This window comes from Bubalus bubalis, chromosome 10, assembly GCF_019923935.1.
Source record: "Bubalus bubalis isolate 160015118507 breed Murrah chromosome 10, NDDB_SH_1, whole genome shotgun sequence".
NCBI classification, from domain to species: domain Eukaryota; kingdom Metazoa; phylum Chordata; class Mammalia; order Artiodactyla; family Bovidae; genus Bubalus; species Bubalus bubalis.
In genome coordinates, this window is record NC_059166.1 from 41,419,673 (window position 1) to 41,643,605 (window position 223,933).

The 223,933-nt window shown below is 39.1% G+C and overlaps 3 protein-coding genes, 1 long non-coding RNA gene and 1 pseudogene across 8 annotated transcripts; 2 read left to right on the forward strand and 3 right to left on the reverse strand.

Moving 5' to 3' along the window:
• Nucleotides 1-33,761: 33,761 nt before the first annotated feature.
• Nucleotides 33,762-53,862, reverse strand: CGA (glycoprotein hormones, alpha polypeptide). 2 transcript variants are annotated; one of them, XM_045161950.1, is made up of 5 exons: nucleotides 53,727-53,808; nucleotides 49,637-49,743; nucleotides 36,034-36,140; nucleotides 34,738-34,922; nucleotides 33,762-34,109 (listed from the first exon to the last, which is right to left on the reverse strand). In XM_045161950.1, the coding sequence occupies exons 3-5, from the start codon at nucleotides 36,131-36,133 to the stop codon at nucleotides 34,032-34,034; spliced, it is 363 nt and encodes a 120-aa protein (XP_045017885.1). In that variant the 5' UTR covers nucleotides 36,134-36,140; nucleotides 49,637-49,743; nucleotides 53,727-53,808; the 3' UTR covers nucleotides 33,762-34,031. The 2 variants fall into 2 exon arrangements, with proteins under 2 accessions (XP_045017885.1, XP_045017884.1); XM_045161949.1 differs by lacking the exon at nucleotides 49,637-49,743 and having other exon boundaries at nucleotides 53,727-53,862.
• LOC123464638 (bone morphogenetic protein 15-like) lies at nucleotides 39,522-40,388 on the reverse strand (the record flags this gene model as incomplete). The annotated part of the gene is made up of 1 exon (XM_045161987.1): nucleotides 39,522-40,388. A coding segment is annotated over one exon (837 nt), but the record flags the coding sequence as incomplete, so codon positions are not given.
• A 47,592-nt stretch (nucleotides 53,863-101,454) lies between the features above and the next one.
• Nucleotides 101,455-102,502, reverse strand: LOC102390218 (annotated as a pseudogene).
• A 5,711-nt stretch (nucleotides 102,503-108,213) lies between these two features.
• On the forward strand, nucleotides 108,214-204,802 carry ZNF292 (zinc finger protein 292). 4 transcript variants are annotated; one of them, XM_044924265.2, is made up of 9 exons: nucleotides 108,214-109,192; nucleotides 109,391-109,587; nucleotides 162,493-162,647; nucleotides 162,840-162,918; nucleotides 165,171-165,306; nucleotides 182,881-183,083; nucleotides 188,764-188,900; nucleotides 190,688-190,829; nucleotides 195,246-204,802. In XM_044924265.2, exons 2-9 carry the CDS (start codon nucleotides 109,420-109,422, stop codon nucleotides 202,386-202,388), a joined length of 8,163 nt encoding a protein of 2,720 aa, XP_044780200.2. In that variant the 5' UTR covers nucleotides 108,214-109,192; nucleotides 109,391-109,419; the 3' UTR covers nucleotides 202,389-204,802. The 4 variants fall into 4 exon arrangements, with proteins under 4 accessions (XP_044780200.2, XP_006041805.3, XP_044780201.2 ...); XM_006041743.4 differs by lacking the exon at nucleotides 108,214-109,192 and having other exon boundaries at nucleotides 109,310-109,587; XM_044924266.2 differs by lacking the exons at nucleotides 108,214-109,192; nucleotides 109,391-109,587; nucleotides 165,171-165,306 and having other exon boundaries at nucleotides 162,593-162,647.
• Nucleotides 204,803-213,823: 9,021 nt separating this feature from the next.
• Nucleotides 213,824-221,597, forward strand: LOC102389013. Its single transcript, XR_003111936.3, has 3 exons — nucleotides 213,824-217,644; nucleotides 219,919-219,962; nucleotides 220,066-221,597. It is a non-coding gene; the product is annotated as an uncharacterized LOC102389013 (long non-coding RNA).
• The last annotated feature ends 2,336 nt before the right edge of the window (nucleotides 221,598-223,933 follow it).

The following is a 223,933-nucleotide window of genomic DNA, read 5'->3' on the forward strand; positions in this document are numbered from 1 at the left end:
AACAGAGTAGGCACTAGAAACTGTGTATAAACTGTCTGAATGAAATGTTGAGTACATAATGGAAGTTTCGTGTTGTGTGATAGGATAGAATTCTTCAACAGGACTCAGGGGAAAGACATGGGTTTAATAAGGGCACAATTTATGCTTATTTTTGCTCATCATTCAGACCCAGTTGTAGGCCCTCTGAGGGAAACCTACCATATAGCCCTTAGTCTAAACCAGCACAGACTGTGCTATATTCATAAAGCTGGTCTCAGTCATATGTGACAAATGAGTCCCCCCAGTCCCACACCCAGCATCACACCTACCCCCTCCGACTTCTGGGCTGGGCAACTACCAAGCTATAAAATAGAATTGTTACTTATATAAGCAAATTAAAATAAAGATAATTGGTAGAAGAGGGAAGGATGTGGGAGGAATAATTCCATAAATTTTGCCTTATTTTATTCATCATATTTGATTTCATTTCATTTCACCTTAAAATCTATAGAAGTGTGCTTAAAAGCACAAATGTGACTGTATCAGCATACTTTTTAAAATTTGTTGAATTTTACTTCTGTCTTTTAATTTTTTAATATTATCTTTTATTTTGGCTGCACTGAGTCGTCTTCACAGTGGCATCCAGTCTCAGTCTTGGTGGCCCTTGGGCTTCTTTAGTTGCGACATGTGGACTTAGCTGCCCTGTAGCATGTGGAATCTTAGTTTGCCAACAGGGATTGAACCCACATCCCCTGCATTGGAAGGCAGATTCTCAACCACTGGACCACCAGGGAAGTCCCTGTCTTGACAAACTTTTATTGTATGTTAATGCTTTTCTTCTTTGCTGGCTCCCCCTTCCTCACCTACCGCCCCCTCCACTTTTTGCCTTAGGGAGCCCATGTTAACAGTCTACCATAATTCTCTTCCTTCTCATACAAGCATATAAGAAAGCTATTAATCGTATAGACATGTGTGAATTTGTCATTATTTTATAAAAACTGGATTTTTATGCACTCTTTGACATCTTGCTTTGCACAGTCATAACTCCTTGATAACTAACCCCACTGAATCAACTAATAAGTAGGTTCTAATAGGTAAATTCTTTGTACAGGCTGCATAAAATTCCCCCATCTTATCTATACAGGATAGATTCCCTAGAGTGAAATTTCTGGAACAGAGTGTATTTGTATTCATAATTTTAATACTGTTGCCAGATGTTATATTACTAAAAGGCTATAACAATGCATATTTTCACCTGCAGTGAATGAGAGAAGCCTTTGCCCTGCATTCCCACCAGCAGTAGGTATTATTGGGCTTTCAATTTCCAACCATCTGAGTTATAAAATAACATCTTGATGTTACTTAAATTTGCATCTCTGAATCATTAGTGAGTTTTAGGATCTTCATATGGCTACAACCTATCTGACTTTTCTCTTCAATGAATTGTTTGTTCATGCTTTTTGATTATATCTCTATTGAGGTCTTTTGACAACTTGTCTCAATTTGCAGGAGGTCTTTGAATATTATAAATATTAAACATTTGTCTGTTCTCTGTATTGCAGATATTTCCCCATGGCTTTCATTTGCATTTTGACTTAGTTTATAGCATCTTTTGCCATATTTACATATTCAAATATCCTATCTTTTCTCTAACAGTCCCTGGATTTGCAGTCATGGGTAAGGTGTCTCCAGCCCCTAGGTTTTTCATATAAGCACCAGGATTTTGTTGTAAGATACTGATATTTTTATATTAAATTTTTAACTGATTTGAAATTTTTTCCTTTAAGATGCAGATAAAGGTGGGAGTACAAACTGATCTTTTACACAGCCAGTTGTACCAGCAACATTTATTCAATAATTCATCCTTTCTCACTGAGCTGAGGTACAGTAAGCCCCCTACATATGAACCATCAAGCTGCAGACTTTCAAATATTCGAACATGCGTTCGCATGTCCAATCATGTAGGTCAGCTCATGTGTCTGGCATGCACTGTCACATGCGTGCATCCTCTACAAGCAGTTGCGCTTTTGTGTACTTCACTGTACAGAGTACTGTAGTGCAGTACCTTTATTTCAAGCTCGGGATGTCCGGAGCAAGCATGAAGGCAGCAGTGAAATAGCTGTGTTGCTAAGTAGTGCCAGCTGCTGTACTGTACTTTTCAAGGTTCTATAGTTGTCAAGGAGGAGATAATGAAGAGAAGAAACCCGAGGATATTACCAAAGTGAAAAGATGAACATTGGAGGAGCCAGCAAAAGAAAATGGAGGAAAAATGGCTAGTGAGATAAGAAGAAAATGCAGGAGAATGTGGAATCCTATAAGCCAAATGAAGAACGTTTCTAGAATGATGAGATGATAAACTCTGCCAAGTACTAATGATGAGACAAGATGAAGATTTAGAATTGTCCAGTGAATTTAGCAATATGGAGGTCACTGGTGACCTCAGGAAGAGAACCTTTGGTCATATGTATGACATAAGAGAAGATTTAAAAATTTAAATAGCACAAACTTGTGAGTAGCCTCTAAAAAAAGAAGTGATAAATTCTTTAAAATTGGTGTTATATTTACATTTGGATTGTTAACTGTAACTTTATTTGTTTACATCTATTTTTTCATTGTCAATTAGCAAGAGATCATTCTGTGTCTTTATCTCGATTTTTTTCATGTTTCCAATTAACAAGAGCTAAAAGGCCTCTTGGTCTCATATTAAATACTTTGTGGTTCTCAACAGGTGTTTGTTGAATAAGTAGGTATGCATGTCACATTCTAACACTACCTAGCAAAGGTTCCCCTCACTGAGTCAACATACTAACAGAATGACGGGAGTCAAGATCACACACGGTCTCCTTAAATGAAACAAGTATTATCTTTTACAAAGATAAAATCAAGATCTCAATTGATGACTGTGCTAAATGGTAAAGTAAAATAACATTAATTCTAGTCCAGAGTCCTAACTCCAATCTAAATAGTATTCAAAAGTTTATAGTTAGGTATGAAGGGAGGAAAAATGTCACCTACAACAGATGGCTCTACCTTATGACATTTTCATCAAAGCACCAACTGTCCTTTAAAAGCTTGGTTTCCAAATTTGATTTATATATTTAAAAGATCAGTAACAGGAGAAATAATAGCCCAGGGAAATAATACAACCCAAATATAGCAGTTTTTGTTAGAAAGTATCTTTACATGAGAATTGCGTATTAGATGGAGATGACACATGAAAGAAAAAGAAGTAGAAGAAACTATTGTAAGAGAGAATATTCACAGTTCCAATTCAGTGGACTTGGTGAATAAAGACACAATTGTGAATTCTCTTGAAGCATCTCATTCCTCAAGCCATTGTAAAGGATTTACACTATTCCTTTTACAAAAAGTAGAATTAAATTAGATTTTCAAAACTACACCAATCTTGTCTCACATAGAGTTCCTTGATTACAGATTTAAACACATCTAAAACTCAGAGTAAACATTCCCACCTACTTACACAATGACCAGGCCGCAACCATGGCACAAGCTGCCACAGTTCTGAGAACTGGCCTCAAAAATGGGAAAAAACTGACCCTGGAACTGAAGACTAACTGTGCTTAAAACAACTGAGGTGATGCTGACCAGACCACCACGTGATCAATTTCAAGATGACTGTCAGCTGACTGTGCTGTTTCTGCGTGTAGCCCCCACCCTCTGCCTAGAAAAGCTCTTATCCACTGATGCCCAGTGTGGGAGGGTTGGCCTTTGGACAGGAGTCCCCCACCCTCCTCCCCAGGTTGCCAGCATTCAAAATAAAGCACACTTTCCTTTCCACCAACCTGGCCTCTTTATTGACTTTAGAGCAACAAGTAGCTGTTCATCGAGTAGTTAACTCTTTCCAACTGCTGGGGCTTTCAGTATTTATAAGACAGCTCACAGGATATGGCTCAGAATACTATCCACAGCACTTGAGGGGGAACTAAAGGTCCTTGACTCTGCTTAATGACTAAACTAATATTATTTTGTCCTGTTTGACTGTTTTCCTTTGCTTTTGTATTTTCTCACTTCTCTGATTAAACTTACTCTTCGGCTAAAGTTTTTCTACAAACAAAAGGCAGGTGGAGGACACGGGTGGTGAAGGATCATAGGGTCCTGCTCCATTTTACTATAAGAAAGTTCACATTATTTTTCAATTTTAGCAATGATCTTTTTTAAAAAGTATGTTTTGAGTCATCTGGATTACTTTCTCATTACCAAGACTGCCCTATAATTCAGTACTTGCATTTGTGTTTGCCTTCCCTGGTGGCTTAGATGGTAAAAGAATCTGCCTGCAATGGGGGAGACCTGGGTTCGATTCCTAGGTTGGGGAGATCCCCTGAAGAAGGGGATAGGAACCCACTCCAGTGTTCTTGCCTAAAGAATCCCATGGACAGAGGAGCCTGGTGGGCCACAGTCCATGGGGTCACAAAGAGTTGGGTACGACTAAAGTGATGAACACTTTACAATCCTATGGTGCCTAAGGACCACCTGTAATCATGGTTTTTATCTTACACATGTGGTGGGTAACAAGTGTGACCACCATTCTCTTGGCATATTCTAACATCAAAAGACTAATTTGGTTTTGCTTACTAGTTGTAAATGAAAACTTTCTTTTCCTTTACAATTTAAAGATATTTTTAATAAAATAAGACTTTCTTAATTTACTTATTAAACTGAAATTGTTTTAATGATATAAGAAATGTAGTAAAGCGTCATGATGTACATACATGCTCAGTCACTCTGTTGAGTCTGACTTTTTACAACCCCATGGTCTGTAACCTGCCAGGCTCCTCTGTCCTTGGGATTCTCCAGGCAAGAATACTGGAGTGGGTTGCTGTTTCCTCCTCCAGGAGACCTTCCTGACCCAGGGATCAAATCCATGTCTCCTGAGTCTTGGCGTTGCAGGTGAATTCTTTACCTCTGAGTTACTGGGGAAGCCCCATCAAAATGTATCCCTTTGGCAAATGGGAAGAAAATAGATAGAAATGTAATGTATAAATGATTCAATGTATAACAAGGTAGGTTTTATGGTACTCCAGTGGCGCTTGGAAAAGAAGTGGTTTGAATAGAGAACAGAGTTCCTAGAATTCAGGTATCACAAAGCAGATTGAACTGAACTAAAAACAAAACAAATAACAACAAAAAAGAAACAAATAACATTGTGGCATCAGAGTCAAATGCAGTTTGCCAAGAAACATGTTTCTTACATGTATACACTGTTAGAATAAATGCAGCAACCAAAACTCAGAGAAGTCTTTTGGTTGAAAAAAACTTTCTAAATCTCCAATATTGGGATATACTATAAATGTATAGGTCCATTTGAAATGAATACATGTTCTGAAAGGGCATCAATATCAATAATAGTAAGGACTCCAAAGATGTTCCGCTACATTGAAGGTCAAAGGAATCCAATCCACAAATGACATCTAAAATTTAAACATTTTTATATTAAATTCAATGTTATAAATCTTGTCTCCACAAAGTAATATGTCATACTAAATTGATAATTAGTCTTCATCTCAGTTTTGTAAATGTACATACTTCTCTATTATCATAATAGAGTTTAAATCAACACTGAAAGTGTGAAGAATTTGGCCTTTCAAGGAGGCCTGGGCTTTAATTCAGTTTGAGAAACCCTAAACAGATACTATCTAAAATGTTTTCCATACTTTTCTACATCTCTGACCTTTTAGCATCACCATGGACCCCATTGCCAGCCAGTATCTTGCACAAGCATGCTGACAGGGACCACAAAAAGAAAATGAGACTCAAAAAAATTAATCTGTCATCACAATTGAGATACTATCACAAAGCAATTGATGCTAAGACTCTCAGGTCATTTTCATATAGAAAAGAGAACATGGATATATATTGGTTGGCATCTAATTCATCTACTTCATTCAAAATGTATTATCCTAAAGAGAACTGTTTTATTAACAAAGCAATTTTCCCTAAAATGATACTGAGTGGCAAGTTAATATAGCTTATTCATAATTCCATACTGTTATCAAACACCCACCATTGAAAACAAATTATCCAGATATATGTTATCTAAAATTTTCAGGGAGCACAAGCAAGAGGCAGGCAGGATTCTGACCTTGCTGGGCATGATTGCTCATGCTGGATCTCTTCTTGCTATCACAGCTAGCAGTCCATCTAAATGAAATTCACATTTCCAGTGCTAATAAGTTTCGAGAGCTTCTAAGTCAAAGTTCTCTTTGACCAAGGAGAATTGAAATTTGTATTGCTTACTGCTCTTGTCTCAATATATGACTATCTTTGATGATTCCTACTAGTTTAAAAAAATTTTTTATTCCTATTAATGCCAATAAATGAATAAATGCATCCAGTTTTTTAGCAGTTAGGAAGCACTTGCAGTAATGCTTCTGTCCTATTAAAATTAAATGGAAACATTGCGTAGAGAAAGAGATATTTACTACCCACATGACGATCGGTTTCCCTGGTGGCTCAGAGGGTAAAGAATATGCCTGCAATGCAGGATACCCAGACTCGATGCCCGAGTGGGGAAGACCCCTTGGAGACGGGAATGGCAACCCACCCCAGTATTCTTGCCTGGAGAACTCCATGGACAGAGGAACCTGGTGGGCTACAGTCCATGGGGTCGCAAAGAGTAGGACATGACTGAGCGACTAACACACACACACACACGAAGTTGAATTTAGCGTGAATTAGATTGTTTGCAACATCTACCAATAAATTTTGCTGAACAAAAAACAAAAACAAATAAAAAAGCTTTGTGAACTTTTGAGGCTGGGTTTGCTGTCTGGCTGTGTGCTGAGGATGAGAAGCACTGAATACAGAAACAAATGAAAAGAAAAACAGACCTGGATTCAACAACTGTCTAGGCTTAGTTTCCTCTATAGCAAACTGTGGTTTTTCTGTTTCACCACATGGATTTTGAGAAAATTATAATGCATGATATACATGAAATATCTGCTACAAAGTACGTAATATGTTATCTTTATTTTTCAATACTATCATTACTACTGTGAGAATTATTATTAGCACAATACTTGGCACTGAGTCTTTCTTGAATAAATCTTAATTCTCATCCATTTGACTCAGGGTACAAGAATCACTCTTTTGTGTGTGTGTGTGTGTGTGTTGCTATTTTTTTATTGTAGTCTAGTTGCTTTACAAAATTGTATTAGTGTCTGCTGTACAGCGAAGTGAAACAGGTATATGTTTACATATATCCCCTCTTTTTGGATTTCCTTACATTTAGTTCACCACAGAGCATTGAGTAGATTTCTATATGCTATACAGTTGATTGTCACTAGTTACCTATTTTACACATAGTATCAATAGTGTATATATGTCAATCCCAATCTCCCAATTCATCCCACCCCCACTTCCCCCACCCCCAGTATCCAGACATTTGTTTGCTTACAGAGTGAAGTAAGTCAGATATGTGTATATATGTGGGATCTAGAAAAATGTTACAGATGATCTTAGTTGCAAAGCAGAAATAGAGACACAGACATAAAGAATCACTCTTTTGCTATTTAGGACATGGCAGTCAATAAGTTCAAAGGTGAGCTAAGGCATTTCTAACCCTTCCCACATCTCCTCTGCTTAACCTGGGCCCACTCAGTGCAAGTTAAACTCACACTGTATAGAAATATCAGTTCCCCCAAGGGTCCTTGAAGACTCTGTGTTCCCCCCTCCACTCACCCACCTCCTTGCATGAAGATTAATATAATTAAATTTGTATAACTCTTTAAAATTTAAAAAGTTCATTCACCTACAGTACTGCATTTAATTCCTAGAGTGTCTCTGTTCTTTTTATCTCTGTTTCACAAATGAGAAAATTAAGGCTCAAAGAAATTAATAACCCAATAATAATAACAGATAACATTTGTTTCAGGCACTGTGATGAGTATTTTCTAGCCATTACTCAGCAAATCCTCAAAGCAATTCTAGCGGTATGACAGGCACAATTCTGGAATGGCTGGCAAGCCCCTCTGCCCAGCCCTTCTCCCCCATCTCTTATATGTATTTTTTTCACATTCATTTATTTGGCTGCACCAGCTCTTAGTTGCAGCCTGCAAACTCTTAGTTGTGGCATGTGGGATCTAATCAGGGATCAAACTTGGGCGCCTTGCGTGAGGAGCGTGGAGTCTTAGCCATTGGACCAACAGGAAAGCCCCCCAGGTACATACTTCGTACAATCCTTGCTACTGTGAATCTGGTAGCTTTGTCCTGGAAGGAATTAAAAGCAGCCCTAGCCCTTTGTTCTGGTCCCCTGCCCATCACCTTAAAACCTAAAAACTGAAGGATTAACAGCTGCCACAGCACATCTAGAAGCTGCCCCACTGGGCTGGTGCCTGTGCCTTTTCTATCATTAAAACTTTTCTGATATTAACACTGATAAAAAAGACTCACCAAATGTCCATGATACCCACTGGTGTCCTTTGTGGGAAATGTATCCTTTGGGTTTATCTCAGTAAAACATAACTTGTTTTTGGTTCACAGGCCAGCAGGCTCATATTCACCAAGCCTCTCTGGGATTACACCATGCATATGCCTAGATGACCGAAAATGTCAGGACCCAGGAGGCTGAGTTTAAGGCCCTGGCTTTTGGCAGAGCACCTTTTGTTTTCAGACCACCAGGCTTCCGACATTCTCCCCATAATGTCAAGCTGATGTCTGCTATTCCTTGTAGAAGTAAGTGTCGTACAGCAGAGAAAATGACAGATTCAATCTGTGGTGACACTTTTCCAGGGTGGGCTAAACGTGGACAGCGGACGCGAAAACAGCTATTCAGGACCAAGTAATACATCACATACTCCAAACACCACTAAGAAGGAGGACATTAAAAAGTCACCTGGTAGCCAATACCCATATATTGAATTCTGCAGGCCAGAATGCTGGAGCGGGTAGCCTTTCCCTTCGCCAGGGCATCTTCCCAACCCAGGGATCAAACCCAGGTTTCCCGCATTGCAGGCGGATTCTTTACCACTGAGCCACAAGGGAAGCCCATGAATACTGGAGTGGGTAGCCTCTCCCGCAGATCTTCCTGACCCAGGAATTGAACCTGGGTCTCCTGCATTGCAGGAGGATTCTTTATCGGCTGAGCTACCAGGGAAGCCCTATCCATATGTAATTGAGTCTTATACCATAGATCATCTACTATAGCTTATGCGCTTTCTCAGAGAAGAGACGCCTGCTCTTTTCTATATTCACTTGCTCTTTTATGCAAAACTCTAGCAAGTGGAATACAATATATTATTTCTGTGGAAGATGGGAAGGGAGGAAGGAGGGACTTGAGCCAGAAAAGACCACCTGGCCATCTTCTTGTAGGGGAGTAGAGTGGCTTTGTGCGTCAATGAGCAAATATCAAGTTTCAGACTCAAATAAGGGAGAAAGACTGATGTAGATTCTAGAAGGGGTAAAGCCCTGGCAAAAGTCACTCCTGGTGCTGCCGCTTCAGGCTAAAAAATGTAGGCCCGCCCACCTAGAAATTAAAGAAAGTCATGAACAAAGAAACAACCCAACAGATGGATCATTAATGAAAGATCACTCAGCGTGGAGGATGTACTAAAGCATGATAGCCAGTGGGATGCTGGTAGACTGGTTCTCAAAAGCCAAATAGACGAAAAGGCCCCTAAAACCAGAAACAAAAACAAATAAACAACAACAAACCACCCTCCCCCTCATCAAACTAACCCAAAACAATAAGCCTTAATTTTAGCATTTGATGACTTCTAGTGTAAATGCTACTACCACTATGGCTGATTTCAAGCTATTAATAGTTTAACAATCAGCTTGCAAAGTTCTGAATGTTTAACAGACTCAGACTCTTCTCTGCTCAGTTTTTAAAAGCCAGCTCCTGCTCCCCACTGCAAGAAATGGTAATATGGTGGTCCATGCCTTATATTTAAAAATGAAAGTGAAAGTGAAATTCATTCAGTCATGTCCGACTCTTTGTGACCCCATGGATGATACAGTCCATGGAATTCTCCAGGCCAGAATACTGAAGCGGGTAGTCTTTCCCTTCTCCAAGGGATCTTCCCAACCCAGGGATTGAACCCAGGTCTCCCGCACTGCGGGTGGATTTTTTACCAGCTGAGCCACCAGGGAAGCCCAAGAATACTGGAGTGGGTAGCCTATCCCTTCTCCAGTGGATCTTCCTGATCCGTGAATCAAATTGGGGTCTCCTGCATTGCAGGCAGATTCTTTACCAACTGAGCTATCAGGGAACTAAAAGATATATTCAAAAACTTATACATTTTTCCATCAAAATAAAAGTATTTCTAAAAATAAAAATATTTCTCAGAGAAGCCAGTTCTCTGAAATCTGAACACTGGCTGTCTATACTGATTCAGTCCCCCAGGTTGTCAAAGAGGAAAGACATATGGGGCACAAGTAATATTCAAAGATTTCAAAACTGAGTGAATACAGCAATCCACAGATTTAAGAAACCAGCAAATCCCAAGAACTTAAAAAATAAACAAAAACTACACACAGATAGATGCACCGCATTGAAATTACAGAACTTAAAAGCAGCCTAAGCAGCTAGAATTTCAAAAACTGACTTATCAACAGCAACCATAGAAGCCAAGAATCAGTGAAATAATTTCTTCAAATATGTGGATCCAAACTGACAAGTAACCTAGAATATCCAACCCAAGAATGGAAGGATGGAAGGAACAAAGGAAGGAAGGATGGAAGGAACAAAGGAAGGAGGGAAAGAATGGAGGAAGGGAGGGGGGAGCACAGCAAAGGAAGAAAGAAAATTCTTCTAAGAATTAGGGCAAAATAAGACATTTCAGACAAACAAAAACTGAGAAACTGGCACCAATGGCTGCTCGTTAAAGAAAATTCTAAAGTTTGTACTTTACTGAGAAAGAAAACTACCTCAGATGAAAGGTCTAAGACCCAAAAAGGAAAAAATTTCCCCTTGGGAAGATTTTTCAAGACCATCCCAAACATAGCTGCTGTCTGTTTTCCGCTTGCACGCACATGACAATCATACACTCAAATCCAGTGGACATGGGGACCACCATGTTCGAATCTTTTTTTTAGTGATGGAACCAGCCCCTGAGAGTCAGTATGATTTGTGTCTTACTATCTTGACCTGTGGCTGGAGTGGGGCAAGAAAGTAGATTCAGATGTTTTCCTCGGCCTTTCCCATGATAACTCTGAAGCTACTCGCCAAGAACTTAATTGTGGGGGGGGGGGGCGGCAGGCAGGGGAGAAGGGGAAGGTTGATTAGAAAGAGCCCTGGACTGCAAGGCAATTCTAAGAAATTTCAGCCAGGCTGATGGTAAGGCCCTGAGCTAAGATTCTTCCTTAGAGCAGATATTTGTAGGACAGTTATGCTTCCTAAACTGCGCTCAGTCACCAGCTGGGGACTGGGTAGAGGAGGCACAGCCTGGTGTGGTTGACCCAGAGGTGTGATCACAGGGCTTGTCCATCACCAGCCACACTTGTCCAGGTGGGTTCTCTCGAAGGACTTCTGAGCACAGCACTTCATGCCCTCCACAGAGAAGAAACGGCATATGTGTTCTAAGACAGGGGTCCCCAGCCTGCAGAATCTCATGCCTGATGGTCCGAGGTGGAACTGATGTGATAACAATAGAGATAAAGTGCACAGTGAATGTAACGTGCTTGAGTCATCCCAAAACCGTCCTCCCCACTCCCATCCATAGAACAATTGTCTTCTAGGAAACCGGTCCCTGGCCAAAAAGGTTGGGGACCACTGTTCTAAGTACCAGAATATTTGTAGCACAGTGTTTATAATAATCCCAAACTGGAAACAACTCAGATGTCCATCAACAGGAGGGCTGATGAATACATGTGTCGCGAGTATGCAGTGGAACGCCATTCAGCCATGAGTGGACCACTGGGCACCCACAAGGAAGCATCTCATTAGTAACGTTGGACTGAATAAAGGAGGTCGGAGGGGAAAAGGGATACATTGTTTCCATTTATGTAAGTTCAAATATAAGTAAAATTAAATGATATATTCTAAATGACAGTCTCTTGAAATCAGTCACTCAGTGGCCTGGTCAGCAGCATCTGGATTGTTTCAAGCACAATTAGTCTTCAGTTTCAGGGTCGGTTTGTTCCCGTTCCTTTGAGGCCAGTTCTTGGAACCACAGCAGCTTTTGTCATGGCTACAGTCTGGGCATCACATAGTTAACTTTTTCCACCTGGTGAGGGTTTCAGTATCTACAGAACAGTTCACAGGATATGGCTCAGAATATTCTCTAGAGCCCTTGAGGAGGAACTAACTGTCCCTCACTTTGCTAAATGACCAAACTATCATTATTTTGTCCTGTTTGGCTGCTTTTCCTTTACTTCTGCATTTTCTCATTTCTCTTAAGTTTATTCCTTGACAACAGTTTTTCTACAGACAAAAGGCAGAAGGACATGATGTGGGGGTGACGGGAGATGGGAGTATCTGTCCTGGGAAGGCCCCATAGGGTCCTGCTCTGTTTCAGGAATAAGTACTACAAATCATCACAAATTATTTTTTTTAAACATGTGGCAGCAACAATATATTAAAATGGCATGAAATGACTGAAGGAACCAAAGCAAGAAGGAAAAAAAAAAAAGATCAGGCTATCAGTCATGGTGATTGCAATGACCTGGTCATATCCCCACTTTGGAAACACCATTTCTCTAGTTCATTTCAAAGAAAACTAATCAACCTTTTTTTAAGGTTTTGGCTACACATTGCCACTGGGTGGCACTCCCAGTCCACAGTAGCATCTTGGAACTGCAGGGAGCAAATTAAAAAGCAGGCAGCCGCTGACTGGTTTTCAGACATATGAACAAAACATTTAAAATATTTTCTCTCTTGTATTGACACATAAAGAAGCACAAACACCGAAGGAAGGAAGTAGCTATCTTTAGAAAAAACAAAAGCATCTCTGCCACTGTGAAAAACAAAACAAAACCAGCCAACTAGGAAAGAGGCTGCTGAAACAAGTTTCCAGAGATCAATAATGTTCAATCTCCTTTGACTGAGGGCATGACTGGCAGCTTACAATAATGACAGAATCAAAGTCCTTGCACAGAGGGTTTTGTTTTTTTTAATCAGCTTTTCTAGTTGCACAGAGGCCTCTTCTGCAGCTACATTTTGCATGTGTACACTGTGTGGACTTGTGCATCTTAGGCGTCTACATTAAACACGTTCCTACAAAGAAGGCCAAGGGTTGCCCTTGGGGCCCAGACATCTGTCTGGCTCCAGCAACTCTCCCCTTGGGAAAATCAAATATAAAATGCTGTTCAAACAACCAATTATTGCACTGCTTTAGATAAGGCGACTTGCACTTTCCCCCATTTGTCAAACCCCTGAAAGAAAGGGTTGCAAACCAGAAGAGGAAAGAGTAGTGAGCTTTTCATTATCTACAGAGCCTGTGCTGAAAGGTCATTTGATGAAACGAAGATGGGAATCAAGTGTGTCTTGACTGGCTCTAGCATTTTCTTTTTTTTTTTTTTTTTTAGCATTTTCTTTTGTAGCTATGCTAACATTTTTCCAATGTTCAGTTTCCTTTTATTGTACAGATTTATCTAATACATGCTTAACAAAATGTAGTTCAGTAATACTAAAATAGCTGATAGTCCCAGGCAATTAAAAAAAAAAGTTGACACTTAATAAGCGTGTACATGCCAGGTGCTGAACAATTTACCTCCTCACTCCCTTTAATACAAAAACCCTATGAGAAAGGAATTATCATCTCCACTTTGCAAGTATGGAAATGAAGCTCATCAAGGTTACGTAACTTGCACAAGGATGGATGGCTAGGAAACGCGGTGCCTGACTCAGACGAATCTCTGCACCAAAGTGCATGTTGTTCCTTTTCTACGAGAACATTTAACTGAGATTTCAGGGTGTCCTAGTTAAAGAACTCAGTCTCAGGGAAGATGTCCTGGTTAAGAGCTATCTTTCTGGCCCTGCCCCATTAGTCCCTGGGTTCCACAGAGCAGTACTGAAATCTGAGGATGAAAGAAGACCACGTCCCAGCTTCCCAAAGGGATATTCCACCCCTAAGCATGTCATAAGCTCAGCATGTCAGCATGCCCTCTGCAGCCAGTGGAAAGGCTCATCAGACAGTTGGGATTCCGCTGACCTCCGTTTCCATCCCATGGCAGTGACTGGAGAGTACTCCAAATCTTACAACTTGTAAGACGTGGGTATGTTACTTACCCTCATTTCTGTTCTTAAATCTTCAAAACACAAATAATAACAATACCTACCTCAAAGGTTTTTGTGAGAATTAAATGAGCTCACTTGGTATATAATGCGTTTCCCAGGGGACACTAGTGATAAAGAATCCACCTGCCAATGCAGGAGCTGTAAGAGATGTGGGTTTGATCCCTGGCTCAGAAAGATCCTCTGGAAGAGAAAATGGCACCCTTATTCAGTATTCTTGCCAGGAAAATCTCATGGACAGAGGAACCTGATGAGTTACAGTCCATAGGGTCACCAAGAGTAGAACACAACTGAGAGTCTGAGCACATGTATGTATATAATGTTTTTAACAGTGCCTGGCACAGGGTATGAGCTAATAGATGCTGATTGTGACCATTATCATTAATTCAGCAGCTCAAGATTTGCACCCCTTTTTAAACCACAACCTCTTTCGCTGCCACCACGCATACTACTGGTCTACCATGACAGCACACATACTACTGGTCTACCAGGAAAGCATTTTCACTTCCAGGTCCCTCCCTCTCCAAAGAACCTAGCAGTTGGCTGGCAGACTAGTGTCACTATAATGTCACTAGGTTTATGACACTCTCCATAATTAAAAAAGATTTTTTTAACCATAACTCTACATTTTCTAGAAACTAAAGATCTGTATTCTTAGTCCACAGCCCAATACTTTCAACAGTCTGCTCCCAACCCCTCTTTGCAAGCTTCTCTCCCCAGTTCTTCTCTCTTTATTCCAGCCTCATTACCACCCTATGCGTTTGTACATACTACTCCACACATATGCCAATATGCCCACTCCCATCTGTCAAAAGTTAACATGTGTTTAGCCATAGGTTAAATCTTACTCTTCCCTCAGCCTGAAGCAACTTTTTTTCTAGTAAGAATTTCCATAGCTTTCTCTTTTGCCCACTCATTTATTTCTCTACACTTATTCACATGTTTTGTTGCTATCCTCTTCTTTTTCTCAGATAGATTATAAGAAAATTGAAGGCAGTGATTGTTGAAATTGATTACACATCTCCTTCAATTTGTGAAGGGTCTATGTCCAGATAAACCCAGCATAAGTTGAAAATATCACAAGTCGAAAGTGTGTTTGATACACCTAACCTCACGAACATCATAGCTTAGCTTCGCCTACCTTAAATGTGCTCAGAACATTTACATAAGCCTACAGTTGGGCAAATCATCTAACACAAAGCCTATTTTACCACAGGGTGTTGAATATATCATGTAATCTATTGAAAACTGTACTGAAAGTGAAAAACAGGATGGCCGTAAGGGCGCAGGATGGTTGTGAGTGTATCGGTTGCTTACCCTGGTGATCGCCTGGCTGGCTGGGAGCTGGGGCACTCTGCCTCTGCCCAGCATCCCAACAGAGGATCACACCTCATTGCACCAGTCCAGAAAAAGACCAAAATTCAAAAGGTGAAGTATGTTTTCTACTGAATGTGTATTTTCTTTTAAGTGAACTAGAGAACCTGGAGCTTTCAGAGGAATATGGACCAGGTTATTGCAATTACCATGACTGTTATCCTCACATCTGTATATTAATTTCTATAGCTAAAGGTCCTAAACTAGGATATGAGAGGCTCTGAAGCATTCTTTCAGGAGAGCAAAGCTGGAGAGAACTCCTCTTTCAGCCTAATAGGAATCTTAATTTGTGGTCCTGAGAACCTGAAAATTTAAGTGGAAAGATCTAAGAAGGTGGGTGTGAGATGCTGAGTCTTTCTAGATTTCCTGAAGTAGTGAAGTACAGCTAGAAGTCCTAAAGAAAAACAGCAGCCTCACTGGCACCAAGTTCCGAGCAGATCAATTGTTCCTGAAGGCTCCAGTCAATGAAGGGGCTTCCCAGGTGGCGCTAATGGTAATGAACCCACCTGCCAGTGCAGGAGACATAAAGAGACATGGGTTCAATCCCTGGGTTGGGAAGATCCCCTGGAGGAGGGCATGGCAACCCACTCCAGTATTTTTGCCTGGAGAATCCCATGGTCAGAGGACCCTGGTAGGCTACAGTCCATGGGATCGCAAAGAGTCAGGCACAACTGAAGCAACTTAGCAGGCACTAGTCAATGAAACACTCAGCAAGCTCTTAGGGTATAAGAAAGTGTGCTATCACCAAGAAATATTGGGACTGACCAAGAAAGAATATACTTTATATGTGTGTGTGTATTTTTAAATGGTTTTAACAGTTTTGAATAAGGAGTTATTCTCTAATTACCAGAGTCCCCTAGTCAAAAAGTTTATAAAATAAAATGTGTGCTTGCTTAAATTTGCATGGCTTCGCAGAGGTTTGATTTTTATCTTCCAAGCACTGATCACTCTGAAGAAAACACAGCAAGGGAGCCCATGTCTTGGGGTGTTTTTTGACACCTCATAATACCTGCATTGGTCATCCTGGGTGGGTAATACTGCATAAGCTCAATAGAATAAAGGCTAACTTTTTCTTCATGCTATATATCCACTGCACAGATATATATGGGGAGCCCTGCTGCTCCTGGTCACTAAGGGACGCAAGCTCATAGAGGTCCCATCATCTGGAACACCACCCTGGAACAGTCCCTATGGAAGAGAATTCACCCCAGCCCAGAAGTGACAGGTCACTCTTTCACGCACAGCTCATTGACCAGAAGTAGTCACATGGCTCCATCTATCTTTAAGAGGATAAGTTTACCCCAGATGTCTTAGACACACTGTCCTGCATTTCTGCTCTAGTGGATATCAGTGTCCATGTCTTCTGGAAAAGGTATAGGAGACTCAATAATCTGCATAAATAAGTCACATATGAGGAGAATTGAGAGTCCAAATGGATGACCTCAGTGTGTTGAATTCCTGAATCAGAGATTAAATTCCTTCCGAGCCACATCAACATCTGTCTCTTTGAGTTAAAATAATCTGGTAGGCCTTCTTTGATATGTTGATTAATGGAATAGTGAAGTGAAGTGAAAGTCGCTCAGTTGTGTCCGACTCTTTGCGACCCCAGTGGAATTCTCCAGGCCAGAATACTGGAGTGGGTAGCCTTTCCCTTCTCCAGGGGATCTTTGCAACCCAGGGATCAAACCCAGGTCTCCCGCGCTGCAGGCAGATTCTTTACCAGCTGAGCCATAATGGAACAACTACAGAATGTAACTAAGTGGAACATTATCTCTTTACATTCTGAGTGGAGAATAGTCAGACAATAAACACTGGAGTTCGCTTGCTTGAAAGCAAAGGTAAAGACAACATTTTCCTTTGTGCTGTAACTTCATGAAATTGTTATTTGCCGTGGTAGTGATTTGTTTTATTACCTGTGTCCTAAGAGGAAGAACATGCATAAATAAGAACCCCATAACCAGCTTTCTTCACATCAAAAAATGTGAAGTGACATGACAAATGAATCTACTAAGAAATGCCTCTCATTTGAGTGAAGCCAAAACTCCAGAGACCAAAAGCAATAATCATTGCTACTTTCTCCTGCTGATGCTTAGCTCAAGATGTTTATTCAAGAGAGTTGAGGGGAAAGAAATACAAAATACAGGATTTTCAAGCAGTGCTTTGAAATTAAGACTAACATCCTTAGGGAAAGGAATTTCAAAAGCAAAAAAAAAAAAAAAATAGATGACACTAGTCCCCATTCTTACTTGAGTTCTTATTCTTGTTTGAGGACTTTTATCATCATCTAGAAAAGGATTCTCAATCAAGGGTGCACTTTAGAAATATCTGTGGAGTTTTAAAGTTGTGCCTACACTTGGACTCAAGCATCAGGGATTCTGATTCAATGAGTTTGAGGGCACAAGCATCTGCAATTTTTAAAGTCCTAGATAAGAAAATATATATGTGTGTGTGTGTGTGTGTGTGTGTAATATTTTTATTAAATATATATGAGTATATATATATATATATATGCTTTTTTTACTTAGGAAGCAGTTTTAATGGTATGACCTCTGTTGCCTAAAGGAAAGTGGCATTCTGCATTTTATTCTTCAATGGAATTTACAGTCACTAATACATCCTCCATTTATTCAAATAGGGAAACTGAGTCAGACCCCCATGCCTACCACAGACCACACCTCATCACCACCGAAAGAGTCATTATCAGAGCTGAAATCACACCTGGGATTTTCTTAACCCATAATCATTCCCAATTATTTACCACGATATAAGTGATAATTAAATTCTGCTTGTCAGAGTTCCTCTCTGAATTGTGTATGGCCCCTATCTAGCTATGAGCAGATTGTCAATCTGTGACAGCAAGATAATTAGCATTTGTCTTCTCTTCCTATCTAGGCAAAAGCAATTCCTGTGTGATGTAGCCCTTGTCTCCCTTCACTCATCCCAGCCACACCAGCCAACATTTTCTGCCTCAACACATCAAGTGGTCTCTAGACAGGACAGGCCTAAATGGGCAGGAACATGGACTAGTTGGCCACTAGCATGGAGCAGGCACCAGGGCAGGGATGCAGCTCTGGGCTTTGCAGCAGTCCAGTCTGTCTGGAAGAGCTCATGCTGCACTGAGGGTTGTCTGCTCAGTTTCAGGGAGTTCTACCATAAAGTAAGGAGTGTTTGGGGGAATCTGGTCCCCGGGAATTCAGAAGTCATTGAAATCTGGAGATCTACTCTAGCTACATGTTCAGAGTCTGGAAAGGCATTGAATTAGGCCCCCTCTCTGGCTTTGAGTCTCCTCAAAACTAAAGCCAAGGAACAACAAGCTGATTTTCATGAGTTTCATCTTCTGCTTTAATACACATGGACAACTATCTTCCATAAATGTTTCATGAGTTGAAAGTCAGGAGGAATTTGTCACAGGAGTCTTTGATTAAGAAACATTTAAGTAGCTTAACTGACTTTAACTACTGACTTTTTTTTTTTAATGAAAATATGGATATTTCTTTTGCTAACTCCCTTATATAGATTGGGCTTCCCTGTTGGCTCAGATGGTAAAGAAACTGCTTGCAATGCAGGAGACATGGGTTCAATCCCTGGGTCGGAAAGATCCCCCTGGAGAGGGCATGGCACTCCCACTCCAGTATTATTGCCTGGAGAATTCCATGAACAGAGCAGTCTGGTTAGCTACAGTCCATGGGGTTGCAAAGAGTCGGACACACTGAGCAATTAATACTTAAATGCCTTAGCGGCACAGACCAGCCGCTTTGTCATGTGGGCCTCATCTATATGTTTGGCTATGGCTCCCACATTTCAGAGCCCCCAGCACTAACGACTGTGCTGAGGACTGGACCACTGCCTCACACAGGAACGTCCTGCCTCAGAGAACACGGACCTCTTGCTTCTGACTGAAGTCTCCTTCATCTTCTTCTTCTGCCTTGTAAAGACATGCTTACGGGACAAAGCCAGGCTTAGACGTTGTGCATGCATACATGCGTGCTCGGTCACTTCAGTCGTGTCCAACTCTCTGCGACCCCATGGACTGTGGCCGGCCAGGCTCCTCTGTCCATGGGATTCTCTCAAGAATACTGGAGTGGGTTGCCATTTCCTCCTCCAGGGGATCTTCCCAACCCAGGGATTGACCCTGCTTCTCCTGCATTACAAGCAGATTCTTCACTGACTGAGCCATCAGGGAAGCCTGGCTTAGACAGTATCACCTGCCTAAAGTGGTTGCTGCTTCAAATTCCTGCCCTAAGTTGAACCGATTACCCAACCCCTTCACCTGTGCCAGTCCCCTCAGGGAGTACTCACAGGCAGCTGAGGTTGAGAATCACTGTCTCAGGACTAGTATCTATTACGTGTTTATTTGAAATTCAAAGTTCTATCTTTTTCAATTAGGTTGACTCCAACAAAGCTAAATGTAATGGATTTGTGGGGGGTTGTTTTCTCTTTCTGCCACACCACACCAGCTTTTAGGAACTTAGTCCCCCAACCAAGGATTGAACTTGCATCATTAGCAGTGAAAGCTCAGAGTTCTGACCACTGGACCATCAGGGAGTTCCCTAAATGTAATTTTTTTAAGTGACATATACAGTATGATCATGATAGCCTGGATATTTATCCTTCTCTATGTGCTGTGCTTAGTCTCTCAGTCATGTCCAACTCTTTGTGACCCCATGGACTGTAGCAAACCAGGCTCCTCTGTCCATGGGGATTCTCCAGGCAAGAATACTGGAGTGGGTTGCCAGGTCTCCCACATTACAGGTGGATACTTTACCATCTAAGCCACCAGGGAAGCCCTATCCTTCTCTCTCTCTCTATGTATATATACATATACAATAAATTATTATAAATAAATATATTTATATTTATACTGTATTTTAATATATTATATATTATAAATATATTTATATTATAAATAAATATTATATATAATAAGCATATAATATATATTATTTATATTAAAATATCTGAGAATTCCCTGGTTGTCCAGTGGTTAGGGCTTGACATTTTTACCGAGGTGGCCTGCGTTCAGTCCCTGGTTAGGGAACTAAGATCCCACAAACCACGCAGCATGGTCAAAACTATATGTGTATGTGTGTTAGTTGCTTAGTCGTTGTCTTACTCTTTGTGTTCCCACGGACTGTAGCCTGCCAGGTTTCTCTGTCCATGGAATTCTCCAGACAAGAATATTGATGTGGGTTGCCATGCCCTTCTCCAGGGGATCTTCCTAACCCAGGGATCTAACCTGGGATGTATATATGTATGCATATATACATGTACAAATATAGCTATATATCTAAAATATATCTGATTACAATTATTGTTTGTGAGTGATAGAATTATGATTAATTTTTGCATTTTTCCACATTGACAGAGTTTTTTAATGAGGATATTTTAATAGTCATTTTTAAAGCAGCCTCCTCTGGCACTTTTTTTTCTCCTGTGACTCTTTTGTCTAAAAATGCCCACATTTCTCCATGTCATTGTTCTCTACCACTGCATACCATTGGTTTTCTATACCCTTACCACAATTTGTACTCATATACCTATTTATTCATTTGTTGATTTTCTATCTTTGCCTGCTAACCACAAACTGCTCAAAGAAACTCTAAGTCACTTCAGTCGTGTCCGACTCTGTGCGACCCCATAATGGCAGCCCACTAGGCTCCCCCGTCCCTGGGATTCTCAAGGCAAGAACACTCGGGTGGGTTGCCATTTCCTTCTCCAGCTCAAAGAAAGGACTATGCTATTTCACTCACCAGTGAACACTCACAAGCCTAACAGGGCCTGGCACAGAGTGCTCAGAAATCCTTGTCACTTAATGAATGGCTGGACAAATGAATATGTGATATAACAGAAGGGAGTCCAACATGCCTTGAGGGGAAAAGAGAATGAATACTGTTAGAAATGATCCAAGGGACTTCTTGATGGGCCAGCAGTTAAGACTCTGTGCTACCAATGCAGGAGCCTGGGTCTGATCCCTGGTCAGGGAACTAGATCCCACGTGCCTCATCTAAGACCTGAAGCACCCAAAAAAAAAAAAAAGATCCAAGAAGGTATCACAAAGAAGGAGACACATGAACTGAGTGTGGAAAAATTACTAAGATTTTCTGGGCTGTGAAGAAGGAAAGCTTTCAAGGCAGTGAAAACACCCAGGGCAAGGGAACACACATTTGTGAAACAAAAGTTGGGTGTGGCCAGCAGGTTGGCACAGTTATATGAGGAAACGAGGAAATAAGGCAAAGGGATGGATTGGAGCCCATTGTAAAGAGTCTTTTTTATTTTAATTTTTGAGCATTTATTTTATATTGGAGTACAGCCGATTAACAATGTTGTGATAGTTTCAGGTGGACAGCAAAGGGACTCAGGCATACATATGCATGTATCCATTCTCCCCCAAGAGGCTTGTAGGTCTTCCCTGGCATTCAAGTGGTTAAGATTCCATGTTCCCAATGCAGGTGGCATGGGTTCAATCCCTAGTCAGGGAACTAAGATCCTACGTATAGTACAGTGCAGCTGATAAAATAATAAAATTAAAAAATTTTTAATGAAACTTATAAGTAGAGAGGATTTTAATTTACAAGGCCAACTTAATACAAGTAAACACAAGAAAAGGGGGACAAATGGCAAAACTCTTGGAAATACCTTCCTGAGGGAGTAGAGAGAAAACAAATTTAAACAGAGCAGTCCGAGAGAAGGAAAACCAAGAGAGGAAAGTGTAATGTAAGGCAGGGAAAAAGAGAGTTTTAAGGAAGAGGCCAAGAGTGTCAGATGCTTCGAAGAGACCAAAGCTTTTGAATCTGCCAAATAAACAGATAAGTAGTGACCACTGAGGGAGAAGGAAATGGCAACCCACTCCAGTATTCTTGCCTGGAGGATTCCAGGGACAGAGGAGCCTGGTGGGCTGCCATCTATGGGGTCGCACAGGGTCAGACACAACTGAAGTGATTTAGCATGCATGCAGTGACCATTGAGAGACTCAATACAGTAGAGTAAGGGATGAAGAAGTCAGATTATAATGAGGATTTTTGTTAATGTTTTATTTTGAAATAATTTTAGATTGCAGGAAAGTAGCAATAAGTAATAAATGACAACTTTGGAGAAGTGGAGAAAGCTGATGGATTCTTCCTTAACCAACACATCATGGTTTACATCCCCAGAAACCTGGTGTTATCAACATTATAAGCCCCCAGAATGACGTACTGAGAAGGACCAAAATTCAAAGCGTCAATTTGATCATGAGGAAGCACCAGATTGGCCCTCCAAATTGAGAGCCAATCTAGAGAATAGCTGGTCAGTTCTCTTTTTAAATGTCGCAGTCAGGTAAGAAAAGGAAAGATGAGAGCCTGTCACAGATGAGAGGAGATTCAGGAGATATAACACCTAAATGAAGAGTGGGATTCTTGGACTGGATCCCAGAAAAGAAAAAGAATATTAGTGGAGAAACTGGTCAAATCCAAATAAGAAACGTGACTCAATGAACCTACAGATAAGAAAAAACAAATAGAGTGACCATTCTCCCAACCACAGGAGAGAAAAGGGGCTCAGCAGAATGAACCTATGAAAGTGCTTCTAAATACTTTTATGTTCACTAATGTAAGACAGTAAAGACAGCAAACCAAATGAGGATAAAGTTAGAAGCATTCCACACATCTCAAATTAGTAATAACAGTTATTACATAACTAATTCTATTTTCCATCCTTAGTTTGCTAACATTTTTCAGGATCTCCCTTTCCTGAATGTTCAGTAAATGCTTTTGTGTGTGCTTTGCTTTGTGATGGATGGCAACCAAAGAGCCTTTTTCTTTTTTCTAATCTGGTCATCTGTTCCAGTTTCCCACCTTTTCATATGAGTGAGTGATAGTCACTCAGTCGGATCTGACTCTTTGCGAACCCATGGACTATGGCCTGCCAGGCTCTTCTGTCCTTGGGATTCTCCAGGCAAGAATACTGGCATGGGTGGCACACAAAAATTAGGAAAGGATAAATTGGGAGAGTAGGATAGACATGTGTACACTACCATATGTAAGGTAGAGAGCTAGTGGGAGACTTCTGTGCAGCACAGGGAGCTCAGCTCGGTTCTCTACGATGACCTAGAGGGGTGGGATTGGGGGGCAGGGAGGCTTTAGAGGGAGGGGATATATGTGCACACAGAGCTGATTATAGCAGAAACTAACACAACATTGTAAAGCAATGATACTCCAATAAAAAATAAAATCAAATAAAAATTAGGACAAAACAGAGTGAACTGGAGGATATTTGGGGATGTTCATATGGGGCTTGATGAAAAAGAAAAATAATTATGGTTCTGAGAAAAATACAAAAAATAATACAAAAATACTTTTTGATACAAAAAAGTATCAAATTTGTATAAAATTTCAAATAAAATACTTTCAGATATTTCACTGAGGAAAATGAGGTTATTTCTTGATAGCTTTTTGTCAAGCTTTACCTTCAAAATGGCTACATGAAATTCATCAAGACTTTTTAACGATTCTTTCTTCAAATTATTGATAGTCATGCATGTGTGCTAAGTCGCTTCAGTCGTGTCCAACTCTTTATGACCCTATGAACAGGAGCCCACCAGGCTCCTGTATCTATGAGATTTCCCAGGCGAAAATACTGGAATGGATTGCCATGCCCTCCTCCAGGGGATCTTCCCAACCCAGGGATTGAAAGCACATCGCTTATGTCTCCTGCATTGGCAGGTAGGTTCTTTACCACTAGTACCACCTAGGAGGCCCTTGATAGTCACTACCTGCAAAAAAACTTTGGGCATGAAGGTAACCAAAAAATTCTTAAAACCATTATTTTACAACCATTCAAAACATTATAATAGTTTAAAAAATATATAAGGAATCTAAGGGATTTTCCTTTTCTCTCATTGATAAATGACATATTGAAATCTGTATATTAATGTGAATGAATTTGAGCTTTACTTTAGCTTATCAAATAGTTTAAATAATGAAGCTATAATTTGTTGAGTGCTATACATTAGTGAATATAATGTTCATCTGTACAAAGTCAGTTTTCATTCCAGTTCCAAAGAAAGAGAATGCCAAAGACTGCCCAAACTACCGCACAATTGTACTCATTTCACATGCTAGCAAGGTAATGCTCAAAATCCTTCAAGCTAGACTTCAACACTGCATGAACCAAGAACTTCCAGATGTACAAGCTGGATTTAGAAAAGGCAGAGGAACCAGAGATCAAATTGCCAATATCAGTTGGATCATAGAAAAAGCAGGGGAATTCCAGGAAAGCATCTACTTCCGTTTCATTAACTATACCAAAGCCTTTGACTGTGTGGATCACAACAAACTGTGGAAAATTCTTCAAGAGATGGAAATACCACACCATCTTACTTGCCTCCTATACACAGGTCTGGAGAAGGCAATGGCAACCCACTCCAGTACTCTTGCCTGGAAAATCCCATGGACGGAGGGGCCTGGTGGGCTGCAGTCCGTGGGGTCGCTAGGAGTCAGACACGACTGAGCGACTTCACTTTCACTTTTCACTTTCCTGCATTGGAGAAGGAAATGGCAACCCACTCCAGTGTTCTTGCCTGGAGAATCCCAGGGACGGGGGAGCCTGGTGGGCTGCCGTCTAAGGGGTCGCACAAAGTCGGACACGACTGAAGCGACTTAGCAGCAGCAGCATACACAGGTCAAGAAACAACAGTTAGAATCGGACATGGAATAATGGACTGGTTCCAAATTGGGAAAGGAGTACATCAAGCCTGTGTATTGTCACCCTGCTTATTTAACTTATATGCAGAGTACATCACGCAAAATGCTGGGCTGGATGAAGTGCAAGCTGTAATGAATATTTCTGGGAGAAATATCAATAGCCTCAGATATGCAGATGACACCACCCTTACAGCAGAAAGCAAAGAGGAACTAAACAGCCTCTTGATGAATGTGAAAGAGGAGAGTAAAAAAGCTGGATTAAAACTCAGCATTCAAAAAACAAAGATCATGGCATCTGGTCCATCACTTCATGGCAAATAGATGGGGAAACAATGGAAACGCTGACAGACTTTATTTTCTTGGGCTCCAAAATCACGTGGATGGTGACTGCAGCCATGAAATAATTAAAATATGCTTGCTCCTTGGAAGGAAAGCTATGACATACCTAACAACATATTAAAAGGCAGAGACATCACTTTGCCAACAAAGGTCTGTATAGTCAAAGCTATGGTTTTTCCAGCCGTCATGTACAGATGCAAGAGCTGAACCATAAAGAAGGCTGAGTGCCAAAGAATTGATGCTTTTGAACTGCAGTGTTGGAGAAGAGTCCTAAGAGTCCCTTGGACTGCAAGGTCAAACAAGTCAATCCTTTGACTTGATCAAACAAGTCAACCCTAAAGGAAGTCAAGCCTGAATGTTCACTGGAAGGTCTAATATTGCAGCTGAAGCTCCAATGGTTTGGCCACCTGATGTGAAGAGCCAACTCATTAGAAAAGACCCTGATGCTGGGAAAGACTGAGGGCAGGAGAAGAGGGCAACAGAGGATGAGATGGTTGGATGGTATCACCGACTCAATGGACATGAGTTTGAGCAAACTCCAGGAGATGGTGAAGGACAAGGAAGCCTGGCATGCTGCAGTGCATGAGGTCACAAAGAGTCGGACATGAGTGAGTGACTGAACAACAACAACCACATCATCAATCCAAGTGTCTGCCAGCCATCCACATGCCCTTCCCACTTCCTGCATTTTGTCCAAGCTGGGGTGCATTTCTGTGTCAAGCTCAGATTTCCTTTCTTCCTCAGGAGCTGTCTTGGGCAAACTGCTACTTTTACTCTGCCTCCCTGTTGCCCTCCATTTCCTAGTCCAACCACTAATGCTGGCTTTTTCTAATTATCTCCAACATGAATGGCAATTGAGAAAAAGGTGTGTAGAAGGAAATTTGCACATCCTGAAATTCTACTTACTGTCAGTTTAGCTGAAAATCAATTACCATTCACAGGCAATTTACAACTGAATACGTGACTATATTTCAAACACACTTTCTGATCAAGAGCATCTGGAGAAAATTGATACATTTTTTGTGCTTTGCAGTTTACTATCCTTCATTTTTAAAACATTCCATTAATGAAAATGGCTTTAAAAAGACAAAATCTCTCCTTTGAAAACCCTCTTAGAAACTTTTGTTCACCTGTCAAGTTTTTGGCTGCTTCTTCAGAGTGTCCTACCTGACCCCCATTTTCCTCACTCTCTCCCCAAGACCTCAGCTTTCAAGTCTTTCAGAAGAGTAAGGCCTGGGAGTCAAGTTCAGTAGGAAAATACTTTTCTGAATATGTATTTTCTGGGGGGCAAAAAAGGAATTTATTTAAAACATCCAACAGTTCCTTTTTATGTCTCCTGTTTTGAAGTTGCATGCAATAATTAACTTTTCTCTTCAATTCAAGGAAACTCAGACCCAGCTTCAGTTCTTCATGAAAACAGCAGTGTTTAATATTTACAATTCCATGTGCTATGTAGTTTTGAAGAGGAGAATATGGAAATCCTACTTGGCTTTCAGAACAGAGAAATTTCTTCGTGTTTATCCTAATTAAGTTCAAAAAGAAAGTTCCTGGAGGAGATGTTGAGTGAGTCAAGAGGAGAAAGAAAGGTGAAGTTGAAGTTCACACTTCAAGATAGAACATCAATGGACAAGTTACAATTACAATTCAAATTTCAATTGTTTTTAGTATGATGGCTTCTTACCCTGGGCAAACCCCCAAGAGAGTTGTCATATTCAGTATCCATGGAGAAATGAGTCCTTTGTTGGTAAAGCAAAAATATCATCCTTTGAGAAAACAATGGAATTTAAAAGAAGCTACCCAAAGTTAGAGATGGGGAAACCCAGAATTCCATGCATCCCCAGTTCTTGTGCAGCTGAAGCTTTTTGTGCCTCATTTTATCTAATTGTCAGGTGGAGATGGTGCCTTGACTTTTGGTACATGAAGGGCTGAGTGAGACTCATTGAGGTATCATCTCAGGGCTTTCTGAGAAAGTAAAGGTGCCATACTAATGGCAGGTAGTTTGGTGTTGATTAACTTTTCACCAAATAAGCAGACCTCTCTAGACCTATTGGGGCTTCCCTGGTGGCTCAGACAGTAAAGAATCTGCCTGTAATGTGGGAGACCTGGGTTCGATCCCAGGGTTGGGAAGATCCCCTGGAGGAGGGCATAGTAACCCACTCCAGTATTCTTGCCTGGAGAATCCCCATGGACAGGGAATTCTGGTGGGCTACAGTCCAGGAGGTTGCAAAGAGTCAGACACGACTAAGTGACTAAGCACAGCACAGCACAGCTGGACCTCTCTTGAGGTTTGTGTTCCTAACCAACCTCTTCATGCCAGTTTCGAAGGATTCTTTAGTTTTACCTTCCTGCTGGACCAGATTATGTTCAGTTCTTCTAGTTTCCCCAGAGATGATAAGAGCAAAAGAAAACAATTTGGGGCAGTATTTTCTCAAGAAGTTTCTGAGCAGTATAAGGATAATGAAGACATCAACATTTGGAATTGTAGATGTCAACTGAGATTCTTGCCAATGTAAGACATTATCTCTATAAATTGTAACAAGTCATAACAGGATGATGAGATTGTGCGCAGAGCTGCCATGTAAGACTGCACAGTGTATGCACTGCACAGAGGTGCCCAGCAAGGGGATAAGGACTGCCTGACATCCACTCTTCTATGCCAATTAAGTATGAAGTCATTTACTCAAGATGCTCTGCTTGGGTACATAGCTGGAGTTACATACACCTCAAGGATCACAGCAACATTGTTTACAGTAAGCAAGACATAGAAGCAAACTAAATATATCCATTGACAGATGAATGGATGAAGAAGAAGATATGGTATATATATACAATGGAAATTACTCAGCCATAAAAAAACAATGAAATAATGCCATTTGCAGCAACATAGATGGACCTAGAGATTACCATGCTAAGTGAACTCAGACAAAGACAAATATCATATGATATCAGTTAAATGTGAAATCTTTAAAAATGATACAAATGAACTTATTTACAAAAAATAAATAGTCTCATAGACATAGAAAGCGTACAGTTACCAAAGGGGAAAGGGGTTAGGGGATACATTAGGAGTTTGGCATTAACATATACACACTACTCTATATAAAATAGATAACCAACAAGGACTTACTGTATACCACAGGGAACTAAAAACTCAATATTCTGTAATAACATATGAGGGGAAAGATTCTGAAGAAGAATATATATTTTATTTATATATGTACAACACTGAATCACTTTGCTATACACCTGAAAATAACACATGATAAATCAACTATATTTCAATTTCTAAAAATGCTCTGCCTGCCCAGAGAGGCATTCTTTTCATTCATGCAAAGACTTTATGTAGACTAGAGGTCTTGACTACAGATGATTGCTTAGATTCTGATCGTGGTTAGAGGACGAAGTAGGAGCAAGTAGAATTATGGCTTTTTCTCTCTTCTTTAATCCAGTTCAGCCACATCTGAGGCCACAGACTCCTCCAGCGGTGCTTCTCACCTCTCCTGCCTCCCTCTTACACGTTTTTTAAAAAGCTTTTGGCTGCACAGGGTCTTCGTTGCTGCATGCAGGCTTTCTCTAGTCATGGCGAGCAGGACCTACTGTACGCTTCAGTGCCCAGGCTACTCATTACAGGGGCTTCTCTTGTTGCAGCGCACAGGCTCCAGGAGCACGGGCTTCCATAGTTGCAGCTCATGGGATTAGTTGCTCCATGGCATGTGGAATTTTCCCAGACCAGGGATTGAACCCTGCATTGGCAAGCAGATTCTTTTCCACTGCACCACCAGGGAAGTCCCTCTTACATATTGTTCCTCGCTCAACTTTTTCCATGCTTCTTGTTCTTCCCTTCCATCTATCCTTTGCTGTCCCATCTTTATCTGCCCTTTTCCCTCACTCTCAGGAGACAGACAGGAGCCATCTCTGTTTTATAGGCCTCTTCCTTGAGCCCCAGTCCACAGTGACAGCCCTGTAATCTCAGCAGAGTTTCTGCTGCTGCTGCTAAGTCTCGTCAGTCGTGTCCGACTCTGCGTGACCCCATAGATGGCAGCCCACCAGGCTCCTCCGTCCCTGGTTCTACTCATTGTCAATTCTCCACACAACCACAAAGTAGTAGACGTCTTGCTTCTTTGTTTCATCCTTTGATTGTCCTGCCCAACACCCCTCCCCTTCTCCCCCAACCCCCCCTCCCCTGATAATTAGATCCAGGGCCCGCAGCGCAGACAGACCTGGTCCTGTTTCCGTCATCTTGTTATTGGCGTTAACTGTCAGCTGTGTTGCCTCAGTCAGATGTGTTGTCACTTAAGAGGGGGTGGTACCTGGGATCTCATGTTTTAACCATAAGAAAAGAAACTCAAAACAGGAGAATTTGGGGCAACTCTCTGGCTGAGGTGAATCTTGGAGAGGTTTGCTTGAAAGAAGCACCCCTCAAACATGTGATCATTCTTCCCTTCATACGACTTTTAAGCACTTTTCAGATGGGCTTGAAACAAGATTTCCAGTCTCCTTACCTGCCTCTCGGCCTCCTCGCTACTTCTCCATCTGAGATAATCAACTTTTCTCTAGAGGGCTCATACCACAGCTTTCTAATTGACTGTCCCCTGCTGGGAAAGATTGAAGGCAGGAGGAGAAGGGGACGACAGAGGACAAGATGGCTGGATGACATCACTGACTCAATGGATATGATTTTGAGCAAGCTCCAGGAGATGCTGAAGGACGAGGAAGCCTTGTGTGCTGCAGTCCATGAAGAGTTGGACTGCAAAGAGTGAGACACAACTGAGCAACTGAAAAACAACAAAGACATCACAGCCCACTTTCTTAGCCAGGCTGGGCCAGAATCTATCCTAGGTGGTCCAGCATCTTTCCTTCCTCACGCCCTCACACCCTCCGGAGCAATCCTACCCACCCCTGTGGTTTTGATACCCCTGACCACGGGCGACCCTCAAAGCTACTCCTCCTGGCTGGAGGTCTTTCCTAAGCTCTGTCTAGCGCTGTTCATGCTGCCTATTAGACATGCCTACCCAGTACCCTTTGGACACCTCAACTCCGCATGTCCCAATCTGAACTGTCATTTCCCCCCTCTGTGGCCACACAGACCTTTTTTATTTCCCAGTTTAGGGAACAGTCATCAGTGATCCAAGAAGTCAGGAGAGTTGGACTACAAAGAGTTGGACACAACTGAGCAACTGAAAAACAACAAAGACATCGCAGCCCACTTTCTTAGCCAGTCTGGGCCACAATCATCTCTTCATTTTCTCCTAATTTCTCCCAATTCTGTCCCCACCTCTTACCCTCACCCTCCCTGCCAGTAGGCCACCACCACCTCCTGCCGAGACAGTTTGATGAAGGACCAGACTCAAGATCCTGTGACCAGTCTCTCACCTTCTCAAATCACTGTTTACTTGCTGCCAGAATGAGTTTTCTAAAGTGCAAAGTGGGACCTATTATTATTCCTTTAACAGCACTTCTCCAACTCCTCCACTTAAGTAGGCCTAATGCAAGAAGAGTGAACCAGACCCCAGGAGGTTTGGGAAAGGTCAAAAGAGCACAGTCCAGAAGGCCCCACCCACAATGTGAAGTTTCTTTTCAAGTCCCACTTTTTAAACTCATTGCGTCAATTTTGCATTCTACTCTATAACATCTCTGTTTTTGTTTTGAAATTAAAATAACATGTCCCCAAATCTTCAAGCAAAATTGATCTTTAGAAAGGTGGATGTTTAATCCTATGGCTGCCAGAACTTTCAAGCCCCCTAGTTTGAGAAGCATGGGTCCGAGCTGGAACGTCCATTTCTTTGCATTTTATTTGCATGACTCGACTACAGGTGTCCATTTGTCTCTGCAGCTCCAGCCCTCCATCCAGCTCCGTGAAGTCCAGGCACTCTGAACTGCTTGTCATTCTGTGACCAGCACACTGGTTCGCATCTCAGGACGTTTACCTGTGTCCTGTTTACATATTCTGTTTCCTCAAACCAGACCAAACCCTTCCCCCATCTATCTGCTTATCCTCTAGATTTCAACTCAAGTATCACCTTTCCTGTGAAGCTCTCCATGATGAACTCCACTAGAGACTGAGTTAACTATCCCTCACTGAATGCCCCAAAATCCATACCTTTCCCATAGCATCATCTCACTTCATCTTTATTTTTAATTTATTTTTATTTGTAGAATAACTGCTTTACAGTATTGTGTTGGTTTCTGCCGTACATCAACATGAATCAGCCATAGGTATGTATATGCCCTCTCCTTCTTGAACCTTCCTCCCACCCCTCTAGGTTGTCACAGAGCACCTGATTTGCATATTGTGCATGCTTGCTGCAAGCTCAGTTGCTTCAGTTGAGTCCGACACTGCGACCCTATGTGACTCTATGGACCATAGCACACCAGTCTCCTCTGTCCATGGAATTCTCCAGGCAAGAATCCTGGAGTGAGTTGCCATGCCCTCCTCCAGGGGCTCTTCCTGACACAAAGATAGGACCCACATCTCTTAATGTCTCCTGTATTGGCAGGCAGGTTCTTTACCACTCGAGCCCCTGGGAAGCCCGATTTGTGTCTCACTTGATCTTAATTCTTTGCTATGTCTCTCCTCCCTGACTGTGGATTGTTTCAGGGCAGTCTGTATCTTATTGTAGTGCTCTCCAGGGTAGATTTGGCTGCCCTGAATGGCCATGGGGATGTCCAGTTCCTCTCTCATTACTCAGTCCATCCCCTCTGTCCAATAGGATGACCCCCAGGTGGACAGGAGCTCTCCAGTCAATGGTGGATCCCTAGCTTTCTTCTCCTGCTCTATCCTCCAAACAAGCTCTGAAGACCTGATACATGTAGATTCTCAGTGAATATCAGTTAAATGTTTGAATGAAGCCATGAGCAGCACCATGGTTTTCTTAAGCTGCATTCTGTTTTCTCAATCTTACCTTCCAGAGAATCCTGATATCTCTGAATTTCCAACATCTAACCACAGGCCAGCACTTACTGGACATCAAATAAATGTGTAATAAATAAGCAAATGAATAAGCTAATGTGTGTGCATTTCAGTGTTTCTTTAAAAGTACATGCACTCAGTTTAATTTTTCATCCTAACACCTGGTGTTTTTACCAACCTGTTAGAAATTGATTTTTCACTCGGAAATGGGATCTTGACAAACTGGTGATGAATGAATTTTTTTTTTAAATCTTATCTGTAACCAGTGTGATATTTAAAAAAAAAAATTCTGGCTCCTTTAGGAATTGAACTTTTGGGTGGCTTTGATCTTTACCATAGCTAATATAATTTAGTGGGTAAAAACCATGGTCTATCTCTGCTTATAAGTATAAATGCACAATAAATGTGGTTTTGAAGCAGGGCACTCCTCCTAAGCATTTGGACAGAGCTAAGTGCAAGTACTTGGTCCTCCTCCAAGTCCACAGTGAGCACTCAGTGAATTCTTTGTTCATAACTTGCTCATTCCCTTCTGGATGTAAATTTGAAATGTTAGAGGATGTTATCCTTACCTTAGCCACTATTTGATTATAACCTGGCTGCCAGGAACTACGGTCAGGCATAAGCCAGCAGAAAGCAACTTTAGATGATTTTGGCTTTACCAAACCTTAGAACAGTGATCTTCCTTTTTTTAAAAAATAATTTTCAGTAAAAAAGTTTGTGACCAAACATCCCCAATATCCACATATGTATTTATTTATAAATTTTGTACACCCAAGACTATATGTAAATAAATGAATGAGCAGGTTAAGTAATGTGTGCGCATTTCAGTGTTTCTTTCAAGGTACATGCACTCACTTTAATTTTTCACCCTGCCATCTGCTGTGTTTACCAACCCGTTAGAAATTGGTTTTTCACTTTGAAATGGAATCTTGACAAATTGGTGATGAATGAAGTTTTTTTAAAGCCTTATCTGTTATCAGTTCTATTTTTTAATGTATCTGTACTTCTATAAAACTCACCCAAATGGGCATCTAAAGACAATGTGCAAATGAATAGAAATAGAAGTTATGTTTTCTTCCTTCACCCCAGTGGACTGTCTCATGAGTAGCCCACTGTCTGAGGGGCTCACAGCTTGCTCTGCAAGGCTTGGTTAGAATAAGATTCTCCAGTATTAGGCCATTGACTACATGGGAAGCCACCTCACCCACTGGCTCACTCCCTTCCGTTAATCCTATCAAAAGTAACTGGCTTGAAACTTTTCAGAAAAAATTAGAATTCAGTGATAGAGTGATGATTTAAAAGACTTTATTTCCAGTGGAACCAGCTTTTTATGGTCATGCTAAATGCCATATTTCATTCCAAATGAAAAGATCAAGACTGCTGATTATATTGTAGGATAAGGAGAAAAGCAATAAAGCTGCAGTATATTCTCAAAGCAGGTTAAAAATGGTATGGCAAGGAAAAGGAGGGTTTTATCTCACAAAGCCATAGACACTGGACAAATTAATTTTCCTTTTGAGCAAATCAGCCATCATCAACAAAGCTCACTGCAAAATATTTAAGATTTGTGATAATAACAAGTACTGCAGTGGCACTCGGTGTGGTTCTCCACTCTGACATTTCCCATCACTGTGGCCTAAACGGAAGGGAAAAAAAGATAGATGATAGGTAGATGCAGATGGATACATAGGTAGGCTAGCAAAATTGAAAACTGTTCAGTAAAATACTCTCTAGCCAGCTGAACTGAATAAATGCTTGCTATATGGGACTTCTGTGCTGGTCCAGTGGCTAGGTCTCTAGCTCTCAGTGCAGGGGACCCAGGTTCCATCCCTGGTCAGAGAACTAGATCCCGCCTGCCACAACTAAAGATCCCACATACTGAGTGCTACAACTAAGACCCTGTGCAGCCAAACAAATAAATAAGCACTTTAAAAAACAGATGCTTGTTATATTTGCATAGTCTCCTTTTCAGCTGATATTTTCATTCCAAAAGCTTAGATTTGCACTGTAGAAGTATTTTATGTTTTCTCCCAACCTGCCCCTTATCACCTCTGTTCACTGTCTTCATTCTGGATAGATCCAGCCTCTGCCCACAAGGTTGCTGACTGTCTTGGTTAAAGCAGACAAGTTCAGCCCTTCGCTTTACAAATGTCCATTGAAGGACTGGTCACTAGCTACCTCTGGCATGAAGCCCATGGATGTGCTGTGAGGACATTTCTCTGGTTGAACTGTTAGAAAGTTTCTGGGGCCCTTTAGGTCCTCACCTTGGTAAATGCTTTGGCCACACAGCATGTGGCTTCCGAGGTGATGTTCTTGGGGACCAACATTGTCTTCTTAGACCTCGCTGGAGTGGGGTATGCCCTGGAGAAGCAGCATCCCATGCACTGATAGATTGGAGCATCTGGCTTGGAGAAGTATTTGTTTTCTTTTAGCTTGCATTCAGGACAGCCTATCACCAAAAAAACAAATTTAAAAAGAGAGAGAGAGAAAGAAAAAAAAAAGACAGAAAAAGGCAAAGAGTAAAATAATCCAAAAAGAATTTTTTTAAAAAAACTGTGAATGATTCCTTATTATTGGACAACAAATATTCTTTTTTTCTATTGGAAGTTAAAATAAATAAATACTTTTTGGTTGTATGTTCATCTTCATACACAATATCTGTTTGTCCTGACTACAGTTATTTTCATTGGAAAATAATTTTTGCAGCTAGGAAGTATGGGACAGCTCAGTAGTAGAAGATTCTTTAAGAATGACTTCTCACTTCCAGTGCTGGTAGTATGTCTATAGGTAGTGCAAGGCTTGACAGATGAAAACACCATGCTCACCCAAAAGAAGAATTTTGCCCAGAGGCAAAATATTTTGCACTTTAGAATCTACTATTTCTTTCCCCCATAGAAACTCCAAATACTGACAGAAGAAAACTTGTCAGAATTAAGAAAGCTTGGTGAGTAGGACAGCCTGCTACTAGATCTGGCATCTGCACTTGGGAACAGAGGTTAAAATATTACCACTTGTCTAGAGAAAAACCATCACCAATAGTAGCTCACAGTTTCATAGCAGATGGGGTGGTATCAGCTACTATATGAGATTTTTCAGAAAATAGAGCAAAAAAATTTACTGCATAAAGTGGTTTTGTTTTCTAACTTGTTAACTGATACGAAAATTCATCTACAAAGGCAATGTTAAAATAATTCAAAATCTTCTGGGAGAAATGTAAAAAAAAAAAAAAAAAAAAAAAAAAAACAACAACCCAACAAGCTAAACTGCATAAGGAGCATTTTTTGCTTGTAAAACTCAGATAAAGAGTAATCAGGAATCTATTTCAGATGGAAATGTACAAGCTGCTATTTAAATGGACATGTAAGATATCATTTTCACTGTACATTTTTTGGAACCTAATTTAATTTTATGTTCACAATCCAGAAGTGTCTCGATATATACCCAATGGCAAAGATTTATCACATTTGAAAAGGAGGTAGAAATGTAATTAATGGAGTTATTGATGTACATTTAGAAATGTGTGCTTTCTTGTTACTGCAAACCCAAGTTTGGTCACATACCCTGCATTGTAAACTCTCCATCAGGAAAGGAATGGAGAATTTGCAGAAAAAGAGACAAAATGGCCAGAATGACAGCTGCATATTTTCTGTAGTAATCCATGGCTCTTCTGCAAAACAGACATAGGAAAAAAAAGTTACTATAAAATTGGCTTAACAGGCATAACAACAACCAGTAGTTTTAACATTGCTGCAACTAAGTCATCAATGTCTTGACCCCTTGGCCTCCAGCTCCCAATACACTTTAAAGCCATGTATAAAAAAGCAATTTCTCTTTAGGAAAGAAGTAGAGAATTGACTCTTCTCATTTCTTATATCAACCAGTATAACCAGGCCTAATGATAACAATAAGAAATTCTGTTTCCAAAATCTTAACATCCTGTTAAGAATCTTTAATTACCTTATTTATAAAATATGAAACTTCAATAGATAATATCTAAGGATATCTATATGATGGATGGATGGATGGATAAATAGACAAGCTTAAATATGATTTATAAAATAAACAGTACTTGAGCCCATCCTTCCCAGTTCCATGTGGGAGAACAGAAGGAAATGACAATGCCTCTCTTGTTTTTTATTCACTGGGAGTAGCTGAGTTGTAAGGCTAGTTATGAATTGCAAAGTAAATGCTAATCTAACAATGTGGCAAGAATAGACAGCAGGTAGTATTAATCAAAGTTTTCCTAAATGCACTTCCTGACTTATTTATACCTGTAGTACAGCTTTACCTAAGCATTCTGAATGCATGAGATCATGTTAAGTAAGGTCAGCTGAATGATTGATCATATCCAGATATTGACTGCATTTAAAAATTGGGTTTTATCTCTACATGTTTCATAAAAATCTCATGTAAGATAAAAGGGGCAGATGTTTATCCCTGTTTATTTAAAGAGCTTATGTTCAAACCATGAAAGATAAGAGACAGAGAATCAATTACCTATGAAAAGACAATTCAGAACACTTAAAGAATTAACACCAATTTAACAGAATCACTTTTATAAAATGGAAGAGGGAACAGTTCCCAACTCAATTTATGAGTCCAGGATTACCCTGACACAAAAGCCAGATATACAGAACAAAGAAAGAAAACAAGAGATTGGTACATCTTATGAAATTTTTTTTTTAATATTTTTTATTTTATTTTATTTTTAAACCTGAAACACTGTATTAGTTTTGCCAAACATCAAAACGAATCCGCCACAGGTATACATGTGCTCCCCATCCTGAACCCTCCTCCCTCCTCCCTCCCCATTCCATCCCTCTGGGTCATCCCAGTGCACCAGCCCCAAGTATCCAGTATCGTGCATTGAACCTGGACTGGCAACTCGTTTCATGCATGATATTACACATGTTTCAATGCCATTCTCCCAAATCTTCCCACCCTCTCCCTCTCCCACAGAGTCCATAAGACTGTTCTATACATCAGTGTCTCTTTTGCTGTCTCATACACAGGGTTATTGTTACCATCTTTCTAAATTCCATATATATGCGTTAGTATACTGTATTGGTGTTTTTCTTTCTGGCTTACTTCACTCTGTATAATAGGCTCCAGTTTCATCCACCTCATTAGAACTGATTCAAATGTATTCTTTTTAATGGCTGAGTAGTACTCCATTGTGTATATGTACCACTGCTTTCTTATCCATTCATCTGCTGATGGACATCTAGGTTGCTTCCATGTCCTGGCTATTATAAACAGTGCTGCGATGAACATTGGGGTACACGTGTCTCTTTCCCTTCTGGTTTCCTCAGTGTGTATGCCCAGCAGTGGGATTGCTGGATCATAAGGCAGGTCTATTTTCAGTTTTTTAAGGAATCTCCACACTGTTCTCCATAGTGGCTGTACTAGTTTGCATTCCCACCAACAGTGTAAGAGGGTTCCGTTTTCTCCACACCCTCTCCAGCATTTATTGCTTGTAGACTTTTGGATTGCAGCCATTCTGACTGGTGTGAAATGGTACCTCATAGTGGTTTTGATTTGCATTTCTCTGATAATGAGTGATGTGGAGCATCTTTTCATGTGTTTGTTAGCCATCTGGATGTCTTCTTTGGAGAAATGTCTATTTAGTTCTTTGGCCCATTTTTTGATTGGGTCATTTATTTTTCTGGAGTTGAGCTGTAGGAGTCGCTTGTATATTCTCGAGATTAGTTGTTTGTCAGTTGCTTCATTTGCTATTATCTTCTCCCATTCTGAAGGCTGTCTTTTCACCTTGCTAATAGTTTCCTTTGATGTGCAGAAGCTTTTAAGGTTAATTAGGTCCCATTTGTTTATTTTTGCTTTTATTTCCAATATTCTGGGAGGTGGGTCATAGAGGATCCGGCTGTGATGTATGTCAGAGAGTGTTTTGCCTATGTTCTCCTCTAGGAGTTTTATAGTTTCTGGTCTTACATTGAGATCTTTAATCCATTTTGAGTTTATTTTTGTGTATGGTGTTAGAAAGTGTTCTAGTTTCATTCTTTTACAAGTGGTTGACCAGATTTCCCAGCACCACTTGTTAAAGAGATTGTCTTTAATCCATTGTATATTCTTGCCTCCTTTGTCAAAGATAAGGTGTCCATATATGCGTGGATTTATCTCTGGGCTTTCTATTTTGTTCCATTGATCTATATTTCTGTCTTTGTGCCCGTACCATACTGTCTTGATAACTGTGGCTTTGTAGTAGAGCCTGAAGTCAGGTAGGTTGATTCCTCCAGTTCCATTCTTCTTTCTCAAGATCGCTTTGGCTATTCGAGGTTTTTTGTATTTCCATACAAATTGTGAAATTATTTGTTCTAGCTCTGTGAAGAATACTGTTGGTAGCTTGATAGGGATTGCATTGAATCTATAAATTGCTTTGGGTAGTATACTCATTTTCACTATATTGATTCTTCCAATCCATGAACATGGTATATTTCTCCAACTATTAGTGTCCTCTTTGATTTCTTTCACCAGTGTTTTATAGTTTTCTATATATAGGTCTTTAGTTTCTTTAGGTAGATATATTCCTAAGTATTTAATTCTTTCCGTTGCAATGGTGAATGGAATTGTTTCCTTAATTTCTCTTTCTGTTTTCTCATTATTAGTGTATAGGAATGCAAGGGATTTCTGTGTGTTGATTTTATATCCTGCGACTTTACTATAGTCATTGATTAGTTCTAGTAATTTTCTGGTGGAGTCTTTAGGGTTTTCTATGTAGAGGATCATGTCATCTGCAAATAGTGAGAGTTTTACTTCTTCGTTTCCAATTTGGATTCCTTTTATTTCTTTTTCTGCTCTGATTGCTGTGGCCAAAACTTCCAAAACTATGTTGAATAGTAATGGTGAAAGTGGGCACCCTTGTCTTGTTCCTGACTTTAGAGGAAATGCTTTCAATTTTTCACCATTGAGGATAATGTTTGCTGTGGGTTTGTCATATATAGCTTTTATTATGTTGAGGTATGTTCCTTCTATTCCTGCTTTCTGGAGAGTTTTGATCATAAATGGATGTTGAATTTTGTGAAAGGCTTTCTCTGCATCTATTGTTGTTTTCTTTTTTTTTTCAATATAAAAAATAAAAGCAGGACTGGGCAATCATACCCTCATACTCCTTGTACAAGATACTCCCATTTGCCTCAATCAGAAGGATGCTAATGGGAACATACTTATAAGGGACACAGGAAGGCTGAGGGACACTCTGATCCACCAGCTCATTGACAAGGTTCTGGATGATGGCATGATTGGGAGAATTGAGACCATAGTGTAGTACCCGAGGACATACTCCCTTACAGTAGTTTGGGGTATAGAGATGGGGAGCGATGATCCAGTGATCCCAGCCCAGCTGCTGGAAGCTGACTTGAAAAGGGTGGAGGGAACACTGGTTACTTTCAGGCCCGTCATGCTCCCTGGAGGGGCCAGGAACTTCAGATGCAATACTGCCTGCTTGACGAGCCCTCCTCAAGAGAAGAGAAGGGTCTTTTTCTGTAAACTCTTTCAGGCCTTTAGGGAGAGGTTTGGTCTTCTGAACACTCTGAGTGTCATTGAAATACAGTAACAAGAAGACAGTGTCCAATGATGAAGTGCCATGCCACCAGAACTCACGAACCTCACTACCTCTTGGCTGCTGACACACGAAGCGGAGTCGTAGAACCCTGTGCCCCTTGTGATTCCAGAGCTTTTGCCCAACATGTTCCATGATATCCATCTCTGTCCAAGCTTTGGGCAACAGGGAAGGCTTTGTGGAGCCTCTTTCTGAAGAAGGAAAGTGATTGGTTGGGTTTTTCTGGACCCAGGGCTCCACAAAAAAAAAAGATATTTTTTTTATCTCATGATATTTAGATGGGAAAATCCTAAGAAAAATAATAGCAAACTGAATACAGTAATGTATAAGAAAAATTATTCAACACAACCAACTGGAAATAATTTGCAATAGTGAAGACCAGTTCAATATTTGAAAATCACTTAATTGTAATCCACCATATCAAAAGAATAAAGAAAAGAACCATATGATTATACCAATTGACACAGGAAAGCATTTGACAAAATCCAGTACTCTTTCACAACAAACACTCTCAGAAAACAAGAACCAAAACAGTTTTCTCAACTTGATAAAGACTTGATAAAGAGCATTTATAAAAACCTACAGGTAACCTACAGATAATATCATACTTAATGTGAAAAACCTAATGCTTTCCTCTTAAGCTCAGAAGCATGATGAGGATGTCCATTCTCGTTACTCTTATTCAATATAGTACTAGACATTCTAGCCAGCGCATAAACACAAATTTAAAAGGAAGAAGTAAAACTGTCCCTATTTATAGATGATATGATCATCTACATTTAAAAAAACAAAACAAGGAACCTACAAAAAAGGTCCTGGAATTAATTAGTGAGTTCAGCAACAAGATTGAATGACAAGAACAACATACAAAAATTAACTACATGTCTATATACCAAAAACAATAATGAGGAAACAAATTAAAACACAATACTATTTATACTCACTCCAAAGAAAATAAAATACTTAAGTATAAATCTAATGAAATATGAACAAGACTTGTATGCTGAAAATTACAAAGTATCGATGAAGTAAATCAAAGAAGACCTAAATAAATGGAAAGACAAATCATGTTCATGGATTGGAAGACTCAACATAGTAAAGATGTCAGTTCTCTTCAAACTGATCTCTATGTTTAATGAAATGTCTATCAAAATCCTGGCACAGCTTTTGTAGACACAGAGAAGTTTATGATTACTGAATGGCGAAGGATCTAGAATAGCTAAAACAATTTTAGAAACAAAGTGGGAGGAACCAGACTCCCTGGTTAAGTGTTAAGTCTTACTATATTATAATATAAATATAGTAATCAAAATAGCATGATATTAGCAGAAGGATAGATACTAGACCAATGGAACACAATAGAGAACCAAAATATAGACTCTACACAAATATGTCCAGTTGGCTTTTGACAAAGATGTCAGAGCAATTTGACTGATGGGTTCAACTTTTCCAATAATGGCTGCTATAACAATTGGACATCCACAGGCAAAACAAACACAAAAACAGAACATATAAACATATAAAACAAACACCTCAGTGTAAATCTCACATCTTATATGAAAATTAATTCCCTGGAGTAGGGGGAGGAAGGCTCAAGAGGGAAGGAATATATGTATACTTGTAGCTGATTCATGTTCTTGGACAGCAGAAACCAACACAAAATTGTAAAGCAATTATCCTCCAATTAAAAATATTTTTTTTCAAAAAGTTAAAAAAGGAAAGAGAAAACTAATTCAAAATGAGCCATCCATTTAACTGTAAAATGTGATATTATAAAATTATTAAGAAAAAATTGATGGGGGCAGGGTCTAGGTGAAGAGTTTTTATAGTCAAAAAAAATTAATAAAAAGAAAATTGATATATTGGACCTCATCTAAATTATGAGTTAATTCTTAAAGAGGATGAAACTACAAGATACAGACTTGGAGAAAACATTTGCAAGCTGCATATCTAACAAAGGACTAGCATTTGGAATATATAAAGAACTCTCAAAAGTCAGTAGAAAAAAAAATCCAATTGGAAAATGGGCATTGCCCTGGAAAAGATATATAGAACCCAGGGATTGAACCCAGGTCTCCCACATTGCTGGCAGATTCTTTACCAGCTGAGCCACCAGGGAAGCCCAAGAATACTGGAGTGGGTAGCCTATCCCTTCTCCAGTGGATCTTCCCAACTCAGGAATCGAACCAGAGTCTCCTGCATTGCAGGTGGATTCTTTACCAGCTGAGCTACTAGAGAAGCCCATATAGAAGGCAAATAAACACATTTAAAATATTCTACATCAACCACTAGGGACATGTGAATTAAAACCACCATGAGATATTACATACCTAACAGATAAAATTAAAATAACACCAAATGGATGCAGAGAAACAGGATAATTCAAACTTTGCTGGTGGAAATATAAAATGGTACAAGCTCTGAGGAAAATAGTTTGGAAGTTTCTTATAAAACCGAACATGTACTTACCATACCGTGTAGCCCAACAGTTACACTTGGGCATTTGTCTCAGAGAAATGAAAACTATGTTCAAGTAAAATTTGTACACAGAAGTTCAGAGCAGCTTTACTTATAAAAGCCCCAAACTGGAAATGATCCAGATGCCCTCCGGTGGATGGAGATGAATAGTTGGTTGTGCAAACAATGGTACCTCCATACCAGAGAACGTGGTGTAGCAGCAAAAAGGAACACATTATTGATAGACATACAACTTGGATGAATCTCAAGGGTATCATGCTGAGTGAAGGCTGCATACTGTATGATTCCATTTATATAACACTTATGAAATAATAAAATTATAGAGATGGAGAATAGATTAGCAGTTTTGAGAAGTTAGTATTGGAGAGGGAGTTGATGGGAGTAAATAAGTGTGGCAATCCACTCCAGTACTATTACCTGGAAAATCCCATGGACAGAGGAGCATGGTAGGCTACAGTCCATGGGGTCACAGAGTCGGACATGACTGAGCAACTGCACTTTCACTTTCATACACAGATAGCATCAGGGAGCCTGTGGCGATGGAAGAGTTCTCTATCTTGATTGTGATATGGATACACTAAAATATACTCATGGTGAAACTGAAGAGAAATACACACAATACTAATGAAATCCAGATAAACTCTGTGTGTTGTACCAATGTCAATTTCCTGGTTTTCCCTTTGTACTATAGTTATGGAGGGTATTATCACTGGGTTTGTTGTGTGTGTGTTCAGTGCTCAATTGTGTCTGACGCTTTGAGACCCCATGGACCTGCCAGGCTCCTCTGTCAGTGGGATTTGTCAGGCAAGTACACTGGAGTGGGTTGCCATTTCCTCCTCCAGAAGATCTCCCCAACCCAGGGATAAAACCTTCTCTCCTGTGTCTCCTGCATTGAAAGGCAGATTCTTTACCCACTGAGCCACCTGGGAAGTGCTCCTGGGGGAATTAGCTAAAGAGTACTCAGGACTTCCCCAAGTATTTTTTTGCAACTTCCTCTAAATCTATAATTTATCAAAACCAAAAGTTTCTTAAAAAAAAAAAAAAAGAAAAAAGACTTTTCAGAATGAGTTAAAATTTCATGTGATTCAAAACCTGTGGTTATTTTTCATGTGGACTGCCATAATAAGACCATGTTTTTGCCAGATGTTTATATAAACCCATACCTTTTATAAGAATAATTTGTCAGACAGCAGAACTAACAGTTTATAAAACAGAAAGCAGACTATGTACATATTGGTAAGGCTAAAACATATGTATGTCATTATTTCTACCTGATCTATATACTTATGCCTAGTATTTAGGGGTTTTATTTATCTTCATCCATGATTAACACTGAATAAATATTGTCCTAAGTCAGTGGCTCTCAACAAGTGATCTGAGAATCCTTAAGAGTTTTAGTGGGTCTGGGAGGTCAAAATTATTTTCACAATACCAAGATGTTGTTTGGGTTTTTCACACTTACTCCCTCACGAGTGTTCAGGGAAATATTCTAGAGGCTATATAATATACGGTATTGTAACAGACTGAATAAAGAAGCACGTGAGAATGTAACTGTATTCTATTAGCTCAGTGCTGTTTAAATGTTTGCTTAAAGGTAAAACAATTTCATTCTTCCCACTGGCTTTTTTGTTTTGGAAACTGTCATTTTTTAATAAATATATTTTATCTATGTTGACATGTTTTTTAAGTTGTTTTAAAATGAACAAATATTTTAAAACTCATAACATAATTTCTAAATCAAAGGCTATTAATAAATATAATTTCATTAAAAAATTATTTGAGCTCTTCAATAATTTTTAAGATCATAAACTGTTTCTAAGATTCAAAAGTTTGAGAACAACTTCTTAAGTGATATACAAAGTCACAGGGAAAATATCAGAATTGCAATGGGTTTCCTTTTTAAACTAGTATCATTTTCATGCTTTGATATTGCAGCTCATATATTATGAAAATTCAGCATTATGCAGTGAACAATTATATCAGAATTAATTCAGAGAGAAGCATTTATAACAAGATGGCAGAAAGTGAGAGCACAAAGCTGCTGCACATTTTAGGATTTGCTTTATGCTGAGGGGAAGATTTAAAAAGCAGAACCAAGTCACCATAGCTTTAGCTTTTAATAACAGAAATGGCTTTGTCTTTATTTTAAAAAGAGATGAGACTAACCAAGCAAAAAGGGATTAACTCTCAAATTCTAGGTGTTTCTGAAAACATTTTAACAAACATTTTCATCAGTCTAATCACCCTTAGGTCTTTCTGTTTGGGAAGAAAAACATTAAGATCCAGGACAGGAACAATAATTATGTTAAGCTGAGATTTATGCGATTTTGCAAAAAATGCTTGATCTAAATCAGATATACTAATCTCAGCCTCTCCGTATTCTGAGTGAGGACACTGCAGGCATCACAGACTTTAGACATCCAACACCGCAGTCCATCTCAACATCCACTCAACAGGCCCTCCCCTCCTGCCACCTGCCCCATCAAAGTAACATGAGGCCAAGGAAATGTGTGTTCAACTTGACCTGTAAGGCCTTTCTCCCGTTTCTCAGCCCACCCACCTCAGACTTAGTTTAAGGAGCTGCCAGCCACCAGCGTGACTACCTCAAAGGCAGAATAAATAACTCTCCACTGCGTTTACCTATAACTTTGCTTATAATTTTTAGCTAAAGTTCCACAATCTGTCCTGAATACTAGCCAGTTATGTACGTTTGTCTTTCCATCCATGTAAAGCTTCTTAAGGGTAAAAATGGTGACCCCTAACCCACCCCTTCCTAGCACGAGGCCTAGAGCAGATGCAGTTTGTGCGCATGCATGCTAAGTCGCTTCAGTCCTGTTCAATTTTTTTGTGAACCCATGGACTGTAGCCTGCCAGGCTCCTCTGTCCATGGGATTCTCCAGGCAAGAATACTGGAATGGGTTGCCATGCCTTCCTCCAGAGGATCTTCCCAACCCAGGGATCAAACTCGCATCTCTTATGTCTCCTACACTGGCAGGCAGGTTCTTTACCACTCACGCCAACTGGGAAGCCCCACTGGGACTTTAGGTCAGTAATAATATCAATCAAAACTTGCTTGTGGAGAGCTGTCATTCATACTGAGGAACAAGATAACTCTTGAATGACAACTTAAAATAAATGTTTAATTCAATAAAATATTTTCAGATAATAAATTCATTAGAAACAATGTATTCTCATTTGGCTATAAAATTTGTAGCTGGCTAATATATGAATGTGTAAGTGTTAAATATGCTGCAGGTAGGAGTCACTTTATGCAATGATATATTAAAAAACATTAAGATCCAGGGCAGGAACAATAATTAGGTTCAGCTGGGATTTATGCAATTTTGCAAAACATGCTTGATCTAAATTAAATATACTAATCTCTGAAGTGACTTACACGCCTGCATGCATTTTGGGGGCTATTTTTGAAAAGTTAACCTGCCATAGCTGTGAAAACTTAGGGACAATGAACAGAAAGGCTTCTCCTTGCAGCTCCTCCACTCTATTTTTATCAGAAAAAAAAGTGTCTATGAAGTAAGGTGCCAAGATTGAGAAATCTATCATCCTAGTCTATCTATCCTATTATTAAAAGGCTTCAAGGCAAATTAAATGTACATAGATACATACATATTACATATGTATATTTATATATGTATATTTATATATGTATATGCCTGTATGTGTATATTTATATATGTATATTTACATATGTAATATGTATGTGGATGTGTGTGGATATGTTTGTACATGCATGTATGTACATGAACACATATATATGTACATTACATATAGAAAAGATTGTTTCAAGATGACAAGTCTTTGGTTCAATGTGACATCCTGCCCTTTGTTTATCTGCGAAGATGGTGTCATTTCTCCCCCCACAGCCAGAGAGTGAGGTTTTCAATTTTTCTAAAGGTGGTAATAGATGGGGTGACTCATCCATACTCTTCATACCAGGAGGCGCAACTGATTCATAGCACACTTTTGAGATGACTGGTTAGGTGTAGAGGCATAATTCTTTGTTAACAAAACAGACTAAATCTAACTGATTTCTAGAGGGTTAACCTAAGGTTTCACCTCATTAGCCCCATCTAGCCCAGCTAACAACCAAGAAGAAGAAAAGTAGGCTGCCTTCAGTGAAGGATCACTAATGAAAGGGACCCTTGAAAGAAAAGCCTTTAATCCCCAGCACACTGCCTGGCATGTGATAGGTATTCAAGACATGTTTGTTAAACTGAAGAGAGGTCTGTAAGTTTCAACATCTTGCCTGGCAAGTGCATGCACGTGTAGTCATTTCAGTTGTGTCTGACCCTTTGTGACTCTATGGCTATAGCTCCTCTGTCTATGGGATTCTCCAGGCAAGAATATTGGAGTGGGTTGCCATGCCCTCCTCCAGGGGAATCTTCCTGATGCAAGGATCAAACCCGCTTCTTTTATGTCTCCTGCATTGACAGGTGGGTTCTTTAACACTAGCACCACCTGTGTCTGGAACAGCGAATAACAATAGTTCAGCCTTGATGAAAGATCTGAAGGTGGACAGTCGGAGGGGTAAGTGTTCAGCATCCTTCATCCTTTATCCCACCAACTTCCAGGGAGTGGATCCCTGAATATTCTCACCTCTACCTCTTATCAATTGACCACCACTGTCTCTTGCTGGATGGCTTGGTCAGTGCTCAGGAAACTCAGCTGGAGTAGCCTTGACTACTCATTTTCTTTCTTCATGTGCTCTAGTTTCAGTAAGTGGTTTTTCACCCTGTTCTTGTAACATATTTTGAATCCCAGGTCCAGCAGTGTGTGTATTCTACGATCCCACGCTCCAGCCCCAAATCCTCCAAGTAGACATTGAAATTGCTCCTAGGCCCCAAAGTGACCTTGAGACCCAGCAGTGCATTCACTGATGGTCAAAGGATGGCTGAGAGGTTGGGGGGATGGAATGAGGAGAAACTGGTTAATACTCCTCAGATCTGTCTCAAATCCCCTCAACCATTCTTTGATATAGATAATTAATATTTTCTCTAATATATGAAAATCTGAGTTTTGGATGATTTGACAGTTCAACATTGTGAAACACAAGATTTAAGGTCCAAGTTGAACCTTTGAAAGATTTAAAGACTGAGTAAGTACCTGCTATACACCAGGCACTGGGCCAAGTATGAGTGACACAAATATGAGTAAGTTCCCTGCTCTCTGACCCAGATACAAAGGTGAATAACTATGAATTAGAGTGGTGAATGCTGCAGTAAAAGCATTTGTAGATGTTGAAACATTTGATAGGCTGGGGGCAGGAAAACGGAGAGGTGAAAAGCTAATGAGAATAAAGAACACATGCTTCATGGGGACAAAAGCCATGAAAGTAGTAAATAGATATTTTACCATTTTGACATTTGTTCTGGAGCTTCATGTATTCAGCAGTCCTCATAATTTCCCCAGTCTAATTACAGAGGTTGCAAATACCGTGGTCACAAATTGCTCCAGCATCCAGAGGAAAGTCAGTGAAGTCATAGAGTTCTGCGACCGTATCTGGGATGGGATTTCTGTTGATCAATTACTTAACAGTGCTTTGTGACTTTGCAAAATTCTAAAAGGGACTCAACTTATTTTCCACATGAAATGAAGAGAAAGAGCGAAAAAAAAGGGGAGGTCTCAGAGACAAGAGACATATAAAGTACAACTTGTACGACTATATTTTGCAAACAAAATCAAACCAAAGCAAACAAAAAAAAACAGGGGTTTCCATAAAAACAAGGAGAACAAAAGATGGCCTTTAAATATTTTTTTAAAAAAGGAAAAGAACATGCAGTATTTAGAAGGGAATTGAAATGCTCATAGAATTATAAAAATTTCAATTCCTTTATGATCATTCTTGTAACAGTCATATTTTGAGAAGCTTCTTTTCTTTATTTTTTGTATTATACTCTCCTTATCTTTTATCCCCTCAGTCCTGAAGCCCCCTCCCATCTGCCACCTCATCCCACCCCTCTAGGTGGTCACAGAGCACTGAGTTGAGCTGTGTCACACAGTAAATTCCCACTTGCCATCTATGCTACATACAGTAATGTGTATACATATGGCCATTCTGACCGGTGTGAGGTGATACTTCATTGTAGATCTGATTTGCATTTCTCTAATAACGAGCAATGTTGAGCATCTTTTCATGTGTTTGTTGGCCATCTGTATGTGAGAAGCTTCTTTTCTTAACTGACTAAATTTAAGGGGCCTAAAATAAGATGTACACGTTCTACTTTAATTGTTATATTAAGGCACTTTAGACTGTTGTCATAATTATGTAATTAAAATCTTAGCTCTACCATTACCCTTCTGGCTTTTCTAGCACATAAGCATTTTTTAACTTTTCTACAAACTAAATCGCAAGAAACTTAGATAGGACAAATTCTATGCATCATAAAAATACTGTTTTAAATGAGAAATTCAAATATTTGTTGTTTAAAAATACTCATTTTTTTTTTCATTTTTTTTTTAAAAATTCAACATTATTGCAGTTAAAAATGCTATCAGGAACAAAATATTGAATAGTGTCAACTTATCACACAGAAAAGTAAAACATCCAGAAGCCAGAACAGTTTTACACCGAGCACTATTGTAGCAATATAAGAATCTTCCTTGTAACTTTTAAAATTTGTGAAAACATTTTTAATGTTTATTTGAGCTATTTTCATGCATTTGGCATACCAACTATGATTTCCATTTAAAAGCACTAAGTTATACAAACATTGCCCTAAAGTCTCTCAACTGTGATATGGACCTGAGATTGTAGATTTCAGCACCTTACTTTATAAGCATTATTTTTCTATGATAAAAACAGAACAGAACTGCAAAAAGCAGTTCCCTTATCATTTATTGCCCCTAAGTTTCCTCTGCTATGGCAAGTGTACTTCCCAAGATATGGACACAAAAATATTTCTCGGTCTACATTCACTCTGCAGTATGACCTTGCTACTTCCACATCAAAAAGTGGTGTGTCTGTCTTTGTATCCCACTGCTCTAGGTGGGCTCTGTGACTACTGACACCGAGAGAATCAGGCAGCTGTGAGAGAGCCCCTTACACCAGTACAACACTGGGCCAGCCCTGGGAGTAGCCCTGCACTGACCTGGCAGTTCCTGCTTCCTGGGTCTTAGAAGCCAGCTGCCGTGTAAGAAGTGCTACTGCTCTGAGACCACCACACTGTGAGAAGGCTATGAGCCACGTGGACCAGCCCTGGAGAATGAGATGCCACATGGAGAGAAAGAAAGAGGCCAAAAAATGATGAGTAAAGAAGCCTTCTGGATGACCAGCCCAGTCAACCCTTTAGATGACTCCAGCCCCAGTCACTGTCAGATCACAAATGCATGAGAAACGAAAGTTAAGAACTGCCCAAGGACTTCCCTGATGGTCTGGTGGTTAAGACTTCACCTTCCAGTTCAGGGGCTGCAGGGTGGATCCCTGGTCGGGGAGCTAAGATCCTAACTGCCTCGCAGCCAAAAAACCAAAACATAAAACAGAAACGATATTGTAACAAATTCAACAGACACTTAAATAAAAACTGCCCAACTGAGCCCAATCCTGCAGAACCCTGAGAGATAATAATAACTTTCTGTTTTACCCACTAAGTTTTTAAGTACTGTGATGCACAGTAATACATAACCAGAACAACTGCTCTCTCTTATAACAAAAACCTCTCCTCCAAGGTCTGAGATATGGGACCCCAGTCTTGTCTCTCCTTTTTCTTCTGGTACTTTTCCTCTGTGAGGTGTAATTTATACAACACACATTCAGTTAATCTATTAGGGAGAAAAGTGTGAAAAACTTGGATTTAGAATTGTACACAATATCTGTCATACTGAATTCAGTAATAACTTCCACTTTACAAAGAAAGCCTACCATCAATTGAGTATTTGTGTGTGCTAGGTATTCTTTTGAGCACCTTGAACACACAAATATATTTAATACTCATGGTGACACTGTGAGGTATTCCTCTCATTTTGGCAGATAAAGAAATTCCATAAGTGAAGTAACCCAGGCAAGTTTATAAAATTCATCACTCACAGAGCTAAGATTTTAGAAGGTCTCTTTACAACTCTTTACAAGCTCTGAATCCCATATTCCTAAACTGCCTTCAAATCTTTATATTTCACAATGAACTTCTTAAATGGTTTTCTCAGGTGATATGCTACAATTGTTAAGTTGCTTCATTCGTGTCCAACTTTTGGCAACCCTACAGACTGTAGCCCGCCAGGCCCTTCTATCCATGGGGATTCTCCAGGCAGCAATACTGGAGTGGGTTGCCATTTCCTCCTCCAGGGGATCTTCCCTATCCAGGGATCGAACCCGTGTCTCTTATGTCTCCTGCATAGGCATGCGGATTATTTAGCACTAGCACAACCATACACATAAATAAAATACTGACGTCTTTTCATTGAGAGCAACATTATGTTGTGCCAGCTTAAAGATCATTTGCTTGTGTAGTTTTTTATTTTGCGTATGTTTCTGACTTCACCTTCTTCAGAACAACCTTAAGAAAGGGATTTCATTCAGATAAAGAGATAATTTATATCTGATCAAGTTATGAGGACTAGTGTCTGATTAATGAGAGTGGGAAAAGTGGACAATCATTAGCTTTAAAAAAAAATTTTTTTTGATGTAGATCATTTTTAAAATCTTTGTTGAACTCGTTACAATAGTGCTCCTGTTTTATGTTTTTTGGTTTTTTGGCCTCGAGGCGTGTGGGATCTTAGCTTCCCGACCAGGGACCAAACTCACCCCCTGCATCGGAAGGTCAAGTCTTAATCACTGGATCACCAGGGAAGTCCCAAGCACGAGGTTTTATATCCATTCTCTCTACAGTTCTATAGGGAAAGCATTATGGCACCTATTTCAGAAAAGTAAAAGGATTTGCCAAAATCATCTGGAAAGTGAACTGATCCTAAGATAGTGCCCTTCATCTGCCTAGAAGCACACAGTTAATCCAAACTCTTTAGAGCATTGATTTGAGCATGGATCATGCTGTTGTCTTTTCAAATTCAATTCATAACACTGCCCTTGATTCAGCTCCCACTCTAGCCTCAGTGCACTCTCAATCACTCTCCCTCTCTCTTTCTCAGACCCCAGTGAACAAAGAATGCTAGAGCATTTTTATAATGTTATCTCTGAGTCTGATGAATCAAGAAATTACTGGATTCTTTTCTACAACATTACAATGAGTATAGTCAACGCTATGGTCTTTCTGGTAGTCACATACAGATGAGAGAGCTGGACCATATAGAACGTGAATGCCAAAGAATTGATGCTTTCAAACTGCGGTGCTGGAGAAGACTCTTGAGGGTACCCTGGACAGCAAGGAGATCAAACCAGTCAGTCCTAAAGGAAATCAACCCTGAATATTCATTGGAAAGACTGATGCTGAAGCTGAAGTTCCAATACTTTGGCCACCTGATGCAAAGAGCTGACTCATCAGAAAAGGACCCTGATGCTAAGAAAGACTGAGGGCAAGAGGAGAATGGGGCAACAGAGAATGAGATGGTTTGATGGTACCACTGCCTCAGTGAACATGAGTTTGAGCCTACTTCAGGAGATCGTGAAGGACAGGGAAGCCTGTTGTGCTGCAGTCCATGAGGTTGCCAAGAGTCAGACACAATTTATCAACTGAGCAACCACAACAATGGGTAATGCTAAAATGTTACATACCAAAACCAGAATTTGCAAGGATCATAAGTTGATAGTAAGCTACTCTGGGATTCACAATCTATAAAAATGGAAGTTTGGTGCTATAGGTCATGCTGTTCTCAATGGAAATATGAATTGATTCCTGTACATTTTCTCTTTGTAAAAGCAGAATATCTTGCTCTATTTTTTAACAAAATGCACATTACCTTCTAATTTTACTATTTTGTCTCCTGGCTCTTACTTTGAGTTTTAATGTAAATTTGAGAAATATACAATAAAACTGAGAATTTGTTCTGGAACATAATAAATTGCTTTTCTAACACTGTTCACATGCTACTATTTTCAGCAAGAAATGGTGAGAAATATGACTCAAAATTTCAACAACTCTATTACTGCAGAAAAAGAAAGAAAAGGGGAAAAAGAAACTTAAACCAAAGTCAAAGTTAAAATGAAGACACATAAACTTTTCATAAATGGTGATTGCTCTTATCACTTAAAAATAACTCAAGACTATAGCTAAGTATTAGAATCAAAATATTGGACAACCAAAATTTTGAGTAATTGAATTGGTGTTAAGTCAAGTAATTATTTAAAAGACATTTTCAGAAACTTAAAAATATTCCTCCATTCTAATATAAAATATCTTCTTTTTGGATGGAGAGAGGGTAGTAGAACTTAGGAAAAGAAAGTTCCCATGAAAGTGACACGGAGCTTCTGTATTCCTGAGAGACCCATGTAGTGTCAGCTCATAATTCTTCCATTTGCCCAAATCCTGTTTCTCAAAAAAAATAAGTGTAGGGGGGAGCACTTTTATTTTCTAGTCTTAATTTCCTAGCCAGCTGCCATTCTAAGTAGCACTGATGCAAATATAACTTTTAGCAAACATTTCTGGAAACTCTCAGCAGAACAAACAAATTCAAATTAGCCAAGTGATGTTGAATTGCAAGGTCCATCAGTAACAGTGGGAAATACTACTGCACTTATTTTCCTGGCATTCTATGAAAGAAGAAAAAGGAAACAATGTTGTTCAAGAGATTTCAGTGTTACAATTCAAGTCTACCCAAGAACATCTATTTGAAAAGATACGCAAAGCCATGGTCATTCAGCTGAACAGGTGAGCTGCTTTACCACTGACCAGCTTGAATATAGTTATGTGTCATTTAAAAACTGACGACGAAACAGTATCAACAACTTACATAAGGTCTACTCTCCCTCTACCTGACCCCTGGAAGCCACTGAAACAGATGCCTTTCAAATGACATCCAATATTTCTTGAGAAAAATTTTTAGTTACTGACAGGCACTCAGACATCACAGCAGGAGACAGTTGGTTTCTGGCTTCAGTTAGATAACATCTTAGCCTGTGATCACAGACCACAATTTTGCAGACTTCCTCCCAATTCAATCATGAGTGCTGAAAGGAGAATGCATAAATGCCTGTCTCTCTTCTTACTAGGGTTTATGCACAACCAGCTCCCTTGTATCCTCAAATATTTTACCCCTCAATTAAAATCCCCCAAATTATTTCATTCATATTACCGTCCTCTGGATTTTTGCAGAATGTAGTCAGGGCAGTTGACTGTGGATCTGAAGAAGAATTTTAGCTTTGTCTTGTGATTTCTCAGCAACTGCTTTTAATAAAGTCCTCACCTGTCTTATATACCAGCAGAGTCATAAAAGCTGCATGTTCCCACCTACATCTAAGTCCAGGGATCAACAGTAAATTCCACCCAATGATTGAATGGTACTTCACATAATTACCATGACATCAATTTTATCTTATCTTGTTTCAGCCCTTAGATTATTTTTTGTTTTGAGCCATTTTCAGATGGTGTTGACTGCAAGGTCAGCCTATGAAACAAGAGTACTCTGTTATTTTCTATGTAATTTTTTCAAGACTTATACACAACATCCTGAAAGTTGACACTTTCCTATAAACAAGATCTTTACAAGTATTACATTTAATTAGCTAAGTACCTGATGTTTACTTAAAAGAGCAGAGCTGTAAAATTCAGATTCTAGATACAGAGCATTTCTAGCCTTACAACATTATCCCAGTAGAAAACAGAAAAAGAAAACATACACTTATTTAGACTCTTCTAAAATTAAATGTGCATCAGGTTTTAATAAGGATGCATGGAGAAGGTATAAGGTAATGCTGAGAAGGACTGATTGGTTCTCAATATTTGTGCCTTTTCCCCCTTACTTTACTTTTGAAAAGCTCAGTTTCTTCCAAACAGAAAAATACTTACATTTCACAGCTTGCCAACTGTGGAACATTTTGCTCCAAGATTCCCAGTACATTGTATTCCCAAAATTCACCAAGAGCCTCAGGCTCCTTTTAGGGCTGCTTCTATCCTGCCTTTAGGGTTGTGATCCTAAAAAACCTTCCTGCCTCCGTCTACTCTGCTTAGTGCCACTTCTGTAAGAACTTAGACACAAACTACCAAATACTTCCCCAGGGGGAAGATCCCTGTAAACACAAAAAGCAATTCTCATTTAACATGAAGAAATGGACCAAAGAAAACAAAGTTGTTCTGTGACTTATTATCTCCAATAAGTTGATTTGTTTGTTGTAGCCATGCATTCCGGGAAACAAACTCACTCAGAAGGACGATGCAGATAGTAGAGTGAAGTTTATTACTCCTGTGGGCCCAAGGCAGAGTCTCCTCTAAGCCAAGGACCCCGACCAGTTTCTGTGAAAACCTTATATACCCTAAATGTACGTGCCCAAACCCACCTCCCCAAATTCCCTGAAACTAGTCTGAACAATGGAAAAGAAAGATACAAAGTTAACCCGTGATTCATATGCCTTAAGCCTAGGTAGTTAACAGTGGACAATTATCAGTAGGCCTGTGGTCATACCCCAATAAGCATAATAGAATTTATGATTCTATTCAGTTACACAGATAATTAGGGTATTCTTTTAGGCGATGGAGAGTCTAGGTACAAGCGTGGGGCTCTTCCATGCATCTGGTTTTCCAGTTGGTTTGTCTTTTCCATAGATACTGGGCATGTAGCTCAAAGTTCACAGTCCCGCCCAAGATGGAGTTCTGCTTTCAAGATGGAGCCTGTTCTGCCTGTTTCCTCCTTCACTTTCAGTTCTTCCACCTTTTTCAGATTTCCATATTCTCCTTCCATAGTTTCTTCCAGTATCTACTGTATCCATTCACCTTTAAAAGATATATATTTTTTGGCTGGGCTGGGTCACAGTTGTGGGATGTGCAGGAGCTTTAGCAGAACAAGGGATCTAGTGCCCTGACCAGGGATTAGACCTGGTCTCCTGCACTGGAAGTGCAGAGTCTTAGCCACTGGACCACCAGGTAAATCCCCTGTTCTCCTTTTCCTGGTAATGACTGGTATCACCATTCTTCGTGAATTTCTGCCATTTAAACCCCAAAGGGTTGGCAGTGTATTTTCAAAGTAGAAGGCTTATTTTGGAAGTCTAGAACCTTTATAGCTTTAGGAGAAGAAAGCCTTTCATGTCTTATGGAAAACTTCCTTTTCCCTCCCTCCCTTACAATCATTCAGTCATTTCACTCTCCGTTATCTTAGTCTCTCCCCTCCATTTGCACCTTCTTTCAAAACTTCTTTCTTTTGTATCTGGAAAATTAAGTAGAATTTATGTTTCTTGTGTGATCTTATTAAAGTATTTTCATTTGGTTTATGATTGGTTATGGATTCCATTTTTATTTCACATGTTTCTATGTAAGAATTAAGAATATTAGGGGATTCATATGAACATTTTATAGTGTTTTTAGAGTTTACAGTTTTTTAACATGATGTGGCAAAATAAACTATACAAAAGAGTTGTCAAAAATAATCCCTTCTGGGAGGTGGGCTGTAGGTACAAGCGGGAAAGGACATATATATACCTATGGCTGATTCATGTTGATGTATGGCAGAAGCCAACACAATATTTTAAAGTAATTATCCTCCAGTTAAAAATAAATAAGTTAAAAAAAAATAAAACAATTCCTTCTACATGTGACCACTCCCTGACCCCAGATCCCAGTTTCTCTACTCTGTAACAATGTTTCCAATTCCTTATATATGTTTCTACACATAGCCTATGTATACATGAGTAAATACATTAACTTCCCATCCCCATCCAAATTCTCTTAAAACAATGAACAGAATATAAAATTGAAGGAAACTCTGCCTTTGTCCTCAGAGTTTAGAGAAACATCTTTCTGTTAATATAGTATAAATTATACTTTTCTATACTTTTTAAAGTATAGAACACATATTACTTATAATTGGGGAAATTAAATTTTAAATAACTGGGAAAATACAATTTTTATTTATAATTGGGTGAAGTACTATTAACAAAAACATTTTAAAGTCAAACAATTTTATGTAGTTGCTTCCACATATTATTGACAGGACTATCCCATACTTGGCAGCTTTATTTCCTCCCTTCTTTGGATAACTTGTTGGAGAAGGCAATGGCAACCCACTCCAGTACTCTTGCCTGGAAAATCCCATGGACAGAGGGGCCTGGTAAGCTGCAGTCCACAGGATCGCTAGAAGTCGGACACGACTGAGTGACTTCACTTTCACTTGGGTAACTTGTAGGGCTGGTGGGTGAGATGGCCAGACCTCTCATTCATCTACTGTTGTCTTTCAGTTGCTAAGGGACTTCTTTGGTGGCTCAGGCAGTAAAAAATCCACCTGCAATGCAGGAGACCTGGGTTCGATCCCTGGCTTAGGAAGATCCCCTGGAAAAGGAAATAGAAATGCACTGCAATATTCTTGCCTGGAGAATTCCGTGGACAGAAGCCTGGTGGGCTACAGTCCATGAAGTCGCAAAAAGTGGGACACAGTCCCTAACACCAGACATCATTTCCGTTGCTAAAATCCGCAGTGCCCATTACAAAGAGGTAGACTGGCTAAAGACACTAGGACTGTTAACTTGAAAACTGGATTTGCCTCTTGGTGGATGTCAAGCCACTAGACGCAACCAAACCGAAGATCAGGAGAAGGAAGTATTTATTATTACTTGCAGCAAGTAAGGAGAACACACAGATCTTTCCCAAAGCAGTATCTCCCCAAAAGGCAAAATTGGGGAAGTTTTAAGTTAAGGGTATGTGCTTATTCATGCAGGAGCTTGAACTCAGCATAGAATTGGGGCAGAGGTCGACAGAGTCCTAGCTTTAGTTGATTGAAGTCAGGAGGGTCAACAGGTATGCAGGTCAGGAAGCAACAGCTAGAAATGGACATGGAACAACGGACTGGTTCCAAATCGGGAAAGGAGTACCTCAAGGCTGTATATTGTCACCCTGCTTATTTAATGTTTATGCAGAGTACCTCATGAGAAATGCCGGGCTGGATAAAGCACAAGCTAGAATCAAGACTGCAGGGAGAAATATCAATAACCTCAGATACGCAGATGACACCAGCCTTATGGCAGAAAGCAAAGAAGAACTAAAGAAAAGAATCTCTTGATGAAAGTGAAAGAGGAGAGTGAAAAAGTTGGCTTAAAACTCAGCATTCAGAAAACTAAGATCATGGCCTCTGGTCCCATCACTTCATGGCAAATAGATGGGGAAACAATGGAAATAGAGACTTTATTTTGGGGGGGGGCTCCAAAATCACTGTAGATGGTGACCACAGCCATGAAATTAAAAGACTCTTGCTCTTTGGAAGAAAAGTTATGACCAACCTAGACAGCATATTAAAAAACTGAGACATTACATTACCAGCAAAGGTCTGTCTAGTCAAAGCTACGGTTTTTCCAGTAGTCATGTATGGATGTGAGAGGTGGACTATAAAGAAGGCTGAGCACTGAAGAATTGATGCTTTTGAACTGTGGTGTTGGAGAAGACTCTTGAGAGTCCCTTGGACAACAAGGAGATCCAACCAGTTCATCCCAAAGGAAATCAGTCCTGAATATTCGTTGGAAGGATGGATGTTGAAGCTGAAGCTCCAATACTTTGGCCACTTAATGTGAAGAGCTGTCTCATTTGAAAAGACCCTGATGCTGGGAAAGATTGAAGTTGGGAAGAAAAGGGGATGACAGAGAATGAGATGGTTGGATGGTATCACCGACTCAATGGACGTGAGTTTGAGTGAACTCCAGGAGTTGGTGATGGACAGGGAGGCCTGGCGTGCTGCAGTCCATGGGGTCTCAAAGAGTCAGACACGACTGAGCGATTGAACTGAACTGAGGAGAGTCAATGTAATCATTCCATCCTCCACGTGGGTGGGGGCCTTGGTTCCTGCAGAACTCAAAGATACTGTATGTATTATTATGTATTATGTATACATCCCTTGCGAAAGAACTCTGCTTTATCACTGCACTGTTGCTTGCCTTTTCTCTGTTCCTGCATTCCTTTGTTCCCTTAAGATCATTAATTACTTAATGACCTATATGAGAAAAGAATTTGAAAAAGAATAGAAAAAAACATTTTTTAATAAAAGTATTTTAAAAAGTGAGACTTCTCTGGTGGTCCCATGGCTAAGAATCTGCTTTCCAATCCAGGGGACATGGGTTCTATTGCTGGTCTGGGAAGATTCTACACTTTGAAGGGCAACTAAGCCTCAGCTCCACAACTAGAAAAAGCCCATATGCCACAACAAAGACCCAGTGTAGCCACCAAAAAAATTTTTTTAAGGTTATAAATTACTGAGTCCTGTTTAAGGGCAAGCTTGTGGCCAGCTTTAGATCACAAAATGGCTTAGGTGAAAAATCACTTCTCTTATATCTAGAAAGCCATTCCTGGTTCTCTTTCTCTAGGGACCCCCTAACTTAACTGGTTCCAGATGACAAGGAAAATATCCATCCTTGCTAGGCAAAGTCCTAAAAGCATGTCATAGTACAGAGCAGGCGTCAGGAACATCTTTTCATAGCAGTATGACACAGTGACTGCAAGGAGATTAAACCAGTCAATCCTAAAGGAAATCAATCCTGAATATTCATTGGAAGGACTGATGCTGAAGCTCCAATACCTGGGCCACCTGATGTGAAGAGCGGACTTATTAGAAAAGACCCTGATGCTGGGAAAAATTGAAGGCAGGAGGAGAAGGGGATGACAGAGGATGAGATGGTTGGATGACATCACTAACTCAATGGACATAAGTTTGAGCGAGCTCCCAGAGATGGTGAAGGACGGGGAAGTCTGGTGTGCTGCAGTCCATGGGGTCACAGAGTTGGATGCAATTGAGCAACAGAACAACCACAACTACGTGACTCAGTGAAGTACGTACAGGCTATGCTAAAATGCATGGATTTTTCCTAACGACATTTTGTCATGTACTCTATTTTTTTTTTTTCAGAATTAACTACCTTTGTAAATGTTTCATATACTCAGTTGATTTGTTTTATAAAACATAATTTAATCTTTCTAATAGCAAAGTATGAATATCACAAACATATTGCCTCAATCAGAACAACTGAGATATGTAAAATTCTTGCTTTTTCAAGTAGCTTTTGCTTCAGTGATTCCAAAGATGCATTACATGATTTTAAATTTTCAAGCCACACAAGAGTATTTATGAGGAAAAATAAGCCTTCCTCTTAACACACTCCCATTCCCAAAAGTATTCACTTTGAACAATTTCTTAATGTTTCCAGAAATTTTCTGAGTACATAAGCACTTTTATGGGGGGGTTGCTGTATACAAATAGAAAAATAATAAACATATTGTTGAATGTCTTACCTTCTCTTTTTACATCTAGCAATGTATTTTGGTGTTTTTTTTTTCCATATCCAACCACACAAATCTAAACATACTTTTTAAAATATTACCCAGTAGGAAATTCCTTGTGGTCTAGCTATTAAGACTCTGTGCTTTCACTGCTGAGCGCCTGGTTTCAATCCCTGATTGGGGAAATAAGATCTGCAAGTGGCTTGGTCAGAAAAAAAAAATAGTACAAAGAATTATGAATCATGAATTACTTAACCAGCCCTCTAATAAGCATTATTTGGATTATTTCCAAGTTTTTTACTATTACAAACAGTACTATATTTATTATCCTTGTTCTGGTTACATGTACATTTATAGTTCTAGGATACACTGAGAAGTGTAATTGCTGGATCAAAGAATTTGAGTGTTTTAAACTTATTTAGAGATTGCTCAAGTGCTCTTCTCCACCACCACCCCAAAGTTGATGTCATGAAATATGTTAATTTCTGTGAAATAGATGAAAAAGAGTATCTAATTTTTATTTATATAATTTTGAGCAAGGCTAAACATCATTGCATAAATTATAGAGAATTTATGGATTATTTTTCTGTAACTACCTATTCAAAAATATTCCCCAAGTTGTTAATTTTATCTTTAATTTTGTATATCTATTTTATGTATAGTAGTTTGTATCTGCTAATCCCAAACTCCTAATTTATAACCTCTCTACCCATCCCCCACCACCCCGCCACTTATGTGGTAACCATGTTTGTTTCCTTTGTGAGTCTATTTCTACACAACATGATAAATCCACTATGCTTCAGTTTTTTAAAATACTGATTACCATAATAAATTTACTTACTCAAAAAAAAGAAAAAAAAAAGAGAGAAATTAAACATAAATCATATCTTTAACAGTCTGGTTGCTATGAATTAAAAGTATTGGGATTTTTCCCTCAATGTTCTCTTTGACTTGTCATGAGGCTATGAAGACAGAACTCCTAACCTTAACTTGACTCTTTAATGTTGTGTAGCTGTTTCTTGTAGTCTATACCCTGTTCCATCTCAATCAGATTGATCAGGCTGTTTGCTTAAAATACAGATTCTTGTATTTTATCTTGTATCCATCTGGGACCTCCTGGATCAAATTCTCAGTCAGCTGAGCCAAAAGATTTGCATTTTATGTACCAAAGCTTGCAAACCACGATTGTGCAGCACCGTTTAGCAAGCCAGCCATGTAGTTAAGGTGTAATACCATGTGGTTTCATCTTCAGCTGTCCCTGTAGCACAACTAAATTGAAAATGGTAGAGTCATTTGTTCAGCTCTGCAAGCCTCCACTTCCCACCAACAGCTGGAACCCCAAGCACCAGGCACCTGCGATAAAGATAGCCCGAAGCACCAAACAACTATCCCCGTGGTCACAGACTCAAAAGCTGGCAGCAGACAGTTTCTCAGTTAAGATAAGGTTTTTAATCAGCAGCAGCAGGTAATTGACTGACAGTCTGAAAGAACAACCTGAGACGTGATGTCTAACACACGCAGCAGCAACAAACTCTCCCCAGAAGTGATGGACGAGAAGCAGGCCAACTTGACACATGCTAACCACCCGAGAATATTCTCTGCTATTTCAGTCAAAACAGCATGGCCTAATCAATAATGCAAACATCCTGTTTCCCGGGCTAACAGACTCTGTCACTGGAATCCTCAGAGAGATAAAGAAACTGCTGCTACAATTATGCATAATCTTCCTCTAGCCTGAAATGTCAATAGAGGAGGCAAATAATGCTGCAGAGAGAGGAAAATCTCACAGGTGAAAAGTAATTTGCTTAACATTTTTCCTTTTTTTTTTTTTGGCTTTGCACATACCTCCTCCCACTTTCGTTTAAGAAAGCTTTTGGTAGTGGACTATCAATGAAAGGCTTCATGAAAGAATTGGGTTTTGTGCAAAAATCAAAGAAGAAGCAATTGAATTGATAGAGTGGTTTAGTTATATTTATAGTGCATGAGGAGACAGAAAAATGAAGCCCAAAGGAACTTCCTACCCTCATTCTGTTGAAGTCTTAGGAGACATTAGATGTGTTGTGGGTTTGCTTAAAGCCTCCCCATCCTGAAGGGCTTGGCTATTTTGCTGGGAGAGGTAAGGGTGCTACATTCAGAAAATTGTGTCTTTTCCCTCTGTGTCTGTATCAGTTGCCATGTGCAGATTCAGAGACAGTGAAGAACTTGGTGGGAGGCAATCATAGTCACTTTCATTCAGTAAAAGACATGTCCTTGGAATAACGCCTTTGGTGGGTCACAGATGCCCCATGATTCCCTCAATAAGGAGGGCCAGCAGTGCGGCTGTCCTGGTGTGAAATCTAGGCTACAATTCAACAGAAAGTATATTCAAAGGGAAAGAGGGAAAGGGAAAGTTGCTCAGTCATGTCCAACTCTTTGTGACCCCATGGACTATACAGTCCATGAAATTCTCCAGGCCAGAATACTGGAGTGGGTGGCCTTTCTCTTCTCCAGCGGATCTTCCCAACTCAGGGGTCGAACCCAGGTCTCCCAAATTGCAGGTGGATTATTCACGAGCTGAGCCACAAGGAAACCTTGTCACAAACATTATCCTGACACTCTTTCACCACATACCCAACCACCCCAACCCCCAAGCTCTAGTTGAACAGGAGGGTGGAAGGATTCTGCCTAAGTTCATAGTCTAAGTGCTGCCTAAGGGAATTCCCTGGTGATCCAGTGGCTAAGACTCCTTGCTCCCAAAGTAGGGAAATGGGGTTTGATCCCTGGTCAGGGAACTAGATACCACATGCCATGACTAAGTGTTCAAATGCTTAGTCCAGCAGGCCACCACTAAAGATCCCAAGTCCCACAACAGAGATTCCACATGCCACAATGCTAGACTGAAGATCCCGAGTGAAACAACTAAGACCTGATGCAGCCAAATAAATAAATATTTTCTAAATAAATAAATGTAGAAGGTCATGCGCTCATCTTCTCTTTCAAGAACTCCAAAATTGCAACTTACTGCTAAACAACCATTGACAGGAAAATGTTGGATCACACCAATGAAAGATATCCCATGTCCAAGGGCAAAGAAGAAGCCCCAACAAGACAGTAGGAGGGGCAAAATTGCATTTAGAATCAGTGGCTCAAAGAAAACCTTGTGCACGCCAGGACCCAGGGACCCCACAGGGACTGAGCCAGACGTGCCTTTGAGTGTTTGAGTGTCTCCTGCAGAGACATGAGTCAGTAGTAGCCTGCCAGAGAGCAGGGGCTCTGGCTGCAGCAGACCTGGGTCACACAGCATTACCCACCATAGAGTCACCCAGCAGATGACCCACAAACTGCATAGCAATTATACCAAAGACATTCTCACACTGTTAAGAAAGTTGTAGGACCCATAACAGATTTCCCAACCTGGGGATCCAGCAAAGGGGCTGAGAACCCCAAGGGAATTTGACATTGGAGGCCAGTGGGATTTGATTACAGAACTTCCACAGGACTGGGGAAACAAACTCTTGGAGGGCACAAACAAAACCATCTGTGCACCAGGAGCCAGGAGAAAGGAGCAGTGTCCCCAAAATAGACTGAGTCAGTTTTGCCTGTGAGTATCCAGGAGTTTCTGGTGGAGGCATGGGTCGACAGTTTGGCCTCAGGCCAAATAACAGGGAGGGAACACAGCCCCACCCATCAACAGAAAATTGGATTAAAGATTTACTGAGTATGGCCCTGCCCATCAGAACAAGACCCAGTTTCCCCCACAGTCAGTCTCTTCCAAAAGGAAGCTTCCATAAGCTTCTTATCCTTATTCATCACAGGGAAGACAGAATGAAAACCACAGTCACAGAAAATTAACCAATCTGGTCACATGGACCACAGCCTTGTCTAACTCAATGAAAGTATGAGCTATGCCATGTAGGGCCACCCAAGACAGATGGGTCATGGTGAAGAGTTCTGACAAAATGTGGTCCACTGGAGAAGGGAATGACAAACCACTTCAGTACTCTTTCCTTGAGAACCCCATGAACAGTATGAAAAGGCAAAAAGATAGGACACTGAAAGATGAACTCTCCAGGTCAGTAGATGCCTAATATGCTACTGGAGAAGAGTGGAGAAATAACTCCAGAAAGATGAAGAGATGGAGCCAAAGCAAAAACAATGCCCAGTTGTTGATGTGACTGGTGATGGAAGTAAAGTCAGATGCTGTAAAGAACAATATTGCATAGGAATATGGAATGTTAGGTTCATGAATCAAGGTAAATTGGAAGTGGTCAAACAGGAGATGGCAAGAGTGAACATTGACATTTTAGGAATCAGTGAACTAAATTGGACTGGAATGGGCAAATTTAATTCAGATGACCATTATATCTACTATTGTGGGCAAGAATCAAAAATGATTGAATGATCTCTGTTCATTTCCAAGACAAACCATTCAATATCACAGTAATCCAAGTCTATGCTCCAACCACTAATGCCAAAGAAGCTGAAGTTAAACAGTACTATGATGATTTATAAGACCTTCTAGAACTAACACCAAAAAAAGATGTCCCTTTCTTCATAGGGGACTGGAATGCAAAAGTAGGAAGTCCAGAGATACCTGGAATAACAGGCAGGTTTGGCCTTGGAATACAAAAAGAAGCAGGGCAAAGGCTAACAGAGTTTTGCCAAGAGAATGCATGGGTCATAGCAAACACTCTTTTACAACAACACGAGATGACTCTACACATGGACATCACCAGGTGGTCAATACTGAAATCAGATTGATTATATTCTTTGCAGCCAAAGATGGAGAAGCTCTATACAGTTAACAAAAACAAGACCAGGAGCTGACTGTGGCTCAGATCATGAACTCCTTACTGCAAAATTCAGACTTAAATTGAAGAAAGTAGGGAAAACCACTAGGTCATTCAGGTATGACCTAAATCAAATCCCTTATGATTATACAGTGGAAGTGACAAATAGATTCAAGGGATTAGATCTGATAGAGTGCCTGAAGAACTATGAACAGAGGTTCATGACACTGTACAGGAGGCAATGATCAAAACCATCCCCAAGAAAAAGACATGCAAAAAGGCAAAATGGTTGTCTGAGGAGGCCTTACTAATACATGAGGAAAGAAGAGAAGCTAAAGGCAAAGGAGTAAAGGAAAGATATACTCATTCGAATGCAGAATTCCAAAGAATAGCAGGGAGAGATAAGAAAGCCTTCTCAGTGATCAATATAAAGAAATAGAGGAAAATAATAGATTGAGAAAGACTAGAGATCTCTTCAAGAAAATTAGAGATACCAAGGGAACATTTCATGCAAAGATGGGCACAATAAAGGACAGAAATGGTATGGACCTAACAGAAGCAGAAGATAATAAGAAAAGATGGCAAGAATACACAGAAGTACTATACAAAAAAGATCTTCACAACCCAGATAACCACGATGGTGTGATCACTCACCTAGAGCCAGACGTCCTGGAATGCAAAGTCAAGTGGGCCTTAGGAAGCATCACTTCAAACAAAGCTAGTGGAGGTGACGGAATTTCAGCTGAGCTATTTCAAATCCTGAAAGATGATGCTGTGAAAGTGCTGCACTCAATATGACAACATTTGGAAAATGCAGCAGTGGCCACAGAACGGGAAAAGGTCAGTTTTCATTTCATTCCATAAGAAAGGCAATGCCAAAGAATGTTCAATCCTTGGTCAGGGAGCTAAGATCCCTCATGCTGTATGGAGTTACCAAAATTAAAAAAAAAAGTTCAGAGAATTGAGAGAATACAATCATTACTGAGTATGTCACTCCCTCTCCCTACCCATCAAATACTGTATTTTTAACAATTTCTTTTGCTTTGAAAATTATTTCTATCCTTTGTGATGGAGACATGCTGGATCAGGTCCTAGAAAGGTTGAAAGCTCTGACCTCAAACATAAAGCATTCGAGCCTTACCCTCTCTCATAGTGTCATGTGAAATCTCTCTTCCAGACCTGACCTCTCCCCTGAGCTTCACAACAGGGTCTTGTTTTAGTACACTAACGAGACGTTGCTATGTAACCAATTACCCCAAAGTCTGGAGCTTAAAACAACAAATATTTGTTACCTCACATATTTCGGAGGGTCAGAAATCTGGGACTGTCTTAGTTGGGTGAATCTGAATCAAGGTCTCTCTTGAGACTGCAGCCCAGCTGTCACATGTGGTTGCAGTCATCTCAAAGCTCTACTAGGGCAGAGAACCGATTTCCTAACTCATGTAAGTGGTTGCGGGCAAGCCTCAATTCCTCATTACCTGTTGTTCAGACAGGATATTTATAACACAGTCTTCTCCATAGGGTGGTTAACAGCATAACAATATGGTGGGCAGTGGGAGGAAGCAGGGGAGAGAGAGGAGGCACCCCAAACATCCACTGGAACCCTCATTCATTGTTAGTGGGAATACCAATGGTATTGTCATTTTAGAAAAGTTTGTCAGTTTCTTGTAACATTAAATATATATTTATGTTGTGATCCAACAATCTCTCTCCTAGGTATTTATCCAAGAGAAATTATGTCTGTGCAAAGACCTGCAGGCGAAAGTTTATCAAAGCTTGAAGCATAATAGCCAAAACTAAAAATAATTCAGTTGTTCTTCAACTGTGAATGTATATGCAAAGTATGGCACCTCCATACATAGGAATTCTATTCAACAATAAAAAGAAAGAAACTATTGGTACCTGTAAAGCAGGAGTGAATCTCAAAATCATTAGGCTAAGCAAGGAAATCTGGCACAAAAGGTGTGATTCTGGAATGGAAAAGGCAAAACTATAGGGACAGAGATCAGAGTTTTGGAAATAGAGTGAGGAGTTTGACTCCAGAGAAACACAGAGGAAATTTTCTGTTTGAGTGCAGTGGTGGTTATATGACCGTATACTTTTTTTTTTAATTTTGGCTGGGCTGAGTCTTCATGGCAGTGAGTGGGCTCTTCACTGGGATGCACAGGCTTCTCTAATTGTGGCACATGGGCTTCATTGCCCTGTCACATGTGGGATCTTAGTTTCCTGACCAGGGATCAAACCTGCATCCCCTGCATTGGAAGCACAGAGTCTTAATCTCTGAACCACCAGGAGAGTCCTTCTATGACATTATGCTTTTCTTGATACTCATAGCATAATCTGGAAATGATGGATTTTACTGTATGTCAATTATACATCACTAAGTCTGATTTTATTCATTGGAAGGACTGATGCCAAAGCTGAAGCTCCAATACTTTGGCCACTTAAAGAAAAGACCCTGATGCTGGGAAAGATTGAAGGCAAAAGGAAATGGGGGCAGCAGATGGTGATATGGTTAGATAGCATCACCAATTCAATGGACTTGAATTTGAGCAAACTCCGGAAGGTAGCAAAGGACAGAAGCCTGTCATGCTGTAGTCCATTGGGTCACAAAGAGTCTGACCTTCAGACTTAGTGACTGAACAAGCCTGACTTAAGGAAAATATAAAAGTAAAGGTGGGGAGGGCAAGAGAAAAGGCATGAAAGTATGACAGCATGGTGTATGCAAGAAAGAGACTCCAACAGTTCAATCTTACAAGGACATAACTGTCAAAGCAAGGAATGCAAGAACAGAGTCCTGAGCCTTTCACTCATGCGAGCAGCTTTCACCTCAAGCTCAATATATTCAACATGAAAGCCCCCATCCCTCTGTCCTAGAAAAGTACCATCTTGCCTGTTGAGGATGTAATTTTCCCAGTCAGTGAAACCCTAAAGCTGGAGTCATTGTCCACGTCTCCCTCTATCTGCCCTGCCAAATCCGTGCTGCTCTCTTGCAATCATGGCTTTTGTGCTTTTGGTGGTGGCAGCAGTGGTACGCTGATGACCACGAGGGTTTTGCGTTTCTCTCACGCACCATTTCCTTTTCTTACCCCACTGCTCTCATATAGTTCAGGCTTTTGTTTCGTCTCACCAGGATTAGAACATGGCAGCCCTCTAACCAGTGTTTGTGCATCCAGTCACTCACCCTTCTTGCCAGATGAGTCTTCTGAAAATGCCAACCTTATCCTACCATGTCCTAATTGAAAATTGATTCAATGTCTTTGTTGACAAAAAGACTCTCTGCTTGATCCGAATCTACTTTTCGAGTTTATTCCTCAGTCCACCCAGGTCAACAGCCTGCTTCAGAGCCAGCCAACCTGAGTTGTGCAGTTCCACCTGTGTGTATTTTCTTCAAGAGAGATCTTACAGTTTTGAGTTGCCCTCTCCTTTCCTCTCCATATATTTATATATTTTTTAAATATATTTATTTATGAATGTATTCATCTATTTGGGTGAACCAGATTTTTCAGTTGTGGCATGTGGGATCTAGTTCCTGACCACAGATTGAACCCGGGCCCCCAGCATTGAGAGTGCAAAGTCTTAGCCACTGGACCACCAGGGAAGTCCCTCCTCTCCATATATTTCAATCCTTTTCTTCCACCATGACTCAGCACAAGTCCTCTATCTCCCCACTTTCATCTCTTGCTCCTCAAGTCGCACTTGCTTCCTTCTCTGAACTCGGCAATACTGATTGTTCAGTACCCAGGAAGTGGTTGTATTGATAATGGTATTTCTACAGCCATTGAAAGATTGCAAACTACTTTCCTTTTCATCATCGAGTTTGAGGACTTCTCAACAAACCTAGGAGATTATTCTTATTTCAAAGTTTAAAAATCTGAGGCTCTGTAATGCATGGTGATTTGCCTAAGGCCACATAGCTAAGAAGATTTTCAGTACATTTTTGAAATGAAGACAGAACTAGGAAATTGACTTAGCAATCAAGAGGAAGAGGCAGGACTGTTTTTAATGGAGAAGAAACTATTTAAAGTCAGAAAAGGACTAGGTCAAGTCAGAATTCGACCATGATTGCATTCATACAGACCACACTATCTGTTTGGCTTTTGTCAGATCGGTAAGATACAGTAAAGGGTAGTACTTAATCTAAACAGTTCAACAGATGAACTTTTAATAAACTTGAAACTGGAAAACAGTACCCTAAGCAAGCACTTATTTCTGCTTCTGTGACTGTTGGAGCTGGCTGTGTGGGAGAGTTAACTACTATGATAAATGTGGAATTAAAATTAAAAAGCTCTGATGTATATTTTTAGAGGACAGAAACAATTAAAATTAAATGTAACTCAAAATTCAGTTAGTAGAGTTGGCATTTAAATTGGCTGTTTAATTAGCAAAATTCTATATGATTAAAGTAGTCACTTGAAAATGTCTTTCAAAGTAAAGCATTTTAGTATGCTCCAGTTCTTAGATGATCGACATCACTTGATCTTTGTGTTCTCCTCTGGAATTGACTTGTTCTGCAGGTTGAGTTAAGGAACTCTTGGACTGATGTTTTAGAAAGGAGTTTATCAGAATGAAAGAAGAAAGAGAATCTTATCTGACAATAAAATATCCTGGTCCTTTACATACTGATTGAGGACTTCTTTCAGTGTAGAAAGGAGGAGAGAGAGGAATCATTTTCTTCATATTAAAGGCTTGGACCTTTATCTCACAGTCCATTGAGTTATTGGATGCGTGACTATCTTTGAGGGTGCTGATGAATCAGAAAATTCTTGCGGTTGTGCTTCTGACTTAGAACATTTTTTAAACAAAAGACACATTGTTTAAAACCCCATGTGAACAACCATATGATCTTTGAGAAAGGATATCTAGTTTATTCCATTTTTTATTTCATCTAGAGTTACACCAAAACCATGACCAGCAGATAAGAAACCAATTTTTAAAACTCCCCAGGGTACACATGAAAACATGCTCAACATCACTAATTATAAGAGAAATGTAAATAAAAACTACAATAAGGTATCACTTCATACCAATCAGAAGGCCATCACCAAAATAATCTACAAACAAAAAATGCCGGAGAGGATGTGGAGAAATGGAAACCCTCTTACACTGTTATTGAGAATGTAAATTGGTACAGCTACTGTGGAGAACAGTATGGAGGTTTCTTAAGAAACTAAACATAGAACTACCCTATGATCCAACAATCCTACTCCTGGGCATTTACCCAGAGAAAATCATAATTCAAAAAGACACATGCACCCTAATATTCATTGCAACAGTATTGACAGTGGCCAGGACATGGAAGCAACCTAAATGTCCATCAGCAGAGGAATGTATTGATAAAGAGGTGGTATATATGTACAATGGAATATTACTCAGCCATAAAAAGAAATGAAATTGTGCCATTTGCAGAGACCTGTGCTGTGCTTAGTCGCTCAGTTGTGTCCGACACTTTGTGACCCCATAGACTGTAGCCTGCCAGGCTCCTCTGTCCATGGGGCTTCTCCAGGCAAGTATACTGGAGTGAGTTGCCATGCCCTCCTCCACGGCATCTTCCCAACCCAGGGATCGAACCAGGGTCTCCTGCACTGCAGGTGGATTCTTTACTGTCTGAGCCACCAGGGAAGCCCAAGAATACTGGAGTGGGTAGCCTATCCCTTCTCCAGGGGATCTTTCTAACCCAGGAATTAAACCGGGGTCTCCTGCTTTGCATGTGGATTCTTTACTAGCTGAGCTACCAGAAATGTGGATGGACCTAAAGACTATCGTACAGAGTGAAGTAAATCAGAAAAACAAATATCATATATGAATGCATATATGTGGAATCTAGAAAAATAGTATAGATTATCTGATTTACAAAGCAGAAATAGAGACACAGACGTAGAGAACAAATGTGTGGATATCAAGGGGGAAGTAGCGGTGGGGGTGGTGGTGATGAATTGGGAGACTGGGATTGACATATATACACTATTGATGCTATATATATAAAATAGATAATTAATGAAAACATACTGTACAGCACAGGGAATTCTACTCAATGTTCTGTGGTGACCTAAACAGAAAGAAAATCCAAAAAAGGGGGGTTATGTGTAAATATATAGCTGATTCGCTTCACTGTACAGCAGAAACTAACATGACATCATAAAGCAACTATGCTCCAATAAATTAATACAAAAACAAACTAAAATCCCCAGGGCAGAGACTAGCTGGATATTCACCAAATATTTTTTCTCTTCCTCTGCACCCAGATAAACACTTCCCAACCCCTGAGCACTTAAGAAGAAGACCATATAATCAGTTCTTGTGAATGAGATGTGAAAAGGGATGTGCCTCTGTCCATCAAGGCAGTTAAGAGGGCTTCCCCCCGTGCTACCTGGATAATGCTAGGGTGCCTCTGAGGTGACATGTTGAAGATAGCAGAGTCACAGCACAGAAGGAGCCTGATTCTCAGTCAACTGTATATAGAAGACCCTCCCATACCTTCCACCTTCCACCACTAACTGCATTGATCTTCACAGTGAGAAGGAAATAAATTGTCATTATGATAAGGCATCAGAGTTTCGGAGATTGTTTATCAAACTACTGGCTGTTGGCTTACTTACTATCTCTTTGCTCCCCTCAAAAGAAATTTCTACCACTATGAGCTACCATGCAATGTCTAAACAATTATTTTGTCTTCACATTTTTTTTGTTCTAGCTGCCTGCTCAAAGCCAGTGGATCCTAACTTGAAAGCCAAGGAAGTTTTTGAATTTGATAAAAATTTAAAACCCTTATCCGTCAGAAAATAAACAAATGCACTCATGTTCCCAATTTTTTTTAATTGGAAGATAATTGCTTTACAATGTTGTGTTAGTTTCTACTACGCAATGAGGTGACTCAGCTATAAGCATACATATATCCCCTCACTCTTGAACCTGCCTTCCACCAACCCTGTCCCATCCCCTCTAAGTCATCACAGAGCACTGAGCTGAGCTCCCTGTGTTATACAGCAGCCTCCCACTAGCTATCTATTTTACACATGAAACTGCAAGTGTTAGTCACTCAGTAGTATCTGACTCTTTGAGACCCCACGGACTGTAGCCTGCCAGGTTCCTCTGTCCATGGGGATTCTTCAGGAAAGAATAGCCTTAGCAATTTCCAGGGGATCTTCCCAAACCAGGGATCTACCATAGTGGTAGGTCTTCTGCTTTGCAGGCAGATTCTTTACCATCTGAGTGTAGTGTATATATGTCAAGACTACTCTCCCTATCCATTCCACCTTCTTCCCCTTCTGTCCACATGTACTTCCTCTTTGTCTGTGTCTCTATTTGTGCTCTGCAAATAGACTCATCTGTACTATCTTTATAGATTCCATACATATGCATTAATATACAGTATTTGTTTTTCTCTTTCTGACTTATCTCACTCTGTATGACAAACTCTAGATTCATCTACATCACTTCATTCCTTTTTGTATCATGCCCAAAATTTTGCTTAAAACTTCAAAATATTTTCAGAATCCCAGACCCCAGGCTAAGATCCTCGCTATTAGCAATTAGTGTATTAGGAATATAGAGGAACCTGAGTTAAGTCTTAAGTGTATATTATTTTCAATCTTTCCAGTTTTACTTGTCATCCCCTTCATTGTACAACTGCCCAGTCATATTCACGTCTTTGATCTTTGGATTTTAAAAATGCAAAATAAAACCTAGTTCTCCAACATTGATTTTTCTCTCCCAGAGTAAAGACATCAGTGTAACAGTCCCAATGTCAAATATCAATTCTGCAAACAGGCCTTTTGATTTCTGTATTGATTATGAGCAGTCTCTGCATCAGAACCATCAACGATGTGATGGTCAATATTCTATGCCAGGCACTGTGCAATTGCTTTTGGAAACAGCACCTTAACTTCCTAGCGTGAGCCTTGAGACCTTTTCAGTTTTGCCCTGTCAATCTCCTTAATCTCATTTCTCATCAGTATGGCACATAAAATATTTGTTCTTATAGTATCACATGGCTCATTGGTACATGGAAGCTACCATGCTCTATGACTTCTATGACTCTATGACATGGAATATCCTCTCCCTAACTATCCAAAATCTCCTGTTATATTTGAAGGTTCAGCCCATGCATCACCTTTCTGGGAATAGACGCTGGCCTGCACACTCCTGAATGAAGTGTCCTCAAGCCTGCTTCCACAGGGTGGCCCAGGCCCCGGCCACAGTATTCATCACGGAGAAGATTTGCTGCCATGCCTCCCATGGGACTGTTAGCTCCTTGAGGGTGAAGACTGTCTTTTGTTGCATGCTCTTTTTCATGATTTTGTTATTGAAGTATAGTTATTTAAAATGCTATAGTACATTGAAGTATAGCTAATTTAAAATGTTGTGCTAGTTTCAAGTGTATAGCAGTGTGACTCAGTTATAGGCACCTAGCAAAAGGACACCTGCACCTCAGCCCTCTGTTTTCACATTAGTTTTTCTTTCAGGGGACTCCATTATTTTCTTTTTTAAATTGGAGTATAGTTGCTTTATAATGTTACATTAGTTTCTGCTGCTGCTGCTGCTGCTGCTGCTAAGTCGCTTCAGTCGTGTCTGACTCTGTGCCACCCCATAGATGGCAGCCCACCAGGCTCCCCCGTCCCTGGGGTTCTCCAGGTAATAACACTGGAGTGGGTTGCCATTTCCTTCTCCAATGCATGAAAGTGAAAAGTGAAAGTGAAGTCATTCAATCATGTCCGACCCTCACCAACCCCATGGACTGCAGCCTTCCAGGCTCCTCCGTCCATGGGATTTTCCAGGCAAGAATACTGGAGTGGGGTGCCATTGCCTTCTCTGACATTAGTTTCTGCTGTACAGCAAATCAATCAGCTATATGTATACGTATAACCCCTCTTTTTGAATTTCCTTCCTATTTAGGACACCACAGAGCTTTGAGTAGGACTTTCCTGGAGCTCAAATGGTAAAGAATCTGCCTGCAATGCAGGAGACCAGGGTTCAATCCATGGGTCAGGAAGATCCTCTGGAGAAGAGAATCGCAATTCACTCCTGTATTCTTGCCTGGAGAATCCCAGGGTCAGAGGAGCCTGGTGGGCTACAGTCCATGGGGTCGCAAAGAGTTGGACATGACTGAGCAACTAACACACAGAGAGCTTTGAGTAGAGCTCCCTGTGCTATACAGTTGGTTCTCATTAGTTATCTATTTTACACATAGTATCAATAGTGATGGGGCTTACCAGATGGTGTTAATGGTAAAGAACCCACCTGCCAATGCAGGAAACTGAAAAGAGACATCAGTTTGATCCCTGGGTCTGGAAGAGCCACTGGAGGACGGCATGGCAACCCACTCCAGTATTCTTGCCTGGAGAATCCCTTGGACAGAGGAGCCTGGTGGGCTACAGTCCATAGGGTTGCAAAGAGTCAAAGACAACTAAAGCAACTTAGCATGCATGCACAGATAAATAGTGTATATATGTCAATGCCAGTCTCCCAGCCCACCCCTCTTCTCTCTCCCTGCGCCCCCCGCCCTTGGTATTCATACATTTTGTTGTCTGTGTCTGGGACTCCATTCTTTTTCCTTTATGCCAGTCTCTTCTGTACCTCACAGAATATGATTGCTGATGGATCCTAAACCTCATATGTCAGAGCTTCCATTACCATAAGTGATTTTTCTCAAGTTTCAAGGCAAAAAAAGTCCAGAAGGATGCTGGCCTGACTTTGATCATATTCTTACCTGGATCAACTGTGACATGTTACATAATGACCCTCTCAAGAGATGCCCACATCCTGATCCCCAGAACCTGCCTTACAGGGATCTTGCAGTTGAGACTAAGTTAAGGATCTGGAAAGAAAGATTGTCTTGGATTATCTGTGTGAGGCCAATATAATCACAAGGGTCCTTATAATAAGGAAGCAAGAGAATCAGAAAGAAACAAAGAGAGAGAGATGTAAAGGCAGAAGCAGAGGTCATAGAGGAGAGAAGATGCTATACTGCTGGCTTTGAAGATGGAGGAAGGGGCCACAGGTTAAGAAATGTAGACAGCCGCTGGAGGCCAGAAAAGGAGAGGAAATGCATTTTCCCCCTGAACTTCCAGAAGGCATGCAGGCTTGCTGGCACCAATTTTATCCCAGTGGAACAATTCTGGATTTCTGATCTCTAGAACTGTATAATAATAAATGTGGTTGATTTTAAGCCAATATGTTTGTGATACTACCTTATAGCAGCCATAGGAAATTAATATACCAATCAAATATGGCCAGGGAATGGGCTGAGCTTGAGTCCAACTTGAGTCAGATCCTGCCTCACATTGATTTCCTATGAGCAATATCACCCATTAATAGTATCTGCGTTCTAGGCTACATTATAGAGCTGACAGATGTGAAATTGTTTAAGCTATTAAACTCCCTTGAGGACTCTCAACAGCTAAGATTTCTTTAGGATAACATGACCAATTGGTAAACTAAAGGTAAAGATTCTAATATATTGACTTTCCAAGCAATTTATATATATATATATATATATGTATATATTCTAAAACAACTAAATTGTATAACATATATTAAGATATAACAGTATAAGATTTAATTCTCTAAATTCTCTATTCAGTCATGATCATTAAATGACTCCCATGTACCAGACACTATCCACCCAGGTGCTGGTGATTATAAACAAATATTTATGTGTGAACAAAATGTAAGTGATTTCTGGGACTTCTGTGATGATCTGCTGATTAAGGCTCCGCACTTCCACTGCAGGGGGGCTCGAGTTCAATCCCTGGTTAGGGAACTAAGATCCAGCGTGCCTCATGGCATGATCAAAAAGTAAAAGAAGAAGAAGAATAAATAAATTATTTATATATATATATATACACACACATAATTGAGCTCTGCTTTCACAGTGTGTATTTTGAATAGGAGAGATAAATACTAAATAAAGTCAAATAAATATGTAATTAAAATGTAATTATAAATTATAATAATGTTCTGGCAGCAAAAAGGAGACAAATTATGAAGCAAAATTTAGAGAGAATATAATTTAAATGGGAAACAAGTCAGAAAAATTTAGAGTTTTTATCTCTTCAGATTTCAAGGTAAAAAAAAATCCATCAGAAGTAAAAGTGATTTAGCCACACTGACATCTTTCATCCTTAGGTATATATAATATATTTCCTGAATAGAGGCTCAATCTGAATTTTGAACATATACCTTCTTCTTTACATTCTTCTTTTATTTATTCCAAATAACCCATTAAGGATTGGTGGCAACTTCCTGTGGAAACTTATCTTGGGCTTTCCAGTGAGCCAGTCTTTAAGACAGAAATATATTCATCTAAAAGGAAAAATTCTCTCTAAATGTATTTAAACACAGAATCTGTGTGTGCTGAAAGGTAGCAAGTAAGATAAATTTGGAAAAAGCTTTGGCTATATTTCTACCCTGGATATTGTTACAAAAGATATCCTGTTTATTTCCTCCCTGCTTTCTCTCAAAATGAATATTTGGGCTAAATTATTATTTTTACTTTTTAAAAATTCCTTTTCATAGTTTACCAAGAAGCCATTTACCCTTGGGATTGGATGGTAAAAATTAAGGCTGTGGCGAGGGTAAAGAGACCAGGAATCTTCCTGATTTTGTGGGTAGATTCTTGCTATCCAGTGATTTCTAAAAATCAGCACTGCTTCTTCAAAGGCGAGACTGTCCTCCTCACCTGCTATCAATGGACTGCTGATCACAGTTACGCGGCTGCATTTCAGCAAATTGGGCTCTGACCCAAAAGGAGTTTGATCAAGATCACAGGAGTCAAAAAGCCACAGTTAATAAGACATCTGAAAGAATTTGGAAGATGCTATTGGTTCCTTATTCCCTACAAATTGTTTAATCTCCTTAATCTTCTTTAAAAGGACAAAAAGAAATTATACACACACGCACACACAGACACACAAAATCTTGGATTACAGCACAAGCAGAGTTTAAACAACAAATCAGATCTTATAATGAGGGCAGTTTCTGGGGCCAAGTTACTCAAGGTATGAATTTGTGAATTAATCTGTAGACTCTCAGATCTTGGTTGATGAAACCACCATCGTTATAATCACAGTCATGAGCGATTTTTTAGGGCCGGAATCCAGACTAAATAGTTAATATACATCAGATTACCATAATTACTTCTCACAGTGACTCTGAAAGATAAAAACATTTATCCTCATTTTACGAATAAGTGAAATGACACTTAGAAAACTAGAAACAGTAGAGCCAGCAGTCAAACCCAGACCACACTTTCCACATCACACGATGCTCTCTGCCTGCCTATCAGTATTGTTTTAATTGCTTATTGACTTTAAAAGCTCAACCTAAAATAAACAATAGTACGTGATTTTCTAATTTTGGAATTGTTAAGCCCTGAAGCACTGCTTTGGGCTTCCCAGGTGGCTCAGTGGTAAAGAATCCACCTGCCAGTGCAGGAGATGTAGGTTCCGATCCCTGGGTTGGTAAGATCCTCGGGAGAAGGAAGTGGCAACCCACTCCAGGATTGCCTGGGAAATCCCATGGACAGAGGAGCTTGGCAGGCTACAGTCCGTGGGGTTGCAAAAGAGTCAGACATGACTTAGCAGCTAAACAACAATAAGTACTGTTCTGAATGCATCCAAACAGTTTGCCTTCATTAACTCTACATATATATAAGTCTGTCAGTTTAGATCCCAACAATAGTTATATATCATATTTCAAAGAACAGTTGTTTTTTTTCTTTGAACTTTTTCTTTTGTATTGGGGTATAGCCGATTAACAATGTTGTGACAGTTCCAGGTGAACGGTGGAAGGACTCAACCGTACATGTATATGTACCATTCCCAAAGAAAAGTTCTTTAACCTACTGATGTACTACATCTTTCATCTAATGTGTATATCAGTTCTGTGTTTTTTAAACTAATGCTGGATTTCTCAAACTGATGTTCATTGTGAAGAAAAGGCATTCTTCAGAGAAAATAATTTACCTATTAACATTATTAAACACTCATCTTGTGGAGAAATCTATTACAAAAATGCAAGTGTTGAGATATACTGGGTTATACTGTGGCAATAAATTAATCTTGAATTCTTGGTTGCTTGCTTAACACAATAAAGATGTATTTTTTGCTCATCCTACATGTCCATCACAGGTCAGCAAGTATCTCTGCTCGATTCAAGGACCCAGGCTGACCAAGACCCTATCAAATTGCAGGCACTCCATATGGAACACATAGCTTCCTCAATTAGAAAAGAAGAGAGGCTGAAAATTATACATAAGCTGCTTATTCCTTCACTCTGAAGATCTCTTTGGCTCCCATTTCATTGGCCAAAACTAGTCACACAGGTTCACAAACCATAAAGAGGCTGAGAAACGGAGGAGGAACCAAATGAAACATTTGACAAATGCAACATTTGGTGAGCATTCCTATTTCTCCCACAATAACATAATGATTTTTTGTCTTTTATTCATCTTTCTTGTCTTTTTTTTTTTGAAGGATAATTGCTTTATCTCTTGTCTTTTGAGAACAGCATAAATTATTGGTCAAGCTGCACACACTCAAGTAGAAATCCTTTTAAAATCATATTGTTTTGCCTTTTGTGCTCATTTATAATCTGTATCTATTTGAACTAGCTTAAGAAGAGTATGAAAAAAAAAGAGTGGTTTCTTGATATTCCCACTAACAATTTTCATTGAGACAAAATAGGCCTCTGCAATGCCCCTCCCTGCTTTCTACTTTTTCCCTTGTGATTTGATAGCACTTTTTGGTAGCTCAAATGGTAAAGAACCCACCTGCAATGCAGGAGACTTGGGTTCAATCCCTGGGTCAGGAAGATCTGCTGGAGAAGGGTATGGTACCCACTGCAGTCTTCTTGCCTGGAGCATTCCATGGACAGAGGAGCCTGGTGTACTACAAAGAGTTAGATACAACCAAGTGACTAACACTCTCACTTTTTCCATGGTTTGGATACATGGTTCCACTACAAGCAGAGATAAACATTCTCTTATACACAGATTACATGCCTATTCAAATAGTCCAATATTGGCTTCAAGATAGAATCAAACTTTCTATTACATGACTTCCCTCAAAAAAACTAGAAACCAAGTATTCTCAAATCAAAGTCTTTATTTTTGTTCAATATCATCCAACCTTAAATGAGTTCATAATTTAAAACACTATAAATCCATTTATCAATATCTTACAACCAGTTTAACTTAATATTTCCATCAGAATATCATATTTCTTAAAGGTATACAATTTTCTGAGTCCTTTACTGAAATAGTTTTATGGCCAAGGTCAATGATTAATTATAGCTCCTCTAAAGTCTTTCCGGAATGAACTGATTGTGTATGTGGTCAGGGTAAAGAACTTTGACCTCTGAGAGCTCATTTGTCTGTGTTTTCGCCCTCAGCAAATATTGCTTCTTGAGAAGAATCTTGCCATGCCTAAAGATGCTGCCATAGCCATCTCTGTGCCAAAGTGAGATGACTACTTTATGAGACCCCTGCATTGTAATCCCAGCCGGTTTGGTGTGAAAAGCTAAGGCTTGTGGCTCTGCACACTGAATACTCATTTGATAACTTTGAGTGAAGCCCCTCTGGGAGATTCGCAGAAATGAGAGAACTCTAATGACAGTAACAAATACTTTGCCGGTTAGGAGGTTTCTAATTCTGTGCTTTCAACAAAATTGAAGGAGCACCTAATCAAGCTGTCAGTTGCCCTATTTTTAGCACAAAACTTGAAAGAAGTTTTTAAAATTGGGTAATATTGCCACAATAAAGCTTCTTCCATTCCCATTACTTACAGGAATAAAGATTTCTCACAGGTTACATCATTAAATTTTTTTTGAAAATTGAATAGAATTGATGCTGCAAATTCCATCTTCTTCTTATGATATGTAATAGCTATCCATGAAAGTGAAACTGATGGTTGCTCAGTTGTCTCCAACTCTTTGAGACCCATGGACTGTAGCCTGCTGGGCTCCTCTGCCATGGAATTCTCCAAGCAGGAATACTGATGTGGGTTGCCATTCCCTTCTCCAGGAGTCTTCCTGACCCAGGGATCAAATCTAGGTCTCCTGCATTGCAGGCAGATTCTTTACCCTCTGAGCTACCTGGGAATTATCCATAGATGCATGTAAAATGTGAGTAGTAAGAGTCACATCATAGTACTGCTGTGAACAGTAAATAAACTAACACAAAAATGCCGTAGACCATGAGTCACAAAAAATCAACACTAATACACATTAACTATTATTATTTTTATCATTATGACCCTTGTACTTGGCATAGAAGTAACAATCATATGAATTACAGCTGTTTCCCCATGCATTTCTAAAATGTTTAGAAATGCCTTAGTCTCTTCATCCATAAAATGTGGGTAATAAGAGTATCCTCTTCATGAAGTTGCTTGACAATTAATTAACCCAGTTCACGTAACACAGACAATGCCAGGCACCCAAAGACTATTCTATCTGTATTAGCTATTAATATTATTCTCCCTACACTTGGCATGCATGCTAAGTCACTTGAGTTGTGTCCCACTCTTTGTGACTGCATGGACTATAGACCACCAGGCTCCTCTGTCTATGGGATTCTCCAGGCAATAATACTGAAGTGGGTTGCCATGCCCTCCTCCAGGGGATCTTCTCAAGCCAGGGATTGAACCTGTGTCTCCTACAGCTTCTGCATGGCAGGTTGATTCTTTACCGCTGAGCCACTGGGGAAAATCAATAATGCAGACATCTTAGCACAAGCCTATCGGTTCCTGCCTGGTCCCATACTGCTTTTTCAGCTTTTTTTCTGTTAGGATCCAGCATGAAGTTATTCTGGGAACTCTTACCTACTTTTCCTCACATTCCCTGCATTTCTTATTTTCTGTTTCTCCGTTTTGCTCAGTTTATTATTTTCCTGAAACGCTCCTGCTTTGTATGTCTGGGCTTACCGTGGTGCTGGCGTTTATGTTTCTGTTGCTTTGTTATAGGTGCATGCTAAAATAATTGCAGGCTGGGTTCCTGCAACCTCATTAAGACAAGGAAGTTTGATAAAAATGCTGGAAAATTTGAACAGGTCCTACTGACTAGAGTCACAAGACAAGATTGTGCCAATAGCTCTGTGCATGCCTGGTCACTATGAGAAAACCCTTCCCAGGCAACTTCCCTGGGAGATGTCCTAGGAACCCATCTACATCTTATGTTTTGTCTACCCCAGATTCTATGACCTCAGCTATCATGGAAAAAGTGTAATTTGGCACAACTCCATAGTTCTTGACCAAAACTAAGTCTTAGGTTTTTTAAAAAGTAATATAATTTTATAATCCCACAGCCCTACCTCTGAAATCTAAAAATCTCTTAAAACTGAAATCTTATTCATTACCCTGTTGGCAATAAAACCCGACCCAACTCAGACTCATTTGACAGTAAATCCTGGCCCAAACTGAGGAGATCATTTACAATCTTTATTTTACTTTGTGTGAATATTTATGTATTCTTGAGAAATATCAGAGTGCTAGATTACTTGATTATGAGTTGCTTTCCTAAACTTTATATATATGTATATATATATATAAATAATTATAATATGTATATAAAGAATATATGTTATATGTAATTATTATATTCTTTTTATATCTATCTATCTGGCCTCTGGTGGAGTTTGGGAAAATAGCTTATAATAGAGTAATAAAGCACTTCAGTATTTCTCAGCAAAACATGTATATGTGTATATATACATAAATACAATTTTTCTAAAATTAATACTTCAAAAAAATCTCTGAATTCTGAAACAGATTTGTGTCCAAGGGTTGCAGATGTGGGTTTGTGAACTTGAACAGATGTAAAAACACCTGTCATATACAGTCTTCCTTCCAGCATGCATTTGACCAGGGTTGAAGCTGGGTGCAGAAACATTGTAAATGAGTAATAATGGGCACTATACCATTAATTTCCATGTACCATTTCCTGTTTACTAGCAACTTCTTAGAATCTCCTTCACTTACAGTCTCAAGGAAATTCTGGTAAGCTTGTTTAACTTTTCTGGAGATAATACACATCCTAAGTTGTGTATTATCACATGAAAATTTATGCTTTCCATGTGTCTGCTTTTTCACCCAGATGTTTAAGCTGTACTCCTTTCATTACCCAAGACTTTTACTGGTGCCCCCAGAATTTGACTGAAGCAGGTTTCTGAGTCACCCCTTTAGGGGCATCTCAGTGTCCTTTATTTTAGCAGACATAACAGGCTGATTCCAATATTTTTTTTTTCACCCTTGTTCCTCTAGTTCAAAATTTCTAGAACCCTGTTCTCATAATTTGCCATCAATGCTATTGTCGTTTTCTTCTTTCCTATTTCCAGTTCTCTCCTTCCCTAAATTACTCCAAAAATAATTTTTTTTTTCAAAACTCACCTATTTTGGAAGTAAACTTTTCATGATTACTAAAATGCATACAAAAATAAAATTAAGTATATTACAATTTCATGTAAAAAGAACTTGTGTTTAGGGAAGGACTGCTGGCTTTACAATCTCTGAATATAATTCTAGCCATTACTTTTCATGCGGACAACCCAGGACTCTCTATATACTCACCATGTGCACGTTTGCACATGCGTCCTCCGTCACGTCCAGCTCTTTGGGGCCCTATGGACTATAATGTAGCCCGCTAGCCTCCTCTGTCCATGGGGTGTCCCAGGCAAGAGTGATAGAGTGGGTTGCCATTTTCTTCTCCAGGGGATCTTCCCCACCCAAGGATCGAACCCACGCCTCTTGCATGTCCTGCATTGCAGGCAGATACTTCATCACTAGAGCCACCTGGGAAGCCCCCCATACATGGACCATAGTCACAATAATTTAAGGGATAATGTGACTTTTCCCAAAAGATGGGAGGGATAATTTGTGTTTCCAGCTAATAAATAGTTTAATAACTCAAGCAGTTTCTCTCCTGCACATACCCTCACACCCAGTTTAAACTGCTGACTGGGAATTCCCTGGTCTTCCAATGGTTAGGGCTGGGTGCTTTCACTGGTGGGGCCCAGGTTCTATCCCTGGTTGGGGAACTAAGATCTTGCAAGTCACACCACATGGTCAGGGTGAGGGGTGGGGAGAACAAAAAACCTGGAATTAATTTAATGGTTCAGTCTGATCATCCAGAAGTTTCTCTCCATCATACTTTTAAAGAAATCAGTGCTGCAGATTCTGGTCTTTGCTGTGGTAGATGGTTCCAATCATAAGCATCAGATTCTGCTTGTTGAAGTTTATACTTGTTCACCTAGACACACACCAAGTAAAAAATCTCTCGTTCTGTGCATGTGACAGTAATTAGGGATACAAGATGATTTTTCCACAAGACTTGCAGAGCAAGTTGGTGATCTGTACAAAGTATAAAAGCATTGCCCAGCAGAAGAAGATGTGAGAGCCTTAACCCCTGAGGTAACATTAAGGGCTTCTCTGCCATTTGTGAATAGTTCTGTTCTCTCAGCAATACTCTCTCAAGTAAGTAACAGTTGGGGTCTCTTTGTCACTGGCATTTTATGATCAGACCCAGCTGCAGCCCTGACATCATGATGCATAAGAGGTAAGAAGCTGCAGTTTATGTTCATCATAATACATTCCTGTAGACTAAAAGTCAATATCCCACTTGACATTCAGAAAATGTCCTCATGAGCCTGCCATGAACAAATACCATAGACTGTGGGGCTTACACAGCACAAATTTATTTTCTCAGTTCTGAGGCTGGAAGTCTGAGATCAGGATGCTATCATGGTTGGATCCTGGTGAGGATTCCATTCCTGGCTTGCAGATGGTCACCTTCTTGCTATATCCCAACACAGTGAAGAGAAAGAGAGAGCAAACTCTGGCATCTCTTCCTAAAGGTCACTCACCCCTTCTTGAGGGTCCCATCCTGATGACCTCATCTAAACTATAAAGAAGACTGAGTACTGAAGAATTAATGCTTTTGAACAGTGATGCTGGAGAAGACTTTTGAAAGTTCCTTGGATTGCAAGGAGATCAAACCAGTCAATCCAAACAGAAACAGAAGATATTAAGAAAAGGTTGCAAGAATGCACAGAAGAACTATACAAAAAAGATCTTCATGACCCAGATAACCACAATGGTATGATCACTCACCTAGAGCCAGACATCCTGGAATGCGAAGTCAAGTGGGGCTTAGGAAACATCACTATGAACAAAGCTAGTGGAGCTAGTGGAGGAATTCCAGCTGAGCTATTTCAAATCCTAAAAGGTGATGCTGTGAAAGTGCTGCACTCAATATGCCAGCAAATTTGGAAAACTTAGCAGTGGCCACAGGACTGGAAAAGGTCAGTTTTCATTCCAATCCCAAAGAAAAGCAATGCCAAAGAATGTTCAGATTACCTCACAATTGCACTCATCTCACATGCTAATAAAGTAATGCTCAAAATTCTCCAAGCCAGGCTTCAATAGTACATGAACTGTGAACTTCCAGATGTTCAAGCTAGATTTAGAAAAGGCAGAGGACCCAGAGATCAAATTGCCAACATCTGCTGGATCATTGAAAAAGCAAGAGAGTTCCAGAAAAGTATCTACTTTTGCTTTATTGACTATGCCAAAGCTTTTGACTGTGTGGATCACAACAAACTGAGGAAAATTCTTCAAGAGATGGGAATACCAGACCACCTTACCTGCCTCCTGAGAAATCTGTATGCAGTTCGAGGAGCAACAGTTAGAACTGGACATGGAACAACACACTCGTTCCAAATCAGGAAAGGAGTACGTCAAGGCTGTATATTCTCACCCTGCTTATTTATCTTATATGCAAAGTATGTCATGCAAAATGCCATGCTGGATGAAGCACAAGCTGGAATCAAGATTGCAGGGAGAAATATCAATAACCTCAGATATGCAGATGACTCCACCCTTATGCAGATAACTCCACCCTTATGGCAGAAAGCGAAGAAGAACTAAAGAAAAGAGCCTCTTGATGAAAGTGAAAGAGGAGAGTGAAAAAGTTGGCTTAAAACTCAATATTCAGAAAACTAAGATCATGGCATCTAGTTTCATCACTTCATGCCAAATAGATGGGGAAACAATGGAAACAGTGGGAGACTTTATTTTGGGGGGCTCCAAAATCACTGCAGATGGTGACTGCAGCCATGAAATTAAAAGACACTTGCTCCTTGGAAGAAAAGTTATGACCAACCTACACAGCATATTAAAAAGCCGAGACATTACGTTACAACAAAGGTCTGTCTAGTCAAAGCTATGGTTTTTCCAGTAGTCATGTATGAATGTGAGAGTTGGACTATAAAGAAAGCTGAGCACTGAAGAATTGATGCTTGTGAACTGTGGAGTTGGAGAAGACTTTGAGAGTCCCTTGGATTGCAAGGAGATCCAACCAGTCTATCCTAAAGGAAATCAGTCCTAAATATTCATTGGAAGGACTGATGCTGAAGCTGAAACTCCAATACTTTGGCTACCTGATGTAAAGAACTGACTCATGGGAAAAGACCCTGAGGCTGGGAAAGATTGAAGGTGGGACGAGAAAGGGACGACGGAGGATGAAATGGTTGGATGGGATCACCGATGAGATGGACATGAGTTTGAGTAAACTCTAGGAGTTGGTGATGGACAGGGAAGCCTGGCATGCCACAGTCCGTGGGGTCGCAAAGAGTCAGACATGACTGAATGACTGAACTAACTAATCCTAAAGGAAGTTAACCCTGAATATTCACTGGAAGGACTGATATTGAAACTGATGCTCCAGTACTTTGACCACCTGATGAGAAGAGACCCTGATGCTGAAAAAGATTGAAGGCAAGAGGAGAAGGGAATGACAGAGGATAAGATGGTTGGATGGCATCACCAACTCAACATGAGATTGAGCAAACTTTGGGAGATAGCAAAGGACTGGGAAGCCTGGCATGCTGCAGTCCATGAGCTCACAGAATCAGACTTGACTGAGAGACTGAACAACAACAAAATCTAATTACCTCCCAAGGATTCTATCTCTGAATACCATGACAATAGAAGTTAGGGCTTAAATGCATTAATTTCTGGTGGTGGGGGAGGGGACATAATTCAGTCCATGACAGTTTCATAATGTTTTTTCTGAGCAAATAATGGAATAGTTATGCAGAGGTTAAGCTCCATGGGAAAAGCATGTGAAAGGACTGATGTGGCAATAGAGGTTTAAGTGCAAGATCTTCATCATGAACTTCATGCACGCACACACAAACACACAGACACACATGATTTCACAAGTGGCATCTGGGAAATTTCCCCAAACAGTAGTGCATGGTCTTAACATAAGCAGCAATTTGCTCTCCTATTTGTTTCTAGAGGGGAAATTTATGGGCTTCCATGGTAGGTCAGACGGTAAAGAATCCACCTGCAATGCAGGAAACCCTGGTTCAATTCCTGGGTCGGGATGTTCCCCTGGAGAAAGGATACACTACCCACTCCAGTATTCTTGGGCTTCTCTGGTGGCTCAGATGGTAAATAATCCATCTGCAATGCAGGAGACCTGGGTTCGATTCTTGTGTTGGGAAGATCCCCTGAAGGAGGACATGGCAACCCACTCCAGTATTCTTGCCTGGAGAATCCCCATGGACAGAGAAGCCTGGTGGGCTACAGATCATGGGATCACAAAGAGTCAGACACAACTGAGTGACTAAGAACAGCACAGGGAAATTTATATTTCAGGCTAATTTTTGGTGGGTTTTTTTTTTTTTTTTTTTGGACAATTCCACCTGAAGACTAGCCAGAGAAAGAAAAGTAAAGAGCAATCATTCTCCCCTGGACATTTTGCCTGCTGAAGGGAAGTTTCTTCATATATCTACATCCACAACTGAGCCTTCATAAAGAGCACTGCTTTGCCCATTATGGGATTGAACCAGTTAAGGGGAAAAGGAATTGTTGTCATTTATTATCAGCTCTTAATTCTTTTTCAGTTTCTGCATGTATCCAGGCTATAGTGATTCTTTACTTTAGAGGGGATTCCAGAAATAAAAGATTATCCTTTTGAAGACCTGTTCCTTCCTTGCTTGGTTTTTGTGTTTTGTGTTTGTTTAATTTTTACTAATAACCAATATGTCTCTAGAGAAGGAAATGGCAACCCACTCCAGTATTCTTGCCGGGAAATCCCATGGACAGAAGAGCCTGGCAGGCTACAGTCCATGGGGTCACAAAAGAGTTGCACACGACTTAGCGATAAAAGCAACAGCAATATGTCTTTGCCTTCCACCCAAGTCCTCTCTCCCCCATGAATCATATTTCATTCCATTCTAAATTTTTCCTTTTTCTGGTTCTTAAAGCATGCATTGTATGGGCTGCATAATCACTTCCCCAATAGTTCGTTAAGGTGATCACATATAACATTCAGTAAATATTTGATATTCTATATAAATACTTCTAGTCTATTAATTGGACTTCCCTGGTGGCTCAGGTGGTGGAGCTTCCCAGGTGGTGCTAGTGATAAAGAACCTGCCTGCCAATGCAGGAGACATGAGAAACACAGGGTTTGATCCCTGGGTCAGGAAGATCCCCTGGAGGACGGCACAGCAACCCATACCACTATTCTTGGACAGAGGAACCTGGTGGGCTACAGTCCACAGGGTCACAAAGAGTTGGACACAATTGAGGCAACTTATCACACACACATGGTGGCTCAGTGGTAAAGAATCCACCTGCTAATGCAGGAGATGTGGTTCGAACCCTGGTGCAGGAAGATCCCCTAGAGAAGGAAATGGCAACCCATTCAGGTACTCTTGCCTGGAAAATCTCTTAGAGGAGCCTGGCAAAGGCTACAGTCCATGGAGTCACAAATGGTAGCACGTGACTTAGTGACTGAGCACAAGCACACAAGAGTCTATTAATTACCTGTTTCCTTAAAAAGAGAGAGCTAACAGGAAAGACAGCAAGCTATGTGCCATTGAGCTTCTTCTGGAAACCTCTTCATGGTTTATGCCATCAGGCAATGGTTTTCATTCACAGCTCTCAGGCAGGAATGAAGGGAGGTCAGGGCAGAGTGGAACTCATTTATCAAGTATTCTTTCCAATCTCTCTGCCTTATACTTGGTCCTGGAGATTCAAATTTAAAAGCAAGGAAACAATTGATCAAAAACAAGAGGTTGCTGCCTTAAGAATTCCTCCATTCTGGTTAGGATTCTGTGCTTTCGCAGCTGAGGACCTGAGTTCAATCCCTGATCAGAGAAATATGATCTTATGTGGCACAAAAGAGAAAAAGAAAAAAGGAAGTTGCTACCTCGTTTTTCTGGTTCCATTGTCCTTGGGACATCTGGGGGCACTGGCAGCCTAACATCCATCCCATAGTACAACTGGGAAAGGGTTAAGGAAACAGAAGAACACAGAGGGGACACATAACTATTTAGTGTTCTAAAACCTCTTTTGGGTGCAGATTATGGTGATTTGATTCAGTACCAAAGGCGGTTGAATAACTATTGAAGGACTTATTAAAAAGAATACATTTGAGAAACAGGATTTAGTGATCAATTTAAATAATTATTCTTTAATGAATCATAAAATTATGTTCGTCCTCGATTCCTACAGGTTTCTCCAATTCTTGGCTCACACAACTTACCCTATCAATGACATTTTTTTTCCTACAGAAATCCATTAACAATTTATATCTGTAAAGTGCAATTTTGATCATTTGATTGCTGTGAAAGCAGTGGTTTGCTTTCAGCAAAGGTGACATTTTGCCCCTGATCAAGTAAGAGAATAACTGTGTGTGGAGCTGCTATCCTGGTGCTAAACAATGGAGTCTGTGCATCCGGAACAAAGAATGTATTTGCAAGTTGTTGATTTCAGGAGAGATTTAGAGGAGAAAGTTAATACTCTCTTGCTAAATTCTATATCACCATAATACTTTGAATTAATTGCAAATTAATGCAAAGGTTTGTATGAGTGACAATTATATACAAAGAGCTACAGGAAAATAAATTTAGCTGCTGAAGATATATGTGTTATAAAGCTTTTTATTAAGAAATGGTTAATATTACATTCTTCTCCCAATATTTTCTACATTCTTAGTTCTGCTACTCAACTATGTTACAAGAGGAATTTATTACTTTCATTGTATTCCCATTAATCTTTTAAAAATAAATACTGTATTGCTTTTCATTTTATTTCTCTGCTATTGTTTTTCCACTAGGCAATGATTTTTACCAGGAGGCTGAAATCAATAAACATTTAACAAGTACTATACATAGGTTTATCATCAATCAAAAACCCCAAGGACCTAACACAGCACTTACTAAAATTGAGTTGGATTTCATCCTTGCTATTGTATTTTGTGAAACCTCTTTTACAGGTTCTGGATTATTTTACTGAGAAAATGATGCAATTCTCAATGATAATTGACAAAAGATTTAAGGAAATGTAATTCAGAAAAAAATAATTTATTGCACATAGCTGGAACATGAAAATTTGGAACCCTTTTCTTCCACTCTCATTCTGCTTTGGTAATATAGTAGAGATGGATATTTTGAGACTACTTTGGCTTTATGTAATTTTTACATAGAAAACCTTTACTTAAAAGGAGATAGGAGATAAGAGTGCTTTCCAGGAAGGCAAAACCAGTCTCATATTTTTGAGGAAAAGCTGCTTAAAATAACATGAAGTTAAAAATAAAAAAAAAATAAAAAAAAAATAACATGAAGTTGTCTTTGGTTATTTGATTATACTGTCTACCCCTAAGCCAAGAAACTAAACTGGGACAAGCCAAAAACTTAAAGATCAAATTATTAAAATGATGGCAGAACTTTAGAATTAGAGTGTGGCACTAATCATTATTAGGAGTAGAAGGGAAAATACATAGTTAATACTAAGGAAAGCTGAAAATACGGGTACAGATTCTAGCTAGCAATGAGAGGTCCTGGTATGGAAAACCAGACAACTCCAGATGTAACAATGCAGAGATGATAGAAATGAGCTGTCAGGCCAGGACCTCAAACTTTTCATGCGTTGGTCTCCTTGTATAATCCTCTGTCACTGGGTTACTTCTTCCTTTATTGCAGCCCATCACAGTCCAACCTGCAGTATTTCTTTGGGTTCTGGAACCCACTTGCTGGTTTTTCCCACCTACCAGGAAGAATTTATGGCTGAATATTTACCAAAGAATAATTCTCACTTATATTAACACAGCACAGCATCAACAGTGCTAGGAGCACACTCTTCCACTTCAAGAAACTCACAGCCATTATTTTTACACATTATCCTCACCAAATGGAACTCAATATTGTTTGAAATGGCTATGTTGTCTGTACATGCATGTATAAGGTTATAAAGGAAATTTCTGGGGAATGTTTTGATAGTTAAGAAAAGGAAAAGAAAGGAAAGGTGGGAAGGTGTACACACTTTGTGGAGAATACAGTTTAGTAATTAGAAATAAGTCTCTGTAAGAAATTGGGAATTTTGTAAGACTAACCATAAAATCTCTGGGCTTACAAACCCTTCTGTAATCAATCTATCCTCCCAAAAAAAGTCCTCAGAGGGCTGTCACTCCCTTTTCTCCCACCATTTGATTTATAAATTAAAGTCAGGGGTATTTTGTTGAAAATGTCCAATAAACCAAAAGAGGATAAGGCCCATTTAAAACCAGGTGTAAAATTGGAGAAGGAAACGGCAACCCACTCCAGTGTTCTTGCCTGAAGAATCTCAGGGACGGGTGAGCCTGGTGCGCTGCCGTCTATGGGGTCGCACAGGGTCAGACACGACTGAAGTGACTTAGCAGCAGGTTTAAAATAGATAGTTAGCAGGAACCTGCTACAAAACACAAGAATCTCAGCTTGGTGCTCGGTGATGACCTAGATGGGTGGGATGAAGGGGATGTGGCAGGGAGGTCCAGGAGGGAAGGGGAACATGTATACATAGCTGGCTCACTTCACTGTACTGCAGAAACTAACACAGCATTGTAAAGCAACTATTGCGATAAAAAAAAAAAAGAATTTCAGTTTATGAAAATGCAGGAACTCATTAGAAAAGACTCTCATGCTGGGAAAGATTGAAGGCAGAGGAGAAAGGGATGACAGAGGATGGATGGCATCACCAACTCAATGGACTTGAGTTTGAGCAAGCTCCAGGAGATGGTGAAGGACAGGGGAGCCTGGCATGCTGCTGTCCCCAGGGTTGCAAAGAGTTGGACACGACTGAGTGATTGAACAACTGGTCAGTTCAGAGACTTCTCGGCTTCTCAAAGGCTAATATTACTTTTGCAGAATATTACAACTTGAATGCATGGTAATCTATAAAATAGGAGAAGAAAAATCAGGGCAACAACCATCACTCCAAGCTTTAGTTAATATTCCTTTAGACTAGGGTGATTTTTCAGAGCCTTAAATGCTTGCAACTGAAAACAGCTTTATGAATAAGAATAAGGTAAATTCTTAGCAGATCAATACCTTGTTTTCAAGGAGCCGGATTCTCATTCTATGTAACTATGGAAATCAGATTACACAGAAAGACAATCTTCCCCAGAGAGCTGGTTACAGGTGAACCTTCCCGTACTGTTAGTGAAATTAAAATTCCAAATCCAGCTATGTTGATTGAATTCAACACACTCTACTGGGCATAGGCCTCCTTTTAGTAAGCTTTATTTTAGTAAATGGAAACAAAGTACAAATACTCTGATTGAAAGGCTTATTTGACTTCTGAGTGTAATGCTGCTGAACGATGTGAAAACATCCTCTACATCAAGAATCTGGTATTAACATCTTTTACAACCAGCAGTAACACTTAGCAATTGGTTTTGATAAATTGTTTTCTAAGCCAAATCACTGTTATATTTTCTAACATCTCCAAGGCTCCTCTCTCCATGGGGTTCTCCAGGCAAGAATACAGGAGTGGGTTGCCATTTCCTTCTCCAGGGGATCTTCCAGACCCAAGTGTCGAACAGGGATCTCCTGCAACTCCTGCCTTGGTAGGTGAATTATTTCACCACTGAGCCACATGGGAAGCCCATTTTGTCTTAGCTATCTCTGTTTTACAAATTTCAAGTTGCTGATTCTATACTAAAATTAATCAGTTTAAAGACTATCTTCCATCTTTTTAGGACATGAGCACTTGTTACATTTGCACTTGTGACTATTGTACTAAATGACCACAGACTAAGTAGCTTAGAACAACACAGATTTGTTATCTCACAGTTTGGGAAGTCAGAAGTCCTAAAGGAGTCTCACTGCTTAAGTCAAGGTTTTGGCAGGGCTACATTCCTTCTAGAGGCTCTAAAAGAAAATCCATTTTCTTGCCTTTTCCAGTTTCTAAAAGCTGTTGCTCCCTTTCATCTTCAAAGCCAGCAGTGGCTAATCAAGTCTTTCTCACAGTGAATAATTCTGACCTCCATATGTTATGACCAACCTAGACAGCATATTAAAAAGCAGAGACATTACTTTACCAACAAAGGTCCATCTAGTCAGGGCTATGGTTTTTTCCAGTGGTCATGTATGGATATGAGAGTTGGACTGTGAAGAAAGCTGAGCGCCGAAGAATTGATGCTTTTGAACTGTGGTGTTGGAGAAGACTCTTGAGAGTCCCTTGGATTGCAAGGAGATCCAACCAGTCCATCCTAAAGGAAATCAGTCCTGAATATTCATTGGAAGAACTGATGCTGAAGCTGAAACTCCAATACTTTTGCCACCTGATTTGAAGAACTGACTCATGTGAAAAAACCCTGATGCTGGGAATGATTGAAGGGGGAAGGAGAAGGGGACAACAGAGGATGAGATGGTTGGATGGTATTACCAGCTCGATGGGCATGAGTTTGAGTAGGCTCTGGGAGTTGGTGATGGACAGGGATGCCTGAGGTGCTGCAGTCCATGGGGTCACAAAGAGTCAGACATGACTGAGCAACTGAACTGAACTGAATTATCCATATTCATTTGTATAATTTTTTCAGATTCCACATTTATGTGATATCACATGATATTTGTTTCTGACACTTCACTTAGCATGTTAATCTCTAGGTCCATCCATGTTGCTACAAATTCTTTTTTATGGCTGAGTAGTGTTCCCTATACATGTATATGTGTATATGTATAGATATGGCTACATACATATGATATGTGTGTATGAGAAGTGAAAGTTGCTCAGTCATGTCCAACTCTATGCAACCCCATGGACTATAAAGCCCATGGAATATCTAGGCCAGAATACTGGAGTGGGTAGCCATTCCCTTCTCCACGGGATCTTCCCAACCCAGGGATCGAACCCAGGTCTCCCACATTGCAGGCAGATTCTTTACCAGCTGAGCCACAAGGGAAGCTCAATATATATGTATGGAGTTTCCATACATATATGAAAACTATGTTCTCCACAGTGGCTACACCAATTTACAGTCCCACCAACAGTGTAGGAGAGCCCCTTTTCTCCACACCCTCTCCAGCATTTATTGTTTACTATTATTATCTTCAAGTTTTTGGAATAGTTTGAGAAGTATAGTATAAGTTCTTCTTTATATATTTGGTAGAATTCCACAGTGAAGCCATCTACCCTTGGAGTTTTGTGTGTGATGATTTTTTAAAATTATAGATTCTGTTTCACTTCTAGCAATTGGTCTGTTCAATTTGTCTGTTTCTTCTTCTTTTTTAAAAAATTTGAGTAGAGTTGATTTACAATGGCATGTTAGTTTCAGCTATAAGCAGCATCATTCAGTTATACGTATAAATGTATAAAAGGGTAACCGACCACCATCACCAACACGTATAAATGTATTAATTCTTTTTCAGATTCTTTTCCCATTTAGGTTATTACAGAATATTGAGTAGAATTTCCTGTGCTATACAGCAGGTCTTTGTTGATTATCTGTATTAAATATAGTAGTATGTGTATGTTAATTCCAAGTGCCTAATTTATCCTTCTCCCCTACTTCTCCTTTGGTAACTATAAGCTTGTTTTCAAAATCTGTGAGTCTATTTCTGTTTTTTAATGAGTTCATTTGTATCATTTAAAAAAAAAATTAGATTCCACATGTAAGTGATATTGTCTGTTTCTTCTTGACTCAGTCTTAGCAAGCTGCATCTTTCGAGAAATTTGCCCATTTCTTATAGGCTGTCCAATTTATTGGCATATAACTGTTCCTCTTATGATTTTTTATATTTTGTAGTATTGGTTTTTATTTCTCCTCTTTCATTTCTTATTTTGTTTATTCAATTAAATGAGACTCAATTTTAAGCAACTATTATGCTGTGTAGTATTAGTAAGAAATTCCATGAATATACCATGCTTGAAATTGTTTATTAACTTAGATGTTAAAATATCCCCTTAAGGAGAAAACTTATTCTCTTACATCAGTAAAGGAATATTAAGAGTGAGCTAAAGTTTCTTTCTCATTTGATATTTCTGATAGAATGGCTTTCTGGTATATTATTTCTGTTTTGTATTAGTGACAGGTCGCAAATGGCTTGATTTCTAGTAAGAATTACTTATTTTATATAAAATATTCAGTGAACCAAGGAGGCAACTTCTTTTAACTTTGCTTCAGGAAGCCCAAGTCTTGCTGTTACTTTCATTCCACTATAGGATTTCCTTCTTTAGTGCTCTGCCCTATTTCAAGTATAGAAAGAAACAGAACGCTTACAAGCACTCAACTGTCTACAGCTTTGGTGCATCATTTAGAAAGTAAGAACCATTTTTCACTGAGTGCTGACTGGCACAACACAGCAGGGGAGTAAAGCCGAAAAGAGAAACCAGGAGAAACTTATGTGTTCTCTATGCTTGGGTTTCCTGTCAAACGAGTAAAAGCAGGAATTAAAAAATGAATCGAATGTGCTTCAAATAAACCTTTGAAAGATTAAAGATTAAAGTCAAAACATCAGGTTTTAACTTCCAAGTGATCAATATGTATCGCTCCTCACAGAGGAATTAGAAACTACTGTGTACATATTTATTTGAGGTTGTAGGTCTATAACTATCAAAACTAGTTTATGACAAACAAGATGTTGGAGTATTTTGTATTTTTCATTTACTCAAGCCATATATATATATAAAAATATATATATATGACTCAAAATGTTACTTTTAAAAGGGTAACCGATCACCATTACTATCCCGTATAAAGTTTTTGCACTAAGAATTTTCCGTTACTCCAAATACTTTCCCTTTAAAACACAGTACCCCTAAAGTCCCTAGTTGTGTTAAAGATGACTGCATGTATGCGCCTTGCAGTGTGTCATGCAGGATGTCCAGAATATCTGTAGTGATGATCTTTGTGAATTGAAGCCTAAGCCCTCCATTTCCACCTCTGAACTCATAAAGCCATTTTTTGCTACAGTTCTTTTGGAAAATAACTTCCTTTGACACATTTGCCACTGTTAAGTTTCTATTTGGGGTGGGGGGGCATATCGTCTCAGATCTTTAAAATTTGAACTTGTTTCTTAGTTGCTCTTGATGTTGAGTGATTACTATTTTTTTTGTTTTGTTTTGCTTGCAGTGACATAACATGCTTCTATTATATTGGATCTTTGATCTCTTTAGAAACCCCCTTCAGGCCACTAAATATGTTTCTAAGTTTTGGCCATCAGCCTTCTCATTGTATCCTCTACTTTGGCCATCTCATCCATTTTCATGGCTTTAATTTATATTTTAATTTTTAGAAACCTGACTCCCAAATCAATATCTCCAAACTGAACTTTTCCCTTCACACCTCCACCTGCCTGATAGACAGCATCACCTAGATGTTGTGCTGGCATCTCCATCCCAAAAGGAACCCATCAAGATCCCCTCCCACACTTGCTCTCACCCAGGTTAAGCTTTCTTGCTTTCTTATTTCTGTTCAGGGTATTACTGCCCTTCCAAGTTTTGGCTTCCAAACCTTGAGTTCAGCTTTGACCTTTTGCTTCCCCTCTCCTGTCTGTCCCACAGCTGTTCAAACTTGCCTACGAAATCTTTCCATCACTTCTCTTCTCCCTTCCCAATGTTGTATCCCAGCAGCTCTCATAAATCTCTCCCAGGAAGAAGTTTCTTAATTAGCCTCTTTGCCTTCTGTCTCTTCTATTTTGTCCTAAGGATTTCCAGCTAGAGCTGCTCTTGTAAAGAACAACTCCAATTTTAAGGCAAGGCAAGGTGGCTCAGTGGTAAAGAATCTGACACAATGCAGGAGACATGTGGAAGACGTGGGTTTGATCCCTGGGTCAGGAAGATCTTCTGGAGGTCAGTGGCAACCTGCTCCAGTATTCTTGCCCGGGAAATTCCCATGGACAGAGAAGTTTGGCAGGCTACAGTCCAAGGGTTTGCAAAAGGATCAGACAAGACTTTGTGACTAAACAACAACATCAGATTTGAGCCCCCAAATCTGGAGTAAGCTAAGGGTGGAGGATTAGTTAAGCCACTTTATCTTCAATTCACTAGTTCTTATTTATAAAGTGGATAATAATAACTTCTATAAGCTATCATTATAGTTGCAATTACATGAAAATATGCACATAAGATGATTTTCCCTGGCAGTTTTGGTCTTCCCAGGTGGTGCAGTGATAAAGAATCCACCTAACAATGCAAAAGATGCAAGAGACAGAGCTTTGATCCCTGAATTGCAAAGATCCCCTGGAGAAGAAAATGGCAACTCACTCCAGGAATTCTTGCCTGGCATTTTATTATTAATAGCACTCAGTAGATGGTAAGTTAATTATCATGTCACTTTGCTGCTCAAAATTGTCAATAGACTGGCAGTCCAGTGGTTAGGACTCCATGTTGTCACTGCCAGTGGAGGTCTGATCCCTGGTCAGAGAAGTAAGATTCCTCAAGCCGTGAGGTGTGGTCAAACAAAAAATTATCAGTGGTTCTGTAATAGTCACACCTCTAATCTACCTTTCTAGTGCTGAATCCCACTTACTGGACCTTCACAAACTATTTTCAGTCGTACGTGCTGAACTGTTCTCTACACATTTCATTTACCTAATACGTTTCTTAGTTTCTGGTTTGTCTCATGGTTGTTTATTTAATTTCCCCTATCTGAGTCAACATTCTGTTAATTACAACTGACTTATATACTTTTCACAGTGAAGTTAAGTAAAAAGGGATATTATTAACTCAACCATGGGAGTCAATCAGGGACTACAAGGATGTCAAGCCTCATGGAAAGCACCTCCTTGGTCGCTGGCTTTTGGGGACCCCACGGGCTCCACTTCTTTCTACACATCAGCTTCATTTCCTGCCCAGCAAGTTGGCTTTCTCTGCCTCTTCTTCTACCTGCAGCAACTCACCTCACAGGTGTATGCCTCACTATTTCCATCCACTCAATTTCACACACAGATCAAGTGACTCTGCATTCCAACTGCAAATTTCTGGGTCAAAGAGTCATTACAATACAATCAGGTACAACATGAAGGCAGATTGCCTCAAACAATCCGAGTGGCCAGGGCCCACCCTGTGTATGCCAGGCAGTTCTCAGAGCACATCCATTCAGGGTAAGATGTTCCAAAGACAGTTAATGTCTCAGAAAATAAGATCATTAGGGTATGAGTCCCTTGGACTACAAGGAGATCCAACCAGTCCATTCTGAAGGAGATTGGTCCTGGGTGTTCTTTGGAAGGAATGATGCTAAAGCTGAAACTGCAGTACTTTGGCCACCTCATGCGAAGAGTTGACTCATTGGAAAAGACTCTGATGCTGGGAGGGATTGAGGGCAGGAGGAGAAGGGGATAACAGAGGATGAGATGGCTGGATGGCATCACCGACTCGATGGACATGAGTTTGAGTGAACTCTGGGAGTTGGTGATTGACAGGGAGGCCTGGCGTGCTGCGATTCATGGGGTCACAGAGTCAGACACGACTGAGCGACTGAACTGAATTGAACTGAGGGTATGAGTAGTGTCTTCTTATCTTTACATTTTCTCATCATTCTTACAAATTGTGACATCCATAGACCCTTTCAATAAATGTTTGTAGAAAGATCTGAAATTTTCTATTGTGAGTTTGCTAAAAGCAATACCAATATTAAAAGTGAAGTTAAATTTATAATTTACTTAGTCTGCAGAGAAAGATATAGACTTGAATGGGAGCTCCAAGACCTCATAATGCAATGGAAATTTTTGCCAAAAAGTGAAGGCCACATGAAAAGAGGCTCAGTGTCACCAATTATTAGAGAAGGCAAAACAAAACCACAATGAAGTACCACATCACACTTGTCAGAATAGTCATCATCAAAAAGTCAACAAATAACATACTGGAGAAGGTGTTGGGAAAAGAGAACCCTCCTACACTTTGGTGGGGTTGTAAATTGGTACAGCCACTATGGAAAACAATGGAACTTCCTTCAAAAAATATTAAGTAGAACTATCATATGACCCAACAATTTCGTTCCTGAGTATACATCTTGACAAGGGAGAAAATTCTAATTTGAAAAGATACATGTATCCCTATGTTCATAGCAGCACTATTTACCATAGCCAAGACACAGAGCAACCCAAATGCTCATTAATAGATGACTGACTTAAGATGTGGTATGAATACACACACACATACACAGGCACACACACACAATGGAATGTTACTCAGCCATAAAAAAGAATGAAATATTGCCATTTGCAGCAACATGGATGGACCTAGAAAATATTATATTTAGTGAAGTAAGTCAGAGAAAGACAAATACTATATGATATCTCTTATATGTGGAATCTAAAAAAGAATACAAATGAATGTATATACAAACCAGAAACAGACTCACAGACTTATGGTTACCAAAGGTGGGGAGAACAGCTGACAGGCACAAAATTAACATATACAAACTACCATAAGTAGAGCAAATAAGTAACAAGGGTTTATTGTATAACACAGGGAAGTATACCAAAAATCTTGTTACAACCTATAATGGAATATAATTTGAAAAAATACTGAATGCCTGTGTTGTACAACTGAAACTAACACAATAATGTCAATCGACTATACTTCAACTTAAAAAAAGATGCTCAATTCGACTCAAAATTTAAGAAATGCTCATCAAAATATGGTACTATTTTTAAATGATGAGATTGTTTTAAAGGCTTGACAAAACATAGTTCTGCTAAGGAGTCCTTGAAAATGGGTTCTTTTCAACACCTTTCTAAAGTGTTGATGGGACTGTAGCTGGTCCAACATTTAGGAAGCACAATTTAGCAACATCTGACTAAATTAAGATCACAAATTATTTTGATTTAACAATTCTTTACTAGGGAAATTATCCCATTCATATTTACCTATTCAAATAATCAAATATATGCACAAGGAAGGTCACTGCAGCATTTTTATATTTAAAAAAAAAAGAAAAAATAACCTAATTGCCCATCAGAGAAATGGTTAATTGAATTACCTTCATTTATACCATGGACTATCATATGCCCATTAAACAGAATCCTGATATGGAAAACTTGTAAATAAATTACTGAGAGAAAAAAGCAAAATGGAAAACCATCCAACTAAGTGGCATGAATAGATTTGTTAAGAAAATAAGAGTAGTAATAAGCATACACTGCTTATATATACAGAAGAAATTTTTTTTTTTTTTTTGGTCACTGCATGGCTTGCAGAATCTTAGTTCCCCAACCAGGGATTGAACCTCAGTTCCTGGCAGTGAGAGTATGGATTTCTAACCACTGTATCACCAGGGAAAATAATATTTTAAGACTAAGTAAACCATTGCTGAGCCAAGTAACAGGGTGGGACTTGATCTTGGAGGTAAGAAATGGAGGAAGATGTTTATTTTTTATATCTTTATTTTCTGTTTGAAAATTTTATGCAAATACAAATTATATTTATAATTTTAAAACTAATGGCACCTAATTAGCAATCATAAGAAGTCTCAGAACCATGGATATTTGGAATTTGCAAATCAAATTTAAGTCTTTCTTCCCTGTCCACTTGCCCTTATATGTATAAAAAGATGCATTTTAATAAGACTGATAAATACAGGGAAATTTTTGAACTCTCTTCTCCTACCCCTCACACCACTTCTCATAGGGCTGTTAAAAAGTAATCATGTTCTTCTCCTAAACAAGAAGCTTTTCTGGGGATGCATGAGGAAGAGGTTCAAAAATTCATATTTATTAAAAACACACCCACAAGCTTCACATTGAACTAGGAGCTTAAGAGTTAAATGATTCACAAAACAAAGGCTTTGAACAATAGGATGATTAGAGCAAATTTAGAGGAGTTGGCTATAACTTTTTTGAAAATATGATTTGTGCCCACTGGTGGGTGGGGCAAGAAAGAGGTTATTTAGGCTTTTTTTCTTTCTTTTTTACAAAATAGGTACAATGACCATGAGTCAGAGGGAAGGAGGGGAAGGTAGAACTTCGGTAACTCTACGTCTGGAACCATATTATTTGAAGGATCCCAAAGTGATGGTTAGAAATGCAAATTTCTAGAGCCCAACTTCAGTCTACTTAATCAGACTTTCTAGAGGTGTGGCCTGAGAATTTGCATTTAAGTCAAAATTTTCAAGTGAATTTATGCGCACTAAAGTTTTAAAGTTTCTCCTGTAAGATAATTCAGATACTGAAGAATAACGCGTATCTGGAGTCAGACGTAATCTTCTTACATTAATTTTTCTCTTTAGAATTCTAGGAAGGTGGTAAGGTCCCATATCAAGCACTGCACTAGATGACAGTGAGTAAACTCATGGTGAAGAAATTGAGAAAAGATTCGATTATGTTAAAAAACAATCGGACTGGAAATTTAGAATCTCTTGCTCCTGCTGCTGCTAAGTCGCTTCAGTTGTGTCTGACTCTGTGCGACCCCATAGAGGGCAGCCCACCAGAGCAGATGATTAAAAAAAACAATATTGTGACAAAATGTAAGAGCAAAGACAAAATTAAATCAGATCTAAAGCAGTTTGTTAACAAGAAAGCTAGAGCCTGCGTTTTTGCAGTTCATCTGATATAGTGTAACAACTGAACATCCATCTTGCCATCTTTTGATTCTACTTGCCATAACTTTTGATTATAGATAATTTGGTTGATAAAACACGAATTCCCCAAAATATTTGAAAGGCAGCTGCAAATAGGTTCTTGGAGGTGTGCTGTGCTAAGTCGCTCAGTTGTGCCTGACTCTGTGACCCCATTGACTGTAGCCTCCCAGGCTCCTCTGTCCATGGAGATTCTCCAGGCAAGTATACTGGAATGGGTTGCCATACACTCTTCGAGGGGATCTTCCCAACCCAGGTATCGAACCCAGGTCTTCCGCATTGCAGGCAGATTCTTTACCATCTGGAGAAGAGCATGGCAACCCATTCCAATATTCTTAATTTAGTTCAGTTCAGTCGCTCAGTCATGTCTGACTCTTTGCAACTCCATGGGCTGCAGCATGCCAGGCCTCCCTGTCCTTCACCAACACCCGGAGCTTGCTCAAACTCATATCCATCTAGTCAGTGATGCCATCCAACCATCTCATCCTCTGTCATCCCCTTCTCCTTCCTGCTTCAATCATTCTCAGCATCAGGGTCTTTTCCAATGAGTCAGTCCTTTGCATCAGGTGGCCAAAGTATTGGGGTTTCAGCTTCAGCATCAGTTCTTCCAATGAATATTCAGGACTGATTTCCTTTAGGATGGACTGGTTGGATCTCCTTGTAGTCTAAGGGACTCTCAAAAGTCTTCTCCAACACCACAGTTCAAAAGCATCAATTCTTCAGTGCTCAGCTTTACTTAGGGTCCAACTCTCTTATCATGTATGGATAAGACTAGTCATCTAGTCTAGTTGACTAGACGGACATTTGTTGGTAAAGTAATGTCTCTGCTTTTTAATACGCTGTCTAGGTTGGTCATAACTTTTCTTCCAAGGAGCAAGTGTCTTTTAATTTCATGGCTTCAGCCACCATTTGCAGTGATTTTGGAGCCCCCCAAAATAAAGTTTCTCACTGTTTCCCCATCTATTTGGCATGAAGTGATGGAACTGGATGCCATGATCTTAGTTTTCTGAATACTGAGTTTTAAGCTAACTTTTTCACTCTCCTCTTTCATTTTCATCAAGAGGCTCTTTAGCTCTTCTTCACTTTCTTTTTTTGTTTGTTTCAGTTTTTTGTGTTTTTTTTTTTGACAGGAAATAGCATTTATTGGTGAGTATGATTAAGGAGGGGACAGCGCTGATGCTCATGAGTGCAGGGCCCGCCATTTGTCCAGGGGACCATGATTAGAGATGTATTTGACCCCACAGCTGTCCAGGATGAGTTGCTTTTCTGCCACAAGGTTTTCAAATTCATCTATGTTGAACTTGGTAAATCCCCACTTCTTGGAGATGTGGATGTTCTGGCGGCCAGGGAACTTGAACTTTGCCCGGTGGAGGGCTTCAATCACATGCTCCTTGTTCTGCAGCTTGATGTGGATGGACATTATGACCTGGCCAATGTGGGCCCTGGCCACTGTGCCCTGGGGCTTTCCAAAGGCACCATACATACCTGTCTGGAGTCTATCAGCTCCAGTGCAAGATAACGTCTTGTTGATGCAGATGACATGAAAGAAGTCGAGCCACACTCAGATGTGAAAACCATCTTTGCCACAGCTTTTCACCATGTACTTGTTGGCACAAATATGGGCAGCCTCCAGGCTTCAGAGGAGAGCTGCTCATACTCATATGACACCATGTGGCCACAGAGTGAGAACTCATCCACTTTGGCTTTCTTATGCCCCAAGTCGAAGATGTGGATCTTAGCATCAGGGACACCTCGGCAGAAGCGGGACTTTGGGTACAGCTTGTTCTTCCAATACCTGTAACACCGGGTGGGGCGACAGCCCATGGCGACACCAGGATCTTCAGTGGCGTGCTGAAGGGAAAGAGCTCTTCTTCACTTTCTGCCATAAGGGTGGTGTCATCTCCGTATCTGAGGTTATTGGTATTTCTCCTGGCAATCTTGATTCCAGCTAATGCCTCATCCAGCACAGAATTTCTCATAAAGTATCTGCATATAAGTTAAATAAGCATGGGGACAATATACAGCCTTGACGTATATATTGACGTATATACTCCTTTACCTATTTAGAACCAGTGTGTTGTTCCATGTCCACTTCTGTTTCTTCTTGGCCTGCATAAACATTTCTCAGGAGGCAGGTTAGGTGGTCTGGTATTTCCATCTCTTTAAGAATTTTCCACAGTTTGTCGTGATCTACACAGTCAAAGGCTTTGGCATAGTCAATAAAGCAAAAGTAGATACTTTTCTTGGAGAAGGCAATGGCAACCCACTCCAGTACTCTTGCCTGGAGAATCCCATGGACAGAGAAGCCTGGTAGGCTGCAGTCCATGGGGTCGCTAAGAGTTGGACACAACTGAGCAATTTCACTTTCACTTTTCACTTTCATGCATTGGAGAAGGAAATGGCAATCCACTCCAGTGTTCTTGCCTGGAGAATCCCAGGGACGGGGGAGCCTGGTGGGCTGCCGTCTCTGGGGTCGCACAGAGTCAGACACGACTGAAGGGACTTAGCAGCAGCAGCAGCAGATAGTTTTCTGGAACTCTCTTGCTTTTTCAATGATCCAACAGATGTTGGCAATTTGATCTCTGGCTCCTCTGCCTTTTCTAAAGCCAGCTTGAACATCTGGAAGTTCATGGTTCCTGTACTGTTGAAGCCTTGTTTGGAGAATTTTGAGCATTACTTTATTAGCGTGTGAGATGAGTGCAATTGTGCGGTAGTTTGAACATTCTTTGGCATTGCCTTTCTTTGGGATTGGAATAAAAACTGACCTTTTCCAGTCCTGTGGCCACTGCTGAGTTTTCCAGTATCCCAGTTTGCTGGCATATTGAGTGCAGCACTTTCACAGCATCATCTTTTAGGATTTGAAATAGCTCAACTGGAATGCCATCACCTCCACTAGCTTTATTCATAGTGATGCTTCCTAAGGCCCACTTGACTTTGCATTCCAGGATGTCTGGCTCTAGGTGAGTGATCACACCATCACAATGTGATTATCTGGTCATGAAGATCTTTTTTGTATAGTTTTTCTGTGTATTCTTGCCACTTTTTCTTAATATCTTCTGCTTCTGTTAGGTCCATACCATTTCTGTCCTTTATTGTGCCCATCTTTGCATGAAATGTTCCCTTGGTATATCTAATTTTCTTGAAGAGATCTCTAGTCTTTCCCATTCTATTATTTTCCTCTATTTCTTTGCACTGATCATTGAGGAAGGCTTTTTTAAATCTCTCCTTGCTATTCTTTGGAACTCTGTATTAAAATGGGTATATCTTTCCTTTTCTTCTTTGCCTTTCACTTCTCTTCTCTCAGCTATTTGTAAGGCCTCCTCAGACAACCATTTTGCCTTTTTGCCTTTCTTTTTCTTGGTAATGGTTGTGATCACTGCCTCTGGTACAATGCCATGAACCCCCATCCAAAGTTCTTCAGGGACTCTGTCTATCAGATCTAATCCCTTGAATCTATTTGTCACTTCCACTGTATAATGATAAGGGATTTTGTTTAGGACATATCTAAATGCCTGAAGTGAAGGGAAGTCACTCAGTCATGTCCGACTCGACCCCATAGACTGTAGCCTACCAAGCTCCTCAGTCCATGGAATTTTCCAGGCAAGAGTACCGGAGTGGGTTGCCATTTCCTTCTCCAGGGGATCTTCCCAAACCAGGGATCGAACCCGGGTCTCCCACACTGTAGGCAGACACTTTACCGTCTGAGCCACCATTCTTGCCTACAGAATGGACATAGGAGCCTGCTGGGCTACAGTCCATAGGGTTGCAAAGAGCTGGACACGACTGAAGCAACTTAGCATGCACACAGTGTTGAGAGAGGATCATTACTCACTCTGTAAAATCTAGGATATTTTTGATAATATGAGGATAAGTATAAATCCATTACCTATGACCGCCCAAAATGAATTGAATTTAGTTCAATGGGCATTTATTGACTGCTCATTTTTACCTTGAAATGTGTCAAGGAATATTAGAGAAGGGAGCCTGGATATAAGACACAATCTCTACCCTCAAAGGGCTTACAGGCTCATGAGCATAGACTGTAATAAAAAGCAAGATAAGGGATTTCAAATCAAAATGCAGTAAATAATAGATTGAAGCTATAGGAGTTTTGAAGGGTGGTTATTTCTGTATGGAAAGTGGGGGGTGGTGCATGTGAGCTAAGGGAAAGCAGAACAAATCAGTCAACTCTACTTTGGTGACAGATATATCCAGACTTTTACTCCACTACCAAGATAAAGGAAGACTTATCAGAGGAGCCCTGATTACAGAGGGTGTGGTTTAGAGAGTGAAGATGTGGAGAGAGGAATCATGAGTAAATGAACATTTTTGTAAAGGTGTGATAGAGGGTAAGCACCTAGTGGGACTGATATGGTCCAGTGTATGAACAGAATATTAAACACTCAAATTGACATTATTATTGTTGTTATATTGAAGAATATACCTGTACGAATCACAGAAATCAGCAAAACTCCTAAGAAGTTGATGTCCTAAAATAGTAAAAGAAACCTGTGCATTTCCAAGTTCATCACACTTTGACAGACCTGTTTTTAAAAATCCAGATACCACAAAAGTGATATTCTTTCATGGATTTTCAATGAGGTAAAGGAAATGCAATGATTAATACTTAGAAATAAGAAATATGCACTTTTTATATTGCCTTTCTAAAGGCAATTTCTATATTTCTTCTTTGGACAGACGCTGTGAATCAACACAAGCATTCCCTGAGACAGCATAGACCACATTTATGATTTCAAGATTTTATTTTGCTTTATCTTGCCATTTTTTTCACCTAAGTTAATATGTTTGAATAATTGAGGCTTTTTTTCTTTAGAATGCTATTACTCTTTCTCACCTGCACTGGGCTTTTCCTCGTGGAAAGAAAGACAAATCCAAATAGGCAATACAAATATCCCTCTTCATTAACTACTTTTTCATTTAAATATATCCCCTGGAGAGGGAATGGCTACCCACTGCAGTATTCTTGCCTGGAGAATCCCATGGACAGAGGAGCCTGGTGGGCTATGGTTCATGGACTGAGCAACTAACACTTTTACTTTTTCACTTTCATTTAAATATATATGCTATCTTCTTTCTGGGAAGAATTCAAGGACTCGAAGTAATCCCTTTAAATGCGGGCCCAGCGTTCCCGGTGCCTTTGGCATCGTTTCAGTGTGCGGCACAGCACCTGCCTGTTGTTTTCAACTTTGGACTCCACTCTCTGGTCGTCTCATGAAAAATGTTTTCCTCGGCAAAGTGTGGTGTGTTTTTAACCGATTCCAATAGACCGTCAACCCATGCTCCTTCTTTGTGTCTGCACACAATGAGTGATTCCCAGACTCCGGGCGGCGTGGGGTGGGGAGCGGGGGATACTTTCTACCGGACCGGACCGATCCCCAGACAGACTCCGGCCCTCACCTCAGAGATTCAGAAGGCGGCCTGTCGGGCCTGGCAGCCCAGCCCCTCGGAGAAGAGCAGGTAGAGCCCACCGGAGACCCAGCAGCCGTGCCCGCGTCTGGGCCTCCGCACGACAGACTCGAGCATCCCCGCCGCTCCCTTGAGAGGCTCCAGCATCCCTCGGCCTTGAGGTCCCGGGCGGCCGCGACTCCTGAGCCAGGATCCACAGTGGTTCCGCGGCCTTGATCCGCAGGGCCGGGTGGAAGAGCCGCGCCGCCAGATGTCAGGGCTGCGGCTGCTAAGCGCCGGCCTCCGGGCAGCGAGCTCCCTGCCGCGCCCCGGGAGCCCAGCCCCGCCCGAGTGGGGACCCGAGGACAAGGCTAGCCGAGCGGATCGGAAGCAACCTCAGCCCGGCTCCAGCCCCATGCACCTTCCCGGTCGCCCCAGAAAGCCGGGGAAGGGTGAAAGGGCGGCGGGAGGGCGGCGTGCCCTCCTCCCTCTGCTGCCCGCGGGCTCTCCCAGCTTGCCGGGATTGCTCTGCGCCCTGGGGGCCTCAGCCCTGAGCCATCCGCCGCGCCAGCCGCAGCCCGGGCGCGGCCTTCTGGCTCTGTTAGCAGGCACAGCCCCACGCCCTTCCGGCTCCCAGGCTCTGCTATTTCAAGAATTTTAGGGGGAAAAATGTGCACTGGCGAGGTGGGGGCCCACGCAGCCGGGGAAACTCGTGAAGCAGGCTGGCAGGCACGGCCTGGATGCAGTGACCTCTGCCCTCTAAGGGTGTCCCCAGCTTTGCTGATCGCAGGGGTGGAGTGGGGGTTTTTTTTCTGTCTCCCAAATTTACTCTGAAATCGAGTCTCTGGTGAGTGAAGGTCCACATGATTATATCACGTCCATAGCAGTCGCGCTGTGTCCTATATGGGTACGGGGTACTCGCCACGCAGACTGAGGTCCCCAGAGACGCTGAGTCTCTCGGCCCCAGGGCTTATGCTTGTTTTCTGGATGGAACAGGCCTCCGAATTCCTCCAGGAACGTCTCAGTAAGTAGGGGTGGGTGTGCGTGTGTGTGCAATGATTCCTATGACCTCACAGGTGTGTTATTAATATAAGACCAAATAGACTTAAGTGCAATAATACATCGTGTACTTGTAGATACCTTTTTAAATAGATGAAGAAATTTCTGCGATCTTGAAGATCAACTTGTCAAAGCATAGTATTTCCAGTCCTCGTTTAATTAAAAAACCTGCATTCTGTAGAGATTCGATGGACGTGTCTAGCTAGCACCTTTGGAGTTCCAAATTGAATCTCCATTCATTTTCACAATGGAACACTTGTCAGAGGAACTGCCATTGCAGGGCACTCTTCCTCAAAACTGTAAGCCGCCTTCAGGCAGGAATAGTTTTCATTCATCTTTGATTTTCCCCTGCGCAAAAGTACTCAATAAATGATTGTTAAATGATTACACCACACCCTCCAATCCTTACATTTTCTATAAATTCTAAAGGAGGAATGTAGGAAGGGGGCGGTGGGGAGGAAAGATACCAAATAAAAGTGAACGATTTATTAGTCCAAGCTGGGGCACATTTGCAAGACAGTGATAATGCTTAGAATCAATTTGTTAATCAAATCTTTTTGGTTTTAGGACTATCATGGGCAGGAAGTGGAAATGATCCACATTCTCCCGCTTTTTTTTTAATGCCAATAAGTGGATACATTTCTTTGGGATATATTTTGCTTTCTTCTCTTTTTTTTTCTTTCTTTCTATATATTAGGTGTGGTGTAAGCCATTATACTTCAAAGTATGCCTTGCTGGCCTTTGAAACCTTAGATGCTTTGGATTTACCGGTAGCTAATCTCATATTTCTCACTTTTTATCTTTTCACTGGCACCCTACCATAACATACATTGGAGAAATCTGGTTTATATACCTAAAATACTTCACTTGGGCACATGACCTACAAATACTAAAATCCATTAGCTGCCTTTATTGTTGCTTTTTAGCTCTCAATGATACTTTTGTATCTTTGTTCCGTACCCTTTGAGTGTACTCCACAGCCTTTTCTATTCCTAAATATCTGAAGAACCTGTGTTGTTAATAGGTAATATCAGCACACACATTCTTATTATTTAGCTGATAATAATTTTCATAAAGGATTCATTTTGTGCCCACTCATATAATGGCAGTTAAACATTGCCATCACTGATGCATTACAAAACGTTCATTCTGGACAACATACTGTCTAGAAAGTTTTCTACTAATACTAGAAATCTCTAGATACCTCATCACTATCATTGTTTCTGAATTTCTGTAGACCAGTTGTAAGGAAGATAAGCCTTTTGTCTAATTTTAGACTACTAAAAAATATTTGTTTTAGTCTGAACTTTAGGCTTAAGCACTTGAATTTTTGTACTACTTTTACTGTTTTGTACAAGTGCCAAGTATCCATTCTTCTCAGGTTGTAAATAAAATATGGTTCAGAATACCATCTCTATTTGCAGCGCCAGGAAAAACTGCTGTTAAACTTATAACTCGATAACCTTATTCTTTTAGCAATTTTACCTCCGTTGTGATTTTTAATGAAGTCCTTATTGCTTTTTTTTTTTTTTTCCTTGACCTACTTTCAAGAGCTTTCATATACAACGTGTTTTCAGTGGTGGTGATTTCTGTAGTGTGTAGGAGAGTCTTAAATCGCGGTGGAACAGATTAGTTGGCTATCATTTATTCCATAAATGTCTTCGTGGTTTCAAATCACCTGGTTCCAACGTCCACAATTTCACAGTCTGAAATCTTTTAAGCTCTGCTTTTCATGGGTTTGCTCCGTTCTCCAAACTGAGGACTGACTGGACCTCATTCTGCTGTGATCCAATTGTTATTTTTCTTTGTTGCCTCCACCCCCTAGAGATTGTATTTTCAAGGGAGATGCGTTCTTGGGGCTGCAGAGAGTGGGACGAGATCTGGTACCTCAGGCAATAGGAGGAGATCCCTCCTCCGCATCCCGGTGAGAAGCTGGGGACAATTTTGACAGTTCAGTCTCGCTTTGGCTCTCGGGCTTGTGGTCCATGGGTCGGTTTTACCTGCTCCCACTTCGCCTGCCTCTGGCCTGCCTTCGGGCCAATAGCAAATGCAGCCCTTACCCCACCCCACCCAGAGCGCTCCCTCACCCGTTCTCTTGGGGAACTGGGGCATGTGTCCGTAGAAGATTTCGGGGACTGGGGAAAGCCACGCCGGATCCGGACGCTCGAAAGGGCAGCCCCTCCCTAAGCTTTTCCCCGCGTCGCGGCACCCACGTGACCGAGAACAGGCCTCCACCGGCCCGCCCCTTTCGTCCGCTGCTGCCCACTTCCCGCTCGCGGTAAGTAAACCGCGGTTTTCCGCACAGCCCAACCCCGCCCTCCTCCTTTCCCCTTCCCTTCACCTCCCTCCGGCTCCCTCGCACCACTCTACCCGCCCCCATCCTCCCCACTGGGCCCTTTGTACGTGCTCGGCGGCGTGCGAGCGCGCCCGGCACGTGACCCCGCCGAACGTGGCATTGTGTTATCACGTGACCCAGGTGCGTACGCGACGGAGCGGGGTGTGAAGATGGCGGACGAAGAGGCCGAGCAGGAGAGGTTGAGTCGCGGCGGAGGCGGCTGCGCCGCGGAGCTGCAGCGCCTGGGCGAGCGGCTCCAGGAGCTGGAGCGGCAGCTGCGGGAGAGCCGGGTGCCGGCCGTGGAGGCGGCCACGGAGTACTGTCAGCAGCTGTGCCAGGTGAGGGCGCCTGGGGTCCCCTCCCCCTTTCCCCCTGCTAGAGGGGGAAGAGGGCGAGCGAGCGCCTGGCGGCCGAGCGGTGGTCGGCGCTGCCTTGGCATCGTCGGCGCCGCCGCCCGGGCGGGAGCGGCGAGTACCAGGAAGACGCCTTTGTGTAGCTGCCGTTGTGGCTGCTGTTGTCGGCTGGGGGAAGGGAGTTGTGGTCAGGATGGAAAATCCCCCCTCCTCTTTCCTTCCCCGAACTCGGGACTGCGCGGTCCCCGAGACCGAGAGATGCAGACGCCGAGGTCTGGAGCCCTCCTCTCTGTGGGAGAGGGTAAGCGGGGAATGCAGGCTAGGTTCGCTTCCTCCTCTTATTGTGCACTGGGGATTACCGCGCCCCGCGCCTCTGCGCCCCTGCTTCCCACTCCGACGGGCCTGCGCCCCCACTGGTTTGATTCCTTTGCCTCCGCTAGCTTGCTTTCATCCGTCCCGCCCCCCGGTCCCGTTCTCGCTGTCTCCCGGCCTTTGTTGTTCGAGTTTCCCTTTAGGACTGAAGGGGCCTTTGTTGATGTTCCGAGGAGCAGTCCCCGCCGACCCCTTCTAGCCGGCGAGACGTTCGGGGGTAGGGGGGCGGAGATTGTCCCCTCCTGCCTTTACTTGCTAGGAGCCCCGCTTCCATGGTAAAGGTTGCTCTCCTCGGCGGAGGAAAGCTGTGTGTGTATCCTAGGGTCGAATGTCTCTATGGGGTGGCTTCTCCAGAGTCCGGTTCTCTTTTGCTTTCACCCTTGGAGGAGTGTGTTTTCCTCTCTGCCCTTCCTCCCCCGTCTACCACCCCCTATCACTTAGAGCCGTCCCTGTTTGGCCTCCCGGTGGAACGGAGACGATTATGTGGACCCGTGCTCAGGTCAGCTTCAGGCCTTACCCTCCTTTTTTTTGCAACAAGGACACTGCTTTTCAGTAACTGCGTTCTAACCAGGATTTGGAATGTTAATAGCACTGTTTGATAGAAATCGGGGAGTTTGTGTCTACATTTGGACTTGATTACATACCCTCCAGTTAAGTTTGAAATTTCAAGGTGCTGCTGCTGGCTATGGTGAAAATTTTGGTTAGATTATTTTCTTGAGGAAGCAAAAGAATTTATACGCGTCGCATTTCGAGTTAGCTTGTGAACACATTATAGAGAAGTTGTTTCCGAAAGATACTGAACTTAAGGTGGAACAATGGTGGGCCGTTTTAGCATATCAGAGTCGATCACATTTTCACTTAATTTTTAGCCTCCACGTTCTGAAATCTTTACAAGATCAGGGATACTTGATACCATACTCAAAATTCTCCATTGTTGTTTGCACCTTATTGTCACAGATTATTTGATAGTGGTTCATTTTCTTGAAACAAGCAAACCAAAAACAACTCTGTGAGACCGCAAGATGACTTTCTGGGAATAAATGCAATGTGAAAGCCACCCTCTTAAAGTAATATAGGTCTGGTGAATACCTATGGCATAATTAGAGATTATGTCATTCCTTTGAATCCTAGGTTTAAAGAATTGTTGAAATTTACTAATTTCACTATCCTGACTGTAACCATTCATTCCTAATTGGCCTTGTAGATATTAAAGTTTACTTAGATTTTTTGTTTTAAAAAGCCACAAAACTTTAGTAAGATATGCATAAAAGGAGCTCTTTCATTTGTAAGTGAAGTTAGCTTTTTAGTCCGTGAAAAGTGTATCTTAGCTGAAAGACATTTTTCAGGTAGCAGTTTCCATTGATGGATTTAAGGCTGATTACTGTAAATACTCTTGACCAGCTGTAATTATAAGCAGAATTAATAATTCTGGGAAAGTGAAGTCTCATGCAAGTCGGTCTTCATCTGGAGGGTGTGCAACATAGAGAGTTGTCACTTTAAAATGATTTTTCATGTATGAAGCAGTCTTCCTTTTTTGTCAACATGAAAGAAATTTCCTGTAGCAGTTTTAAGTGTTCAGTCTTACAACATGTACTTTGTTTATACTGACGAGTGTTACTTGAAATAGTAATAAAACAAATGCTGGGTTTGTGAATTTCAAAAATAATGAAGTATTGCAGGCACTAAAATCCTGCAATAATGTAACTGCATTTAAAAGTGGTCTCCATTATTTGAATATGAGGGTGTATCCGCTGTAGAACATTTTCTTTATGTGTGTGTGTGTGTGTGTATGTATTTGGTTACCTATTTGGTCTTGCCAGATGGGAGGTAACTGGAAACAATTGTTTCTTTAAAATTGTATCATAGCCATTGTTACTTAACATTTCAGATAGGAATTGAGCAGAGCAATGGTTAACAAACAATTACAGAATTTATTAGAGAGGTCTAATGTGCTAGAAATACTAGGAGCTATAAATTGCATCTACCTTTATTATTTAGCTTTTTCTCTCAGGTTTCCTTGTAAAACTGGGATATTCACATGCTTCAGGAATGCAAAGATGAATAAATATTTGTCAGAGTTAGTGTGCTTCAGAGTTAACATTCTGTGAGTGTTGATGCTTAGTGCTTGTGTAATCCTCATTGTTGCATTTATTTTAAAATATGACTTAGTTTATATCCTGAATTTTTTACCTCAACAAAAGGTGAATTCTGGAGAATGAAGTGAAACCAACAGAAGTAAAATTGCTTACTCTTTTCTGTTACAGATTTTTCTTTCTTTTTGAATGAGGTATAGGAGAGTAACAGATTTCTTGAGTTCTGAGAACTCTTTCATTTCTAAAATAGAAATGAAAAATGTTTAAGTTCTTCTTAATGTTAACAGTATTGTTTTGCTCTTTATATTGGGTTGCTTCCTGGAAGCATGCCTCACTTCTACATGAGCATTTGCTTTAAGCTTAAAAGGAAAAGGAGGGGAAGATGGTAGAGGATGGGTACATGGGAGTGTCTGTAAAGAAAAAATCTTAGATTTCTTTATATCTTTATAAGCTAGTTGTAATCTGGATAATGCTTACTTTTTAAAAAACCAAATTAGAATAAAAATATCTGTTGTCATTATTATATTTAAAAACTGATTGTAGTTGGGACTTGGGACTCTTTATTGTATTAGACTAGACCAGCATTCACTCACGCATTCAGCATTATTTTTGAATACCTGCACCGTGGACCAGGTAACCATGAGTGTGGTCCTTGGTCACAAGGATTCTACAGTCTCTGGAGAAAGACAAATAATTGCAGCAAAATGTGATTTATATCTTTTATACGGAACACTGTTTATTTGGAAGTTTCAGCAAAGGCATTCCAGTAGAAGAATTGTTCTGAAAGGATTTTAAAATGACTGTTCATTTAAAAAGTTATACCATTGTAATAGTTGAAGAATGAGTTGCTGGAGCATGGTGTCTGTTGACAGCATTATATACTGGACTGGATGACTGCTTGATGAATGAGTAATGACTGTTTTTTGGTTATTATCAAAACTGATGACCATTTTTTAAAATTTTTTTTAAAATTTTATTTATTTGGCTGCACCAGGTTCAGTTGTGATATGAGATCTTCAGTCTTCATTGTTACATGTGGGATACTTAGTTGTGGCATGCAGGATCTAGTTCTTGAGTTGGGAGTGTGGAATCTTAGCCAGCGGACCACCAGGGAAGTCCCTAATAATTATTTTTAAAGGTGGAATTCCTGTCATGGAAATTCAGTTGCATATCATACACACACACACACACACACACATCTCATACCTTTGTTCATATCATAATGCATATCAGCAGTGCTTCTCAACTAGGCATAGTGCTTTTCCCACTGCATTTCTCTCTTCAAGGACATTTGGAAATATGTGGGTCAGTTGTTTGGTTATTCCAGTGACTGGGGTTGTGATAACTGGCATTTAGTGCTCATGGCCATGGATGCTACATTTTCTGAAGTCACCAAGACAGTTGGACACCATTGAAATGTACCGCTCTGCCTAAAGACCCACAGTTCCCTTTTGAGAAACAGTGGCAAGAAAGAAAAGGAATATATTCATGTTTTTGGTTGTTATGTTCTTTTTACATTAATATATAGGTATATTGGGCTTCCCTGCTGCCTCAGACAATAAAGAAACCACTTGCAATGCTGGAGACCTGGGTTTGATCCCTGGGTTGGGAAGATCTCCTGAAGGAGGTCATGGCAACCCACTCCAGTATTCTTGCCTGGAGAATCCCCCATGGACAGAGGAGCCTGGCAGGCTACAGTCCATGGGGTTGCAGAGTCAGATATGACTGAGCAACTAGGCACATAGGTATATTAAGAAATGTAGTTAATCTGGAACAGATCCAGGCCAGTGCTTTTTGACCGTTGTGTAAGTGCACACTGAGCTTCAGTGCACATTGAATGTGAGCATTTCTACTTTCTTAGCACAGATTACAAGCAATTACTTAAACGGTAAAGCATCTGCCTACAATGCGGAAGACCTGGGTTCGCTCCCTGGGTCGGGAATATCCTCTGGAGAAGGAAATGGCAACCCACTCAAGTACCCTTGCCTGGAAAATCCCATGGATGGAGGAATGTGGTAGACTACAGTCCATGGGGTCGCAAAGAGTCGAACACGACTGAGTGACTTTCACTTCATTTCACTTAAACAGTTACTCAAACAATTCACTTTTACTAGGGTTAAAAAGGTGACAAATTCAGCATACTTAGTTGACCTGATTAAAGCAGAGATTTGACCTTTTGATATCACTGAAATTCTGTGCTTATAAGATGATACAGGAGACTAGTAAGATGTAAACGAATAAGATAAGATGTAAAAATCACTTTAGGTACATCCTTGGCGGTCCAGTGGTTAGATTTCTGCTTCCACTGCAGGGGGCGTGAGAGTCAATCCCTGGTCTCATAGGTGAGCTAGGATCTCACATGCCAAGTGGCAAAGCATTGTTCCCTCCCCAACCCCCCAAAAAAGAAAAGATTTAAATGTCACTTCAAGATGACAGTTGAAGAGAGTCAAAAGGCTGTGTTATCACTAACATACTTGCTTTATTTTTTATTCTCTTTTTAAATTGAAAATGTGGTATGTTAAAATAATTTTTTAAAAGACGAACACTGAAAACTTGATCTCCTTCCCACCCTAGGCGTCCAGTCACCTTCCACAAAGACAGTCCCTTAATAGTATTTTATGGATCTTTCTAGAAATGCCATTTACTCTTTTAAGAAAAAATTTAAAAATGAAGGCATAGTGTACAGTGCATCTTTGTTTCACCAAAAAAAAAAAAAAAAAAGGTATCTGAGAGCATTTTGTAGCTGCACGTGTAAACCTGTGGCTTTCTGTTTTAAATTGTATATTGATTCCTGTCTGTGTCTTAATCAGTTAATTGTTGGTGATTATTTAAAAGAATAATTTAATTTCACGAGCAGTAGTTTCAGTAGAATTCAAAATAGGTAGTAAGCACCTCAGCCTGGGGTATCAGAAGGCTTTATTGAAGAGATAGGATTTGACTTAGACCCTAATGCCTTTATTAAAACTATGTTTAGTGCCTTATTGGTGTAAGAAACAAAAATGAAATTAAAACTGTTGAGAGCTACTCAGTTAAAATTGTGCAGTTACAGTATATCTTTGTATATGTTTCTTTCATCTATGTGATACAAGTTGATTCTTTTGTCTGCATGTTTTGCTTCCTTTTAATTGTAGTGGCAAGAATTTTGAAAATTCTTAAAGTTCTCCTTGAGAAACCAGACTTGATTGATAGAGACTATCTTAATTTGTAGGTCACTTCAAATCAGAAGAAAAGATGGCTTGCTTGTTAATTAGTGATAATTACTTTAGGTATTGAGGGAGTAATAAGTCATTTAAACTTCAAAAGTTGAGGTAATGCTCAGGGGAAATAATTTAAGTGTTCATAATTAGAATGATTGCATGCTAGAGACATTAAATTCCGCTTTCCAGAATATACTTTTACCAGTTTTAGCAAAGGAAAGCCTTACCAAATTTTGTTGTCTCCTTCTTAACACTTCTTGGTCCTAACTTAAAATAGGGGAAGGGAAGATGTATTCTGCAATTGCCATTCATAATATTTTATATTACTAACCTGCAAAACCAAGGATTTTTAAAAATACATGGTCTTAACTATGAAACTGCTGCTGCACTTACTTTCCTTGAGATTCTTTCAAAGTTGAGAAATGACATGATTTTTCTCAACTGCCACACAAATTCAGTTCATAAAATTAACCAACCAATATGTGAGTAGCCTGGCTTCTAAAATGGAAAGTTTACTTATTATTAATGTGTTTGTCAGATACCCTGTGTAACTTTTAACTATGTATTTTCCAGGAGAGTCTCTTGATTCATTGTTTCTCTTTTAGCATTTAGAGTTGCACAGTGCACCTCATTAGAAAAAATGTTACCTTTCCCGCCTTACCTATATTTAGCCAAGATTTGTTAAAATTCAATCAATTACATATATATTTTGAAATTTATTTTAAACAAATATTTAAATTCCTCTTATGTGGGAGCACTAAGAGAGCTATGGAGACTTGTAGCATAGAGTTTACAAGATCTGGCACATATATTCATAGTTAAGTAATACTATTAGATAGTAAAGTACCTGGTGATACAGTAAATAGAGTGTGAATTAAGGAAAACTAGATGGAAATGGCAACCCCACTCCAGTGTTCTTTCCTGGAGAATCCCAGCAACGGGGGAGCCTGGTGGGCTGCCGTCTCTGGGGTCGCACAGAGTCGGACACGACTGGAGCGAATTAGCAGCAGCAGCAGAGCATTTTGAAATTACTTAAATTAACTAAAAATTGAACAGGAAAGGAAAGCACTGTTTATGTTGGGTCTTAAATATGGGTAACTAATGTTAGAAGGATGAGAATAAACCTCAGAGAACTGGAACAACTTTGGCATCTTGGAGAAAACGTCAGGGGCTGAGATGAAAAATAGGATAGAAAAGGTAGATTAGAACCAGCTTAAGGGTGTAAGATCCAAACCAAGGAGTTTTAACTGATCTTTGTAAGTGTAGATGATATATAGTTACCATTTCCTGAAGACTTGCGCTTCCAAGTTTGAGGTCCTGGCATATTTAGAAGTTCAGAATCTTACAGCCTTTGTTTTTTTTTGAAATCTCCTGTATCAGTTAATGCCAGGTAACTACTCAACTACAGTGGTGCTAAAAGAGTAGCCCGTTTTTATTACTGTTATCAAGTTTATGGGTCTGATGGATAGTTCTGCAGTCAGCTGGTTGGTTGTCTGAACTGAATGATCCCAGATGATCCCATTCATGTCTCGCAGTTGGTAGTTTGGTTGAGGAGCCCCAGTTAAGTTGGCTAGTCTCTGCTCCACTCTTACCCTCTACCTACCCTCTAGTGAGGTAGCCTCAATTTCTTCACTTTGCAGCAGGAATGCCAGTTCCCTTGAACAACTGCTTTCCAAGCTTCTGATTGTGTCATGACCCACTGGCTCAACAAGTAGTCAAAATCAGCCTCTTTGGGTATAGGGAGATGTGATTTTTCAGGGACCAATTTTATAACAATCTGTGACATATCCCGATGGTGTAATCCTTCACCTAGAGCCAGACATACTAGAATGTGAAGTCAAGTGGGCCTTAGGAAGCATCACTACAAACAAAGCTAGTGAGGTGATGGAATTCCAGTTGAGCTATTTCACATCCTAAAAGATGATGCTGTGAAAGTGCTGCAGTCAATATGCCGGCAAATTTGGAAAACTCAGCAGTGGCCATAGGACTGGAAAAGGTCAGTTTTCTTTCTAATCCCAAAGAAAGGCAGTGCCAAAGAATGTTCAAACTACCACACAATTGCACTCATCTCGCATGCTAGCAAAGTGATGCTCAAAATTCTCCAAGCCAGAGTTAAACGATACATGAACCGTGAACTTCCAGATGTTCAAGCTGGTTTTAGAAGAGGCAGAAGAACCAGAGATCAAATTGCCAACATCTGTTGGATCATCGAAAAAGCAAGAGAGTTCCAGAAAAAAACATCTATTTCTGCTTTATTGACTATGCCAAAGCCTTTGACTGTGTGGATCACAACAAACTGTGGAAAACTCTTCAAGAGATGGGAATACCAGATCACCTGACCTGCCTCCTGAGAAATCCTTACGCGGGTCAAGAAGCAACAGAACTGGACTTGGAACAACAGACTGGTTTCAAATCGGGAAAGGAGTACATCAAGGCTGTATATTGTCACCCTGCTTATTTAATGTATATGCAGAGTACATCATGAGAATGTATGGACTGGATGAAGCACAAGCTGGAATCAAGATTGTCAGGGTCAATAACCTCAGATATGCAGATGACATCACCCTTATGGCAGAAAGCGAAGAAGAACTAAAGAAAAGAGCCTCCTGATGAAAGTGAAAGAGAGAGTGAGAAAGTTGGCTTAAAACTCAACATTCAGAAAACTAAGATCATGGCATCTGGTCCATCACTTAATGGCAAATAGATGGGGAAACAGTGGAAACAGTGACAGATTTTATTTTGGGAGGCTCCAAAATCACTGCAGATAGGGACTGCAGCCATAAAATTAAGACGCTTGCTTCTTGGAAGAAAAGTTATGACCAACCTAGACAGCTTATTAAAAACAGAGACATTACTTTGCCAACAAAGGTCCATCTAGTCAAAGCTATGGTTTTCCCAGTAGTCCTGTATGGATGTGAGAGTTGGATCCTAAATAAAGCTGAGTGCCGAAGAATTGATGCTTTTGAACTGTGGAGTTGGGAAGACTCTTGAGAGTCCCTTGGACAGCAAGGAAATCAGCCAGTCCATCTGACAGGAAATCAGTCTTGAATATTCATTGGAAGGACTGATGCTGAAGCTGAAACTCCAGTACTTTGGCCACCTGATGTGAAGAACTGACTCATTGGAAAAGACCCTGATGCTGGGAAAGATTGAAGGCAGGAGGAGAAGGGGATGACAGAGGATGAGATGGTTGGATGGCATCACTGACTCAATGGACATGAATTTTAGTAAACTCTGGGAGTTGAAGATGGACAGGGAGGCCTGGCATGCTGCAGTCCATGGGGTCGCAAAGAGTTGGACATGACTGAGCAACTGAATTGAACAGAATGACATATCCCACTTGGGTTTATTCTCCACTGCAATTCCGGGCACTTTTATGGATCAGATTTTTATTCTGTATAGCCCCACCTCTGCTTTCTTCTCACATATATTCTGTGATATTCAAAGATGTTCAAAGATTATTAGATTTTCAAAGCATATCTAATTGCCCCTTTTCTCTCTGGTTGGCAAAAAGCATTTCATTCCTGCTTTCTAATCTCAGTCTCCAAATAGAAAGGCACCCCACCCCATCATTGTACCTTTGGAAAATGTATGGAACAATCTCTCATTTCCCATGGTTCTTTACCTTAATGTTAAACCTAGTCTGTATTTGGTGTTTTGTGTTGTCTCTCTGCCTTACACAATTTAATAATAGCAATATAGTTATTGTCCTAATGTTTGAACTTAATTTTTCTTAACTAATAAACTTCTTTTAACCTGTCATTCAGTTTGTGAAATTCTCCCAACATCCTGCTTTTAACCTTCTACCTCAGTGACAGTCCAGTACTCATGACAGTTTTTTTCAGGTTTGTGTGTGCAGAAACTCAAGAGTCTGCAGATTTTAGAGTTACTCAGCTCAGTAAGATGTGACTTTTTTTTATGGCATCACTTAGTTGTCCACTGAAACAAGATTATCAGGCAGAAATACTTACCTTTACTATGTGTGATACATTCTGTATTCATTTATTATTTTTTGAAAGCTGCTGTTGATTTTGTGATCCACTAATACATCATAACCAACAAATTGGAAAACACTACTTTCGGGGAATTACTGGGCACAATTCACTAATAAGCACAAAGGTAGCCCTTTGTTGTAAGGTGGCCTTCTAGTCTAGTTGATTCAGAACATGCATACATTTTTATTTTAGAGGAGCATCAAAATTAAAATATAATTTAAAATTTCTTATAATGAATGCTAAAAACCCAACATATGTCCAGGGAATCGGTTTGAAAAATGTTGGTACATAGGCTCAAATCCACATTGAAGCTTGAGCCCAGTGATCTCCATTCTTTGTTACTACTTTTTTTCACACTTTCACTATTCACCAGGAATTTTCTGTCTCCATCTAAATTGTTCATTCCTCATTTTGCTGCTTTTGTGACTTTGTTCAAAGGAGCAGTGTTATGCAGTGAAAAGTCAGATGTCTTTGAGTTCAAATAGGAGGTCTACAGCAATCCACACAAGGTTTTACTCATACTTTGTCTGGGGTGAGGATGAAGCTTGGCATTAGAGACTAGATCGAACAGATTGAAGAGGAAAAGAATTAATGTTCAATGCAGGCACTATTAGATGCTTTACTAACAGTGAATTGTTTAATCTGAAGACCTATGAGGTCATAGGATTAAGAACTGTTTAGTCTGTTTAAATGTTTGTTTACCCAAATTGCCTGTTAAGATCTCATCTTTGCTATATAATGCTTGTTCATTATGACATTGATTTATCAGGAAATGTTCAGTGTTGTCAGGCATTTGTTTAGGAAGACTGAGCTATGTGGATAAATGGTCAAAATGAAGCAGTTCTTTAAAACACGATTTTCAAATATATGGATAATGTATTCGTGTGGAAGATTTGGCATCCTTAGTGATGCCTGACATATAGGCAGTGTTACAGTGTGTGTTCAGTTACCTAGTCATGTCCAGCTCTTTGCAACCCCATGGACTGCAGCACACCAGGCCTCCCTGTCCCCTCACCATCTCCAGAAGTTTGGTAGGCAATGTTATTTATGTTCTAAGTTTATCACTCCTAGATACAAGCTTTATTTACTTTTTTTTTTTTTTACTATTATTTATTTGTCTGGATTGGGTCTTAGTTGTAGCATGTGGGATCTTAGGGTATTTGGGCTCAGTAGCCGTCATGCGGCCTTTGTTGCTCTGCGGCATGTAGGATCCTAGATCGAATCTGAGTCTTTCCCTTTATTCTACTGCTGCTCTACACTCTCCCAAAAGAGAATGAATGACCTTGTCTTAGAGGCATTAACAAAGCCATCAATGAAGTAGTATATTGTATTTAATTTTTCTACACTAAATAAACTCATTTTTTGGTACTTCAGATTTAAAATATATTTACTTCTCTGGAAGCAGGGCACTGATGTAAATATGTCTAAATAGAGAAACTGTATTTTATCAGAGAAACAGTAAATGTTAAATAATAGTGAAACTTACACATGGAACAGTCCCACAAGTATACTCAGTGTTTATGTTTAATTCTTTCTGAAAATTTATTGAGAGGACCTAGACCATCTTGTATATTCCCTCAAATTTCATATTTTTTTAAAACCGCCGGACTAAAATGGGATATTGCAGATAGCATAATAGACAGTGTGAATAAAATTTATATCCTCAAACAAATTGATCATGAAGTTCATCATCAGCATGAAGATATTTTATAGGGAGAATATCTGAGTGCTTGTAGGAAGAGTATATGAATGCTTGTCATAAACTACTGCTTCTTAGTAATTCAGGATTAACCCTAGTAGTATGTAAAATTGAATATGTTGGCAAGAAATGAGTCAGACTTAGTATATTTAGTATTGTGACCTATTTAGTATTTCTGAAAAGGCAACCTGATTTTGTACATGCTACCTAAAGAGAAATTACTGACACCCAAAAAGACGTTTGAGGATTTACCTATCTTGAGTGAAAACATTTTTAGTGTTTGGTACCCCCCTCCCCCCAGAATCATCTTTTGTTTTACTTGATGGGAAAACCTACCCTGTAGATTCTTTCACATATACTTTGCTTGACAGCCCATTAGATACTGTGAATTAAAGTATTGGAATTCTAAGGGTGTTGATTTTAATTTTCATAAAAATTGTTTATTGTGACCCTTGACATGCTACCTATGACTTTCCTGTTTCTTTATCTTTGAAATTGAGATGCTACAGACTTTTGTTGGTTGTTATAAGAATTGATCAAAGGCATGATTATGTAAAGTGATTGTTGTCATATAAAGTAACATTTTAATTTACACTTAGAGACTACTTTGGAAACACCTTTGATGTTTTATATATGATAATGATCTAGCATAATTTTTTTGCATTAATACTATCATTTCCAGGTCATCTACTATCACTCTGACAATAGCATTAGATTACTGATTTACCAACTTGGTTGAAACCTACATTTTAGAGAACACAGGATTAGATTTTATAATAACTTATGAAAGATCATTTTGTCTTTGGAGAAGGGGTACATATTACTCAATGTGTGTGAATATGCCAGGAGAAGATAATTGACTTTGCAATTAAAATCTTTCCTTTGTCCAAAATTGTAAGACTGGGATTTGAGAGGCTGGGATGAGAGAATCTAGTGTTACCTAGTAACCAAAAGTATAGATTTTGAGCTATGATTTGAATTCCAGCTGTCTTCTCTGGGACTTCAAGCTTGGTTTTGGGCCTCTGTCCTCATCTCTAGACTAGAAGTAAGAATAATATCTGCCTTAAAGCTGCTATGATTAAGATATAATATATGTTGGGTGCTTTGCATATCATGATGCTGGAAGTACAAAGAAACGTTAGCTATTATTTATAATACATTTACAAGTACGAGATCTGAAACTTTCCCTCATAAAAGAATATTTTTCTGTCACCAAGTCAGGTCTGACTCTTTTCGACCCCATAAGAGAATATTAATCTTAGTAAAATACTATTTAGCTTCTTCTCTAGTGGTTTTCAAACTTAAGAAATGAGGGAACTCTCTTTTCCTTCTCCTCCCCCCCCTAAAATCTGACTTGAAATCTTGATGAGTAAAACAGAAAAGTTACAGCTGCGAAACAGTTTGGTAAGTATAAGAATAAAAAATTAATAACACTGTTGCCAGAGATTGTAAAGGGAGTTCAAGCATTGTTCTCTTCAGATGTTATTTTCTTCTTAGATGGTTCTTTTTTCTTTCCCTTTATTCTACTGCTGCTCTACACTCTCCCAAAAGAGAATGAATGACCTTGTCTTAGAGGCATTAACAAAGCCATCAATGAAGTAGTATATTGTATTTAATTTTTCTACACTAAATAAACTCATTTTTTGGTACTTCAGATTTAAAATATATTTACTTCTCTGGAAGCAGGGCACTGATGTAAATATGTCTAAATAGAGAAACTGTATTTTATCAGAGAAACAGTAAATGTTAAATAATAGTGAAACTTACACATGGAACAGTCCCACAAGTATACTCAGTGTTTATGTTTAATTCTTTCTGAAAATTTATTGAGAGGACCTAGACCATCTTGTATATTCCCTCAAATTTCATATTTTTCTCTAAATTATTTATTTTCTTCCTTGGATTTGAGAAGAAGTGACTGTTACCTGGCAAGAGGATCTTTTTATCTGTGACCTTCTTAGATAACCTTTCTGCTAACCCTAATCCTTGCTGCAGACTGGATGGTCTTTTCACCTGTGCATCTTCTCAGAGAACCTTTCCACTTTCCTATTCCTTTACATTTTTCTTTCCATCACTTCTCTCCTTTAACTTATAGAGATGTGTGTGTGTCTTTCTTGTCTTGTTGCTTTGTTGATTATGTCTTCAGATTGTCTTCATTTTTTCTAACCCCTTCTCTCCACATATGAGATGTCTCCTATCCTAAAATTTATTTTCTTTTTAATTTTTAACTGGAGGGTAATTGCTTTATAATGTTGCATTGGTTTCTGTCATACAACAGTGCATATTAGCCGAAAGTATCCATGAAATTAAAAGACGCTTACTCCTTGGAAGGAAAGTTATGACCAACCTAGATAACATTAAAAAGCTGAGACATTACTTTGACAACAAAGGTCCATCTAGTCAAGGCTAAGGTTTTTCCAGTGGTTATGTACAGATGTGAGAGTTGGACTGTGAAGAAAGCTGAGTGCCAAAGAATTGATGCTTTTGAACTGTGGTGTTGGAGAAGACTCTTGAGAGTCCCTTGGACTGCAAGGAGATCCAACCAGTCCATTCTGAAGGAGATCAGCCCTGGGATTTCTTTGGAAGGAATGATGCTAAAGCTGAAACTCCAGTACTTTGGCCACCTCCTGTGAAGATTGACTCATTGGGAAAGACCCTGATGCTGGGAGGGATTGTGGGCAGGAGGAGAAGGGGACGGCAGAGGATGAGATGACTGGATGGCATCACCGACTTGATGGACATGAGTTTGAGTAAACTCTGGGAGTTGGTGATGGAAAGGGAGGCCTGGCGTGCTGCAGTTCATGGGGTCTCAAAGAGTCGGACATGACTGAGCGACTGAACTGATATATATATATATATAACCCCTCCCTCTTGAGCCTCCCCCTGCACCCACCACCATCCCATCCCTCTAGGTCATCACAGAGTGCCGGGCGGGGCTCCCTGTGTTATATAGGAGATTCCCACTAGCTATCTGTTTTGCACATTGTAATGTATTTGTGTCAGTGCCATTTGATTCGTCTCACTTTCTCATTCCCCAGCTGTGTCCACAAGTCCATTCTCTTTGTTTGTGTCTCTCTTCCTGCCCTGCAAATAGGTTCATCAGTACCATTTTTAAATGTATTTCTTTAACTCTTGTTTTCTAGTCTTTCTTGCCAGGCTTTGGAAAAGTACCCCACATGTAGTCTTTTGAAAATTCTCTTTTTAAGGTCCTTTGCTTGGCATATTTGCAATACTTTATTAATTTTAGACCCAGGTAGCAATCCAGCAACTTAGACTATTTCATATGCCTGCAGGTTGTGTTTAATAAAATTTAATTGTCAACATTTTAAAAATCATAAGCTTTCATGTTGACATGAGAGTGATTTCTCCTGAAAAATTAGAAAATTGGGTATTATTGAACTCATTCATGGATACAAGCTGAAGTAATGCTTGCTCAGCCTCTGTTAGCATTTTAAAATGTTTGACCCCATTTTAAGTTGCTCTCCCTTCAATTTATTTACACTGCTCTTCAGAGTCTCCTACCTTTGTGACTGCTCCTTAGTCGTCTTCACTGACTTTTCCTTTCACCTGCTGGAAATGCATGGTCATTATTAGCTAGTATTAATATATTAGTATTTAAGGGGACTAGATCCAACATTTCTGAAAATTTTTGTGGCATTTCTTCAGTGTTCTTTTCTTCCTTTCACTCTTCATTGGTGACCCTCAACCATTTATCCCACCTCATCATCATGCTTGAGACAGGACACTAATCAGGAGGTGGCTTATGTGCCCTGGTTGATAATCCGTGCTTACATACTCATCTTCAGCAGGTATCCACTCTGACAGCCCCCTGTCGTTCTGGATGCGATTTCCAGGGGGTCCCTTCTCTTAGGTCTTGCCACTCTTCTTAACTCTTGCTTTCTGTTCCAACCCCTTGTGGAACCCTTCCTCATGGGAGTTCAGTAGGTACTTTTTTTGTTGTTATTTTCATTTTTATTTATTTACTTATTTATTTTTGGCAGTGCTCAGTCTTTGCTACCGCACAGGCTTTTGTCTAGTTGCAAAGATTGGGGGCTACTCTCTAGTTGCGGTGCTTGGGCTTCTCATTGTGGTGGCTTCTCTTGTTGCGGAGCCCTGTCTCTAGGGTGCCTGAGCTTCAGTAGTTGTGGCTCCCACCCCTTGGAGCACAGGCTCAGTAATTGTGGCACACGGGCTTAGTTGCTCCTTGGCATGTGGGATCTTTCCTGATCAGGGATTGAACCCATGTCTCCTGTATTGGCAGGTGGATTCTTTACCACTGAGCCATCAGGGAGGCCCCAAGTTGGTATTTCTAATTAAACAAGTCTGAAATTGAACCCATTCACGCTCCTCTCCACTCCCCCACCCCCTACCAAAAGAAAGACTGATGGTATTGGTGTAACTACTCCCCTCCCCCTCAAACTTAGTGAAACCTTGAGTCATTTTTAGCTCCACCTTTCACTTCCGCAGCCCAGTCACTGAGTTCTGTTAATTTTATACACACACCGTTTCTTGTATCTTTCTCTGGTTATATCTGATGTACTCTTAGTAACCATTTAGTTTCTTATAACCAAAAAAACCCAACAGAGGTTTTTTTTCATGAAGGTACTTTTCTGTCCCTTCACTTTGCTAATCTGTTTTTTACATTGTCATTAAGATTATGTTATCCTTTCAAAGCATGGGTATCATATTTTTAAAGACTTTTAGAAGGGTAACACAGTGTGGAAGAGTTCAGACACCATGAATTGAAATCCCAGCTCCACTGTTTACTGGCTACGAGCTCAGTTTCGTAACCTGTTAAATGAGGATAGTTGTATTGTGAGGCATCAGCACAGCACCCATCACATTAACAAGCACCACATAAAATGCTCTTCCATGAAAAATAAAATTCAAACTCATTAGCCTTGCATTCAAGGACTGTCATGACCTGGCACCTAGCATGCCAGCCTGACTGATTGGCAGCCATATCTTATTTCTTTTTTAGGTAAAGCCTTAAGAGTTTATAGTCTGTTCTTTTACTACAGTTTACATAACTTCCCTCACGTCTGTGCTTTGGCTTTAGCTTTCCCCTTTAGTGTTTTCCTTCTTTTTTCAGCTCCATTTCTCCATATTTTTTCTCTTCAATCTGATCAGATTGTTAGTTATTATTACATTTTTCATGGGGCTTTCCTGTACTTCTAAATGGATTTAATGATATATTCCCTATCCTTTTTTAATGAATTGTGTGTGCTTTTCTGACTTTTTATCACAGTTTTTCCATGTTAACATTGTGGTTGTCGCTTCATCCTCTCCCCAAATTGGAGCTCCTTAAAAGCAGGGGCCATGCCTTATTTTACTGAAGCAGAAGTGGTTAAATCTGTTGAATGAGTGTCTCCTCTTTTTTTTCTTGAATAGGTTGGTTTAAATTGTGGGTTGAATTTTGTGCTCCATTACTTACTGAAATTAGGTTTCTTCTGAACACTCTTGTTTCATCTCAATTCCGACATCAGTTTTCTATGTTCAAGGCAAGGGTTCAATTTGATCAAATGTTTTTATAAAGCAAACTTGAGTGTATGATGAGTAGTAGCTGTCATAGTATCTTGCATTTATTAAGTGCTGGAAGGAAAGTTATAACCAACCTAGACAGCATATTAAAAAGCAGACATTACTTTGCCGACAAAGGTCCATCTAGTCAAGGCTATGGTTTTTCCAGTGGTCATGTATGGATGTGAGAGTTGGACTATAAAGAAAGCTGAGTGCAGAAGAATTGATGGTTTGAACGGTGGTGTTGGAGAAGACTCTTGAGAGTCCCTTGGACAGCAAGGAGATCCAACCAGTCCATCCTAAAGGAAATCAGTCCTTGGTGTTCATTGGAAGGACTGATGTTGAGGCTGAAACTCCAGTACTTTGGCCACCTGATGTGAAGAGCTGACTCATTTGAAAAGACCCCGATGTTGGGAAAGATTGAGGGCAGGAGAAGAATGGGACAACAGAGGATGAGATGGTTGGATGATATCACCTACTCAATGGACATGGGTTTGGGTGGACTCCAGGAGTTGGTGATTGACAGGGACGCCTGGCGTGCTGCAGTCCATGGAGTCGCAAAGAGTCGGACACGACTGAGCGACTGAACTGAACTGATTGTGTGCAAGGCACTGGTGTATGTGTGTGTATGTGTGTGAGAGAGAGAGAGAGATGGCGTGAAGGACTGAGAGAAAGGAGCTCATTGTAATCCTCAGTCATCCTCTTAGGTGGGTGGCTACTATCCCTATTTATATATGAGACTGCTGAGGCACAGATAAGTAAAGTAGCTTGCCCAAGTCAGTAAATTCATTTAATTGAAAAGAAAAGCAAAACCCAAACTAAGTTTAACATTTTTTTTTCTTTTTGGGTATTAAAATTTGTTTTACATACAAAGAGAACTTACAATAATAACCTTAAATTATTTGAAACTAAACTTCAGGAAAGCAGAGCAATGAATATAGGCAGTTACTGTGATCAAATTTGAGTAATAGTCTTATTTAAGAATGTCTTGGCTTCTTTGTTTAGCAGTAGTGGGAATTTCATTAGTTTTGAATTTCTTTGAGTAACGTTGCAAATTGGGGAAGAAGTATGTCAAGGCTGTATATCGTCACTCTGCTTATTTAACTTATATGCAGAATACATCATGCAAAATGCCAGGCTGGATGAAGCACAAGCTGGAATCAAGATTGCTGGGAGAAATATCAGTAACCGCAGATATACAGATGACACCACCTTAATGGCAGAAAGTGAAGAGGAACTAAAGAGCCTCTTGTCGAAGGTGAAAGAAGAGAGTGAAAAAGCTGGCTTAAAACTCAGCATTCAAAAAATGAAGATCATGGCATCCAGTCCCATCACTTCGTGGAAAATAGATCGGGAAACAGTGGAAACAATGAGAGACTTTATTTTCTTGGGCCCCAAAATCACTGCAGATGGTGACTGCAGCCATGAAGTTAAAAGATGCTTGCTCCTTGAAAGAAAAGCTGTGACCAACCTAGACAGCATATTAAAAAGCAGAGACATTATGTTGCCAACAAAGGTCCTTTTAGTCAAAGCTGTGGTTTTTACAGTAGTCCTGTATGGATGTGAGAGTTGGACCATAAAGAAGGCTGAGTGCCGAAGAATTGGTGCTTTTGAACTGTGGTATTGGAGGAGACTTGAGAATCCTTTGGACTGCAAGGAGATCAAACCAGTCAGTCCTAAAGGAAATCAATCCTGAATGTTCACTGGAAGGACTGATGCTAAAGCTGAGGCTCCAATACTTTGGGCACCTGACGTGAAGAGCTGACTCATTTGAAAAGACCCTCATGCTGGGAAAGATTGAATTCAGGAAGAGAAGGGGATAACAGAGCACGAGATGGTTGAATGGCATCACCGACTCAGTGACACAAGTTTGAACAACCTCTGGTAGATGGTGAAGGACACAGAAGCCTGGCATGCTGCAGTCCTTGAGGTCTCTCAACAACAATTTCTAGGTCTTTTAAGGGTATAATCAATACATATTTATAAATTAAAATCAGGACAACTTGTTGAAGAAATCTGTTTCTAATGTCCTAATATAACTAAGATCAATTCTTTATTGGATTAAAAAAAAAAAGCATTTGTGTTGTTTGGCCTCTTTGTATGGTGCAAAGAAGTACTTGAAGTCCATGGGGGAAAGTAGGTCATCAGTGGTCTTTAAGGCTGCTTTTAGTTGGGTATCCTGTCAACATTTGAATATGAAACCTCAGTAGAGGGATGTCGCATTATAAACTTCACACATGTGCATGCATATTATTTCAGCTTATATTGCTATTTGAATGTTTATTAAGTAATAAAATTTGTATTTTAGATAGATTTCATAGAAAAAGTTTTTTCCCTCTTCTGTACTGTATTTTATACCCTGTTTGGAAACCGCTGGTTTATAGCGCTACAAATAGCTGATGTTTCTGAGATAACGTTAAGTAACTGCTGGGTTTATTTTCCCCATTTTCATAGTGTACTGGAGAAGTGACAGTAGTGACCCAATCAGATTTTGTTTTTCATCCTGCCTTTTAGTCACATTTAATATAATGTGTATTCCCAGTTTATTGTTTCTGTCATGCTTTACCCTTTATGAAGATCCCTGAGCACTGAGTGCCAGTTACATCAGATTCCCTCTCAGCTCTGAATCAACTTGCTCTGATATTGGAGCGTGGTCCTTTAAGCATTTCTCCATTGATTGGTATTAAGTTTGTCAGTAGAGGATCTGAAGGGACTTTACACAGAGGGGCTTCTTGCTGCTACTGCATGACCATGAGTGGCACAGATACAGGGACATCCAGTGGTTCTCTGCCCCAGGTGAGTGCCCAGAGTGGACAGAGTCTTGTTGAGCTCACAGTCCCAGCCCCAAATTTGTGACCACCTCTCAATGTCCTGACATGGACACTGCAGTCCCCAGCTCCAGCACCCCACCTTTCTCTGTGTGGCTGCTTGCTCCATAGGTTGTTTCCCGTGGCCCTCCGTGCAGATGCTGATGGCAAGCAGGCTCTCAGCTCCCTTTGTGGGCTCACCTCCCAGCGACTTAAGCCCAGAGAACCCAACCTGACAGACTTCTTTACTATCCAGTAGGCTGCAACCGTATCTTCTCCAACAAAGTTTAAGCCCTAGCTTTGGGGAAGGGCCCACTACCTGGTGTGTTTTTTTGCTTCTGGTACTGTCTCGGCTCTTGAGTATTTTTTTAGAGTGCTGTTTACTTGTCTGTGTTTCTCCCTGTTATGATCATTCTTCATGTGAAACTTTCCCTGTTCGAATCTCCAGTTTTTTGGTTTGACCCTGATGTAGTAGGCTAACATGAGATAAATTACATACTAAACATAAAAACTGTATGCAGATTAGTATCAGAACTTTCAGCCTCATACACTTTGGATATTTGGCTCATCAGCTAGTTCATGGAAACTGGCTTTGGTATTAAAAGAATACACACACACACACACACACACACACACACACACCATGGTTGTAAATTCAGTTTATTGCTCCCCAGAGTTGTTTAGATGAGGGAATGGAGCAATTGTGTGTGTTTTCATAGTTTAATATCTCTTATACTTGAAACAATCAGGAAGTGTCAAATGAGAACTTTCCAGTCTTATAAAGTTATTAGCATATTTATTGCTCAAAAAATTTCCACCTGGTCAGTTTTTGGAATAAATTAGCAACTGACAGGCAGAAGTTATCTTTAAAAAAATTCCCCAAGTAGTAGTTTGGGTTAAGAAAAAAGAACACCCACACTCCCAGAGGATGTAGGGCTGGTGAGGCAAGGAGACAGAAATGTTATCTTGAGTAACTTATTAGTAGTAGTAACTTCTTAAATGGTTTATTTGTAGACCTCTAAATTTGATTCTGTTTAACATTTTCGTGTTTGAGGTTTCTTGTGGATGTTTAAAATCAGCTTTGCTAATTTTAAGATTCATCTCATATCTTTAGTAACACGTACCACATACCTGCAGTTATTGCTATACAGTAGACTAAAATACTCTATTAATACTACATTCATTCCCAGGAATTTTTCTCAATTTACTGGTTACTGGATTTCTGACTTCCACTGTGATTTGTGTGAACCCTAGTTCCAGCTTTTTCTTTGAAGCTTAAAATGGATGAAGATAATGTTTCCAGAAGTTAAAGAATAGAATAATAAAAATAATCAGATTATTGATTCTGTAGCCAATAATTTTGAGGTATCCAATAGCCTTTACACTGGCATGAAAGTAATGAATCTACAGTGTATTAAATAAATCATGTATTTTTAATTAATAAAAGGACACCAAAATCTGATTTGTGTTTAACTTCACTATTTGTAACAACTTTGGTAGAAAGATTATTGAAGATAAAACTGATAGTCCTAACTTTGTAGATGATTATTTTCCCAGTGGAACATTTATCCAGTTAGTATTTTAAGTAAAATTTTAAAAATAAATAACATTTCCTGTGAAGGAGCAAATTAAAAAAAAAACAAAACCTAGCTTATAATTACTGTGTGCACCATGAGTGCTTTTGAAAAGGAAAAATGTATTTTTTAATAAAGTTACAAGTAGAAATTTTTCTCCCTGCAGTGGAAAGAATGGTACCTTATATGTCTTTAAGTCTTTGACATATAAGGTTGATTCAATAAGGATGTGATGTACTTGAGAAGGACTATAATTACAAAGAGATGAACCTAATCATCTTAAAGAAAAATAGAATTCTTTGCAATAGTAAAAGTAATTGGGAGGAAAATAATTTGTAGTGTGTGTATGTGTATATTAGTCACTCAGTTGTGTCCAACTCTTTGTGACCCCCTGAGAAGGAGCCCACCAGGCTTCTCTATCCATGGATTTTTCCAGGCGAGAATACTGGAGTGGGTTGCCATTTCCTTCTCCAGGGGATCTTCCAACCCAGGGATCGAACCCGGGTCTCCTGCATTGCAGGCGATTGTTTACTGTCTGAGCCACCAGGAAGCCCAATTTATAGTATGTATTACTATCAAATACCTTTTTTTCTTGCTGGTTGTCTTCTGCAAGAAAATATAACATGAAATAGATGTGGCATATGTTGTATCTTACTAAAATAAAATTCAAGTATATTATACAGTGTTGTAACTTAAAAGTTACATTTTTTAAAAGCCTCCTTTGGTTGACACAGTATGGCAGTTAACACAGTAATTTTAATTTTCTTGGTGTACTCTCTGTATTCTTTTAGAACTTTAAGCATACTTTTCTGTGTTATTAATGGAGGTGAAAGTGAAGTCGCTCAGTCGTGTCCGACTCTTAGTGACCCCATGGACTGCAGCCTACCAGGCTCCTCCGTCCATGGGATTTTCCAGGTAAGAGTACTGGAGTGGGGTGCCATTGCCTGTCTTTTTATTCACACAGTAAGCCTTAAATATTATTTTGTATTCTAGGAACATGATGCCATGGAGGAAAGAAGGGTTTCCTACTATTTTTTTTTGAATATTAGGCAAGCTTACTCTGCAGTTTAGAAATAATAGTTGTGGGTGGTTTCTTTTTTTTTTTTTTTTTGAGGAGGTGGGGAGGTTCCTTAAAACTTAATTTCATTCCTTCTCCTTTCCCCTGAGCTTTTCCCCAAGTAGTCACTGTTTTCATATTTCTGAGTCCCACTTTGCATCCTCACTCACACCCCCTATTGCAGGTGTTGAAGAATTCAGCTACCTGTTAAGGAAGATCTAGACTAATTTATGATGTCTTAATTAGATAAAATATTGAATAGATAATAAAAAAAATATGGATAATTTGGGGAAGGGTAAGTTAGAAGAGTCTTCAAAGAGAAAAACCACTCTATTGCTGTTACCTGAGTGCAACCTTGTATTTTTTTTTTTTTAAGTTGTTTCTGTACTCCTAAAGGCATACAGTTTCTCTGAAAACTTGAACTGAAAACATTTCCCTAACTCCTCTTGTTACATTACAGCAAGTGTTGATGGAATAGATGAATAGGAAGATGGGAGCCATAGGTGTAGTATGGATTTGTATGTTCAGGATCCCAGTTATGTCATCATCACTCTCATCTTGCAGTTATGTGGGCAAATAAATTAACTTTTTTTCCCCTTTTTTACTTAAGTGATTTTGTGTTGAATTTCTAATCCTAATAAAAATATAATCCAAATTTTAAGGGGAAATTAAGTACAAAAATGTAACAAGTTGTCGGTCCTCTCTGACATAAAACATACAGATAATTATGGGTTCAGATAAATTATATGTGTCAGTGAACTTTAAAGAAGAAATCATCTTGTCCAATAACTCACTTGACTACACCTCTGGATTCCAAGGCCTTGGCACCTAATACTGGAAAATATACGTGTCCTCAGCCGAATCTTTAGTTGATGGCCTGTTGAATGAACCTATTTTGTGGACAAATGTTTGATATTTACTGATGACCTAATGTAGTTTGGTGCTTCTGTGTTAAAACTGTTTTTACTGCTTAACTGTTTGTGCTGGCAGTGAGAACACTGAATGCCCGTAAATACCAGGAATGTGAAATAAATAAATTACTTTGATAGGGAAAGAGCAGCGAAGAACCAGAAAGCTCCTCCATGATTCCTGAGGTGCTCCCTTCTTGCTTATTACTGCCGTGGGGAGTTCTGGATCCATTATTGCTAGATCTTCCGGTTTTTCCAAGAACTAGAAATCATATGTGTATTGTCCTAATTTTGAAATATTGGCACTTAACTCAGAATGTCTGGGAGGATCCCCAAAACACATTGTGTCAGCCAAACAAAACATGTCTGGGAAATTTAAATTTATTCCTGGATATTTTGAGTAGTCTACAGTTTGCCAGAAACAGTACATGGAAAAACTCCTCCCACAGAGTGAGATTTGGTTATGATTCCATCACTGTTAATGAGTTTCCCTTCTTCATTTGCATCTCTGAAAATAGTACTCTCCTGAAGGCATCTGGAAAGAGGTGTGTACAAATGGCTAATATGGTGGGAGGACAGAAACAAGTCAGTCAGCTTTGGCACCTTCTTTAGAATAGAGAGCTCCCTGAGGTAACGAGTCCTATTGGCAGATACCTAAGAAGTCTCTTACCATCCTCCAAGTCTTGTATTTCTGCTGTAGGACTCTATGCATTGTTTAATTTATCCTGAGGCCTGACAGATTTTTAACCAGTATTCTAAGTTTCAGGAACTGTTTAAATGTTATATATATATCCAAGGGTGACTGTATATCAATGGAAAGACAGAGGAGAGCACATCAGATAATATTAGCTTGCAACCCTGTTAATTTGGTTTGGGTGATTATTTTAAAGAGTTAAAAATATACTTCTGTTAAAATTAGGTTTTAGAATGTTAGTATTCTTATTTAATTTTTTTGCATTATCTAAGAAGAATTCTTAAGTTTAGAATTAATTAGCTGTATTAGTTTTTGTAACAAATAGCCAAATACTAAGTTTAAAAATTAATGAAAGATTTTAACAAGTAAATAACCTTTTAAAAATAAATTTCTTTTTTATTTATTTGTTTGGCTGCATTGTGCTCATCCTCAGTAGTTGCAGTGTGGGTTTAGTTGCTCCAAGGCGTGTGGGATCTTAGTTCCCCAACCAGGGACTGAACCTGCATCCCTGCACTGCAACGCAGATTCTTAACCACGGGACCACCAGGAAGTCCCTAAAAATAAATTTCTTGTTAGGATAGTTTTAGATTTACAAAAACATTCTGAAGACAGACAGGACAGTGAATTCCCATTTACCCGATGACCAGTTTCCCACATTAGTCACATCTTGCATTTGTGTAGTAAATTTGTCATAGTTAATGAACCTATATTGATACATAATCACTAACTGAAGTCATACTTTATTTGCATTTTCTTAGTTTTTTATCTTAATGTTTTTCTTGTTTCAGAATCCCATGTAGAACACTTTATACTTAGTTGTCATATCTCCTTAGGTTTCTTTGTGCTGTAATGAACTTCTCAGACTTTTTGTATTTGATGACCTTAAGTTTTGAGCAGTTCAGTTCAGTTCATTTGAGTCACTCAGTTGTGTCAGACTCTTTGTGACCCCATGGACTGCAGCACACCAGACCTCCCTGTCCATCACCAACTCCCAGTGATTACCCAGACTCATGTCCATTGAGTCGCTGATGCCATCCAACCATCACATCCTCCATTGTCCCCTTCTTCCGCCTTCAATCTTTCCCAGCATCAGGCTCTTTTCCAGTGATTCAGTTCTTCGCATCAGGTGGCCAAAGTATTGGAGTTTCAGCTTCAACATCAGTCCTTCCAGTGAACACTCAGGACTGATCTCCTTTGGGATGGACTGGTTGGATCTGCTTGCAGTCCAAGAGACTCTCAAGAGTCTTCTCCAGCACCACAGTTCAGAAGCATCAATTCTTTGGCGCTCAGCTTTCTTTATAGTCCAACTCACATCCATACATGACTACTGGAAAAACCATAGCTTTGACTAGACAGACCTTTGTGGGCAAAGTAATGTCTCTCCTTTTTAATATGCTGTCTACTTTGGTCATAATTTTCCTTCCAAGGAGTAAGTGTCTTTTAATTTCATGGATGCAGTCACCATCTGCAGTGATTTTGGAGCACAAAAAAATAAAGTCAGCCACTGTTTCCCCGTCTATTTGCCATGAAGTGATGGGACCAGATGTCATGATCTTCGTTTTCTGAATGTTGAGTTTTAAGCCAACTTTTTCCCTCTCCTCTTTCACTTTCATCAGAAGGCTCTTTAGTTCTTCTTTACTTTCTGCCATAAGGGTGGTGTCATTTGCATATCTGAGGTTCTTGATATTTCTCCCAGCAATCTTGATTCCAGCTTGTTCTTCATCCAGCCTGGCATTTCTCATGATGTACTCTGCATATAAGTTAAATAAGCAGGATGACAATATACAGCCTTGACCTACTCCTTTCCCAGTTTGGAACCTGCCTGCTGTTGCATGTCCAGTTCTAACTGTTGATTCCTGACCTGCATATAGGTTTCTCAAGAGGCAAGGTTAGGTGGTCTGGTATTCCCATCTCTTTCATAAATTTTCCACAGTTTGTTGTGATCCACACAGTCAGAGGCTTTGGCATAGTCAATAAAGCAGAAATAGATGTTTTTCTGGAACTCTCTTGCTTTTTCAGTGATCCAGCAGATGTTGGCAATTTGACCTCTGGTTCCTCTGCCTTTTCTAAAACCAGCTGGAACATCTGGAAGTTCATGGTTCACGTACTGTTGAAGCCTGGCTTGGAGAATTTTGAGCATTACTTTACTAGCGTGTGAGATGAGTGCAGTTGTGCGGTAGTTTGAGCATTCTTTGGCATTGCCTTTCTTTGGAGCTGGAATGAAAACTGACCTTTTCCAGTCCTGTGGCCACTGCTGAGTTTTCCAAATTTGTTGGCATATTGAGTGCAGCACTTTCACAGCATCATCTTTTAGGAATTGAAATAGCTCAACTGGAATTCCGTCACCTCCACTAGTTTTGTAGTGATGCTTCCTAAGGCCCACTTGACTTCACATTCCAGGATGTCTGGCTCTAGGTGAGTGTGAGTGATCACACCATCGTGATTATCTGGGTCGTGAAGATCTTTTTTGTACAGTTCTTCTGTGTATTCTTGCCACCTCTTCTTAATACCTCCTTCTGTTTTGAGAAGTACTGGTGAGATATTGTGAAAATCCCTCAATTGGGATTTGTCTAATGATTTTTTTCTTGATTAGACTGAAGTTATAGTTTTTTGGCAGGAAGACCAAGCATGTAAAGTGCTGTTGTCATATCAGTCATGTTACAGGTACATATTAACGATACGATCTAACACTGTTGATGTTGACCTTGATTACCTGGCTCAGTAGTGTTTGTAGGTTTCTCCAATGTAATGTCACTCTTTTTTTCACCCTTCCCATGATGTACTCTTTGGAAGGAAATCACTACACTTAAGATGTGGGAAGGTAGGTCCTACCTCCTTGATTATGGTGTTTGGATAGATTATTTGTAATTTTTTTTTTTTTTAAGAAATTAATAACCTTTTATAGTCATTTAAAAATATTTATTTTGGTTAGTCTGGATCTTTGTTGCTGTGTGCAGGCTTTCTCTAGTTGCAGCAAGCAGGGCCTGCTCTTGGTTGTGATGCTTGGGCTTCTCACTGCAGTGGCTTCTCTTATTGCAGAGCATGGGCTCTAAGTTCATGGGTTTCGGTAGTTGTGGCTCGAGGATTCTAGAGGGAGGGCTTAGTAGTTGTGGCACATGGGGTAGTTGCTCCGCAGCATGTGGGATCTTCCTTGACCAGGGATTGAATCTGTGTTCTCTGCATTGGCAGGCAGATTCTTACCCACTGTACCACCAGGGAAGTCCTTGTAATTTTTTTGTAATGGGAAGTTTGTCTCTTTTGCCACATTTATTTACATCAATATGGATTCATGGCTATGTTTTATACTTTGGGTTATAATTTAATACTATTGTACTTTGTTGCTCAAATTGTTCCAGTTTGGGGCATTGGCAGCTCTTTCATTTGACTCACGTGTCCTTTTGGATTACTTCCTCTCCCTACCAGTTCTGTGTGTGTGTGTGTGTGTGTGTGTGTGTGTGTGTGTTAGCACAATAAGTCTATCTAGGGGAAAAAATTGTTTTTAATAGAGGTTAAGTTTTAAACACAGATAATCTTTCTATTTTTACTCTCTTGCTAACCCTAAATCTCCATAGTAACTAGCAAAATTCCACTATTATGGTTATGCCCTATTCTCGGCTTTCTTTATTCTGGTACTTTCACAGGCATTGGTGAACATTATCTTGGAAGTAAATATTGTCAAGATAGAAAATCCTAGAAGATTTTGAAGTTCTTGAAGCAGTGAAAAATGCCTATGCTTGCTACAGGAAAATTTAGCAGAAAAAGGAGTTCTTAGGCCCATGGATATATTTTTTAAGAATACTGCAGATAATTCCTTCAAAGGAATATTTAAATATCTAAAAAATATCTTTGAAACATACACTTATTTTACTTTTGATCAACTTTAATAGTTTTTGGTGATATAAAACTCATTTCCAGGGATTGGACCCTAATATATAATCTGTCTGTAGAGTTTGATTTATTAGGAGCCAGTGAAGTCATTGTTTGGAGTGAGGTTACTCACTGATAGTAATTATTCATAGAAATGTAATAGTCATTAACATCCTCTCAAAGTCAGTTCTAACATGGTTATCTATGTAGTTGAAACATTCTTTAAGTCAGATAAGATGCTTCTCTGTTACTAGTTTTTCTTAGCTCTCCAGTACATAATATTAATAGTCTCTTTCCATTTTTTAACTATTCCCTTTAAGTTAAAAATGACATTTGTGTTATTTAAAAATCCATCAATACAAAAGTGTCATCCTCCCTATCCTGTTCTACTCTTCACTCCAGAGATAACTAGTTACAAAATTGTATCTTTGTAGACATTTTCCATGCATTCACTTAAATGTAATTCTTTATATGTTTGTATTTAAGTAGCAAGATAATAAATATTGTTCTGTGCTGTACATTTTTTTTTTCATCTAATATACTGATCATTTCATGTTAGTAAATTCAAAACTACTTCATTCTTTTCAAATAAAACATTTTATAATGAGCACATACCATAATTTAGGGCTTCCCTGGTGATTCAGGCGGTAAAGCGTCTGGCGGCAATACAGGAAGACCCAGGTTTGATCCCTGGGTCGGGAAGATCCCCTGGAGAAGGAAACGGCAACCCACTCCAGTGTTCTTGCCTGGAGAATCCCATGGACAGAGGAGCCTGCTGGGCTACAGTCCGTGGGGTCACAAAGAGTCGGACACGACTGAGTGACTTTACTATACCTATACCATAATTTATTAAACAATCTATTACTGACATTTAAGTTTTATAATCTTTGTCATTTTGCAAAGTGAAATGGTAGTTACTTGCTGCTCTTAGTCTTATATTCCTGACAGCTGGGGTGGTATGAAATTTCTTTTTCATAGACTATGCGATGGAGGAGCCTTTCAGAAGGTTTTATTTTCCATCTCTGATTCAAGGTTATAAAGCTACAGCTGAAATGGTTTTCAGATAGTTTCTGTTTTAGGAGTATTTTGTTAAATCTTTATATCAGGTGCCTCTGAATTGATAGTTAATATTTTTTTGGAAAAAATATTTCAAACCATTAATGTTTTAAGCAATGTTAAATATATTGATCAGTATTTTCCATTAGTTTCATATTGATTCTATGAATATGATGCATTAAAATCAGGAAATTCAGACAGCTAAAGATCTATGTATTATATGATGCTGATCTGTTTAAAATTTAAATTCTAAAATAATTGAGTCATATTACATAATACACATTGTCTTTGTGCTTCATGTTCAGTCATTTAAAAAATGTTAAAATAAGGACTAATTTGTAGTTGGGAAATGGATGATGCTTAATATAGGTGATTAAATGATACAGAATACTTGAATGTGTTAGAAGGGCTTGAGAAAGTTATTAATTCTCTCTGAATTCAGCAATCCTTATTTTAAACCATTGAAGCCAGATGTGATTCAGAATTCAAAATTTTATGACTTTTCAAAAAGTTATATGGTACATGTACTGTGTTTTACACAGTACCAAAGACGGGCTTTGGGTTGCCCATAGGCACATAGCAGGATATATGAATATTCTCAGTAAGTGGGATAAAAGCTGTGAAGTATTTCATTTCTTTTTATTTTTTTTCATTGGATAATATTCAACTCTATGGATATAATACAGTCTATTTGCCCATCTACTCCATCTAATGGACATTTGACTTGTTGCCAGTTAGTGTTGCTGTGAACATTCATATACATTTCTTTTTATCAACATGTTTATATTTGTTGGGGTGCTTTGCTAGTAGAATTGCTGGTTTAGATAGTGAATTTATTTTTACAGTTTTGTGAAACTGCCAGATTATTTGTCACAAGTGGTTGTATGTACCATTTTACATTCTTCCCAGCACGGCATGAGGGTTCTAGTATCTCTAGATTCTCACCAAAACTAGGTATTGTCTGTCTTTAATTACAGCTATTCTAGTGGATTTGTGGCTTCCCTGGAGGCTCAGACGGTAAAACATCTGTCTACAATGCAGAAGACCCTGGTTCAATCCCTGGGTCAGGAAGATCTCCTGGAGAAGGAAATGGCAACCCACTCCAGTGTTCTTGCCTGGAGAATCCCAGGGACGGTGGAGCCTGGTGGACTGCCGTCTATGGGGTTGCACAGAGTCGGACACGACTGAAACAACTTAGCAGCAGCAGCAGCAGCAGTGACTAATGATATTAAACATCATTTCATGTGCTTCTTAAGTCATTTGTTAATCTTTGGTGGACTGTCCATGTAAAACTTTTGCCCATTTATTTTAGGAGGGGGTGGTCATTTTTCTTTTTTTATAGAGTTGTAATAGTTCTTTATGTATTCTGGATACAAGGCTTGTATCAGGTACATTATTTGCAAAAATTTTCTCCCAGCCTAAGCCTTGTCTTTTCATTTTCTTTCTTTTTTTTTTTTTAAATAAATGCTTTCAGTTTTTCCCAGGTCTCTTGAGGTGCAACTAATAAATAAAATTGTATTTATTTAGGGTGTGTGTGATGATGATTTGATATACATGCACATTATGAGATTATTACAATCAAATTAGCCTATCCATCACCTCACATAGTTATCATATTTATGTATGTGTATGTATGTGTGTGTGTGGTAAGAACACTGGGATTTACTGTCATAGCAAATTTGAAATTAATTCTGGTCACTGTACTGTACATTAGATTCCTAAAGCCTATTTACCTTATAACTGAATGTTTGTACCCTTGGACCAGCATTCTACATTCCTCCCACACCCCAATCTCTGGCAGTCACCATTCTACTCTTTGCTTCTATGATTTTGACTTAATTTTTTTTTTTTAATTCTGTGTATGAGTGAGATCATATAGTGTCTGGTTTTCTGTCTGGCTTATTTCACTTAGCATAACGTCCTCTAGGTTCATCCAAGATGTAGCAAATAACAGGATTTTTTTTCTTTTTTTGTGACTGAATTTGTATATATAACATTTTCCTTGTTTGTCAGTAGACTCAGCTGTTTCCATATTTTGGCGATTGTGAAAAATGCCACATGAACATGGGGTTCCAAATATCTTTTCAAAATACTAATTTAGTTTCTTTGGGTATATATTCAAGAAGTAGAATTGCTGGATCATACAGTAGTTCCATTTTTAATTTTTTGAGGATCCTCCATACTGTTTTCCATAATGGTTGTACACTTTACACTCCCACCAATGTTCACAAGGGTTCCCTTTCCTCCACATCTTCTCCAGGACTAATTTGGTCTTTTTGATGACAGATACCCTAAGAGATCTGAGTTGATACCTTGTCATGGTTTTGATTTGCATTTCCCTAATGATTAGCAAAAGTAGATAAGGAGGACCACATCAAACTAAAAGGCTTCTGTACAGCAAAGGAGGTTTTTTCCTACGTTTTATTCTAGAAGATCTACAGTCTCCAATCTTCCTTACTTTTACCTCTGCAGTCTATTTTGAGTTAAGTTTTATGAGTGGTTTAAGATAGAGGTTTAGTTTTGAAGAATTGATCACTTTTTAAGGTGGGCTTTCTGCTGTAATATTTCATGTTCTAAAGTAGGTGTATTAGTTCATTTGAGATGCTATAACCTAATTAACATAAATTTGAATGGCTTAAAAGCAATAGAAGTTCATTTCTCACAGGTCTGGGGATTGGGGAGTCCAATATCAAGGCATGAACAGAATCTGGTCTGGTGACAGCCCACTTTCTAGTTCATAGACAACACCTTTTCACTTTGTCCCACATAATAGAAGAGGCAAGGGAGCTTTCTAGGACCTCTTCTGTAACAGCACTGCTGCTGCTGCTGCTGCTAAGTCGCTTCAGTCGTGTCCAACTCTGTGCGGCCCCATAGACAGCAGCCCACCAGGCTCCCCCATCCCTGGGATTCTCCAGGCAAGAACACTGCAGTGGGGTGCCATTTCCCTCTCGAACGCATGAAAGTGAAAAGTGAAAATGAAGTCGCTCAGTCGTGTCCGACTCTTGGTGACCCCATGGACTGCAGCCTACCAGGCTCCTCCGTCCATGGGATTTTCCAGACAAGAGTACTGGAGTGGGGTGCCATTGCCTTCTCCATAACAGCACTAACCAGATGTATTTTGTGTTCTTAGAATATAATTCTAAAAATGAGAAATTCTGTGGAGACGAAACTGCAGTCACAGTTGTCATTTTGAGGGTATATTTCCTGTATGTAGAAAGAGTTATATAGTGTTGTAAGAGTTAATTGGATGGAATCTAAAAACACTTCCTTTCTAGGTTATGTGCTAGACATTGTTACTTTTTAATCTCTGTTACATCAAGTTTCTTAGGAAATTAAAGAGTCAATAATGGGCATTTTGGTTCAGCTGGTGAAGAGTCCACCTGCAGTGCGGGAGACCTGGGTTCAATCCCTGGGTTGGGAAGATCCCCTGGAGAAGGGAAAGGCTACCCACTCCAGTATTCTGGCCTGGAGAATTCCAAGGACTATATAGTCCATGGGGTTGCAAAGAGTTGAACATATCTGGGCCACTTTCACTTTCATGGGCATTGTGAACAGGTTAGTGTCAAACATGTATATATTAGTCTAAAATTGAGACCTTCTACACCAAGGAACTCATTTGACTGCTTTTGTAAACCTTGCTTATGTTATTTGTTCATTTGCTAAGTCTTGTGTCCAACTCTGCAACCCCGTGAACTGTAGCAAGGCAGGCTTCTCTGTCCTCTGCCATCTCTGAGTTTGCTCCAATTCATGTCCGTTGAGTTGGTGATGCTATCTAATCATCTCATCGTCTGCCACCCCCTTCTTTTGCCTTCTTCAGTCATTCCCAGCATCAGGGTCTTTTCCAGTGAGTCAGCTCTTCACATCAGGTGGCTGAAGTATTGGAGCTTCAGCTTTGGCATCAGTCCTTTCAATGAATATTCAGGATTGATTTCCTTTAGGATTGACTGATTTGATCTCTTGTAGTCCAAGGGACTCTCAAGAGTCTTCTCCAGCCCCATGATTCAAAAGCATCAATTCTTACCAACCTTCATTATGGTCCATCTCTCACATCCATGCATGACTGCTGGAAAAACCATAGCTTTCACTGTATGGATCTTTATTTGCAAAGTGATGTCTCTGCTTTTTGATCTGCTGTCTAGGTTTGTCATAGCTTTCCTCCCAAGGAGCCACGTGTCTTTTAATTTCATGGCTGCTCTCACTGTCCACAGTGATTTTGGAGCCCAAGAAAATAAAGTCTGTCATTGCTTCCACTTTTTCCTCTTCTGTTTGCCATGAAGTGATGGGACCAGATGCTTGTGGTCTTTGGTTTTTGGATGTTGAGTTTCAATTCAGCTTTTACATGCTCCTCTTTGACCTTCAACAAGAGGCTCTTTTGTTCCTCTTTGCTTTTTGTCATTAGAGTGGTATCATCTGTGTGTCTCTGGTTGTTCAGTCCCTCAGTCGTGTGCAACTCTGTGACCCCATGGACTGAAGCATGCCAGGCTTCCCTGTCATTCACCATTTCCCAGAGCTTGCTCAAACTCATATTGGTTGAGTCAGTGATGCCATCCAACCATCTTGTCCTATGTCATCCCCTTCTCCTTCTGCCTTCAGTCTTTCCCAGCATCAGGATCTTTTCCAGTGAGTTGGCTCTTCCCATCAGGTGGCCAAAGTATTTGGAGTTTCAGCTTCAGCATCAGTCCTTGCAGTGCAAGTCCTTGGAGTCCTTTAGGATGGACTGGTTTGATCTCCTTGCAGTCCAAGGGACTCTCAAGAGTCTTCCCCAACACCACAATTCAAAAGCATCAATTTTTCGGTGCTCAGCTTTCTTTATGATCCAACTCTCACATCCATACATGACTATTGGAGAAACCATAGCTTTGACTGGACAGATCTCTGTTGGCAAAGTGATGTCTCTGCATTTTGATAATGCTGTCTAGGTTGGTCATAGCTTTTCTTCCAAGGAGCATCTTTTAAATTTTGTGGCTGCAGTCACCATCTGCAGTGATTTTGGAGCCCAAAAATCTAAACCTGCGTATCTGAGGTTGTATTTCTCCCGGCAGTCTTGATTCCAGCATGTGATTCATCCAACCTGGCATTTTGTATGATGTACTCTGTATGTAAGTTAAATAAGCAGGGTGACAATATACAGGCTTGTCATACTCCTTTCCCACTTTTGAAGCAGTGATTTGTTCCATGTCTGGTTCTAACTGTTGATTCTTGACCTGCGTGCTGGTTTCTCAGGAGACAGGTAAGGTGGTCTGGTATTCCCCATCTCTTTGATTTTCCACAGTTTGTGTGATCCACACAGTCAATTTAGTGTAGTCAGTGAAGCAGGAGTAGATTTTTTTCTAGAATTCTTTTGCTTTTTCTGTGTTCTAGCAAATGTTGGCAATTTGATCCCTGCCTCTTCAAAACCCAGCTTGTACATCTGGAAGTTATCTGTTCACATATTTCTAAAGCCTTGCTTGAAGGATTTTGAGCATTATCTTGCCAGCATGTGAAGTGAGTGCATTTGTATGGTAGTTTGAACATTCTCTGACGTTGCCTTTCTTTAGGATTGGGAAGATATATTGGGTTAGCTAAAAAGTTCATTTGAGTTTTCCATAAGATGGTATGGTAAAACCAAACTTTTTGGCCAAGCCAATACTATTAGAACTAGAGGAATTAATGGGCCATACCATGGCAAGGAAGGGAATAGAAAACTTTGGGGTTGTGATGTTCATGCCACCAAAATGCTGCAAGGAATTAGGCCTTGGATTCTTAGAAATTCTGGAAAGTGAGTGTTATAGCATCCATATTAGAAATTATTTAGGATTTAAAGCTGTCAGACGCTCAGGTTCTGAATGGTCACTTCACATCCTAGAATGAGCGTATGGGCGTGTGAATTATGTCAAGTTCATAATTGATTTTCTTTGAAAATGCAGAAGTGCTACTGAAATAGCTACAAGAGTGGGCCATTGGTCAAGGACAGTAGACTGTGGTATTGGGAAACAAGTGTCTGCACCAGAATAATATGGAAGTAAGATTATGAAATAATTTTGAATTACATCACAAGTAAGAGTGACTTAACCTCAGATATGCAGATGACATCACCCTTATGGCAGAAAGTGAAGAGGAACTAAAAAGCCTCTTGATGAAAGTGAAAGAGGAGAGTGAAAAAATTGGCTTAAAGCTCAACATTCAGAAAACGAAGATCATGGCATCTGGTCCCATCACTTCATGGGAAATAGATGGGGAAACAGTGGAAACAGTGTCAGACTTTATTTTTGGGGGCTCCAAAATCACTGCAGATGGTGACTGCAGCCATGAAATTAAAAGACGCTTACTCCTTGGAATTTTGAAAAGTTATGACCAACCTAGATAGCATATTGAAAAGCAGAGACATTACTTTATCAACAAAGGTCCGTGTAGTCAAGGCTAGTTTTTCCAGTGGTCATGTATGGATGAGAGAGTTGGACTGTGAAGAAAGCTGAGCACCGAAGAATTGATGCTTTTGAACTGTGGTGTTGGAGAAGATTCTTGCGAGTCCCTTGGACTGCAAAGAGATCCAACCAGTCCCTTCTAAAGGAGGTCAGCCCTGGGTGTTCTTTGGAAGGAATGATGCTAAAGCTGGAACTCCAATACTTTGGCCACCTCATGCGAAGAGTTGACTCATTGGAAAAGACTCTGATGCCGGGAGGGACTGGGGGCAGGAGGAGAAGGGGATGACAGAGGATGAGATGGTTGGATGGCATCACTGACTCGATGGATGTGAGTGAACTCCGGGAGTTGGTGATGGACAGGGAGTCCTGGCGTGCTGCAATTCATGGGGTTGCAAAGAGTCGGACATGACTGATCGACTGAACTGAACTGAAGAATGACTCATTCAGTTCTCACTGTTTAGGAGAAAGATGATACAAAAATAGCACCAGCATTAAGGGACAAACTCCAGCCTGAGATGCTGAGGAAGACTCGGGAGTTGCCAAGGATGCAGATAAGTGTCAGTCGATTTTTTGAAGTTAGACTTCTGACTAGTTTGGTAGTTGGAAATAACTTCCTTTACCAGTTCTATTCAGAGGAACTTTTTATTATGGATATGTTAATATGTATTCCCGGGAATATGGGTTTCAAATACTTCTTGCCAGTTGTAGCGTTTCATTTTATGTGGGGTTTTGGGGACCAAATACTAAGTTCTAGTGGAACTATAGCTGTCAGCATCTTCCTTTTTGGTTGTGTGTTTTGTGTCTTGTGTAAGAAATCCTTCATTGTCCTTTGAAATACTCTCAAGATCTTGAGATCTTCTCCTCCTGTATTCTTAAAGTATTGCTTTTCACATTTAGATTATTTTATATTTAATCCATTTGGAATATAATTCTGTTATATACTGGGAATTGTAATTTTTTTTCTCCTGAGGAGCTGGTTTTTTCAGCATTATCTATGGAATGGTCTGTATATTTCTCACTGATAAAACTAATGGCACATCTGTTATATACCCAAATTTCCATATATACTTAACTCTGTTAAAGCCCTCTAGTTCTCCTTTGTCATCTGTACCTGTACAGATATCATGCACTCTCAATTTCCATCTCTTTAGGATGTCTTTCTATCTGATTAGGGGATATAATCCCACCTGGCTCTTTCAAAATTGGTTTGGCATTTTGTGTGAATTTTAGAGTCAACTTGTCAGGTTATATGAAAAATCCTTATGGGGAATTTCTTCAGCCTTCCTTTCACTTTTTATATTAAATTTAGGACATGCTGCTGCTGCTAAGTCACTTCAGTCGTGTCCGACTCTGTGCGACCCCATAAATGGCAGCCCACCGGGCTCCCCCGTCCCTGGGATTCTCCAGGCAAGAACACTGGAGTGGGTTGCCATTTCCTTCTCCAATGCATGAAAGTGAAAAGTTAAAGTGAAGTCGTTCAGTCGGGTCCGACCCTCAGCGACCCCATGGACTGCAGCCTACCAGGCTCCTCCGTCCATGGGATTTTCCAAGCAAGAGTACTGGAGTAGGGTGCCATTGCCTTCTCTGAATTTGGGACATACTGCCATTTAAAAATTTTGTCTTCTGATATCCATGAATGCAGTATCTCCATTTATGCAGGCCTTCTTTTATGTCTTTAGATGAAGTTTCATAATTTTTCCTGGAAAGATCTTATATATATATATATATAGGTAGATTTATTCTTAAGTACCTCATGGATTTAGTTACTGTGAATGGTGTCTTTTTAACTGATATTTCTACTAGCTTGCTTGTGAATAGAGTTGATATATTTTTTTATCAGTTTTATATCCTCCAACTAATCTGAATGCTCTTGGACTTCTTATGTATGCATTTTCTGCAGTAATGACATTTTTATTTTTCCTTTTCAGTCTTTATTGTATTCGTTTCTTTTTCTCATTGCTCTGATGAGGCCTACAGCGTTGAGTAGAAGCAGTGATAGCAGGCATTTGTTTTGTTTCTGACTTTAAAGAGAAATGCTGTTAACATTTCACTGTTAAGTATGAGGTTTGCCCTGGCTTTTACTAAATACATTTTATCGAGTTAAAGAGCTCTCCTTTTATTCTTCGTTTCAGAAAGGTTTTGTATTATTCTTTACCTTGAATGGGTTGTATTTTTATCCTGTCCTTTTTTGGTAGTTATTGAGATAATCATATAGCTTCCCTTTAAATCTGTTATAAATTAGTTTAAAATTAGAGAAATCTGTTTATTGGTAAGATAAATCTTCCTGAGTCCAAAATACATTTAAAGCATACATTGCAGTCCTTCCCATTTCCTTTTTTGAACAATTCAGTCCTTGATTCCTTACGGAGAGGAGAGCAAAGTAGGTGTCTGTGGTGGTAGCAGGGTGTTGCATTGGCCCAGGGTGAGTGTCACAGCCCAGGTAGGGTGAGGAGCAGCTCTGTGGGGCAGGAGTCACAGCCCAATTAGGGTGAGGAGGACTCCACAGGGAGTTTGCAGGGGTGGCTGCATGTGGGCGTTTAGAGCTCAAGTAAGATGAGTATAGGTGGGGAAGGGCAGAGCAGTCTGGTTTCGGGCTTCACAAGGGGGGCATTTCCACATAGGGGCAGCCTGGCAGGGGATATCAGTGTCTAAGCAGAGAGAGAAGGAAGAACTACCTGGATACACAGCCAGTTGCAGCATGGTGAGCCCAAGCATTGATGAGGGCTGCGGCTGCTGCTGCTGCTAAGTCGCTTCAGTCGTGTCTGACTCTGTGTGACCCCATAGACAGCAGCCCACCAGGCTCCCCCGTCCCTGCGATTCTCCAGGCAAGAACACTGGAGTGGGTTGCCATTTCCTTCTCCAATGCATGAAAGTGAAAAGGGAAAGTGAGGTCACTCAGTCGCGTCCAACTCTTAGCGACCCCATGGACTGCAGCCTACCAGGCTCCTCCAATCCATGGGATTTTCCAGGCAAGAGTACTGAATTGGGTTGCCATTGCCTTCTGTGATTGATGAGGGCAGGCCCTAACTTAATCAAGTGACCAACATAAACATCATCCATAATGGGACAAATTGAAATCATGTGTTGCTTGATAGGATCCAGTGGGCAGAAATCATCATGCTTCTGTGATATTTCTGCCAAAATTCATGGGTAAAATTATGAGAAAACACCGAATCCAATTTGACAGCTTTTCTACAAGAAGAACTGGCATCTAATCTTTGATAGTGTAAGAGTCCTAAATGAGTCTTTAAGGTTCCACTTAGGACTTAGAGATTGAAGGGACCATGCCAACTAAATGCAGAACATGGTTCTGAACTATATCCTTTTCCGTCCAAGATGACATTGGAATAATTGGCAGACTTGAGTGGTGTCTGAGAGTTAAATGGTAGTAGTGTACTATTTATTCCTGATTCTCATGGTCTTACTCTGATCATGTAGGAAATACACATTAAATACTTGAAAGCCATGGAGCACCAGGTTGGCAACTTACTCCCAAATAGTTCTGGAAAAAAACTTTCTTTATACTGTGTTTTCAACTTTCTATAACTTTGTGATTGTTTCAGTTTGTTTTTTGTTTTTTAATTTTGAGAGTTTATTGCAGGATTTGGTTGGGTAATATTTGGGATTTTAAAATCTGTTTACTAAGTGAGATTGGTCTGTGATTTTCCTTTCTCATATTATGTTTATTCGGTTTTTAAGTTTGTAGCCTTTTGGGGAACTTTTATTCCCTCCCTTTATCCCTTCCTTTCTTCCAAAGGTTTCTTTAGTAGACAATCTGTTTCCTAAAGGATCACTTCCTGGATTTTCCTATAGAAAACCAACTTGATTCTTTTTTTAAAAATGGATTCAGTTTCTTTAGAGAGTAAAGAAACTTTATTATTGAGATAGTTTTAGTAACTTTTTCTAAAACACTTCCCATTTCATTCATATCTTTAAGCTGTTTCATTAAAAAACAAATAGTTAAAAAAAGATTTTTAAAGCTGTTTCAAATAAGGAATAACAGTGTATTAAGATTAAAAAAAAAAAACTTGTATTCTGTAGTTTTGGTCCCTTTCTCATTCCTAAGTCTATTTGTACCTTCTCTTTTTTCTTGATTACTTTTGCCTGAGGATTTTTTTTTTTTTTTTTTTAAAGTCTTTTCAGATGACCAATGTTTGGTTTTGTTGATCCTCTTTGTTGCATTTTTATTTTCTATTTCTTATACGTCTGCTCATATTTTTTATTACTTTAAAATTTTTATGCTTTCTTTGAATTTATTCTCTTTGTCTAATTAACTACTTAGTTGTTTTGACAAAATTCTGTGTAATAACCACAAAACCCTAGTGACATCTGATAATATATATTGCTCATTTATCTGAAGTCAGGACAGGGTTGGCAAGGCAATCTGCTGGCCTTGGCTGAAGTCATACACAGGTTTAAGGTTGACTGGATGTCAACTGATAGAGGGTGGTCTCAACAGATAGAGGGTGGTTGCTCCCTAGAGCAACAGGGATGACATGTTCTCATCTTCCTGGAACAGCAGGCTAATTTGGACACACCTCCTTTTGATGGTAGAAGCATACAAAGGAGCAAGATTCTTAAACTCATAGATAACGTACTATCACTTCTGCCACACTCTGTTAAAACAAGTCACGTGGGGTAGGAAAATATTCTCTGCCATTCTGAGAGAAGTATTCCAAAGTCATGTGAAAAAGTGTGGATACAAAGAGTGAGGAATTTAGTCTGCCACTTGCCATCCCCAGTGTTTTGCTTTTCCAAGCTTTTTATTATAGAAGAAGTACAAGGATAGTACACTGAATGCCCAGTGTTAGCATTTTGCTATATGTATTTTGTCTCATGCTTTAATTCTCTTTTTTTCCCTTGAATTCTTTAGAGTTAGGCATCGTGACATTGCTCCCTTGTGTTTCTCTCTTAAGTCCAAAAAATGCAGTCATCACACTCAGGAAATTTAATACTGACACAATAATAATAATATTGTCTGATTACAATATATCTTCAGATTTCTCTGTCTCAATATTCTCTGACTTTTCATTTGGTCTTTTTCTAATGCAGCCAGTTTAGCTTTATCACAACGTAAGTATTACTGCCAATCACTTTGCTGTGCAGAATTGCACAACAAAAATCACAAGGCTTATAGGGGAAATGGGGTTAAAGGTACAACACTCAAAACTTCATCAGTGTCACCCATGGAGGCTTGTAAGAACTGCAGTACAATTTTATATCTAGTGGTTAAGACATACATAACTAAGATAAACGTGGTGCTTTACCTTGAAAAAGACCTATACTTTGTAGGAGTGGTTTCAGAAGGGTTGCAGTTTGTCGGTGAGGTGGTGGGAAGAGAATTCTCTGAAATTGGACAGAAAGTTGAAACCATGTGTGGATAGTTATGGCTCATCACACACCTGGTGAACTGACATAGCTGGTACATATTTGAGTTGTGTGCATTTTCTGTTTTCCTACACAGCTTAGTTCAGCCGGGTGTAGTTTTCTAGTTTCACCTAATGTTTCTCACTAAAAAAGTTACACATATGCAAATAGAAGATTAATGTTTTGCTCATACTGTGTTGGAACAAATTTGCATGTTTTTTTAAGCTATAGCATAACTTAAAGTACAAACATATGCATCTATAAATTTCCCTCTTAAGATTGCTTTAGCTGCATCCTGCAGATTTTTATATATTTTGGCTATAATTTAAATCTGAGTAGTCTCTGATTTCTATTATGATTTCTTCAACCCATGATTTAGAAATACACATGAGGGAGGGATAGATTTGGAATTCGGGGTTAACATGTACACACTCCTATATTTAAAATAGATAACCAACAAGGACCTAGCACGAGGAACTCTTCTCAATATTCTGTAATAACCTAAATGGGAAAAGAACTTGGAAAAAGAGTAGATAACATGTATAACTGAATCACATCACTGTACACCTGAAACCTAACACAGCTTTGTTACTCAACTGTACTCCAATATAAAATAAAAATTCTTTTAAAAAAAGAAATGCTCTTAAAAACTTTCAAATTTGTAGTTTTCTTTGTAGGTGTATCTTGTTAATATTTTCTAACATTGCTTTGTGTTCAAAGAATGTGAAATGTATAATATTCTTAGTTATTTTTGTGACTGTGGCGTAGTGTGGAGTCAGTTTTTGTAAATGCTTTGCATTTTTAAAGATGTGCATTCTCTAATTGCTGAGTAAAGGTTAATATATTTAAATTACCTTATTTTCTTAGCTGAATATTCTATGTTTATCTCACTAATGCAATCCAGACTCTCCCTCAGTTGTATAAATCTCCTCTCAGCTTATTCAGGCACGTTAGGTAGTCTGTTAAGTTCATCTTGAGGAAATTGGTCCCAGAGTCATCTAATATGTGATAGTTGTTTTTCAGGCCCATTGTCTTCTTGGGATGTTTCTTCTTTACCTCTCTCCTGTTTCCCTTGTTCCTAGATATCATTTTCATTCCTTCCTTGGTTTATCTCCCCTCATTTTGATGAAATTCTCTCTTCATAGCATTGTGACAAAAAATATGCCTACAAGTTGAACTTTTTGAGAACTTGCATGTCTGAAAATGACTTTTCCGTCTTAATACCTGTGGTAGTTGGGCAGAAATGATTCCCCTTCAGTTTTTAATGGAGTACCTCATTTTCCTTTGGCTCCAGTGTTGCTATTAAGAATTCTGTTCTGCCCCCAGTCTTGTCTGAAGCTTGTTTTGATCTTTTCTGTCCTTGAGTGTCAGAATTCTATGAAGTAGTGCTTTGATACAGGTCTAATTTAAGTGATTGTGCTGCACACTCAGTGGGTCTTTCAATTCTTAGAATTTGTGTCCTTAGATTCTAGGAAATTAACTCGAATTAGTTCTTTGATTTCTTCCCCTCCGTTTTTCTGTTCTAATTTCTGGAATTCCTGTTGTTGATTTTGAGATCTCTAGTGCTCTTCTCCAGATCTTCTTATCTTTTCTTTACTATGCCTTTTAATTTGGGGGTAAATTTCCTGAATTTACCTTCCAACTCTTTGATTGAGGTTTTCATTTCTGCTATTATATTTTTAATTTAAATCTTTTTTCTATAAATATTCCTTTATGATATGGTATTTTTATTCATAGGTCTAATACATTCTCTGACCCCTAAATAGTAATGATAGTTTCTTGAAATTTTGTCTTCTTGTATACTCCAAGTTTCCTTTTAAACTAATATGTTTTAACCTCTTGAGTGGTCCTTGGTTACCTTTCTTTAAAGGGGTGTGTGTGTGCATGAGTGCTCAGTCATGTTCAACTCTGCAACACCATGGACTGTAGCCCACTAGGCTCCTCTGTCCATGGGATTTTCTAGACTGGAATACTGGAGTGGGTTGCCATATCCTTCGCCAGGAATCTTTCTGACCAGAGAAAACTGCATTGGCAGGTGGATTCTTTCCACTGAGTCACCTGGGAAGCCCCATTTAAAGGTATACTACCAATAAACCGACTGAGAACTCCAAGTGGGATTTGTTGTGACCTTCACCATAAGGGGATTCAGCTGTTGTCTTTTCATGGTGGAAGACTTTGTTTCAGAATCTTTGGGTCTTTTCTCTTGAATTTCCTGAGAATGACTCAGCTAAGGAGATTTTGGCAATTTTGAGGAGAAAGGAACTCAAGAAGGGAGGTTGTCTCTATAGTCTGTATTTGGAAAACTCAGCAGTGGCCACAGGACTGGAAAAGGTCAATTTTCATTCCGATCCCAAAGAATAGCAATGCCAAAGAATGCTTAAACTACCACACAGTTGTACTCATCTCACACGCTAGTAAAGTAATGCTCAAAATTTTCCAAGCCAGGCTTCAACAGTATGTGAACCATGAACTTCCACATCTTCAAGCTGGATTTAGAAAAAGCAAAGGAACCAGAGATCAAATTGCCAACATCCATTAAATTATTGAAAAAGCAAAAGAGTTGCAGAAAAACATCTATTTCTGCTTTATTGACTATGCCAAAGCCTTTGACTGTGTGGATCACCATAAACTGTGGAAAATTCTGAAAGAAATGGGGATACCAGACCACCTGATCTGCCTCTTGAGAAACCTGTATGCAGGTCGGGAAGCAACAGTTAGAACTGGACATGGAACAACAGACTGGTTCCAAATAGGAAAAGGAGTGCCTCAAGGCTGTATATTGTCACCCTGCTTATTTAACTTCTATGCAGAGTATACATCATGAGAAATGCTGGGCTGGAAGAAGCACAAGCTGGAATCAAGATTGCCGGGACAAATGTCAATAACCTCAGATATGCAAATGACACCACCCTTATGGCAGAAAGTGAAGAAGAACTAAAGAGCCTCTTGATGAAAGTGAAAAAGGAGAGTGAAAAAGTTGGCTTAAAACTCAACATTCAGAAAACTAAGATCATGGCATCTGGTCCCATCACTTCATGGCACATAGATGGGGAAACAGTGGCAACAGTGACAGACTTTATTTTTTGAGGCTCTAAAATCACTGCAGATGGTGACTGCAGCCATGAAATTAAAGGATGCTTGCTCTTTGGAAGAAAAGTTATGCCCAACCTAGACAGTATATTAAAAAGCAGAGACATCACTTTGCCAACAAAGGTCCATCTAGTCAAAGCTATGGTTTTTCCAGTAGTCATGTATGGATGTGAGAGTTGGACTATAGAGAAAGCTGAGTGCTGAAGAATCGATGCTTTTGAACTGTGGTGTTGGAGAAGACTCTTGAGAGTCCCTTGGACTGCAAGGAGATCCAACCAGTCCATCCTAAAGGAAATCAGTCATGAATATTCATTGGAAGGACTGATGCTGAAACTGAAACTCCAGATACTTTGGCCACCTGATGCTGAAGAACTAACTCATTTGAAAAGACCCTGATTCTTGTAAAGATTGAAGGTGGGATAGAAGGGGATGCCAGAGGATGAGATGGTTGGATGGCATCACCAATTCGATGGACATGAGTTTGAGCAAGCTCAGGGAGTTGGTGATGGACAGGGAGGCCTGGCGTGCTGCAGTCCATGGGGTTGCAAAGAGTCAGACACGACTGAAGCTATTGAACTGAACTGAATGCTCCCCTCATCTCATGCAGATATCTTTTTTCCCCTCTACTTCTCTCCAGAATAAACTACTGGGGATTGTGGTGGTGCCCAGCTTGGGTCACCTAACTATAGAGAGGGATGCAGAAATCAGAGGGGCCACCTGCCTACACAGTCCTGTCATTCTCGGTCTCACCTTTGCCTCATTGCCAGAGGCACCAAATGCTCTGGTTCTGGAGCCCTTTGGTGATTGCGAAGAATTAGGTCTTTACCTAAACCCTACTTAGGAGTCATTTTTCTCAGAGTGCTAATCTTACATATGCTTTCCAGTGTTTAAAGTTTTGTTTATCTTTCCCTTACTTCTGTTTTCTTAGTCCTTGTAAGTTTATGTCACTTAAAAAAAAATCACTCTTGGTTTAGTGAGGTTTGAAGGGAGCAAAGTACAAATTGTATGTGTCTAGATCCACCGTTTTCACACAAAACCTTAAAGTAACATTTAGCAAGTTTGAAATTCTGAAAGAGTATCACCCACACTCATGCTCAGTGGGTACAAAAAATTGAAAACCCTGTTATTTCTTCCACTTCTGTCCAGTGGAGTTTTCTGGAGGTTACATGATATGTGATATTGCAGCAGATTAAATGCAGAGATAGATACGGGAATCCTCCTCTTTTCTGTTAAGTCAAACATTGAAGAGATTTGAAAAATGTAAAAAGGCCACTCTTCTAATTTTTTGAAAAAGATTTTTCATTAAAAATACCGTGTTGATAGTAATATAGGATGAGTTTCTTGTTATTTAAAATCCATTTATAAGTATATAATTAAACATCTCAGTTTTCATTTCTAATTCTCATGTGGTGAAAATCAGTAGTTACAGCCTTCATAAACACTTTGGATTTCTCAGTAATTTTTAAGAAAGTAAAGGGTTATGAGGTCAAAATTTTGAAAACATGTGCTCTGGAGAATCATAGATGTAAACTGAAATTGGACCATGTTTTTAACAATATAGACATATCCAACACTCCAGTCTTATCTTTACATAGCACAATAGTGTAATTTAATCCTCATGCTTATTAGATTGAACACTCCTGTGGATTTGTTCTTCTTTTGTTTTTTTCTCCTAATAATCATGAGAGGAACTAAATGAAGCTTCTGGAAGTTACAATCTATACTGTTGTTATCCCTATAGATATTCTGGTCTCTGCTGATTTAGATAATAATAAATCAGCTTGGCCAGAATATTGAATGTGCATTTTTGTTCCCTAGGGAACAAAATTGGTTCTCAGGGAGTAAAAAGAATTTTAGATATCATAGTAGTATGTGGTCCATAAACAGATATATGGTACATTTGTGGTCTTACAGTTTCATTGGGGGTGAGGGCGAGTTAGGGAAAAAAGTTAAGTCTCCATAGGAGCAGATGAGAATGAAAAAGAGGTTGAGAAACACTGTTTTAGAGATCCTGCTGGAATATGACCCTTTAACCTTTCTTTTGCTTGTATTTCTTTCTCAGATCCCAGGCTTGCTGCCTAATACACAGAATTGGGGTGATGGCAATAGTTAACTTGTGGGAATCCACTAGGTCCCTTCAAGAGGGAGACGCTAGGTGAGGATTCCAGCAACCAGAGAACTAGTGCCTCAGCTTCAACCAGTTGTTGCAGGGCTGGACTATGAACCCAAGGATTCCAAATTTTCCAAATTAAAAAAAATTAGAAATCCAAATTCTCTGTAAACTTATGATTTCTAAATGTTAGAAGCTAAAATAATGTGTAAACAATATGCCCATCAGTCAAAACCTCTGTGAATCACCAGTTTAGGGACTCCCCCCGATCCCCACTAGTATAGTCTCTTTTGGCATGATGGAATGTGTCTCCCTAAGTATGACTCCTTTATTTATTGCATTCTAAACTCAGAGCCATTTTGCTGCTGCTTGGGTAACTTCAGTGATAGATCCTCCTGTCCCAGGAGGCCAACCTGCTCAATTTTTAGTTAACTCTGTTGCATGGTCAGTCTGATAGGAAGCAGAGATTTATCTTAAAACTTTTAACCTAGTGGTCTTGGATTATCCTGTGAGACCACAAAGAATAAGACTAAAACTCTGGTTTTGTGCGACAAGTCTTCAGATTTGTTACTTTGGCTCTGAATCAGCGCTTTATTTTTCTAGAAATGTGGAGCACAGTATTTGAGAATTTGGGCTCTGAAGTCAGACTACTAAGGTTTGAATCTCCTCTCTGTGTCTAGTTCTGTGATCTTAGGACTTATTTATTTTATACCTTTGTCCATTTTAATACCAGCATATGACTGTAATTTATCTAATTGGTAATAGGTATTACATGTCTGGTATATAGTAAATATTCAGTAAATGTTGTTTATTTCCCACATTAAGCATCTGACCCTTAGTTCCATCAGTCATTCTTCAAGCTGTGCTGTGCTTAGTTGCTCAGTTGTGTCTGACTCTTTGCAACCCTATGGATTGTAGCCACCCAGGCTCCTCTGTCTATGGGGATTCTCTAGGGAAGAATACTGGAGTAGATCGCCATGCCCACCTCCAGGGGATCTTCCCAACCCAGGGATTAAACCCAGGTATCCCACATTTCAGGTGGACTCTGAGCTACCAAGGAAGCCATTCTTCATAGACCACAGGTTTAAATTTGCTTACTAAACTTATAGTTTACTCATTAATGGAAGCAGTCTATGCCTTGTAGGAAAACTTACAGATTTCTTTTCCTATCTCTTCTATACTATTTCCTCCCATATGCCTCTCCAAACCAGTTCATGATAACTTTTATCTTTGTTCATTTCTGTATGTATATATAAATATAAAAGCACCACACACAGGCACACAGACTTACTCATTCTTGAACACAAGATCATTGGAGGGACAACCAAAGTGTGAGGTTTAGGCCGTCCCCACTTGTAATAGAACCCTGATTTTGCTCACACATTTTGATTTTAAAATAGGAACCTTGGAGAGTGCCATTTGATTGGTTTAAAAGTCAACCATGGAGTTCCTTTATACTGTGTGATTTTTTTTTTAACTTTATTTTGTATTGGAGTATAGCAGATTAACCATGTTGTAATAGTTTCAGGTGGACAGCAAAGGGACTCAGTCATACATACACATGTATCCATTTTCTCTTAATGGCTCTGTGATTTTTGGCATAGGCATGTGATGAAATTCTGGTCATTGAGACCTGAGGAAAAATTTACTGATAGAATTGAGCTTGTGGTTTCTGGAAAAGGTTTCTTTGTTCCTTAAAAAGATTGACATGAAGTGGTGGTCTCATCTTCTGGCTATTGCTGAGACCTGGGGATTGGGTGGGAGTACCACCTGAGGATGGCAGAGTGAAGGCAGAGATGGGTCCTTGGAGACATTGTTGAGCTGCTGAACTAGCCAGTCCCGCAACCTGTCCTTCCTCTAAATTTCTTATTATGTGTGAAACTTTTCTTACTGATTCTGCTGCCTTGAGTTGGATTTTCTTACTTTCACCTGAAATATGGCTGGCAAATTGGATAAATAGTCCATAACCTCATAAAGTTAGGAGGAATAATTGAAATAATAAAGTAATCTTCAGATTTACAGTTCTGTGACATTGCCACAAACAGTATGTGAGTGGACAGAATGTTTCATAGAGAGTGAGGCTACCTGGCTTTGCTAATTACTGATTCAGTTAATATTCGAATTGCAGGTCACTCAACTTCATAAAACAAAATTAAGTGATATTTAAGATCTATTCTGATTATGCGTAAAGAATATTATTCTGGAATTCCTGCCTGAAATGGAAGGTTTTGTATAGATTAAGGCAGTAGATATAAATAACTTTTTTAGTTGAAGAAAGCGTTATTTATTAGCCAGTCATGTTGGGAATGCTTCCAGTTCCACAGTGGTTCTACTAATTTTAGTGTCTTGGGAAACAAAGGAAGCTCTACTATCAGTACACTAACCAGCTTGAATATCATCTCATAGCTTTGTAAAAATAGGTATTTGTTTTTTAAACCAACTTTGAAACTTATTCCCCTGTAAGTCATCAGTATGAGCATGTCGTTAGTTTTCTTTTTCATACCATCTCATCATCTGCTGTGATCCTTTTCTTCTACCCTTTCCCCAGTTATTAATACACTTAGTCCCAGACCACTAAGCAGCCACCTAAGAGCTCTGCTTTTCACGAGACTCTTTCTCTCCCTCTTTCTTCATCTATAAATGAAGTGAAAATATATAATTTTTAAGGTGCTTTATGGTTCTAACATTCTGTGATTTGTCAGTTATTTTTCTCATCAGTTCAGACCCTGTTATACCTAAAATAACTCATCTTTGGTTATAACTAAAGTTAAGAAATGTTTCACCTCAGGACAGTAGAACTCACTTATGTAAAGGAAAAAAGGTAATGCATTAAATACCCTGTGCAGAGCCAGATATATCAAGAAATGTAGAGCCTGGGCAAAATGTACATATATATACACACATGTAGATATATATAGTTTTTTAAGGTTTTTTTTGGAAGGGGATTGATTGGGAGACAAGAAAAGGAAGAAACTTATAACTTCAAAACTTTTGGGAACTCAGTACATTATTTTCTTTTCCAGGAAAAGTTACAACTATTACAAGATTGATTCATTACTGCAAGAGAACTAATAGGGGAAACCTAAGTGTTTGATCAAACCCATATTAACATTTGCCAGGCATGAAATTCCTTGACATCTACACTTCTTTTTCCAGAAAAAGGAAAATAATGTTTAATGATCTTCAGTAGAGAGACAGGTGCTAGGTGAAGTAAGAATTATACGCATCAGTTCAGTTCAGCTGCTCAGTCGTGTCCGACTCTTTGCAACCCCATGGACTGCAGCATTCCCAGCCTCCCTGTCCATCACCAACTCCCAGAGTTTACTCAAACTCATGTCCATTGAGTCAGTGATGCCATCCAGTTCTCTCATCCTTTGTCATCCCCCTTCTTCTCCCGCCTTCAATCTTTTCCAGCGTCAGGGTCTTTTCCAATGAGTCAGTTCTTCACATCAGGTGGCCAAAGTATTGGAGTTTCAGCCTCAGCCTTTGATTTCCTTTAGGATGGACTGGTTGGATCTCCTTGCAGTCCAAGGGACTCTCAAGAGTCTTCGCCAACACCACAGTTCAAAAGCATCGATTCTTCAGCACTCAGCTTTCTCTATAGTCCAACTCTCACATCCATACATGACTACCAGAAAAACCATAGCTTTGACTAGATCGACCTTTGTTGGCAAAGTGATGTCTCTGCTTTTTAATATACTGTCTAGGTTGGGCATAACTTTTCTTCCAAGGAGCAAGCATCCTTTAATTTCATGGCTGCAGTTACCATCTGCAGAGATTTTAGAGCCTCAAAAAATAAAGTCTGTCACTGTTTCCATTGTTTCCCCATCTATTTGCCATGAAGTTATGGAACCAGATGCCATGATCTTAGTTTTCTGAATGTTGAGTTTTAAGCCAACTTTTTCACTCTCCTTTTTCACTTTCATCAAGAGGCTCTTTAGTTCTTCTTCACTTTCTGCCATAAGGGTGGTGTCATTTGCATATCTGAGATTATTGATAATTCTCCCGGTGATCTTGATTCCAGCTTGTGCTTCCAGCCCAGCGTTTCTCATGATGTACTCTGCATAGAAGTTAAATAAACAGGGTGACAACGTACAGCCTTGACGTACTCCTTTTCCCGTTTGGAACCAGTCTGTTGTTCCACGTCCAGTTCTAACTGTTGCTTCCTGATCTGCATACAGGTTTCTCAAGAGGCAGGTCAGATGGTCTGATTATTCCCATTTCTTTAAGAATTTTCCACAGACTCTATTTGTTTACTTCCACTGTATAATCGTAAGGGATTTGATTTAGGTCATCATATCTGAATGGTCTTAGTGGTTTTCCCTATTTTCTTCAATTTAAGTATGAATTTTGCAATAAAGAGTTCATGATCTGAGCCACTGTTTTTACTGACTGTAGAGAGCTTTTCCATTTTTGGCTGCAAAGAATATTATCAGTCTGATTTCAGTATTGACCACCTGGTGATGTCCACGTGTAGCGTCGTCTCTTGTGTTGTTGGAAGAGAGTGTTTGCTGTGACCCGTGCGTACTCCTGGCACAACTCTGTTAGCCTTTACCCTGCTTCGTTTTGTACTCCCAAAGCCAAATTTGCCTGTTACTCCAGGTATCTTTTGACTTCCTACTTCTGCATTCCAGTCCCCTGTAATGAAAAGGACATATTTTGGGGGTGTTAGTTCCAGAAGGTCTTATAGGTCTTCATAGAACTGTTCAACTTCAGCATTACTGGTCAGGGCATAGACTTGAATTACTGCAATATTGAACATTCTGCATTTCAGACTCTTCTGTTGACTGTGATCGCTACTCTATTTCTTCTAAGGGATTCTTGCCCACAGTAGTAGATATAATGGTCATCTGAGTTCATCTGGAATTCATGCATTCCAGTCCATTTTAGTTCGCCGATTCCTAAAATGTTGATGTTCACTCTTGCCATCTCCTGTTTGACCACTTCCAGTTTGCCTTGATTCATGGACCTACCATTCCAGGTTCCTATGCAATATTGCTCTTTACAGCATCGGACTGTACTTCCATCACCAGTCACATCCACAACTGGGTGTTGTTTTTGCTTTGGCTCTGTCTCTTCATTCTTTCTAGAGTTATTTTCCACTGATCTCCAGTAGCATATTGGGCACCTACCGACCTGGGAAGTTCATCTTTTCAGCGTCCTGTCCTTTTGCCTTTTCATACTGTTCATGATTGGTGTTAATTTCAAAAAACTTGAATGTGTGAGTGAAGTCATCCTGCATCATATCATCATATCATAAAATAACCAAAGTGAAGTGTTAAACACTCAGTGTGTCTGACTCTTTGTGACCCTGGAGACTGTAGCCTAGCAGGCTCCTCTGTCCATGGAATTGCCCAGGCAATAATACTGGAGTGGGTAGCCATTCTCTTCTCCAGGGGATCTTTCTGACCCAGGGATCGAACCCGAGTCTCTTATGTCTCCTGCATAACCAAGGAAAACACTAAAACCAACCATGACAACATTTGCACATTTAACGTTTTTTAGACACAGAACATCTGCTGAGTTTTATTCCTAGAAGTAGAAGGATAATCACAAGACCATTCCAGAATGCAGATTTTTTCCATTCAATTGGTAGGTTTTGTTTTGATTTTTCCAAGTCCTATTGAGAGAGATTTGTACTGACAACTCTATAAACACGTGGTATTTTTTCTAGTACCACTTCTCAGACTCTTTTAACACCAAATAGATGTCCTACAATTCAATTCAATTAGGTCATACTCCACAGGTAAAGGGCTCAATCCCACAAGACTGCTCTTGTTTCACATGCCAGTTCCAAGGACTAGGCCTTCAGGTAATTTGTACTTCTGTCCAACTTGGAGAGGGTCTGGGTTTAGGAATATATATACTCAGAAAAAGTAACTTGTTACTATGTTGTTCTTCAGTTCACCAGATTACCTTTTCTATTCTTCCTCCTCTTTGATGGCTTACTACTTCTAGTAGTTATAGGGTTGTAGAGAGGACAAGGTAATAAGTGTTTTCTTTTGAGTGTTTGATAGTAAAATATAATTCTGTCCTTCCTACTTTCCTCCTTGCACAGTTTTAAAAAGCTTCCTCTGTATGCCAGAGGATACAAGCAGGACCTCATGGAGTATTCCTTCAAGATGCCCTCTTTTCTAGGAAATAGCACCTAAATTTGCCATGTGTTGATGAGTCTTAAACCTTGAAGTGTGAGAAGGCCACTAATTGTGGCCATCTTCTATATTATAAAAACATTTAATTAGAGTTCTACTTCATTTAGCATAATTGTAGAACCTTTTAGATAGTTTTTAGTAAGTTAACTATTTTAATAGTTGTAGAACAGGTGTGTGTCTAATTACTGCTGCCAGTTTCTTCCATTTCTTACTTCTGTAGGATAAACAGCATTTTGATTTTCCTTGTAATAATTTTGATGAGGTGAAATATTTGAACTCTACTTCATTAAGGAATAGTGTTCTTTATTTTAAAAAATAAGCGCTTTATTATAAAAATTTCTTGAACTTATAATCATTAAGTCTTTAATAATGATTTTATGTATGTTGAACATCTTTAGATTCATTTTTTTAATGGTAAAACTTGTCATAAAACAGTAATTTTTTATAACTGAAAATACTTCATGTCTTTTCTGGCCATAATGTGATTCATTTATTGTTAGATGTTGAGTTTTATGTTCCTTGAATGAAAAATAGAAAACATAAATATTTGAAATTCTTCACTGCATGCCTGCTCAAATATAACTTGCCCACACATCTTCTTTTTAAAATAACTTTTAAATCTCTGAAATTTGGGGGTGAAAGATGGCATTTTGACTCAGAAAGATAGAAGAGAATGCTTACACTATTTAAAACCAGACTTCATGAAATGATGCTATTTTTGGATGAATTAACACTATTATTTTCTCCTACAAAGAGCTGCTGGATTATGGCTTTATTACTTTTAGTATTTTAATCAGTATAAACTGCTTTTTGTTTTTATAAAATAAAGTTGTTTTTCAAAATTTCCTGGGGAGGAAAGAAAAACAGTTGATTTGTCAATCTGTATTTTGATTTACATTGAATACTTTTTATTATTCCTTCCAAACAGACACTCCTTGAATATGCAGAGAAATGGAAAACTTCAGAAGATCCTTTACCTTTATTGGAGGTATACACAGTGGCTATCCAAAGTTACGTTAAAGCCCGACCTTATCTTACCTCTGAATGTGAAAATGTAGCTTTGGTTCTGGAACGCTTGGCATTGTGAGTAAACTTTTGAGTAAATAAAAAACTTAGATTAAGCTTTTTGTTTTAACTCTGCATCTCAGGTCTTATGATAGTTTAATTTTAAATAGATTCATTATGGAGGCTCTACTGATAATATTAGAATTATTTATCTTATTTTACTTTAAATTTTAATAATTATTTGTATCCTTACAACTTCTTGTTTTTTAGAAGCTGTGTTGAACTTTTGCTGTGTCTGCCTGTTGAATTATCTGATAAGCAGTGGGAGCAATTTCAGACACTGGTGCAGGTGAGACTATTTACCTACTAGATTTAACATAGGTATATCTTATGGCGATTTTCTTTATTCTGAATAAATTATTTAGTTAAAATTTAAAAGATTTAAGTGATGACAAACATTAATTGCTGTTCTTATTAACAGTGATGACTTGCACATAGTCAGTACTCAAGATGTTTATTAAATGAATATATACATTTAAGTAGATTGAGTATTGCACAGTTCTTTAAGATCACATTAGAACTTTGCCACAGCAGTAAAAGAACACAAAAGAAAATGCCCTCATTTGTGTTTAGAAACAGTTTAATTGCTGAAAATTGTGGTGTGCTTTATAAGAATTTAACATATCTCATTTAATCCTTATGAAAACTTTGTGGGGGTAGGTATATTTTTCCCATTTTAAAGGTGAGGAAACTGAGGCTCAATTCTACAGTATTTATTGGCCCATACTTATACAGCTAATATCAGAGTAGTAATTTGAACCAAGATTCTTTATTCCATAGCCCATACTTTTTCTCCTGTATCTGAAAACACATGCTTTATCTCTTTTACTTAGTGCTGTTATTCTACTTATAAAAGTACTACATAGTTTAGCACTTAGTTGTTTTGGAGTATTTCAAGAATATTAAATTTTGTTTAAGCACTAGATTGTGCTGGATATATTATAGCTTCGAGTAAATTTTGATTAATTGGTTAGTTTAAAAGAATGTTCCTGCCAGCTAATCTCAGAAAGTATAGTTGTCTCTCTATTCCTCTAGCCAGAGTTCTTAAAATACCTTTTGGCCTTATGTTTTTCCATAGAAGAAATATAAAAGTAGATTAGTCTCAGATTTTAGAAGCATGTGAAATAAACTATAGTTAGGCAGAAAAGTCAACTTTTCTGTTTTAATATTAAATATTAAAATCTATGTCAAGTGCAAAATTCTTGAAGATAGGATTCCTGTCTTTATACCATAGGATTTCACATAGTATTTTACACATAGAGATACTTAATAACTGTTGAAAGTGTCTTGTCCTGTTTGTCACATTGCAACTAACTTTTTGATCATGCAGTTTCTACTTCAGCATATCAATAACTTGTGTCTCAGGTTTTTTCCCCCAGCAAGTGGTTATTTTTAGGTAAATGATTGTTTCAGAACTATTTTCATAGTTTGGTACTCACATACACTCTACCACAGAATTAATTAAGTAGATAGTTTATATGCAAATATAATACTGAATTCCTCATACTAATTTTATTGTTTGTCAGCATAAGGTAAACTTTGAAACTTTTCCTTTTTGAAACAGTAGTGCTACTTGATACTTTTCCATGTGGATTAATAAGAAGGAAATAACTAAATCCCAGTATGGTAGCTCTCAGCAGTTGCTCAAAAAAAAAAATCTTAAGGCACTTGAACTTGTTTCAGTGAGATTTTTTATGGTTTTGAAGAATAGATTTTTAATACAAATACAGCATGAGCTTTAAGAGTTTCCATGACACTTTGCTTTCATTTCAGAGCTTCTTTGGGCTTATTTTATACTGGGTTAACTACATTTATTTTATTTTGCCTGTGTTTTAACTAAACATTTCTCTACCCCCCTAGAGGATAAGCCCCAGAAACGCAGGGACTAGTTGCTCTCTTCCCTGGTACTTTGCCCACAGAAATTCTCAGTAAACAGTTTCTGAATTGAATTAAAATTGTTGGTCTTTTGTGGCCTGAAAAATATGCCAGTTGCACGAACACATTAAAACAAGTAAGCAAGGTTCAGTGTCAGCTTTAATAGGATATTGTTAAGACTATGCAGTCTTACAAATGTATGAAAAGTCATACATTTAGTTGTTTCCCTAAGTCCCTTTTATTGAAATAACGTGTATATAAGTTGTCATTTAGGCTTGATGTAATTTGTCATCTGTTAATGGTAGAAGTTTTTTGGAAATTTTTTTTTACTAACAGAGGATATAAAATGTATAAGGTCTTTCATGGTATGGATATTCTGATAGCTTCCTCGAGAAATAACTTTGCTGTTGGTTTAGATCTTGGGGGAAAAATAATATGAACTTATTTCTAGAAATATATTTTATTTATTTAAGATTTATAATTAGTATAATTCTTATTCTTGAGATTCATCTTAAAAATCAGAAGGATGCAGCACTTTGTAATGTGACATGAAAATTTTAAGATTAAAGTCTTATTTTTCAAAAGTTTAGTATTATATTTAAAGGCTGATAAGCTTGCTTTTGAAAATCTGTTGTAATTCTTTGGATGTTTATTTAATATTTATAGGTAGCTCATGAAAAGCTGATGGAGAATGGCAGCTGTGAATTGCATTTTTTAGCTACTCTAGCTCAAGAGACTGGGGTGTGGAAAAACCCGGTACTGTGCACTATTCTTTCCCAGGAACCATTGGATAAGGATAAAGGTAAATTTTCTAGAGAGAAGAGAGAAAGAAAAAAGAATCATTAGACTAGAGAAAATAAGTACTTAAAATTGTTTTGATATAATCCCAGAATATTCCAAGAAGGACCATTTTGTTTAAGTTTTATATGAGGTGCTTGAGGCCCTTCACTTTTTTTTTTAATTGGGGGAAGATGTATTTATAGGATTATGTAATCTTAGGGTAACAGAGAAACTCTTTTTTTTTCCTCAACATTATTTTATCAGAGGAATTCCCTCTGTAACATCTGACAGGTGGCAATCTAGCTTATACTTGATAACTTATTTGACAGATGGAGAAGCAAAAGTAGGGTAGTGAAATGATTTTTCTCAAAATAGATAAGAAATTAATGCTAGTAACTCTAAAGTCTTGTGCCTCTAAGATTAGTACTCTTTCTTAAACAGTTTTTTTCTCACACTTATTTTATCCTGCTTTGTTATTATTATATGGGCTTAGGCAATAAAGATCCCGGTTAAACTGACAGGTATCCTACTAGATAGATGGCTAAACCACTAATATGTATAACACTTAATGTTCAGAGTTGAAAAACTGTATGTGCTGGGAAGAAGAGCACATATTATTATCTTTGGTATTGAGATTATTTAGGAAAGTGCTCAGATTTCCCAAGGTATTTAACTAGAGAAATAAATAAGCTTCTTCCATTGTCGCTTTTCGTGTTGGTTGATGGCAAAGCTTAGGCATTTTGCTATGTGATAGCAATTTCTGATTTAGAAAGGAGTAAACTCATTATTTGTTAACTCTTCTGGTACTTTGATATTTACCAAAAGACTTCTCAGCTAATCTCCAAACTTCTCATCAAGCTGATTGTTCCTACCTGACTCCTCTCTTAATATTTCCCCAGCTTTCTGGATAGTTTTAGCAGTGTTATCTGTTTCTTGGCTTTCACTGCAAGTTTATTTGTATTACTGCCCTTTGTGTGTTTCCACAGATTAGTTACAATAGAGGTCTCTTAGACCTTAGAGAAATAGATCCTCATTATTTAAAATAATAAGAACAACATTTAAAGGTTGAGAGTCTTAGGGACTTTTTGCCTTTGGTGTATTATTTTTTATCCCCAGTATATTACCACCACTATGTTTTTATTTCTATAATTAAATTCTACTTTTTACTCTTCTCAGCTTTAGAAATATTGGATAGAATATATTAATAATAATACCAAATTATATTGTATAGTTATTGCAGTTTGAAATGTGCTTTTAATCTTCACAGTGATCCTGTGGAAAAATGGGATCTTTTTTTGTCCCTGTTTCACAGGTGAGAAAATACAGGCTCAGAAAGATTAGTTGTCTTTTCTGTATCACATTGCCAATGATGTGAAGTAGAGCTGGGAATCGAAGTGAGGAGCCCAGCTCTGTCCTTTTTATATTATGCCATGTTGCACCCAGCCTAATAAAATAAAATCACACCTAGCTTAAATAAAGATTTAACTCCTTTTTTCTGTTGTCAGCTTCTGAAGAGCATCTTTGCAAAACTCTCACATTATGCTAATGCAGAAAAATAGAACCTTTACCTTAGCAGAGATTTAAAATTTACCTTAAAAGAATATGTGCTCAGTTATGTGCTCAGTGTCCTTTTCTTGTTTCAATGTGCCTAACATTGTTTCTGTAACAAATGTCTTTGCCCATCTCTGTGCCACTTTATTTCATGATCCTCACCTGGCATAGCTACTGGAATAATTTGGGCTATAAAGCAAAAGGAGTTTCTACAGTAACAGATAGACCGTAGGTAGCCAGATTTTAATATGACTTGTAAAGTAACCAGAGAGATGTTATATGACTGAGAGACTGTGCAGCTATAATCTTTATTTGGCCCTGTTATTTAGCCTACTTCTTTGACGGGAGTTACTCTGTGGGTAATCACATAGACTTGAACTATATGTTGAAGCAATTAACATTTTACACATATACACTAATTTATTTACATTTTCAAATTGGGCAATTGTACAGCATGTGGAACTTTCAGCTTTTTATATGATATATCCAAACCCTTGGTTTAACCTATACTGGCCTATGGCAAGTTTGATAAGAGCTAGAGCTCTGCCAGCAATAGGTACACTGGAATAGGCTATGTTCATTAGTTTGTTTATAGCAAAGCGTTTGAGGTTTTGATGTAGTATTTGAACAGTGGATAATGAGAATGGTAACTATGTGATTCACTCCATTTATAGCTGCTCTTAGATAATCTTTATTGTGTAAATTGTGGAAAACTATGTACTTAAGAGTTGCTGTCTTGGATCTAGTGCTACCCATAAGGCCATGCATACCTAACAAAGTACAAATCCCTCTAAAGGGACTAAAAGCTATCCTGGTGTGTCCTGACTTTAAGTCTACAATCATGATTTCTGACTTCAGTGCATTTTGTTTCTTGTTCATGTGTAATTCTCAAAACTTAACATGAACCCCAAATACGATCTGGCCAGCGTTTTTATACATAGTATTTTGGCATACAAAGTATTCCTTTTTTTCTTTTTTTAAATTTCACTGTGTTAAATCCATTTTGCTTCTGCAGCTTGTCCATATTATGTTAAATCTTGGTTTTGTTAGTTCAAGGGTTTTGTCTTTCCAATTTTAAGCAGATATTATTAGCATACAGTATGTTGGCATCCAGGTTCTTGATAATGACCATTAAAAAGGTAATACTCAAACACCTAGCCCCTGGGATACTTATAGACATTTTCTTGTTTCCTTTTAGTCTTTTAGCCAGTGCCCTTTTGATTATGGTTGTTTCATCACATATGCCTGTTTGCTTGAGTCTGGTCCATGGCTTTCCTTTTTGTCTATAGTGACACTATGATGAAAGACCACAAGAGGTATTTGGCTAGAGTTTTATTAAGTAAGATTATTTACTATTGAGGTTAGTCTGACATTAATGTTTTAAAAAATATTTTTGTTTATTTATTTGACTGCGTCTGATCTTAGTTGTAGTGCACAGAATGTTCATTGCATCATGTGAGATCTTTTACTGCTGCTCATGGGCTCTAGTTGTGGCACAAGGGCTCCAGAGCATGTGGGCTCAGTAGTTGTGGTACAGGGGCTTAGTTGCTCCATGGCATGTGGTATCTTAGTTCCCCAAAAGAAGACTGAACCCATGTCTTCTGCATTGCAAGGTGGATTCTCAAACACTGGGCCACCAGGGAAGTCCCTGACCTAATCATATTTTAAATGAACTATTTTAGAATAGTTTTCTAAATACTCCACACCAGTTTTCCCAACTGTTAGTATTGTACATTAGTATGATCTGTTTGTCACAATTAATAAACCAATATCAATACCTTGCTATTAACTAAGTCTATACCTTATTCAGATTTCCCTGGTTTTTACCTGTTTTCCTTCTGTTCTAGGATCCCATCCAGGATATCACATTACATTTAGTCATCATGTCTGCATAGGTTCCTCTTGGCTATGATAGTATTTTCAGACTTTGCTTGTTTTTGATGATCTTGGCAGTTTTGAAGAGTATTGTAGGATTTCCCTCAGTTGGGATCTGTCTGATGTTGCTCACGTGATTAGTACTTGGCTTATGGGTTTAGGGGAGGAAGATCACTGAGGTACAGTGTCATGGTCATCATACGAAAGGTACCTGTAACCAACATGACTTCCTCACTGTTGGTATTAACCTTGGTCACCTGGCTGAGTGTGTTTTTCAGGTTTTTCCACTGTGAAATTACTCTTTTTCCACCTTTCCATGCTGTACTCTTTGGAAAGAAGTTACCATATGCAGTCCACACTTACGAGTTGGAGAGTTAAGCTCTACCTCCTTGAGGAGGCAGTATCTACACAGATTGTTTGGAGTTCTCCACAAGCAATTTGTCTTTTCTTTTTTAAAGATTACTCATGTTTTGGCTGTGGTAGGTCTTCGTTATATGTGCTGCCGAAGCAAGCACTGTGGCGGGTCTTCATTACTGCCCTCGGGCTTTCTCTTAGTTACGGTGAGTGGGGGCTACTGTTTGTGTATGAGCTTCTCATTCCTTTGGCTTCTCTTGTTGCAGACTCTGGTTCTAGGCTTGCCGGCTTCAGTAGTTGGAGTGCCTGGGCTCAGTAGTTGTGGCACTTGGACTTAATTGTGGGATCTTCCCAGACCAGGGATCGAACTGGAATTGCTTGCATTGCAAGGCAAATTCTTAACCACTGTACCACCAAGGAAACCCAAAATCTGTCTTTTCTTCCTTATCTATTTGTTTAATTAGTATGGACTCACTGATATTTACTTTATGCTTTAGTGATAATCCAACACTATTTTGTTGATCAAATTGTTCAGCTTTGGCCACTGAAAACTCTTCAAGTTAACTTCTCTGTCCCTTTGAAATAGCCCCATGGTTGTGGGTTATGTTTTTGTTTGAGTACTTCCTTGTTTTTTGTTTCTACAAGATGCTCTATGTTTCTTTTGTGTATTTCTTGCCCCAATCCTATAATCAGCTGTTTCTCCAAGGAACCTTAGTTCCTTTCAGTGGAGAATAGTGTTAGGAACCAAGCCCTGGTAACTGGTTGTGCTCATTGCTACTGAGGTGTCATTGCCTCCAGGAACTCTCAGCAGACAGAGTAAAAAAATATATGTAGGTATAATTAATCTGTGTGTGCACACATATTTATAAATGTTTGTATATGTAACCAGTTGTATCTATATTAAACTAAATGTGAGAGTTTATACAGATGTCTCCAACTCGGATCTATAGCACCTGGATCATTCTGACCGTCTCTTCTTATCTATAACCTCTCATTTCAAAAGAATGTCATATAATTGGGATTATACTGTATGTAGCATTTTCAGACTTCTTTTACCGTAGACCATCCATATATTACTTAATCATCCATATATTACTACTTACTTACTCCTAGTGTATGTATAGTGATTTCAGAATTGATAACCTGTACCCCTGTGGAAAACAACTTTTATCAGTGTACACAGTTCCTTTTTCCATATTCGTACTGACTCCTCTTATCCCAAGTAGGTGAGCAGCCCATTCTCCCATCTCTTTCAGTGAAGTTCTTTCATTACATTTATAAGAGAGAATCTTTTGCCGTATTCTACAGTCTATCCTGGGCTTCGCAACCTCCTAATTCATATTTTCAAAGTTGCCTACCTTTGGAGTCCTTCTTCATGCCGTAAAGTAGTTTGGGTTTTGACCAATGCATATTATCATGTATCCTCCATTATAGTATCATACAGGATAGTTTCGTTGCCCTAAAAAGGATTAACTGTGCTTCACCTGTGCAACCCTCTCCTGAACAATGACAATTACTTATCCACGTTTATAGACTTTTCAGTCTACCTTCGTTCATTTAACAATATGCATGTAACATTTATCTATGTATTAGAGTGACTTAATAGCTCATTCAAAAAAAAGTTGCTGAATTATATTCCATTGTAAGAATCTACCACAGTTTGTTTATCCATTCACCTCTTAAAAGACATCTTGTTTTCTACCAGTTTTTGGCATTAATGAGTATAACTGCTATAAATATTTGCATACAAGTTTTTCTGGATAAATTTTCAGATCAGTTGGGTAAATACCTAGGAGAAAGATTGCTTATATGGTAAGAGTATATTTTGCTTTGTGAGAAGCTGCCAAACTATACCATTCTGCATGCTGTTCTAGATTCTCACTGGTAGTTACTTTTATCTATTTTGGGAATTTTAGCCATTCTAATATGTGTGTCATGATATCCCATTGCTTTAATTTGTGTTTCTGCATAGACAGATGATACTGAACATCTTTTTACATGAATATTTGCCATCTGTATATCTTCTTGGGAAAAGGATCTGTTTATATCTTTTGCTTTTTAGTTGAGGTTTTTTTTTTTTTTTTAGTTTTTTACTGGTGTATAGTTGATTTACAATGTTGTGTTAGTTTCTGCTGTACAGGGAAGTAAATCATTCATACATATACATATAGCCACCGTTTTTAGCTTCTGTTCCCATGTAGGTCATTACAGGGTATTGAGTAGAATTCCATGTGCTATACAGTAGGTTCTTTTTAACTTATCTATTTTATGTATAGTAGAGTGTATATGTCTATCCCAATCTCCCACTTTATCTCCCCGTCTTTCCCCCTTGGTAACTGTAAGTTTGTCTTCTACATCTGTGACTATTCCAGTTTTGTGAATAGGTTTATTTGTACTCTATTTTTTTAGATTCCACATATAAGCGATATCATGATATTTGTCTTTCTCTGACTTATTCAGTATGACAATCTCTAGGTCATTCACTGTTCCCTTTTGTTGTTATAGTTTGATACAGGTCCTTTAGCAGATAGGAGCTTGGCAAACATTTTCATTTACTCTGTGACTTGTTTGTCTTTACAGTGCCTTGCAGAGGGCAGAAGTTCTAAATTGTAATTAAGTCCAACTTATTTTTTTTTCTTTCATGGATTGTGCTTTTGTTGTTTTATCTAAAAAGAATCACCAAACCCAAGATCATACAGATTTTTCTCCTCTTATCTCCTGGACCCTGGAGAAGGAAATGGCAACCCACTCCAGTGTTCCTGCCTGGAAAACCCCATGGGCAGAGGAGCCTGGTAAGCTACAGTCCATAGGGTTGCAAAGAGTCAGACACGACTGAACGACTTCACTTTACTTTATCTCCTGGATGTATCATATTAATAGTTTTGCGTTATATATTTTGGTCTGTGATACATTTTGAGATAATTTTTGTAGAAGTGTAACCTAATTTATGTTTGGTGAATCTTTCTTGGTTCTTAACAGTCACTTTTTTTCCCTGAACACTCACAAGTCACATTTCTAATGTATTAATTTTAAGAATCTTCAGTTCAGTCGCTCAGTCATGTCCGACTTTTTGCGACCCCATGAATCGCAGCACACCAGGCCTCCCTGTCCATCACCAACTCCCAGGGTTCACTCAAACTCACGTCCATTGAGTCGGTGATGCCATCCAGCCATCTCATCCACTGTCGTCCCCTTTTCCTCCTGCCCTCAATCCCTCCCAGCATCAGAGTCTTTTCCAGTGAGTCAACTCTTCGCATGAGGTGGCCAAAGTACTGGAGTTTCCGCTTTAGCATCATTCCTTCAAAAGAAATCCCAGGGTTGATCTCCTTCAGAATGGGCTGATTGGATCTCCTTGTAGTCCAAGGGACTCTCAAGAGTCTTCTCCAACACCACAGTTCAAAAGCATCAATTTTTCGGCGCTCAGCTTTCTTCATAGTCTCTCACATCCATACATGACCACAGGAAAAACCATAGCCTTGACTAGACGAACCTTTGTTGGCAAAGTAATGTCTCTGCTTTTGAATATGCTATCTAGGTTGGTCATAACTTTTCTTCCAAGGAGTAAGCGTCTTTTAATTTCATGGCTGTAGTCACCATCTGCAGTGATTTTGGAGCCCCAAAAAATAAAGTCTGACATTGTTTCCACTGTTTCCCCATCTATTTCCCATGAAGTGGTGGGACCAGATGCCATGATCTTCGTTTTCTGAATGTTGAGCTTTAAGCCAACTTTTTCACTCTCCACTTTCACTTTTATCAAGAGGCTTTTGAGTTCCTCTTCACTTTCTGCCATAAGGGTGGTGTCATCTGCATATCTGAGGTTATTGATATTTCTCTCGGCAATCTTGATTGCAGCTTGTGCTTCTTCCAGCCCAGCGTTTCTCATGATGTACTCTGTATATAAGTTAAATAAGCAGGGTGACAATATACAGCCTTGACGTAAGACTCTTAGGAATATATTTATTCCTCTAGTGTACAGTTTGCAAAATGTACCTCAGGTCCCATTTTGAAAATTATATTTTCCCACCTGTTTCCATTTGCTCCATTGTTCTATCTTTTTCAATCTAAAGGTTGTTATCAGACCCACCATTCTCTCTATCATCATAAATAATGAATAATCAAACCCAAGGAGCAGAGACCCTTCTCAAGAAGTTACCCACCTCCACCAATTTGATTATATTCATCTTATTTGGCATGCTTGTTGTTTAGTTGCTATGTTGTTTCTGACACTTTTTCGACCCCATGGACTATACCCTTCCAGCTGCCTCTGTCCATGGGATTTCCCTGGCAAGAATACTAGAGTGAGTTGCCATTTACTTTTCTAGGAGATTGCATCGCAAGCAGATTCTTTACCACTGAACCACCAGGGCAGTCCAGTTGATAAGCTAGGGGTCATCTTTTTAATAACAGTTTGCATGGTGTATGCATCCTTGGTCCTGAACCTGCTGTTTTTTCTTTTTTTGTATGTGTCATTATTGTAAAATCTAAACTTTGAAAGAGCTCCCTACTAACAGTTACACTGAATTCCTTCAGCCCTTTCCTTTCTATTTTGGAATAATTTGCAGTTGCATAAATTGTGTTTTTATTCAGCTTGCCAGTTCTTTCTTGAATCCTAAGCCCTGGGTTTCATTTTTTGTTTTTTGAACTCCTTGGTTTTCAAAGGAAATTTCTAAAGCTTAAGATTTTCCATAGTACTTATAAGTCCTTCAGAGCTTTGTGAGAAAATAAGTCTTTATTTCAGTAATAAACTTTGCATTTTAAAATAAACAGGAAAAACATGCTGCTTGGTTTACCAGATATTAGCATATCTACGATGTAATAATATTTTAAAGGAAGAGATGGGAGGAGAGAACAGATGAAATGAGGCCAGATCTGATTACATGCAGCTGAATTTGTTTTCAGATAGAAATCTCTAGTTCTTTTACTTGTTGAAACTTTTCCTGTATATTTTATGGGCCTGTGTGTATCTTCACCTGTATTCTATGTATAGAATACCAAAATGGGTGATTCTGAAATGTACACTTAAATATGTTGACAGTTTTTTTGAGTGTTAAAACATTTCTTATACAAAATCACTAAAAAGAACATCTTGTAGATTATACATTAAGTAAGCTTAAGAAATACAGTTCTCCTAACATTTCTATTTGGTTATCTTTTTTTTTTTTTAGTTAAAAAAATTTTTTTGCTTTCTCTCTCTTTTGCTCTTACTGACCTTGTCTTGTTATAAAAAATAAATAAATGGAATATTTTGAATTTTATTTTTAAAAATCACTGCTAAATTAGATTGCCTTCTGTTTAAGTTTTACTTAGATCATTGAGGATCAGTGACTCTGGATAGAATTAAGCTGATGGAATTTAACGGCAGTAAAACTGTAGAAGTGTTCACTTTCCCATTTCAGACGGATGTTTAATTTTGCATTTTGTTAACCTTAATTATATTCTACTGTTACATAACTAGATATATGGTGACCACCAAGATTTTATTTTTACTAGTAATGATTTAAAACATAAACTTACTGGCTTTTCTAAACATCCTAGAAAAAGTCATTGTTTCTGTTCTAATGAGTCTGATTTCATTATCATGTTACATGGATAAAGATGTGAGAATTTAATTAAATGTAATAGTAATAATTAAATCTTATTCCACAAGAAAATTTTATGGTTACATACTTACTTTTGTTGTTGTTGTTCAGTTGATAAGTTGTGTCTGACTGTTTGCAGCCCCATGGACTATAGCATGCCAGGCTCCTCTGTCTTCCACTATTTCCCAGAGACTTACTAGATTCATCTATAACATGGAATTTTTAAAATTTATATAAATTCTGTTTTTCATCAATCATGTCAAAAATCAGTTACGATCATAAAGTTTCAGGCTTAATGACAAAGCAGGCGGTTTAAGCAATTCTGAAATCTTCGGTGAAAATGCTGTGTCTTGAAATTTAGCTTATTCTCCCAGGAAAGGGTGAGAGGTTGGGTGAAGGAAGTGTTAAGCTTTTATTAAATTTCTGAATTTGAATTTTTTGAACTAATGCTGAATTGATTTTTTTACTGCATTTTTTTCTTGTGGTAAAAACAAAATAAAATGCAGAATATAATCATTTTTAAGTGTATAGTTGGAGAAGGCAATGGCACCCCACTCCAGTACTCTTGCCTGGAAAATCTCATGGATGGAGGAGCCTGGTGGGCTGCAGTCCATGGGGTCGCTAAGAGTCGGACACGACTGAGCGACTTCACTTCAGTAAGTGTTTGGTAGTGTTTTGTATGTTCATACTGTTTTGAAACATATCTGCAGAACTTTTTTAATCTTACAAAAAGATTTTATCACTTGCAAGAGTGATTTTAAACAATAGCTCCCTCCTTTTCCCATACTCCACTCCCAGTCCCTGGTTAGTCAACATTCTGCTTTTTGTTTCTATGACTTTGACTACTTTACATACCTCTTATATAAGTGTAATCATATTACATATTTACCTTTTTTTGACTGGCTTATTTCATTTAACATAATGTCCTCCAAATACAACTGTTGTTAGCATGTGACAGAATTTCCTTCTGTTTTAAAGGTGAATAATACTACGTTATATGTATATGGCACATTTATTTATCAATTCACCTGTTGATGGATATCTGGATTACTTCTACTTCCTGGCCCTTGTGAGGAGTGCTGCTGTGAACACAGGAGTGCAGATGTCTCCTTGAGACCCTCCTTGACTCCTTTGTGGCATCCAGAAGTGGGATAGCTGCACCACATGGTAGTTCTGTTTCTGATTTTTTGAGGAACTTCTAGACTGTTTTCCTTAGAGGTTGTATCATTTTATAGTGCTATCAATAGGACACAAAGGTTACAGTTCCTCTACATCTTCAACCAACATTTATTTTCTCTTTTTGTTTTGTTGTTGTGTTTTTGAAAATAGCCATTCTGAGACAGGTGTGAAGTGATATCTCATTGTAGTTTTGATTTGTGTATCATTTTTGGAGAAGTGTCTCTTCAAGTCCTTTGCCTATTTTCATTTGGATTATTTGATTGTTGTTGTTGTTGAGTTATAGGAGTTCTTTATATATTCTGAACATTAACCTCTTATCACATATGTAATTTGCAAATATTCTCTCCCATTGTGTAAGTGCCTTTTTATTCTGTTGATTCTGTCCTTTGATGTAGGAAGTTAACTTTGATGTAGTCTTATTTTTTTGTTGTTGTTCTTGGCTAACCCTTGGTATCATATCTAATAAATCATTGCCAAGTCCAGTTCTTGAAGCTTTTCCCCATTGTTTTCTTCTAGAAATTTTATAGTTTTGGGTGTTATATTTAGGTCTTTAATTCATTTCAGATTTTTTTTTATATGGTATAAGGGTTTAATTTTAATCTTTTGCATGTGGATATCCAGTTTACCCAGCATCATTTGTTGAAGAGACTATCATTTCCTCTTGAGTGGTCTTGCCACCTGGTTGAAGATTATTTGATCATTTAGTGATGGTTTCTTTCTGAGCTTTTTCTATTCTGTTGCATTGCCTATATTCCTTTTATGCCACTTTTGATTGTTTTGTAGTCCATTTGAAGTGAGGAAGTGTGAGACCTCCACCTTTGTTCTTTTTCAAATTTGTTTTGGCTGTTTGGGATTCCTTGAGATTGCATATTAGTTTTAGGGTCAATTTTTCTCTCTCTTCAAAATAGCCATTCCAGTTTTGTTGGGATTACATTGAATCCATAGCTTGCTTTAGGTTATTGGACATCTTAACCACATTAAGTCTTCAAATCCATGAATATGAGGTTCCCTTGCATTTCCCTGGGTCTTCTTTAATTTCTTTCAGTAATGTTTAATTTCTTTCAGAGTTTCCCTGGTGGCTCAGACAGTAAAGAATCTGCCTGCAGTGTGAAAGACCTGGGTTCAGTTCCTGGGTCGGTAAGATCCCTGGAGAAGGTAATGGCTACCCACTCCAGTATTCTTACCTGGAGAATTCCATGGACATAGGAGTCTGGTGAGCTGTAGTCCATAGGGTCGCAAAGAGTCGAACATGACTGAGCAACGTGAATTCAAATTCATTCAGATTAGCTGTTTGCTTCCCAGGTGGCACTGCTGCTGCTAAGTCGCTTCAGTCGTGTCTGACTCTGTGCGACCCCAGAGATGGCAGCCCACCAGGCTCCCCGTCCCTGGGATTCTCCAGGCAAGAACACTGGAGTGGGCTACCATTTCCTTCTCCAGGTGGCACTAGTGGTAAAGAACCCCCCTGCCAGTGCAGGAGATGAAAGAGACTCGGGTTCAATCCTTGGGTTGGGAAGATTCCCTGGAGGAGGGCATGGCAACCCATTGCAGTATTCTTGCCTGGAGAAGGCCATGGACAGAGAAGCCTGACAGGCTACACTCCATGGAGTTGCAAAGAGTTGGAAACGCCCAAAGCGACTTGGCACACACCCAGTGTTTATAGGTTTCACTGTACAAGTATTGCACTCTCTTGGTCAGGTCTGCTAAGTACTTTATTCTTTTTGTTGCTATTATAAATGGAATTGTTTTCTGAATTACCTATTCAGTTTGTTCATCGTTAGCGTATAGAAATGCGTCTTGTTTTTGTGTTCTGATTTTGATATCCTGCAACTTCACTAAATTTATTTAGTGCGTGTGTGTATGTAATCTTGAGGATTTTCTACCTATAAGATGATGCCATCTGCATTCAGATGATGATATTTCTTCCTTTTTATTTTGGATGCTTTTTACTTCTTGCCCAAATGCTAAATCGATTTTAAGAGAAAATAAATTTTTTTAATGGAATAGGTGATGCAGATTCATGAAGGTTATGATGGGAATTTTGGAATTTATCATTTGAACACAAAGGGAAACCACTTGGAGATTTTAACTGGGAAAGGAGAGTTGAGTATGGTCTTCAGAGGGGCAGGGAAAAAAAGCATCCTGAGTCCTAGTGGAGATGTGTTAGAAAGACTAGCCAGAATGCAACAGAGTGGTCTGGGAGATGAACAGTTTGAGCTGAGAGAAGAGGGTGAATGGTAGGTGTGTAGGTGGAGAAAAATGAATGGGAGTATGGATGTGAGAGTTGGACTGTGAAGAAAGCTGAGTGCCGAAGAATTGGTGCTTTTGAACTGTGGTGTTGGAGAAGACTCTTGAGAGTCCCTTGGACTGCAAGGAGATCCAACCAGTCCATTCTAAAAGGAGATCAGTGGAAGGAATGATGCTAAAGCTGAAACTCCAGTACTTTGGCCACCTCATGCTAAGAGTTGAGTCATTGGAAAAGATTCTGATGCTGGGAGGGATTGGGGGCAGGAGGAAAAGGGGACGACAGAGGATGAAATGGCTGGGATGACTCTATGGACTCGAGTTTGAGTGAACTCCAGGAGATGGTGATGGACAGGGAGGCCTGGCGTGCTGTGATTCATGGGGTCACAAAAAGTCGAACATGACTGAGCGACTGAACTGAACTGAAGTATTTGGGAGTTGGAAGTGACAGGATCGTATGGTGGATTGTAGGTTAGGATAAGGAGGAACAAGGCAGAAGAGGAAAGTTTTCATACCACCTTTTAGTTAGTTCTCTTTAGTTTTATAACACATATTGTGGCATACATATTTTTGTATGCAGAGTTTGAGATGATTGTGAAATTTTCAAGCTAGCTGGAGATGCTGCAAGGGGAATTATGTGCAAATCTGAATGTGGAGATAGACACTCAGTGAATAGATTTGACTCCACTTTGGGGGGAATCCAGGACCTAGTCCTAAATTTTGGTGTATGGTACATGATCAGTTAATATTTATATAAAGATTTATCACAGATATTCAACTTACATATTGTAATAGTTTAAAAATCTTTCATGTTTTTCTTTTTACTATTATGTAAGTGGCATTTTATGGAAAGAAAGCCATTATTACTTTAATTGAACTGACAGTATCACTCATTTACATTGCCATTGTAGGTCATCCAGATCTCTTGATAGGGTTGAATGTAGTAAAACCTGCTTTTTCCTCCCAAGTATGTAAATACACAGAAAATAAATAAAAAGGCTACCCAAGTAAAATTCAGTGTATTTTATGGTTTTCTGGGATGGGGGTGGGGAAAGCAGGGTCAGATCAGATCAGATCAGTCGCTCAGTCATGTCCGACTCCTTGCGACCCCATGAATCGCAGCACGCCGGGCCTCCCTGTCCATCACCAACTCCCGGAGTTCACTCAGACTCAAGTCCATCGAGTCAGTGATGCCATGCAGCCATCTCATCCTCTGTCGTCCCCTTCTCCTGCCCCCAATCCCTCCCAGCATCAGAGTCTTTTCCAATGAGTCAACTCTTCGCATGAGGTGGCCAAAGTACTGGAGTTTCAGCTTTAGCATCATTCCTTCCAAAGAAATCCCAGGGCTGATCTTCAGAATGGACTGGTTGGATCTCCTTGCAGTCCAAGGGACTCTCAAGAGTCTTTTCCAACACCACAGTTCAAAAGCATCAATTCTTCGGCGCTCAGCCTTCTTCACAGTCCAACTCTCACATCCATACATGACCTTGACTAGACGAACCTTTGTTGGCAAAGTAACGTCTCTGCTTTTGAATATGCTATCTAGGTTGGTCATAACTTTCCTTCCAAGGAGTAAGCATCTTTTAATTTCATGGCTGCAGTCATCATCTGTAGTGATTTTGGAGCCCAGAAAAATAAAGTCTGACACTGTTTCCACTGTTTCCCCATCTGCAGGGTAGGGAGTGAAATTTGATGTGACTAGCTACTTAAGAATAAAGATAAAGCTTTTTTCAAGAGTCTGATAATCTTCGATGTGCTGTTATAACTTTGTAAGGAAAACAGGTCCTGGAATGGAGAGAAATAGAGAAACATCTAGAAGAATGAGGGAAGGAAAGCAGGTAAAAGGAAAATGGAGAAGGAGAAGGGGAAACGTGGGGAGTGAGTTTCCCTCCCCTAAGGGGGAAGTTCTGAATAGAGGTTAAATGTAATCTACTTTTGATCCATTGGAACCGTGAGCTTCAGAATACATTATTACTTTCCTCTGAAAACAAATGCTGCTTCACAGCTCTTTTACTTAAAGTGCTATTCTAACAAGTAGTAGGCACACTAGCTAAAGAATTTACTTTTTCTCATTGCATCACTATGTTAAGGTGGAAGTTTGCAAGACTGGTCTGCTTCTGGTCCCGGTTCTATTGTTAACTGGTTTTATGACCCTAGGAAGTCATTTGCCTTCTGTGAGCCTCAGTTTACTCATCTGCCAAATGATGGAGCTGGATAAAATGATCTGTAAAGCTCCTTGTGCTCTAATATTCTGTATTTCTTGGAAATCTGTTTTGCGCTAAGTGTGGCAATGGTTTCCCATTGTTTAAAAACACACAAGTATGTTTTTGAAATATATAGTAACATATTCTACTCTACTTGAGTTAGTACAGAAACTATTTTGTATAATTTGTCATTCTAACTACATGCTGCTCTTTGAGATTTTAGGGAGTGTTTGAAATTCTATTAAGATTATCATTAGTTTCATTTAAAAGTTGCCACCTTTAAATAATTTCTTTGCTATGATCTTCAGAGTTCGCTGAGTATGAGTTTTTGTGGGAGTATGTGAAATAATTACCAGGCTTTTTACCACTAGTGTTTCCTGGAACCTCAGGCTGTTTCTTAAAGTCCATAACTTATAGCCAGAATAACCTTTTAAAAAAAACTCTTATTTCCTTATGTTTTCATTGAAAATCTTTATAGATTTTGCTTTGGCTATTGAGCTAAACTATGAAAAGATATTTGCAGTGTAATTGTCCTAACAGAATCGTGTGATATTGAAAAGAAAAGTAATGCCCTATGTATGTCAGACATACCGTCAGAGGTACCAGAGAGTTATACAGATAGTGTTATTTATCTGTGTTTAGTCTTCATACTTTTGTTTTTTTTGGTGTAGTTTAATGTGTAAAGAATAGAGAGTAGCAGGAATAAGGTCTAGACTTCAAGAAAAGGATGAAATTTGGGATCCTGTATTATTAAATTGCTTATATGCTCATGGTTTTAATACTGAGGAGCTTTGATCATACTATTTTATAGAAGAATATTTTCACAGTGGAGTACAGTTAGAGCTAAAGTTACTAAATGGTAGCAAAGGATATTTACTATCCTTTGCTACCATTTAGTAGCAGAGGAAGTAGAGAGGAAGAACATCTTTTATTTTCCATGTTCTAACCCACGTTACTTCCTAGACATGTTTTCCAGTCCTTTGACAAGTTGAGAAATCTTGTATTTTATTTATAGGGCATATAAAATTTTATCCCTTGAAAGCCTTCCAAAGGTTGTCGGCTAGCCATCACCAAGTAAATTTTTAAGCACCATTTTCATCCTGGTAAAGAAAACTTAGGGAAAAGTTTAAATTTGTGTTTGTTAAATTTTAAAATCTCCTTCACAAATTAGAAAAAAAGTTAAATTCTTTCTTGTAGTTGATCAGACAAGCACTCAGAAATTCAAAGTTTGAACAGAATGAATATTTATTATACATTAGTGGGTCTTACGGAGAAGGCAGTGGCACCCCACTCCAGTACTCTTGCCTGGAAAATCCCATGGACGGAGGAGCCTGGTAGGCTACAGTCCATGGGGTCGCTAAGAGTCGGACATGACTAAGCGACTTCACTTTCACTTTTCACTTTCATGCATTGGAGAAGGAAATGGCAACCCACTCCAGTATTCTTGCCTGGAGAATCCCATGGACAGAGGAGCCTGGTGGGCTGCTGTCTATGGGGTCGCACAGAGTCGGACATGACTGACGCGACTTAGCAGCAGCAGCCAGCAGCAGCAGCAGTGGGTCTTAAGCAAGTGTTGAGGTTTATTGGTTGATACTTTTAAAACTTAGAGAACTTTCAGCAGACTACCCTCCAACCCCTTATTTATTTTTCCATAGATAATTTAAATTTGTCCTAAGACACCTATTAAGGCAAGATAGGGCTTCCCTGATGGCTCAGCGGTATAGAATCCACATGCAGTGCAGGAGCCGCAGAAGATGCAGGTTCCACCCCTGGGTCAGGAAGATCCCCTGGAGGAGGAAATGGCAACCTACTCAGGTGTTTTTGCCTGAAAAAATCTCATGGATAGAGTAGCCTGGCAGGTTACAATCCATGGGGTCACACAGAGTCAGACATGACTGAGCATGCATGCTCAGACTTCACCTTTTAAAATGAAAAATACATCAACAGAATTGAACACAATATTAGTTGAATTTCATCCTCTAGAATATCCAAACTTCCTTTTGTGGTTACCATATAAGAATCCTCCTGCCATCACAGGAAATGCCAAGAGAGACAGGTTCAATCCCTGGGTCGGTAAGATGCCCTGGAGTAGGAAATGGCAACCCACTTCAGTATTGGCTGGAATAGTTTATGGTCAGGGGAAACTGGTGGGCTTTAGTCCATGAGATTGCAAAAAGTGAGGCACAACTGAGGGACTGCGCATATACACATGAGTGTGTAATGCCCTTGCCCTGCAAATTTCTAGAAATGCTAACCCCTGATATTCAGGAATAAAAGCTGTGGGAGAAAGAATTTAGTATAATTTTAATAACACTGACTCAGAATTCAATGCAAAATTATTTTTATCATCAGGAATTCAACTCACCTCATTGTAAATAACTATAAATGGTACTTTAAGGGGCTAAAGTATTAATGCAACTCTAAAAAATTAACTACATGATCATCTTCTGCTTATAAGATCAAGTATTTTGTGACAGTCTGAGAATAATAGAAAATTGCAACAACAAAAAAGTTTAGTTTCTCTGCTTTAAACAAATATTCCTTGTAAGTATTTGTATTGCAAATGAACTATTTACCAAATGTTAATAATCTATTATGTCTTGTTTTTTAAAGTGAATGAATTTTTAGCTTTTGAGGGTCCCATCTTGTTGGATATGAGAATTAAACATCTAATCAAAACAAATCAGTTAAGTCAAGCAACTGCTCTAGCAAAGCTGTGTTCTGACCATCCAGAGATTGGTACAAAAGGTAGTTTTAAGCAAACTTACCTTGTCTGTCTTTGTACATCATCACCAAATGAAAAGTTAATCGAAGAGGTGAGTATGTTTTCTTTTGTTAGTAATTATTTTTTAAAGTAAAACTAATAATTTTTAATTACATTAGAATGTCTTTGACTTCCTTTTCTCTTAAATAGTGAAGAGCCATTGTTATCAGTGTTAAGTTTTTGATGTGCTCTTAGATAGTGATTGTAAGCAGCTTTCAGGATTATATGTAAACATTTCACCTGGCTTCTACTTTAAATAAATTGGCTCTTTTTTATCGGAAAGATGGTGGTAGCTTAATTTAGCTAGCATTTTTTATTAGTGTTCAGGCTTTAATTTCAACTAAGTAACTTAAAAAAATGTATGTCTTCCCCCTAAGTATACTCTTCTCTCTCTCCCTCTGTATACATGTCTATCTCTATATCTATCTATATATATTTTTATTTGCATAGTTTAATTTAAATTTGCATGTTTAGTTTTTGTTTGTAAGACAAGTGATTGTGTTTTTTTCACTTCTAGTTGGCATAAAGCATAGTATTCCTGTATTTGTGTATTTTATACTACAGATTTCTAAAAGTAGAATCGTAATCCAAATGGAATTTTGCATCTTAGAGGACTCATAATTCCAAAATGAAGTTGAAGATAGGGTAGGAGAATTGAAAGTTGTTGATCAAAAAAGCAGAATTATGTATATAAAGAGAATAGATAAAACTATAATACATTGGACAGTGATGTGTATATATGTCTTATTATCTCTAATATAAGTATCCTTTGATTCCAGAGCAGTAGCAAATGGAGAACAAAGGGATTGTGGGACAGATTTTAGGATATGCAAAGGGAGAAGCTGAAATAAAAGAGAGGACAATTAACAGAGGGTGCATGATCCCCTGAATAGATGGAGATTGTAATCAGAATCCAGAAGAAAGATAACCTCTAACAGAAAGCTAAATGGCCACATGAGGTTAAAGGTTGGAATTATAATGGTGATTGTGTGATTTTTCTTGAGAATAGAAAAGAGGAAGATGATAGCCTTGGACCAAGATGAGAAGCCTGTTGTGTATGTTTTGGATAATGAGGATCCTAGGAAGAGTGATGGCATGCAGTTTCTAGACCGGATGAAGTAGAGCCAAGGGCTCTGGCTTAGGAGATCATTAGTTTGGATATTAGCTATTTTTGTCTTTAGTGTTTCTCTTTTATCTCAGGTAATGGCTTTTTCATTGCTGTTTAATAGGAGCTAAATAGAGGATTGAAATTTTCTTATTAGTCAAGAATAACTTTGTAGACAATTTATTGGCAGATGTATAAAGTTTCTTGAGATACAGCCTTTGAAATGTGTGTGACATTTTTTAGTCCTTAAATAGTTATTATGATATTGCATCCTGTGTATTTTTCAGCTTCATTTAAGTTTTTATTATCAGTTCAGTCCCAGCTCTTAATTAAGTCTGTCCATCTGCTCATCCTTCCTTCAGGAGATTTTTATTAAGTAAATGAAAGGTGTCATCTAAACACCGAGGGGGTTGTAAGTGAGTAAAGCATGGGTCCTTAGAAACATACCTTCTAGCAGGAAACTGTCTAAAGATAGGGTGGTTACAGTAACTTCTAAAGTCCTGTTTGAAGTTGAAGACTGAATTTGTTATCTCCAGGAAAGTCTCTGTTTCTAGCTATCCTGAGTAGTCAAAAAAATCTTGCAGCACTGAACCTAAATTCCCTCTTGGTTTAATTATCCAGAGTTAAGTAACAACAGCCCACCCTGCTGTGGGAGATCCTCAGGAAAAGTCTCTCTGAGGACCCTGGGTATCTCTGATGTCATATGAAGTTGTTTTTTCCTTCTCATTTTAAGCAGGTGGAATTAAGATACTTCGTGTTCTTTAAGCAGAGTACACAGAATCAGTTTCCCCACCCAGAAGCAAAACTAGATTACATACTGTAGAACAGAACAGGATATGTGTAAGTCTAACAACATTTCTTGTTAGAAATCCCTTTTCACTTAAGAGATTGTTTGATTATTCATTTATTTTTCTATTAGAAACATGTTGAAACTGACTCTTCATTGTTCCAAGTGAAGTAAATTATGTCATCACTTCTGCCCCAGGGAAAGTAATCACTTTGGAGCAATTGTCCAAACATTGCCCCCTTCGAAAGAGGAATGCTCTCTCCCTCACATGACCCACTTGAAACATTTCCTTTACCTATATGGTTCTTGTAAACATTTGCGGTTTTTACCCATTCCTTAGAGTAGGTGGGAATAGATATTGGAAAGAGTCAACCATGACCTGGACCTATAGTCTGTGTCCAGATGAGCCAGTAAGCAAGGAATTGACTATTTCTCAGGACCCTTCCACTGTGATAGAAATAACAGCTAGCCCTGGTGGATGGCCGAGGAATGAGGCTGAGAGAGACCAGTGTTTATCTGGCTTCTCTTGAAGGACTGGGCTTTGGCCTGGGTTCTTGGTGTCAATATAAAAATGAAGTTAGAAGTGTTTATGTTATATTCAGTATTTCTATTGGTTTTGTTGTCAAAATAAACATAAAAGTAAAATCTTCTACTTTGTCTCTCTCTGTTATTTCCTATTTGACCCAAGTAATCATTAAATGTGAAATTTTTTTATTTCTAATATTTTTACATAGAAACATACTTTAAACATGCACACATCCTGGCTGCTAGGCACTTTTCCTGCTCTTAGTATGGACATCTTTCCATGTCATTTCTTTATAAATCAACCTCATTCCTTCTTCTGGCTGCATAATTCCATAGTATAGGTTTGTAATTAATATTTTAGTCAAACTAGAGAACATTTAAATTGTTGCCTGGTACTTATTGATAGATCCTTTCATTCTTCTTGGGAGTGCACTGGTGGGGTAAATTTCTATAAGTAGAATTGCTGAATCAGAGAACCTACACATCTTAAATAGGGCCATGCTACCATCCCCCCCCCCCAAAAAAAGATTATATGAGTTATGCTCCCATAAACAGTATATGAAATTTTTTATTCCTTAACACTATAGAGTATTTATCTTTTAAATCTAGCTTAAGATTTTGCTATTCTGAGAGTTTAAAAAAACAAACAGTAGCTAATTATTTTAGTGTAATAGGTTTACCATTTAAGTCCTTTTCTGGATGGAGGAAAGCAGTTTTATTTTGATAAGCAAAAAGCTTCTCCTGAAATGTGTTCAAGCCCATACATTTTAAAAGTGCACTTGGTGAATGTATGTGAAATATGAAGTGTTCTGTATATTTTGAGTATCTGGCAGAAAGCCATATTAAAACATAAAAGTCATTATTTGCAGTTTTGAAATAATTTTTACACTTTACAGAGGGATTTAGAAAAGTATATCTTTAACAAACAGATCATGCTAATTGACTTTTAAGTGTTTTATTCATATTTTTAAATTTTCTAGTGTTAAATTTTTGGTCATTTTTTCAAAGCAATACAGAGTAGATATTTGTAACACATAAATAGTCCCTATATTGGTAATATATTGATAGTCCTTACTTTATGCTGCCTTGGATTATGAAAAATAGTTCTTGCTCATTGATGACTAAAGTTGACCTATGTTTCACTTGCACAGTTTTAATTCAGCCATTGATTAGGTTTCATTTTCTCTGTAGTGTCCTATCTTTTTTTTCAAGTGGAGTATCTATATTAGGGAAATAAAGGCTATCGAATAGTGCATAGTAAAAATTGCTTCCATAGCATACCAATAAAAAGTGTGTAATTAAATATAGCAGATGTTTCAGTTAGTATGTTATGTATTTGTGGATTTATAGTTATTTGTTGTTGTTTGTTTATAGTACTTTTGTTGTTTTTATATTTTACATGGATACATGTTTTATTATTAAGTGTAAGCTAATACAGATAATATCCTTGGAAAAACTAATTTATTACATTTTGCATTATCTAACCATTCAGTAAGAACACCTTAGGTTTTTAAAACACATGAAAATTTGATTCAAAATAAATTAGACTTTCATGATGTACGAATTTTTTAAAATTGAACTTGTAAAATCAGCATTGATCAATGAAGACCCTCAATGTGCTTATGCAATATGCTTGTGTAGAAGTCTAGAAAAAGCACAGACTCTGAAGCTAGATCTGGGTTGAAATCTTGACTGCTGATTAAGCACGCAGCTTTGAGCAAGTAACTTAATTCTCTAAGCCTTGTCTCTAAAAAGAAAGAGTATTAGTTAAAAAAAAAAAAAAAAATAGTAGTAGTATTTACCAGGCAAGCCATTGTGTTGGTTTAGCAATGCTGTTCCTGAAGAAACTGACACAAATAAATGAATAGTAGAGTAGCTGCTATTTGTTATTATTACTGACATCTTAATGTATAAAATGTTACTAATACCTATCTAGTAGAAAAATTATGATTAATAATTATATACATGTATAAGATGTCTAACAATACATTTAACTTATTGTAGGTATTTGAAAATACTAATTGTATAAATATATATTGTTCAGCCCTTTTTGTGTTTGTTTACATAGGGTTCCTTATAGATAAAGATCTATACAAAAGAGGCAGACACAGGAATAATGGAAAAAGTACTGTGCCAAGGAATTCCAGGATTTGGGTTTTAGTCATAACTCTTATACTAACTTCATATTTACTTTAAGAAGTGATTGTTGTTAAACACATAGATTCAGAGTTGGGTCTTAGTGTTTTCTAGCTTGATTTACTGTGTAAAATGGAACTTCTGAATCTGTCCCCTTGCAGTCTTTATCCTTGTTGTCAAAGATCAAACCTCAGGATTACCCCATTTCCATTCACACACTTGTTTAATTCTAAACACCTTACATTTTACACACAGACACACACAAACACACACACTTTTCCTGTACTCAAAAATTAATGAGGAGACACAGAGATTAACAGAGAGATGTATAGTTAGCTCTGTGGTACATGGGTGCTAATGGTTTGTATTGATCTTCAATTCTTTTTGCCACTTGACAGTTGTACCATGTTAATTCTGTGGAACACCAGTGATTTGGGATTGTATGCTCTTTGTCACATCTTTATCTTAAAGCAAATACTTTTAGAGATCATACGTAAATTCTGATTGTTTTATGTAGTAAATCATTGTAGTAGAGATAATAAATTTTAATTTTTAAAAAATAAGCAATAGATGTAAGTGCATAATTAAATGAAGCAAGTTGCCTTCATCTAGGTTATACTTATGCATGCATGACTTGACAAGCTTTGAGATGGAATGAATATATATGAAAAGAAAAATAATGGAGATTTATAGAAAACTGAGGTGAGCTTCATTTAAAAGTGGTATAGCTACATAAAATGTTTCATGTTTTATTTTATTCCCTCTGATGAATAGACACTTTGTTTTTTAGTCTATATCCAGTAAATGTTTGTCTTTTTGTTCATTCTAATGCTTTTTAAATTACTGGATAAAGGGGAAAAAATACAAGTAGCAGCTTTTCTTTTTCAGTATTATAGACCTGATTTAATGGGTAGAGGTTGCTTATAATTAGCATTAGTTATTTACATATAAATGAATAGTTGTAAAGGTCTTGAAAATCATTGGTTCTCTGACTTGAATAAAGATTATTTTTTTAAACAGTAGCCCAGTCATGACAAATTATGAATTGCCAATTTATGAGTTAATGAGGTTTTGCCAAAGAAAATGATCTGTACATATTAATAAAAATTGTAAAGTATATTACTATATATTCTAACATAAAACCATTTTATGGCATATTTCTGTATCCTTTCTCTGTAGATTTCAGAAGTTGATTGCAAAGATGCCCTAGAAATGATCTGTAACTTAGAATCTGAGGGTGATGAAAAAAGTGCTCTTGTCTTATGTACTGCATTTTTATCACGTCAGCTTCAACAGGGAGATATGTACTGTGCTTGGTGAGTTGATTTTCTTTTGAAAAGAGAAGGTTGTTAAATAAGATTACAGATAGGTTGTGCAGATACCTTAAGAACATATTTTTAAAAGTCTTTTTAGTGTTACCAAGACAAAAAAGCTTATTTTCAGATACTATACGCTGTGTAAACTGATTATCGAGTAGTTCATATTATAACTTTAAAAATTTTTTATATTAAGAGACCACACAATTCCTTAGTATACCAGTAATGATCATATAATGATGAGTTATAATTAGGAAAACTTTAAATTTTGGAAGATGAAAGAAGGGCTTATTTTATTTAATGCTACAATAAAAATGTTTTCAGCTATGTAAGGCACCTTTAATTTAATGTATGTATTGTTCTTTTGCATATTGCATACTTTTTGCTATTAATGCATAACTAGGTGCTAGTCATTAATGTGTAGAAATACAGTTAATTTACCCACTTACGAGGTGTCATTCTATTAATACTTCACTAAATTCTTCAATACACATTTCTTCATATGGTACATTCCCTAGTGTGCAAACCTGTTAAATATATCATCTTTTGGGAGGATACAGATAGCAGGGATAATTACTTCAGTTAAATCAAAAAACTTAAGATCAGCTGTCTTAAGTTGGTGTTAGCTCAAACTGGCGATTTATCTGGTCAGTCGACTGTATTATTAGTCTTCAGTGTTGTGCTTGTATTGTGGAAACACAAAAGAAAATTTAGTGTACAACATTCTGAAATTTAAGAATATTTACCTGAATTGTGAGGGTGAGCTCATGGTAGGAAGTGGCAGTACAGGGAATTGAGTTGAGATAGAAAAATCAACTAGAAAGCCTGTAAGTAGTTCAGCTGGGAAGTTAGGAAAGTTTCCTGTGGATATGGGGTGAGGTGAGAGAAATGTTTGAAGAGACTGATAGATAGGGTCAGTAATAATGATGTGTTAAATTAGAAGGGCAGTGAACCAAAAAGAATGTTAATTATCCTTTTCATGTATTAACTTTCAGGTTTCAGGAGAGATCAAAGTGGGGAATTCTTAGAAAAAACTAAAGAGGTAAAAGTGGTCAAAACTAGAGAGACAGATTTTGAAGTCCTCAGTATGCAGGTTAAAATCCAGTAGATGAGCGGGTTATTCAAGTGGATGGTGAAAAGGGCAAAGTTTCTAGGACTGGAAACTGAGGAGCTAATTGGAAAGGCCTGTATGGAGAATACTTGAAGTAGCAAAGATTTGTGTGGAAGTTAACTGTGGAGGACAGAGAGAAATAGGATGATAGGTAAAAAGGTGGAAAATTTCTCAGTTCAGTAGGGTTATTTTCTAACTGTGGTAGCACAGAGCAGTTATTTTCTTCTGGGTTCTATGTCATCATTGATTCTTAACATTATCTAATAATAAATTATTAGAAGATAAAAATTAAATGCTTTTTAAAAATCATTTTGCCATTGATGCATTTTATATATACACATGTATTTTGCATTTCTTATTACTTTTAAAGTTCAGATGTGGTGTGTGTATCTTGGTTAAATGTCAGGTATGTATCTTATTTAAATGTCAGGTGCTTTCCTAGTAAAAGGTAGTGAGTGCTTCTTTGAGATTGAAAAATCTTAATAAAATGATAAATCATATCTTGATTTTATTTAATAAGTCTCTAGAAAATTGAGAGTCTTTTTCTTTTAAACCTCATTCCACATATAGCTTTAGAATCTGAAACTAGTTTTAATTTCAAATGTAATTACTAGACTAAGTTCATGATTTTACAGTGCACCTCCAACTTACTTTTTTACTTTTTTTTTCTTTTTAGGGAACTCACTCTCTTTTGGAGTAAATTACAGCAGAGAGTAGAACCATCTATTCAAGTGTACCTAGAAAGGTGTCGTCAACTTTCTTTGTTAACCAAGACAGTATATCACATTTTCTTCCTGATTAAAGTTATTAATTCAGAGGTAAGAATGATCAAGGTATCTTAATTTCAGATATGTAAATTACACATTTAATATGTGGACTTCCAGTGACTTTTATTTCATTTAATGCTTTGAACATTGATTTTCTTATTAGTCCTTAATTTTACTTGTTACAGAGAAACTTAAAAATGCAAATAAGAGCCAGGGGCTTGCTCTTAGCCCAAAGACAAGCAATGTATACATAATACTCATATTTTATCATTCCACGGTTTTTCTTCTAGGTGTTACACTGTTTTGATAATTTGGTTCTGTGTAAATTTAGAAAGTGTAAAAAGAAATACAGCTTCCTTTGCTTGCCATCTGGCAGACTACAGTATCTAAAATTCCTTCTTCTACAAAAGACCAAGAAATACTTGATGAAATAAACCATTGTTCTTAGTGCTTAGCAGCTTAATTACAAGAATAGTAGAGAATTCCCTAGGCTCAAAAAGAAGAAGAATCTAAAAACTGGAGTAGAAACTTTGAGCTGAGGCTAGGGTTCTCTTAACCTGCTGGGGAGTGGGGTGTGTTAGAACTTGGAGCGGCTAAGGGGTTTGAACTTTTATATCCACACAGGGATAAGAGATAGAATCTTGGGCCCTTTTAAGTTGGAGATTTAGAACTGAGTTCCATGTCCCCCACCTCCTCTCCACTAACTTGTAAAATACTATAATTTCATGGCAAAGTGAACTAGGAAAATATTACTTGAACACAGATGATGGTCAGGAACCTTGTACGTGTCCATCTGGACTATGGGTCAGAGAAGGAAAATATTTTCCCTAATAAATTGTAACCATAGGTCTGCCCTCACACAGATTTAGGGTCCACATTTACCCTACACTATAACCAGGAATCCCCACATCAAGTGAGTGTCAGGGAAGAAGGCCTTTTCCTCTTCATTTCCTTCTTAGTTATGTTGGTTGTTCTAAGAATTAAACAGACATGGGGCAGATTAACAGGAGAACACCAAGCAAAAGTTTAATAACAGATACACATAGGAGAGGCCCAGGAAAACTAAGAAGCTCGCCAAAATGGCCAAAATCCTCACCTTAAATACCACTTTTAGTTAAAGACAAAGAGAGGATGTTGGGAGTAGCGGTTTGGGCCTTCAGAGCAAAAGGAGGCAGTTCACATGGAAATGGAAAAGCAAGTGCTTGTTGGGTCCTGCAGAGACAAGGGGACACAGTGGACTCTGATCTCCAGGCCCTGTAGAGTCTCCTCTACCATGCCCAACCCATGTTCTTTGCAGATACATCTGGGATAGCTCTGTTACAGGAACAGGCCCTTTTTCTAAATTCTTTTAGTTGATAAAGAGGAGTTTTGGGGGGTAACAAGAAAAACCTTCTTAGTCTTCTGTTTCTTAAACAATCAGCCTAAAATAATCCTCCTGTCAAAGAGACACATTTTGGGGTGGTAGAGTTTGCTCCCCTACGTAAATAATATTTGAAAAGGTAAGCGTGAAGTCCTGGGCTGGTAAATGCCTAGTATCCCTGGCAGAAGCAAATTGAAGAACTACTTTGGAGGAACATACCTTCAATACATGATTCTTTGATAAAGTTCTTCTCAAGATAGGTTCACCATCAAGATTTACAATGAAAATGTCATCCATGGGCAGTTTTTGAGGAGAGAACTAACAGTAGGATTAAACTTTTTAAAGGATAAAAAGTATATAAATTACATATATTTAAAGACATAATTTAATCATCAATATCTATTAAGCATACAAAACAATCCAACATGAATGAATTTCAGTAGACAGAATGATGGAGTCATTTGCTTAATTCTTTAAATACAGTCTGATAAATCTATAAAATACATATATTTAAAGAAATAAAATAAGGAATGAAAGTATGAAAAAGAGAGAGAGGTCCTATAAAATGACCAGGCAGATTTTTAAAAAGAGTCAAAAGAACTTTTAGAAATACAAAAACATAATCATAGACATGAAAACAATAGATGGATTAAACAGTACATTAGACAAAATTCTAAAGGGAAGTGATAACAGATTGCATATGTGTTTCCATTCATTTACTAGCAAAAATCAGAATCCAGCTTTTACAAAACTAATTTCTTTTGTAATAGTAATCCTTGTAGGAATGCATTTGGTTTCCACTTTAAAAGTACACAAAACACAGTTTCCAAAGGTGCTACCACTGTGTGGGATGGGATGCCAAACAGGTCTTAGGGATCCTTGAAAGCTAGGATGTAGCATGACATGAAGTATTTGTATGTATAATTTTATTTTTGAAAGTAGGGTCCGGCAGACATTCTTACTGTCTTTGATCTTTTAAGATCTATATTTGGTCAGTAAATCTTACATGTATCTTTTGCTTTTTTTTCTCTCCTGAAATAACTTCTCTTCATTTTCAGGATTAAAGAACAGGGATGAACAGTAAAGGAAAGAACAGTAAAGAACAGGAATGTTTATGTGGTGTACCCCTTTCCCCTTTGTACCTCAAAACTCTAGGAGTTGTTGAGAATTATTGCCCAGCTACTCACATAATGACTTAAAATAATTATTTCCTTCTTAAACTGTAATTGAGATCTGTAAAGAAAATGGAGCGAATAACTTAGTTCATCATTTTATTTATTATTTCCTAGACCCCTGCAGACAAAGAGTTGAAAAAATAAAGCCCTACCCTTAAGGACCTCATTTTTGCCAAGACACATTACCAGTTGCTTTGTAATGTGTCTTTCTCTAATAGTGGAATATCAAGACTCCTGAGAGGGAAAGAGCACATGGCTTAGCAGAGTCTCTGGTATAGAGTAGGTGCTGAGTGAAGAAAGAAGAGGGCCCTCTAACCCATTTACCTATTAGACTCTCAAGTAGTGTTGGTCAAAGTTCCTAGTAACCAAAAAAGCATGAAAAGTAGTTTAAAGAAAAAAACTGTTTTCTCCTCTGTTCGCTACTCACTAAGTGCTTCTGAGCACCACGTGTGTGATTTTTTTCCTACACTAAGTACTCCTCTGATTCTCCAGACACCAGTTCAGTGTTCTATAATTTAACTCAGTTCTGACACTGTTCACCTACCTCAATCTCTACTCAACTCTAAAGATAGTTGTCATATAACCAGTTTATGAATTGAATATTACCTGTAAACTTAATCATCAGTCACACATACACAGAATGATAAAAAACTCACAAGAACAAAAATTTTGATACTGTTTTGTTGGCCTTATTTGTTAAGGTTTCAAATTGATTTACATCATTAAGATGGCCAGTTCAGTTTCTCAGCCTGTTTCGCTCACTCTCCTTTTGGCCCACAAATCTAAGCTTCCCTTTCAGTAAAATATTTTGTTTTCTTAACCTGTGAAAATACAAATCCTTTCAGCTCTTTTGAACTTCTTTTGACTTCCTTGCCCTTTGGTCTAAAGCACACATATTTCATTACCCTGGATGTGGCCACATCTTGTGACTGGCTTATTTTTCAATTGTTTGTTCTCTTTTAGCCTTTTAAAACCCATTTTTATCTCTTCATATATTTTTCAAATGACTCTTACCTGTGTTACTGCTATATTATCATAATAGTTCAAGATGCTAATTCAAAAGGATAAAAGGTTTGTTGTGTCTTCTGCTATTCCTTATTCTTAGGATGTTCCAGTCATGAGGTAGGTTATTTGGCATTCAATTTTGGGCTTCCCTCGTGGCTCAGCTGGTAAAGAATCCTCTTGCAATGCAGGAGACCTGGGTTCAGTTCCTGGGTTGGGAAGCTCCCCTGGAGAAGGGAAAGGCTACCCACTGCATCCAGTATCCTGGCCTGGAGAATTCCATGGACTATATAGTCCATGGGGTCGCAAAGGACATGACTGAGCAACTTTCACTTCACTTCACTTTATGATCAAATTAGGATTCCCAGTATTAAAAAAAGAACTTTATTCTCAAATGTGAGAATCTCTTTTCATTGCTAATGAGTTAGGAATATGGGGACATTCTCAGTTTTATAACTGAACTAAGAGGGTTGTTGTTTTCAGAAGGATTGTAAATACAAACTTAGGAAATGAAATTTGCGATAAAGTTAATGATGTTTCTTGATCACTTACTATGTGCCAGACGTGATACTTTAGATCCATGATATCTATTAACGTTCACAGCAGTTTGATTAAGTTTAAGTGCTGTTTTGATCTCTTATTTTATATTGTGATATAAAAGATCAGAGAAGTTAAATAACTTCCAAATTTGCTGGGCCATTACATGATTTTATACTCATGTCTTAGCTACCAATGTTTATGTTTTTTGCTATTCTCTACAGCTCATTTCACACACACACACCACAGCCACGATGCTTGGGAGGGGTTATCTTCATAGATGGTCTATTGCAAAATCTGAGAAAACAAACCTCAGTTTTAAAATTACTAAATTCACAAATCTGCATTGATGAGTGTAAATTAAGGTAACATTTCTTGCTTGCTTGTTCACAGACTGAAGGAGCTGGACTTGCCACTTGTATAGAGCTGTGTGTAAAAGCTCTTCGCCTGGAATCTACAGAAAACACTGAAGTGAAAATATCTATCTGCAAGACCATTTCATGCTTGTTGCCTGATGATCTGGAAGTTAAACGTGCTTGTCAACTGAGTGAATTTCTTATTGAGCCTACAGTAGATGCATATTATGCTGTGGAAATGTTGTATAACCAGCCAGACCAGAAATATGATGAAGAGAATCTTCCAATACCAAATTCTCTACGCTGTGAGCTCTTACTTGTATTGAAAACTCAGTGGCCCTTTGATCCAGAATTCTGGGATTGGAAAACTTTAAAACGACAGTGTCTGGCATTAATGGGAGAAGAAGCATCCATTGTGTCTTCAATAGATGAATTAAATGACAGTGAGGTTTATGAGAAAGTAGCAGACTACCAGGAAGATAGTAAAGACACTTCTGTGAATGGTGGAATTGGTGCTAATTCTGGCCTTAGAGACATTTGTGATGAAAAGCAGAAAAAGAGAGAGATAAAACAGTTAAGAGAGAGGGGATTTATATCAGCTCGGTTCAGGAATTGGCAAGCCTACATGCAGTATTGTGTGCTATGTGACAAAGAGTTCCTTGGTCATCGAATAGTACGACATGCTCAAAAGCATTACAAAGATGGGATTTACAGTTGCCCCATATGTGCAAAGAACTTTAATTCTAAAGAAACTTTTGTCCCTCACGTCACGTTGCATGTTAAACAATCAAGTAAAGAGAGACTGGCAGCTATGAAACCATTAAGAAGGTTGGGAAGGCCTCCTAAGATCACAGCTACCAACGAGAATCAGAAGACAAATGCTGTGGCCAAGCAGGAGCAGCGGCCGATCAAGAAGAACAGTCTCTATTCCACAGATTTCATAGTGTTTAATGACAATGACGGCTCAGATGATGAAACTGACGACAAAGACAAATCTTACGAGCCAGAGATGATCCCAGTCCAGAAACCAGTACCTGTTAATGAGTTCAATTGTCCTGTCACTTTTTGTAAAAAGGGCTTTAAGTACTTTAAAAATTTAATTGCTCACGTAAAGGGACATAAGGATAATGAAGATGCCAAGCGCTTTCTTGAAATGCAAAGCAAAAAAGTTATTTGCCAGTACTGTAGGCGGCATTTTGTAAGTGTTACTCATCTCAATGATCACTTACAAATGCACTGTGGCAGTAAACCATACATCTGTATACAAATGAAGTGTAAGGCTGGTTTTAACAGCTATGCGGAGCTCTTAACCCACCGAAAGGAACATCAAGTCTTTAGAGCAAAGTGCATGTTTCCTAAATGTGGTCGAATTTTTTCAGAAGCTTATTTACTGTATGACCATGAAGCACAGCATTATAATACCTACACGTGTAAGTTCACAGGTTGTGGTAAAGTTTACCGTTCTCAGAGTGAGCTTGAAAAGCATCTGGAAGATCACAATAAGCCTGAAGAAGTGCTGCCTCCTGAAGACCAACTTAATTCAGCCAGAGATTCTGTTCAGCCTTCCAGAGTAAATCAGAGTACAGAAGGGAATGCTGAGAAGGAAAGATCCATGCTTCCTTCAGAAAATAGTGTTGAAAACACCATCCCAGCTGATAGAAGTGGTGCTTGGGATAAAAGCAAGGCAGAATCACCTGTGACCAAGCAAGACCAGATTTCTGCTTCGGAGCTTGGGCAGGCTGATGGACCACTGCCAAATGGTTTGGGAAACGCTGCTCCTACTCCTCTGCTTCAGGCCAGTGAAGTAGCCGTGTCCATTAAGGTGTCCCTCAATCAGGGGATCGAGGAGAACTTTGGAAAGCAAGAAAACTCGACTGTGGAAAGCACTGGTGAATCACTGGTCACAAACTTAAATATACCAGTTGAAAATGCTTATAATGATTTGTGTCACACGGATTTCCAAGAGAGAAAGGAACAGGATTGTTTTAATGAAACCCAGATTACTCAGAATTCTTTAGTGGCCTCAGAAGCCCTCAAGATAGACGGCATGACCACACAAAACTTAGAAAGACAAGTGAGCAACCTGATGACCTTTTCTGTGCAAAACCAGGCAGGGTTTCAGAACAGTTTGCCAACTCCCAAGTTTGAATGTGGAGGTAATGTTAAAACGTCATCCAGTCTTTATAATTTACCTCTGAAGACGCTGGAAAGTATCACATTTGTTCCACCACAGCCCAACCTCAGTAATTCTTTAGGAACTCCATCAGTGCCTCCAAAAGCGCCAGTTCAGAAATTCAGTTGCCAGGTTGAGGGATGTACTCGAACCTACAACTCTTCACAGAGTATTGGGAAACACATGAAGACAGCACACCCCGACCAGTATGCAGCATTCAAAATGCAGCGCAAAAGCAAAAGGGGCCAGAAAGCTAACAATTTAAATACACCAAATAATGGAAAGTTTGTTTATTTTTTGCCATCGCAGGTGAGCAGCTCTAATAATGCGTTTTTTACACCACAGACCAAAGCCAGTGGGACTCCTGCCTGTTCTCCTCAGTTGCAGCATGTCTCATCATCCATTTTCCCAGCTCATCTAGCGAGTGTGTCAGCTCCACTGTTGCCCTCAGTGGAAAGTGTCATAAATCCAAGTATACCTTCTCAGGATAAAAACGAACAAGGTGGTGGTCTGTTATGTTCCCAGATGGAGACTTTATCTAGCACCACCTTGCCAGCACAAATGGAAGACCTAACCAAAACGGTTTTGCCTTTGAATATCGACAGCGGCTCAGATCCTTTCCTTCCGTTACCTGCAGAAAGCAGCTCAGTGTCTCTCTTCCCTTCACCAGCAGACAGTGGGACTAACTCTGTTTTCTCCCAACTGGAAAATAATACAAGTCATTTTTCTTCACAGATCGAAGGAAATGCCAATTCCTCCTTTCTAAAGGGAGGGAATGGCGAGAATGCAGTTTTTCCTTCACAAGTCAGTGTTGCAAATGACTTCAGTGGCACTGGTGCCCAACAGCCTGGACCAGAAAAAGTGAAAAAAGACCGCGGGCGGGGCCCAAATGGGAAGGAAAGAAAACCTAAGCACAACAAAAGGGCTAAATGGCCGGCAATCATCAGAGATGGGAAATTTATCTGTAGCAGGTGTTACAGGGCTTTCACTAACCCCAGATCTCTGGGTGGACACTTGTCTAAGCGATCTTACTGTAAACCACTGGATGGAGCAGAAATTGCTCAAGAACTTCTACAGAATAATGGGCAGCCTTCTCTTCTTGCCAGCATGATTCTCTCCACAAATGCCGTGAACTTGCAGCAGCCACAACAGTCTACATTCAGTGCAGAAGCATGTTTTAAAGATCCAGCATTCCTGCAACTTCTTGCTGCCGAAAACCGCTCCTCAACATTTTTACCAAATACATTTCCTCGGACTGCTGTGACTAGCTTTAATACAAGTGTTAGTCAAGAGGGGAGCGAAATCATTAAACAGGCTTTGGAAACTGCTGGCATTCCCAGTACATTTGAGGGTGCCGATGTGCTCTCTCACGTCCCCACAGGTTGTGTCTCTGACACAGCACAAGTAAACACAACAGTGATGCCAAATCCACCTGTGCCAACCCTGCTGCAGACAGTGTGCCACCCAAGCCCCGTGTTGACAGACCAGAATGGGACACCAAACCCCAAAACTTCCTCCATTGAGGAATGCAGCAGTTTGCCTGTTTTTCCAACAAACGACTTACTACTAAAGACTGTTGAAAATGGTTTGTGTTCTAGTTCATTCCCTAATTCTAGCGGGCCATCACAAAATTTTACCAGTAGCAGTTCTCGTGTTTCAGTTATAAGTGGTCCTCAGAACACAAGGTCTAGTCATTTAAATAAGAAGGGAAACAGTGCTTCTAAGAGAAGAAAGAAAGTTACTCCTCCACTAATTGCCCCTAATACTCCCCAAAACTTGGTAACGAGTGACTTAACAGCAATGGGACTTATAGCAAAGAGTATTGAAATACCAACTACTAACCTTCATTCCACTGTAATTCCCAATTGTGAACCTCAGGGTTTGGTGGAAAATCTAACACAAAAATTAAATAATGTTGACAATCAGTTGTTTATGACTGATGTGAAAGAAAACTTCAAAACCAGTCTTGAGTCCCATACAGTGTTAGCTCCTTTAACATTAAAAACTGAAAATGGTGATTCCCAAATGATGGCTTTGAATTCATGCACACCTTCAATAAATTCTGACTTGCAGATCTCTGAAGACAATGTCATACAAAACTTTGAAAAGACTCTTGAAATTATTAAAAGTGCTATGAATTCTCAGATACTTGAGGTAAAAAATGGATCTCAGGGTATTGGTGAAACATCACAGAATGCTCAAATAAATTATAACATTCAGCTTCCTTCAGTAAACACTGTACAAAATAACAAGTTATCTGAGTCGTCTCAGTTTTCCTCCTTCATAGGTGTCATGCCAACAAAAAGTAACATTCCTCAGTCTGAAGTATTACATAAGGAGGATCAAATACAGGAGATTTTAGAAGGCTTACAGAAATTAAAATTAGAAAATGACCTGTCCACTCCAGCACCCCAGTGTGTACTGATAAATACATCAGTGACACTGACTCCCACTCCTGTGAAATCAATTCCAAATGTCACAGTTGTTCAGCCAATTTCTGAAATTATAAGCAACATTCAGTTTAATGACAGAGTTAATAAACCCTTTGTGTGTCAAAACCAAGGCTGTAATTACAGTGCTATGACAAAAGATGCACTGTTTAAGCACTACGGTAAAATTCATCAGTACACTCCAGAGATGATTCTTGAAATTAAGAAGAATCAGTTGAAATTTGCTCCATTTAAATGTGTAGTACCTACATGTACGAAGACATTTACAAGAAATTCTAATCTTCGGGCACACTGTCAGTTGGTACATCATTTTACAACAGAAGAAATGGTCAAATTAAAAATAAAAAGACCTTATGGAAGAAAGTCTCAGAGTGAAAATTCATCAGCCCCACGAATTACACAAGTGAAAAGACAGCTAGCTCTGACAGAGGAAAATAAAAGGGAATTCCAGCCTGCTTTAGAATTGGGAGCAATGAAAGAAAATACCCTCAGTAATATAGCGGTGATCCCAGAAAAACAACTTCTAGAAAAAAAAAGTCCTGAAAAAACGGAAAGTTCTTCTCAAGTGATTGCAATTACTTCAGAACAGTGTAATACAAATCCTCTCACAAATGTGCAAACCAAAGGACGGAAAGTTAGGAGACATAAAAAAGAAAAGGAGGAGAGGAAACGCAAGAAGCCAGTTTCTCAGTCTCCTGAGTTTCCCACAAGATACAGTCCCTACAGACCTTATCGCTGTGTTCATCAGGGTTGCTTTGCCGCTTTCACAATACAGCAGAACTTAATTCTGCATTACCAGGCTGTGCACAAATCAGATCTACCTGCATTTTCTGCAGAGGTTGAAGAGGAGAGTGAAGCTGGTAAAGAGAGTGAAGAAATTGAAACGAAGCAAACTGTGAAAGAATTTCGATGTCAGGTGAGTGACTGTTCTCGAATTTTCCAAGCAATTACTGGCCTAATACAGCACTACATGAAGCTTCACGAGATGTCGCCTGAAGAAATTGAAAGTATGACCGCTTCTGTGGATGTAGGGAAATTTCCATGTGATCAGTCAGAGTGTAAATCTTCATTTACCACATATTTGAACTATGTTGTTCATCTTGAGGCAGACCATGGAATCGGGGCCAGGGGAAGTAAAACTGAAGAAGATGGCATATACAAGTGCGACTGTGAAGGCTGTGACCGAATATATGCAACCCGGTCTAATCTCCTCCGACACATTTTTAATAAGCATAATGACAAACATAAAGCTCATCTCATTCGGCCACGAAGATTAACACCTGGTCAGGAAAATATATCAAGCAAAGCAAACCAAGAAAAGACTAAGTCTAAACACCGGGGAACAAAATACAGATCTGGAAGGGAAGGAGTCAAAATGCCTAAGACCAAACGAAAGAAAAAAAATAATTTGGAAAACAAGACTGCAAAGATTGTGCAGATTGAAGAAAATAAGCCTTACTCGCTGAAACGTGGAAAGCATGTATATTCTATAAAGGCTAGAAACGATGCCTTGTCTGAGTGTACGAGCAGATTTGTCACCCAGTATCCATGTATGATAAAGGGGTGTACGTCGGTTGTTACAAGTGAAAGCAATATAATCAGACATTATAAATGCCATAAATTATCGAAGGCATTTACATCACAACACCGCAATCTCCTCATTGTCTTCAAACGGTGTTGCAGCTCACAATTAAAGGAAGCTTCTGAGCAAGAGGTTGAAAAGAGTGGTGTGAAGGATTCTGACACAAGTGTATCAGAGAGCAATGATAATGCAAGAACAGCTGTAGTTCCACAGAAGGAAGTTGTAAAAAATGAAAAAGATGAAGTGGATGAACTAACAGAATTATTTATTACCAAATTAATAAATGAAGACAACACAAGTGTGGAGACCCAGCCTCAGACCTCTTCAAATGTAAGTAATGATTTTAAGGAAAATAACCCCTGCCAGTCAGAAAAACTAAAAGCAAGTAATTTGAAGAGAGTTAATAAAGAAAAAAATGTCTCCCAAAATAAAAAGAGAAAAGTTGAAAAAGCCGAACCAGCACCAGCAGTTGAATTAAGTAGTATACATAAGGAAGAAGAAACTGCTGTTGCAATTCAAACCACTGAGGAGCACCCTGCGTCTTTTGACTGGAGCTCATTTAAACCAATGGGATTTGAGGTATCATTTCTCAAATTCCTGGAGGAGTCTGCAGTGAAACAGAAGAAAAATACCGACAAAGATCATCCCAATAGTGGGAGTAAAAAAGGATCCCATTCAAATTCAAGAAAAAATGTCGACAAGACTGCTGTGACTGGTGGAAATCATATATGTTCTTGTAAAGAAAGTGAAACTTTTGTACAGTTTGCCAATCCAACACAGCTTCAGTGCAGTGATAATGTAAAAATTGTTTTAGACAAGACTCTGAAAGATTGCACTGAGCTTGTCTTAAAGCAGCTTCAGGAAATGAAACCTACCGTCAGTCTGAAAAAACTTGAAGTACGTTCAAATGATCCAGATGTGTCTGTTATGAAAGACATCAGTATGGGCAAAGCCACAGGGAGAGGGCAGTACTGATAACTGATGTGCTATAAATACATTATTTACAGTTTTATTTTAAATAGGAAGCCATCAAGCATGCTAAAATTGTGAAACCTTTTCGTTATTTTTTGTTGTTGCTGACGTGAATTAACCTGGCCAAAAAAGAAAAAAAAAAAAAAAAAACATGACGTTTTGTCATGTAAAACTTTTTTTTATCCCTATGGGACTTGAGGAACAGAATCCATACTTTAGTTACTGTAAATAGTTGAGCTAAACCTCAAATTTCTATCAGCCAGTTGCCCTTTTCATGAACTAAACTGAGTTATCTGTGTGATTGATTTGTCTCACCAGGTCACTGCTCATGTGTAACAGTACTCTTTGTAGATACCTTTTTTTGTATATATTTATTATTGTAAATCATTTGCTGCCACCAGCAGTGTGTAAGTCTAAACTATTAAATGACACGTTTATATTTGGAATTTTAATTTTTAACCAAGTGATCAAGTTTTTAAAACTGTTCTTTTATTGTTTTAAATTAAGAATTTTTTGAACTAAAAACTAGAAACTCTGCCATAGTTCATTGATTTTTTTTTACATAAAACATTTATTTATAAGATGATCTCCCAAAAAAATGTACTTTTCACAGAGTAGGCACATTATATCAGCAACTTGCTCTGCTTTGTAAATTTACCTTCCAGGATTTTTTTGGGTGGTATACATGTGAAATTAAAGCAGATTCTTTAGCAATTTCCTATAGCTACAATTTTTTTTTTCAAAGCTTTCAATTGGATATAGTTACTATGATTCCATGAAATATAATGGGAATGTGAATAAAGGATTTCCTACATCAAAGATTTTAAACATTTGGTATTAAAAAAAAAAAAATCCTTTGTGAATGTGATAGAAACTAGTAGTGTGGAGCAGTGTAAATATTTGAGGTGGTGATTTGTGAAGTAGCCCAGTATTGCCTTAAATAAAATCACATTTCATTTCTTGTTTTATACATGTGATCTTATAAAGGTTTTGTTTTTTTCTCCCCCATTTTCTGAGATTTATAGATTGGTGTATAGCTTTAAACTGTATAAACTTTTGTGGAAAGATTTTTTTAAACATTTTTATAAATCTTAAAATTGGTATCATCAAAGTGAGCCCATCTTGTGTTTATAAAATGCAAGAGTTCCTTAAACATTTATAATTACATAGATAAAACACTTTCTATAAGGAAGTTGGATGTTTTGATTTTACTGTTTATAGATGTTAGATTGTACAGATTTGTCTGTATTTTCCTGCCATATCTAATGATACTTTTTTCATTAGATTGGTCTTCCAGAACAGTATTAGTTGTTATAATTGATTATTTTGATTATTCAGTATATAGTTAGCTCTTATAGTTTAGCTTTATTCACCATATTTATACTGTGGATTTATGGCCAGAGATAGAGGTTATTTCAGGAGAGTTTATGAATCTTTATTTGAAGTCCAACTAAAATCAGTACTGGAAACAAAAGAAAACATTCTCTCAAATTTACTTTTGTTTCTGTTTGCCATGAATAGTAGCATTGATTTTTGACTTTGTTTGTTATAAACCAGTTACATTCACAATATTATTGCCTGAGATATTGATGATATTGTGATATGAAAATGTGTATATTCCCTGTGCAACATCAGACTTGGCAGGAAAAATGAAGCACTTAATATTAACTGAAATTGCTGGTACTCTGAATAAATAAGCATGGTCAAGGAGTGAATTATTTTCTTTTGGGAAATATTTTTTTAAGTTTTATTATTAAAATATTATAGTTTTATTTTTAGGGCCAAATGGGGTATATGGAATAGTTGGTTTCACCTCCTTAAGGTTTATTACCAATATGCATAAAACTTGACGCATTAAAATCTCTACCCTTTGGTAAGCCCACTGTTATTTATTAAAATAAAAATTGTTCTTATGGGTGATTAATACATGTTTTATTCCTAAATAATAACTTAACTTTGAGTAATTTTAATATTAAATTTTTGTCAACAACTGAATGTTTCCGTACAGTTTTCTTAGAAGTTGACCTAACTCTTAAAGGTAGGCATTTGGCAAACTGCTCTATAGTACAGCAGCAAATAGGTTTATTTCTGATGAATGTAGTGATGAACCTGTTAAGGAAAAATGCCAATGTATTGGGGCTTTTCTTTTGCTCATTAGCTTAAGAAAATTAACCACTAGATGTTTCTGTAATTGTTCTCCTACGTGTCAGTGGGGGAGATTTGCCAACATTGAGTTAATTTTTTTATATTCCAGGTACTGTATGCTAAAACTAATTATGGAATAGTGGGCTTTTTAGCATGGAACAGAAAAATCAAATTATGGTATAAAATAAATAATGAATTTATAGAGCAACAGCATGTTGGTAAAATTTGATACGGAATGTAATGCCTAAGTATTAAAAAAGAATCAAAAAGTATATATTTTTCATGGTATACTTTTCCTCAATGCCTTGTCTTTGAGATATTTTCTTCCCACAGTGTAAATTTGCCTAAGCTTTCATCGTTTGAAAAGTGGATTTTTTTTCCCCTCTTCTAAATCCAGAGAATTTGAATCTTACCAGTCAGAACATGTTATTCAAAATACATCGAGTTAAGTGAAATGTAACGTTTTGAGAATTTTTTCAGCAATGTCAAATTCAGTCAGCATAAGTAAATTATTTTTTTAAACCGCTGGACAGAGAGTTTAACAGGGCAAATTTTGATCAGGTAAGCAAACACAGTTGCTATAGCTATTAAAACTACATAAAAGCTAGAGATATTGAGGAAATGCTCTGTTTTCAGGGCAAAAGATAAGTGGTTATGAGTGTTTATAGAAAGATGAGTCTGGAAAGATCAGTGAGAGGTCAGCAACTGATCAGAGGGGAAAAGGGAATTCTAGGCTGTAGGTAGGGAGTAGCGTAGTGCGTTTGCAGTATTAAGGTGGTCAGTGTGGAAACAGGGAGTTGGAGAAGCTGAACCCAAGAGGCAGATGGGCCAGGTCATGAAGGTTCTCGTATGCCATGTTATCTTCACTATGCTTTGATTTGTAAGTGCTTACTGAATGCATTTATGTTGAAAGATCTAATCAGGTACCAATTTTAGAAAGGCAGTTGGTACAGTATAGAGGATAGGTCGGGTAAGTTGGAAGTTAAAAGTTGGGAAACTTGAAATAGTTCAGGCAAAAATTAGTGGGTAGTGTGTGTGATGTCAGTGCATGGGAAGGTGATGGGAGTGATCAGAGAAGTTTTCTAAACTGTATTAGATGTCCTGTTAAAGAACCCAGTGTGTCTTAGCATGTGCAACTTTTGTACAGAAAAGATGTTAAATGTTAAAGTGGGAATTTTTCAGACTTCAGTGATGGTGAAATATAAGATTGACTATAGTTCCCTATGCTATACAGTAAACCTTTGTTTCATATCTATTTTTTAATTAGAAATCTAACATTCTACTCATAGTCTAGTGGAATCAAAATGTCATAATTTTTTTAGGAAAAATTCATTATTTTCCTAATACATATATAATGCATTTATATATATATGTATACAAAAGCTTTCCTACTACACTTGATAAAGACTTCAGAAAGATCATAAAAAACAAGAGATGGAAAAGTTGAAAAACAAACTAAATGAAACTGGAGGACTGAATATGAAATAGAAAAAGTAAAACATACTAGATAAAAGATCATTGTGTAGTACAGTTGTTTTTAAACATGACTGCTCATTAGAAACATCTGGAGCTCTGGAGAAAAAAGCAATGCCTGAGCATTTGTATTTTTCAAAAAATTTCAGATAATTCTGATATGCATCTGGATTTTAAAAGGTGATTATAGGTTTTTCTGTTATATCCTAGTTTTGGTGAAAATGTGGTTAGTCACTCAGTTGTGTTTGACTCTTTGCAACCCCATGGATTGTAGCCCGCCAGGCTCCTCTGTCCGTGGGATTCTCCAGGCAAGAACACTGGAGTGGGTTGCCACACCCTCCTCCAGGGTATCTTCCCAACCCAGGGATTGAACCCAGGTCTCCTGCATTGTAGGCAAGTTCGTTACCATTTGAGCCACCACAGAAGCATTTCAGTGAAAATAGAGTTTTATTCTTTTTCTGTTGACCAATCATACAATGGTATTAAGTGAGTTTACATTATTCACTAGAGTAAAAGACGTTTATCAGTTTCATAATCAATAGCCAGACAGAAAAGATAATTGTAAGCCATAATGGGAACATGATTAACATGATAATATAAAATAATTACATATAATTTGGGGAGTCTGAGAGTCATGTGGTAAGTGGAAGTGCATACATGCACATGTTTTCATCTACCCAGCCAGTCTGTGTCTTTCGGTTGATGCATTTAATCCATTTACATTTAAGGTAATTATCCATATGTATGATCCTACTACCGTTTTCTTAATTTTTAATTGTTTTGGGTTTACTTTCTGTAGGTCTTTTCCTTCTCTTGTGTTTCCTGCCTGCCTAGAGAAGTTCCTTTAGTATTTGTTGTAAAGCTGGTTTGGTGGTGCTGAACTCTCTTAACATTTGCTTGTCTGGAAGGCTTTTGATTTCTCTGTCAAACCTGAGGGAGAGTCTTGCTGGGTAGAATATACTTGACTGTAGTTTCTTCCCTTTCATCACTTTTAATATATCATGCCATTCCCTTCTGGCTTGTAGAGTTTCTGTTGAAAAATCAGCTGATAGCCTGATGGGAGTTCCTTTGTAGGTCATTTGTCATTTTCCCCGTGTTTACTATGTGTTGCATTTAATATTTTATCTGTGTCTTTAATATTTGTAAGTTTGATTACTGTATGTCTCTGTGTGTTCCTCCTTGGGTCTGTCCTGCCTGGGACTCTGTGCTTCCTGGACTTGGTTGATTATTTCCTTTTCTGTGTTCGGAAAGTTTTCAGCTATGCTCAATCATGTCTGACTGTAACCCCATCAACTGCAGCAACTAGGCTTCCCTGTCCATCACTAACTCCCAGAGCTTGCTCAAACTCATGTCCACCGAGTTGGTGATGCCATCCAACCATCTCATCCTCTGTCAACCCCTTTTCCTACCTTCAGTCTTCCACAGCATCAGGGTCTTTTCAAACGAATCAGCTCTTCCCATCAGGTGGCCAAAGTATTGGAGTTTCAGCTTCAGCATCAGTCCTTCCAATGAATATTCAGGACTCATTTCCTTTAGGATTGACTGGTTTGATCTCCTTGCAGCCCAAGGGACTCTCAAGAGTCTTCTCCAACACCACAGTTCAAAAGCATCAATTCTTTAGCACTTAGCTTTCTTTATAGTCCAACTCTCATATCCATACATGACTACTGGAAAAACCATAGCCTTGACTAGATGGACCTTTGTTGACAAAGTAATGTCTCTGCTTTTTAATAAGCTGTCTAGGTTGGTCATAACTTTTCTTCTAAGGAGCAAGCGTCTTAATTTCATGGCTACAGTCACCATCTGCATTGATTCTGGATCCCAAAGAAATAAAATCTGCCACTGTTTCCACTATTTGCCATGAAGTGGTGGGACCAGATGCCATAATCTTAGTTTTCTAAATGTTGAGTTTTAAGCCAGCTTTTTCACTCTCCTTTTTCACTTTCATCAAGAGCAGCCCACTGCAGTACTCTAAATCCCGTGGATGGAGAAGCCTGGTAGACTACAGTCCATGGGTTCGCTAAGAGTCCAATTCGACTTGAGTGACTTCACTTTCACTTTCAGTGTTGTTGAGAGATCTCTTAAGCTGTCTTCATTTCTTTTCATTCTTTTTTCTGTATTCTGTTTTACAGCAGTGATTTCCACTATTCTGTCCTCCAGGTCATTTATCTGTTCTGGTTCAGTTATTCTGCTTTTGATTCCTTCTAGTGTATTACTCATCTCTTGTTTGTTCGTTCTTTAGTTCTTCTAGGTCTTTGGTAAACATTGCTTGCTTCTTTGGTAAACATTGCTTGCGTTTTCTCAAGTCTTTTGGCTCCATTCTTTTCTCGAGATCCTGAATTGTCTTCACTATCATGATTCTGAATTCTTTTGGAAGGTTGCACCTCTCTACTTCTTTAGTTGTTTTTCTCAGGTTTTATCTTGTCCCTTCATCTGGGACATAACTTTCTGCTTTTTATCATGATTAATTTTCTCTAATTTGGTTTTTGTTTTAGCCACTGTGAGACTTGCTCCTTCTTCTGACTGCCTTCTGATGGATGAGGCTAAGAGACTTGTGTAAGCTTCCTGATGAGAGGGACTGGTGATGGGGAAAACTGGGTTTTACTCTGGTGGGCAGGACCTTGCTCAGTAAAGCTTTAATACAGTTATCCGCTGATTGGTGAGGTTGCACTCCCTGCCTTGTAGTAGTTTGGCCTGAGGCAACCCAGCCCTGGGGCCTGCAGACTCTATGGTAGGGCTAATGGCAAGCTCCAAGAGGGTTTACACCAAGGGTGACCATCCAGTGTTTGCATCCCTGTGGTGAGCCCTTGCTGACCCACATCTCCATAGGAGGCCCTCCAACACTAGCAGATAGTTTTGGTGGTTTTGTGCCCTCCAAGACTGGAGTCTATTTCCCCTAGTCCTCTAGAAGTCCTATAATCAAATCCCGCTGGCCCTCAAGGCAAGATTCCCTGTGGAGTCCCAGTTCTTTTGTCAGATCCCTAGGCTGGGAAGCCTGGGGTTAAGAACTTTCACAACAGTGCAAGAACAACTTCGGTATTCTTGTTCTCCAGTCTGTGGGTCACCCACCTGGCAGGTATGGTATTTGATTTTATTGTGATTGTATCCCTCCTGCCATCTCCTTGCGGCCTTTGTCTTTGGATGTGGGCTATCGTTTTTTGTTGGGTTCTAGCATCCTCCTCTCAATGGTTGTTCAGCAGCTAGTTGCAATTTTGGTCTTACAGAAGGAGATGAGTGCACCTCCTTCTGCTCCACCATCTTGAACTAGAATCTTTCCAGACACTCATCCGATTTCCCATTTTCCTGATGCTTCCACATCCTCGAACACATTGTAAGCTTACCCACCCCCACCACCTCAAGCCTTTACACATTTTCTTTGGAATGCTTATTCCTCTATTTTTATAAACTCAGCTTAAATGGCAGCTTCTCAGAGAGTCACCCAGATCACTCTAGTGAAGTTTCATGTGTTCATTTTCTATACCAGTGTGTTTAATTTTTGTATTTGTGGTTAATTATCTGCCTCCCAACCTACCACTCAGTGAACAAATTATATCTTCTTTTATTTCCTAATGACCTTGCTCATTAAAGGTACCTCTCATTGCAGTGATCGTCCCATAAATGGGAGCACTGTGCTTTGACATAATCAAAACCTGTATCACTTCCAAGTCTGGAATTAAAATTCCATTTCTCCAACCACAAACTTTCCAGCTCATCTGCTTGAGCTCCCTCCACTAAAAAGTATTTCTACTTCATCACAACTAACAGTTAATCCCACCACTTGATCACTCTGCCAGTTCACTCCTGTCTTTATCTGGTCTGGCTTAGAGGCTAGATTCCACTTTACAGATAGCTTCAGACCATACCCCTGCATCTCCCTTTACATCATGATCTGGAAAACCCTCAGTGTTTTCTGTCTACTATTGAGCAGTTGAATGGGAGAAAATTATTACAAAAGGCAGGTTAACAATCTCAAATAGGCCCAAAACTACCTGGCAATTTTTAAATTTTCTGAGAAAAATGCAAAAATTTGATAGGAACTTTCTCAGCTTTTCATCCCTAAATTTACAAACCCATTGATATCTGCACTCTCTTCTACTTAGGAAAAGTCAGTCCCTCCTCACTTTCTCAGAACTTTGAATTAACTATTCTTGTTTCATCAGTATTTATGCCCCTAATGGCTGCTGCTATTTAAAGAAAGGGGTGAAGGAGAGGGGTCTTTTGTTCCCATCCAACTATAACCTATTTTATTTAGTTCCCATCATAACTAATTTGAGTTACCTCCATTTTTCATGTACTAGCACCTTGTATCGGAGAAGGCAATGGCAACTCACTCCAGTACTCTTGCCTGGAGAATCCCAGGGACGGAGGAGCCTGGTGGGCTGCCGTCTATGGGGTCGCACAGAGTCAGACACGACTGAAGTGACTTAGCAGCAGCAGCAGCACTTTGTATATCCCTACAAGTTTTCTGAAATTACTTTCATTAGGATCAGCAGTCTCTTCCATGCTGTCATAGCTGTTGGTTCTTCTCATTTACTACCTCAGGAGCATTCAGTAGGGTTGATGACTTCCTCTTTAAAGTGTTTTCTTGGTTTTTTTGCATTTCCTCTTGGTTTTCTCCTTATCTTTAGCTTTTCTGGCTGCTTCATCACTGGATCCAATCCTAGTTCTCCTAGGACCTGACCTTTGGCTCCATGTGAGTCTCTACACTCTGGATGTTGCAGTCCATTCTGTGGAGTTCAGTGTTACCAGTGTGCCTGTCACACCTAAATTCATAACCCAAAGATCAAACTTTTTATAGCTTCAGGCTTTCATGTTCAGCTGTCTACATCACAGTTAAGCATGTCACGTCCAAAATCATTGTGTTCCCCGCTTTGCCTTCAACCTATTCCTCTCCCAATTCTCTCTATCCAAAGTCACTACCTAGGTTTCTCAAGTTAGGCTTTGTAGCCCCAGCTGTAACATGGCCAGTTAACAGTGTTACAGCACCCAATTTCCTTGATACCACTCATCTTCAGTTGTAATTGCTTTTTTTCTACCTTGCTGAAATCTCACCACCCATGCCACAGAAGCAACTTACAGGTTGCACAAGGGCAGAAATCTTTCTAATTAGATCACCTACCACTTTATGCCAAGTACCTAGTCCAGTACCTTGAACATAACAGAACATACTTAACAGAAGTAAAATTTTATTGAATTCTTAAATGGAAGATTATTCAAATTCTCATGGAGCTCAGAATTATACAATTATTATAATTTCCTAGTTCTAGGGATACCATAAGATTAATAAGGTGAGAATATGATACTGTATGGTCTGTAGTGAGGGGAAGCATTTAAAGGTTTAACTGAAGAAGGAGATGTTGAGGGAGGGAAAGAGAAAGCTCCAGGCTATGGGGAAATATGAAAAGCTGTGGTAAGAATAACTTGAGGAGATGGCAAAAAGCTGAAAAGAGTTTAAAGTGAACAAGGAAAGATAAGCAAGGGCCACATCACACAGTGTCTTAGACCTAATTGTATTTGACTTTATCCTCGGTTCACATTTGGGTTTCAAAACGAAACAATGAAATTCTTACAAGTTTAAAAATTCACTCTATTAGAGAGAGCATCTTACTGGGGAATTCAAGTAGACCAGTTAAGGCTTTCCAAGTCATCTGGGGGAGAGAGGATACTGTTGGTGTGGAATGGTGATGGCCGAAGGAGAAAAGTGAATGGACTTGAGAGATCTAGAATATTGGACAGGACTTAAATCATTATGAGTTATGGAAAAGGAAGAGGAAGGGAGAAGTAGAGAAGATTTCCAGGGTTTTGGCTTGAATGGTTGAAGAAATACCATTTATTCAGGTAGATGAGACTGGAAGAGGAGCAGTTTTGTGAATGGGTGATTGACTAGAGGAGTGTATACAAAAGGGCCTAGGGCTGAACTCTGAGGTGAGTTAATTGAGTATTTTAAAGTAGATTAAGAGAAATAGGAAAAATCATGAAACTAAAAGGAAGCAAGTATCCTCTGGATTTAGTAGTAAGAAAGTTAATTGGTGACCTTGGCAGTTTCGTAGCTTGACTCTGTAAAAACCTATTTTTGGAAAGTTTGGTTGTGAAGGAGAAGATAGAATGGTAGCTGGAATCCCATGGACAGAGGAGCCAGGCTGGCTACAGTGCATGGGGTCACAAAGAGTCAGACACGACTGAGGGACTGAGCACGCGCACACTGGGGAGGTACCCATTAAAGAGGCAAAAGTTGACAGATTAGTAGATGGAACCTTGCCTCAAGAATAGGTGGCCAAGGTCAGCATTACCAAATAGAAAGGACATCTAGACTAAGTCTGTTAAGTAGGAATGATGATCTAGGAAACAGCATTGCTGCCCCACAGCAAGCCTTGAAAAAGTAGGAAATCAACTTAAATGTTAGTAGAATAGGAGGAGAGGCTATATATACAAGGATTGCTGATAGAGCATTCAAAACCCAGCTAAGTTAGAACATAATCTTGCAGTATTTCCAGTAGTGCTGCTCAATTTGAATAGAGGAGGAAGAAGGAAGAGGTTGCATAGTCCCAGGACAGGTATTTCATCAGTGAGTCGATCCTGGTTAGGGTAGGAAACAAAGCTAAGAGGACAGAAGAAAATTGAACAGTCAAGGGACTGGAGGTCTTTTGGGGGGAGAGTGGGAGTGTTAGAAGACTCAATGTTTTTTATTTTTATACAGTTTAAATTTTTTTAAATTTTGGAGTATAGTTGATTAGCAGTGTGTTTCAGCTGTACAGTAAAGTGATTGAGTTGTACATATTCCCATATGCTTTTTCAGATTTTTTTCCCATTTAGGTTTTTGCAGAGTTCCAGCGCTATACAGTAGGTCCTTGTTGGTCATCTGTTTTAAATATAGCAGTGTATGCATGTCAATCCCAAACTCCCAATCTGTCCCTGCCCCTCATCTTTCCTCCACCCTGCTAACCATAAGTTCTTTCTCTAAGTCTCTGAGTCTGTTTTGTTAATAAGTTCATTTGTTTTATTATTTTTAGATTCCACAGATAATCAGTATGGGACTGGAGGTCTTAATGGTGCTGAAGAGAGGGTATTACGGGAATAAGGCTGAGAATTAGGTATGAAAGACTAGAGTGTTGAAACTTAAGATTGTAGGAGTAATGCAGTGTCTGGAAATGACCGTAGAAGTATATTACTGAATTAGAATGTCAATGAAGGCTAAATTAGAATGTTGATGAGTTGAGAAATTGAAACAGATTTTGGTCTGATTATTGGATGGACTGTACACAGAAGATGCTGTTAGTAGGAAGTGATGTAAGAGCCCGAGTCCAGTGCTGAAGTCCTGCTTTTATTAGAGATTTGGTGGGGAGCTTGCTTCCTTCCAAACTATGTGGTACATGTAGGAGTTTGGAAAATAGCTTCTTCATGGTATCATCTTGGCCCCAAATCCTTGGGAGATCCAGGTTCAGTGAAGATTCAGTTCCAGAATATAAAGATGAGCTTTGAATTCTTCAAGACCAAGGGTACAGTCTAACAGGAATCTGCTGTATCTGGCTTTCCTAGGCCTAGGCTCCATGTTCAGATCTGCCATTGATAGTAAAACAGTTATATTGTGTGTGCTTAGTCACTTAGTTGTGTCCCACTCCTTACAGCTCCCCAGACTGTAGCCCTCCAGGCTCCTCTGTCCGTGGGGATTCTCTCCAGGCAGGAATACAGGTGTGGATAGCTTCCAGGGGATCTTCTCAACCCAGGTCTCCCATATTGCAGGCAGATTCTTTACCAGTTGAGCCACCAGGGAAGCCCAAGAATACTAGCATGGGTAGCCTATCCCTTTTCCAGAGGATCTGTCCAACCCAGGAGTCAAACTGGGGTCTCCTGCATTGCAGGTGGTTTCTTTACCAGCAGAGCTACCAGGGAAGCCCAAAACAGTTGTATTATTTGACTATGTGCCAGGCACTGTGCTAAGAATTTTCCTTGTATGTTCGTTTATTCTTTTACCAACTCAAAGAGTTTGGTGCTCTCATTCTCATTTTAAGATGAGGAAGTCTAGGTGTCTTGCTTAATGATTTCATGGCTAGTATGTGGCAGAGCTGAGAGCTGAAAATAGGCAGACTGACTCCAGAGTTTGCGTATCCCTTGATTTGGAGAACAGGCTGACAGCTTGCTCAGTGTCTTTAGCTGAAATGATGCTGTGAAAATTGTCCTGGTAGCTGGAGGGAATTTTAGGAATCAGTATTAGGAGATGATTTGTAAATGATAACTCTTTTAGGGCTTCCCTGGTGGCTTAGCTGGTAAAGAATCTGCCTGTAATGTGGGAGACCTGGATTTGATCCCTGGATTGGGAAGATCCCCTAGAGAAGGGAATGGCTACCCACTCCAGTATTCTGATGTGGAGCATTCCCAAGACTATATAGTTCCTTGGGGTCACACAGAGTTGGACATGACTGAGCAACTTTCACTATTTTAAGATCCACATCTAAATTTTTTGGTCTGTAGTTTAATAGTGATTCCAAAGGAGGGGAAACCCTTTCTGGAACCCAGTCTAGAGTCGTGACAGAGGTGGCAGTGATCATGAAAGTAGGGAACCTGGAGGAGCAGAGGACCCCCATTAGAGGTCTGCACTTGGAAACCAAAGAAGCTAAGAGAGAAGGAAGTGAGAAGCAGCTCTGGAGGACTGGAGTGGACTCTGTCTCACTCTCCACTCTAGTTAGCATATGTTGGAAGCCCTATACTTGAAACTGTAGTCCGGAGTTTTGTTCGCTGCCACCTTGACTACCAGGTTCTTGTGTGTTCCACAGAATAGCTGTGGGCACAGCAAAAGAACATTCATCCTGCGTGCCCCAAAAGCTTTAGTGCTGCCAGTCTTGGGCCCCCCAAATGTCCCTGTTCCACAGGAGAGGTTGGAGAAGAGGAACCAGAAATAAGGGTCGTAACAGTAACCCTCATGTGCCAAGGTCCCTGTGAAGCAATGAGGTGTTAAAGTTGCAGGGGGTTTAAGGACACAGGGTGGGTTTCAAACTATTCAGGAACAGATCACACCGGGAATAATTCTTAGGAATCAGGTACCTAGGAGTCATTCTGACCAGGGGTTGGCCCCTCTTTCTTACCAAATCATAGTCCTTTCTTTTATACAGAGGCTTCACAGTGTTCATCAACACCTAGACACTTAGGGATGGAAAGGGGATTGGGGTTTTATAGTCTTACATGTTTCCAGAACACTTCTGTAATCAGTACAACCCAGATGTTCAAACAACTGAGTCATTTTGGCAATTCTTGCTTGTTTTCTCCAACCCTCCAGAAAACCACTTAGCTGGTAAACTCATTGTCTTTCCTTACTTGAAAATTTCAAAAGCATCCTTAATGTATTTATTAAACCTGTTAACACTTAACAGCTACTTTAAACTGGAGCATATCAAAGTTTTTTTTCTCAAGTTTATCTGCCCTCAAATGGAAATTTTCTAATCCATGATGGTGGTTGGGTGGTATTCTAGCCTGAGTTACACAATTTAAAATGTAATTCTCAACCACAGGAAAGTTAGCAACCTTGTTTTATGGAAAGTTCTTGTTGATGATATGGGAGGCAGTGCAATATTTTAGTAATACAAATGTTTCAAGTCAAATGCCATCGCATATGTTGGTGTCTTACACTTCAAAAATAGTTTTTTGAAAAAAATGTAGTCTACATGTTACCAGTATAAAACAAGAAACTAAAGCAATTCTAGTTTCTTCCAACAAAACCTTGATCCCACACCAGTCCTCCAGCCAAAGTAGATGAGCCAGAAGTATGAAAGGCAACAGTTGCTCTGCTAGAAGTGAGGCAATCAAAAACATCCAGAATGTTCTGTGTGATGATGGTGTGCGCCTTTCCAACCCAGAATAATGGTTGTGTGTAGTCATTGAGCTTTCACCTTGTGTTATTGCTCAAGTCTGGCTCTATCTAAGTGAACAGTGGATAATAATTAATAAACAGTCATGTCAGACACTGTTTGAGTTTCTGACATGCTCTGTTGCTCGGTAGTGTCTGACTCTTTGCAACCCCATGGACTGTATCCCACCAGGCTCCTGCACGCATAGGATTTCCCAGGCAAGAATACTGGAGTAGGGTGCCATTTCCTACTCCAGGGGATCTTGCCAACCCAGGGATCAAACCCCTGTCTCTTGCATCTCCTACATTGGCAGACATTCTTTACCACAAGCGCCACCTGAGCCCAAAGCTCCTGACAATGTCCACTCATTTAATCACAACCATAGGAAGAAGCTGGCATTGGACATAATCGTCACAGTTTTTATTTGTGTCACCGCCATACTCATCTCTTCCAGGAGACCTGTGTGTTCTTACTGAGGTTACCAATCCTAGAATACTGCTTGAAGGGAACTTAGATAGTAGTTATAATAGTATGCATGTGCATGTACACACACGTTTGTATGAATACCTTCAAGAGAGAAAGCAGACATCGCAGTAGATTTTATAATCCTGTCAGAATGGGAAGAGAGACCTTGCCACCGTTTGATTTGGTAAAAATCTGTATTTAAACACTGTTACCACCTTGCTTTCCCATCTTTATATGAGGCGATGTTCATATTGTCTTCCCAGAATACGATACACACACACCTTTTCCGCAATCACGTATGCATGTTGCAGTTCATCAGTACGTAGGTGGTTTATGCGCACTTGTCTCTGTGCAGGTTTAGCTACCAGCACCTCTCTCTCTGACTTAAAGTTTGTAAGCCTTTGCTGAAATGAAGTTGGTCTGGAGGTGAAATTTGCGGTGCAGCTCGTTTACATGCATATAAATACATCTAAAGTGGATGTGCCTGTGTAAAGTCACGGATACCAGAGGCCTTACCGTGTGTGCTGGTCAGACGCTGAGCTGCACGAGAGTGAGAGGCCACAAGATGGCAAGCTAACACTGGAAAGCACGTGTGCAGTTAGGGTCCCAAAACTGAACGAGAAATTACATTTTCATTGTTTTTATTTCTTTTTATTTCTACTTTGTAAAGGGCGTGGGCTGATATGTGGTGGTCATTTACATTTTTGAATACTTACGATTGGAATAACTATTGAAACAGTTTTAAAAATTGGGAGTGACTATAATAGATTGGCTGTTGATTCATTTTAGGATAAGTAGGCCACGGTTTACAGTAGAAACAGACTAGAGTCACCTTGCATGGATTATGCGTATTTTTAACTTTTCCCAGAGTACCAGTCAAAAAGTCTTGTTTTGATAAAAAGATCGTGCTTCGTGTATATGTAAGGGAGACTTGGAAATGGCAACTGAGCATGTTGCCATTCCCAACAAAATCAGAATCATCAAAATCAGAATTCGTTGCCTAACAAAGTAGAAAAACAAAAATAACTGGATGTAGCACAGTTTGTTACATGGAATACCAACATTCCAAAGATCTTTGAAACTTTGTACAGGAAGATTCTGGAAGGCTAGATTTGGAGTTTTAAAAAATCGAATTCTTGCTCTGTCATTTCATTTAACATTAGGCAAGTCACTTTATAATTCTGAGTTGTCATTTTTTCATTTGTAAGTATTTTTAAGATTTCCTCTGATTCCAGAATGCTATAATTTTTTTTTTTAGTTTATACAATGTAGATATGCTGTGAATTTCATGAATACATTAATTGATGCCAGCAACTACTATGGATTAAGCCCTTAAGGTATGATGATGAAGGCCTTGATTTTTGCATGCATTCAGTATACTTATAATTTGGAGTGGGGTTAAGAAAACAAGCAAATAATATAGGAAGAAGTGATATAATAAAGCCATGTGCTAATTACAATATCTAACACTTTAAAAAGTAATGTCTATATGCTGATGCTTCACATGGATCATCTCATTTAATTTGTTCAACAACCCTATGAGATAGGTATTATCTATCCCCATTTTACAGCAAAAATTTGCTCTCTAGTAGAAATACTTGATCTAAGCTTTGAAATGAGAAGTTCTCAAGCTGGAGAAAAGAAGAATGGAATAATACAAAATATTGATTACCTTACATGTCACTATAATATAGCCATGATTTTAAAAAAGATAAATCTTATAATCATTTCTGTGGAACTTCCTAAATTGTTTGTTATACAAGGAGGTCTTGTTATTGTACATGTCATTTCTTTTTTAAGGTGATTCTCTTAATTATCAGAGATCTTTCTACGATATCAGGTTTATGTAGTAATATAATCAGTATAATGTCTCACTTTGCATCCACACAATATATGTTCTAGGTACAAGAACCACAATCTGGACCTTGGGGAATTCAAAGGAAATATTGAACTCATCTAGCTATACCTTCCATTCAGTCCAGCATTATTCTTGATCATCTCTTTCAGTGTTATTTAGGAATCTCAGTGCTTTATCAGGCAATCATTTAAATATCAGGCAGTTCAAATCAATAGAATGTTTCTATATTAGGTAAAAATCTTTATGATGTTCACCCATTGGTCCTGGTTCTCAAATCTTGGAACATGAAATAAGCAATTTGTCTTCCAGGCATTGGGAAAGTCAATCCCTATCATGTTTCATTTCTGTCATTCTGTATATTGGTCATTTCTTCTGTCTTCAGTAGATGGAAGCATGCCTTCTCTGTCTTCATCCTAATCACTAACATGAATGTAGTCAGGAACTGTTTTTGTCTGTAAATAAAAGAGGCTAACAAGTCAGTGACTTCCATAAGGTGGAAGTTAAGTTCTCTCTCACATAACAACAAAAATAAAAGCATGGAGGGACTTCTCTGGTGGTCCAGTGGTTAAGAATCTGCCCTCCAATGCAAGGGAAGTGGGTTTGATCCGTGCTCGGGAAAAGAAGATCCCACATGGCACAGAGCAGCTAAACCCACACACTTTGGAGCCCATGGGCTGCAACAAAGACCTCCCATGCTGCAACTAAGACCCCAAGCAGCCAAAATAAATAATAAAATATTATAATAATAAAATCATAGAGACAAGTGGTGCAGAGCTGATGGCAATTCCATATTGCATCATCAGTGTCCCGGGAGCTGTCTTTCTACTCCTTTATCCATAAGGTCCATAAGCAGCTCCAACTATGATGTCTCAGGCAGAAAGAGGATGGGGAACAAAAAACATGCAAGGTAGTTCAGCCCCACTATTTAACTCTTCCCCAAAGCATCAGTCACAATATCTTGTTTTGACAAAAAGGTTCTCACCCTGCTAACTCTGCATGCAAAGGAGACTTGGAGATGTGCTTTTCCTTTTTTTAAGCAGGGAACGTTGGCATCCCCAGCAAAATCAGAATTCTTTTAGATGGAGAGGAATAAATAGATGGAAGAGGCAAGAGGAACACATTTTTTTCCCCCAGAAACACTGTGCTTCTCAGTACCATGGACCTAAAAAGCTGTGGCAATACAAAGATGTGAATAGATGAATAAGATAAGATTCTCAACCTTGGTCACAGTAACGTCATCATCAAATTAATGTGATTAGGAGCAGTCTTCTCTAGGAAGATTGGCTTATCAGGTTTGCTAATCTACAGAAAGTCAAGTCTCAAGTTACTGTACTTTCCTTTGAGATACTTTTTAATTGAAGTCACTTGGCTAACCTGATGATTCATACTTCTTTTAGTAATGAGATTGATCATCAATTTAGTTAATGACATTTTTATAGCAAGAATGTGGAAATTGTGTTGCTTATTACTTATCACTAAAAATTAATTTAAAAATTTGTCTCTTCTGCCTCACTCTACTGCAGTTTTAACAGTGACCTTTTCCTAAGGGTCAGGACCCTGCAGTCCACTTCTTCAACATCCTGTTACTCTGCACAGACAAGTAGAGTCTGCCTCGATTCTATACCATAGTTGTCCTATCAATCTCTACTCTGATAGAAGGCATTAATGTCTGAAAAAATTTTAAGATAAAAATAAGTTAACAAATTACATATATTACTTTGATCTGAACATGTTTTCTTTTTCCTTTTAATAGAACATTAGATCTCCATAGCGGGGGAAGGATCTAATACTTCACCTGTAAGTACAGGGACTGTTGACTTACGCACTCATTTCCCTTTGCTTTCAGACACAATGTGTGGGTACATTATAGAATTATGAAAGTTCATCTTTGTCTTCTCAGAGTCAGAAAGTTGTTTACTAGACCCTCTGGCACAAGAAGGACTTCCCTGGTGGCTCAGAAGGTAAAGAATCTGCCTGCAATGCAGGCGACCTGGGTTAGATCCCTGGGTTGGGAAGATCCCCTGGAGAAGGCAATGGCTGCCCACACCAGTATTCTTGCCTGGAGAATTCCATGGACAGAGGAGCTTGGCAGGCAGGATAGCTCTGTGGAAAATTCTCAGAACTCACCACAATCACCAATACCTTTTATAGCTGAAGGAAGATTTGCTTTGGAGAGAAGACCCAAATTTATACTGAAGAAAGCTGCTGGCAGGTCTCTTCCACACCTCCCTTGGGCCTCTTGTTTATGCTGTCATACTAAATATACAAATAAAATGTAAACTACGGATGAATTCAATCAGTGTTTATGGAAAGTGTTACATACCTGTGATGGGATATGAGCTAGAAATATTTTGAGATGGGGCTCTTTGGGGTTTTCAATTGCTTTGCTTATTAAAAACTTAAAAGCAAAAGTACATGCCAAACAATGAAAAGATTTATAAAGAAAAAGTTCATCTCTCCTCTTATTGTGACCGTGTTGACATCCTTCTCGTTCTTTCTTCCTATTGACAAAAATTCTATACATACATGTGTCAAAGTTAGAATGCTTGAAGCCTAAAAAGGAAAGGCTGATACGAGTCATACCTCTTTTTTCTAGTATACAGGGAAGAAGTTTTTGAAGAACATGAATTTTATTAGGACTCTTTTAGTTGCAAGATCTAGAAACTTAATTTAAACCAATTTAAACAAAAATGGGGTCTTACCTTCCATGTAAGTAAACTAGAAAGGGTAGGGTGGAGCCAGTGTCAGGGACAGCAGGATTGAAGAATCAACATCCTCAGGTCTTTGCCTTTCCCCCACCTCCTCTCGAGTCTGCAGTCTGTCTGAAGAAAGCTGGCTTAATTTCCTTGGAAAGACGGGAACCATAACCACTTGCATGCCTAGACATTCTTTCATCCAAGAACTTGAAAAAAAAATTTTTTTTCCCTCCAGCTCCAATTAGAAGAAACCCTGTGGCCAGGGGCAAAATCTGTAACCAGAAAGATTTTTGCAGAAAAGTACAAGGAAGACAAAATCGTTGCAAATCAAGAATGAAAGTGAAAAGTGTTAGTTGCTCAGTTGCATCCAACTCTTTCGGACCCCATGGATTGTAGCCTGCCAGGCTCCTCTGTCTGTGGAATTATCCCAGGCAAGAATACTGGAGTGGGTAGCCATTCCCTTCTCCAGAGGATCTTCGAAATCCAGGGATTGAACCCACATCTCCTGCATCATAGGCATATTATTTACCTTCTGAGTCACCAAGAAATGGCTTGAATTAAATCTGTTTACTGATCTGGAAGCCTGGTGTGGTGAGCAGGTGGTTTAAGGGAGACCTATGGAGAAGGCAATGGCACCCCACTCCAGTACTTTTGCCTGGAAAATCCCATGGATGGAGGAGCCTGGTAGGTAGGCTGCAGTCCATGGGGTTGCTAAGAGTCGGACACGCCTGAGCGACTTCACTTTCACTTTTCACTTTCATGCATTGGAGGAGGAAATGGCAACCCACTCCAGTGTTCTTGCCTGGAGAATCCCAGGGACAGGGGAGCCTGGTGGGCTGCCGTCTATGGGGTCACACAGAGTCGGACACGACTGAAGCAACTTAGCAGCAGCAGCATGGTGATTTTTAACTCTGCTTTTACTAGATGAGTGTCTCTGAAAAAGGCAACTGCGTTTTGGGATCTCACTTTCTTCTCTGTCTGCTTCCTGGGCACCAGAAGCATACAGGGGGTTAAGTGAGGTGGTACATTAATAAATACAGGACACAGGTGTGAAATACTCCATGGCACTTTCGCCTCCACCCTCATTAATAGAAGCGGAAATTTTCTTGAGATGGGAATTATGTATCTCTAAAGATGCACAACACAGTCTTCTATTAATTGTTGCTCAATAAATATCAATGTATCCATAAGCGAAAGAATAAAGAAGGCAAAATTTAACTGCCAGTTTTTCTCAAATGCTTTGAGTCTTCACTGACACCCAGACAGCTTCCAGAATGTTTGTATAGGAAACTCATTTTGTAAATTAAGCTTTAGAGGAAAAAATTATCCCCCTTTGTATCTAAACAACTTCACGCATGGCCTTTGCTTCCATTAGCTTTAACTCTTCTCCGTATGCAAAATGGAAAAGCACAAATGTACATATGTTTTCAGTCCTTTTAGCTTGAGCAGAGCTTGTCAGGTGAAGAGGCTGAGGTCCCCAAAGACATTTTGACAGCAAATTCATCCTCAGACTGAAAAATTCCCTGACCTCCCTCCCAGTTCTGTACACAGAACCCTATTTTCTAGATTCCATGCCATGATCAGGGCCTCCAAAACCTTAAACCTCTGTTAACTGCAGATATATTCCTACAGGAATATATATGTGTGTGTTACCTGCATTCAGTGTAAGGCTTTCAGTGGTTACCTGCATTTGTGATGGCTACCTGCTTTCCATATCACAAGGTGAAGTAAACTGGATATAAGTGCCTGAGTCCAGCAGTGACCTGTGGAATAAACTTGGAGGAAGGGGGACCACAAAGTTCACATCCTCTCTGCTCTCCAAGACAAGTCTTTAAGACAGATTACAACTGTTGTTGGTGGCATGATCTGTGGGCTACATAATGACACAACCTTTGTTACACATGAATTGTAATGAGACAGTTTAGGTTAAAGGAGGGAAGGCCAGGGAAGACATGACATAATCAGTTTTTGTTAAAATTACATTTTTATGCACTGACTTTTTGTTTAAAAAAGTCCCAGCTGAGAAGTATTATTTCTGAGCTATCTTTACCAGGCAGGGTTGCAAATCCTATTCTAAAATTGTCAGAACAAGTTTTATGTCACAGAATAATCATGCCCAGTGTGGCCAAGTAGTGACATCAATGACAGCCAAGTAACACCACAAAGTCACTTCATTTTTATTCTGGAGAAATGCACATGTGTTAGCATATTAAATCCAAAAAAAGTAGGAAAGTGAAAGCGATAGTCTTCAAATCAAGTAATAATAAACATCTTTTTTTTAACATTTTTTTACACTAACATAACAGCATAGTACACTGTTACTGTCTATCCTAGAGGGAGATGTACCAGCAAATTGTAGGCAAACCATGACCCTTGTGAATTCCTGCTTGTAGAAAGGTCCAACAATATGGAAATTTACAAAATCGTTGAGTGTTCTATGGTTTAAGATAAGTGTTCAGAAATTATCAGGTGGGTGTATTTTTTTCCTGGGTTCTGCTCCCCATCCACGTGGGACCTACCTCCCTCGTGACTACAGTGCCCTTTGCATATGTCTGCTAGTTCAGGCTCAAGTGGACTATCCCCCAGGAATATTTGTATTTAAGTTGCCTTGCATGCATGCTCAGTCATGTCCAACTCTTTGCAACCCTACTGACTGTAGCCTGCCAGGCTCCTTTGTCCATAGGATTCTCCAGGCAAGAATACTGAAATGGGTTGTCCTTTCCTTCTCCAGGGGGTCTTCCCCACCCAGGGATCGAACCCAGGTCTCCTGCATTGGCAGGTAGATTCTTTATCATCAGAGCCACCTGGGAAGTTGGAGACCAATAAATGATGGCTTTCTTCCCTTTCCCCTAGTCCACTTCTATCCAGAGACACCTATACTGCAAAGTGTCCTGGACTGAACTTTCTCACGGAATGTGCTCCTGTGTGCCCCTGGCTCGGCTGCTATTCCACCCTCATCACGGTCTTTCTCCACAGAGACTGAGCAGGGCTGAGTGAGGGGAGCCTTGGCTGCAACTTGAGAAAGATCGCCAGTGCCTCCATGGTTGCTTGGAGGCCGTCACATTTGTCAGA

Coding starts and splice junctions, on each gene's coding strand:
- ZNF292 (XM_044924265.2), top strand. CDS start 109,420: ATGGCGGACGAAGAGGCCGAGCAGGAGAGGTTGAGTCGCGGCGGAGGC. Junction 162,919..165,170: donor AATTTCAGACACTGGTGCAG/GTGAGACTATTT, acceptor TAATATTTATAG/GTAGCTCATGAAAAGCTGAT. Junction 188,901..190,687: donor GGAGATATGTACTGTGCTTG/GTGAGTTGATTT, acceptor TTTTCTTTTTAG/GGAACTCACTCTCTTTTGGA.
- CGA (XM_045161949.1), bottom strand. CDS start 36,133: ATGGATTACTACAGAAAATATGCAGCTGTCATTCTGGCCATTTTGTCT. Junction 34,923..36,033: donor TGGAGAGTTTACAATGCAGG/GTATGTGACCAA, acceptor TTTTGGTGATAG/GCTGTCCTGAATGCAAGCTA. Junction 34,110..34,737: donor TGGCCAAAGCATTTACCAAG/GTGAGGACCTAA, acceptor CCTTCCGTTTAG/GCCACAGTGATGGGAAATGT.